Genomic DNA, 288,358 nt, shown 5'->3' with positions numbered 1-288,358 from the left:
CAAGACTATTCTCTATGTTTCAGTGTATGTATTAGGTTTACCAAAAATTCTTTAAAATGAATCTTATTGGATGCTTGCTGTCGTCCAATTATTTGTTAAGAGGTCTTACCCACCTGCCCCTCCCAGAAAAGAGAAAGGTAATCGGGGTGGGAGAGAGCATTGTGGGAGCAACTCCAAGAAACTCAGGATTTAGGAAGTTTATTAGCTTCTTTCTCCCGTTTCATTCCTCTATTATACCAAACAAAAATACTCAATTCAGTGAATCATCATCATCAGCTATCATTCTAAGGCCTCATTCTCGCACTTACTAACTGTGGCACAAAGATGCCCCACTAATCATTTTTGGAACGAGCATTCTTAGGGCACAGGCTTCGTTATATCTCCCATTGCCATGGAGGCAGCTTAGATATATATTTTTAACTCTTCTGATTTTAAAGTATTGTTTTTACTCTTCTTTTAACACAAATGTTGCTATGGGAACACTGACATCTCATTGTCAATATTGGCAATATTTGACCATTTTTGGTTGTTGTAGTCACACTTCCCCTCTGTTCTACTTTCTAAAGCCACGGCTTCAGTTGAATAATCTGCCTGGATAATGCTTGATGAGTTCTTCACAAAGCAACATTCAGATATCTCACAAACTCTTAATATGTATGGCTCTAGCATTCTTCTGGAGTAGTGTTATATTTGTTTTAAAACGTGGGTTATAGTGGCCATTTCAAAGAGGGTAGACCTGTGCTTAAAAAGCACTATTGCTCTTTGCGCAGAAGGTTGATTTAAACCAGGAAACAGCTAGGTTCTGTCCACTGTGTGTTATTGAAACTGTCCCAAATTAGTGCATTATGGGTTTTCCATTGCTTCTGCCAACAACAGCAGTGCTTTCTATCGTTTCTAATATTTTCTGTGTATGTGTGGGCACTTGCCTACTCCAACATCCTTTTGCATACTCCATATGAAACCCCGGGTGCTACAACACTTTGCCAACAATGCCATTCTCTTGCAGCTCTTAACAACTTTGAGAATTGAGAACTGAGGTGAAACTGACAAGAGTTCTGGAATTTCTTTTTTAAAATCTGTGCCACAAGTTCCAAGCTCAGCTGAGGGGAAGGTCTATGGCATAAACAGAGAACCCTAAAACTCCTTAGAAGCTTGTTGCTCTGTAAATGGTCACATGAGATCTTTCTGAACACTAGTCTTCTGACACCAGTAAAGCTATCCTGGATGGTAGGTTGTTGGAGCAGAGAATGATCTGGAGATGTTATGGAATGGAGCTCTCTGAATATGCCATAGGATGTCATGCTGACTTACCCTGATCTCCTATGTCTCACAGATCTCTCAATTGGGATACATTGGGATACATTAATACTGATCTTCCGAAAGACTGACAGACCTATAAACTGAATGTCATATTTATGTTGCTGTCCTTTCACATGAGAAATTTGAAATATACGGTATTTACTTTCCCAGACATCTACCTGCCATTGCCTCAAATTGTCTCCAGACATATTACAGACAGTGATTAATGGTCATTTCCCCCATAGATAGGGATGCTATCTAGGGGAGGGAGAAAGCAGCCATGGGAATCGACCAGTCACTTTTTAAAATTTGTTTCATGTTCAACTTTAAGACAGTGCTACTCCTTGGCCTTGCAACTGAGTCAAAACAGAGTTTGGCTGTTGGAAAAGAGCTAGTTAACCTGGGATACTTTTCTGCTGACTCAGGAACTGGAGGAATCTACTTTAAGGTGGCTGTGAGGGAGAATCATAAGTGTGTTTGATTTTAATCATTACAAATTCATCTCATGCTGGACATGGTCTCAGAATTTGAAGAGCCATCAGCTGGAATCTTACATCCCTCTGTTTTCTTCACTGAGTAAATCTTTATGGTTTGGAACTCCATGATGCTTACAATGGAGATATAACTTTGGGTCTATCTGGCTTCTGAAAGTAGAAGAAAGATAGGGTAAACATGGAATAAGGTTAAGTCATTATTAATAACTATTTCATTGACTTCTATAGTCAATAATTTGTAGACTCCTATGTTCTTTACTTTGATTTTACAGAGTGAGACTTGTGAAGTTCAGCACAGATAACTTATCTGCAAGAACTGATATTTCTGAATTCCTAATCAGCAGGGGAAGAGAACAAAATAATGTAAGTCTATCTGACTGATTAAATCATTAACACTGCAGTGTGTAACAACAAATGATTTTGGCAATTAAAGGTTATTCTCTTGAGTTAGACAGACTGGTCACTAATTTTTGCAGTTAAAGTGGTGCACCTTTGCCTTTGTGTAACTTTTGGGCAATATTGCAGCCTTTATCTGAGAACACTTTGGCCTAAAGGATGAAAAATTATCTGTCAATTGCACTGGGGAGCAATGTAGTGAACCGTTAAATAGAAATGTTAACCACCTTGTGAATCGAGGTTTTATTTTCCCTTAGTTGTTTGTGGAATCTACATTCCATTATTTGCAAATTACACCAGATTAATTGAACAAATGCTTTCAAAATGAACCTAGAGTGTTGGTTTAAAAGCATGGAGGAAGTGGTTTCTTAGACAACGGTTCCCCACAAAGAGGGTTGATAGCAGATACCTGGAAGGGGTAAGGTGGTTACATTAATTACAGAACTGTTGATTGTTAAACTGAAGGCTGGGGTTTTATTTAAAGCTTTGCTATTCAATAAACGGTTCTCATTAAGTCTTTAACATTAGCTAAAACACTGTTCTAGCTGAAACAGCTGTGCTTTGTTGTTACATCTTTTAGCACATTGGAAAACTTATTTGATTAATGGTGAATTGCAAGTGTAACAGCTTTACTCATTAAGCATGTGGGATATTCCTAGTGATCACAGTTTGCCAACCAGAAAGGAGGCAAATTGAGTTATGTTATATTCCCCTTTAATCTAGGTAGTATGCCTTGATTGTAAAAAAAAAAAAAAGGACTCCTTGACTTACAACCATTTAGTAACAGAATGAAATTACAACGGCGCTGAAAAAAAAAGTGACAGGACATTTTTTCATGCTTACGACCATTCCACCACCCTCACATTCACATGATCAAAATGTGGGTACTGGGCAATTTGCATGTGTTTATGACAATTACGATGTCTCTCGAGTCTTGTGATCACCATCTATAATCTTCCCAACCAGCTTTTGACAAGCAGATCCATGGGGGAAGCTAGATTTGCTTAATGACCACAGGATTCCCTGAACAACTGCAGTGATTTTGTTAACAAATGTGGCAAAAATAGTTGTAAAACTCACTTAACAGGTTTGTTTAACAACAGAAATGTTGGGCTCAGTTGTGGTTGTAAATTGATGACTACCTGTAGGCTTCAGCCTATCTTGACTGATTGGGACAATATTAATACATCCATATAGTTTTCTTGCCAATAACATGAAAGAGGTTTATCGCTGCATATCACTCCGTGGGGCTTTTTGGTATTTTTTCCCCAGCCTAATCCATTATCCTGGATTCTTCTGATGGTCTTCCATTTAAGCTTATGAGATCTGATTCTGTGAAGTTATTGATCAAGCTTGGCTATGTTTCTTTCACCTGTTGTGGCAATCTTCATAATAGCATTACTGTAAGCTGTTCTTTACTTGATATGTTCAGGGATTGAAAGCTTAAATATGGTAGGGATCCTACCAACAGATCAAGTGCACACAACAGATTTGGCACCAGTAGGGCCATAACAGGTTGAAAGAAAGCTGGGATAGATAACTTTTAATTAATACAGACATTTCATTGTACAATCCCACTGGCACAAATAGGAGCTGAGCAGGGGTGGGGTTCAAATTTTTTAAGAACCGGTTCTGTGGGTGTGGCTTAGTTGGTGGGCACGGCTTGGTGGTCATGTTATTGGCTGGTCGTGGCCAACTCAATATCAGTCACATCGAGGCACGCATCTCCTCACCTGGCCTCTCATGACTGTGGGGATATGCAACAGTTGTAAGTGTGAAAAATGGTCATAAGTCACTTTTTTTCAGTGCCATTGTAACTTTGAATGGTCACTCCACACAAGCAAAGTACCAACAAAGGAGGAAAAAAAAAACCTCCAGAGATGTTCCTGAGGCAGGAAGTCTAGTCCTGCCAAGAACGTAAAAAGGGTTAACAGAGAGGCAGTTTCTGTAAGCAACACCAGAATGTTTCCTCCCTGCCTTCCTTACGGGATTAGGCCAGTAATTCTTCTAACAACTGGTTCTCCGAACTGCTTAGAATGTTAACAACCGGTTCTAGAGAATAGGTGTGAACTGGTAGAATCCCGCCTCTGGAGCTGAGTAAGATTATTATTTTTTATGGTTTCTAAATCCCTCTGGAAAAAGTTTCAGGACATTGGAAAGAGAGCAGGGAGATCATTTTATTTCTTTTGGAGTGCCAGTGTAACTTAGATAGACTTCCAGTTCTTCCCCTCTTCCTCCCCCATACAAATATATCTTCAGATATATCAGATTACCTATTCACCATATTATTCTAAGCCAGAGGTGTCCAACTGGCAGCTGTGGATCAAATGCACCACGTGCTGGCCACCTCCACCCCCAGTTTAGCGAGGAGGGAAACATTGTTGATATTTCATGTGACGACATGACACTGCGAGTTTGACACCCCGGTCTAAGCCATAAGGTGGTTGATTTGGTTTTGGTTTAGCTTGTTGTATAATCAGAAATTGTATTCATAAATCATGATTTAGTTCATTGTACAAAAATAAGCTTAGTATGAAGTATGAATTCAATCTATCTGAGTTCAATTAACATTTGAGACCAAAATCAAACATATTATAGCTTAAGTCAATGTGTGGACCACATTATTCTCAACACAATCAACACACAATGAAGGGGTATCTATAATCTCTCTAGATCAGGAGTGTCAACCTGGCGGCCTGCGGGCTGGATATGTCATGCAGAGGCCATGCCCTTCCCAGTTCCATGAAGGGGAAAAAACGTTGCGATATGTCATGTGATGGCAACATGACGTTGCAAGTTTGACACCCATGCTGTAGATGAATAGTTTGCTATTTTGTCGCTAAGCGATGTGGTTGCAAAGCACAATCTCTTTGACTGCATCCCTTAGCCCAGTGATCCCCAACCTTTTTTACACCGCGGCCCGGTACCGGCATCAGCTGAGGCGCCGCGCCCGGTACCCGGCATCAGCTGGCGCGCCATCTTTTTTGATGAAAAAGTGCTTCCGGTGACCTCACCGGAAGCACTTTTTCATCAAAAAGATGGCGGCGCTCAGCGTTCGGTGAGCTTTTCGGGTAGAAATGGCTTTACCGGAAAAGCTCACTGAAGCGCTGGCGCCCGCATCTTTTTGATGAAAACGTGCTTCCAGTGAGCTTTCACCCGGAAAAGCTCACCAGAAGCACTTTTTCATCAAAAAAGATGGCGGCGCCCAGCAAGCCAGCGGCCCGGTAGGACTTGTTCCGCGGACCGGTACCGGTCCGTGGACCGGTGGTTGGGGACCCCTGCCTTAGCCGATGCAATCCCAGTAGTCCTGATTGCCATCACTAAGCCAAGTTTGCAAGAAGTTAATGGGGGTCTTCATTATAACTTCCAGCCAGCTTCCAACAATCAAAGTCAGTGGGGAAGCCAACAGGAAGGTGCAAATCCCAGATGGCTTGCAATCAGTCTGGCAGGCAAGTGAATACTGTGGGGTGTGCATGGCTGCTGGCACAGCATAAGCATGTCAGGGCTTGGGGTTGGTAGAGTATGGGATTGCATGAGAGGGGGCACCACGTGGTGCAAATGCAGCAGGGCTTAGAGTAGCTGCTATTGGGATTTGGGAGACTTACCAAACTGACTTGCAACCTTCCTTGTTGGGTTCCCCATTGACTTTGCTTGTAGGAAGCTGGAGGGAAGGTCACAAACACCAGTCATGGGGGCGCTGCAGCCATCGTATGAGTGAACTGGATTCCAAGTCCCCAAATTGTGATCACCCCTTACCATGGAGGCACTGGGACAATTGGAAGTCCAAGGATTGGTTTGTAAGTACCACTTGTTCAGTGTCTTCATGACTCTGAATGGTCGCTGAACAAGTGTTTATTAACCAAGGACTACTTGACATTCTTTTCTACCATAATCAGGATGTTTTATATCAGGGCTGTCCAACCTTGGCCCCTTGAAGCCTGGCGGACTTCAACTCCCAGAATTCCCCAGCCAGCTTTGCTGGCTGGGGAATTCTGGGAGTTGAAGTCCGCCAGGCTTCAAGGGGCCAAGGTTGGACAGCCCTGTTTTATATGCTATGTAGAAACTAGAAGAGAATACAGTTGTTTTGTACTTGTAAACATATTTGGCCAAGTATTATGACATCCCATTTCCTTTCTTAATACATACTGCAACTCTCTAGTGTTTTTCATCTTTAGCAAACTTTATGTACTAGTAAAGGTTATTCAGAACCATATTGGATGATGCTGATATAATTGCTTTGCCAATATTGCCTTTAAATGAAGCAGCAGATTGCCTTTTAACTCCTAATGAGCTTGAAATTAAATTACCTACAGTGCGTCCTTTGGTAGTACTTATCTCCCAACCTAGATGTCTGTTTATTTAAGCAATCAGAAGACTTAACTGTTTACAGCTCAGGCAAGTGTCTGCAAATAGCCTCACTTATACCATATTAGCACACTCTTTGCAAATGGAGAAATATGAATTAATCATGCAGGTCTTGGTTAGTTCCTCTTTATGCCTGTTTGCTGATACATTTGTAATGTTGTTAGAAAATGAGTCGATGGTGAGCATTAATGAGATGTGAGAAATGGAGCAGAAAAGCCACATTTTAGCTGTTTTAATCAAGAGGAAGCGTCCTAATGTTGGAAACACATTTAATGCAAAACTAAATATTTGATTCAACACAGCTTCTGCTAGTCAATTAGCCAATGTTTGTCAGAGTGTGGAAGATGCAGAGCTTAATGCTTCACTGAATATGTCTCTCAGACACAGAGGTGAGTAATGGCCTGCATTTGTGATTTAGGTAACTTTGGTCTTCCTGCATTAGTGGAGGGAAGGATCACCAACTATTTTATCACCCACCTTATATTTTTGTCCTTTTGGTATATACCATGTCTATTTTATAAAGCCCATGGTTATATTTATTTATTTGTATCCCACCTCTATTATTTTTATAAATAATTCAAGGGAGCAAACATATCCAACACAGAGTCCTCCTCCTATTTTCCCAACAACAACAACAACAACAACCCCGTGAGATGAGTTGGGCTGAGAGAGTGACTGGGCCAAAGTCACTCAGCTGGCCTCCATGGCTAAGTTGGAATTAGAACTCACAATCTCCCTTTTTCTAGTCTGGTGCCTTAACCATTATAACAGGGCGGTGCAACTTTCAGACCTGTGGAATTCAGAGTCCACAGGTCTTAAAATTGCCAAGGACAGACACCCAAACTTGCTCTCTACATGGAAGATTTGCTTAGGAAAATAAATAAATCCTTCCATCCTCCACCATCCTCAGGAAGAATATAAACCCTTCATTCCTCCACCATTCAATCACAACTGAAAAAGCTTATTGGATGAGAAGCGAAATGTCTTCAAGGAAAAACAAAGTCCAGTTGCCTTTTGAAAAAGCACCTTTGGGACAACTATGACCAGGCTGACTGAAACTCTCCATAGACATATTCAGGAAGATTTTTACCTCAGGGTAACATAATCCTTGATGGAGTAGTCCTTGGAACCCTCATGATCTTACCACCAAAATTGAACATCCAACTGCTAAATAACAGGGGTGTAATTTTCTATATTTTGTTTGTAATGAAAGCAATAAAATATGCCCATCATATATCTGCTATGCTTAATGTACTGATAAAAGTGATTAACATTATCCATCAAGCCTATCTTTTTACAGTACAGTGGAAATTATGTCTACTTCCTCTCACTTTTGATCAGGGAGAGAAAAGAGTCAATTTTCAGACATTACCATATTTTAATTCTATTAATACCCTTCACATGTATTTTTCAGAAGGAAAACTTCCTGATATATATTTAAAAGAAAGCAGTCAAGATGATGACTGTAATTGTATCATCAAAGTCCTACCTCTTTTTAACATGTCAACATATACTAAAAGAGGTGAGCTTCAGTTGTGTGGTTGTGACCTCTGCCTTGCCTTTCTTGACATGTGTATACTCCATTTTCTTTTAGGCATATCTATGAAGATGCACTGACTCACTGGGTTTTGATTTGATTAGTTTTATTTATATGAGCAGTATTTCCAATACTGTTTTTGGCGACGTTCCTCGGTAGGGAAGGGTGGATTTCATATTTGTCCTGGATTCTCCTTGAACTAGGTACAAATGCCTGAAGGAACTTCTTTAAAAAAAAAAACACCATTTCAAACTTTTTCCATTCCAGACCATTTAAAAGAGGAAGGAGAAATAATTTATCTTTACTACTATATTTTGAACCAAGTGGGAGTCAAATCTTTTCCCTGTTCTTTCTGAATAATCTAGAGTTTAAGATTCTCCAGTTATTGGGAATATTACCCTGCTTGCAACATGCTTCATTGAGCAAAGAAACCTATTGTGCTAAAAATCTTTAATAAATAAAGGCACTTAATAATGGATCCTGATATTATTTCGCATCATTTTTGCGGTCATTGTCACCCGTCTTTAAACAGTGGCAACAGGTCTCTATCTCTGTAGTTCTACTTTGATTTGTTGTTTTGGAATGTTTATATAATATATATGTTATCCTGAGAGCTGCTAGTGAGATTCATTTTTGAAATAAATAAGATACCACAAGGACCGCTGCTTTCAAAAATATATATGTTGTTCATTTCTTTAATTTAGAGCAGGGGTCTCCAACCCTGGCAATTTTAAGACTTGTGGACTTTAACTCCCAGAGTTCCTCAGCTAGCAAAGCTGGCTGAGGAACTCTGGGAGTTAAAGTCCACAAGTCTTAAAATTGCCAAGGTTGGAGACCCCTGATTTAGAGAGTAATATAATTGGTGTTTGAGTTGTCACTGGAAACACACTATCATGAGCACTTAAGTAATCCTGTCATTTTAACAAGAATTTCTAGCAATATTTAATCCAGTGGCAAAATAACTAGAATTAGGCAAGATAAATATCAACTAGATATAATAGGGGGCAGCATGACTGGCCAGGATGAGGTCTTCAGAAATAACAAATATTGAAATAGTAATAACAACTTTCATTACCAGGTTTTACTGATACCGTAGTAACTTTTTCCACGTAGTTCTGACTAAAAACAGTAATGCCTAATACTGGCTAACTTCCTCTTCAGTCAATTGATATACAATAATTCCATCTTTTATTCCATCTTTTTTGAATTATCAACGGGTTATCTAAAATGTGACTAACAACAAAACAAAGAGTGAAGAAGCAATAAGAAATCTCCAAAAAAGAAAAGGAAAGCAAGCAAAATAACCAATTTTAGAATTGATTATTAAAGCATTTATTGCGTATCAGAACAAACTTTTAAAATCAACAGTTGAGTTCCATCACAAATGGAATGTATCAGATATTTGGTCTAGTAAAATGAGTATACAGGTATACTCGACTTATGACCGCAGTTGAGCCCAAAATTATTATTGCTAAACAAGACAATTATTGAAGTGAATTTCCCCCCATTTTACAACTTTTCTGGCTACAGTTGTTAAGTTAGTAACAATGGTTGTTAAGTGAATCTGGCTTCCCCTTAGACTTTGCTTATCAGACGGTCGCAAAAGGTGATCATATGAACCCAGAACACGGTATCTGTCATAAATATGAGTCAGTTGAACATGTGGCCATGGTTGCTGCAATGGTCACAAGTGTGAAAAACGGTCATAAGTCACTTTTTTCAGTGACATTGTAAGTATGAATGGTCACTAAACGAACTATTAAGTCAAGGACAACCTGTAAATTGAAAATATTTAATTGTATATGATGCACCGTCATCAGTGTGTATATTATTCCCTCCATTAGCCCACTATTATAACTGAGAATATTACGGTATAATCTTTTGATCCCAGGAGAAACTGTTCTACTTGTGTAGCTGTCCTTATCAGAATATCAACAAAGGCTGTAAATCTGATTTTTACTTGGGTTTTAATTTAGTGGAGCTGGCTTTGCAGTAGCACACAAAAAGGTGTGTTTCACTTAAGTTAGTAAAACTTCGTTTCACCAATATTAAAAAAATCAAATAACATTTGTATCTGATCAAGGTCTAAAAATAAGTAAGGTTTAGTAAGGTCTAAAAATAAATTAACTAATATCAACAGGATATATTTTTGGGGTGATTTTCCCCACTCCCCCCACCTCCAAGTTCTCTATCAGCTGTGTAATATCTCTACTTCATTTAATCAATTTATGGATAGTGTTTTACAGTTTATCCAGCACTGTATGTTAAAACCAGTGCTCGGGGGGGAAAAGTAGGGGGGAAAAATTCCTTTACACATTTAAAAGGAATGCAATTGATTTTAGGAGAAATAACTGTGTAAAAGAGAAGAGGTGAACTGTCCTTGCATTTTCACAGAGGCTAAAGTTCAGGTTTGACTTGAATGATTGCAATTCATTCTGATTAGATAACTGTAAAAATGTCCTAGACTGTCCCAATGTACACATATTTGCTATTTCTAGCCAAGCTTCTATCCAGGACTGTTTTCTTTAATATCACGCAACTGACTCATTGATTATCCAGAACATAGCAAGTCTGCCAGGTTAAGAAGAATTTTACGGTAAATCATTCATTCACTTCAATAACATGTGTTTCCTGATCTTTTTGTGCCTAATCTGAAAAGTGGATTGCTGTTTTGTATTTTTGTTTCCCACTGATGCAGTTTACAAAAACAGTTAGAAATTTCTGCCCACAATTGTAATAATAGTGGTTATGTTAATAGGATAACAGGCAAGATTTGAAATTGAGGGAAGCATACAGAATGAGAGAAGAGTTGGAAATGTAGCACAAAACGGATATGTTTGAATGTTTTCAACATGACATAGATGAGTTTGTGGATTATGTCTAACAGAAAATGATGAAATCTTGATTTGATGGACATATGATTAAATCAAAATATGAATGAAGACCAAATAATTAGCTGATGGTTCTCATGGTCATGTTGACACAATCCAGTTGGAACTGTATGTGTGCGCATGTGCATGTATGCGCCTTCAAGTAAGTGTTGACTCCTGGTGTCTGCCTGCAGTTTTCTTGCAAGGTTTCAGAAGTGGTTTGCCACTATGTGCTTCCTTGGTCTGAGAGACAATAACTGGCCCAAGGTCACCCAACTGCCTTTGAGGCTTAATAGCAATAGCACTTAGACTTACATACCACTTTACAGTGTTTTACAGCCCTCTCTAAGCGGTTTACAGAGTCAGCATATTGCTCCCAACAATTTGGGTCCTCATTTTACCCACCTTGAAAGGACAGGGTGATGACCTGGGGCATGGCACAAAGGCAACACAGTCAGATAATCAGTAGGAGTCCCTTTATTAGCTCCAACTTTGCCCCCAATGTCCTGGTTAGGCTTACTTAGGGTTACCTGCTGGCTGGAGAAAAACTCTCCCAGGAACAAACTTTGGCTGCAGACTATCAAGTCCAAAACTTGGTCATCAAAAACTGTAACTATAAGTCCAAACAAGGCAAAATGAGGTAATTAGTCCGGCAGGGCAGGAGAAGGAATTCCAGATGTGAAAGCACGGCACTAACTCAACATGGTTGGGAGAATGCAGGAACGCAGATAACTAAAGCATACACAAGATAAACTTACGTTTGTTCCCAGCAGACGCCGCACTCAGCATGCATCTCTTTTAAACTCCCTTCCCGGCTGTGGCTAATGAAGGGAATTAGGGCCCTTTCCTCCCCCATAAGCCACGCAACCCACATTGCTCTCTTCTCCATTCCTCCCTGCGTGCCCTAGGATGAAGAGGGGGTGGGCCTGGGTCTTCCTCTGAACTCCTTCTCCCTTGTTCTACCTCTCCCTTTGTTCTGACCCAAACCCTTGTCCAATAAAACAAACATGAACCAAAGGGAACAGAAACCTTTTAATGATTCTTATGAATCCCCAGTTTAAAGGCTGCTGCAAACTAATTAACTTTGATAAGCACGAGCCTTGCCAAAACTCTGTGAGGCTGCCAAAAATAACAGATAAGGTTACCTAGAAATATGTTACAACACAGGAGTCTTCAAATACCAACTAAGATACTGCAATGTTCACAAGGCTCGAGTTTCAAACGTCTTTGCTTCTTGCAAAGAACGTCCGATTCACAGCTGGCTTTTATCTTCTTGAAGGAGGGGCCATTACCTTGCAGCCTTACTCCCGAGTCACCCGTGCTGCTGCAGATGCTCTTTCCTGCAAGCAGCCCTGCACACAAGTGCACTTGGCACAGGCTCCTCGGGAACCTCCTCATCGCTGCTGCCAGCCCCCACAATCTCTGAAGACAGCAGTCCACTCCCTAATGGTCCTGGCCCCTCATCTGAGTCCTCGCTCTCCACACCTCTCTGCACCTGCTGCTGGCTAACCACAACACCCCTGTTTTGCCCAGCCGGACTGTGCTCTTCCTCAGTTTCTTCCACAGCCAACGGAGCCACACTCCCACTCCCTGTCAGCTGTTCATCTTCCTCCTTGGATTCAGACTCTGACAGGGGCATGACAGATGGAAGGCTGAGCCAACCTTGAGCCTGGTGAGATTTGAACTGCCAAATTGCAGTCAGCCGGCAGTCAGCAGAAGTAGCCTGTAGTACTGCACTCTAACCACTGTGCCACTGTGATTCATAAGGTAGGACATTAACGTAGGACTAAAACTCTCAGTCTACCATTTCTAGCCAGCTACCTTAAACAGTACATCAAACTGGCTCTCTTAGACCAGAGGTGGTATTCAGCAGGTTCTGACCAGTTCTGGAGAACCGGTAGTGGAAATTTTGAGTAGTTCGGAGAACCGGTGATAACCTTCCCCCAGGAGTGGGATGGGAATGGAGATTTTGCAGTATCCTTCCCCTGCCACACCCACCAAGCCACACCCACCAAACCATGCCACGCCCACCAAGCCACGCCCACATAACTGGTAGTAAAAAAATTTGAATCCCACCACTGAGATAGACCTATACTGATTCTTCGTAGGTTTCTCCCCTAAGTGTAATTCAAGATGCTAATTGTCACTTATAAAACTTTTTGTGGAATAGCGTTGGTTGACTTGATAGACTATCTTTCTCCAATTGCCTCTCTCCATCCCATGACATCTGGTAGAAAGAGCATGTTTCAGGCCTATCAATAGAGAGTGCCTTCTTATAGGACCCAGGAAGTGGGCGTTTTCTGTCACCTTATCACCTGCAATTAGTTGTGTGCCAACCAGTTTCCGAAAGCTGCAAAGACCTGGTTTTTTTTTCTCTGAGCCCCTCTGGGGTGACAGGAAGTTACTTGAACCCAGGTGAGACGGGTGCTGATTATTTTGGTTTGCCATATTATGTTGTTGTCCTTATCTTTAGTTTCACTTATTTCACCAGTTGTACCATTTTAAAATTTTGTTAGCTGCCCAGAGTCATGTTTGTTAGATCGGCAAGCATATAGGTCGATTGAAATAAATAAATAAATAAACAAACAAATAAATAAATAAATAAATAATCCATTCCCATCAGAGTACGGATTTCTTCCATATTGCAACGAATTGCAAACTACTTTCCAGAACAGAAGGGATTGGAAAGGGAGTCAGCTTCCGTAAATTCAAAACAAAATTCAGGAACATGCTGATTGTATGCTTGTCTCTCCTGACACAAGATGACGAGAAAAAAAGAAATCTCATTCCTAGTGGTTGGAGAAGAGGTAGATGTTTTAGCTGCTCATAAAATTCTACCACTAAATGTTAGATGGCCCTGGTCCAGGGTTTGGCCAGCTGTTAAGGTATCCTCCACATAAGAAATAGTGTTTTCTTATTGATATATTGATGTTGGAAAATGGGTGGAGCCCAAATTTCTTCCTGTAGCTGTGCTTTCTTGACACTCTCAATAAAAATATTAATTAAGATTTCAGATAACATCAACGACTTAAAATGATGTTAGCTTGGATCCTTTTCACCTAAAATAAAATATCGGTCTTGGGGGATTTTATACAGCAGGTGTTTTAAAGTTTGAATAACATGGTAACTTTGGAATCTTGATGGAAAAGCTATGCTGTTCCTCATTCATTTAACATCTATAGGGAAGTAAAATTGAAATCAGTTTAATAATGGCGGGGGCAGGGGGGAAATTGATGGATTTTTCCATTGTTCTCAGCAGAACTTGATATTAGTAGCTTGCCCAACATATATTCAGAAAAGAATCATACCTGAACTTCTCTTATATAGATGTCCCTCTCTCTAGCCTTTGTTTGTTTGTAATGTCATTTTAGCTATGCTTACTTAAAAATGACTCCAGACACTGGATTTGCAAAACAAATCCCAAGCACAGATAAGATTTTAAAAAAAGAAAAGAAAAAAAGCCTTAAGGAGTCCATTAGTACATCTGTGGGTGACCATTAAAGAGGTCAATTGCATTGTTGAGGAACTATCATGCTCATACTAATGTAGTGCTGAAGTAGCTTTATTTAGGAGGGGGAAGTTAAGAATAATACAAGGCAAATGACAGACAATCCTTCATAAAGCACTTGATCACCTCAGTGATTTTCAAATAGTACTTTTGAAGTTTCATGTGCAGAAACCTTCACGGGGTTCAGTCAAGAAGATCTCAAGTTACAACCAGAACAACTTTCCTGAGTTCTGTGTGCCTAAGCACTGGACATGGTTCTGCTTTTTAAAGGATGTGCAAGTCAATTGTGGGCTCTGTTATTAGTTTCATTTAGTTTCACAGGCTGGAGGGTTTTGACATGCATGGTTAACTGTTGAGCATTCAAAACAGAGAGGAGTGGGAAGGAAGCTATTATAAAAGTCTCAAGACTGGGTTACACAATTATAATCACCTTGGTATACAAGATTTTCTTTCTCCTTTTCAATGTTTTAGGTTTTTATGTGCCACTGTTTATGAAATATGCTATTTTGTTGACATCCTTCAAAGCACATTCAGTAGTAGGGTAGACCACGAGGTCATCGAAAATGTTGCCTGATGTAGTGGTTAAGATGTTGCACAAGGAATGAGTAGATCTAAGTTCAAATTCTCTCTCAGCCAGGAAACTCACTAGATGATTTTGACTCAATCACCAGTCTGGTTCATGTAGGATATTAAGCCTTGGTTTAACAACAGGTTAATCACAATTTATCTGTTTTTGCAAAAGACGTTGGTTGCTAGATCCTGGTTTGTAAAAGACACCAATGTGTTGAGTTCAAACAAGTCAGATTCTGGACTCATGCATGTATGAGCCTATCTGCTATAGCTCAGCCAAGCTTGTCTCCCAAGATCCTTGTGAGGATGGAATTGGAAGCAAGAAAGAACAAGTGTGCCTCCTTAAGAAAATGCTAAAACACCTCATTAAAAAACCCCATAGTTTAACTCATCAGCTTTTCCTTGTAGCACCCATGAAGATACGTGCCTTCTGAAAATGATACTTTTGCATCTAATGAGCCCAAATTCTGTTTCTTAATCTTTGAAGATCTTTCTTGTTCTTACCTGACATCCTTTAAACAGAAGATGCTACAGATAGTAACTGGGGGCCTAAGGCATGCAAAGCATGTGGTTAACCACAGGCCTGAAGGTGACATAACTAACGTAACAAGAAGCATGAGGAAAGGCCAAGCAAGGCCTTTTATGCACTTCCTTAATTTCAAAACCACAACCCTCTTCATCTCTACTGGAAAAAAGATTGGGGAGCTGTTTTGAAGTCTTAGTGGGACTTCAACTGGATTTGTTTGCTTAAGTAGATGTTTCTGATGCAAAGGGCTGTTTCCCCCCCAAAATCTCTAGAGGAGTGGATTCTTGCTCTTAATATTGTCTCCTCACCAGCATTGTTGTTTTGCAGTCAAAGAAAGCAGTGTGCAATTCAGTCAAGACATGGCACTCAAAAGCCATTATAAGATTACATGGCCTTCCAATTGTATCCATACTAAGAATAATACATGGGTTTATTCCTTGATTTTTTTCCCCCATAAACCAAATGCATTCCTTATCCTTGGTACTTTTGAGTATTTACAGGCAATGGAAAGCTACTGTGAGCTTCATACAGATAGTTGGACTCGGTTCAACACATGGTAAAGCAAACAGAGCTTTCCTTTGCAGTTCCTACGTTGCTCCCACCACCCCTGCCCTTGGTGTAAGTGCTTTTAATTTTAATCCAAGTGAGTAAGTGCTATTGTATTATCGACTGGGAAGGCCTGTGAATTAACTCATCAACATTTCCTGCAAAAACAAGCTTGGAATTTTCTCTGAGTAATAGCAAACCTGATTGTGATGATTTCACTGCAGACCAAACTCCCCTTAAGTAGGGAAAACAGTAAATGGATAGATTGCATTATTTCAATCAGAATGTCTGAATTGTTTGGATAAACAAGAAGTAAACAAGAAGAAGAATGTGCAAGGGAGCCTCGTCTCAGTTGGAATGGCCAACTAATGGGCCTTCTCAGTAACCAATGGCAATACTGAATTTTTTTTTGGGAGGATGTCATTACTTTTTACATTCATCCAACAATTCACCTTAGGATCAGGCCTGTCAAACTGGTGGCCTGCGGGCCAGATGTATCACGCACAGGCCACATTGCTCCGCAATGGCAAAAAAATGTCACAATATGTCACATGACGCGATCAAGTTTGACACCTGTGCCTTAGATCACCTAATTCAGGGGTGTCCAACCTTGGCAACTTTAAGACTTGTGGACTTCAACTCCCAGAATTCCTCAGCCAGCTGGCTGAGGAATTCTGGGAGTTGAAGTCTACAAGTCTTAAAGTTGCCAAGGTTGGACACCCCTGACCTAATTCTTTGCTGTTTGAATTTAGTTTTATTTTTCCATTCTGAAAAACAAGATAGGGGTGTTAAGCTTTTGAAAAGCCTAACCCACCTATTTGATTATAGAATTTATTTAAGGAAGTTTAGACATTGCACCACTGTAATTGAGGCCAGATGGGGGAGTGGGAAGTGACTGTAGAATAACTGGATTTGGGGCACACAGCTTGTAAAATGTTACTGCTCAGTTATTAGGATATTGCTATTTTTAGTTTGTTATTTTTTATGAAGATAGTAATATTGTATTATAATACAATCCTGTAAATTCGAGTGAGGGATGATTTAATTTAAACAATGTATAAATCATAAATGTAAAAATAACAGATGACAATTGTTTCAAGCAAGCTTTTCAATCAGCAAAAAATCCTAAGAAGTTAGTTGGAACAATAGTTTTCATTCTGTATCTAGAAATTAATGGTTGCAGGACCTGACACACCTTTGTTGAAAGCTATTATATTATCCAGATATGACATTATTAAAAGTTCTTACAGGCTTTTCACTTTCAAAAGCAAAAGACCACGGAGGAACAATTTGGATGTCAAACACACAGTTATCAAAAGGTGCAGCTTTTATATGATTAGGGCTTCAATTTATTGATCTGACTGAGAAAATCAGCATTTGTTTGTCTTTCCCCTTTTTCAGTTTTCCTTTAGCGATGGACTTTCTCTCAGGCTATAGCAGAGGGGAAAAAAATCTCCACTGAATTAAATTATCACAGGGTTGTGTATGTTAAAAAAAAGTCAAAATGGTCACCACATGCATGCAATTCAAATCATGTGTATCATCATGTACGTGAAAAAGGTTGCGACTTTGACTGCATGGTTGTGACTTCCATCTTGATATTTTGACCTCTTCTGGGTCTAACTGGCACCAGTTTGTGCCTCTTTTCTATGAACATTAAAAAAAATAATCAGCCCAGTAGTAATATGGACCATTTGTTCCATGTCTTTGCAATCCGTAGGCAAGGAGGACATGAATTTTTTTTCTTTGATTGATTCTAATCTTAAGAGAGCGTTAGCTCCAGCTTGTTGACCAGTACTGTCAAAACGCTCTTCTGTAGAGCAAGGGTGATATTATTAGAGGGGGAAATTCATTTTCTTTCCAGTCCAGGAGTTTAGTTAGAATTTGTTTGATGCTAGCTGAATCCACGCGTCAAACCACTTTCCTCCCACTTTTGCATCCATATGTTTCAGAAGGGGTGTTTTCAGTCCCTTGGTTGTGGGTTACAATATGTCAGAGGAGAATGGTGCTTCCTTTTTCCAATGAAAATAACATGTATTCTCTTGAGCTTTTGCAACAGCCACGTGAAGCACAAGAGGTCATCTATTACAGAGTTCCCTTTTAGTTCTGTGGCAATTTGTGGGTCTTTTTTCTTTGCTCTTTTTCTTTTTTCTTTTTCACAGCCGATGGAAAGTGTTATCTCAGGCAGTTTTGTGCAGGAAGTTCTCTTTATCACTTCCTCCCAGTTGCAGTTTGCCTGGGACTTAAATATTAGATCAGCTTGCAGTGAAATGTGGACCTTTGTGTACTTAAATCATCAAACGAGGAGATTCTCACCAGACTTGATATCATTGGGCTGCACCCGCAGCCATGTAACAAAACACATCTATCTTAAGAGTGCAGGGTGATTTCTGTTGGTTAGGCAATGAAGTTAACCCAGAGAGGGGGCTGCTCGGTTTGTGAGGATGGCAGGTATCTGTGCTGTTTCACTTCTTGTTTTCATATTTATCACATTTTATCATATTTAAAAAAGAAAAGCAATATGACTGGCCCAATTTACAGCAAAAACCAAAGTGTTCAATCTACATGGTTTAAAAAGAAATTCAACTTTCACTTTGAGTAGCCCCACTACCCCTTCTTTTCCTTTTAAAAAGAATTTGTTTCTGTTTGAGTCTGTTGGCTTGGAGAAATTCCAATTAATTTATTTTTTATTCAAATAGGTTTCTATGAAGCCTCAGCTCTGGGTTCAGTAGTTGAGGAAGACATGATAGCCTATAGGAGAGGCCATAGAGAAGATTTAGAAAGCTGTTCTTCCTTGTTTGTGGTTGTTTCTATCCCCCCTCCCTTCTATCAGAGAAGTTCTCTCTTCCTATCGCAGGCTTGCATTGCCAGATGCTAGCTTATATTACCAGCCACAGGAAACCCATTCAATTGTGTAGTGGAGCAATACTTCTGCTTCAAATCAGAGGCCTGGTTTATGCCCTGCTGATTTTGTTATTTTTCCTATTTTTACTGTACTCTTAGCTCTCTAATCAGAAAGAACAGCACAATGGTCTTAAGTTGTTTTCCACTTTCAAGAATCCTGTAAATCAGTTTTCCCTAACCTGGTGCCTTCTCCAGGTCATAGGGTTGTAAAATACAAACTCAGACGTTTTTAGCTAATGTGGATATTGTACTCCCACACATTTGGAGAAGACTCTGTATAGGACACATTGTCCAAACCTTGGTAGTGTAAGGTACAGTATTTTAAAAGAATAAATTCTGAGGGGATACTTCTTTGTTTTAAAAAAACATCATATAGTGTTTTCATAAAATAGCACCAAGACAGAAGGACAACTGTCTTCTAGCTTGAAATACACTCTAGGATTGGTTTTCAGGCCTGAAAATTTGAAAACTTGTGGAAAACACTTATGTCCGGAAAAAAGTGAGATCTTCTTAGGACCATCATGATAATTGCTTGGTGGCTAGCTTCCCACATTGTGCTAAGCTATGGTTTGTATAACCATGTTTTGATAATAAAATGTTACTCAGTTTACACAGCACAGTACGTTGAATCATATAATATGGTTTACAAATTATAATAGCTGGATTCACATATAGTGCCTTAAGTTGTAATACGATTGGATGGATCATATTTTATAAAGTCAATAAGGATATGTCCATACATGTGAGAGAGCAAACACTTAGACTCACTTTTTAATCCAGCAACCTATTTTAAGGCCAGTTCTTACATCAGGATTACAACATGCATGGTGGTGAGTTGGTGAGATCTTAAAGTTGCCAACTTTAAAAAATACCGTCTTGCATTATCAATGTAAATCTAGAAAATTTAGCTGGCATCAGCATTTAGCTTCTCTGTATCTTGTGAAGATCAAAGCTGCTTGGCAGTGCCTGTTACTAATCTTATCCTGCCGATTGCTTGATAGATACTCAGTGATCAGCACTGAAACATTTCCATTATACGAAAAGTAAATGTTCATCTTGTTGTAAACCATGCAGAATCACTTAGGTGATATAGAAATTTAATAAATAAAAAAGGCTTGGGGATGTTTACGGTGACATCATTATTATCACAGCATGGGAAGGCAGTCAATGAGAGAAACTGTTGGTAAGCCATGGGTACAAAGGATTTCTTAAACCTAGGGTCAACTCTGCAGTTGGTTGTAAGAATGGGAATTGTTCAGCTGCCCATCCTGCTGAGCAGGTCCATTCGGTGAGTTGTCATCTTTTTCTACAGCTTTCCATCTGTAGCTGAATCCAATTCAAGGGAACAATGGGTCTATATCCAGATGGCCAGTACTAGATTAGCCATATACATTAACCTTACTGTAATGGCCTTTGAGAATAACCTTGAAAGACAGAAGAGCTGCAGCCGGAACAACAGCGAGACAAGAGATATCTCAGCCCACAGCAGGAATGGGAGTGGAGAAAACATCTCAGAAAGGATTCTTCTTAATTGTCCAGAAAGGGAAGGGAAGGGAAGGGAGAAATACTTTCTGTCTTGTAACATTCTGTTATTGTAACCTCATTGTAACCTTACTCTCACCTCTCATGATTTTGTTTTCTTGTCTGGACTACTTTGAAGAGGTAATATTAATCTTATCTCTATCTGTCTGCCTGTCTATCTAAAGGTAAAGGAGACCCTGTGGGCTTTACTCCACTAGTTGTAGCTGACTTTAAGGAGTGGTGCTCATTTCTGTTTCTTTAAGTCATTGATCCAGTGCTGTCCAAAGAGTTTCCTCGGTCATGTGGTCAGCATGACATCATGCTACAGCATAAAGTGTATGGTGAAACATGGAGTGCTGTTACTTTCGCACTTAAGTGGTACCTATTTATCTATTAGCATTTACATGCTAAGTTGACAGGTGTTGAGACAAGTGACAGGAGCTCAGTTTGTCATGTGGTGACAGGACTCAAACTGTCAAGAGTACAGAACTTCTCTGGTGTCTTTTTTGCCATTGACCCACCATGCCTCTGTTCTGTCTATTTAAGCAGATATAAAACATTGTAAAAGAGAACAGTTTCCTTGAACAGAAAGAGATTACTTAATCTACTTACAGTATATTAGCTGTGATGTTAAGAAAAAAACAAAAGATTGGCATGATCTTTGCTAGATATATGACAGACAAAGAAAGATTGGTAAATTATCTTTAGTTGCATATTAATTCCTCAGGCACTTTAAGGATTTTGACCAGAAAGGTGGACTAATAACACCAAATTGGGAGGTGGGAACTACAATCTTCTAAGAACCAAGGTGTGATGACCCAGAGTATATCAGAAATATAACAAAAAACAAAATGTAAATAAAAGTCCTTTAATGCCTTCAATTTGGCTTCACTGTTTAATTGTTCACAGTGGAGGAGTAAACTATTTTCAAAATAACATTTCAAAGGAAAGAAACACAGTTGAAATTCAAAGAGCCAATAATGAAGCAAAAACCAAAAACAAACCACACTGAATAAAGTTCCACAACAGACTAGGATAGATAATTGCCAACTTCAGGAAGATAACCAGGTACAGTCCGTTGGAAGAACACCAACCAAGATAAACCTTCTTTAGGAATAAAAGACTAATTTGTCTCCAGCATCTGTTAGCATGCAGGTCCAAACTCTTATGCAAATCTCACACCTGCAACCCATGAAGAGGATCAAGGCCCTCTCCTCCCAAGTAGACCACATTTTACCCTGATCCTCTCCTTCCTGCGTGCCCTAGGATGGATAGGGGATGGGCCTGGGTCCTCCTCTGACTGCTCAGCCAGCCTCTGCCCTTCCCCAGCCTCCTCCACCACCTCTGAAGCCACACTTCCACTCCCTGTTGGTTGTTCCTCCTCCTCCTCAGAGTCAGTCTCCACCAGGGTCATGACACAAGGGCTGTTCTTATAATTATTTGGGAAGCCAAATCTGTAAAATGGAGCCACATTTTATATTCAATTGAGTTTGGAGGATAGCTCCTTCCTTCCTGTTACCTGTTTAGGATTGTCTTCATCTGTTTCCCAATTCAGAATCCTCAGAAACTGCACCTGTACCTGTACCTAGTTTTAGCATAGTGAGCAGAAAAAAGCTTGGAAGACCACAAAGTCTTCACAGGTAGTCCTGAGGCTGTTGGTTGTCATCATGCAGTCTGCATGGTTTTGTTTAGCAAGTTATAAGACTCTTACAGAACAGGATGATACCCAGTCTCTATTGCTTTCACTGGTTTCACCTGAACAGAGACTAATATTCTGAGAGCATCTGATCACATTATTAACTTCCTTTCTACATGGGACCTTGCCATGTAGAAACTGCTTTTGAATGTTGTAATGGGCAGGTTCTTTCTGATGGTAAGGTGATGACTATGTTTTGCAGGAGAGCAGTGGTGGGATTCAAAAAGTTTTACCACCAGTTCAGGGGGCGTGGCTTAGTGGAAAATATCTTTAAAATAACTGTTAGATTTCTTTCTCCTACAAACATTCTGAAATGGAAAGAAGTACACAGATGACAGGCGGGGAAATTGAAATGGCAGATCACAAGAATTGCCTACTAAATATTTCAGTGACAAGTCATATGCTGATTGTGATCTGTTGTACTATACTGTGCAACAGAAACCACATGCTCCTAAAGTCTATCCACAAAGTGCTTCCTTTCGCAGTTTGGTAAATGTGGCCTATCTACAAAAGCTGTGAAGTGTTTCATATGTGGCTCTCCCCTTATGTAATTGAACTTAGTTTTTATTCTTGTGTCACATCAAGTTATCGAATCATTTCTTTAATGTAGGTTTCAAATCCCCATCCCTGCAGCAATTGTGCTGATAGCTCCTTTTCAAATTCTTTGAACGTCTGTCTTCTGTTTGTACAGGTTTACATCATTTCTTTTAAACAGTAGAATGTTTCTATTTTGTCTTAGTAGCTTTTGATTTCTACTCCCACCTAATAATGTATGCATGTACACCTTCAGGAAACATTCTGATCCATTAAAAATCATTCGTAGAATGACGAAAGACATCACTGGGATCTGATTAAGTTCTCATTGTTGTCCTTTTACATCACAAACCTTTCTCTCTGTAGTTTTACATGTGGCAATGGGGAAATTGAAAATATTTCACGTGTCCAATTGCGTTGCAAGTTCTACAGGGACATCAGATCAACGTACATTCTCCCTGTATTAGAGAGATTTCTAGGGAGATCAGATAATTTCTATGTGAACCATCTTCTTCAGGATTCAAATCCAACCACCCCTCATGCTGTAGCAAAATGTTGTGCTGCTGCAATAATAATAGTTAGGAATAACCAGTTAAAAAAATAAAAATCCTTATTCATATTAATACTTTGCTTAGTTATTTACTAACAATATTTAGAGAATATATATTTTGACGTACACTTTTATTGTACTAGTTTTATTAGTGTTGGACACCAGGATATTGGTGTGGTATGGTGTTTGGAGTGTATTTTATTTAATTTGTTTTGTAGTTGCTGGTATGTAGGTGTTCCTGCTTCTCTTTCTTGATCTTGGTTGTGTTTCCAGCTTTTTATCACTTATTTTGTTGTTTGATATAGCTGGTCATTGATCGATTAAATAAATAAATAAATTAAATAAATTAAATAAATAAATAAATTTCTCTTTGTAGTTTTAAAAGCCTATTTCTGTGATGTTGAATCCAGATATATTCCAATCCACAATTTATGCTTGATTTATAGTCTTTAACACTTGCCTCTTTTAATGCTGCTTACATTCTCAAATTTTTCTCAACTTCAACCTTTTTCTGCCTTCAATCGCTAGGTTAGGAAAAATTCTATCGCAAGAGTAGAATTTCTTAGTTTTCAACCCTTCTTTTCTAGAGAAAAGAAAGCGTGCCCTATGCTTGGACTGATGTACTGTATCTTCTTTTGGAGTTTTTTCTTTTTAACTAATTGTAAACAACTATATGACTACAGGCAGGTAGTTCTATCAATTATCTACTTTGAATTCACGTTTAATATTTCAACATTTACAACTGAAAGGGTGTATGGGTTACATTTTATTTTATTTATAAAAAACAGTGTTTGAATAAAATAACTTTGTTAGGTTGATTTATTCCCCCCCCCCCAAATGAGGAAAGGAAGAGCTAAATCGTCCACTCCAGGCATAGCAATTTTGACTTTTAAAACCCGTGAACTTTAACTCCCAGAATTCTCCAGCTATTTGGTGCTAAGAGCTTTATGTACTGATATTAGAAAAAGAATTTGACAAGAGCTGTGGTGGCGTAGTGGTTAGAATGCAATACTGCAGGCTACTTCTGCTTCCTGCTGACTGCCTGCAGTTTGGCAATTCAATTCTCAACAGGCTCAAGGTTGACTCAGCTTTCCATCTTTCTGAGGTTGATAAAATGAGGACCCAGATTATTGGGGGTTATTATATGCTGACTCCGTAAACTGCTTAGAGAGGGCTGTAAAGCACTGTGAAGCAGTATATAAGTCTAAGTGCTATTGCTATAATAACCTGGTTGATGTTTAGTACTAAACCATATTGCAGTTGGTTTGTTTTTGCTTATATGTGGAAATTCCCTCATTAGGGTTTGGAGCTAAATGTAATTCACTACAGCTTCTTCAGCAAAGAATCATTGAAAAAATCTGGATTCATATGTGGACATAGCCACTGTAAAGAGGGAAATACAAAGTGAGGAATCTGAGGACAGATTGTTTTGATTTAAAAATGATTAACATAATAAAAAAGAGATAAGTAATTATAAATATCTGACAGTGTGGAAAACATCAGGCACCATTTCTTCCCTTTCTCACATAAGAATTGGCATGGCCTTCGTGCTATTAAGCATGGTGTTTGAATGGATTCTCCATGTGCAGAGACCATCTCATCTCTCTTTCTTGCCAACATCAAAGGTCTGTATGAATATGAGAACTTGAGGGATCCTCCCAAGCTTTTGCACTTAAGACATGGGCTATGGGAACCTGAGTAGATGCTTTCTTGAAGCTAAGCAGGTCTGTTCTGGCCAGTACTTGGGATGGAAGATCAATCTCTTCCCCTTTCTCCACCGGATCTTCATAGATGTTGCCTTAAGCCCCATGCTAGAATAAAGCCAAGTTATAACTTTGTTGATTAAAAAAAACTCAGGCATAGAGGAATGATGGGCTAAAACATTCAGAAAAGTGTTTGCCTTTAAGCTGCTTTACGTTTGTTGGGGAGGTTTTAACTGCTGAACATTGTTTACTTTTGAAGGTCTTCCCCTGTTGCGGAGCTGAAACTCCATCCACCCAGCCTTGCATCTTTGTAAGGTGCAGATTGGACAAGGTCATGACATAAATGATATGTTTCTAATGCATGTGCGCTTTAATGAGAGCTTTATTTTTATCATTTTACTATATATAGGCAGTCCATGACATAAGACCACAATTGAGCCCCAAATTATGTTGCTAAGTGAGACATTTGTTAAGTGGCTTTTGCCCCATTTTGCAACCTTTCTTGCCACAGTTTTTAAGTGAATCACTGTAGTTGTTAAGTTAATAACACCATTATTTAAATGAATCTGGCTTCTGTAGGAGATGACCAGGCTGAGCCCAAAGGAGGGATCAAACATCTCATCTAAGTCCAGCCTATTTTGAATTCCTTCTACTCTTATCTCCTGCTAATTTCCCTTGGTTGTTAATAGTTCAGATTCTTGTGGATAATTTAAGTTTGCAATAAATTTTTATATTCATTTGAACTGTCTGGATCTCCTGATTTTCCTTGCACTTGACAGGTTCCCCATGGACTTTGCTTGTTGGAAGTTTGCAAAAGGTGGTCACATGACCACGAGACATTGCAACCATCATAACTATGAGTCAGCTACTAAGAGTCTGTATTTTAGTCATGTGACCACGGGAATACAACAACAACTGTAAGTGTGAAAAATAGCCATAAGTCACTTTTTTCAGGGCTTTTGTAACATTGAAGGACCATTAAATGAACTATTGTAAGTTGAGGTTTACCTGTATATGATAATTATTTTGTTTATTTATAGCATATATATTATTGTCATTGGCCAACTCAAATACCACTTATCCTGACATAACAGAGTAGAAATTAAGCTAATAAATAATAAACAACTGGAAGGAATGGAGAAATACTAAGACAATAAATCTCATAGCTTCTCAATAGAATGGCAAGTAACCTACTGAGGACCTGGCCTATTAACTGTAGTGAACAAGGGGCTTTTGCAAATGAGCCATGAAGTAGCTTCGAGCAGAGCTAGTCCAAAGTGCTGGGCTGAGTTGACACTAGACCAACACTAGTCTTCCCAGCCAGTAAGAAAAATAGGGATTTATGTCTGGAGGATATGAGGTAGGGGAAATCTGAGCTAGGCAAATGTGACTGCGTACTTAAGATGCTTCTATGTGCTGTGCACTTAACTGTATTATTTGCCACTGCATTAACAGCCAGCTTTTTGTCCATTGTGAAAAACTTGGTTAATTCCATTTAAGCTTTTCAATATCTGTTCCACCACATCTGCTCTTGACAAATAGGTGTTTTATTTGGAGAGCAATATCAAATACCATGAGTGTGCTGTCATTATAGCTATTATGTGACTGATTCTATTAAGTAAGTGACATCCTGTGTGAGAATTAATCAGCCAGCAATAGGAAAGTGGTTGCTGTTTACCCACCATTTTAACTAACGGTTAAAATAGTTTAATCAATGCTTTGCCATTAAATAGTTATATAATTAAACAGCCAATTTAGATTTCCCTCAAGTTCTGTTCCCCCAAAAGTAAAATATAAATTTAAGCTACTAGATAAGAAGACAAAGCCAGCTTCTCATCAGAAAGTTTGTTTAACTATTAGTGATTCATTGGCGTTTGTAAAAATAGCTAACTTGACTCGAAACGACTATCCATATACAAAAGAAAAGCCTTCCATTACCTTAGCTCATGTAAAATGAAGATTAAACATTTTAACATAGACAGTGTCTTAATCCCATGAACCTTATTTATTTCCAAATGTAGTGCTATTGGCAATAAACAGCAATTTGAGAAGTCATAATCCAAGAAAATCATTGTCAAGAAGCATTAGAGCTGCCTATAAATTTCCCCTTGATGACTTGAGTCCTAGTGTACAACTTCAGAGTCAAATATTTGTATTAGAGGTTCCTGCCTTTCACAGACTAATTAAAAAAGATGGAATTCTTTGATTCTATCTCAAATCATTCTGGGTCTAATCTCTCACAAGAAACAGCTACTCTATAAACTGAAGTCAAGGTATTTTTTTCCTCCTTCTCATTCAACCAAGACTTTTACTATCTTGCAATAAATCCTGGCCCTAAAAAGTAAATGTAACTGAAGTGCTCTTAATGATGTGTCTACAAAACTTCCCATGGAAAATTACAAACTATGTAAGAGAATATCATAGTAGAAAATAATGCTATTGAAAAAAGAAGTTATTTCGTTTAAAGAAAGCAGAGGATTTGGAGAAAAAGGTCTATGTATTTAATATTCAATTGATGCAGGAGACTGCCTAGACAAGTCCATGCAGTTTACTTGGCCAGGTTTTTCAGAAGTGGTTTGCCCTTGCTTCTATCTTAGGGTTGAGAGAAAGTGACTGGCCCAAATCTCAGCTGGCCTTGTACCTCAGTTGGGACAAGAATGCACACTCTCCTGGTTTTTAACCTGGTGCCTTAACCGACTCTCTTATTATCCAATATCCAATCCAATACCTTATTATCCAATATCCAATCCAACATCACTCAAAACTAGGCATGCACACCCCTAACTACCTCTATTCCAACCACAACTGGCCTTAAATGCAAGCTACTCAATGCAAGAAGCCTTGTAAATAAAATACCTGAATTTCTCCTCTTACTAAATACGGCTAAATTCGACATTATATTTGAAACATGGCTCAACACATCTCTCCCTGACTCCATTACCACAGTAAGAGACTATTATGTTTACCAATCAGATCGTGAAATCCGTAGAGGAAGTGGTGTTGCTATCTTCTATAAAAAGTCCCTACATCTAAAAAACATCCAAGTTACCCAGGAGCTTGCTATTCCTGAGACCTTCATCTGTGAACTGTCCTTAAATATCACATTTCAGTTCTTACTATATTACAGAGCCCCTGATTATGACATCGTCATAATCATCATCATGTAAACAAGCTAAATACACTACTAACATGGGCAGCATCCTGCCCACACACTTTTATCTTTCTTGGTGACTTCAATCTACCTCATATTAACTGGACCCTTAACGAATGTACAATTGAACTCACACATGCAGCCTTCTACAATGCAGTAACAAATCTGGGACTAGAACAACTAGTAACCAACAACACTAGACTTAACAACTGCCTCGATCTCATCTTCTGCAATAATTTGAATTCAATTTATGGAATACAAATTAAAGAACCCTTTTCCAACAGTGACCACAACATGATTGACTTTTGTCTCAACATACGTCCACACAAAAATCATCACAACGATGGAATCCCCAATTATAACTTCAAAAAAGGCAACTATGATCTTATAAACAGCGATCTCTCATCCCTTGATTGGCAATTTCTATTCTCTGGATGCAATACTGTAGAAGACCATTACAACATATTTTTACTTGAAGTCAAAAGAGTCATCAAACTATATGAACCATTAACAACTCCCAAAACCAGAAAAAAACAAATTACCCATAACAATAAGGAAGCTTCAATCCAAAAAGAAATCACTTTGGCGGAAAAACAAATCTGGTCACATTGCCAACTTCAAAAGCCGATACAAAAATTTATGCCACCAGATAAAAACTGAATGCACCAATTATCACATTAAACAAGAAGAAAACCTTCTACACACCAATTCCACCCACGCTTTCTACAATTTTGTAAATAACAAACTAAAAGACTCAAGGTCCATCCCACCCCTGAAAGGACCTAATGGTAAAGACTGCAACAACGACACTATTAAAGCCAACTTCTTTAACACATTCTTTGGCTCAGTATTTGTAAACAGCAATGGATCATGCCCAGTATTTCCTAGTCGAACCACAGACAACTACAATGATCTAATATATATCTATTTTACAGAAGACAATTTTGAAAAAGCACTACGCAATCTAAAACCATCTCTATCTATTGGACCGGACGGAATATGTGCCTACTTCTTTAAAAAGCTATCCACTGCCATAGCCGAACCTCTAAGCATAATCTTTGAAAAATCTTTCAGGACCAGCTCCTTGCCAAAACTATGGTCATAAGCCACGGTCATCCCCATCTTCAAAAAGGGAGACCCCAGCCTAGTTGAAAATTACAGACCAATCTCTTTAAGCTGCGTCACCTGTAAAGTCATGGAATCAATTATTAACCAATCCATCATCCTCCATTTAGAAACAAACAACCTAATCTCTAATAAACGATTTGGTTTCAGGAAAAAACTATCATGTAATCTGCAACTCTTACACTGCAAAAAGATATGGACTACACAACTCGATCAGGGCAAAGCAATAGACGCAATCTACATAGATTTTTTGTAAAGCCTTTGATTCAGTGGTACACGACAAACTACTCCTAAAACTAAAATCTTACAGTATCTCTGGACACCTGCATAACTGGATAGAAGCATTCCTGTCAAACAGACAACAAATGGTCAAAATTGGGAGCGTCCTATCAAATTCTGTACCTGTCAACAGTGGTGTCCCCCAAGGCAGTGTTCTAGGACCAACTCTTTTCATACTCTGCATAAATGACCTCTGTGATCATATCAAGAGCAACTGCGTTCTCTTTGCTGATGGTGTAAAGCTATTCAACACCACAGACAATACTGCTACCCTTCAAAAAGACCTTGACTATGTATCAGAATGGTCAAACAAATGGCAACTTCAAATCTCAACCAATAAATGCTCTGTCCTACATATTGGCAAAAAAAATCAGAAAATAAAATACAGGCTGAATAGTCAAGACCTTGTTGATGATCCAAACTCTGTCAAGGATCTTGGAGTACTCATCTCAAATGATCTAAGTGCTAGAGCCCACTGTAACTACATAGCCCAAAAGGCATTAAGAGTTGTTAATCTCATCCTACGTATCTTCTTCTCTGGTAATATCACACTACTAACTAGAGCATACAAAACATTTGCTAGACCAATACTCGAATACAGCTCATCAGTCTGGAACCCACGTTACGTATCTGATATTAGCACAGTTGAGAAAGTCCAGAAATATTTCACAAGAAGAGTTCTCCACTCCTCTACTCCTTGCAGATTACCTTATACCACCAGATTTGAAATTCTAGACCTAGACAACCTAGAACTACGCCGTCTTCAGTCTGATCTAAGTATATTATATAAAATTATATATTGCAATGTCCTATCTGTCAATGAATACTTCAGCTTCAACCATAACAACACAAGAGCAAACAATAGATACAAACTCAAGGTTAATAGCACCAAACTTGATTGCAGGAAATACGACTTCAGCAACAGAGTGGTCAATGTCTGGAATACTCTTTCTGGCTCTGTGGTTTCTTCCCCAAACCCCAAAAACTTTAACTTTAGACTGTCTACTATTGACCTCACCCCTTTCCTAAGAGGTCTGTAGGGGGCCTGCATAAGTGCACCAACGTGCCTACCGTCTCTGTCCTATTGTTTCTACATGTATCCATGTATTCTTAATTATGTTTTTACTTATACCTATTATTTTGTAAGCAATTGACAAAAATAAATAAATAAATAAATAAAAATATAACAGAATTTTGCCCATCTAAAAATACCTCCCCCATGCCTTTCTTTTACTCTCCCAATAACTTAATAGGGTCCCTTTTGAATGCATCTCCATCCCCAATGCTTCTTTGGACTCAGATGTCATGTATCAGACCATTGTCTAGGTCTAGGATATGCTTCTTCCTCTTGTATTCCAAGGTCATCCCCGTATGATATTATATGCAGTGAGACAGCTGTATTTTCTTAGTCTTGGGATTTCTTAAACTGCTGTGAACTAAACACAGAACTGTCTCATGAAAAACAAACATGTTAACTTTGAGTCCTGACCCATATTAAGTTTCCCCTCATGCTATGATGTTCCTAAGACATCAACTGTGCTAATTTCCAGGCTAGTTTGCACCCAGAGATCTATTAGGCCATCTCTGCATCCAAATCAGAGCAAGCATGCCTGCAACTCAGTTCAGCTAGCAAGCCTGATGCTTATTTATTAAACATCAGCAGACACCAGAAACAGTTAACTGGCAAAATTAGACAAAAGACAGGCAGAAATAGGAAGAGAGAAAAAACAACAATATATATGTTAAGTTTGGGGAATAATGGAGACCAGACATCTGACCAGTGACTTCAACTCTTTAATAATCATAAATAGAACAGAACAGAGCAAGGCTATGGGCAACAGCAACCCTTTTATAGGGTTATCTGCTACCTTATTAACCAATGACATGTGCAACAAGTTCAAACTTATAACCAATGGGAAGTGTCAAAATAGTGGCCAATCAGGGACTACTTATCGACCAATCCCTAGTTGTTGTATAAGGGCCAATCAGGTGTGCAGGTTTCCAAACCCTGATTTGCATTTATGCTAGTAACTTTTATTGATTCACAACAATATATATATATATATTTAAAAGGTAAAATTTACACTGTCTACGCACCTATATACCAAATAAAAAGGAAATTTCCAGAGCCACTGGAAACAATACTCTGGGCAATTAGCATGGATAGGCCCAAAGGGATTAGCTCTTGGTTATTCTGGATTTAACTCTTTTAGGGGGCACGATAGAGGTGGGAAGCAGGACATTGGGTGACCCTTCCTCTGTTCTGCAGCATGAAGAAACAATCTGGTGGATGGGCATGTTGTTTCTGTCACATAGGAATATTCTCTGAATCAAAAACAATATATTAGTGTTCCTGTCTCATCTTTCTTAAAGACTATTGCATGTTTGAAAAATAGAAAACACCAGTGCTTCATGCTATCTCTTTCCAAAATACTTCATGTGAATTTTATTCATAGAAAATAAAAATGATGGATGCTTGCAGATCTGTGTGCTTTTGGAAATGTATTCATTGCTGTTTGCATTATAATGTGTTGCCTGGAGATTGAGAAGAAAGAAAATTAGCATTGGTAAATAGTTTTTGGTAAAAAAAAAAAAAAAGCTCACAAACAGTTTTTTGGGGAAGCAATATCACTAGCAATCACAGTGGCATTTAGACTTATATACCACTTCACAGTGCTCTTACAGCACTCTCTAAGCAGTTTACAGAGTCAGCATATTTCCCCCAACAATCTGGATCCTCATTTTACCGACCTCGGAAGGATGGAAGGCAGAGTCAACCTTGAGCTGGTCAGGATTGAACTCCTGACAGTGAACAATGAATTAGCCTGCAATACTGCATTCTAACCACTGCGCCACCACCGGTAAGTAACGTTTCCAATTTTGCTTCCAGTAAAGGGATTATACTTTGTGACTTATTTTGCCTACTATGGCAACCATTTTGTATGAAATCTGGGGAGCAAAAATATCTACCTAATAAGAAAAATAAACAGTGGCACCATTGGGTCTCTTCAGGGACAGTATTCATGGAACCATAACTAAAAACACTTAAGAATCATCTTATCTTGGCATGAAGGCATAATTAGTCCAATTCTGTTACCAAACAGATATTTAAAGGATAATAAGAAAAACACTGTTAGGATATTAAAAATATCATAGAGTTAAAATGAGTAATCATTGAAAAGCTGATTATTTCCTCTATCTTACTGCTTCCCTTGAAAGAATAGGTTAGACAGATTGTCATGGATCCTTGTGAGGCCAGTCTGTACTTCTTTCTTACATCTTCTCTGTTTCCCAGAACTTCAAGTGTGATTGTGTTTTTGTAACTGTTTCTACAGATATTTTTTCCAAAGTCTTCTCTATGGATGTCTACACAAACCAAACTGCTCTCTAGAATCTCCCTAAAGTAAATCTGATGCTTGACACAAAATTGTGTCTTTGTATCGAGAGATATTATATTCCTTTCTTATTCATGTGCCCTCAATTGACAGTATCAGTAATTCCTTGATTAGATATAAGAGCTCTGTTCCGGTTGACCTTCTTCATGGACCCTATAGAAATGAATAAACATCAAAAAGACCCCAGATTTTCCTCTGCTTCAGCAACAGCTTCTACCCTTTGCTAAATAATGACCTCTTGTATTATTTTTCCATCTGCTATATAAGAATGCATACTTATTTCCCACACCATAAAGTTGGCCATCTTTTGGGCAAACTATTTACATGACTGTGTTTCTTTTATTTTTCTTTTGAATTTTAGACTAACAAGTGTGATGGATTGTATCTTACGAGTATGTGCTTAATAAATATATGAAGGGACAAAAAGGGAGATTCCTGGATTTTGCATATAGATGAAACTTCTGTATTATGCCAATATAAGTTAAGTATAAAACACATGCAACACATGCTACCATTCCTGAAGCTATTACCCATACCATAAGGAATGAATAACGGTGTATGGTGAATAGTATATTATTGGATAAATAGTGAGTTCATCAATATTCAGTTAAGGCTGCATCAAAAATCTTAAATTACCGGTAAAATAGAAACCATCAAGCCATCTTTGAATTGAAATAATAGACTCATAGGCTGGAAGGGAACTCAGAGGTCTTTCAGTCTAACCACCCCTGCTTAAGGCAGAAGCCTTATACTTTTTCAGTCCAATGGTTGTCCAATCTATTATTGACAAAAATAAAAATAAAAATTGAGCTCAATTGGTGACTTTATGGCAAGGATCTTCAAAGTTGGCAAGTGTAAGACCTGTGGGCTTCAACTCCCAAAATTCCTGAGATCACATGACTGGAGGAGGAATTCTGGGAGTTGAAGTCTTAAAGCTGTCAAAAGCTGCTTTAGGGGCACATCTGTGTAGTTTTCCTTGGCAAATTATATTTAAGCACCTTCTGATATGTAATGTGTACTGTATGTATATTCAGTTCAGTCCTGAACTTTTCAGATAATCACCCATCTGAGTACTACCCAGATCCAACCTTGCTTTGCATTAACAGCCACTTAAAGCATACCTGGGAAAACAAACAGCAAAGTGAAGAAGTCAGCTCCCCCTTGTATGAAATGGCACCCTACCCATTTGTGGTACTTCGCAGCCCAAAATGTTGTGTACTCCTTGGGTAATGGTAGGAAAGTGTAATGTTTTTTGTCTGTCTCCCGGCAATCCTTGAGAAGTAAACAATAGGCAGAAAATTGAAAGCCCAAATTAGGCTAACGTTACAGTTAGTCCTTGATTTATTACCACAATGGAGCCCAAATTTTTTGTTGCTAAGCGAGACATTTTTTAGGTGAATTTTGCCCCATTTTACAACCTTTCCTGCCACAGTTGTTAAGTGAAGCACTACAGTTGTTAAGTTAGTAACATGGTTATTAAGTGAATCTGGCTTCTCCATTGTCTTTGCTTGTCAGAAGGTCGTAAAAGGGGATTTCTCTTCATTTCACCAGAGGTGGCATTCAGCAAGTTCTGACCAGTTCTGGAGAAGCAGTAGCGGAAATTTTGAGTAGTTCGGAGAACCAGCAAATACCACCTCTGACTGGCCCCACTCCCATCTATTCACTGCCTCCCGAGTCCCAGCTGATCGGCTGGGTCTTCTTTGGTTGCCCTGCACGGGAGAACAGAGCTGGAAAGCAGGTTAGTGAGGTGGGGAGAGAATGGAGATTTTGCAGTATCCTTCCCCTGCCAGGCCCACCAAACCACACCATACCCACCAAGCCATGCCCACAGAACCAGTAGTAAAAAAAATTGAATTCCACAATTGCATTTCACTCTTAAGGCTCTTTTAAATTTCCATAAATACCAAATATTGCTCCTGAAACTGGTTGTACTCCCAAAATTCACTACTGACCCATTGGTAGCTAAACAACAATAGACTGTTGCTCCCACCACGAAAAAGATGTTATCTCCCCCACCAGGTAAGCTACTTGAATAGACCTAGATATTTAGGGCAATAGAGCTTGTTTGATACAGCGGTTAAGGTGCCAGCTAGAAACTAGGAAGCTTAGGCATGAAAGCTGGCTGGGTGACCTTGGGCCAGTGATTCTCTTTTTTAGCCCAACTCACCTCACAGTGTTGTTCTGAGAAAATAGGAGGAGGAAAGTGTGTTGGACATATTCTGTACTTTGAGTTATTTTATTAAGTGATAAAGGCATGATATAAATAAAATAATAATAAGGTGCCAACCTAGAAACCAGGAGACCATGAATTCTAGCCCCACCCTAGGTATGAAAACTAGCTGGATAACTTTGGGCTAGTCAGTCTCTTCAACCCAACTCATCTCATAGGGTTGTTATGGGAAAAATAGGAAGAGGAAGGAGTATTAGTATGTTCACTGCCTTATTTATAAATATAATAAAAACATAATAAAAATGTAACAGACAAATAAAAGGTCATACTTCTTTAATGGAATTAAATGCAATGAAGTGTACAGCAATTCCTCAAAACTAGACCAGTTTTTCAGTGTAGGATTTTATTTACTCTTACAAGGCAACTACTTTTTAATTTCTTAATTTTGTTTCTTCATTAAGATTAACTGAAGAACAGCTTAAAGAAATCTAAAGAAGACGAGTTAGCTTATAACAATAAATACTGTACAATCCTACACTACAAAATTGGCCTGGATGGATCTATATATAATTGTAACCAAGTCTAACCCAATAGCTTTATTCATGATTCTTCAATCAATTACATCACTAGAGCTTTGGTCTTTGGTGGCCCAATTAATTAGGAAAAATTGAGACCATCCAGTAACAAGAACAAAGAATATTTGGCTAGCATTTATGCTACTTAAGTAGTTGTTTGGTTTTTTTTTTCACTCAATAAGCAATATCACATGGGTCAATTATTGGCACCGGTTACCTAAGAAGGTGAGAACGAGCAAAGAAATTGTAACCTTCCTGACAGACTGTTGTGTGTATTTGCAAAAAGAAAAAGAAATAAATAACAGAAAATGAATGGCTGAGCCATGATAGTGGAGAAAGCCAACAGATCAACTTCTAGAAAATGCTGAAAAGATTTTAAACCAAGAGGTCAGGCAGAACTGGCCTTCATCTCAAATTGTGTAAAACTAGGCTGGATGAGTTTCTGGCTGTCAGTGCCATATACAGTTCCAATTGACGGTTTGTGGATCACCCATGTCAGTACCATCCCGTTCTATCATTTACAGACTACTCAAAGGGAGTTCTGGAGCTGAGATAAAACTGCCAAGAAGATCCTCTCCCTAGTTGTTGCAAGGTGGAATACTATGGGTCTTGCAGAAAAACAAGGTGGAACAACAACAGATGACCTCCTTCTACCGGTCTATGATAGAAAGTGTCCTCACATACTGCATCACGGTATGGTATGCTGGCTTGACAGCACAGCACAAAAAAACCATGGGCTATCCCCTGACCTCACTAGATGAAATTGCTAGGACCCGCTGTCTTAGCAGGTTGAGAAAAGTCCTCAGGGATGATTCACACCCTGGTCAGCACTTCTTTATTATCCTACTATCAGGCTGGAGATACAGAAGCATAACCAGCCAAACGAACAGGCTGAAAAATAGCTTCTATCCGTGGGCTGTCAGACTTCTGAATGCAACATAACACCATAACTATTTAGTATGATAGACTTGCAGGGCCAGCACAATGGGCAACATGTTTACACTGGTGCAATATAATGTAATGTTATGCACATACATATATATAGGATCGTGTGTCTGTTAGTATAAACTACTGGGTTAGGGATTTTCTTTCTTTCTTTTACTTATGAACTATTGAGATTATATTCTGTGTTGTATTTTGTGTTTGGGAGGACTGTACTAAGGGATCCAATCTCATTGTACACGTGTTGTGCATTGACAATAAAAGTTTGAATTTGAATTTGAATGGAACATGGAAGGCAGTCTTTCAAATCATGTGACCCACAAACCATGATAATCTTTAGGTCTAGAAGCAATTCAATGGTTCAATGAAAAGGTTACATACCTCATATGCCCGCATCATTTCTGAAAGCAAGGGAAAACAGGATTTGATGATTAAGCAGGTATAGTTGGAGTTTCGATGACATGAGGCCTCTTCAGATGTTGCCCATACACCAAATGGATTGGGATCACAATTAGCCATGCTGGCTGGAAATTCTGGGATTTGTAGTTTAAACAAAATTTAGGAGATTGAATCTGTGATTGCTAAGCAGCAGAGTCTTATTTTCTTGAAAATAAGCTCCCATTAATCCAGCTGGAGTTATTGCTAAACATATTTATAAAATATAAACTGTTTTGGGATCTAAACTCTATATAGAACATTAAAGATTTTCAGTATTGTATATATTTCTATACATTTCATAAACTCTCAAATAAACTGGACCTAAGAATCAAGAACAAATATAAGCAGGAGTTGTGGTATATATTGTTTCTCTGGTATGTGGCAGTTGCTCAACTTGTAAACCACAGAAACGTTTGGAGTCTGTGATAAGAACTACATATAAAGGATTCTGATAAAGTTCATTTTCAGAAGACATGATGTTGAAAAGCCCAGTATTTCCTCCTCCTCCAGTCATAAAGATGCTTTTCAGTTGAATTTAGCTCCTGATGTTCCATGCATCTATCTTAGCAATATTACAGAACTGGTTTTGTCTTCTCTTGGGCAATGTAAATGTTTTTATCTTTGCCTCCTTGTGAGCAATGTAAATATTTCTATCTCCTTCAGGGCAGTCTGTTACCACTCTCAAAATCTTCATAACAGAATAACAGAGATGGAAGGGACCTTGGAGGTCTTCTAGCCCAACCCTCTGCTCAAGTGTGTGTGTGTGTGTGCGTGTGTGTGTGTAAATAAATATTTGGTTGTAATCTGCTTTCTTGTAAATTATAATTTAAATCCTTAGGTTATGATCTTCCTGAGACCGTGGCTATGTTCTCTCACTGCACTCTGTCATAATGAGAGCAGTGAGAGTTAGTGTTTTAATTGTGGTTTGGCTTGTTGATTGACTTCACTTCACAGAGGCTGTCATTAATTATAGCTTACAAATTACAGTGACTGAATTCACATAATGTGTTAAGCTGAACAGGCCTTTCCATGGTGTGATGGAATGTGTAGAATGAAACCCTCTGAAAATTGGATCTTTCCACGTGTTAGAATGACAGAATTCCCCATTTCAATGGCTGAGGTATTATCAGATAAATTTGTTTGAAGGGCTACTGAGCGGGAAAAGTAGAATGAATGTTTAAATTCATTCATTCATGTGTGTGTGTGCACAACATAGCAGTCTGTATTGAAATTATTGTTCCTGATAAATGTAAGGCTTGTGGCTACCACATTCAACCAATTTAAGAAACTATGAGTTTTAAAGTTGCATGTGTGAAAACACCTTAAGCTGTTAATTAAATCTGAAGCCGTTTATCCTAATCACCACTACTTTTTGTAACAGTTTTAAAGACTTCTATCAATTGTATCACAAACGTAAGTCTTATCATGCCTACTAAAATAATGGGATTTTTGTTTACAAGGTGTCAATGAAGGTTTAGAAGCTTTGATAATAATTCCAGACAGTCAATAAATTCAGAGACTTTTACATTGCCAGTAGGAGCCTAGCTAAACTATCTAATCTTGGAAATGACAGACAACACAATGAACCCTGAACTTAATCTCTTCCAAACACTAAGGATACAGCCAAATGTTTAACATGCTGTTTAACTTCAGTACCTATTTAGGGGGGAAAAATCATTTGATATCTAAACACCTAGAAACAAAGAGCTGGCCGGAAGGAATGAGATGCTTTTGATTAACCAGCTTCCACTGTGAAAATGCACAAGCTTTTGAATTACATACAATTCCTAGTCCATTGAAATGATGGAAATGGGACACAAAAGCATACACTCATGAATGTCCATGGGGACAGAAGAAGATGTGGCGGGGGGTATTACACGAAATATTAAAGGAGAAAATAACCTTTATTTTGGTGAGATTTCCTTCTTCCAAGCCAGTCATCACAATTCTGGACCCAAATGGCCCAGCTGACTGGTGCCAGATCTGCTGCTAAAGTCTAGGCCTGTGAGGGATAATACCATCTTAGTCCATGAAATGCTGGTATATGAATGCACAAGGTTGACATATGTTACTGAGACCTGGTTGGAAATCTGCCTTCTTGGGTTCAGATCCAGAAGAATGTAATGGCTGGGAAGAAGGAGGTGGCAGGGATTGTGTGAGATGTTATCATAATGACCAATAGCATTATAGCCCTCATAGACAAAGCTAGAAATATTTAGAGATCAGAAATATTTAGATGTCAGAGTCTGAGTGGAGAGAAAGAAGCTCAGACTAAATAAACCCTAGCAAGATGGAGCTGCATACTTATCTAACCATCAGAGCTATCCACTTTTTCCCTAACTGCTTTTGATGGTGCTAAGGATCTTCTTGGATGCATATCAAGATCATATTTAGTGGAGGCTGTGATCAGGGGGCTTTCCCAAGCTTTGGCTGGTGTGCAAGTTACAACCTTACCTGGACCAGGGTAATTTGGCAACTGGACTATTGAAACATACACTATGAGGGACTGCCTTTGAGTATGATTTGGAAACTTCAGCTGGTACAAAATGCAATGGCTAGACTGCCGGTCAAGAAGACCTGTCTTGGCAAAATTATATTTTATCTTGAGGACATTGCAATGGTCAACTTCCTGGCTCAGTTCTAGTTCTAGAGTCCTATTTAAGTAGCATTATAATATATCAGGTTCCACATGCCAAGAATGGTTCTATGCATCTAGTCCAAAGATCAAAGGAAGACCTACCAATTCCATCCTCACAAGAAAATTGATCTGTAGTAGACCTTGGTGAGCTACCCCCCACTTTATGGAATACATTCCTTATATAAGTATGGTTGACTTCCATCCTCATGTCATTGTATTGATACAATGTATTGATTATTTCAATGTATTGCTTATGGTATTGTTTTTTTACCAATTGAGATAATACGTTTTTTTATTTTACTCTTGTTCATTATTCAAAGTCTGTCATAAATACTGTGCAATAAACAAATGCATATACGTTTTAAGCAGAATGGCATGTGTCTACTCTAAAATAAACACCTGTGATTTTAAAGAATTTTTCCCTGCATAAGACTATGCATTTCGTAGCTTTTGATATAGGCTGATTCTATTCCAAGGTCAGTTATGGTTTTAGTGATGTGTCACTTCAGTGAAAATTTTAAAAGTAAATAATATAGTAATAATGAATAATGAAATGGCTTTCTCATAAACCAATCACTGATATATTTCCTGTTAAAAAGTCCTTAATTTTCTCTTTGAAAAATAGTCCTTTTGAAATAACTGGAAATAATTTTGAAATAATTCTACACTTGAAACCACTAATAGAATTCATTTGTATTTTTCAATTTCCAAGCTTTTCAAATTGCAAGTATTTATCTTCTACAAAGTTATAAGGACACATGCTGTCATTAAATGTGTTTGATATTCCTTTAATAATGCTTCAACCTCATCCAAATAATACAATTTTTATATCTTACCACAATACAATGTATATGAATTCCATAGTAATATTAACAAATAATGAATTTACTGAGAAGGAAGGAAACTAGATTGTAAGAAAGAGGAACTAAAAACGGTCATACAGTTGAAATGCTTATGAAAAAAATCTACAAAGTTTCCAGTGCAAAACCTCTAAATTTTGCTCACTAGTTTCATATACTCTAGTAGACATTGAGTATAAGTTCATATTTTAAGGAAGTTTTGGGGGTTTATTTACTTACCTCAGCATTTTGTCAGTTTTTGGAACTCTTTTTTCCTTCAAAAGGCTTTCTGAAGCATTTTGTAACAACCAATGCAGGGCCTTGATATTTTAGTTTAAAAATGGTATTGACTGATGTTCTTCTAGAAAATCTCCTTTAGGAGTCTGCCAATGGAACAATCAAGAGCTGCTAATAAAAGTTTGTTACTAGGTATTGAGTAATATAATTGCCTTGAGACTCTTTTCTCTTATCTGCCTCTTTTGTGATCATCCTCATCTATTTGAGTGTGGGATTACAGGAACAGATTATATGTAGATGACATTTTAAATTGCTTCTGGATGGATGGCACCACATGGGAAAATACTGGAGAAGACTTCAAGGAAGCCTGTTTATTCACTCAACAATAGCCATTCTGCATGAGGATACCTGCCAATACAATACTGCTAATGGGACTTTTTTTAAAAATGAAGATAGGAAGGGAGACAATTCATTAGGGAGAGGTTTTTGTTCTATTTACCAATGGCTTGAAAACTAACTGTACTCTTTGGCTCATTTTGGAAAGCATGTAGTACATTTCTAAAGCATGTTTTAAATTTATAGTAGAAACTCTATTAAGATTTCTATTGGTATAGAAAATCTTGTTTGCGATATCTTCTTTGAAAGGCCTATCTAAATATTTTTCACTTTCGAAAACTTTTAAGATGTCTGAATTTTCAACTCCTAGAATTCCCCAGCAAGCATGTGGGGGGGAAAAAATCTCCCAAGATATAGAAATGACTGTGATTTTTGAATGGTCTCATTTCCTTTCTAAACAGGTAAGTATTCACCCATCTGCATTTGCTATTAATATAAATGGATTGCATGTTAAACAGCCACAGATAATTGCAAAGCATGCTTTAAATTTTCAGACAATTGGAAAAAATAATTCAGATGGTTATAGTAATAGTTTAATTTGTGTCAAAAGTTCATCAGGTTTGGACCTAGAATTTCTTTTCTAGGTCCAGCAGTACTGATTTAAAATATGTTATGGGTGGAGTATATTCTGAAAACAAAAAGATATTTTCCGTTCTTATTGAGGAATAGCAAGGTTCATTTTGTTTTTAAGAATTAAGAGGTGCCACCAGAAATTGTGTGAATCCTTTCTATGCCTGAGGCTTTGTACAAATTATTGAGCAATTTGACTCTTTCCAATATTTTGATATCATTAATGTGTTGCCTGTTAGAAAAAAAGCAACCCATTTTAGGGACAACAAAATTATTTAGCTATTATGGCTGTAACATAGTAATGTAGGGTAATGTGCTGTGAAAATGATAGCCCGGTTTCATTCCATGTTTGGGGATGTGAAAGAGATTAAACTGAAAAAAAAATACAGTTAGTCTTTGACTTATGACCACAACTGAGTCCAAACTTTCTGTTCTTAAATGAGACAGTTGTTCAATGAATTTTACTCTATTTTGTGACTTTTCTTGCCTCAGTTGTTAAGTCAATCACTGCAGTGGTGATTGCTAAAATGAAGTTGGCTTTCCCATTGCCTTTGCTTGCCAGAAGGTCGCAAGAGATGATCACATGAGTCAATTGCCACGTGTCCAAATTTTGATCACATGATCATCAGGGTGCTGCAACAGTTGTAAGTGGGAAACATGGTCATAAGTCACTTTTTTCAGTGCCGTTGTAACTTGGAACGGTCACTGAGCAAACTGTTGTAAGTTGAGGACCACCTGTATTGGCCTGTTGAACTCACTCAGGGGCTGGGTTGGCAAAAGGTACCAGATTAAAATAGGGTCAGGGAATTTGTGGTTCAGCCTACTGTGATTCCTCACCATTAGATCAACATCTTGTGTGAATCAAACAAGGACATCCACAGAGGAAGTAAAATGAAAAATAATTGTGGTTGAAATCATACAACTGAATAGAATAGAATAGAATAGAATAGAATAGAATAGAATACCTTTATTGTCATTGCATTCCACAAATACAATGAAATTTAAAAGCTACTCCAGCACAGTGCCCCAAACACCACATCACAATCATACTACAGTTTTAAAAAATAAAATAATTATAATAATAATAGTAGGACTAAATCACAAATGCACTGTTTGATTCAAGACAATTACTGCCTTGGAAAAGAAACTGTTTCTCAATTTATTAGTCCTCATTTTAAGACACCTATAATGCTTCCCTGGTGGTAACAGTTCGAAATATGAATGTCCAGGATGAGAACAGTCTGTGGAGACTTTTAGTGCTCTAGAGAAGAGTCTGGTCTTTGCAATCTCTTCCAAAGAAGAAAGAGAGCAACCGATGATTTTTTGTGCTGTGTTTACAACTCTCTGGAGCATCATCTTATCCACTACACACTGTTACACAGTATGCCAAAATGCTCTCGATGGTAGACCGGTAAAAAGTAACCAGCAACTTCTCACCCAGACCACTCTTTTTCAGCAGCCTCCGAAAGTGCAGGCGCTGGTGGGCCTTCTTTGCAGTGGCCATAGTGTGGACCGACCAAGTAAGGTTGTTGGAAATATGAGTTCCTAGAAATATGAAACTATGAACTCTTTCCACATAGTCTCCATTGATATATAGTGGGAGAGGCTCTGCTTTGCATCTTCTGAAGTCTATAATAAATTATTTGGTCTTTTTGATGTTCAGGGTGAGGTTATGACTGTTACACTCCATGCAAAAGGGGTGTGATTTTGATTATATCATCATGACTGTCATTTTGATTTTTTTGCCCTTCCCTGATACCCTGGAAACAAGCTATTGAGCCATAATAGGGCGATATTATTTGAACAAAGCTCACCAATGAGTTGTTATGCAAAGGAGTATCTTCAGATGTGTTGGACAACCACCATTTCAAGTCAGCATAGAGTTATAACAACAATAATACATTGAGCTTATATTCTTTCTAGTTGCTCAGAGTAATGAATATGAGAGTTATTCATTAGATCTTCCCAATCTTAATAAGTCCTTAACTTCACAGGGAAGATGGTGTGACTGACTGAGATTGTCCAATGGATTGTATTGTTCAGCATTTGTATTGTCCAATGGATTGTATTGTTCAGTATTTGATTTTCAGATCCATTCAATCTTTCAACAGGTGCATTATGCCCCCCCAAACCCCAGTCAAATATACCTGTAATTTGTAATAGATGGAAACCATGGCCTGAGCTACACATATGGCAAAGCTTCAGTAAAAGTTTATTAAATAAATCAGAATGACTTGTTCACACAACCTATCAACTCCTTTTCAGATAAGCTACATTATGAGTTTAATGAGTTGCATGAACCAGGCCAAAGTCAGGAAGAATAATTAGATCTTTTTCACTCTGTGGAACGTACCAGCCATTTGGGACTAAGGTAGTGTTACTATTTTTTGTAATCTTAGATATATCTGGAATATCCTGATTGGGAATATCTGATAAGTAGACACGTACCAAGGAGCTGAACCGAATGAAATAGAGTTGCTTGCATGATATCTCTTGGGTCCAACCTGCAGGCTCTTATCCTGCTGAATCTGACCCTTGTTAGTGAAACAAATCCTTTTTAATGCCCATTTTCCGGCAAGGCTGCCCTTTTGCAGGAGCAAAGGATCCTTTTTTTCTGAATGTCTCAATCTTCTGTGTAATACCTGAATCATGCCCTTTGTTATTAATTGTTTGGTCATCGTTAATGATTTTTATCATCATTGAACTTGGTTAGGTGTTTCAAATCAGTTTCTAGTTAATGCCTAATCTGGCCTTCTGTATACAGTCCCAAAGCTGCAATAGCTATGGTCAAGATGTAATTCTTTCATCTGTGCTTGTGTGACATCCAGTGGCGAATTATTTAAAGAAGTACAACCTGTCTGTTCCAAAGGAACAGTGCCTCGGACGACTGTAGCATGTACTTTTTAATCCAGCATGGGGGTGGCAGGTTGTGTATATAGTATACAGCTGCCGAAGTTAGGCTGTCCTGCAGAGATTATTTGAACAAAACTCTCGCTTCACATTGTTTTAAAAAGAAGCATGGTGCAATTGAGAGTTTATCTAATGACTTCCATCGCCATGGGAAGAAGAAGCAACTCAGGAATAGTGATGGTATTCTACTGGTTCGGCCCAGTCTCCCAAGCCGGTAGCGGCGATAAGCGGTTCTCTCCAATGCTCGGTGTTGGGCACACCCACCTGCCTGGGCTCCCATACTAACCTTTATGTCCGGCATTTGAAGGGCAGCTGCTTTGCATGGCACAGCAATTGCCGCACGTCAGCTGCTGAAGCGTCAGGGAGAGTGCAGGATTGCAGGAGGTGACTCAAAATGCCTCTATGCCTATGCAAAGTGTGCATTTGGCTCACATGCATGCAAAGTGTGTGCACCAGTGGTGGGATTGAACCGGAGTTACTACAGGTTCGGTGACTACGTCACACGTGCGTGTAAAAAAACCTTTAGCTGTGCCGCCCGGACAGCTGAAAAGTGCGCAGTGTTTGAAAAGCCTATTTTTTCCTGCTTTTTCAACCTCAGCTGTGACGCACAAAGCAGCTGAGGTTGAAAAAGCAGGAAATAAAGGACAAGTAAGAGCCCGGGCAAACGGGTGGGCCAAACAGCAGCAAACACAGAACCGGTTCTGTGTCTGCTGCTCTTCAGAGTTACCGGTTCTATAGAGCCAGGCAGAACCGGTAGCATCCCACCCCTGGTGTGTGTGCATGCAAAGCGCGCCCACCAAGCCATGCCCATTGAACCAGTGGTAAAAATATTTGAAACACACCACTGCTCAGGAAGGAAATGATTCTGCAAGTGAACAAAGCCATCCATCCTGGTCCTGCTAGACTTTGCTCTGTCGCCTGCAATATCCATTAATCATTTAGCCCACATTCCTGGTGTCAGCAGGAAGATGGTTAGAAAGTCAATATGGTAGCCACCAGGCACATGAGAAGGAGCAGGGCTTAAATTACATCCTGTACTGGGTGCCTGCCATCATTACTTTTTTTGGCTTTCCCCTCATGCTTAGGTCTCTTAGTTTATATCGGTAAGTTAATCAGTGCAATGTTTATAGTTGAATCCTGTGCTTATACAGGTAGTCCTTGACTTATGACCACAATTGAGGCCAAAATTCTGTTGTTAAGCAAGATGGTTTATAAGTGTGTTTTGCCTCATTTTTCTTGCCACAGTTGTTACGTGAATCATTGAAGTTGTCAAGTTAGTAATATGGTCATTAAGTGAATCTGGCATTGTCTTTGCTTGTCAGAAGGTCGCAAAAGAGAACCCCATGACCTTGGGACATTGCAACCGTCATAAATATGAGCCAGTAGCAGCCAGGCATCTTGATCGTGATCATATGACCATGGGGGTGGTGCCATAGTCGTAAGGGTGAAAATGGCCATAAGTCACTTTTTTCAGTGCTGTTGTAACTTCAGTTGTAAGTTGGGAACTATTTGTGCTCTTGAAAAAAATCAGAGCTTATTATATCTGGGTTCGAAAACTAATGCAGATGTAAACAACAAACAAATCAATAAACAGATTTCTGCACTTTAGCTCCCTTCAGTGGCCTCAACCAGGTTAAAGTCCGGTCATCTGGACTCTAAGCTGCTGAGACAGCTCTAAACTTTCATTAGTTTTCTCACTGTTTTAGAAATACAGTACTTCTCGGTAAATACAGTGCTGCACTGCACAGTTTTGCAAAACTTTTGATTATTTCTTATTAAATATCTTCCCATTTGAGTGAGACATCGGGGAACAAATGTGCACGTCTGCTTTAACTCTGAACAGTAGCAGAAATATAAAACCTCAAGTTTGTGATGCAGTTAGGTAATTTTAGAGTTGTTTAATGTAGCATGAAATAGCAATACTTTTATCAATCTTGACTGAACTAAAAAAAAAAAAAAAAAGGCTGTGTAGAACAGTAGCTGATTTGACCTTGAATACGAGCCCAGAAGGAGGTAGACTGGGAAGTCAGAAAATATCCAAAAGGCAATCCCTCCACCTTTTTCATCGAAGATTGAACTTAATTCAATGAAGCCATTAACTTTTACTTTATGATCTTATGGAATTCCTATCCCCTCTTCTTTAAAAAAAAAAAAAAAAGGCAGAAGCTGCACCTGAGATCTCCAGCTCCTCCTACTGGTGGTAGGACTGCACGGAATTGCATATTTCTAAAATCACTTTTCTTGATTGGAATGGACTTTCTCTGAAGATGGTGGATAAAAGTTGAAAAAGTGGCATTATCTAACTGAACAGAGAAAGAACCAGAACTTATCCAGAAGTTAAAAATGTAATTACTTTTAAACCAACATCTGCTTCCTCTTAAATTCATAAACTCTTCCATTTCACTGTTACACAAATGCCTATAAATATCTATTATTTTAATGGATGCATTTTACATTCTTTTAAAAACAAGTATCGGATTTGGCTGCAGAGAGGTTTTAAGCTCAGGGCCGCAAGCCAAAGGTTACCAGTCAGGAAAGAGAAACAACAGCTGTGCCGTTCGCATTGGTGAATAAGAGAAAATCTATAGGACTACCAAGTCATACCAAGGTCTGTTTTCCCTTGCTGATGGCAAAACAAATGTGATATTAAAATAAAGAAAATCTTCACTTGCTGGTTGGAACAATTTAATACTTCACTATGGCAACAAACACCAATCTACAAAGATTTAATCTGGAAGAAAACAAAGATAATGTATATGAAACTGTCCTTGGTGAGATTAAATATTTGGAGCTGCCTTTAGGAATCACTTTAGGGTAAGTACCGTACTGTAAATAATTCTTTTATTCTATTGATTCCTTTTTCCAGTTTTTGCTTTATTTGTTTATTCGTTTATTCTTGTTACAAAATGCAGAGCTATCATGCCATTCCTACTGACCTCAGTGGGGGTTAGACCTGTTTCTAAAGTAGTTCAAAATTGTACCTCAAAATTGCGACATAGCACTTGGCTACAGCGAATTTCATTTCTCTCATTATGTTCACAACACTGATGTTTAATTAATTTAAAAGGCTGTTCTTTCATCCATGAGACTTTATTTGGCTTTCTCTTTTAAGTCAGTTTTGCTGATGGTAGATTGTGGTGGGATTGAAGTATATGCAAGTCCAATTTTGTCCCTTTTTGTTATTTTAAATCACCCCACTCCCTGCACGTAACTTTTTTGTTTTAATTAAAACTTGTGTCTGCTGCTAATTATAACTCATGGAATAAAGTACAGCATTCTCTGATATTCCTTATAGCAAATTTATTACATGTTAAGATACAGCAGTCTGAAATAAATAGGAAATATTTGTATTTTCATGGTCATTTTATATATTAAGTTGCAAGGCATGACTCTCAAGTTTATTTTTAGTACCTGCCAGACTATTTTAAAATAGCACAGTGTTACTTTAAGTATCAGTTTACTGGAGAAGTTATATTTATTCCAAATCATGGTCCTGGTGAATTTTCTTCCTGTAATAATATATAACATCTTATAATATGAAAAAGGGATAAAATAATTTCAATCATTTTAATTCTGATCAAACCAAGCAAATCAAGCAGCTATACTGAACAGTGGCTATGCTTTTCATTCTAGAAGGAAGAAGTTTTTTGGGTTTATACTTTCTTTATTTTAATTGTTTCTTTCTGTTGTCACTTTTCTCATCTGGACAGAATCAGGTTAAGTGCAAGCCATATTAGCATAGTTGGGTTGCAAAAACTTATTTGCAAGGTTTCTATCTCACAAGACTTACAAAATTGGAAATCATATACATAGATAATAAGTATTTCATATTGTTGGCTTATACATCTTCCTACCATCCCAATATGAAATAAAACAAAAATGAACAAACCATTTTAGCTAATTTTCCTTGAGCCTGGAAAATTGAAAGGAAGCACATTCTGTTTCATCCATTGGCAGAGGACAAAGGTCTTAGGAAGAACATCATTACAGGAAAGAGACCAGTTCAGCCCTTATATAGGATGCTAAGATGCAGCTTACCTGCCAGGTAGATATGCCAGCTCCTCCTGGTCCATCCCTATCCCTTTCCGTTGACCAAAGGAACAAGAGGTCATTCAAACAAGAGCTCCTTGATAGGAAGACTGGCTCAAGTAGAGAAATGCCGCCATCATTGATCACCATTCCTTTCTGTCCTCATACCTTATATTTAAGGTTGCAACTCTCACAGGAGAGTCCCCTCTTCCCCCCACCTTCCCGGTTTCTTTTTAGTTAATAGTAGACAGCCCCGTGACCTATTGGGTCATCTTTTGAGAGAAAAGTAGCGTAATCTCATGTAACCAGAATGAACATTACATTTTAGGCTGACCCTTTTTCTTTTTTCTTTTAATTCCAATGCTATATGGTGCCATGATCACCTAAAAAGAGTATATATCAGAAATAGCAAAATAATTGTAGTGGCAAACAAACTTCAATAAGACTCTATTTACTTATCTAAACAGATAGGCAGAATAAGCTACCCTATTGATTTTGCTCATGGGAAGCTGGCGTAAAGTGTCCGAATTAATGGTCATGTGACTGCAGGGACACTGCGACGGCCACAATTTTGTGAATAAAACTGATATAAACTTCATGGAAATTTCATTTCCACATAAGAACAATGGATCTTGGATTTTTTAATGCATTAAGTTGGTGGATTTTAGGTCTCTTGATTCAAAAATGGTTGCCGTATATTGTATTGCAGAGGTCCCCCTTACTAGAAGTGGGCGGCTGCCAGTTCGCACCAGTTCTGGCAGACCGGTAGTTAAGATTAGGCGCAGTTCGGCGAACTGGCAAATCCCACCATTGGCTGGCCCCGGCCCTGTCCATTTCTTAGTCTGTTTTTGGGGCCATTTTAAGGCATTTTGGGGGCATTTTCAGCCCCCTTTTCAGGCCAAAAACGGCCCTCAAAATGGCCTGAAAACGTTCCTCAAAAGACCTGAAAAATGCCCCCAAAACTCCCTGTTTTAGGGCTGTTTTCAGGCAGTATTTTAGGCAGTTTTCAGACTATTTTGGGAGCATTTTTGGGCTGTTATCAGGTTGTTTTCTGGGCTAAAAACACCCTGAAAATGGCTCAAAAATGGCCTGAAAACAGCCCCAAAACAGCCTGAAAACGGCCCCAAAACAGGCCGAAAAATGGGCAGGGGCAGGGCCAGCCAGTGGCTGAATCTTACCTCTTCATTTGAGGTGAGTGGCCAGGAGGCGGGGCTGGGTGTGATGAGTGACATCACCCACCCATCACATGACCAACAGGCCATGCCTACCCAGCCGAAGAACCAGTTGTTAAAAACTTGTATAAAATATTTTAAAATACTAATAATCAGCTTACTAAAAGCCAATACTCATAAAATGTTCTTCTGTTAATGTCATCTAAAAGATAGTCAACAATCAAACGTATATAACAGAGGTGGCATTCAGCAGGTTCTGACTAGTTCTGGAGAACCGGTATCGGAAATTTTGAGTAGTTCAGAGAACCGGTAAATACCGCCTCTGACTGGAGATTTTACAGTATCCTTCCCCTGCCACGCCCACAGAACCGGTAGTAAAAAAAATTGAATCCCACAACTGGTATATAACCTTATATTTAAAAAGCTACAATATTTCTCTAGTCAAGTCCATTCTAATCTTCAAAACCCAGACTCAAAAGTTGATTCTTCTATTTATCCTGTAAGAAATCTATCAATGATCTCTTCATAGTGTTGGAAGAAATATCAATCTGATTCGGTTCCAAGCTGGAAATATGGAGGCTGATTGGAAATATGATTTAATGATGAAGCAGAAGCACATGGGATCTGGGCAGCTGACCACATGCAGTTGAAAGTGGGGAGTATTTATACCTTCTCTTGGGCTTTGCACTTGAACTTCCTGTTCAAGAACATGTATTCTATTGTCTCTTGTCAGATTCACATGGGGCCATGTACAAATCCTAGGTGTTTGTCTGAGCTAAGTTTGGTTGAAGTTTCTGTGAGTGATGCAATGAAGGGGCTTTGGGCAATTCCTACTGTGGCTAAGGGCTAATAATACCTTTGTTGGATCTTGGGTGAGGGTATTTGCTTATGAATAGAGCTAGCTATCTCTTAAGTGCTGACTTCTGCTGAGGGTTATTAGGAAAGATGGGGGGTGCATTCCAAGAGCATGTTTCCCCATTTCTCATCCAGGGAAATATAATATTCTGCCTTTTTAACACTTCTCAAAATACATTTCATTCTTCTAGGAGAGGGGTGAGTGCTAACTTTCTACAGTAGCATGGAATTTTGCTATCTCATTTAGCTCCATTAATTTCAATCTTAGGGAATAGAACACCCTGCCGCTGTAGTTGTATCAAACTTTGCCTGTTTATGTAGGCCATACATAACATGCACATAAAAAACAGGCAGAGTTTGATCACACTGTAATGGCTGCTGCCTTGATTTTTTTTTTTTAACACATCTTTTGGACACTTCTGAAGAAAGCAAAGGCCAGCTGCTTCCATACAATATTATCACCCCAAAACGAGGTGAACATATGCATGGAGTCATTAGAGGTCACAACTGACACAGTTTAATTTATCTCCTAGTCCTTTACAGTATATAATTTTTAAAAAGTCCACATAGGCCCTGTCAACTTCTACCCTACATTCTGGTTATAATAAGCACATATATGATTTTTGGGCATGTTTAAAGAATAGAGATTCTTAGGCGAAAATTAATTATATTTCCTTTTTTAAAATAATACATTTCTCCTTCAAAAGAAGATGCTGTTGTCTCAAAATTAAAAGAATCTCATTTTTGAAAAAAAAGTGTTTCCAATATTTTAACTACTTTATCACCTTTGTAGGAACTCAGGTATATTCAGCAGGTGAGACCGATGCAACAAGAGGCCCCACATACCCCCCACAAAAGCCCTGCACTCACCCTCACTGCAAAGCAGCACCTTCCCCTTCAAAGAAGAGCGTTCACAAATAAAAACAGGCAACCTTCCCTTGTCCGCACACCGTGCCCCGTGAAGAGGAAAGCAGCGGGTCAACAGGGTTCAAATCACGTGACTGCATTTGTCTCAGCTTCTGCCAACCTAGCAGTTCGAAAGCATGTAAAAATGCAAGTAGAAAAATAGGGACCACTTTGGCGGGAAGGTAACAGCATTCCATGCGGCTTCGGCATTTAGTCATGCTGGCCACATGACCACAGAGATGTCTTCGGACAGCGCTGGCTCTTCGGCTTTGTTACAGAGATGAGCACCGCCCCCTAAAGCCGGAAACGACTAGCATGTATGTGCGAGGGGAACCTTTACCTTAGAAAATGTTTGGCTATCCAGATGTTGCATTATCCTCCATGCCTCTTGAAGTTCAGCAACATTTGGTTAGCTGCAGATTCCTCTCATAGTATTTATTTATTTATTTATTCAATTTGTCAATTGCTTACAAGATAATAGGTATAAGTATAAACATAGTTATGAATACATGAAATGGATACATATGAGAAAAATAAAAGAAACAATAGGACAGGGACGGCAGGCACATTGGTGCGCTTATGCACCCCCTACAGACCTCTTAGGAAAGGGGTGAGGTCAATAGTAGACAGTCTAAGGTTAAAGTTTTTGGGATTTGGGGAAGAAGCCACAGAGTCAGGTAGAGTATTCCAGACATTGACCACTCTGTTGCTGAAGTCGTATTTCCTGCAATCACGTTTGGTGCGGTTAATGTTGAGTTTGTATCTATTGTGTGTATTGTTATGGTTGAAGCTGAAGTATTCATTGACAGATAGGACATTGCAATGTATAATTTTATATACGATACTTAGATCGGACTGAAGGCGGCGTAGTTCTAGGTTTTCTAGGTCTAGAATTTCAAGTCTGGTAGCATAAGATATTCTGCAAGGAGTAGAGGAGCGGAGAACTCTTCTTGTGAAATATTTCTGGACTTTCTCAACTGTGCTAATATCAGATACGTAATGTGGGTTCCAGACTGGTGAGCTGTATTCAAGTATTGGTCTAGCAAATGTTTTGTATGCTCTAGTTAGTAGTGTGATATTACCAGAGAAAAAGCTATGCAGGATTAGGTTAACAACTCTTAATGCCTTTTTGGCTATGTAGTTCCAGTGAGCGTGCATAAGCGCACCAATCGTGCCTTCCGTCCCTGTCCTATTGTTTTTTATTTTTCTTATAAGTATCTATCTCATGTGTTCAAAACTGTATTTATTCTTATACCTGTATCTTGTGATTGACAAATCAAATAAATACTAAAATAAAATAATACTTAGATCATTAGAGATGAATACTCCAAGGTCCTTGACAGAGTTTGGATCATCAACAAGGTCTTGACTATTCAGCTTGTATTTTATTTTCTGATTTTTTTTGCCAATATGTAAGACAGAGCATTTATTTGATTTAATTGATTTAATTTAATTTAATTTATTTAAGTTAAACCTTGATGGCTTTTGACTTTCTTCAGAAACTACTCTCACACCAGAAGAGAACAGAAGGATTAGGATTTTATACCAGCGCTTCGTCAACCTTGGCAACTTTTAAGATGTGTGAATAAGTGGCTGGGGAATTCTGGGAATTGGAGTCCAGACCTCTTAAAGCTGCCAAGGTTGAGAAACAGCGCCTTACACACGACTCCCTTTTCACTCCAAGGGGGAAAAATGCATAGAACAGCATGCAAGGTGCTTTTAGAACACAGATTCAAAGCCCCCCCCGCCCCCAAGTGTTCCGGAGTACAAGGAGCATAGGAGTTGTAGTCTGACACATCTGGAGGCCGCCAGCCGCTCTGAAGGTCGCGGGCGCCCGCCCTCCTCGCCGATTCGCTCCCTTCGACTCCGCAACGGGGGTGGCCCCGCCCCCTTCCCCGCCCCCTTGGCTTGTCTCTCCGTCTCCCTCCCCTCCCATGCAAGATGGCGGAGAGCCTGCCGGAGCATGAGCGGATCCTGCAGGAGATTGAGAGTACGGAGACGGCCTGTGTGGGACCCACCTTGAGGTGAGGGCCTGGCGGAGGGCGGGGAGGGGGGTGCGGAGGCTGGGGGAGTCCGAAAGCAGGTGCCGCAGCCGCGGCGGGAGGCCGGAAACCCTCGGACTCCCCTGTTTTGCAACGCCGGAGCGATGACAGCTCGCACCCGGGGAGCCCGGCGCCTCTGCCGTGCAAAATGAAGGGGCGAGGGGGTTGCAACTCCCCCTCCCCCGGGAGTCTCCTGCCTTTCCACCTTCGTGAGGTGTCTGTGTGTGGGGGAGAAGGAGGGGGTTCCTTCCATTGAATTTCCCTATCCGTGGCTTGATAGGACTCCTTTCCCCTGCGAAGGGGAGGACCAACTTCACCCCCCCCGTTCCTCTTTCAGAAAGGCGTCTTCTTTGCTTACCTGGCGGCTCACCTGGCTGCTCACTTGAGCAGCTCACCTGGCCTCCGAAGACTCGGCCGAGCAGTCCCATCGCCGGGCGAAGCAGCCCCTTACTTTCCTCTGGAAGTCAGGGTGGGAAGTGCAGCTTCTCGGAAGCCCGAGACGGGATGCCCATTTTTTTTCAAAGAAAAATATAAAGAGCAGCCATTTCAACAAACATTCAAGTATCACTATGTTTATTGATAGATACAAGTATATACAATCAGGGCATGAACATGTCTTGATAAATCAAGTAGACTTAATTCCAATACTATCATAGGGACCAATTCATTTGTGGGGTGCCCTGTCAAATGGACATGCAAAAAACTCTCAGAGCCCTACTTTCCCTACTCCTCCGGGGTCAGGACCGGCTTGTTCAGTCTCCCACACCCGCCCTCCCCCGGGAATGTGTAAGTGTGCCAAGGAGACACTCGTTTTCTTTCCCCGTGCTTATTTCTTGACACTTCTGAAGCTTACCCAAAACAAGCTTTTGGCTGTTTCCTTTCCTTTCCTTTGGTGGAATAATTGCGCCATACAATATCTGTGGGGAAAAAGGCATGGAGGTGAAGTTGTTTCTGTAAACCTTGGTGTACTCTAGGTGTTTTGGGACTTGTCAAAACCAGCGACTTTCCTTTGGTAGTCACGAGTTCTAAATCGGCTTCCTTTGAAGTGATGTTTGACAGTTTTATTTGGAAATTAGTATTTTGCTTCTAGTGATATGTTCAGTAGTAGTATCCTATGTAAAAGAAGTGGAGCGGCTCTGTTGTTCTAACTGATTACACAGTGTTGTGTAATACTATGGATTTACATTCTACTACAAAGATATGGGTGGGTCTTTATTATCTGGAAATGGGAAGACTTCAGAATATGTAGCACTGTGATTCTCCTTCCGCTCCATCTGCATTGGTCTTGCTCCATGGAATATTTTTTTAGGATGATGCAATTACACCTTTTGTTGATAAATGTTTACTAATGTAGTACTGCTGTCATATGATTATATCTGATATCTAGAATATATGCTGGCTATATACAGTACTATGAAACTTTTGTCCCCTAACTTTCGTGCTTTCTGTTGATTTTGCTCATACAACATGCTAAACCAAAAACAATAAACAGATTATGGCTTAAAATATTACCTAAATGGAGGTATTGTAATTTGTAAACCATGCTTTATAGCTTAGCACTGAGATATAAAAACAGGTTGTATTTATTGATCCAATACTGAGGTTTTTAAGGGCTTATTTGCTGAAGGTACATGATAAATTATAAATTGAACCCATTGAAAGTATATACAGTATTTAGTAAATGACATAATTATGGATACAAAAATATAATTACTTAAAGTTATAAGACAAATTGATTCTAATTCCTTGGATATTTTTCATGAGACAATTCTAATTACAAGTAGTCCTTGACTAACAAAAGTTCGTTTAGTGACCAAAGTTACAACTCTGAGAAAAGTGACTTATGACTGTTTTTCACATTTAGACCACTGGTCACATTATCGAAATTCAGACACTTGGCAAGTGACTCATATTATGACAGTTGCAGTGTCCAAGGGTCATGAGATTATCCTTTGCAACCTTCTGACAAGCAAAGTTAATGAGGAAGCCATAGTCACTTAACAACTATGTTACTAACTTAACAACTGCAGTGATTCACCTAACAACTGTGACAAGAAAAGTCGTAAAATGGGACAAAACGAATGTCTCAGGTAGCAACAGAAATTTTGGGATATATTGTGGTGCTGAGTTCTGTCTGTAATTATGTTCTGGATAAGGTGTCCTACAATAGTTTTTAAAGTTCAGGTTTCCTAATTCATGAGTTTAGGGAGATTACTATATAAAGATTGTATGAAGGAGCTTATGCAAAGCTATATAAAGTTCATATGATTACAAAATTTATTTCAGTAGATTTTATACAAATTCCTAGCAAGTTATGCAAAAGATAAAGGTGGTTTTGCCCTGAATGTAGTAGTCATATGTGTGCAAAATAAAAATGGCCAACTCACTAATGTTTACACATTATATATACAGTATATTGTTAATTTGGGAATGAGAGCTGCCCCTTAATACCTCATGGGAAATGTAGTTAATGCCTCATGGGAAATGTAGTTAATGCCTCATGGGAGATGTAGTTTATGTCATATGGTCACATCTGTAATCCTGATTGGTCACTGAATTGATCTCTGGTTGGGTTGGGGGAAGCTTTGTTCATTCTTGCTTGGATCCCAGCATCGTGCTGGAGTCTCCCTTTGCTGTATCGTTATGGGATGAAGATAACTATCTTTTCACACTGTGAAGACAACAATGCAAAGATTGGACATTAGATGAATCTCAACATAACTGAGTTATACCTTGAGGATGCCTAATATAATCCGATAAAGAAACTTTGTATGGAAGCCTTTGTAGTGTTTAACTACCTGTCTCTATATTCAGCCAGAAAATTACAGAGACAGCATAAGAGTGAAGTGCTAGAAGTCAATGCCAAATATACTTTTATGACTTTAACTCATTTCAGACTTTTACCATAGATATAAATAAGCTAGTCCCCTTTTGAGCTCAAAATTTCTGTTACTAAGCAAGACAGTTGTTAAATGAGTTTTGCTCTATTTTTACAATCTTTCTTGCCACTGTTGTTAAATGAGTCAGTGTGGTTGTTAACTTAGCAACATGGTTGAGTGAATCTGACTTCCCATTGACTTTGCTTGTCAGAAGGTTGCAAAAGGTGATCACATGACCCTGGGATACTGCATTTTTCATAAATAAGAATTAGTTATCAAATGTCTGGAATTTTGATCATGAGACCATGGGAATGCTGCTTGCATGATCACAAGTGTGAAAAACATACATAAGTCACTTTTTCAGTGCCATTGTAAATTTGGTCACTAAATGAATGGTTTTACATCAAGGACTATCTGTATGCATTTAGCTGCTTAGTGTTTCCTCACTGTCCATTGTAATACTAGATTTTGAAGAAACCTCAAATTGCTGCCTTCTAAAACCCATCAATAACACCAAAAAATTGAACAGTAATCTTATGTCAGTGTTATGGCTATTTTAAATAATCTTACTGGAGCAATTTGTACAAATCTACCTGACATCATTAAAATAGATGCAACTTCCCCCCATTTTACTCCTATTATGAATAAAAATATTTAAAGTGTGTGCTGAAATACTTAATGCATTCAAGACCCTTTTAATTCAAATAATGTTTAACACAGGGGTGTCCAACTTGGGCAACTTTAAGCCCTCTGGACTTCACCTCCCAGAATTCCCCAATCAGCCACGCTCCCTGGAAAATTCTGGAGTTGAAGTCCACGCCTCTTAAAGTTGCCAAGTTGGACATCCCTGGTTTAACAGATCAACATATTGAACAAATATAGTTTTCTAATATAATAAACACTTTGTGCAATTAATATGCAGAAATTGAATTATTGTTCTTCACTGCAAGAGACTGCATGACTTAATAAAGTTAATATTGAAATGTTTCAACTGCAGCATTAGGAAGATGAGATAAGGATATTCCACCAAACCTGTTCTTTAATACTCATCACAAGTCTAAGATTCTCATCTTTGCAGTACTTATTAAATGTGGTTCTTGACAGCATATCATGAAATAACTATTAAACACCTGCTTTACATGAGACTTAATTATTGCTGTTAAGAACTTGGATTAATCAGATCCTTTAAAGAGCCAGTTTCATATTTTCCCTTGCTTTTACAGTTTATTTTCATTTATATTTATCTAGTAGAACTGTAGGAAATGTTATTCTCTTCACATATACAGCCTTTTAAATAAACCCAGAAAAATGTTTAGTACGGACATGTTTTTCTAGATTGTTGGTTTAGGAAATGGAAGAGTGGAGAACTGTGTTTCTTTACTACGGATGAAGAGTCCTGGAGTATCCCTTTGTAGTAGTTGTCTCTCAGGATCAGTCTTAGTACTTTTTGTCCTGAGTTTCCAATATAGTTTTTATTTATTTATTCAATTTCTATATCTGCTCACCTCAATCAATGAGTCTGGATGGTTTACAATTAACACAATAAAACATTTTCAAACAATAAAAACAATAGAAATCTAATTAAAATATTCAAAATAAATATGCATAGCAACCGAGATATTTGGCTAGTTAACCATAAAGCCAGGAAACAGTCCTTAGCACATTTCAGCATACCAGGCTCTTGAACACAGCCAGGTTTTAGAGCTTTACGAAAAGACAAGAAGGTTGGGACCATTCTAATCTCCAAGGGGAAGTTATTCCATCAGGCAGGGCTACTGCAGAAAAGGCCCGTCTTAGAGTCCCTGCAAGCACCACATATGGCCTTTGGCTGATGGGATCTGCCACATGCCCATTCTACCAGATCAGGTTTGACAGTCTCCAGTCTTCCCTTTCCCTTTGGAAAAAGGTGATCTCTTGGGTAGCCTGGTCCCAAGCCATGGAGGGAGACAACCAGCACCTTGATGTGCACTTGGAAACATATGAGTAATCAATGAAGCAGTGATATTACATGTGCTATATATTTGGCACTATTTACTACACACACAGCTGCATTCTGCACCAGTTGACGTTTCTGAATGCTCTTCAGGGACAGCCCCATGTAGAGTATGTTGCAGTAGACTAAACAAGTGGTTACAAGGGCATGATTCACTGTGAGGAGGGCCTCCTCCAATAATGTGTGTAACCGGCACACCATCTAAAGGGGTGCAAAGGCTCCCCTAGCTATGCTTGTCATTTTATCTTTGAGCAGGAGCTGTGAAACTAGGAGGACCCCCAGATTGAGCATTGGATCTGTCTGGAGTAGTGCAACCCTCATTCAGAACTAAAGATGGAAGAACCTTATTTCTGGAGGGTCCAAATACCACAGCCGCTCTTGTCTTGCTAGGGTTGAGTTGGAGCTTGTTTTGCCCCATTTAGTCCCCAACAGCCTCCAGATAGTGGGATAGGATGTCCATGGCATCATTCAAGGGTGCTGGGGTAGACGTATACAATATATCTTGGTGTCATCTGCAAATTGATGATATCTCACCCCAGACTGATGGATTACCTCACCCAGTGGCCTCATCTGAATTTAAAAGAGAAGGGGACAGAGAACCAAACCCAGAAGCGCTCCACAGAGTAGGGGCCATGGATTGGAGATCTTTCCTCTATTAACACTGACTGGAACTGGCCTGGAGAAAGGAGGAAAATCAGCACAGTACAGTACCACCCACCTCCAATTCCCATAGCCGGATCAGAAGGATACCATGATTGATGATATCGAATGCTGCTGGGAGGTTAAGAAGAGCCAAGATGGATGGACTATCTCCATCCCACTCCCTCCAGAGTCATCCATGGGTGTAATTGGTGCTGTGTGATTCTTCTTCACTACTTTTATTTAGCTGACAATTCCAGGTTGGTTTAAATTATTTTGAATGTAGGTACCATGGCCTTACCCAATCCAATTCTTTACTGGGTTGTGCACTAATATTATTACATTTATTTGTAATTATTGTGTTATTTTGTTCTGTGGTACCATACCTTAGTAAAGACTCTAAAGATAATGATGATGCTTGATCCCTATATTGGGTACACCTGTGCCAATTTGGAATTTTGAGCTTGTCAGGCCTGTTGTTCCTGGTCTCCTGTGGCTGCCAAATGATGCTTAAATATACAATGGCTCTTAAATTGCAGTCCCAAACTCTGTGAAACCCATGTTTAAAAACTAGAACATGATTAACCATGAAGTCAACAGGAATTAAGCTTAACTCAAGACTTTGATTTTGAAGAGCGTATGCCTGCTGTATAGGGATTAGTTTAATTTTACAATAATTCAAGGCACTTTCCCTAGGTACAGCATATATTTCAAATTGGAATTGGACTCACTCCAGGTTATTCCAGAAGGAGGAACTAAGTCAGTGCCTGGTTAAATTACATGCATATGTGATTCTGTGTGTAGATGTTGGCATGGGTGTTGTTTTCTGATTATAAACACATCTTGTGATATATTTCTTTATGCAAATTATGTGGGTGATGTCTTAACATTCTGAATTTTTTTTGTTTCACAATACAGAATGACATCAACATGTGATACCTGTTGGTGAACTCTGAGTGTTCAGTGAGCTTCCGAAGTGTCCTTAGTTATGTATCATAATAGTTTGTTGGTCATGTTTGTTGAATAAGCCACAGTAGACCCAGTTCAGCAATCACACTAAGCTATAAACCAGGGGTGTCCAACCTTGGCAACTTTAAGACTTGTGGACTTCAACTCCCAGAGTTCCTCAGCCAGCTTTGCTGGCTGAGGAACTCTGGGAGTTGAAGTCCACAAGTCTTAAAGTTGCCAAGGTTGACACCCCTGCTATAAACCATGGTCTACAAACCAGAGTAGTTGAATGCTAAGTCAAACTTAAACAAATCACATTTTGGATAGTGTAAGCTGAGTCAATATGTTTTGCTTTTACAGTGAGAGGAATAGTGCTACGTTAAGTTGATATGTACCCGGCAATTTGTTTTGAAGTCTAGCAATTTGTAACAGCCTTGGGGGATATTGTTAATGTGTTATTCCCCTGTAGTTTTTGCAAATTATAATGAAGCGCTCTTTTTCAACCTGGTAGGAAAAACTTTAGCTATAGAAGTGCAGTAATTATCAGATGCAGCTAGTAATAGAATTAGGAAAGAACTATTTTATTTAGCAAACCGTACAATATTCTAAGAATGTTTTCTTGTTGTTTCCCCCTCTAAAATTAGAATCAAGGTTGCACTTTCTTACACTAACCTTTCCTAATCTGTCAACTTTCATTATTCATAGCCAGCATTTAGACTAGAGCAGTGGTGGCAAACCTTTTTCGGCTCATTGCGCTCGCATGCCAGCACCCAGAAGGCAATGCGTGCTGGCCCCTACCCCACCCCTGCGCGTGCACGCGTGATGCCCTTGCCACGCGCCACTCATCTGCGCATGCGTGGTCAAGATTTTATACTTTTATAAATTGCAAAATGAATTTCACACTTGACTTCTGTGTATATAAATTTGCTTGAAGTAACTGTTGTTCTTATAATTCTGCACAGGATTGCAATGCAGTATTTGAAATAGATTAGAGAGAACATCAGAGGGAAAAAAATGTAAATGTTGTCAGATTAGTGTTGGGTTTATTTGAATAACACTTTTCCAAAACTTACAATATTTGAAAAAAAAATCTGTAAATCAAGAATGGATACATAAAGTTTTATTTATTTTAAAGATATCTATATAGTTGTATCCCCAAAAACTGCCTTCCCCACAGTGCGTTAGCAAAACTTGATGTCAGAATATCCATATCAGGAATGTGTTTTGGGTGAAAAAAAGCCTAATCTAAATATATCTAATTTACTTATACAACCCCAATCCCCAAAAGTCAATGATACTGCCTCTACTGCTTTAGCAATTATAGGTTTCTTTTTTGCTGTAAATTATGCATACTTTTTTTTCACTATGCTGGTTTAGTAATTAGTTGTAGGGCACATACTGATTATTTTAAAGCAGCTACTATTATTAATATAGGTTTCTTGGCATCAGGCTATTTGGAAATGTTAAAATGGTCCAAAGAGATGCTATACTGAGTTTTAGGTGTAACCATTTACTTTAAAATGGGAACTGCATAGTTTTGGTGATCAAGTATAGCAAGTTTAAACAAGATTAAATGTAATGCGCTGCCCACAGAGCACCTGGGACTGACCTGCCTAAACATGTACACTATATCCAAAGAGATCATTTTACTGTAGTTTCATCAGTTGCAGTAAATCTTTATGGGAGTGCTTGTTAATTAATTTATATAGCTGTTAAGGTTAGTATTACAATTGGATGACAAACCATTAATATAACACAGTCCTCTTTTTCCCACACCTGTCCAAATCAGTCACTGTTTGCTCAACAAATAGTTGACATAATATTTCATAGCAGCCTTTTTCAATCTGATTCCCGCTAGGAGTGCTGGATTAGCCAAAATGCCAAAAATTTTAATCCATCATTGCTGGATAGCATCAGTTTAAGGAAGCCTGCTTTACAAATTTGAATTTTAGATAGGCTTAAACAGAAAATGTAGATTAAAAACAAATCTATATAATCTCTTTGCTCCATCACAGGAACACCTGTAATGTGTTTTGTGAACACATATCAAGAGGTGAGGCAGCTCAAAGGTGATTTAAGATGCTGTGCTCTAGAAAGTGGTGTTTTTTCTAATATTTTGTCTTAAGATGCTACATGCAATGCAGTACATGATGAATCTTGGAAAAGTAGTTTTGAAATTATATATTCCAGTCTGGTAATCTTGTGCCTCTAGTTCAGAGGTCTCCAAACTTGGCAACTTTAAGACTTGTGGACTTCAATTTCTGGGAGTTGAAGTCCACAAGTCTTAAAGTTGCCAAGTTTGATGACCCCTGCTCTAGTTGGTCTCTGTTTTCTCTGTGGAACAACTTCTTCAGTCCTCTTGACTATAATAAGAACACTGTAGAACTTGTGGCCAGAAAAAAAAAAAGAACTTGTGGCCAGAAAAGTCGGTCTCTTAAAACTTCTGTTTATGTTTGATTCGTTGTATGGTTGACCTAGTAAGCGGTCAAGCAAGCAGTCAAGAGTTAATGGTTAATATTAAATACTTGGCCTTTCACTGCAGACATCATCAGAGAGCCCTCTGATTTTGGCTCCTATCTAGTGGTCAAACAATCAATATGTATTAAGATATCAATAAAAAAAATCTAGACACCAGTATGATGGGAAAGAACAAAGATGGGGAGTCAGTGCATAGAATAAAAAGGGAAATTTTACTTTGGCACTTCTGAAGAGAACCAAAAAAACTTTTTGGCAAAGTTTTCTCTAACGGCAGAATCAACATGTACGACAAAAACGCTTGCTAATCCAGTCAAAGAGAAATAGATAACTCTCATTTTCTATTATGACATAGTCAACAGATACACATTTTTTCCAAAATGTTCCACATAGCCTAGAATAATTTTTGAGAAATAAAATTGCTTTATCTCCTTTTTTAAAAAAAAGTGCATTCAGATGACAATTACCCTTGTTTCTTGTTAAGGATTATGAGCTAACCAGGATTACAAGTGGTTTTGAAGTAGAAAATAATCTGAGCATTCTTACTTTTAACATAATACTCTTACTATATAATATAGAGCAGAAGATTCTGCATGGAGTCCTGTGGGCCAAAATAAGGTAAACTGGAAACATTTAGGAATTATTTTAAAGTTATTTTAATTTTGCCCATTGAAATGATTCTAGGCATCTATGTGCATGTATTGATAAGACAGTTGGAAGAGGTTCTTTTCTCGCACATCTGGGACAGTAGTCATCGATAGTTGTTGAGTTTTTTTTTTTTTTGCTACTTTTGATTCTATCTTGTGCCTGCCTTAGAATTGGAAACTAACTGTACTGGCTTCTCTTGTGACTTCAAGAGTTCTTCAAAATTTCTAGTGCATTCCAATTTATTGTGTGTTGAATTAAAGTTTGTATTATTTCAGCTGTTGAAGATCAGAAGAACTGTGGTTGAAAACATCTGATAGGTCCTAAGGCAGCGAATATATTTTTGTTTTGTTTCATAAGACACAATTTCCAGTGCATCAAGAAGTACAGTGTAGCCATTTGCAAGCACATATCAATGTCTAGTGGAAGACATTCTATTTTAACATCTGAAGTAAAACACACACAGAATCTTACACTATGCTAGCAGTAAGATCAGTGGTATTATGGGATTATGGAAGTTGTAGTTTAAATTTCAAGCCCAATACCATTTTTCTGTTAGCTTCACAATGAAAAGCACAAAGAAACAGAGCTAAGAAAATACATTGATCCTGGGAGGCCAGTCATTCCTTGTAATCATAGTTAATGCATTATGCATTGCAGTGACTAAATTTGCGAAATTAAATATAACCTTCATTTAGGTAAGATAGGTTTCAACTTCAATCTTGAAGACATCTTCTGCCAGTGACTTTCCCCTTTCTGCTTCCTAAATCCACCCCAAGATTTGGGATGCATATTTTGCATCCCTTGGTGCTTTGGTGGTGCAGTGGTTATGCAGTACTACATGCTACTTCTGCTGACTGTCGGCTGCTTGCAATTTGGGTTGACTCAGCCTTCCAGCCTTCCGAGCTGGGTAAAATGAGGACCCAGTTTTTTTTTTGTGGGGGGTTAATATGCTGACTCTGTAAACTGCTTAGAGAGGGCTGTAAAGCACTGTGAAAGCGGTATATAAGTGTTATTGCTACTCTCATGCTTCTGTCTTAGATTTCCATTTCAAGATCTTTCAGAGTTTAGTATTTTGTCCTTCACTTATCCGTACTTAAGTTTTCAAGCTCTCAGACTTTCTTCAAGCTCTTTCAGGTGACCGGTAGCTTCATCCATAATTGTTTGCTTGATAATGGTATTCTACTTATTACTTTACCTTATGGTCAGATGTTGTCATACAATTTAAAATATGGAGAAAACCCTATTACTTTATCATGGCAGTTTACTGAAATATCAAGTTTTTATATTTTTATAAATGACAAATGTCATACTTTTACTTGGCTTTAATTAAATTAGAAGTATTAAGTATATCCTCGCTAGATTTGTTTGAATCTTCAGTCCCAATTTTTGACAGGGAACTGTACCAACTTTCTTTAAGTAGATTTATTTTCGAGCATTACCTTATCCTATATAGTGTTCTTGCAACATGCCCACAAAATTCCTTCTAGAAAATTACCCAAGAAACTTTGGCGTATGAATGGGAGGGAGATGCTTCTAGCAGTGATCTATTCCATCATGGGTGAACATCACTGGATTTGAACTCTAATTCAGATTCATCCCAGGGGTGGGAATAATGGAAAGAGGTTTTTTTTAGAATAAAGGTTGGTAAACCTTTAAAGAAAATGCTTAAACGTTTAATCTTAAAACTTTCACTCTACTTAAAACAGAGTGAAATAACACTTACAACGGAGTAGTTTTCAGAATTCTTTTGAAAGTATAGTTTCATCTGAATTTATTCACAATGGCTTCATTTAAGGTGACACAAGTAGCTAAAAAATGAAAACTTTAAAAATATGTATTGCTTTCTGAAAAAAAAAAAGTGCTTATTGTATAAATTGGTAAGAAGCACAAAAGCTTGGCAGGAAGAGGCATCTCCTTGCCTGCCACTGTAAAAACAGGAAGGAGGAAGTCCATTGCAAATCTGGGTTTACTGATTATCAGGTGACGTTACACTACAAAGGATGTCCATTAACAACTATCAGTGAGATACACAGATTATCCAGACTGAACAATAACTGCTCTAATGTCATTATTACAGAATATTGACCCTGGTTATAGGAAGCAATGTTAACTAACAAACTGTACTCAGCCCTTCCTGCTTGTAGAAACAGGATACTATTAGTGAGAACAATTCACAGAAATTGCACATACAGGAAAAAGTGACAAGTCAAGTATAAAGAACTAAGATTTATACATTCTTTCCCCGTTTGCAGAATTTAAGCGAATGCCATTCTTTCTGCATGTGGTAATAGAACAAAGTGATTAAAAAATAATAACAAACAAGGGATGGGATGATAGGGATCGCAGATAAAGGCTGCACATAGAAAACCTGTTACAGAATTAAGAATATGTCCTTATTTTTTTAAAAAAGCTGATGGATAGCAGGAAACACCTGGACATTATTTTATGAAGTATTTGAGATGATTATATATTTTTTTTAAAAGCTCACAGATACAGAGTATTAGCATCAGGAGTCTGTGGCTTTGGTAAGAGAGAGTGAGACTTCACGAGGTCAAACACAACCCTGATGTGACCCTCAATAAAATCAAGTTTGACATTCCTGCTCTAATGCATAAACAGGTAGTCCTGGATTTGCAGCGATTTGTTTAGTGACTATTCGAAGTTAAAATAGCACTCAAAAAAGTGATTGACCATTTTTTCATACTTATAAACGTTATAGCATCCTTATGGTCATGTGATCAAAATCCAGATGCTTGGCAACAGACTCATATTTATGACCATTACAGTATTCTGGGATCATGTGATCACCTTTTGCGACCTCACGAGCAAAGTCAATGGAGAAGCCAGATTCACTTAACCATCATGTTACTAACTTAACAACTGTGGTGATTCACTTAACAACTGTGGCAAGAAAAGTCGTAAAATGGGGCAAAACTCACATAACACATATCTCTCCTAACAACAGAAATTTTGGACTCAATTGTAATCATAAATTGAGGACAACCTGACTGTTTTTCCTTAATGATTAAGATATTCATATTCCACTTCATATTAATCTCAAAAGTGTTCCAGATCAGTAAGTTATGAATGTGTGTAAGGGTTAGGCTTATTGTTTTGGCAATGTCCAATATTCATTACTCAGGTACTATTTATTCTGTTGAAATGATTTTTAGGGAAAATTATAGTGACCGATTTGCTCGATTCACTTTTAAAAATATACATTTTATTTTTAAAATTATACTTCAATATTTTAGTAAGAAATTAGTTGGTCTGTAACATATACTATTTGACATATAAAACCTGATAGGTATGCCTGCCATAGAATTCAGTAAAGGTAATGTTTGACTTACAGCCACAACTGGAAACCAGAATTTCCATTGTTGAGCAAAGTGCTCGTTCAGTAAATCACACCTGATTTTAGAATCTTTTTTTTTTTTGCAAGAGTTGCTAAACAAATCACTGCAGTTAAATGAATAATGTGGCATTAAGTGAATTTGGATTCCCCAACGACTTTGCTTGTCAGAAACTGGCCAGGAAAGATGCAAATGGTGATCACATGGTCATGGGAAGTTCAACCTCATAAATGCTTGCCAATTTTGATCACATGACCCAAATTTTGATCACATGACCATGGGGATGCTGCAATGGTTGTAAGTGTGAGGACCAGTCATAAAATATTATCTTCAGTGCTGTTGTAATTTCAAACAATCATTAAATTAATAAGTGTAAGTGGAGGACTACCTGCAATGTTTTGGGTTAACTTTATTGAATATGCCAAAATGAATGGTTTCATGTCATGTAAAGCTATCGAATCACACTTTTCAAATCAAGGGAAAGGCTACATTTAAACCTTGAATTAGAATAACCAGTGAATAAACCCAACCAAAGTTTGCCAAAAAAGAAAAAAAAATAGAATCTTTCATTTCTCTGTAAAATTCCAGAGAATAGGGGGCAGAATGGTTGAAATGAGTGTGTGGCAGGTGCATCTTCTAACCTTCAGAAATGATTCCCCAGAGGCTTTCTAGTTACAGTCTTTGAAGAGGATGTTGCTGCATCTTGCGTATCTCATAAAAGTTATATAGATACTTTCATGTGTAAAAATAAGTCATAGTTTAAAGGAGGAGGATTTCAAAACCCCACTGAGTACTAGAGTTCTGCAAATTTCAAAAGTGTTTCAGCAAAAGTGTTGCAGACAGCTATTTCTGTCTCTGATGCTCTTGAAAACAGCTGACACTTTTTCAGGCCTATGCAAAAAAAAAAAAAAGGCTGAAGGGGGAAAAAACACTGTTGCTTTAAGGAATACAATTATCAAAATTAATGTAATTTTTAAAGCGGCAGCACCTTTTTCAGAGTTATTGAAATGTATACCAGCGAGGTGTTGTGCTTGTTCAAGATCTGAAGACTTCAGAGTTATTTTTTTAAAGTGCACATAGCGTATCCCACTGTCTTTTGACATCCGTATGGTGTCTGTAGATAGGCGCCATATACATTGTCTGTTGAACAAAATAAAAATAAAAATTCAACTCATCTCTTCCCTCTGCCAAGTCAAAAAGCCTTGAATTACACCTTATGTATCTGGAATTTTGTTATGCTAAACTGATGGAGAAGATGTTACCACAAACATGTAATTCTTCACAAAATAATGCTTTTTTTTATTCATTAGATTCAATTTCCATAGTATAAACAGCTACTTCACTGTATCAAGCTGGCTGTTTTTAATCAGCTGGGGCCAAACTGAATTGCTTTGACACATAGCTGTATTTATTTCCACATTTAAGTCTAGTTTGATGTATGATTTCTAGTGCTATCTAGGTGTATTGGATTAGATGTATCTCCAAATCATTTTCTTAAAGTACAAATCCTGTTTCTGTAAATAGTACTACAGTGAGGTAAAGGTTACCTTCCCCCCACTTTCCCAGGGAGTCAAAAATTAGACTGATTATAGGAACAATGATCTCTCTCTTTTTCTATTGCATTTTGTTATCTTCTACAGAAATTGACAAGACCTGATGTACCCAGGATTACCTGAATAGAAATGGATTTAATAGGGGGCTGCAGAAAAGGAACAGATTTTACTGGTTAAAATTGAATCTGTACTGATTTGAAAATAGGTTTAAAAATATCTGTGAGAGTAATGTGAAAAAGATGTCACAGTGGTTTAAACAAATGAGACTTCTTATATCTAAATAATTAAAGAGAACATTCAAATAAATTAGAAGAGTGACTTGGAAAGCTTTCTTACAAAAGAGACATGTTAAATTAGTGAAGAAATTCCTGAGAGGAGACAGAAGAAATCAACTTCTGGGACATAATAGAATGGAATATATCTCTCTATTTCTATGTCTCTATCTCTCTGCCCCTCTGTCTGTCTGTCTGTCTGTGTGCATGCATGCATGTTGTAGTTTCTGTAGCTATTAATGGAACTTATTTTTTGGCCCAGTCCGTTTGATGATACTTTAAAGCTTTGTTCATAAATAACAGATAATATAGCTCTAGCTGTTAGAAAGTGTAAATTGGAATAAATACAAAATGGATATATTTGATTAAGGTGTGTGTGTGTATGTGTGTGTATTAGCATACATGGATTCTGATAGATGTTAAGTGTCCAGTCATGGTTTGCAAATTGGACAGCCATAGATAAATAGCCGCTGCCAACCAATAGTTACTCATGAGAGATGAAGAAAATGAAAATGTTCTTTTTAAAAGGCAAAATATTTAAAAAAAAAAACCTTTGACTTTCAGTATTACCATGTTTTTTGAATGTCAAAGGAAATAAATTACTTTGTTTTTCAGATTGCTGTATGTAAAGCATTCAAAAAATTCAAAAGGAAATGCAGTATTCCAGCCAGATCACAAGATGGCAGTGATCTGCTATTAAAAAAAAACACACTAATGAAATTGAAGCAGAATTACTGCAGGTCTAGCCTGAAGTATGGAAGGCAGAAATTATTCCCAGTTCACTAGCTGAATATTAAGGCAATCATGCTTGACACAGAAAACAGAAATTAAAATGCAATTGCTTACTATATATGTTTCCTAATTTTAGAGAAATCATAGTTTCCGAAGCAAGAAGCTCATTTGCTTCAGTTTTCTGAACACCCCACCTTCTTGGAGGCATGACATTTTAACCAGTAGCTGTGGGAAATGAAGCTATCCTTTATATATGCTAGTCTTGATCCATAACTTCCCTTTAGAGTTCGGGACTCTAATTTTAAATATTGAAATCCTTTTTTTCCCCTTCCAGCAAAGGAAAAAGCTTGGGAACACTAATTTTCTATAAATGACAGAGCATCTCTGTTCAAGGAAATAATACATTTTGCACCTGGCAAGTGCGCTGCAGTTTTGTGAATGTCTAGCACGTAGACTTCATTCACAACATGCCCCTTTCTCCATTCACTCTTTTTAGTAGTTTCTGTTCCTTCTCAGCCTGAGTTGCCCTTTTCTTTTCACAGAGACAAAGAGAGGAGAAAGTGGCCTACCTGTGATTATTCAAGCCTGGTTACATATAAATATTGGGCTGCTGCTTTTCATATTTAGATTTTTGTGCTGGTAAATACCTAAAATAATTGGGCAAAATGCAATATGCTGTATGAACAGAATTACTGCAACACTATAATTATTCGATTTCAGGTTCTGAGAATTGTGTGCAAATTTGCATTTTCTTTTCTGTTTTTGACTCATTTTGACGTATGAGTTGTGTGGCTACATCATGATTGTATTCTGTGGCTGCTCACCCACTAGGAAGAGAACATTTACTCTGGTTGATTTCACTGAAGCCTTTTCAGATTCTAGCCCTAGGGGTAATATGAAACAGAAATCCATTCATGTCAGTTTCCTGATCTGTTCAATGTAGCTGATTTGGCATCAAAAAGAAAGAAACATTTAATTATTCATCAGATTTGTTAAGGCTGCCCAGCTCCAAGAAGATTACGATAATATGGTAAGCAATAGAAGAAGAATCAGCAAAGGTTCTAACTGAGCTGTGTCATCAAATCTGGAAAACAATCCAGTCACCAACAAATTGGATAAGGCCAATTTATATTACAATAAGTGGGGGGGGGGGGGGGAGAGAGATATTTAAATGTACACACATGTAATGATTAACTTCATGTAACTGATTTTCTATGAGTGGTTACTTTTGTCCTGTCCAATCAACCTTTCTTTTGTATTTTCCACATAGTCAATGTGCTGTAGTAGTAGCCCTAGAAAAATAAAAGCAGCATAGAAATTCTTTAGAAAAAATAACAAAGACAAGACATAATGTGAGCTCACCAGCATGAGAGTAAAATACTATGTAAAAAAAAAATTCAGTTAAACACAGATTGCATATAATATATGTTGTATTATACACAATTTGTCATGTTTACAATATTTGAAATGTTACCCTTCCAACAGAATATGATATTGAAGGATGAATTAGTGCTTACTTAATTGTTGATTCCCTCTCTCCAGAAGAAATGTTGTATAATTTGTCTGTTTCTTTTACTGTGTCTGTTAAAACACATTACATGTTATTTTAGATCTATATCTCTGATCAGTTTAGAGGGGTTAGAAATACCACCAAATGAATATGTCAATTCTCATGATGATTAATTTCCACAAGGTGGCGCTGTTTCCATACAACATGGAGAAAATATGTTTCCCTCCAAAAATATTATCCTTCAAACATCATTGCAGATGTCAGGATGATTTATTTAATGTATGGTTGTTTCATTTTTATGATATTTCTGTCTGAGAACTCAAGGCATCATAACCCCAAATAATAACTATTTAAAATAAATTGTTTCAGACAGTTTTTATGAGTCCTGTCCACTCTACTGGGGACTTAAACTGGGATCTCCTTGCCTAAAACAAAATATTATAATGGCTCTCAGATGTAAGATTTAAAAAAAAAATGAAGAAAAACATGATGGGGTGGAATAGACTGAACTTAGAACATACCAAGCTATCTACTCTCAGATGGTTGTAGTTGAAAGAAAGTTATACAAACTAAATATTTAGCATGTAAAATTGTATTTATGTATTAACATAAAAGTATGAGAAACTTGCTTTTGAGTAAAAGAATGCCTTGATTTCTTTTTTAATTTATAAAAATATAAACTAGTAGCTTTTTAAATTAGGAATGTGACGGTATAATAAGCCCTCCCCAAATCTGGGGGTTGGTGAGAAGATGCCAGATTGTGGGATATGGATATAAACAAAGTAGCAGGAATCAGAATGTCAAAACAAGAAGATAGGAATTCTAGCAAACAAATCCTGTTTGCTTTTATCATTGCTGACATTTTTTTATTTCACTAGACATAACTTATCTGTCCTCTTAATATATTTTGGCCTCTGTTATTTTTTAATATGTGACTGCATACCAATGTTTTGGTGTTGGCTGGTTCTACAATAACCTCTACAGATCCTTTCCAATGTCTTTGTGACACTTCATTTTGTTAGTTGTTGTTATTCTACACTGCTCTATGGCTGTTCTGGTTTTCGTATATGTTTTTGGGTATTTAGTTAGTTAAAGATATGTATTCCAATCTAAAAACACAACTCTGTTGGGTGGTTCACAACAACAATAAAATCCACATCAATAAAACCTATAAAGTATAAAACCCAAACAAAACCTGGCACCCCAGTCTTTCCTTTGGAACCCCTCACAATCAGCTCCAGACGAATCTGTGATTCTGTGAGCAACTCAATCCGCCTGCCTGCTTTGCCTGATTTTGGGTAAAAGTTGCTTTTTTAATAAAAAAATTCAATACATATAAATATTTATAATACTGTATTTACATACAAGCCATGCCCAGCCAGTCACCTGACCACTAAGCCACACCCACAAATTAGGCCACACCCACAGAACCAGTTAGTGGTCCCTGGGATTTAAAATTATGAGTTTGGTGGTCCCTGAGGTCCAAAGCCTGCCTGCTTTGCCTGATTTTGGGTAAAAGTTGCTTTTTAATAAAAAAATTCAATACATATAAATATTTATAATACTGTATTTACATACAAGCCATGCCCAGCCAGTCACCTGACCACTAAGCCACACCCACAAATTAGGCCACACCCACAGAACCAGTTAGTGGTCCCTGGGATTTAAAATTATGAGTTTGGTGGTCCCTGAGGTCCAAAAGGTTGGCGACCTAGATGACACTAGATGGCAAGATTTCAGGGAAGGGCATGCATGTCCTATCCAGTGTGATGGGACAGGCAGATATTCTCAAAGTATGCTAGCTTGTAAAAAGGAATACATGGGCATGTATATGTGCTCATATAAAATGTGCATGTATAAAAGGGAGGCACTCGGATTACCTCCCTCTGCCATAGTTTCTTCCCTTTCCTTCCATCAGAACCAATAGCATTTATCAACTTAGATATTTATAAGTTTTGTGTGCTTGTTAGAGACAGAACAAAACCAATGGAACTTACAAATATTAAACTCCTTGAGTCGACCCTTTTGCCTGATGAAAGGCAGCACAGCAGACCCTGTAAAGAAATGGCCCTTTTGCCATTGGACTGTCAAGGAGAACAACAGCTGAAGATGTCTAGCTTCAGGGTGGGAATCTTGATCGGGATATCCTGAGTTTGTTTGGAATTCACAAAATACAAATCAAAATGAGCAAAATGCTGAGGGCAATGGAATCACCTGTTATAGTTTGTCTCACTGTATTCAAAGATGAGACAAGTAAAATTTATTCTAAAAGAAGCTACTAATTTTGGCTTTGGATTTTCTTTACTTATCCATGAATACAGATTTAGGTAGTGTTGGAATTTGTCCACTAGAGAGGGCTAACAGAACGAATAATGTTTGAGTTAGAGGCCTGAAAAATAATATCAAGGAATACTTGAAGATTGGTTTTCTTTTTTGTAGTGGCATTCCCCCCCATGAATGTATATTTTGGACATACGAGTGGACAGATAGATGAGTTCCACCACTGAATCAATGTAAGCAAAGTCATGCATAGAAGGCTTTTAAATTAATGTTAATTTTGTTCACATTTTGTTTTGTATGTACCCATTGATAGGTCTGTGTATGACGACCAGCCAAATGCACACCAGAAGTTTATGGAAAAATTGGATGCATGTATACGTAATCATGACAAAGAGATTGAAAAAATGTGCAATTTTCACCATCAAGGATTTGTGGATGCCATTACAGAACTTCTTAAAGTGAGGGCTGATGCAGAGAAACTAAAGGTAAGGAACTGCAGTTTTAAAAATAATTTTAAAAAAATAATGAAATGATTATTTTGTGCAGTACTAGAGTGCAGGATTTATGGCCACATGTTCTTTTCCAAAGTAAAATAATGATATCTTTAGATGCTTTCTGAATAATGACTCAAAACATTACAAAAGTGACAAAAGAAGTACAGTATGCTGTGAAAATGCTACAATTACTTTTAGTAATTAAATATAAATAAATAGAAGATTATTTGGTAGATCAATTCTAAATGTTGTAGCAAATATTGATTTATTTATATGTTACATTTACATGGACATATTCGTCTCACAAAAAGTGAATCTGGGCAGCGCACAACAAAAATAGAGAAGTGTAAAACAATAAATATATAACAATTATTTAAAAAAATAACAACCACAAGACTAAGAGAAAACAGCAGATGTTAACCACAATCATGGAGCAGTTCCTCAGATGAACTGGCCTATGCTATGGAGGAGTATGGATCAAAACCAGAATCTTGAATTGGATCAAGAAACACACTGGTAACCAGGGCAGCTTGTGAAGCAGAGATATAATGTGTGTATACCAGAAACACACATAAACTGCCTGTGCTGTTGCATTTTAAACCTGCTGAAGCTTTCAGATATTCTCCAAGGGCAGACCCGTGAAGTGCGCATTACAATAGTCCTATGGAAGGGTGATTAGGGCATGAGCGACCACGAGCAGCACTCTCCAATCTAGGAACGGGCACAACTGGCACACAATATGAAGTTGTGCAAAGGCCCTCCTGATCATGACTGCCACCTGCTGTTTGAGCAGGGGTCATGATTCCAGGAGGACCTTCAGATCATGCACTAGGTCTGACTGGGTCAGTGCAACCACACCCAGCACTAAAAAATGACATAGTCCTGGAATTGGCAGGCCACAAAAGCCAGAGCCCTTGAGACTTGCCAAGATTCAGCTGAAGCTGGTTGTTCCCCATCCAGACCCTCACAGCTAACAGGCACCAGGATAAGATGTTTACAGCATTGTTTAATTCAGCAGCCCCCAAACTTTTGGGCACTAGGGACCGGTTCTGAGGAAAGAGGGTTTTCCGCAGATCGGAGAGGGCATGGTTTAGTATGCTGCCTGCATCCCGAGGATGGGGCATTGCTTGTTTGCACAGCCCGGTCTCTGGCATGCTGGGCCCAGTGCTGGTCCATGGATCAGTGGTTGGGGACCCCTCGATGGAGTGGGCTGAGATATATTTTTGTGATACTTTTTTTCTGAGTGCTCAATTCCAACATGGGAATTTCCTCTCCCCGCAGATGTTTCCCCAAAAAAGTGGCTGAAATTGTTGGGATTTCCTCAGAAGTAAATTGTGGAAATAGTCCCTCTTAGCTCCCTTTGCACATTTGTAAGAAGAAAAAAAATAAATAGGTGCCCCAGACAGAATGAGCATAGTTCACCAGAGGTTATGAGTAGAACAGCATTATATAAAGGATATTCATATAACTAGAGACTCAATGAGGTCATTGAGCATCTTTGTTCAGAATTTAATGAGTTTTTTAATAAACTAGAATGTGCTCCCTTATTATGATGACCTAATGAGTCACTTAATATGTGGGAAACTTTGAGGTCGAGCACTGCTTGCACCTGCAGCATTAAAATGTCGCTTGGCTGGCAATATCCACGTTTGATGTTAATCAACCGCCCAGTGTTTGCATTCAGCAAAGTATGAATGTTTAATTACCATAAAATTCAGTCACCATTTCTTGCAGACAATGAGTGACACATAGAGCTCACTGAGGTTATCAAAGAAGGACCAGTGGTCAATTGGGTCAGTGATTTGAATTGTTTGACAGACCCATAGAAACAAAGTTCAAAAATCCCAAGTAAATTTGAGAAGTTTGCCACTGAATCTGTTAGAAAGAACTGTCATAACTAATTGAAGTTAACAAAAAGCCCTGGTGATCAAAAGTTCAAGTTCAAGCTGTAGAGTTAATTTGGATTTACATTTCTTTGTTCTAAGTTTCTCATGAAGCATGATCTGATTACAAGGGTGAGCAGTTGCATCAGGGCATTATATGCATATTTTTCTAATAAAGGTGAAATCATTTTTAAGGTCCAAGTTACTGATACGAACAGAAGACTTCAAGAAGCTGGGAAAGAGGTAAGAAAATGGCTTTTCCGATTAATTCAACAAATGTTTTATGGAATATGACTTAAGTGTACCTGATTTAACTATAATCTATTTGAAAATACTCAAGGTGCTAGCTCAGACAGAGGAAATCATCCAGAGTAGACTTCAACAGAGGAATATTATGACCGTGGTCGAAAAACTTCAGTTGTGCCTTCCAGGTTAGTTACAAATACTTAAACGCCAAATGTAGGAGTACCTAAACATCATTTCAAAGTTAAATGTAGATAAATTTCAATACAACTAATACAAAATTGAACTTATATTTGTGATACACAGTACTTTCTGGAGCAAATATTGCTTAAAGATTTAAGGAGGATATTTAAATGCATTTCAATCAGTTGTCTTTTAAAATAATAATTTGTTCATTCATATTCAGGATATTGATAGAATATTCAGAAACGGAATGTTGTTGATGATATTGATTTGTAAATACAATGTTGTCATGTAGTTGAATATTATTTAACGATTCATGGAACTCCCAATGTTTCAGAGATAAGCTGAAACATGGTTATATACATTTCCCAAATCCCCCTTTCAGACATTTGGTTTTAGTTATATAGAGAAACATTACGTTTTTACCATTATCTGTAAAACACCACGGTTCCTTAATGTGTTCTTCCTGTAACAGATGTTCCTGCCAACAGCAGTGATCTATTTTTGGCTGTAAATCCATTGTAATTTTCACTGTGTTGGGTGGCCAATAAAGAGTTAAAACAAAGTTTAAAAATGCTTTGAGATCAACCTAAACTAACTTTCTAAAATTCCTATTTTTACCGATTTTTCCACTTTAAGTTTTGATCCTTAGGTTGTAAAACTTTCACAATGTCAAAAATGCATTTATAGTAGTTTGGAAAGCATCTGTGTCTGGATTATATATTTTATAGTGAAATTTATAACATTTAACATTTTTTCCTTACAGTATTGGAGATGTACAGCAAGTTAAAAGAGCAGATGAATGTCAGAAGGTGAATTAATCGTTTTTAACTCAACTAAATGTTTTAATGAATTGGTTCATCCACTTGTCTATTGCAATTACTGATGGAGTAGTAAAGCTTACTTTAGTGAGGACATTTAATGAATTTGATCTGGTCATTGTATTCTTTTCTTTGTTCTATGCTTTTCATGACAAATGAACAATTCTCACGAGGAAAAATAAAGTATTTGGAAGAGTTAGTAATTGGCTTTAGAAATTAAATTATTAAGTTATATGCATGAAATTGAAATAATTAAATTTGGTTTATAATTCCAGTGATTGTTTGATTTTATTTTATTATTTAAAAACAAATAGTTAATACATTATCAAAATAGCAAAATAGAGATTTTCCTCACTGGTTAATATTTGTCTTTGGTTGTCATCTGGTACACCATGTAAATTTCAAAACAAATTCTAAATAAATATGTAAACAATAATGAATAATTATAAATAAAAATGAATAGGTATTTCTATTTGTTCTTTGACATAATACATAATATAGTAAAATGTAATATATAATAAATTATATAATATAATATAATTATAACAATTCCTCGTGAGATACGCCCTATAAGTCACATTCATTTAATGTCTACATGTATTTATTGTATTAAAATTCAGGCTTTTTAATTATGTTGAATAGTTGCTTGGATATGCTAGGAAAAGAGTATAATATAGCCAAATGCTTTGCTTTCATCCTTCTCTAATTATTTTTTTTTAATCTTGGCTATCTTTCAGTCTCTGTCTCCCTTAGGATTTATATATCACTAATATTTGGTAATAGTCTTGTTAAGGATTATGTTATACAAATAAAATTAATACATTCTACAGAGAATAAAATATATAAAAAAGAAAGAAACCAATTGAAACTAAAAAAGTGAAGAAAAAAATAAATGAAATTTTCCTCTTGTTCCCCAGCAAGTGTAATTAGTATAACACCATCTCTTTTTTAAAAAAAAGCTTAAGACCATGTCTTTAAAAAAAAATCATTCCATGTCTAAATCCATTCCCTATAATAGTTTAAGGCTTTATCACTACATCTTAATAATATTCAAATTACATTAATAATATAGTGTTTAGACGTATATACAGCATTCTCTGGGTGGTTTATATTATCAGCATATTGTTCCCAACAATCCTCATTTTACTGACCTCGGAAGGATGGGAGACTGAGTCAGCATTTGAGCCCACCAGAATCGAATTCGTAATGGGCTTAGGAGAGTTAGCCTGCAATACTGCATTCTAACTACTGTGCCACCAGGGCTCCTAATAAATCCACTTTAAATCCATCCTTTTACATTTATATCTCATTTTCTATTTAAACACCCCCACCTCATTTTCAAATGAATTTTTAAAGCATTGTCATCCAATCTTAATCAAAAATCCATTAAACCTCACCAGATATAACTTTCCATCTTTATAAACAAAATCCTTAAAACACTGTCATATAGTCCCAAACTGTTAAAATCCATTAGACATTACCTGGAATAGCAATCCATTTATATTAACCTTGATCAAATAAACTGATTTTGTATTCTTTTTTCTTTCTCCCAGCAATCTTTAGTTCCCTCAAACAAAATCTAAACACCTACTTTTTATATTCCCTTTATCTCTTCTCTCAGAAGTTTTAGCATACTGAAGTCTAAATTCTGAAGTTACTTTTGTAATTTCAGTAAAGAAATATTATCCATATCGTGGTTCATATTCTCACTGTAACTTCTAATGAAATATTTGACAATTCCAACATCGGTTTTGTTAAATTCATTGTAGAGAAGTTATCTGATATTTGTATGTCTTTTGTAATGATCAAATCATCATCCAGTATTATTTATTGTAAATCAATTATTTCCCTCTGTTTTTATAAGCTATCATTTTGAAATCCACATTCGGATCAATTTCAATTTTATTCAATGGAGCATGCTTCTCATCAATAAAATCTTCCAATTCTATAATAGCAGATATTGTTATAATTAAGTATTTTACCCATTCAACAACAGCAACAACAAAACACCATTTAACTTAACCATTGATATATTTATTTCCTTCTAGTGCGCCTCTAGTGTCCAACCTTAAAACTTGTCTTATCAGTTATTTAGATACAAACAAAAATATTTTCCCACAAGAAAAAGTCCTTTTAATTAACTACAAAGTCTTTAATTCAAATTCTTCTGAACCCTTAATCCAAGGGTCTTCAAACTTGGCAAGTTTAAGACTTGTGGACTTCAATTCCAAGAATTTCTGAGCTAACAATGACTGGAGGAGGAATTCTGGGAGTTAAAATCCACAAGTCTTAAAGCTGTCAAATTTGAAGACCCCTGCCTTAATCCATTAAATTTTTCTAAAATCAGCACTGTATTTACCCTTTTGCCATATAGTCTGAAAAAAAAATTATTGTAAAATTTTAAATTCATAACTTTCTTTTTTAAATGATTGAAAGAGAATTCACCCCCCACCAAACACAATCAGACTTGAGATTCCAAACGTTTTTAATCTTTAACAAACAGTATTTTTTTAAAAAAAAACAAAGCTCCAAAGTGTATCCAATGCCATTTCTTCCTCCTTTTCTTCTCCACTCTTATATGAGACTAGATTATTCAGGATCTGGAATTTAGGCTGTTATCATTTTTTTTTGTTTAAAAATTATGTTTGTTATGTTTTTTCCCCCCTTTCTGTCTTAAAAAAAGATGGTTTCTTGTTTTTTCCCCCCAGATATTATTCTGCTCTAAAAACAATGGAACAGCTAGAAAACATATACTTCCCTAGAGTTAGTCAGTATCGGTTTTGCCAAATCATGATGAGGAACCTTCCAAAACTTCGCGAGGAAATTAAAGGGATTTCCATGTCAGACCTGAAGGACTTCCTGGAGAGCATCCGGAAGCATTCAGATAAAATTGGTGAAATGGCAATGAAGCAGGTAAACTTCCCGAAATGCTCATTTTCTTAATATTATCCAGTAAAGCCCGACTGCAACAATCACATTTAGCTTTTGTTCCTATTCTCAGGGGAACTTTCTCCCATCAAAGAAGAGTATCCAAGTGCCTCTTTATTACCACTATGAACACATATTTATGCAAACACCATGTGGCAGCCTTCTCTGCAGCAACATAGCCTTTTCCTACCCATTTTGAACTGTAAAATACGATTTTGCATCTAAATGGTAAAACTGGATGAATGAGATTCATCTTTGTAGCATGCCAAAACAAAACAAGTGGGATCGTTCTGGAAAGCCTTCATGCGTAATTCTAGATATCCCACTTCAGTTGGGTTCAGATGGAAATGGTTGAAAGAAGGTTCAGCATCCTTCTTCCACATTTGTTTCCACCATATGTTCAGCTGCACAGCAAGTTTGTCACACTGCATCCAGTCTTTTGAAAGCTGCTGAGGTCTGCTGGATCCAGCTAAAGCATTAGGAGATGACCTCTTCGGCAACTCTACCCTAGTCATGACTTGCATTTGTTTCTTGGGACTGTTTCTTGAGACCTCGTGGATTATTTTCTTGACTGTATGGGCTTTGTTTAATGCAGGCACAGCAGCAAAAATCTTTTAATACTGCTCTTCAGAAGCAGAGCAGTCTGTGCTGTGGAAAGAACGTACACATAAGCAGCAATGGGATTGCAGAAGCAAGGAACAAAATAGTGTCAAAGCAGACTCTAGAAGACGAAGAAGAACACGAAGAGGAGGTATTTCAGTGGACTATATTGTATTTTGATGCTTAGGTGTCTGTCTGGTGTAGACCAAGGTTCAGCTGAGAAATATGCAGAAATTTGAAGTTCATACCGAAAAATTCTGATACAAGATGGAACTTTAAAAGAACTGCTCATGGCACAAAGTGCTATAATGTTTGATAAATATTGTTCATATGAATTTGATTCAGCTGAATTTTTGTGCTACTCTTTCTTTGTTATCAGGAAAGAAGAAAATGTAGGAGGTGATCTCCATTTTGTTCTTCCTAGATAACAGCTTCACTATCACTGCCTAAACCAGGGGTTCACCTTGGCAACTTAAACTGGACCCAGTTCCTCAGCCAGCTGGCTGAGGAATTCTAAGAAGTCCCAAGTTAAAGTGCCAGCCCTAACCATCAATTATCAAATAGTTATTGCAGTAGTAGCTGCCCTAGATTGAGATAACTTCAGAAAGCATCTTGAACTTATTTGAGATGGCAGAAAAGTACAAAATCGCAGAAAATGCACAATAAAGAAAACAATGTTTTTCCTTTATTAGCATGACAGATGTTTCTATTACAAATGGATTTTACTGTATTCGTAAAGGAAATCATCACCTAGTACATGTGATCAATTTTTGTTGAATTTATACAGCCCAAAATAAGGTGAGAGGATGCATAATTTATGTTCTGTTTAATACACTGGTGTTATTTATTACTACCATTGCCCCTTTTTTTTCTTTATCTAATTAGCTCTTGCCAATAAAGGAGAATATTTGTAGCTCAGGGTTGACATGAGGGACAGTCCTTGGTGCTTTCTGAGCTTTGCTTGTTTTCTTGTGGATGTTTCACTAGCCAAATTAGGTAACATCAGTGCATTGATGATGTTACCTAGTTAGGGTAGTGAAATGTCTGCAAGAAAATAAGCAAGCTCAAGAGAGCATTAGGTTAAGCTTTCACCCTCCGGTTGTGTTAGATTAAGGCACCTTTGGGGAGGACTTTTATAATGTGTATTTTATGATTGATGGAACATAGTAATAATCCTTTTGAATAAGTACATCCCCTCTTTAGTTACCATAACAACCATGTAAGTAATCATAACAAATTTTTGCTCGTAAAGAACAATATTGGCTTTCCTTGAGCCTACTTTTAATTTAGACTAAAAGTTTGCTTTGTAATATTATAGCTGACTGGATGTTATAATCTTGCCTTTTTTTTGGTGGGGGGATGTATTTCTGCAGGTTTTGACTGCTCACGATCTGGTAGATTTTTCTCCTGTATATAGATGCCTACATATTTATTCAGTTCTGGTACGTATATGCTATATATGAAACGTGTGTGTGTGTATGTGTGTATAGTGTAATAATAAACATGTGCATGCTATTGATTGCCTGCTGCTAATGCTTGTCTGTTTAGTTGCAGCATTGTTTTTTCATTCATAAAGAGTCCTTCTGTAAAGACAAGAGCCTTTGAGCCACTAGAGGCTCTGTTTTACCAGCAGAAAAAGACATTTTCCCTTAGTTTCCCCTCTCTTCTTAATTCCCATTGTCTCCTAATGTACTATTGCCTAATTTTCCAAAACAACTTGATAAAGACGGAGGAGGCTGAATAAAAAGAAGAAATTAATGGCCAAGGTCACAACTCTACAAAATTTGCTAAGGCTAAGTAATGTTTAGAATAGTCTCACTGAAAACAATGAGAGTCGTGTTACAGTAGCTTAGCTTAAGTCATATTGATGATCAGGTGCATATTATATATGAGATTTGGCCTCTGGCAGGAGAGGATATTCGATTCGTTGGTCCTATCCTGGTTTTGATCTAGGTTTGTAATCTTTCCTCTTAGACATCCTCTCTATTACACTTAACAGTGGGGAAAGTCTATGTTTTGGAATAACATTCATATACAGTGTTTTCAATTTTTATGAGGATCAACTTGCTGTTAAACAAGCAGAGTCTTACTATCCAGGGGTGGGATTTTACCAGTTCACACCTGTTCTCTAGAACCGGTTGTTAACATTCTAAGCAGTTCGGAGAACCAGTTGTTAGAAGAAATTACTGGCCTAATCCTGTAAGGAAGACAGGAAGGAAACATTCTGGTGTTGCTTACAGAAACTGCCTCTCCATTAACCCTTATTACATTCTTGGCAGGACTAGACTTCCTGTCTCAGGAACTTCTCTGGAGTTTTTTCCCCCTCCTTTGTTGGTACTTTGCTTGTGTGGAGTGACCATTCAAAGTTACAGTGACACTGAAAAAAGTGACTTATGTCCATTTTTCACACTTACGACTGTTGCAGCATCCTCACAGTCATGAGAGGCCAGGGGAGGAGATGCGTGCCTCGATGTGAGTGATATTGAGTTGGCCACGCCCAGCCAATAATATGACCACCAAGCCATGTCCACCCAGTCACAGGACCACCAAGCCATGCCCACCACCTAAGCCACGCCCACAGAACCGGTTGTTAAAAATTTGAATCCCACCCCTGCTACTATCCCACTATAGTACTCTTCTGCAATTGATTGGATAGGAGCACAAGGCTTGCTGGGACCTAACCTGAAGAATCCCAGAGGAATATGCAGGTCACCTCTTACTGTGGAAAAAAAAGATTGTGGGGAAAGCAAGAAATGTGCCCCTGAGGGACTCTTCATTGCTAACTCAGCAGCAAAGCATCTTTGAGATGATGCAGGGTGATTACTTCCTTTATTCCAATCCTTGTTTACTTGTGAGAAGGTCTGCCATAGAGGCAGACAGAATAGAATAGAACAGAATAATAGAGTTGGAAGGGACCTTCGAAGTCTTCTAGACCAACCTCCTACACCATTTCAGACAAATGGTTATCCAATCTCTTCTTTAAAACTTCCAGTGTTGGAGCATTCGCAACTTCTGGTGGCAAGTTGTTCCACTGATTAATTGTTCTGTCAGGAAATTTCTCTTTAGTTCTGAGTTGCTTCTCTCCTTGATTAGTTTCCACCCATTGCTTCTTGTCCTGTCCTCAAGCAACAAAGAGAATTTGTGTAGATAAGAAAGGGTCTTAGGGAGTCACCAGGATGATCCAGAAATTTGCTTTCACTACTTAATGGCCAAATATGTTTATTGGATGATAGGAACTGAAAATCTAAACATATGGAAGCATCCATGTTGGGGGAAATTAAACTGTTTTTGATCATTTGGAAGAGAGAGGCTGCTTTATCTTCTTTTGCATAGACAACCGTTTGTCTGAAAAGGTTGGACGAGAAGACCCAATTCTATTCTACATACCTAATAACTGTTTTGGAACTAAGGACAATACAATAACATAAAGTTCAGTGATTTAAAAACATTTGATTCTGGTTACAATGGCATGCTTTTCCTTAGGGCAGGACAACATCCAGATACATTTGGAGCACATCCAAAGACCTTTCCTTGTCGATATAACATTCTGCCTCATAGTGGAAGCAATCCTCTGCTACTATATTTCCGAAACTACCAAGCAATGCTTAATAGTTTTAGAATTGAGCCAACATTTGAAGTTAATGTCATTTCATGGCTTCTTCGTTTTCATGACTTGTTCTGAAGCTATTTGCTATAATTTTTCCCATTTTGGAAGGAACAGGAAGCTATAGTTAATTATAGATTCATGTTTTATTACTATAGCGTTTCTCAGCTGAATGTGTCCATGGTTTATAGGTTCATTCGTATCTCAGTCTATTAAGTCAGTATGTGATAGTATGAACTCCTGCATGAATTAGCTCATCAATCTTTGGTTGCTCTTAGAAAAACAGTGGTTTTTTTAGTTCTATCAGGTATAACGTTCCTATATGCTCCTCAAATATCCTGTTTCTGGATATTTTTCATATTCAGAAATATTGGGGGGAAAGTTTGTCATGAAGATCTTTGGGAGAACAAAGAGATGTCTAAAATTGTGTATATTTTTTTGTTTAGGGTGATGCAGAAACATTTGAAAACTACTATAGAAAGCAGAGGCGGAAACAAGCCAGACTAGTTTTACAGCCACAGTCCAACATGGTACTTGAACTTTAAAAAAAAAAAAGATTTATACAATCTCTCAAATTGGTTTCTGTTAAATGATTGTGTTCTTTTTTTATAGCATGAAACAGTAGAAGATTACAGAAGATACTTCAGTCAAATTGTAGGGTGAGGATGGCTGCTATATGTACTTATTGTAGTTTTTTTCAACTTGTTTGCATGTGCTCTTTTGTCTTATTTTTGCTATATTAACACCAGCAATGGATATTTTAAGATACCAAGGGGTGGGAACAGTTGTGCCCCCTTGCTCCTCCCATCATTGTATAACAAATTAAGCTTTCTTGAAAGTAAATCTGGTGTGTATTAAAGAATTGGATCTATCAGATATTAAAATCTTAAAGCTCTATTTGGATCTTTTGGTGGTAACTGGATTGAAGAAGATATTTATTACTAATTTAATTTACCTATTAAGAGATGGTTTATGGGATGTTTGTTAGCTAAAAGGAGGTGAAAAGACCATGGAATTGTTTTTCCTTGTTATGATGATGGTGGCAAGTCAATTTCTTGTAGGGGGAGGGGTTTTTAAATAATTTTTTTCTTTTTTCTGGAATTTTTTTCTCTTTCTTTTTTAGTTGCATTACCTTTTATTATTCTATTTAAAACTTTTTAATATTTTTTTTAAAATGTAATGAATTGGATATTGGGTATAAAGACTGTTGATGCTCTAGTGCAGGGGTAGTCAACCTTTTTATACCTACCGCCCACTTTTGTATCTCTGTTAGCAGTAAAATTTTCTCCAACCACCCACTGGTTCCAGTGGGCAGTAGGGACCAGGTTGACTACCACTGCTCTAGTGAGATATTCTTTCAATGCTTGCTGACTAGTATCACTTTTTCACTACAGAATCCCAGAATTTACAGGCTGAAGTTGCATAGTATATAAGTTAAAACCATGAGCCCTATGCACAGCAACTATGATATCTATGACAAGACCTAAACTTAAGCAGAAACACTGCTCTCTTCTTAGATAGGAATCGACTGAATCTCTCATTTATGCAACATCCATTGTTTGCCAAGATGTCTTCAGTGCACCACAGCCCAGTCCATATTCAATTGGTTTTTTGTTGTTGACTTATGATAAAGTTCACAATCTAGGGGCAATCACTCCTGCCTTGATTTCTCAAAATCCTGTTAGGTTGAATGCATGAACAAAAAATATGCTCTCCCACTGATGTGTGGCTTGAGGGTAAAGGTTTATTTATTATTCATTTATTACTGTATCTCAGATATACTTTGTCCTATTTAATTGGCGAAGCATGAGTTTCTTCAAACATTCCCTCTACTTAAGCACCAAAGGTGCAAATGGCACCGACGCTACAAAAGTGTTGGGGGAGGGGCTGAGGAGGAAAGAAGGGGAGGAAAAGAGAGAGCATTGGGCTTTATTGCTCTTTATCAACGATATCTCAGGAAAATCACATTAATTCCACGATTTGTTACTTCGTTCAGTTTTTTTGTCGTGGAGGATCACATTTTACACGCAACCCAAGGATTAATAACGAGAGCTTACACAGATGAACTTTGGAACATGGCACTTTCCAAGATTATTGCTGTCCTTAGAACTCATTCGGTAAGTGAGCCGGGTTTTTTTCTCCCTTTAAATTTATTTACTTAAGACCCCCGTAGAGTAGGTTTAGAAGAAGGAGAATGTAGGGAAGGCTGGTGGTGGTGGTGCAGAATGGAGGTCTAACATGTGGGGGGGGGGGGGAGTGTTGGTAATTAAAAATTGCTCAGATTTAGGGGAGAGCCCATCAAGCCTTTGTTTGTCCTTGCAGTATCAGGCCTTTGAGTCACAGCCCTGGGCTATCTGCATAATCCCCCACTGAGTTACAACTCCCCAGGTCTTCCAAACTGTTCTTAGTCGGAACAGTTTAGAATATGCAGAGTTAATCTGCTCTTATTATTGCAATCTGTCCTAATTAGTTTCAACTGACCTCTTCATTAGATCAGAGTGAATTAGTTTATCATTGAAATGAGCAGGAAGAAATAGTTTCTCATTATAATTCCAAACCCTTTTCCAAAGTAAACTTCATTTACTTTGGCAAAAACTCTTAGCCTCAGGACAGCTCTAAGTTGTAACACAGTTGTACACTAGCTACTAGACCCTATTAGCTAAAAATAGGGTCGGGGAATTATAAACAAGTGCCATTTAGTCTTATAAAGTTATATTTTTCTAATTTTGTTTTGCAAATTTTTGCCTATAAAAGAATAAAACAACAAAAATTGCTAATAGCTGATGGACTTTTATCATGACAGTTTATCTATAAATAGAAGCAAATGGTGATCTAACATAAACCCTGGCTATTTCTTTTGTTCATTTACCACATTTATGTAACCACCCATCTAACACAAATGTGACTGTGGGCAGTACAGAATTGTAACAGCCATTAAAAACTACATACAAGGAGTCAGCCATAAATAAAATAAACATATAAACCCCAAGAATGTGGGAGAACAAAAATCACTTGACCTCATACATCCACCTTGCAGGCTCTCCATGGATCCCCCAAGTCTGATGGAAAAAGCATATATTAAGTGCCTGAAAAAAACATATCTTAAGTTTATGTATGTATAGAGAAAACATGTAGATAGAAAACCCCACACATGTTCATGTGATATTTTTCAAGTCAATTTCTACCATCAGTAACACTTTTTAATGGTCTCAGCAGATGACAGAATCAAGGCTAACCTTATCTGAATTTTACTTAGAAACTAAGGGGGGTTAGATCTGGTTAATTCTTGGAAGAGAGATCACCAGGGGATTGATCCCACATACCCAAGTTAGAGTGGGAAGATGAAAAAAGTACTCTGTAAGAAGAGAATGGCAAACCACATCTGCAAATTGCCAAGCAAACTGAATGGATGTGTCGGTGCCGTCACCTCTAATCAAGCTCAACAATTATCTTAAATATTTTTATAGCTTCTACTTAAAGAAGAAATTGGAGGAGCCAACATTTACATCTGAAATTTAGTGATGGGGAGGAAAAGAAGAGGTTTGGGGGTGGCTTTAGAAGAGTGTATATATTCTGAATTTTCTTGGTTTTTTTCCTTGAAAACATTTCACTTCTCACCCAAGAAGCTTCTTCAGTTCTGGAACTGAAAAACAGAACTCAAGAAGTTTCTTGGACAAGAAGGGAAACGTTTTCAAGGAAAAAAAACCAAGAAAGTATTTCTGAGGAAGATAAGCACGAGAAAGTCCTATTGCCAATATGGTTTGCTTGTAAGCTTCCATACACTCTTGTTGGAAATACAGCCTTATAAGCTTTACAGCTGTTGAAAATGAGCAACACATCAGTAGACAAACACCAATTTGCTTAATTTCTTAAAGGTAATCTGATATTTTAACTTTCAGTCGTATTGCACTGACCCTGATCTCGTTCTGGAGCTGAAGAATCTGATAGTTGTCTTTGCGGATACTTTGCAGGTTGGTAGCATGCTGGCATTTCAGACATAGAATGTCTATTTACTATCCTTTTTTAATTTATTGAATTAGATTCAAGAAATACCTGCCTTAAAATTAAGCATACACTAATAACATTCTCAAACACAGAAAAGACAAAGGACAAGAGCATGGCAAACAAGATATCTGTGTTTCCAGTAATATTTGACTTGTCTATTATATGCTGGTATCTTCTAGATTTGTTAGTACAACAGTGCTGGGATTCCCATTCAGCAAAATCAAAGCTCCAGGAAAATAGTAAGAGTTGCAGTCCTGGTCATTCTGAATATTTATTTATTATATATTCTGCTCTTCAGTCAGGGGCTCAATATGTGGTACAAATAATAGTCCATTTTCCCCATCCCTCAGGTCTAGTGTTTGTTTGTCTACAATTGGCCTTGTAGATCAACTTTATAAGCAAGAAATAAATACCCTGTGCTCAAATATGATGAAGTTAGGATGGCTGCCTATAAGCCCATACTCGATATTAGACTTGTGTAACGTTTTGGCTTGCCTGAGCCCCACAAAATGAAGAGGCATTGTCTTGGGCTGCATATAAAATATATAATATAGTTACTGTATATAAACGCACATCAAAATGTTAAAAAATTACACTCTTGTGTGGCTGCATTACTAGCTGTGTTTTGAACACACCTTCTGTACATCATTTGATAGGAAGAGAATGAGTGTTATTTATGCCAGAATGGCAAAGGAGATCAATGGAAGAAATATATAATAGCTTATTAATTGAAGGGGAAGGTTGAATTTTCATATGAAACCCCTTCTCCTCCTCCTCCCTCCTCTGTTTCTCTTCATATATTCAGATAATCATGGTAGAGGATTGGCCCCTATGTTGTACAAAGAGCATGGTGAAGGAAAGTGGTGTCCATTCCTTCCTTCCTTAAAAGAACTCCAACATTACCATATGAAGCAGGGCAGAGATAAATGAGAAGCTGTGGAAAAGAAAAGAGATTAGAGCAAGCTTGCTTTAGGAATGAGGAGGAAAGAAAGTCCCCAGTGGACTATTGAATGGGAAAGAGATTGTGGTATGCTGACCTTTACTTGCAAAAACAAGGAACGGATACAGGCCTCAAACTTCTCAGTTTTGTAGTATCATATGCTCGCTTCTGTTTGCACCTTTGAAATATTTTTTTATTTTACTTTTGTTTTGTTAGGGTTATGGTTTCCCCGTCAACAGACTATTTGATCTTTTATTTGAAATAAGAGACCAGTATAATGAGACTCTTCTTAAAAAATGGGCTGTATTGTTCAGGTGAGTTTTGCAAGATAAGAAGAAAGCTTTTCTAAATAACTGTCAATTTTGGTTTTATTTTTAATGGTTAAATATCTGAAGATTTCATTATCCAATCTTTGTAAAGATATTTGTTTTCTGAAATGGCAGCAATTTAGAAAGTTTCAGAAATATCAATATTTCTGATAGACTGTATATATATATATATATATATATCAACATTAATTTGAGGTTTTATTTGATAATTCCATGTGCTTATTTTGTCTGTCTGTCTGTCTATCTGTCTCTCTTTCTCTGTCTCTGTCTCTGTCTCTCTCTCTCTCTCTCACACACACACTTATTGCTTCGATTTCTATACCATGATCGCTAGTCCTGTATTGTGGGGATTTCAACTTGTTGTAGTATAATAAGTTTACATTTCCATATGAAGCCACTTCTTTATTGTAGCTTCACAAATATTTGTTAATTAGTGTATTATGATTTCTTGTCTACTCAGATTAACAATTAATTGCAGCTGTGATACTTCTTTGCCTCCTTTTCTAACTATACTTTACAGTACTTTAACTCACCAACATTCTTGACATCAGAATTTATGAATGCATAGTTTTCCCTTTGGAAGAAATGTGATGCAATAAAGCTTAACCCTGGCTGGATTGTGCCCGTCTGTGTCGTCGTATTTTGTACTTGAACTATACGTTCCTAACTAGTTCCTTAAATCCTGCAGGGATATTTTTGAAGCAGATAATTACAGTCCAATTCCTGTATCAAACGAGGAAGAGTACAAACTTGTGATTAGTAAATTTCCTTTTCAAGATCCAGAACTTGACAAGGTAAGAGAACTTTGTGGCATATTAGTTTTTGTCTGGCTCATTCCAATAATGAAGGAGCCTCTGGTATGCCAACATTCTCTTCTATTGGAACCATATATGATCATTTGACCATATAGGGTCAAATACTTCAGAAAGCAGGGAAAGCATTAATCATGTTACCTAGCTGGTTAATGAAACATCTGCAAGCAAACAACCAAGCTTAGAGCATATATAGGACTCCATGTATTTGTTTTCTTAAGTTTTCGCGGGTACTTACATGTATGGCATTCAGCTTTGTTCGGGTATTTTCCCACGTCATTGTAGTTGTGCTTTTAAAGTTGTAGCAACGTTTCGGCAGAATCTCATCTGCCATCGGCTTCTGCCATCATCAGACTCTATGTGTGTGTGTGTGTGTGTGTGTGTGTGTGTGTGTGTGTATATATATATATATATGGCCTTCAGCTTTCGAGAAACTAAGAAAACACACACACACACACACACACACACACACACACATATATATATATATATATATATATATATATATATATATATATAATGACTTGGGAAAATATCCGAACAGAGCTGAATACCATACATATAAATACCCGCGAAAACTTAAGAAAATAAATATATGTTTATATATATATGTGTTGTGTGTGTGTGTGTAATCCTCGACTGACGACCACCAATTGAACCCCAAATTTCTGTTGCTAAGTGAGACATTTGTTAATGAGTTCTGCCCCATTTTATGATTTTTCTTGGTACAGTTGTTAAGTAAATCACCTTAGTTGTTAAATTATAATAGAATTAAGTAACTAAGTTACAACTAAATATAATTTAGATTTGAGATCAGATTCTTTTTTACTTGTTCTGCTGTTTTGACATACAGTACCACATGGAAAATCTGTTTTGCTTCCACAGCACCGTTTTCCAAAGAAACTTCCAATGTCACAGTCAGTGCCTCAGATTTATATCCAGGTTAAAGAATTTATTTATGCAAGCCTTAAATTTTCGGAGTCACTTCATCGGAGGTAAGCTTTGATAAAGTCGGTGTCTGTAAAGTAAGATTTAATTGAATGTGTTCTGTCTGTGCTTCAAGACAATCAGAAAGTAAAGGGATATCCAATAGCTTTGTAATATGCCAGGTGTTTGGTTTCGGAAAGTCCTTTGCTGAATCCCTAGCATTTAGCTGGGAAGGATTCCTCGTTAAAATTCCTCTTTGAAATTTAAAATATATAGCCAGGGATGAGCTGGATCAGTCACCTGTCTCAGAAATAGACAAGTTATCCTCATACTTCCTGATTTGTCTTCCTGTTTGCTCTGGGTGCAGTGTAAGAAATTGCTTTTTATTTTATTTTGCTTTATTTGTAAAGCCAATAACAACTCACTCTAAAATAAAATTAATTTTTTTAAAAAAGAAACATATTGAAAGAGTTAAGGTAAAAATAAACTATAATGCCAAATTAATTAATGAAGAATTAATTTAATTAATTAATTAATGAAGAATTAATTTAAAAAAGGAAACATATTGAAAGAGTAAGGTAAAAATAAACTATAATGCCAAATTACAAAGTACAGAAATTAAAATCCGTGTCAGACCCATAAAATTGCAATCAATTTTACAATCAATAACAAATGCTATGAATGCTATAATCAGGGTAGATAACTATAAAAGAACACAAGTGCAGGTTGTCCTCGGCATACAACCACAATTGAGCCCAAAATTTCTGTTGTTAAGTGAGACATTTTTTAAGTGAGTTTTGCCCCATTTTTACTAGTTTTCTTGTCATGGTTGCTAAGCGAATCACTGCAGTTGATATAAGTTAGCAACCCGGTTGTTAAGTGAACCTGGCTTCCCCATTGAGTTTGCTTGTCAAAAGGTCGCAAAAGGAGGTCACATGATCTCAGGACACTGCAACGGTCATAAGTATGAACCCGTTGCCAAGTGTCTGGATTTTGATCATGTGATCACGAGAATGCTACGAAACTCTGAAAAATGGTTGTAAGTCACTTTTTTCAGTGCTGTTGTAATTTTGAATGGTCACTAAATGAACTGTTGTAAATTGAGGACTACCTGTAGTGGTAGGAAGTTTCTTTTCATTAGTTTATACAGAATTTTTATAAAAAGTAATAGATACTCAAATTCTCTCTCTCTCTCCTCCCTCTCTCTCTCTCTCTCTCTCTCTCTCTCTCTCTCTCTCTCTCACACACACACACACACACACACACACACACACAAATGCAGATTGGTAGAAGGGAATAAAGCTTTGTTCTTTTGTTGTTTGAATAAATTCCCTTCTTTCTTCGGCTCAAACTTTACTTTCATGATCCCATTCAATAATACCTTTGTATAAAAAAAAAGTCATTCTCGGAATATTGAGAAATTCACTTGTGGTGTAGGACATACTACAAAGGAGAATTTACTCCACTTTTCAAAGGCTTCCATTTTCATTAATCTCAAAGCATTACTTACCTTTAATTGGATGGAATGTGTAGTTCTTTGCTTGTTGAAATCTGGAAACTATTTCAGTTTGTTGTCAAGCTGTGCCTACTGTTGACAGTGGTAAATTACTCCCCTTTCACAAATACGGAGCTAATAAGGCTTCTTAATCTCCATCTCCAAACAGGAATTAATTAATTATGCAAATTACTCTTCACAAATACATACTAACAGCTAGAGTTCAGATTACATAAATACACATTCTAAATTTTTTCAAATTACTAACAAATGTTAGCTTGAGTGAAATCCAGTGCTTTGTAGCAGTTAAGCAAGCAGACTTGACAACATGTGTGGACAAATAAAAATAACAATTTTGTCTCTGTAAAATACTGTATCTACATCTTTAAAATAATTTATGTATTACCATGCCTCCAGAAGGAAGGGGCAACAAATTATAAAAATCATATTATATCTTAAGAACTTCAGTAAACACTATTTGATATTAATACACAACAGACTTCCAAAATGTTATGCATTTTCGTTTTCCTTGGACTTTTGGCAAATAATATGTGCTAGAACTTAAATTTTTGTGGGTTGAGAAAAGATTGACTCCTTGTTGTTAGTGTTAGTTCCATATTTAACCAGTTTAATGATTTAATGATGATGTAGTGATAGAGTAGCAGTATTTTGGGTGTGCTGATTTTAGCACACCTCTTGTAAGTTTCCATTGGTGTTCCATTTAACCTTGGAAAAAACAAACTAATTAATTTTCCAGGTAAATCAACTTGGCTTCTATATCACAGGGAGCATTGCCCCATAGATTCATCATGTTTCCACTGAAGCTGTGAAGCAAAGTGCCTTAGCTTGCTCTTTCAACCTTTTGGGCACCAGGGACCAATTCCATGGAGAGAGATTTTTCCGTGGACTGGAGGGGGCATGGTTTCACATGCTGTCTGCATCCTGCGGATGGTCAGGGGTTTGCTTGTTTGCATGGCCCAGTTTCTGGCATGCTGTGGACCAGTGTCACTCCACAGATCGGGAGTTGGGTACCACTTTTCTAGACCTGTCAGTGGCAAGACTATTCTACCAACAATAGTTGGCTTTTTCTTCTTCCTCACTATGAAATGCTAAAACATGGAGCAAAGATAGGTGATTTCAGTTTTCAGTTTTGCGCCCACTCTAGTTGGCTGTGGGGAATACTGGCAGCCCATCATGGGAAAGATGGTGGCAGTTGGTGGGTGCTCTGCAGAATCCCCAAAATGAAGAAGGCAAAGCCAACAGTCACATGGAAAAGGTTTCAATTTCTGCAGGTAGCCCTCCGGAGTAATTAAAACAATGTATTGCTTGCAAAATGCATCTGTATAGGGTGGGATATGGAGCTGAAGACTGGAAGGATATCTGTTAAATGGAAAGCTGTTCCAAGCTCTCCAAGACAATCAACATGCCAAGAGTTATATTGACACTGGATTACAATCAGGCGGTGGGAAGGCAGCAGAGCTGCATGTTTATTTAGTAATTTTATATGCAGTATTCATCTGTTTTCAAAGTATGTCATTTTTTTCTGCAGTTCAACAGAGATAGATGACATGCTCAGAAAATCTACAAATTTATTGCTGACTAGAACTTTAAGCAGTTGTTTGCAAAACCTCATTAAAAAACCTCACATAGGTTTGACAGAGGTAAGTGCTGAGACATATTTTCTAATATTCAATACATTGTCAGGGGCTTTCAAACTTTTTCAGTAGTTTGGGGACTTCCAAACTTTCTCCTTGGGAAGAATGCGATTTCTCCAGAACCATTCAAAGAAAATGAGGAATTGTGGATAGGTTTCTTTAAAATACATCTTGGTATTAGTTCAATGCCTTGCTTGGACCTGTGGTTCCCCAGGGGAGATTTTCAGGTAATTTGAGCTTGTATGTTAAATCTGTAGTGCTTGACTAGAGTAGGTAGATTTCAGTCCAAATAAATGGTGAAAAAACAGCACAGGAAAGTATGTTCTATCTAGCACAGATATATTCTTTAGGGAACAACTTAAGGTTTCCTTAGTGGATATATAAGTGTATTTCCTGAAGGTAGAAAATGTACACATAATGTTCACAATGGAGTTTTTTTCACACATTGGTATTCCACATTAAAATGACAACCTGCCTTTAAAATAAGACATATCTATTTTGTTATAATCAATCCATGACATTCTATGTTAGGTTTTGTATTATGTACTCTGGTTTGGGAGGGGGCTTCATAATGAACAGTGACTTAAATATAATCTGAAACTTTAAAAAAGTGCTTTATTAGAATTTGTTCTTATATCTTTGTTTTCACTTTTTTTTTTTTAAGCTGGTGCAAATTATCATAAATACAACGCATTTGGAACAGGCATGTAAATATCTTGAAGACTTTATAACTAACGTTACAAATATTTCCCAAGAAACTCTCCACACAGCAAGACTGTATGGTCTTTCAACATTTAAGGTATGGGAGATGTGATCGGTTTTCAAGTCCCTGTATAAGCCACCAAATTCTTAATTTCTAGATACTATGCTTTAGTTCCATGTTTTATGTGCAATTTATATGTGTATGGATAGCAGTACCCAACACATTAGGTAAAATGACTCAGCATCATGAAATATTTACCTATAAAGAATACTTTTTTAAATTTTAATCCCTGTAATCCCTTGCTTTGGGATGGATGGAGATGGGGTGACTGATTGGAGCTGAGCATTACTGTCCGGATGCCCTTCCTGATGCTTACACAGAGTTCACAGCAGACAATTACTCATTGCAACCAGAGAAAGAAATATCTGCCTTATCTAGGATCAAACATACAGCCTCCTCATTGTAAGGTGGGAACTCCATCTCTAGGCCACCACACTACTCATCTACAAAGAGTACATTAATTAAGCATAAAATAGTGATATTAACTTAAGTACATCATTGTTATAAAAATAATCACTTTTAGAGTGTTGCTTATTATAAAATAACCTAATCTCATTAAATTAATCTACGGTGAATTATATATTACATTGGAATGATGGGTCATATTTGGGAGGAGACAAAACTAAAATATGCTCATGCTCAACATCTTCAGTTACACCTATATGTTTCTCAAACTTGATTATACATGTTGATGGTTGTTCCAGATATTTTCATTAGCAAAGACATGGCTTTGTGAAATTTCCAAGACAGAAAAAAACACAAAGAGAATGTCAGGTATATAGGCATTTAGGTGTTTGGTTGCTTGACAATAAATTTAAACCAGTGTATATATGCTACAGTTATTACACAGACATGTATTTCTGAGTTTTCTACCTTTGTACCACTATAGGCAGTCCTCAAACACATGACCATAATTGAGTCTGGTTGTCAGTGTTCCAAATAACGCATCCTCCAAAAGCAGAACTCCGAGGCAGGTAGATTCCTCAAGGAACATGATTATTGGATACATCATATCGGCACAGCTAGTGAAAACCAATTCTAAAAGGTTCCACAGTTTTCCCCTAATTAAAAGAGCAAATATTTCCCTCCCCAGATGTCACTGGTCATATTATCCAATAAAAGTAGCTGACTGGCTGCTTAGTCACTCCTCTCCTCCTTCAATTGCTACCTGTTGGGATGACCTTGGTTCCCACAAGAAAACTTTTTGTTTTGACTATTAGCCAGCCTATCTATTTCTACCTCCCTTCCTCCTCTCAGAGTTGTTGGCAACTATGAGGCAGCATAAAATGGCTTCAGCCAAGTTCACTTCAGGGTTGACACTGACATTACAGTCATAAGTTGTGGCAGCAGTTGTTAAGTGTGATTACATTGTGTGGTTGCTCCCAATTTTACAATCTTTTTTTCCAGTGGTTATTAAATGAACCCTGGGATTGTTAAGCAAACTCATTGTACACAATGGGTATTTTTTGCCCGAAACTGGAAGAAAACACTGGGTTCAATCAAAAAATGCTGAAAACCATGCTCATGTGACTGGGGAATGCTAGAAATGCAGGGTGATTGCCAATTGCCCAAAATGCAATTGTGTGATTGCAAGTCTGAACTTTAAAACTGGGTCATCAGTAGCTTTGGGGAGGTCCACCATATCTTTGAACAGTTGCTAAGTGACTGGTTGTAAGTTGAGGACTATCTGTACCAGAACAAGATCAGTATTCAGTTCTGGCTCTCTGATCTCTGGTACTTGTAGTGTCTCCAGATAAGCTTAAAGTAATGACTGAAAGCCAAAAATCATTTATATACACTCAGATGTAAATGAGCTAGTGGAAACTGACCAGGAAAATGATTTTGGGGCAGAGCTAAGAAAGATGTTGGAAACAATGACCATAATCATCACAGAGCTGACACTGTCAGGGTTCCAAGTAACAGATCCAATGCAATTAAAACTCTGAGGTCAAGGTGCTCCTCAAAGTCCAAATTTATTAGGCATATCATATTGGTACATCTGGTGAAAACCTGACTCTGAAAGTCCTGCGGTTTTCTCCACCCAAATTAAAAGTCCAAGTTCTTCCCCCCGTCCACATGTCCGTCATATGGTCCCCAATTTTGGCCCCCGCTGGGTCCCGCCCCCCCCAGGGGGGCTCGCTTGGGCCGCTGTTGGGGGGACCTACCTTTTTGACAAAAAACCATAACTCCTTAAAATAAATTATAATTTAAAAAAAAAAGATAATTCATTAATTTTTTTTCATTTTTAAAAATAAATTTCCCTTTTAAAATAAACCCACCCCTTCAAAACATGGTCACCGTCCAAACTCCAGTTGGTTTTAGTCTATGCCTCCCCAGAACCTGGTGAGAATGTCCTTGGTTCCCAGAAGAAAGAACTTTATTTTGGCTACAAGTCCCCAGCTATCTCTATCTCCCCCGCTCCCATTCCCATAGCTCTAGCCACCCCTACTGTGGCAGCCCTGAAGATGCTCCAAAATGGCTTCAAGGTTGACAGACACACTTTCCCCAAGAACAAATTTGGAAACAATTATATATATTATAATTATATGTAATTATATTCACATTTTACAAAATAACTTTTAACACCATCAAACAACTGCTACCTATTCCAGGTCCTTGGGAAGGACTTAATGGGAGGATAACAATGATAAAAATGCCAACCTAAAATTCTGACTGTGTGATCAACCATAAAAAATAATAAGGGATTCGTGTGTCTGCTTTAGAGACTATAAAACTAGGTTTGTAAAACTTCAGACAGCTAAGTTTAACTGTACTGACTTAGAAGTAAGGCCCTCTCTGTTCAGTAAAATTATTCCAATTAATTAAATATGTATAAGATTGAAAATAAGTTCTTACAGGAGATTTATGCAAGGAGTGTGTTTGTTTCTGTGCCTGCGCATGCATATCATTTATCAATTCATGCATTTTTATGACCTTATCCTAGAATAATAGTTTCAAAACCATCCATTTCAAATGTAGTTTATCATATCATATTGTTTTGAGAAGATTCCAACTTTATATTCTTTGGATTCATGGAATTAGCTGCATCGTCTTCTGGCTCCTACCCTAACATGGGTATTATTTTAATACTTTAGATAATGACCTGTATTTACTTTAGATAATGATCTGTGGAATAACAATGCAAAAAAGTGGTCTATGTTTCTCATTTCTGAACCTAATTGTGCAAATTTGGAATGTTTTCTTTCACTGACATTTTTTTAAAAGTACACAAAAACAGGCATCAGTTAATTCCCTAACAATTACATCTTGAGTTTCAAGTAATTGCCTTACTGTGTATACACCCAAACAGAGCAGGATTTTACAGACCAACAAACTAAAAAAGGATTATTCCCACCGAGAGTAATTCTGTCTTCAGCACTTTTATTTTGTAACTAAATCTAAAATGATACCTATCAAATTCCTGCATTAGTTTCTGTCATCAAGGTTAAAGGATGATAGGATAAAGAAATGCTCAAGGGATTAACATCATGCCTCTTGTATTTTCTGAGTTGAAAAAGTAAGTCTAATCCTCACGTTTTCAACCTTCACAAGTCAAAGCAAAACAAAGCAAAACTGAAGTACAATCATAAGCATAGTTGTATCCTCACAGAGCGGTTGCTTTACTTTGCTTAGTGGCCAATTACATTGTAGTCACTAAACCAGGACTATACATGGCTGCTTCCTAAATATTCTGCACACAAGTTATATTGCTTCAGCAGGCTTTCAGCCCTAGCTTATTTCAGCGTTTTCCTTCCTTGGACTATTGAAGATTCCTCTAAGTATTTTGTAGGAGTTAGAATCCATCCAGCAATCTAGAATCCTGATATATGTGCTGGTAGCCTTTACAGCAAAAATAGGGATGGTGAAAATGTTTAGTGGGCCTTCCCCACATCTCAAGCCTGTATGTGAGGGGAGGTTCCTTTAATGTCCCCCATTACTTCAAAAACTAAAATTAAAATAAAATATGATCACTATGGAAGCTGCTCATTTTCATATGCCAGAAAGCAGTTCAATTCAGAGATGGAGGGTTTCCTTCCTTAAATTGTAGAAAAGATCACAAAACACATCCTTGAGGCAATGTCTCCCTCGCATGTATCTCACATGTGTTGTTTAAGGATTTGTTTCAAGGGAAAAAAGAATCCGGAAGACCCTGGGGTCTTTTATTGTCTCTTCTTACCTTTCTTTTAGTCTTTCAATTAATTCTTCATAGAATCTGAGATATTCATGTTTACTGCTAATTATATGAAGACCAATAAATCATATGAGGGAAAACCTAATTCATTTAAGCTGTATTATAACTGCTTCAACTTTCCTATCAGAGCTTTTTTAATTATATCAGCTAAATCAATATGCTTCAGATGCGTTGGGCAATTGGCATTACCCTCCTCTCAATGCCTGGAAAAACCTTTTGCATAATTCTCCTTAGGCAGCCATAAAGTATACAACTATGTGAGAAAAGAACAAGTCGGATTTCGCTGTGGAAGGTCCTGCTCATAAACTTAAAGATAATAATGAAACTTTATGAAATAACATAGAACATTGCATTGAATATTAACATCCGCTGACCATTAATTTTATTGACTTTAAGAAAGCATTTGATAGTGTCCACCAAGAATCTCTCTGGCAGATCCTATATTTATACAATGTACCAAAGGTCTTTATTATTATCTTTAAGGACTTATACCTATGATTAAACTGCTATATTAAGACCAAATATGGCCATATGGATGTCTTTGAAATTACTACCAGAATTAAACAAGGCTATCTATTCTATCCCCACTCCTCTTCCTCGTGGCCCTTGATGATCTTAGGTCAGGGGTGTCAAACTCAATTTCATTAAGGGCCGCATCAGGGCTGTGGTTGATCTCTGGGGGCCGGACTGGGCGTGGCCAACTGGGTGGGCATGGCCAACTAGGTGGGCATGGCCAACTAGGTGGGTGTGGCCAACTGGGTGGGCGGGTCAGCTTGACACCACTCCCCAAACTGCTGGCATGTTTCCTCTTTGCACTGGGTAGAGCGGGCTGAAGCCATGCTGGCCCAATGTTTCCTCTTCGCATTGGGTAGACCAGGCTGAAGCCATGCTGGCATGATGTTACCTCTTTGCATTGGGTAGACCAGGCTGAAGCCATGCTGGCCCAATGTTACCTCTTTGCATTGGATAGACCAGGCTGAAGCCATGCTGGCATGATGTTACCTCTTTGCATTGGGTAGACCAGGCTGAAGCCATGCTGGCGTGATGTTACCTCTTTGCATTGGGTAGACCAGGCTGATGCGACATGGGCCGGCCCCTTACATTTTCCAGGATGGCCCCATGGGCCGGATCCGACCACATTGTGGGCCAGATGTGGCCTGTGGGCCTTGTGTTTAACACCCCTGTCTTAGGTGATGAACATCATGCACCCGGAAAGGCATTCATTATTCTGAAGAAGATCAGGCAACCTGGATTTTGTAGATGATATTGCCTTACTTGGGGAAGATGAGACAAATGTACAACAAGTGACGACTGCCTAGGATGAGGAAGCAACCAAAATTGACCTCAAGATAAGTGTTGAGAAATCGATGATATGTTTGTGAGCTTCACCACACAGATATGAGGAAGCACACTCAGGTCACAGTGACTTGAGGAAATAGAAAGGTTTATCTATTCGGTAAGTACAGTCACCAGAAATGGATATGCAGAGACAGACGTCAGGTGATGCTTGGAAAAGCAAGAGCTGTTTACCGAGGATAAATAAAATCTGGTCCTTGTTGTCTATATAACTCTTGTCTATACCACTAAATTCTGTTTGCTCACCTCTATGGTGATCAGCCATTTGTGCCAGTGAGACCTGGAGGGCATCAGCAAGTATTAATTAACAAGAGACTTGATGCCTTCCAAAAACAATACCTTTGCCGAATCCTAAAGATTCGCTATTTTGACCATATTACTAATGAAGAAGCGCACCACAAGAGTTTTTCCTGCAAATTACATAACACTGTCACACACAGAATACTCCAATTTGTAGGTCGTATTTTCCACAAGGAGAACAATCGAATCCCCTAGATGGCAATGAGATGGACCGCCTGTTGCCAAACAACCAAGAAGACACTTTCGAAATACATGGTGAAAAATGTTCATGGAAGACCTAAGGACTCTAAACATCACATGGGAAGACATTGAAGTATTCACTCAAAACTGTAAATGCTTGAGATCCCTTGCTACCTGATATAATAGTACAGGAGGATCTGAAGCTACTGTTAACGTGTTGGGCAATAAGTCCATCATCTCGCATGAGCAAATCAGTAATCAAGCTGATTGAGGATGATGTCCAACAGTCCAATACAACTGGAAGGCACCAAGTTGCAGAAAGTTATTTGAGCTGCTTGTTGTGATTCTTCTGCAGAAGTTGGTCATCTTTAGAATCAAATATTATTTTGATGAAAGTTCTGAAAAACAACTACTGTCAATAAAACTATTATTTTATTTTCACCAATAAAAAGTTTTTTTGGGCCCTTTGATTTTGTTCTGTAGGAATTTGTAATTTGTTCCATATGTATAAGTAGTACCTTTAATGTAGTATCTACTATATAATCTATATTATTGCTGTGTGGCTGTCATTTGTGACATCTGTATGGGATTTCGCTAAGGAACTCTGGTTTCTCTGGAACAGATTTAGGTTAGGTACAGGTTGTTTGAAAAGGTCCCACTTATATACAAAACTCAAGAGCAGAATACATGGCAATTTCATCTCAATGATCTCTTTAAGTTTTCCAACTTCTTGATTCTAGTTCTGCTTTGTATATAATTGCACTGTTAGCAGCCTACTTGGTCAATAATTTTCTACATCTAGAAATATTTTGTCATTTACTTAAAATGTTAAGATTTTAAAACTGTAGAATGATGTCGTAAAGAATAGTGATAAATAGTAGATTGATAGCGATCCATGGCCCGTTAGGACCTGGGCCGCACAAGTGGCAAGCAAGCAAGTGAAGCTTCATCTGTGAATGTGTGAGATCTAGGTTGCATGCAAATTCCCCTGCCTCCTACACATATGGTCTGTGGAAAATTTATCTTCCATGAAACTAGTCTCTGGTGCCAGAAAGGTTGGGGACCACTGCTTTATAGCATATGGTGGCTATCTTACAGATGCATATAAATGTATTCAAAATGAGTCAAAGCATTAAGCATCATGTTCCTTTTGGAGTAGAATTTGACTTGGTAGTCGACTTGTTTTTAAATACCTTACAATTTGAATTTTAAAAATCAATTTTCCATTTTTCCTGGCCCACAACTGCTGTTTACAGAATTTACTTCAAACAATTATCCTTAAGTTAGTAATGCTATACTGCTATTTTATTATCTGTTCTTTTCAGGATGCAAGACATGCTGCTGAAGGGGAGATTTATACGAAACTGAATCAGAAGATTGATGAATTTATCCAGCTTGCTGACTATGATTGGACAATGATTGAGCCTGATGGGAGAGCTAGTGGCTATTTAATGGATCTAATTAATTTCTTGAGAAGCACCTTTCAGGTTTTTACTCATTTGCCTGTAAGTATAGAAAATCAAATCTACAATAGTTCACTTTAATTTCTACATATCTAAGGACATAGATGAGAGGAGAAAGTCCCCATCCCTGGAATGCAGAAATGCAACACCTACATAGGAGAAATGTAGATTAGTTTTATCCTTTTTCTTCTTCTTCTGTTTGGCTGTGAAAAGCAGTTTGAAAGCATTGGCTCCTGTTTTAGTTCAATCTCAGTTAGCAAGGCAATCCTGGGTGAACTACCTTGATAAATAATGGCTGCAAATGGCTTCTTTTAGGTAATCATATTTAAGATGAACTAGCAATTATCCGAATCTGGATGATTTAGTAATCTGGATGACTTTGATTAATCCAAAGGGGAAATCAAAATGTCTTGTGGTCTTGCACTTTCAACAAGACCAAAAGAAGGGAGAAGGTCTTTCTTGTTTTTGTAATCTTAAACTAAGGGTTTAGTGTTGCTTCTAAGCAAGTCTGTGATCAGCTTTGGGACAGAAGGATAAGATAACAACTGAAATCTTAGAGTAATAATATCAACAAGAAAGTCAACTACTATGCTCAATAAATCAAGGATATCCCTGTCCTATTCAGTTTCTTCCCTTTTCCATTTGTAGTGAGCACTTGGGGGCAATTAGATAATTTTACACTGTGGACTTACTGACGTACTTCTTTTAGACAGTCATGCGTATTATTTGGGAACAGTAATCACTTATTGTAGAATATCAATAAATAGTAACATAGTAAAATGAGCATTTGTTTTTAAGCGTTTTTTAAAAAAAAACTCTGGCAGGGTTCTGGATAGTCAATTGGAGGCCCCCATTAAGTCCAGCCACAATAGTGTTATTGAGTTACCAGGATTCACCCTCTACTCAACAATAACTTAGAATTAGTTAATGGCATTCCATATTTCCTTTAGCAATAGAAAGAGGTGGAAGTCTTTGAGTTCTCTACCCATTTTCTGCTTCTTATGAATGGTTGAATGTCTCTAACAGCTCCTATCAAATGGGACCTGTTTTTAGACCATTAAAAGCAACATACAATATGTGCTATATGTTATCTATATACTATGAGGACTGGGAGGGGTAAAATAAGACTTCTGAAGCATTTTTATATATCTGTAAACTCTAAAAGGTGTTTTTTAAAAATATAGACACTATATACTTGAATATTTTTATACACACACACACACACTTTTATTTAACATTATCTGGTTCACTGTAGGGGAATGTGTATTAAAACCACATTCACAGGTATGGTGTAAATGGTCCTTGCCGGTCAATGCTTTAGATTTTGTGCATTATTTGAAACTTTTTCCCTTACAAGTTTTATTTCCCATTTATTCAGAAATCCGGGTTATGATTTGATTATTTTTTTTGTTAGCATTATTGGATCAGATATACTGTGCCTCAGTTAAATGAAATTATCAATGTGATGTCTTGGTTGTTCGTCTGGACTCTCTCATTTTGTCTCCTACATTTTTTTTTCATATCTTATGTGAAAACACCCTATGGATCAATCAATATTGTTCTGGAATTTTGAGTTAGGAAAGACTTTGCTATTATTTCTAAATATATACAGTAAATCTATGATGCATCTGTAAATAGTAAAACCTGTTAGATTGCCACGATTTTCCCCTTCAGCCACTTTGGAGGTGAGAGACAAAGGACTGATACTTAAACAGTGTAGTTCATAGAATAGCTCTATATGAAGATTTCTACAGCTAACAGGTAACAGCTGTGGTGGCACAGTGGTTAGAATACAGTACTGCAGGATACTTCTGCTGTTGCCTGCAATTTGGCAGTTCGAATCTCACCAGGCTCAAGGTTGACTCAGCCTTCCAGCCTTCCGAGGTGGGTAAAATGAGGACCCAAATGCTGACTCTGTAAACCACTTAGAGCGGGCTGTAAAGCACTGTGAAGCAGTATATAAAACTAAGTGCTATTGCTGACACTTTTTTCTCTTTTCAAGACCTGTATTGATGCACATTCAACCATGGCTATTCTGCAACTTTTCGGCAGAATCTGTGGGATGAAAGCTCATGTCAGTGTGTTTTGAAGATGGCAGAAATAGGGCAGATTGAGTGATCTCAGGGCAGCTATCCAGTAGGAAAATGAAGTTGAACACTTCTATCTGAGAATTTATTTGGAAATTTTACCCAAATCTTTACACAAAGGAGAATGAAGGTGTAAACTGGACTATGTCATTTTAAGTCGTGTATAGAGATATGTTTTTATTCCCAATTTGGGAAAAAAAAACTACCATAGTTCAGAAGAAAAACAATTTAATTCCAAACATTTTCTTCTTATGAGTTATTTTTATGCAGGAAGATATCAAATATATGATGAAAACATACAGTATGCTCAGAATACAAAACATGTTCCCATGCTTGAAAATGCAATAAAAATGATTTATTCTACGAAAAACAAGATTAGAATTGATGTGAAGACTCACTCCTCTCTGGATAAGTGAGAAACCTTTATTCGACTATATTTCTTCATATTCTTTGTAGTTGGAGTTTGAGAGCCTATTCGATTTTCTGCTGAGAACATCCCAAGTAGTTGTGAATGAAAAAACGTTTAATCTCCAGAGAATGAATGAACATGTGAGAAACCTTCGGTATAACCCCACAGAACACGCACCTAAGGGAATTTTAAGGAGCGCCCTTCCCCCCCCCCCCCCCCCCCCCCCCCCCCCCAACCCCCCCCCCCCCCCCCCCCCCCCCCCCCCCCCCCCCCCCCCCCCCCCTCGCCACCCCCCGTAACTCCCAACAGGCGCGCAGCCCCCCCCACCCCCCCCCCCCCCGCCCCCCCCCCCCCCGCCCCCCCCCCCCCCCCCCCCCCCCCCCCCCATTCTCCCCCCCCCCTTGCGGTGGAGGGCGAGAACGAGCGACCAACGGCTTCGTGCTCCCCCCCTCCATCAGAAATTACTTGTCTATCTTGGGCTGTATTTTCTTCTAGGATGATCAACAAATCTACAGGCTCTTCTATATTCTCCCAGCATATTCTGCCTAAAAACATTTTAACTGGGAAGATAGAGAGGTTTTCTATGTGCAATATACGTTCAGGAGTTCAACTCTCCCTAAAGCCCTACCTTTAGTATGTGGAAATACCATATACAGGAAGTCCAACTGATTCAGAATAGGAACTCAGATTTATGATTTTCTGAAATTTCACAGAAATCATAATAGCAATAACACTTAGACTTGTATACCACTTCACATGCTTTACAGCCCTCTCTAAGTGGTTTTTAGAGTCAGCATATTGCCCCCAACAATCTGGGTCCTCATTTTACCAACCTCGGAAGGATGGAAGGCTGAGTCAACCTTGGGCCTGGTGAGATTTGAACCGCCAAATTGCAGGCAGTCAGCAGAAATAGCCTGCAGTACTGCATTCTAACCACTGCGCCACCTGGGCTCATAATGCTGAATGATTGGTTTTTCTCATCAAGTAAATATAGGGCTTACAGGGGACCTTTGTATATTTAAATAAGATGATTTCCTGCTTTACTCTCCCTGCAAATCACCTCCCATAACAAGGAGTTTTTTAACTTCTATATGGAAATAAATACAGTATTTTGGTTGGGATAGGGGGATAAATAATGGCACACTTAAGATAACACTTTGATTAACTCAGAAGTTAATTAAACTCAAGTTAGTAAAAACTTGAGTTACATTTAAAATATTGAAATATTTCTCCTAGGCACTTAGCAATTACAGAAATACAGATCTTTCAGTGTATATGGCACAAATGGAACATCACCTACTACATCTGAAGCAAGGCCCTATCTGCTCTTCTTTTGTTTATGACCTTAATTTTTATTGATAACAGTATGCGTTTAGGATATTATATACATCAGAACAGATCTTGAAGGTGTAGATTTTATCAAGCAGTGGCTTTGCTATTGTGTGAAGTAAGTAAAATTTCCGTGGCTCCTCATTTCTACTGAATCCTATTCCAGACCCCCTGAGATCAGTCACAAATCAATCTAGCTTCACTTAGAGAAGCATTTTTATTAATGGTTTCCATATGTAGAAAAATTATATCTGGAAATTTTTCTAGAAAGCACGGATAATACCCATGAATTGAAAAAGGTTGAAAATGGTAACTTAACTATGCCAGTAAAATCAACAAACATTGTAAATAAAACCATGGAAATTGACGTCAACTAAAAATAAGGAATAACGGTTTATCAATTTGAAGACAAGAAATCCTTGAGTAGTTAAGTAGTTGGAAATTTTTAGCATAACATATTCAGCCATAATTTTGTTTTACTTGTGCCTATTTACATCTTCAGAATATAATATGATTAATATAATGGCCCCACCGAATTAAGGTTTTAGTTGGAATTCTCTTCTCTTCTTTCAATAGAAAAATTTTAAAATATGAGGGAAAGTATAATTTTTCAACTTTTGACTAAGAAATGAAATTTGAAATAGCAATAATCCAAATTATGTATGAATATCAGAGTTTTTTAATACATACCAGTGTCTTCAAATGCTAGGCTGAGGACAAATCTTTCTGAAGAAGGTTTACCTATGTGCTTGTTAAGAGCTGACAAGAGTTAATGTATCAACTTGATGGCACATCGTCATTATCAGTGATTTAGGGTACTTTGCAACCAAATATATAATATATAATAATATAATATAAATATAAAATAATATATAATTTGAAGTTTGTATACATTTTAGGATTTGTGGGTTTACATTTATATTCAACTAAAAAGGAATTTAGTAGCAAAGTTATGAAGCCATTTTTTATAAAATTAAACTATAGTTGAAGGTAGTCTTCCCATAACTGATACTCTTGAGGTATGTTGAACATTATTCTCATTCAAATGCAAATTTTGAGACTTGTAGTCCAACATGTCTGAAAGGCTCCAGAACAGAGAAGGATGATCTAAGGTTAAAATTATACACATAGCTATTGTGATATAATCATTCTTGGTTTTTATTTACTTTGTTGCATTTCCTTTTTCTGTGTTCTCACTTGATAGAAAAACACTGATGTTTTAAAAAATAAAGTAAAAGACAATACTTGTAATGAAAACAAGCAGCTTTTAAAACTTTGTTAATTACTGTAACAGCAGACTATTTTTTATGAAATTTTACTTCAGATTGTCACAAATGTCTTAAGTGTGTTTTAAAAGTAAAAGACCTTAAATAGGACTTACAATAACCATGAAGGATTGGATCACAACAGGGGTGGGATTCTACTGGTTCGCATCTATTTGCTAGAACCAGTTGTTAACATTCTAAGCAGTTCAGAGAACCGGTTGTTAGAAGAAATTATTTGCCTAATCCTGTAAGGAAGGCAGGAAGGAAACATTCTGGTGTTGCTTACAGAAACTGCCTCTCCGTTAACCCTTATTACATTCTTGGCAGGACTAGACTTCCTGTCTATGGAACTTCTCTGGAGTTTTTTTTTCCTCCTTTGCTGGTACTTTGCTTGTGTGGAGTGACCATTCAAAGTTACAATGGCACTGAAAAAAGTGACTTATGACCTTTTTTTCACACTTACGACTGTTGCAACATCCCCACAGTCACGACAGGCCAGGCGAGGAGAGGCATGCCTCGATGTGAGTGATGTTGAGTTGGCCATGCCCAGCCAGTCACATGACCACCAAGCCACGCCCACCACCTAAGCCACACCCACAGAACCAGTTGTTAAAAAATTTGAATCCCACCCCTGGATCACAAGTAAATGTGAGTGGAAAACACTTGCACACAAGCATCTTAAAATAACTAGATGAGTAATCCTTTGGTTGATGGCATGTTGTGGAATTCTCTTCTGGAGAATTTTGAAGATTGGAGCTTTAAAGCTGAGGGTGGGGCTAGCACTCTGTTGCTAGAAGAGAGGGGCTTAAATCCCCCCCAATGCATGTGAGGATACCATCTATAGCAATTTGGATCTATTCAGTTTCTGAAGTTGTCATACTAATTGAATAGATGCTCAATTTTTTTCAAGTGGCACGCCAGATAAATCTTTCCATTCATTTGGAAGAAACACAACCTTATGCAGAATATTTTAATGAACTGTGCCTTATATTATTCTTTAATATGTCTGAATATCAGTTAAATCCGTAAATTAAAATAAAATTAGATTAATTGGTGGGGTACCTGTTAGGCTTTTACCGATTACATGCAGGGTTCATTTGACCTTATCAAAATGAGATAAAAACCATTCACATTTCAAATCATATTTTTAACTTGCTGAGATGTTAGGAAATAAAGCTTAGAAATAGGTGTTATTTATTTTCTTGAGGCTCCTAGCATCTCCCTGCCTCTGTTACTCAAATGCAATTTAATGTTGACAAGTGTATTTTAATTTACTTTCTGTTTTGATTGCCTTGCTGATTTCATTCTCAGAATAACAACAATGACTATGCAGCCATGTCGGTAAGTAGATTGCAAGCTCAAGAAAAGCATGCCCTTGGAAAACTTAACTATGGACTGCCTGCAGGCTTATTGCTTTAGTATTGAGTGACTTATTATAAAGCCCTCTATTTGGTTTGATCTGACTGACTGCTAAGTTGTATAGCAGCATGCAGAATCCAAGTTGAAGACTAACCCTGGTCTTTTGGACAGAAGGCAGAAGGAACCTGTTAAAATCTCATAGAAACATGATACGGCCTGTGTTGCATCTGAAATGAGATCATTCAAAGGAAACTTTTAAGACCTCTTGGATTTGAGGTCAGGTGTCAAAATGCAACTATGGGGATATGCATACGAAATCAGGTTAAAATGGCCAGATAGTGGCTGAGAATAAAGAGCTGGTGAAAGTTTTAGCCTCTTTTAAAAACATAGTTTTTGAAGTGAGGAGAATGTCTGTACCCAAATGTATTTCATAAAGATGATGGATTGCTTTAAAGGATATGTGCCCCAATTATTTTCAGGTCATCAGCTTATTTTAAGTATTCTACTTTAGTCCAACACAATATTTGCATTTTGACAAACAATTGCAACTTTTAAATAGGCAGAATCATTTATATTAATGCATAATTGAATTCTATCTGCCTAGGTTGCATTGTCTAAGTCATATTTATTTCAGTTGATAGTATTTTTGCATAATTTTCAGTATCCACACTGTAATTTAAAAACAACAAGTTACTAAAAAGTAAAAAAAAAAAATCATGATTCAGATATGTAAAATTAAAGCAACCAAATTTAATGGTTGGGAGCTATGTAAAATGTTTTCCTGAATATTTTAAGAGTTGGAGAAAGAATTGGAGGAAGCTATAGTATCACCTTCACATTTAACTATCTTTAGTAAATGCTTAATAAATGTAATTTGATGCATTTAAAAATAAGCAAAAATTAGGCTGATGAGATTAACAGTTTAAACCAAATGTTAGTGGTATAAATGGGGAGCAGGAAAACTGATCTATTTACTACTCTTGATTAAATAATTCCTTTCACTCTGCCATTGTGAAAACTGATATATTAAAGACAAGATGGCCAATAATGATGAGGCAACATGTAATGAGATTACTGCAGATATGCAGGAATATAAAGTAATAAAGGAGTGGATAATGTGAAACAGAGTGCTAGCTGACTGACAGACCCTTTTATATACTCATGGTCCTAAATTGGCTGCTTTCAGATGCTTTGAAATTAATTCCATTGTATCTAAGAAAATGTGCTTGTTTTGAAGAGTTTTTGACAAGTACATTTGGAAGGCGCAAGTAGACGTCTGTGCTACACAATAATAAATAAAATTTGATCATGAAGCAAAATGACTGCTTTTCCAGTTGTTTATCATTCTAGCAAATATATTTGATTTCAGGAACTAATTCACATTGCAGTTTTAACATGGGCACTTCCAAGTTTTGCACTTGTATGCTCTATCAAGCAGCTTGAATTTCAGACAGAGCTGCAGTTACAGTATTTGCCTTTTAAATTTGAGAAATGGCATATGCCAGCTTTAAAATGAAACCTTGCTTGCATTAAGCAGAGGCTGCTGTTTTAAGCATTATACTTGTAAATTGGAAATATCAAATAAGTTATTACCTGAAACAGTTACTTCTATTGCTTTATTCAAGTTTTATCGATTTCTGCACTTTATTCTATAGCTCTTACTTTTTGGACATGTCCCTTTTATAGATAGCAATAATGAAGCTAAAGTATTTAGTTAAATACTATATTTACAAATGCTAAAGGTTTTGCTTCAGTTGTTTCTGTGACTCAAAATTTCCCACTTATTTTTTATGCTGTCCTATATAAATGGAAATCTGTACCAAGACTTATGGATTAATGATCTGTTCCAAGAGAGATAGATTCTTATTTGCTCAATGCACATATATTTCCTTTAGGAATAAAGTTTCTTGCTTCCTGTTAAACGAATTCAAAGTTGACACTTATTCAAGATAAATGTCAATTGTTATGATAATCCTTGGGTCTGAGATTTTGCTCCGATAGCAAACATTTATGAGAATATGTTTTAATTTACTAAAAGATTATTTCTAATTTGAATTTTATGAAGAATAGGTTTAGTATTTTAGGAAATGTATTAGGTCATCCTAATCTTGTTAGTTGGATATTTTGGATCCAAATGGATATATCCATTTTTTAGATAGATAGATAGATAGATAGATAGATAGATAGATAGATAGATAGATAGATAGATAGAGATAGAGATCTCCATTTTGAATTTTAATCAGATAAAATTTGAAACATTTTATAGGCTGTTTTTGTGTTTTAATATTAAACCCAATATTTTATTTATCCAGAATTCCTGCATGAACAAGATGACAGTTCCAAAAAAATAGATAAATAAATACTACTACAATGGTTAGTTAGTTAAAAAGAAAAAGAAATAAAGGAGAGGGAGTCCCTGAAATACTAACCCATATTATTTTATATTGCTCATATTACAAAAATGTTCAGTTCAACTAAAGTGTCCCAGCTGCCTTTAATGCCTAAAGGTGAGCTAGAAATTCACTGTCTCCTGGTTTCTAGCCCAGCACTTCAACCACTACACCAAACTGGCTCTCAGTATGTAGCACTATACATTTCTTAAACAGTTGCACAACCTCCGGATTCAGTGTAGAAAATGTGTAATTATCAATAGGACAAATAATCAGCATATAAGCAATTCATATTCAATTCTATAAGATTATTATATCCAAAATGTCCTCTGATTTGAAGATTGGTAAATATAATTTGCTTGAGCATCCGAGTCCATTTGTATAACAGAAGATAGGTGTGTTGGGGGGGTTGGAGTGGAGAAGAATTTGTGGAAAGAAAAAGCCCCCAACTATTTCTTAAAACATTAAGAGATGCCCAATAAATTAATTTTGGTGCATTTTTGATTATACAAAGCACTTTTCACAACAGAGCATGTTCCAAATATACTCGGTTCTGGCTTTCCCTTCATACATATCCATGCCGGCTATTATGGCCAAGCAATTTGCAGAATATTCAGTTACATAAAACTAATGCACAGAATTGATCATGGCTGTCTTCACATCCTTCTTAAGCTTTTATTTATTAGTCCTGGTTTGCTGAATATTAATTTATTACAAATGCTTGAATCTTGTGAGTCTTTAAGTGCCTTACAGCTAATACATTATGATTACCAAATAAATAGTATCGTAATAATAAAAATTACGACTCATCACCAGGATCATCTCAGTTTTGGTATATCTTACTTCAGTCCCCAAATGCATATTTAAAAGCAGTTTTTAAAAATAACTTCTTAGGAGTGAGGGCGTAGATCTTTTGTCCATTTGAAGGACATTCCACGAGAGGGATCTTCTAGAAGGAACACTCATCTGAGGGTCCCTTGTGAGTCATTATGTTTATAGAGGGCAGGGATTCTCGCCAAGCACTTCCTGCAGACATCCTTTGGATCAAGTGGTCTTGAAGGTGACCTGGCTCCAAACCACCTGGAACTTTATGGTTGATCACCAACACAAACTGGCAAATAACCCAGATTCTGCAACAGTAGTATTATATGATGATGCCAATTTTTTTTAAATTCATATGTGGGCACTGCATTTTGCACTCATTGACTTATTCATATGTTCATCCCAATTGGTACATAATTTATCTCTGCTTTATATTTTATTGGAAATATCATTTCTAATTTATTATGTGGCTTGGTTGCCTTGCGCTGTGGCATGATGTCATGCTGGACACATGACCACAGAAACATCTACAGACAGCACTGGCTCAATGGCTTAAAGAAACCGAGATGAGCACTGTCTCCTAAAGTCGGCTACAACTTGCAGGGTAAAACGCACAGGGACTTCTTCCTCCTTTTGGTTGTGCATCATATCTTCTACAAAAGCAACTTGTTCCCCAAGTACACCTTATAAGATAATGTGGGGAAATATTGTTTGTTATCCGAACAATTTTTCAATATTATAAAAGACATCCATATGCTGGAAAGAGAAGTAAATGCGCAGAATTCTTCATTTGTGTATTTCTTGGTCTAGACCAGGGGTCGGCAACCTTAAACACTCAAAGAGCCATAAAGGTCTTAACTGAAAGCCCCTCCATTCAATTCTGGAGCTGACCAGAAGTCCAGTTCCCCCATCATAAAGTCTCCTCCTAGTGCGCCATGCTCTCCCCCCCAAACCGGAAGCTCTTCTCAAAATTGTGGCACTGACTGGCGACAGGAGCCACAGCAGAAGGATGAAAGAGCCACATACGGCTCCAGAGCAGTGGGTTGCTGACCTCTGGACTAGACTTTATAACCAAGACAATTTGCTGATTGGTTTTCTATTTCAAAATTGTTATCAGTGCTTGTGGACCATTTGTCCTGTGTTGGTTGGTTTGTTGGTTAAGTGTTTTGTAGGATACGTTTACCTTCACAATATAAATCTTCAGAAATAAAGATCAACAGATGTTTTTAATGCAGGGTTGTCAAACTCACAGCCTGCAGGACGGATGCACCATGCCGACGCCCGGTTTAGTGAAGGGGAAAAAAGTTGCAACATGTCACGTGATGATGCCGTGATGACACGAGTTTGACACCCCTGTTTTAATGTGAAAATTTGTAACTATGGCAGTACATTCAGTCATCAGTTCTTATGTGGTTTGGAATCAAACTGAAAGACTTCAAACATTCTGAAGATTTTTTCCCCTTAAATAAATATTAAAATTTGTTTGGAAAAATTTGATTTTGGGGAAATAAATGAGATTTAGTATGTGTTAAGAGTCTTTTCAGGATTGCTTTATATAAATAGTATCCACAAGCTGTTCTTGGTGAAATCTGTCCTTTGTCCAAAAGATCACAGTTGTGTATCTAAAAAAGCCTGACTACATATTTCCTTATTATGCATTCATATAAAAACATCCTCATATTTTTAGTCAGCCAATCAACTTTAGGTGCTTATACAATTTCATTTTGTACAGAAGAGACACTGCGTTTATCAGCTATTGTCCAACATAGTGGCAAACATATTTATCATTAACAAAAGTTACATTTTCTTATCATTGATCAAACTAAGTTTTAATTCTTTCCATCGCAAGAATATCCACTTTAAGATACACACTTAAATATCTGAATTTGAATTTTGTATTTAAGACAGTGAAAGAAGCTTCCCCTTAATGTGTCATGTAAGATTGTTAAATTAACAATGAAGCTAGACTGTCAGAGCTAACAGACAAGTCTTGTTGTTCGCTGTTTGCTTGGGGATTGTGGACTGTGTTTTATTGTTTCTATGATTGGCAGTAAAAGCCTTATTTCACAGCTTGCAGCAGGGGGCTATTGGATAAAGTGTGATGGTGTTCTGCAAGCTATAGTCAAAAACTGTCCATCAGAAGCCCACATCGCCTACTTAGAGAAAGGACTTTCTTACTGATCCTTCCAAATGTCGTTTCATGCTGTCCTTGATTGGCACAGCCTGGCAGGGAGGATTGATGAATCTGTCACCAGCTGGTTAATTGTGTTGCTGGTCTCAGTCTGACATCAGCTCTTTGACTCTTAAGTGGCTCAATACAAAACAAATTAGGAGATTGTAGTCATATTTCTCATTCTATATGCTCTGACTTTGTTGAATGCAGTCCATAAATCATATTGACTGACATCCCGCTGAATGATGAAAGCTGCTTTTGAGACATCGAGCGTAGGCCGAGAAAGCAGCTACCACCAAGGTGCCATGGAAGGATGCATATGGCTGACCCTTTGGGAATTTCCTAAGGGCCAAATGTTTCTTTACAGCAATTGTTCCTAGGAGAAAAGCTTTGGGGCAGTACAGAAAAGATTTAACATGTCAGCAGATTCTCTTTTACAAGCGGCTTTGAAATATAAGACGTTTGTCCGAGGATTTTCTCTTTTTACCAATGTGGTCTTTAGCAGATGTGAAGAAGAGGGGAAATTCTAGGTGTTATATCTTGCAGCAGGTGTTATTTTTATGTGACAAAAGCCTTATTTCTTGTGCTTTGCAAAGGTAAAATAAAATGTAGAGATACAGTAGTTGAAACTGACAAATAAATGCAAGGATGTTAGAAGGGCTGAGATAGTAATAGCCATTATAAAATGTACTTTCTGTTGAGGAAACATCACCAATAAATTTAGTATTTATTATTACAAATGATTTGGGTGCAACTTAAAAATAATTCAAAAAGCAATATTACCTTAATGGATTCATACATGCGTTATATACAATACGTTTATTTTTTGGTTCTTTCAAACATAAAAAGTGCTTTGATAAGCCTGAGCAATAAAGAATGGAGAACTAAATTGTTCAACGTGAATTTGGATTAATAGCTTTCATAAATAACTGTATTTAACAGTTATATTTTTCAACTTGGAAGAGTTATATTTTTTAAAAAACGTTAAGTTAAATACGTTAGTGTAATTTTATATGTATATTCACATGTACACAGACCCACACAATGATTCTAATATATTATGTAGCCTTCTAGCTTATGGTTAAATTTTAGGGCTTGCTTTTTTATTTTTGCCAGGATAAAAACCTAGTTATCTCAAATAGAGATAATACAAACTTTCCCCCCTTGTGCATGTGTTTTTTTAATGCCATGACAGCAATAAGCCTGTAGTCGGAGTGCATAGTTGAAAGCAATTCTGTTGCTTCTTTGAATAGGGTGTTAGCATTTGTCTATCATCATAAAACATGCACTTGATGTACATTTATGAAACTCGACTTTGAAAAAAGCTTTGTAGCTTCTCTTGTATCATGCATTGTAACCATTACCTCGTGCTCCACGATCTGAAAGCTCTGAATGCCTATGTTGGAAGACAAACAGGAAACGGAATATAATACATCAATATATAGTAATAAAATGTTAAGTAGATTTAATTGGTTACTAGTTTGGGGATGGGCAATATTTTATTCTTTATATATGTTACATGATATATGTTTTAAATCTAAGCCAGTTTGGTTTAGTGGTTAAGGCAACCGGCTAGAAAGCAGGAGATGGTGAGTTCAAGTCTCGCCTTAACCATGAAAGCCAGCTGGGTGACTTTAGGTCAGTTCACACTCTGTCAGCCCAATTCACCTCAAAGGGTTGTTGTTGTGGGAAAAATAGGAGGAGGAAGGCATGTTGGATGTGTTCACTGCCTTGAGTTATTTCTGAAAATAATAAAGGCAGGATACAGGTAAATAAAATACTACAAAGGCATCAAAGCCAATCTGTTACATAAAACATGGGACTAATCTCACAGAGCCCTGCATTACATCAAAAGGTGCAGTTGTTTTATTAAATCAAAATAAGACTTCCAATTTGTATCTTAAATCTGTTACCTCATAACTCAGTTAAGCCTATTGATTCTTAATCTTTCCTTCTATCCCTCCCCTTCAAGGCTCTGTTTTCATTCATATTGATACCGCTCCATTTGGGGAAAAGAACTGCATGTCTGCTAGTGTAATTATGAGTGACTTTGGCAGCTGTTTAAGCATGCGAATTGTGTATTCACTTTTTATATGTTTGGTTGATAGTTGGCTTTTGGTAGTTGGCTTGTTTCAGTCACTGTATAGTTGTAGAAAATATTTCAATTTTTGAATGACCATCAAAAAGACACCTTAGAAGCAGCCCGTAGATCTTGCTTGAAGATTTATAGTAGGCACATGCTTCAAACATGATTTGGAAGAAGTACTTTGGAACTTGCGTGACCACAACACTGCTGGCGCTCATTAAAATAACCCAACTTTCTTGAAGCTTTGACAGGAGTCTGAATAACAAAATGACACTCATTAAACTCTAAGCAGCTGTATGTACTGGTAGCCTGAAAAAGGCTAGACTGTATTAATGAAGAGCAGAGAGACAAAATGTCTGCACATTTTTTCAAATAATTTTTGAAGTGTAATACAGCCGTTACGGATTACTACATATATTTCCCACAAATAAATACCAAGGAGAAAAATAGGTAGAATTTCCCAAGGCTATCCTTTTAATATTTTGTTATAGTTGGGAACAAATAAATGCTAAATTGGTTTGAAAATGGTGATTCACTTTAGTATATTGTTTTCAAGTGAGACCACTTGCTTAATCTCTTATGTATACAAGCCATAATGAGGCTCCGGGTTTGCCATTATCCCTTCTCATTTATGGAAATTCTTCTGTTTCTAATGGGTTCTTTCAACAATTCTCTTGCCACGAAAACACTTATTTTAAAAGGGCAGAATAATTGTGAAATATCTTTTATCACAGCATTTACATGTAGTCCTCGACAACCAACTGGACACTTGGCAACCAAGTTATGAAGGGCACTTTTCAACCTTTATGAACAATTACAATGTCCCGTGGTCACATTGCAAATGTTGACATTTTTTTGCTGGTTTCTAGCATATATTTTTGGTTTCTGGCAAAAACTCCCATTGGATAAAACAATTTTGTTTAATGACCATTGGTGTTCTCTCAACAATTGTGGTGTTCGCTTAACGACCACCACAAAGAAGGTTGTAAGATCAGGGATGTTTGTATGGTGACCCACTTAACAACCACCGTGACATGACCATAATTGCAGGCTCAGTCATGGTCATACACCAAGGACTACTTACTCTATAGTATAAAGTATTATATCCAGAAACACCCTTGGACTTATTCTTTTCTAAATTATTCCATCCCACCCCCACTTGAAGCTTCATATCACAAGATAAAATAAATAGATTAGTCATGCTTCATTTCTGGGGATTACATGGGCTACTCATGTGGCTTTCTCTGCAGCGGTACGAAAGTGATTTTCTCAACTTCCCAGTCTAGTGTATAGCCCTGGTATTTTCGATGATTTGTTATCCAACTAATATGTTTGGCTCTTCTTACCTTTTGAGATCAACTAGTGTCATCTCCATGGATTAACCTGATATGGTATTCATTCTGAACTAAATTCAAAAACACAATCTAAATCCATATGCAAATATCCTATACTGCTTATTCCCAAATTGTGTAAAAGATTGTAATGCAATTTACTATTAAACAAACATGCACAAGATTTCACTGTGGAAGGCTACAGAACTTAAATTTATGGATTAGTTATATGGCCAGATGACTGATAAGCCTATTATGGTTGTTGTAAAGAAAAGGCTTTTCTGTAATCTTGAAATGAGAAGGAACCTAAGTTATTTAGCAAAGGGCAATGTTTGCTAATAGTTGATGCACTATTTCTTTGGCTTAAATCTGAATTGGTCAGACTAAACATAAATTCACTAAAATGAGTGGAACTTCCTTCCTTGAAAATACACACCCACTCAAAAATTGTGTTAACTCCCAGCAACTAGTTCTATACTATTTTGTTAGCTACCAACCAATGGGACTTAAACTGTTAATATGAAATGTCTTTGAACAGTTATGTATGTCTTGAACAATGGAGAGCTTCATGCAAGTTGGAATTTTTTTAACATTTAGAATCCTCCCACTTACACAGAAAAATTCTTGGATAGGCAGGAAAGCAACTGAGGGCTTTGGTAAAAAAATTATATAACTTCCAGGGACATTTTTAGTAATATACTGTAAGTATCAAGACCAGGGTTTGTTTGTTTTTTTGCCCCCTAATCTGTTCACAAGAATAAAGATCAGCAACAAAAAAAATAATATCTTACCCATTTTTGTCTATTTGAAAATTCTTGGATGTTGGCTCACGCATCCAAGGGAAACTATTATTGTGAAACAAAGCCAAACATTCCTTATCTGTTTGTTTTGAGTTGAATAAATGCTCGGGGAGGTGGGGGGAATTGGGAGATCTTTGTGACAAAAGGTGCCAGTTTATTTCTGTAATGTGTTGCCTTTTCTTTAATAGGGAAAAGTAGCTCAGACCGCTTGTATGTCTGCTTGCCAGCATCTCTCAACCTCCCTGATGCAGATGCTGTTGGATAGCGACTTGAAACAGATCAGCATGGGAGCTATTCAGCAATTTAATTTAGATGTCATACAGTGTGAATGTAAGTATGCAAATTCTGAATAAAAAGCATGCTTTGAATATATAAACTATGGAAGCCAGAAATCCATGAGACCAGCTTATCAGTTATTTTAAGCATTGTGGAATCTGGATATCTTTTTTCTATATTGTGGTTTGTTTTTGGATTGAGAAGAAATAACTACATATCTGTGATGCTGCATTTTGGTTTTTTTTCCTGTGGAGCTTGTAAGATATTATTGGCTCTGATTATTTGCTGCCATTGTTGGGGTTTTCCTAGAATTTTATTTGCTAGCACAGAGGATTCTTCTAAGGATGATTCTGAGAAATTAAGCCACCTGAGAGAGTGACATTAAGTTTGTTATTTAACTGAATTCATTAACATTTTTGTCTTAGTTATGATCCTAACTATTAACAGAATTGGGCATGAGCTGAATGAAAGCTCTTAATTGGTAAAAATATCCTAATATTTGTTCCATACCAAGTGTTTCAGAGGAATATGTTTTATTAAATTGATTTGAGCCAAACTTTCTTTTGTCTCCCTCTACTGGTAACTTGAACATTTATTATAACAAAAGAAAAACGTTGCTTTTGATCATTAGTGTAGTGCATTTAAAGAAATTAAATTATCTAGTTTTGGCTCAAAGTTTATGTAATAACATGTTTGGTCTTTTAGATACTACAAAATCTTTCTAATGTTTCTGTTGCAAAAAAAAAAATGGCAAATCCTTTGGAAATTAACTCTTGACAAAAAAATGCTCAGTTGTTTTCATCTTGTTGAATCAGGATGATGGGTTTCAAGAATTCTTCCCAACATAAATATATACCTTCTTAAGCATACTCTAATGGAATTTATGATCTTGATTCATTCACCTCTTTTTTATGTTTTTGGATGCAGAAGATTGATATCCAATTTTACATTCAAAATTTCTTCAGATAGTCAGTCTGACTAGGAGCTGATACATATCTGCACAAGTCATAAATTCAAGGATTGAATTCACCTTCATAACTGTGAATGGTCACTAAATGAGGATTATCTATAATTGCTTAAATTATTTTAATAATTGGTTGTCAGCTTTTTTTCTTTGACATTCTCTTTATATTCCCTTTATGAAACACGAACCTGAGAAGATGTTTATTTCCTAGTCTCCTAGTCTTAGTCCCTTTGTCTAACTCTTCTCTTGCTGCATCTTTTTTCTCCTTATATACATGATTTCCTATTTGATAGATTCCCCCAAAGCTCCAGAAATGACGGACGTAAAAGTAGGCTTTTTAGCTAGCAGACATTATTGAGTACAATAAAGCATTCATTCAATAAAATATGTATACAGTGTATATTTTTTCTTTGAAATGGTCTTGATGTATATATATTTATATTATGGAGAAAATGGTCTAAGTTATCTTACTCTAAAACTAACATGACTTTATTTACAAATTTCCGTTTAGAAAATTTTCCTTGAAGAAAATGTTTCATGTCACCCAATCCCAGTAAACCAGATTTTTTTTTCAGAATTCTGATTTACCATACTGTGTAAATCTGGCTAATTCTTCCTATTAACGAGGAATTCAAAGTAATTAACAATTACTAATTTATAATCCTTGAAAGCAATATAAATGAAAATAAGATTTCAAATATATTCTATTTCCTAAGAAATTAAGTCAATGAATTATGTCTACACACACTGTCTTTTGCGTGTGCACACGTGCGCGCGCGCACACACACACACACAGAGTAAATAAAAATCATAGACTGTATCAAATCTAGATTCTTCCTGACATTTCTTTCACAAATTCTTACAATTTCTTTTCAGTGTTTGCAAGTTCTGAGCCTGTACCTGGATTCCATGGAGAAACCTTGCAACTAGCATTTATTGACCTCAGACAAGTAAGATGTTGTTATACATTTATTTGGTTTCGAATACTCTGCAATTCCAGTTATTTCAAGTGAATTTAAACTTGTCAAAATTCAGTTCAGAATTGTCTGAACATTGCTATATAATGCTTATTTGTATTTCCCAAGCAAAGCTGTTTTTATGAAAATGAAATGTTGCGATGTCAAATGAATCTAATTTTGTCAGTTAGTACTATTATTGTTGTTACTTTATCAGTCTTTTAATTTTTATTTGTTCACTTATCATACTTGGTATTCCAACCTTAAAACATAGCAGAAATTAATCCTGCAATATTAAAAAAAAAAAAAGAATTAAACCAATCATTCATATCCTTAAATTGAACTATTTTTAAAAGATGTGGTTATAGTCTTTTTTTAAAAAGCTAACAAATTGATTAGATCCCTTAATCCAATAAGGAATGCATTCCATCTGTCTAGGGTGCTCATAGAAAAAGATCAATTCGGAGATGCCAGCATATGAACCTTGGCAACCATCAACAGACTTAGTAGGCAGGAGCGGGGGCTTATAGAGAGGGATCAAATTGGAATGTCTTGTCTCAGATAGCCTAGATCCAAATGATGCAGGGCTGTACACGTTAATAAATACTACATAGTCATTGCTCTAGGAACAAATTGGCAACGAGGATAATGTTTTTAGTACAAGTATACTACTGTTTCTTTGGGTAGGAACCAATCTGGCTGCTGAGTGTTCTACCATGTTCTAAGCTAGACACAAAGGCAGCCTCTTGTGCCTTTACACAAGACATTATAGAGATAAGAGTTGGCGATTACTAGAAAATGTACCATAGTTCCATACCATTCTGTTTCACTGCATTTAGATGCAGTATTTGCATCTCTCAAAAACTTGCTGGTGATGGTTTATTTTTTCCTCCTATAAAAAACAACTACAATGAAACAACTGGATGATGACCAGTCCAAAGATGGGTGGGGGGAGGGAGGGAGATATATGACAGTACTGCACAACTAGGTTTTGGTTAATGATATCTTAAGATGGAGTGCATAGAGCACCTAAGATTGCATTAGTTCCCTGAACTTGTTCTAATTTTAATATTTTGGATGTGCATGACTTCATTATTTCTGCTTAATATACTAGTTTTGAAATCATATGATAATACCAGGATTCAATTTAATTGTAATTCACTTGGCATACTGAAGCAATAGATAATGCCTCACCAGACAATTGGGACTAATTTGTACTTATTTAACAAGTGTGCGGTTACAAGTTCAGTTTTAAAATATGGATGTACTAATTTGGAATGGGGGGACCAAGACGTTTGAGGTTTAGCAGCCCAGAATCTAACAGTGGACTTGCAACTTAAATAAGAAACTTGGTACCCCACTGCTAAAAAATGAAGTAGAGTTGCCAGCAGATTGTCCTTAGTGTTCGGGTCTCTTCTTCACTCAATATAGGATATTGGTCACCAAGTGTCTTAGAACTAGATTAAGGTACAATATGGAGGTAGATGAATTGGAAGCTCTTTGATAGTCCTCATGGTAGGTATGTTGTGTTACTGGGGAAGGTGTTTGCTTACTTCATCTGTTCCTACATTGGTGATTTCTTCTATCTTCCAAATTCTAGGTTCTATATTCTCTGAGCTTTGTAACGTTTTGAAACTTGGGTCTTTTGAATAAATTATTATCACTGTATTCTGGTATGTTTATAAAGTGCTTCATGAAAGGTAACACATAGAATAATACACAATGAACAATTAAAAAAGATGGCATTATTTAGGTTTATGCAATTGTAATATTGAGAGCAGAAAAAGAACTCGAGATTTTCTGGTGATAAAGGAGTATAGAGAAGGAAGTTCTTCATTCTACTAGTTAATTAATTTCTGCAGTTCATTAGTACAAGGTGAGGTGTAGGCTTCTCAACAGCAGAAGTAGCCATTTACTTTACCTTTGGTTTAAAGTTTTTTCTGATCCAGCAAAGTAGTGGATGAAAATTTATGTTCCTGAAATTTTCATGGCCAATTCCATGAACTAATCAAATACCATTTGAATTTTGCAGCAAATGTTATTAGTTACCATAGAGAGAGATTTTGTCATTCTCACCAAAAATGAGATTAAAGCTTTTCTTGGCAATTAATTTGTTATAGAAAATTCCATCATTTTAGATGAGAACTCTCCAATTAGCAAAAGGTTGTATATTAAGACCATAAATTAAATGATCAATACATAAGGTTGAATTCTAATATATTTACACAGTTGTACCTTTTCATGAAATTACTGCTTTAATATATGCTGGCAGACTGCCTTATTTCTATAGGAGAAATAAGGCTATAAGTGCATAATGACTATAAGTGCAAAAAAAAGTAAATTAACTTTAATGTGATTTTTTTTAAAAAAATGTATTTGCTCTTAGGGATCAGCATAACAGGAAACATTTTATTACAATATTACCTTTACAAACAGAAATTATATTCGAAAATATTTATTCTAGGATAAGGTTATTCTAGAGCTCTAAAACTGAAACAGGAGGAATACAAACATCTTTGTTCATTTGACCTAGGATATAGGCAGGTGGGATTCAAATTTTTTAACAACCGGTTCTGTGGGCATGGCTTAGTTGGTGGGCGTGGCTTGGTGGTCATGTTATTGGCTGGATGTGGCCAACTCAATATCACTCTCATCGAGGCACGCATCTCCTCGCCTGGCCTCATGACTGTGGGGATGCTGCAACAGTCGTAAGTGTGAAAAATGGTCATAAGTCACTTTTTTCAGTGCCATTGTAACTTTGAATGGTCACTCCACACAAGCAAAGTACCAGCAAAGGAGGGGAAAAAAACTCCAGAGACATTCCTGAGACAATAAGTCTAGTCCTACCAAGAATGTAATAAGGGTTAATGGAAAGGCAGTTTCTGTAAGCAACACCAGAATGTTTCCTTCCTGCCTTCCTTACAAGATTAGGCCAGTAATACCTTCTAACAACCGGTTCTCTGAACTGCTTAGAGTGTTAACAACCGGTTCTAGCGAATAGGTGCGAACCTGTAGAATCCCACCTCTGGATGTAAGATAATCCCATCTCATATTAGAAAAATATTGTTTTAATTTTTTTTCTTAACACAGCGAATCAATCAGTTATTTTACAAGCTTTCTTTGCTTTCTTTGTCCCCCCCACCCATATCTCCTAGGCAGTAGACTACAAAATCTGTGTGTTTGTGTGTGTGTGTGTGTGTGTGAGAGACAGACAGAGAGAGAGAGAGAGAGAGAGAGAGAAAGGCAGGCAGGCAGGCAGACAAGGAGGGAGGGAGGGAGAAACTGAATGGATAATTTTTCTCTTCACAATGACTTAATAGTGTTATTTCTTGTTCAGTTTCAGGAAGCAATGTTTATTCAATATAAATATATACAGTATAGTATATATTGCAACAATTATTGCAGTCAGTTGGCTACATTCTTCTTTTCTGCTTTTGAATGCAAAAGTTAAGGTAAATTGCCTACCCATTTATTTTATTTTCGGCCTATCTCACAACTTGTGTCAATGATATTTAAGTTATATGAAGGCTTTAACACCTTTCCCCTCTTCTCTATTTATGATTCATTTCTCTTCTAATAGGACAGATGACAGTTCTTTTCAAGAATACTTAGAAAGGCAACAGAGTCATTTCAGAGGATTCTTATAAAGAGGTCAGGCTTCTGTTCTTTAGTTTGAATTTGATACTGTTTCGTGAATTGCAGGATATGAAAGATAAGGAAGTAAGTCCAGTGGTCAGGTTTTACCTGCCCACCCGGACTGTGCCCTGGGGTCAAGCTCCTGATATTTGCTGTTTGGTGTAGAGGAGCTGATGACAGGTAGAGGCTGATACAAAGGGGAAAGCTTGAACCATATCAAAGCTAAAAGGCAAGAGAATTGGGACATTGCAAGAGACTGTAGCTAAAAGATGGATCAGCAGGATTGCCCTCTTTTTAAAAAGTAGCTGACCTGTGAGAGAAAAAAAACTTTATCGTCCTGCCAATCACATGCTTGCTAATGGAAGCCAGTTATCTCAACAACAGTTTAGCCCCTTGGTATGATTTCATGACACTTTACAAGATTTGGAGGTGAGGGCAATACAGATTGGTAATTTTCACTACAAATACTACAGCACATGTATAAAAGCTTGATAGTTAAAGAAATCCATATAGCGGTTTCAGACATCCTCTTAGAAGTTCCACTACAGGGAAACACACAGAAGAGTATCGTTGCCCAGCCTAACATAGATGATAATCTATAAAATATTTTGCATCCCTACATAAGGATGGGGTTTTTTTTTTATTTTAATTTTATTAAAAGTGGCCTTCCATAGTCATTTGGACAGGATAATGTTTTCCGATCGATTTCAAATTATTCAGTATATTTTTAAGGCAAACAAAAGGATTTGCCAATCTAGGGAAAATGAATCCTAACTTCACCTATCTTCTGATAAGAACTACTGTATATTTCTGATAAGAACTACATTTTTCAAGGAAAGGTATATAGCTCAGTAAAAATGTTATTCCAGTGTGGGGCTGCTGTGAAAAAACAAGTGTACTGATGAGGGTTAATAGACAAGAGACTGAAAATAGATAAATTTGGATGACTTAAAAAAAAAGAGCAGGAAGAGGAATTCTGAATTACTACTTAACATAAGAGCTCTCTATTGCTTTCAACTTTGTGACTGTCCATCCAGTACTGTTTGGGAGCGGTTTCACAAGTCAGAGAATGCTATAGCATTTATGTAGTGCTTATGGACCTCTCATTAGGATCTGATGTTGCCCTGAATCATACTGGATGCTAAAGCCCTCTCAGTAAACTCTGGTTAAGAATTCTTGATTGTATGCCAGGCAGCATCAATTTCTCCTAAAATGTGTAATGCATTAGAGCAACTCTGTAAAGTCCAGCACTGACTCTTACAGCCTTTTTATGGTTCTTCTATTTCAGTCTAAGTTTAATAAAAATAGGAGGAATATGTGCAGAAACATGCTTAGGAGTTTATTGGCTAAGTATTTACAGATGTCATAGAAAAATCAGATCAATGTATGATTCACCAGGACTTTGAATTTAGCACACCTCTGTGTTGATAGGATGCTTGCTGAGAAATGTTTCCCTACGATGAACATCAAATATGTTCTGTTTTAATTGACCATTATAAATTTTGGGTTTGAATTTCTCCTGGCTTGCATTTCAGTGAGTTTCCTTTCTAGAAATCTTGGAATGTAACCTCTAAGGTTGGTATTTATTATTAAGGGTAGTCTTTAAAATTAACAGAATTAGATATGTATTGTTAAAGCCACTTTCATCTACAGCAGAAGGATAGGATAGAAATACTCCAATAAAAGAAGTTGGAATTTCAAATGGTATAGAAATGATTCCCACTAATTTTTGCTAAGCCAATAATACGGAACCCAAGTACGATCACTTGCTGAGAATGGATGATATTTCAAAATTGCTATTAAAATAAATTTGAGTAAGATACAGGGTGTGTGACCATGTGTTTTCCCTCCTACTGCTGGAGGCCTGAATGATTAAATTTACTGCATCATTAAGGCAAAATGCTTCTCTTTTTGGAACAGAGGCAAAGTAATTAGTACATTTTAATGTAGATGGCAAAATACCAGTGACAACTTGCAAATTAACCTATGTCTAAAGCATGCACAAATAAGCAGGCATCTGTGTAAATAGAAATGCATTTTCACATATTTTGAGAGATTGTAATTTATAGAGGACAGTAAATACAGATAATTTCTATTGTCAGAGAACTTAGATATTAACAATTTCATGTTTTACTTTAGAGTTGTAAGGGATGTTTAAAATGTATAGCTACATCTCCTGGGGTGAAAATGAACTAACATGAATATGCTAGTGGAAGTAATGAATTACTAAAGTTTGCAATGAATGTTATCTTAGGCTCAAAATTACCTGAAATAGGAAGAAAGTTTGGTGATGCAGTCAGCCAGATGTTTAGACTGGATAGGCATTTTTATTGTCCTGTCAGGTCCTTCCCAAGGACCCAGGACAGATAGGTGTTGTTTAATGACATGAAAGGTATTGTTACAGGATATCAGCTGTTCCAACTAAAGCTGCTTTTTGCAATTGACTAATGATAATTTTGTCAATGCCAATGGTGCTCCAGATATTTTGGAATTGTACCCAGGGCACCTATTACTATTGGTACTATCTTTGCTTTCTTTGCCACTTCTGTTTGCAAATTTTGTGATTTTCTCCAGTTCTTTCTCATCTATTTTGCTATGTTCAGGTATCGTAATGTCTATCATCCAGACTTTTATCTCTTTCTTAATGTTGTTAAGCCTGGGTTCTTATATGACAGGTGCCTATTTGAATTCTAAAGTCCCAGCATACTTTAGCTCCTTGATTTTCTATTATTTTCTATAGTTTTTTGGTCCCAACCAGTTCTTGCTTGCAGGCAACTGGTATTTCTTGCAAATATTCCAATGCACCATTGTTGCTACGTTGCTATGCTGTTGTCTGTAGTCAATCCGTGCAATCTTCCTGCAGCAGCTAAATAATCCACCATTTCTTCAGTTCTTTACATAGAGGCTGCTATCTGTTGCTGTCTTCTCGATTATTATTATATATTTATGTCTAGCTTGACTCTACTGAGTTATAGTTCAGCAATATGTGAAGGTCTTCAGAATCACCACTAGAATATTAATTTGAAAATCTAATGCAAAGTCCATTTTCCTTTTTAAATTTTGCTCCAATTTGTGGGATTAACATGGACTAAGATATTCTACTAAAAGCAAAATTCACAATTTTCAGTAAGTGTCTAATTTCTTCTACAGACCAAATAAATAATAAATATAAAACAGTGTATAGGTACTCCTCCACTTACGACCACAGTAGAGCCCAAAATTTATGTTGCTAAGCAAGGCATTTGTTAAGTGAGCTTTGCCTCAATTTATGCCCTTTCTTGCCAAAGTTGTTTAAGTGAATCACTGCAGTTATTACATTACTAACCTGGTTGTTAAATGAAGCTGGCTTCCCCATTGACTTTGCTTGTCAGAAGGTCGCAAAGAGTGATCACATGACCCTGCCACCATCATAAATACGAGTCAGTTGCCAAGCAGCTGGATTTTGATTACCTGACCATGGAGATGCAATGGTCTTAAGTGTGAAAAATGGATCATAAGTCACTTTTTCCAGTGCTGTTGTAACTTGGTCGCTAAATGAACTGTTGTAAGTTGAAGACTACCTATAATGGGGGGGGGAAAAAACTGGCAGCGATCCGAAACAAAAATCAGAATGGTGTAAGCGGGAAAGCAGCAACGTTGAAGTGAGGTTTTCAAAAACAACAACAAACCAAAGTATTACTCAAAATTATGGGTACATTTGGACTAGTCTAGCAGTTTACTGATTCTCCCACATGCCAGGATTGTGGCAGAGGCCCTTGGATCTTGCTGCCTATGTAGTTCTCATGGTGACCCCTTTGGGGGCATTCTGAGATCAGGGTTTTCTGACCTCAGAAAAAGCCAGCTGTGCAAGATGGCAGAGGGGAGCTGGCTTTCAGTTTTCCTTCTCGTGGAGGTCAGCAGTCTGTTTCTAAGGAATCTTTATTCCCCTTGAGGTAGCATTCCAGGGGTCATAGAACTGCAACTTCTATTTCATTTTGACTAATATGGACATTTCTACAACAGGTAAAAACTCTTGTCCAAACTAAGCATATTAAGGCATTCAGATAAACAGATTCTATGCCACGCATGACTTTCCTAAGTGTTGCAAATTTAATTCAATTACGTTGCAGAGAGAAATAAACACATTCTGCTAACGTTTTTGACATGACATGGTACTGCTTATCCTATTACTTATGTAGTTAAAATTAGCACATTTGGTTTGTTTTAAAGAACCGCAATAATGAATGTTCAACATTTATTTGTGGTTCTGTGTTGGCAAATGAGAGCTTTAGGTTATGGCAGCTGAGCTGCTTCCATCTTAATGCTCTTTAGCTCCATGTTTTTTCTCCTTTTCTCCAAGTTCAAAGTTACATATTTCTGTAGCATGTGATATATATGTTCTTAAGGGTTTGGTGCTACTACTGCTGATAAGGAAGGACAAACTATACATACAGCCTTGAAATATAACCTTTTATTGTATTAATAATATTACTATATTAAATTATATTTCGAGTTCTATGGAGATCAGTGGCTTTTAATCCTAGACTCATTTCTTTCTTTAAGCTGCCTGCAGGAACTGATCTGCAGTGCCAGTGTCCTATAAAATGATATTATTTTTCTTTGAATGTAACTGTATTGCTAACAAGTAAATAATATTTTGTATTTTGAAAAACAAAAATGCATTGTTCCTAAGGACAAAAATAGTCTAATTATAGTACATTTTCATTTTGGAAAAATTACATTGTTATTAACCTACATGTATGCAAATTTTATGCATCATACAAATTAAGGAATAAAAATCATTCTGCATGATATCATAACATTGGCATTTCAAAGTAGCTTTAAACCTTTAGAAATTAAGGGCTGCAATCATATATGTATTTATATGAGGCAGAGTGCCACGGAATTCGGTAGGGTACTCCGAAATGAGTACGTAATTGTATAGGGGGGAGCTTTTTAAATACTAGTTTTAAGCCCAGATTTGTTAAAATGACCTGTATTATAAAATTTAACAAAAAAACAGAAAGAAATCTGACAATTTTAACAGCAAAAGAAAATATCAATAAGTTAAAAAGGTGACCTAGTCAGTTAAGCAAAAGCACTATGTTTGAAAATAGTAGGAAATGAATAAAAAATAAAACAATGTAAATTTCTAATTACCCTCACTTTTACTTCAGACCTTGGGTTTTTTTGTCTTAAAGGACTTTGTGTCCTAGCGAGTTACTCAGAAATAATTTAGCCAGAATCATATCCTTTGGAAACTTGAGTGTCAGTCAGTGAGCTTCTTTTCAAGTTGTAAACTCAAAAAAGAAAGAAAGAAAGAAAAAAAGTGGTCCTTTTGTTACTGGTCCATTTTAAATGACGGGGAAAGGAAGTATTACACTGTAGCATTTCTTTGTTCCTCTACTTAAAACAGCTATAGCATATTAAGTAGGACTCTTTTTACTTACCGTAATCTTACCCACCTTGTTTCATTCTAAGAGACTTTCTTCAAAAATAACATTTAAATCTTTGTTTCTAAAATAGGATTAGCAAGTGTTGTACCCTTCAAATATTCTGGTTAGTTCATCAGAGCACTATTTGACAATCTTCTTTTTTTTAACGCAAAGAGCCTTTAGTTAATTTTGAATCCCTAAAGAATTAATAACATATTTGAGTTTATTCCATGAATGTAACAAGACCAGACATTTCTCAGAATGTTCCTAAAGGTTTAGATAGATTTAAAGAAAGCATTTTGCCCTTTGGGATAATTTAAGTTGCAAAGGATTAGTATGAACCCAAATAACTTTTGACTTTTTTTCAGAAGAAAACAGTTCCCTGTGGTGCAGCTGTCATAATCCCAAAGTTTATGTGTTTAGCCACACTTACAAATGTGTGAGAGATTATATCTTTTGTGAGGGTTGTCTGTTTGAAATATATATTATGGTATCTTAAAAAGAGATTGCTGTTTTCCTCTTGTGCTTAATTACAGCAGCTAGATACGTTTTTGATTTTCAGCTTTTAGAACCACTTATTAACAATAATATTCATTGCCCTGTTTCCCTAAATATTGGGTGATGTTCTCAGCAGTGGTTTGTTGTTCAGTTTAAGATTCCACTTAATTTTCACAATGGAGCTGATGAAAGTTTTCTTTGAAAATGTATCTTGAAAGCAAAACAAGCATAATTTCCCTTCACAGCAGTTAATAATATATGTTTTGTTATGTTTTGTAATATAAGCACAATATCTCAAAATTATATATGCCTTTAGTTTTAGTATTCAGAAAGATATTTCTATATTTATAAATAGGATTAGACAAAAAAAACCCACATCTGTGAATATCATATCTCATAGTTATATTGTCTTAGCTTAGGAGGCTGATAATGAAATTCTGGAATTTCCCATTCAGAGAAAACTTTAGTGTGTGTTTTTAAATTTACTTCAAATATATGACTGATTATTTGAATTGTATCCTAGCTCCCCCACTCTTTCTCTTTCTCCCTCCCCGCCCCCCCCCCTCTAAAATATGTTTACGTATAAGATATGCATCCTAATAAGTAAAATACTATACTGTATAATATACTGGCAAGGATATTATAGGACACCTGTCTTTATTGTAGCAGCTAGGCAAGTTTGTTACAAGACCAAATAATTGTGTATTTGTAACATTCCATTCTACTGAATTACGGACATCCTACAACACTCTTTCCATCTTTTTTTTTTTTTTTTTGCATGCTGATAGAACATAGAGATAATTTTGATGTGCCTTTAATATGTATTTGTACTTCTCAAAGATGAAGTCCATCAAGAGCAGCAACTTCTGAAGGAAAAGAAACAATGCTGGGAGGGAAATCTCTACTCCACACAACATGTATATAAAGAAACCACATACATACATACATACATACCGTACATACATACCGTACATACATACTGTGCATGCATACATATATGTGTGTGCAAAAAGTATACTTGGTCCATGTGTATAAGATACATTGACTGTGAATACCAAATGATAGTTGTTTACTTAGCTGGTTTTCCATAGGTTATATTTTTAGATTCTTTTAGGGTGTATATTTTTTGTGTCAGAGCTAATCTTATATTTGGTAATATATCAAATTCTGAGGTAAACAATCCTGACAATAATTATATTTTATGTGATTGTCTGAATCAAGGATGGATGCTATCATAATCATAGGTTAAAATTTATAATTTTTATGTAAATGACATGCAATCTGCTGAACATAGTTCATAATGTGCTATTTAGGGAGGCTGTTTTAATAGGAAACTCTTGACAAGATACTTACTTTTTAAAAATTAAAGAGTTCATAATCCATTATATCTGAATTTCAAAGAGGAATACTGCAGTTCTCAATAAAAACTTTCACACTCTTGTAGAGTAACTTTTCAATGGCTGACCTTGTAAAATATCTTTGTATTATGCTGCATACATTACATTCTGTGCAAGTAATAAAGAATTTTTCCCTAAAGACGATTTTTTAAAAACTACCGTAATTTTTTAAATGTTATAACCATCTTTCATGAGGATTACAATTTTTTTTTAAAAAAAGATTGCATCATTGGGTTTGAATATTTTAAAGGAAACAATTAAAAAACACACTCTTTGATACCCTAAACTTTTTGATACAAGTATTCCTGTCATTAAACTTAGAGTAAGCTAAATTGATGGGTTCTTTCAGGGGTCTGGGTTGTGGGCAGAATTTTGTAATTCTTTAAAAAGTTCTCATTTGCACTCTCCAATGAATTTAAACTTTCTAGATTTATACCTGCTTAAAAGGAGGTTTGTGACCTTATGACCCTTTTGTTATCCCTAATTCAGAAAGGCCTTTATTCTGGAAAGCTTAGGTATTAAAGAGAGAGAGAAAGAGAGGGAGAGAGAGAGAAAGAAAGGGAAGAAGGAAAGAAGGGGGAAAAGCGTTAATGGCATAAGACTTTCTGATCACCCTCTGCTAGATGTTTATGCAAAATGTCAATAGGAGCAATTGGCCTAACAGTGTGACAACTTATTTTGCTTGGAAATGGGCTAATCTCCTGTTTGGGTTATCTGGAGGTCAGGTGGGGATTTCTTTTAATGCTGGCTAAACTTTTTCAGCCTTTGTTGGGTTGAGGCTAAAATCTTCTCAGCCCTCATGAATCCCAGTTATCTATCAAAGAAAACAGTGGGCTTTATCCCCAAATAGGGATTCTTGAAAATAAACCCCCCCTTTTTTTCTTTCATTGGGACTTTTTCTCCAATGAATCTCTTTTAGATGTCAGTAGTGCTTGCTTCTTAGCTCAAGATCACGGGTGGCATTCTGTTTTCCTGATTGCATACTGATTGCTATCCTATAGAGGGGGAGAAGATAGATAATATGAATAGATGCACATAGGATTGCACCCTGCAACAATATTAAATGTGGAAAGGTGACTTGTCAGCCCCACAAGGTAGACCAGAGCAGAAAAATAAAGTCCATTAGAAGACTAGAACTATACTTCATTGAGATAAATTACAATAACAGAATTCTGAAAGCTTTATCTCTCCACCTTGTTTTTAAATTATAGTGCAGGGGTATCCAACCTTGGCAATTTGAAGACCTGTGGACTTCAACTCTCAGAATTCCCAAGCCAGCCATGGAAAATTGGGGGGAATCCTGTCAGTCACTTCCAAATACTGAACTACTTTACTTCCCCAGATTTGAAGGATGCTTTGGCTCTCATTGCTTATGTTCTTGCATACTTCTGTCAAGATTATCCCCTATATTATCTGCCTTTGCAAAGCAAGAAACACATTTTCTGTCCACCAGCAATGGGCTCCTTTCATGCCTTGCTTTGACAGCAGAAATGGGATTTGTGTTCTTTAATGTTGATAAGTGTTCATTAAAGGCCAACTTCGGGCTCTTAACAGAAGTTCACGTAGAAGCTTCCATACAAATGGCCGCCATTTGCTGGAGCTGGTCACCATTGCACTATCACAGCAGGCTGGAACTCAATAAATGTTCAGGCAAGCATGGCTGGCCATGAAATAGGCCTTGGCAGGTTGCATGCTGTGAACTCCCCGCCTCAGCAGTGAATCAGCTTCTGTGTGTTTTTATAATAGCCTTCCACCCCCACCCCCAGCTAATTATGCCCCAAGGGCTCTGGAAGGCATCCTTACCTGTTGAAAAGGACTACGCAGCAAGTGTTCTGACATGTTTCTCAGGCAAATTGTATTTGACACAAAGGTACTTTACCCGTAGAACAGTCCAGAACCACTGGTTTAAAGGGAAAAAAAATACGATGCAATATTTGCTAACTAATATTCAACTCTAAAAAGAGAACACAGCCAATATTTTCATGGCCCTCAATTCACAGTATTTTAAACATGAACTAACACCAGTATCCACATGATTCATTTGCATTCCTTTGTTTTAGTTCAATACAGCTGATAAGAATTAATTTGCCAATACTTTGTTGCAACGTTTTCTTAACATGTTTAATTAGTTTGAACATGATGATCTATAATCTGGTAGGTTATAGCTTTCTGCCTTGACTTTTCTTTTCTAAACCAGAATTTCATTTTTTAATTTCAAGCTGGGGGCAGGTGGATACTAGAATTTGTGAGGCCACCAAAATGCTATTCTAGTGAACAGCCACATGGGATTTTGCTGTTATCTGGAACTTGGCTGCGCTTGAAAAATTATATTTAATAAGAACCCGCTGGCTTCATGTATGGTTATATATAGGTGTAAAAGACACCAAAAAAAGTTCCTTCTTTGACTTCAGTGATCAGCACCATGGCACCTGCATGTTAAAACGTTATTTTAATTATTATAATTTTAAAAAAAATTTGATTAGTTAGTTCAAACCTCATGGACAATGATTGTTCGGAATCATCTAAATCTGATTTTAGTTTTACACCTACAAATTTGGAAACAAACTAAAAGAATGCAAGGCAGGAAGAAAAATCCAAAACCACAAAGTAAGCAACAAACGTCCTTTTTATCTCTAGCAGCCAGATTGCTGAGTGGTGTATTTGAAGATGTGAATTGGGTTCAAATAGCAGGGGCACATAACTTGGGGTCAGCAACAGGAATTCCTTACACAAATGTCTTCTCTCGCATATTCTTTTGTTCTTTTGAGACTGTTCTGACTGCTGGGTTCAGTCTTGGCTCCTTGAGGCTTTAAATAGCAGAGAGTTAACTCATTACTGGGCAGAAAAACAATAAATGAGTTCCCAAGTTTTCATATTAGGAATGAGCAAGTTTTTAAAAAATATATAATTTAATCTTTATTAAACATTTCAGTCGCTAAACTTATCTCTAAGCTTTACATACAAAAATACAGAAGGCTTTCCATATTGTCTCTATGCCAGCCAGCAGCTGAATTTGATTTTCCTTTTTCCTTTTAAAAGATAGAATAACCGTGGCATTACTTTCAACCAATGTGATCCTATAATATAATCACATATTATTTATTGTCTGCATTTGCAGCATCAAATTATTTCAGTGTACAAAGTTACCAGGAAATTTGTAACTACGTGGTTCTCAGTGTTGGTGCATTGTGCAGTAGAAACAATAGCTGTTGATTTGCAAATAAAATGGGCACCCAAACCAGAAACTTACTAAAAAATCATGGAAAAGGTTTTTGGTAAAAATAATAATAATAAGATCAATAGGCAGGCTTATGATCATCAAGAGTTGGATGTGTCAAAAAAGAGCTTTTTTTAAAAAAAAAATCTGTCTTCAATATGTATGTTTATAAAAAATACTCTTTTGTCAGTTTGTGACTTACACACAGCCATTGGTAATTCAACATATTTTTTAAAAAAATTACATAAATTACAAAACTAGCAGGTCATAAAGAAGCATACAAAAATGTTCCACCATATTAAACATTAAATATACAACTATAATCAGTAATTGAAAGAGTAAAGATTTATTTTGAACATTTTTTTTCCAATTTGAGTTGTATACTTAGTTTGTCACAGATCTCTCTGCCAAAAATGAAATAACTTCTTAAAATTTTTAGATATCATGCTGTATACAACCTTTGCCAGCTATAGAACTTTAGCAGCAGTGAAGATGTTTAGCCAGGAAAGCATGCCAATTTCTATAATCTCATCATGCTTCATTGATGAAATGCAACTTTCCATCAACCCCAAATCCAACACGGGGAATTTCCCTTTTAATTTTCAGTGGGATTTTAACGAGAGAAGGATTAAATATTTAAAACTAAATGCTCAAGGGAAAAATTGAAACCGTTGAATGAAAACAATTGCAGTAACTAGGGACAAGCTTTTATGCAGAATGGAAGAAATCTAAAAAAGTAGGACTTAAATATAATATGTATGCATTAATTCAGCCAGTTAAATTATTTGTCTCCAGTTTGCACTATTTGCATAATAACCCAAATACTGTTGAGACATCAGAGTCAAAGGCTCTAAAGACCTGTTTATAAATGGGGAGTTTTCTTTTCCTATATTTCTTAGAGATAAGTTGGAATATAAAATGGATTTATTTGATTAAGGTTAAGACATACATGTTACTATTTCTGATAAGTCTTAATAGTCTAGGACTGATGAGTTTTAATAACTTGATCTCACACAATGAATTGGGCTTGGAAACTAAGCAACGTGAGGTCTGTTTAGTTCTTGGATGAGAGACACAAAAGAATGCCAGGAGTATAGGTTAGATGTAAAGTAAAAAAAAAAAAATCCCAGGAGGAAGGAAATAGCAATAGCACTTAGACTTATATACCGCTTCACAGTGTTTTACAACTCTAAGTGGTTTACAGAGTCAGCATATTGCCACCAACATCTGGATCCTCATTTTACCAATCTCGGAAGGATAGAAGGCTGAGTCAACCTTGAACTGGTGAGAAATCGAACTGCTGGCAGCAGAATTAGCCTGCAATACTGTATACTCTAACCACTGCCACCACAGCTCTTAAACCATTTCTATACTTTGATGAAGAAAATTACATGGCTATGTCACCAAAGTCACCAGAACTAACTTAACCTTTAAGATTTAAGATTTCCTTAAAGGGGACTTTGTATATACTTTCTCCTCTTCTTCCATTCAGTTGTGTCTGATTCTCAGAGACTGCCTGGATAAGTCCCTGCAGTCTTCTTGTCAACGTTTCCCCACCCCCCTAGAATTGATTTGCCATTGTTTCCTTCTTGGGGCTGAGAGAAAATGACTGGCCCAAGATCATCAGCTAGCTTTGCACCCAATATGAGACTAGACCTCCCAGTCTCCCAGTTTCTAACCTGAAGCCTTAACCACTGTACCAAACTGGTGTATATAATATAATATTACTTTTCTCCAAATATTTTCTCTTTCTCTAATTGCATGACAGTCTAAGAAGTCATGGATGATGACTAAAATTATTTGCAAAAAACTATCTATTTTCTATCCATAGAAGGAGGAGGAAGAGAACATTAAAGTCATGATCATCTATTCAATACAGGGTCCAGTACAATAGTTGTGTCAGATGACTGTCCAGCGGCAAGAAAGAACTACTAATTTATCCTTTTCTTTTATTTCAAATATAATTTAATCAAGCGGAATGCTTGCATACCTTTAATTATATAGATCTTATTTTAAAACAGGCTTATGCCACCTATGAATAATTTAAGGAGCTCAACTACATTGTTGAATGAATTGGATTCAGAATAAATAATTCCTATTTTGATTCCACTGATAGCAACGTGTTGTGTTAGTCCCATTTATTTCAACAAAAGTTTGCTTTGATCCAAGTAATGTACTTAGCGGCATCAACAGAGCTATGTGCCATTGACTTCTGCTAGATTCCACCCAGTATAGTTGGTGTGTGTGCATGCACACAGGATTGTTTATGTTGTACACTGTTGTAGGACAGCCATTTTTCCAACAACCAAGTGACTGCTGAATTGCAAAGTGACACACTCTTAGTAATCATAGTTTCCCTGTCTCAACTGGCAACGCCACTTGCTAACCTTGCATTTTACAGTAGCGCCAACCAGCCTATTGTGTACTACCATTGTGGGAACAGTTAGCCTGAAACTTTAAATTTTGCATCACTATAAACAGTTGTAAGCTGGTGTGTATATTTTTGGCAAAAGTAACTGTCATATGATTGAACTTGCCTTCAAATTCTTTTCCTGTTCCACCTTTATATTTAATTACAGGATTTCAACCTCCTAGGATTATATCCTATTCTTCTTCAATGGAAATAAACATGTGTACGGTTTTATTTCTGCTGAGATATGAGTCATTATGGTTATCTTAAGCCAAAGCGCTGCAGGAGGAAGGCCTGATCATCAAAGGCGATGGACCATTTTATCCCACGCCAGTCCAATATATATAGACATTTTTTTTTGCTTCCCATTTTAAGGTTAAGAAAGAGTGACCGTCCAAAGTCATTCAGCTGTCTTCTGTGCTAAGAGTGGACTAGAATCTGAGTCTTTCTGGTCCATTGCCTTAAGCATTGCACTAGTCTGGCTCTCATTCACACGCAGAGAGAGAGAGAGAGAGAGAAAATATCACATACAGATTTATCATTCTCCAGAAAATTAGCATACTCATACTATATGTATACATAAGCCGACACACATTTACAAGAGAGACTCCTATATTTATATTGATTTCTTTAGCACTCTGCTCTATTGACAATTCCCTGAATTTCAGGGGATTATAAAGACATCAGTCATAAGCTAAAAGCCTTATAGGTTTCAAACATTTTGCCTAATGGTATAATACCTGAAAGAAAATGTATTCCTACATTTGTAATTATTTCAAATTCTCAGATACTAATCCTTTAGCAATCTTAAATTTATATGACATCCATCCAGAATATTTGTCAAGAGAGCTTGCCATTTACAGTAAATGCAGCAAATCTGTTCCCTGTTGAGCAATAATTTATAAAAATAGTTTATACCGTAAACTTCAGCCCAGACCAGACGTGAGAAGAATAAAAAAAGTGTCTAGTTTTTTATCAGTAAGAGCTAACTTTGGGCTGGGCACCATCTCTCTGCCCAGCCCACTTCAGAAAGGTTTTGGAGGATAGAATCGGAAGTGGAAGTGTTATGTATACTGGCTTGGTCCTAGAGCAGGACTGTCAAACTAGCGGCCTGCAGGCTGAATGCGTCACACACTGGCCACACCCACGCCCCATTTAGCGAAGGGGAAAAAAGTCACGATATATTACATGATGCCGCCATGACGATGTGAGTTTGACACCCCTGTCCTAGAGAGAGGGGGGGGGACGAGGAGGAGGAGGAAGATTTTTATCTTTACAATCCACTGCAAATAGAAATTATGTAAAATAGTTGTGTTAATGCTAAATAGGTAAAACCAAGGTACGGTGAAGTTATAAAGGGAATAGATGTGTGCTCCTTCTGCAGCATCCTTATATAGATTAAATAAATGGGAAAGTGTTTCACACTGAACTGTAGAAAATTCATTCGATACTCTTTGAAATATCTGTCAACAGTGCTAACAGTTTGCCAGCCTTCCCTGATAGCGAATCACTTTGACATCGAGGGAACATCTGCAAAGCGCCAAATTATGTTACCAAAGACTAAGATAGCTCCAAAGAATCATCATGGCAGGTGACTCTTGTCCATCTGTAGGTCCATTGCTACATCACGTAACTGCAGTGGTGAGTGAAAAAGGAAGTGGCATTGCCCAGAGGCCCAAACATACACTCCCAAGGTTCCCTGCTCCATCTTCCTCAGATGGTTGTGCCAACATAAACCCCCTGCTGTTGGGAGGGGAAGAGAACGAATAATTGGAGGGCTTACTTAATGTGCTTGTATGAGTTGGTTCTGGGCTGCATTTAAAGCTGGTTTCTATGGTTATTCTTTAAAAGAGATATTTGGGAATTAATTGTAGTGCAACCATCTAATTGTAGAATTATTACAGGGTACGTGATTGGGATAAAGTATTTTGTCTCTTCTGCCCTGCCCTGGAGCTGATGATGTCTCTGGTGACACTAACAGTATTTCCCTTTCTTCTGGGTGTCAGAGGGGGGCGGGGGGCACAGTTGCCTTGCTTCTCTGTGTGCTACACACCTTGTGCATTCTGTCATTCTGCGTTAATGAAGAAGAGGGGGACATTGTCTGCTGAAGTTGCCTTCTTGCTTCCGCCCCTCCTTTCTTCCTTCTTAAAAGCAAGTTCTCCTCTCTTGCTTCCAGACCGATTCTGCAGCTGGGTGTGAGAGAAGCAGGACTTCCAACAGCAGAGGGCATAAGTTGGATACCTTTCATAGTGCCTTGTTCTTTCCATTACCAGCACAGCATCCATTCTGCAAAACAAGCCAAGTGCCAATTTGCCTAGGAGATACATATGAAGCCATGTGAGGCCTGGGCAATTTTGTGTGTGTGTGTGTGTGTAGTTGCAGTGAGGAGGGTATGAATGTGTACTCTGTATCTGTTGCAACAATCTTAAACTAGGGAGTAAGATTCCTTGAATATAGTAGGACTAATTTTGTGAACTGTGAAGCACACACATAGACAGTTCAAGATAAATTTGCCATAAGGACTCTCCAAGTCTCTTCAAGAGGTAGGCCCTTCTCTTGACTAGCTTTTGAATTTTTCTCTTGATTACTGGGAATGTAAGGTTTCTTCTTATCGGCCTTTTTTTTCTGACATGAACAAAATACTTTAAGTCCGTATTTATCTTTCAGAATCATGCATTCTAACATTTTTTTTCTTGTCTGGAGAATTTATTTATCTATAGTCTTAAGCCCATGTCACAAAATATAGAATATAGCATACAATTAATACTAACATCGTATTAATACATGCACACGTAAGAGGAATTAGCAGTTCATTGGAGGTATCAAACGATTTGTATAAAATAAGACTCTAGATAAAAATTTTGCTGCTGTCTTCGAAACACCTGGGTAAATGATCCTTTAGTAAGAATATGTCAATCTTCTCTTTGTGGGTGCAGTCTGTCAGTCTCAAAGGGGGTGCATTAGCTCTGATTGCCAGTGAGAGTACAGTGGGCACTTTATAAGGTTGTGTGAAAGAAACTCAACCTGTGTACTTGAGTAAATACATTCTCAGATTTTGGCATATGAATCAGCTGTCACCCTAATAAGGAGAGCACCTCTATGGGCTCAGGCAGGGGTGTCAAACTTGCTTGTCATCACAGTGGCATCATGTGTCATATCCTGACTTTTCCCCCCTTCACTAAACTGGGTGTCGCCGGTGTGTGACACATCCAGCCGAATTTGACAGCCCTCGGCTAGGGAGAAGAAGACCCTTCCGTGTAAGGCATACAGAATATTATAGAAGTAATTGGGGTGGTCCAGGAGGGGACAACAATTCATCTAAAGGAAGATGGAAGAGTATGGCGCTCTCTCCACCTAAATCCATACCCTTTGCTTAAGTTCTATCAAGGTTTTTTCTAGACTCAAAGCAAGTAGAGCTGGTATTGACAGTTCACACTGTCTCAGATCTTGGTCTATTTGTTTTATTCAGGGTAGACTGAATGAGGAAAGAGGGGTACCAATGAGGTTTCCCAAATGATTTGTTTTATGTCTTAGCTCAGTGATCCCCAACCTTTTTTACGCCGCAGCCCGGTACCGGCATCAGCTGGGCGCCGCCATCTTTTTTTGATGAAAAAGTGCTTCCGGTGAGCTTTCTACCCGGAAAAGCTCACCGGAAGCACTTTTTCATCAAAAAAAGATGGCGGCGCCCAGCAAGACAGCGGCCCGGTAGGACTTGTTCCGCGGACCGGTACCGGTCCGCGGACCGGTGGTTGGGGACCCCTGTCTTAGCTGACATAATATTGTCCAGGCTTCAAGTAAGAAGCAGCCTAACTCTAATTTGGTGATGGCATTAGAAGTTGAGTAAAGCATATCTGCTATTGATTTTAAGAATTTTGTTTATATTATTTAAGGATCGATCAGTTTTTGTATATCTGAGATCAATACAGCATCATGCCAAGAGTTGAATAATTTGAAAATTGTTCCCTTGCCAACTAGCAAATTTGTTGATTGCTAGAGGTAATTTTCATAGTTAAGTCAATATCAGTGTTGGATGTTTTCTAGGATATTCTTAGAAAGATGTATACCAGAATAAGTCCTTTCATGACAGACTGATCATTTTTTCCTCAGAACCTGTCCCAGTTCTCCCAATTGGGTATAACTGGGAGGAGAGGTAAAGAAGTTAGTGCAACTCATCATTGCTTTAGATAAGCACCTCCGCTATCCCAAAGCTAACACTTTCCTGTTCGATGCAGAGATTGGTGCAGGTTCAAATGTGACTTAATCTTTTGGCTGGATTGCTTCTCTTGAAAGGGCACAGATGGTCTGCATGGGAGTTCAACTTATTCACTAGTTAGCATTTTAAAATATGGGATAAATACAGAAGAAGAATTAGTCTACATTTATCACCTCTTGCTCTGACATTTATTTATGAAGGCGAGTGTACAGAAAAAAAAATACCAGTGGAAGGGTAGTCACTTATATCAAATAAAAGAATTATTAATAAAATAATGGTGGTCCTTTGAGATTCTTTAAAATACAGTAATCATTGTATCAACACTAGTTTCCAAATCTACAAATAAGCAATATAGTCCTAAAGAAATAACAAAACAAAAAACAAAAAAAACCCAAGGAGAAACACTTAAGAGATTTGACTGAATTTGGAAAATTTGGTCACACAAATTCAGAATATTTATTGGACTTTATTGCAGTACAGTTCAGAAAATGAACAAGTTAAGGATTATAAGATAAAATGGATATAGAATTTAAACAAAATAATTGGTATGCAACAACTGAGCATTAATGGAATCCTTCAAAGGTGTTCATACCATATCCAAAGTTTGATTTTCTCTTAACATAAGATTATAACATTTATGTTTTTCTTTTCCTTTCTTTTGATCTGCCAAATTAATAATTTTTTTAGATTAGATAAAAATGTTTTCTTCTTTTTTCATTTTATAATTTATAAACTGAACCTTGTTGGTTAAAGCTGCAAGTTAATTGTATAATTACCATTATAGTCTGATTCTAGTAGTCTTTTATGTTTATTTATTTCAATGTTCAACTTGATATAAAATATTATAATATCTATATTTATATCAGTGTCAGTTGGAAAACTTTTCTTATACATTTTAGAATGCTTGTAAATCTCTTCATTTAGTACTTGTTTTTCTATTTTTTCTTATTTTTCTGTGATATTTGTACATTTAATTAATAATAATTGAAAAAGGAAAACAATAAATTAGTAGTACCAGAAAAAAGATACATCTGGAGAAAATATATTGCCTTATAAGATGAAAAGGATGACAAAATAACTCTATACTAATATTTAGTTGATGTGTAAAAATTTGATGGATGTTTTAATGTAGAAGTTATTTTAAAAAAAGGAAAAATCATGAAGTTGTTCTTTTTCCCCCTTCTACTTTGGGTTTAAGAAGTTGGCCAGTATCTTTGTTTGGTTTTGAGATCTTTGAATGCCTGTAGCATGCTGCTTTGTATAAATGAGAAACAAAAGATATTTTGCTAGCTTGAAGCCTCCCATTCATCAGTGACAATTAACTGATCTATTTGAAAAATGATAATTTTAGGAAGCCGTGACATTAATCAATGTTGGTTAAAAATCTTATTTTGCCCAGTTATTAAGTACAGATTTGGCAGAGTGGAGAAGAAATATTACAATAGAAAAGTTGATTGTATATGAACAGCTTACACAATTATTAATAGAACTGGGTTTTGCTGAAATCTTCCTGCCTATTCAGCATACTCCTAATGAGAGTTATGGACTAGCAGCATCGATAGCTGTAGTATTTCCACGTTTAAGTTTCTCCCCTAGACTTCCATGGGGATTTACGCTTCAGGCTTTATTAATTATTATTTATTTTTTGGATTTCTATTCAGCTTTTAATTCAGGAACTCCGGGTAGCATACATCATGTTCCATCCTCTCACCTTTCCCTAGAACCACACTGTCAAATAGGTTAGACTGAGAGAGAATGACTACCTCAAATAAACCTGGTAAACCTGATATGGTCAACTAGAACTGGTGTGTCCCCAGAGCCAAGAGTCCATGGCTTAGGTACAGTAGCATGTTTTGAAGAACATTGGTGACTTATTTAGACAAGTATCCGTGGTGTGTCAATAGGTTATGAGTGCATTACTAACTTCTTCTGGTTACAAATTTCATTGGCTTATCTGGAAGGAAGCTTTTCCGTGAGGACTGTTTGTGCCCAGGTGTATACAGTGCTGATGTGTCTGCATTAGTTTCTGAATCAGAAAAGCCTTAGGGAATGTCTTCAAATGTAAAACAGGGCATTCCTAAATGTTTCAGTTCAAAAGTAAGTACCAGGAAGTCTGCTTTTCAGAGAAGTGCATGTGGCACTTTAACCTTAAAAGCCGAAATCATCCCAGCAGAACAGAAAAGGGAGGGGGGGGGGGGAAATAGAGAAAGTTATGGAAATCACCCCTTAGAGAAACGTGCCCCCCCCCATATCTCCTTCTTTGCCATATTGAAAATGCTTTCAAAGCTGAACTTGAATGATGGGAATTAGGCTTCTGTAGGGAGAGGCAGCTACTCCAGTAGCCCGCCCCATTGTGCCCTGAAGCAGCCTGGCAGCCAGAGCCATTGAACCAGGCAGGCGAACCACAAAGCCACGGAGAGAAAGCCAACACGGCTTCTTCCACGGGTGGCAGTTTCTGTTTCAATCTCTTTTTGCTAGGTCCCCCATGCAGAGTGTGTTGTAGTGGTCCCTGCAGAAGGGGATTAAGCCATTCCAGCCAGTTTAGACTTCTCTTTGTGGGCTTTCAAGAGCTCCTGATGGTGCACCCAGTGGAAGGTCGTGGCCAAAGGTGGCTTCTCTTGGGGCGGATTCATTTAGAAAGGTGACACTAAGGGGGGGAAATGTGGAGGAAAATGTGGTTCCAAAATACATTTGTTTACCTAACAGGAATGATGAGGTTCGTTTGTATTTTTATTTATTAGATGTTCAGAGGCGCACAAGGAATTATTCTTGAGGCCATGGTCTCCTTGCCTTAATTTTAAATAAGAAAATTCAGTATCATCACCGATGTTAAAAAACAACAACATTATTCCTGTTTCTTAAGCATAATATGAGCAAGAAGCAGCTAGCTCCTAGGAATGAGTGACTGAAATTCAGACAGATCAGAAAGCGTACAAGCAAAAATCTTACTGTGTTGATGCTTTATATTTATTATTAGATTTATATCCCATCTTTCCACCAGGAGCTCATAGGAACACATATAGCAATCCAGTTTGTCCTCCTAACAGTTCCCTTGCATTGGAAAATATGAAAGGGACACAAATGAATGACATTTTCTACTGACAAAGGAACACAATGTCATCTTAAAGCAACATCTAGGATTGCCTAGGTTGTAGGTCCCAGAGGTCTCCAAGCCTGGCAACTTGAAGACGGGTGAACTTCCAACTCCCAGAATTCTGGGAATTGAAGTCCACAACAAGTCTTAAAGTTGCCAAGTTTGGGAACCCCTGGTTCTCCTTATTGATTTACTGACACCTGTTTGGGGCCAGCTTACTCCTTCCATATAAAAAGGATTTAAATATAAAAATTAAAGAGGAATCGGTGTTTTTAAAGTGCCTTTTATTTCTCTGTAGCACTGAAATCTGAATTAAAGAGCCTCCCACAAAGTCCTTCTTTCCCAGCTACAGGGGAGACAGCTGAGTAGCTTAGCTAGCAATTCAGAAAAATCACACTGAAATGGATACAAACAAGTGAGCAGGTCAGTAGACCCACACTGAATAATAAGAGAGATAGTGTTTTGTTTTTTTTAAGTATTGTGTGTTTTCTATGTCCATAAATGATGGGTGGAGCTTCGGTCACACCATGTCTGCCATTTTTGACTTTTTTTCTTGACGCGCCTGAGAGGCTCCCTTTTCTAGGGACAGCCAGCCAGGCCGTTGGCCTTTGCTTAGGGAAAAGGAAGGAAAACTTGTACAAATGTTGATGCTCTTCCTTCCTTCAGGTCTGGGGAAAACGGAGCATACACTGCCATGAATCCCGGGCTATAGTATCCAAAGGCCGCTTTCCCTCACCCTTTCTCCCCCCTCCGCCCCGGTCCAAAGGGATCAGTTTCAGTGCTGGGGCGGGGGTTGCCCAAGACGGCCCAGCCGCCACCTCTCCCCCCCTTTCCCTTCCCTTCCCTCCGATCTCCGCGTGTGAAGGAAGGGCGAGCGATCGGCGGGGCGCGCAGGCGGTGCTCCGCGTGGGAGGCCGTGGGGAATCCGATCTCGCCGTGCAAGCCCGGAGCGCCGCAAAGCTTGTGTGGGGTGTATCTCTGTGGGTGGGTGTGTGTTTGTGGGAGGGAGTGTGTGTATGGTGTGTGTGTGTGTGATGTGGGGGTGTGGGGGTGGGTGGGAGGTGTGGGGGGAGTGTGTGTGTGTATGGTGTGTGGGGTGTGTGTGTGGGAAGGGTGTGGGGATGGGGTGTGTGGGGGTGTGTGTGTGTATGGTGTGTGGGTGTGTGGTGTGGGGTGTGTGTGGGGGTATGGGGTTGACAGAGAGGCGGCGGGATCGCGCGCTGCTTCGGCCCGCCGTTCCCAAACGTCGGATTAAGGCGGAGAGGAAATCGCGCCCTCAGCCCCTTCATTACGAGATCAAGGCCCCGTGAGAGCGTCCCGGCCGCTTCGCGGGCTCGGCTCGCGGCGAAGTCAAAACAAACCACCTCGCAGGAACCGCCGGGATGGGAGTTTGCGGGACGGGAGGGGGGGAAAGGAAGGAAACCCGGTGGAAGAGACTCTGATCCGCGCCCAACTCTCAGGCCTGGGGGGTCGGTCGAGAGCCTGAAACAATGGAGAGCCGCGGCTCGGAAGTCGGCTTTAAGTGGTTTTAGCGGGGATTAGGACTTCAAATTGGAGACGGGGCTGCCGCTTTCCTGCCAGAGTCACCCGGGCTTTTAAAGAGATTACGTCGGGATTGGAAGGCAGCTCCAGCGGCGGATTCTGAAGCCAGGGAAGAGCTGCGGGCGGGGCGGGGGTGGTGGGGGTGGTAAAAGAGTGACCGGAGGGAAAGTCTCGCCCGGCCCGTTCATCCTCCAGCATCGGGTTCTTGGTTCCTCGCTTAGTTTTGAATGAAGGCAGATGCGTCGTCACGCCGCTGGGAGCCCGAAGGAGAGAAAAGTACCAGTAACTAAATTCAGAGACAGGAGTAGAAGTAACAGAAGTAACAAAACGACATAGATTAGGTTTTAGGGAATCTTCCAAGTAGCAGCGTAAGGATTCGGACAAAGGCAGCCGATCCTTCAGCACGGGGTGGGGCACCGAACAGGCATCCCTAGGCACATCCAGCCGGGTTTGAAGTGAACGGCTTGCTGGGGAATTTCTCTTCCCTTCGCTTTCCCGACGGCCTCGGATTGAGCGTGGTGCAACTTGCAGGGAGGGACGGAAAAGCCAGTTGGGGGCTGGGGTGTGTGTGTGTTTTGCAGGCTCGTCCCGATGAAGTCGCCGAGGGTGGGCTTGTTCTGATCCTTCTCTGTCGCTTTGTCTCCCGCAGCTCCTGGATCTCTTCATGGTGTGGGACTGGTCGACTTACCTGGCCGATTACGGGCAGCCCGGCTCCAAGTACCTGCGCGTCAACCCCAGCACAGCTTTGGCCCTCTTGGAGAAGTAAGTGGCGGCGGAGAGCTCTGGCTTTGCGCGGGCTGTGCTGGAGGAGACCCCAAATAAATAAATTCGGGTCCGTTGGTCCTTTCTGCTTTCCCAGACGCCAAGCGCTCCCCCACTCTTTTAAAAAAAAAAAAAAAAACACGACTAAGAACAGCCAGCCGTTCCCTCCAGAAGCCTAAAACTGCGGGCTCTGCACCTTCTTCGACCCGAGCGGTTGGTCGAACAGCTGGTTAGGAAGGTTGGCGGTGGAGCCGCCTCTGGTCCTGTGCCTGCCGGAATAGCAAACAAGAAAACACCCTTCTTCCACCCACCCACCCACCCAGGGTCTTTGAAATAGACTGTAGGCCCGCTGGGCCCTGCAGAGCTCAGCGTAGGAAGGACGCGCTTTCCTTGGCTCAGCATCTGGGGCTTTCTGAGACGCCTTTCCTCTTCTGAGACGCTTTTGCTCTTCAGCTGATCTCCTATTTCTGTTCTCCAGGATTCCTTTCGGTTTGTGTACCCACCCCCACCTCTTTGGATCAATCAGCAAATCAATCCGGTAGTTCCCTTTCGAAGTCCGCTGGACTTCGGCAAATTGTTGATCTTCTGGGTTAAAAACAAGCTGGGTTTCCAGGCCTGGCTGCTCCTCAAATTGCCGGGGACCTGGCTGCTCCTCAAATTGCCGGGTTAAAAAACAAACAAAACAAAACACACCTTTAAAAGTTTAAAAGAGCGCGAGAGAACAAAGATGAGCTAGGCTGACTGAATCTGAAAGGTAAACGCAAAGCGGGGAGGTGTCTGATTTATGGCTGCGATGTTCTTTCCAAACGTTCCCGGGTATTTCTACAGATCGGTGGGATTTCGCCTTCTGCTAACTCGTTTGCGCTCTCTCTCTCTCTCCCTCTTCACCCCCGCCTTCTCTCCTGCTTGCTACGCCGGGACGTTTGGCAGAGTCCACCGAGGGTAAGCATCCTTTCGATTCGTTTTGATCTGGAATCCATTCCCCCACGATTCATTTTAGAACTCGTGGGAAGCTTCGTTGGAAAGAGCCAAACTTTGGATGGTTCTTTGTATAATGGAGCCGGGCGGGGGGGTCTTGCTCTCTTTAAAGAGACCTTGCCCTTCACTTCGGCTTTTTTGTTGGGGTGTCGCTGCATGAGGGCCTCTTGGAACTACAGCCTCTCCCTCCTCAGCATTGTAAACTTGTGGGGTTGGGATAGAAATAGCCGCCTTATTGAACTGGCATCTCCGGGGCTGGTAGGCCGAATTGGGCGATCTCCAAGTCATCCTGATTATTTTCCCCAAGAAGCAGAAGGGGCTCAAGCCTTCCAAGATAGTGGAACACCTCCCTCCCCCACCCCCCAAAAAACCTCCTAGCTCTCCTTCTGGGACCTCCGCCTTCTAACAAACTAAAGGAGAGACCTGGCTTACCTTGAAAAGAAGGCCCATCCTGGAAGTTGCTTTTGGTGGAGGCTGGAAGAAGCCCCAGGCTGGGTTCGTGAATTGGACCGTAGTGCGGCGGGGGTGTTTCTCCCAAGAGCTTCCCTTGCACCTTCTGTTTTCTCGGCTTTCCCTTTCAGGATGAAAGACGTGAACAAAAAGAACCACCTTTTCGCCCAGTTCCGCAAGAACGACCGCGACAAACAGAAGCTGATCGAGACGGTGGTGCGGCAGCTCCGGGGCTTGGCCAACTGCATCGCCCAGCACCCGTGAGAAGCGGCCCCGCCCCGACCCACCTCACACCCACCCCCACCTCCACCCCGCCGCCCAGCCGGGCTCCCGCGAAGCTGGTTCCGGTGAAAGGGCCGCTGATTTGACGGAGAACGAGAAGGAGGCCCTGGAAGGGACCGGCCGAAGGGAAAGGACGCCCTTCCCCTGCATTGCAGTCTTCGGAAAGGAGGCCAGGCCTTGCCAAGGGGGAAGCGGGCCGCTGCCTTGTGGTTGTTTTTTTTTTTTTGGTTTTTTTGGCGAAGGCGAAAGGTCCCTGCCGTGCTTCCTTGTAAACACGATCTTCGGAGAAGACCTCAAGATCCTCCTCTTCCTCTTCTCACCCCTCCCAGTCCCCCCCAAAGGCCATTTAGTGTTTTCTGCTCCAAGGTCCCCCACTTTTTAATCCCACCACTAGCGATTTTTCTCGACTCCGGACATTTCCAACTTTGCTCCTCTGCTTCCCTACTTCCGCATTATGTTTGTATATTGTAAGCCTTAAGTAATCCTGAGATCAGAATTTCTCCCCCCCCCTTTTTTTTTTCAGATTGAGGGGTGGGGTGGGGAGCCAAAGTGCGAGGAGCTATTTTGTAGTAGCCTTTAAACTACCTAACTCGAACTCAAGTCCCGATGGTGTCGTAGCGAACGACTTTTTGACTTTGGGGAGCAGCCTCCGGCGCCCTTCGATTTTTATCTCCGGGGGTCGGCCTTACGTTGGACGAGGGCCATGGGAGGGGGCAGGAAAGGGGTGTTTTCCTGGGGTCCAGGTGCTCAGCTTCTTTGCTGGGAAGACAAGCGAATGTATCATAAAGGGAATGCCCCATAACGATGGGGCTTCATATATAAAGAAGGTCCACTTTCGGCCCATCCCTCGCCGATGATTAAATTATTTGATGGCCCTGCAAAACTCCCTCGTTTGTAAACCCAGATTCTTCCTTTAGCTGAGCCGCTGGGTGCACCGGCCACGGCAAAAGTCCCCGGGCAGGTTTTCTCCAGCGGGTTATTTCGCCCTCTACATTTCCTTCGACGCTGCGCGTCTGGGGGCTCTTTCCAGACCCCTCTAAAACGGGGGTCCCCAAACTTAGCAACTTTAAGACTGGTGGACTTCAACTCCCAGAATTCTCCAGCCGGCATAGCTTGAAGTCCACAAGTCTTAAGGTTACTAAGTTTGGGGACCTCTGCTCTAAAACTCGCCTTTGAGACAGACAGACAGACATAGACACACAGACAGACAGAGAGAGAAGAAAAGCCGCATCTTTCCTCTGCAGCCAAGCTGCAAGCCGCCGCCTCCCCCACAAACTTTGGGTTTCTTTCGCGGGATTTAGGGACAGGGTGGAGCAGCTGCCCGGCGGGTCGGTATGCTCCAAACCGGGGAAATGCGGCTTCGGACACTCAAGGGGTGGCCGATGGAGCAGAGGTCCAGCCGCGCTTATGGCATCCTTTGGGGAGGGGGAGAGAATCTCGGGTCTTTTGCGAAGGAGCCAAAGGGTTCTCCTCTCCTTCCTGGAAGCGGCCACGATCTTTCGTGGGCAACAATGAGAGGTTTAGGAGTCCGGTGCGAATTGTGATGCGGGGGGCGGGGGTTGTTCAGATCAGGCCAGCAACTTTCCCATTCAAAGGTGATTATACACCGAGCTCAAAAATAGATGGGGGTTGCCTGCTTGGTCTCCCCGGTTAACGTGGGACTTGGGACCAGTTGCGAACTTGGCTTCCCGTGACGCTTCGGAGTGGCGCCAGTTCTTCGCCCAAAGCTGCTCTGACCCGACTTGCTTGGCAGGCGGACTGAGGACTTGATGCCGGAGATGTGCCAAGCCAGGCCGGTGGCATCCAGGGTGAAGAGCGACAGAAGCCAGAAGTCTATGGAGATTCTCGACCATCCAGGTCCCGGTTGCCCCAAATATGCTTTTTTTTTCCCCTTCAAGAGGCAACTAGGCTTTCTTTGTTTTTCCTTGAAGACGTTTCGCTTCTCATCCCAGAAGCTTCTTCACCTCCGAGAGAAACGTCTTCAAAGAAAACCCAGAAAGTCCAGTTGCCTCTTGAAAAAGCACCTTTGAGAGAAGAGAGCTTTTACGATTAAGACCCCCGGCCTCCCGCTCTGGCACATGCAGCGGCCCCTTGTGCTGGAGCTCCCAAGAAGCGGATCCCAGCCCGAAAGTGGAAGCTGTGAGAAGCAGAGACCTTCCCGCGGGGGCCATGTGCGAGTTGCAGTCACACACACACACACACAACACACAGCCCACCGCCCCCCGGTTGGCCAGTACGAAGCGAATTCCAGCCGACCGAGACTTCAGATCCCCTCCGCCTTTCTTGCGGCGTAACCGGGAGGAGCGAGCCGGTTGTCCGCCGGGCATCCTTGGAGACCCTTGTCGGGTGATTACACAACTGCGTGAGAAATCAGTAACTACGTGAATTCGTGATCTTGAATTCGTGATCTTGATCAGAGCAACTTGGTTCGCGTGGCGCAGGTAACTGCTAGCCTAGGAGGGATTGAAGGAAGTCATTTCAATTTGCATCGTCAAAATAGATGGGTTCACACAACGCGTTGGGTCAAAAGCTAAACAAACCTCTTGGCCACCCGTCCAATCGCGTGGCTCAACGAAAAGATACGGTCCTCAAGCAAACACACCATCCGCTTTTAGGGGTGGAATGCGAGAATCCAGACAGTTTCTGCAAAGTAAACCTCCATTCGCCAGACTTCCTTTTTTTTGCGAGTTTAAAATCTTGGGGCATTTCGTAACTAGCGATTTACAACCTCTTCTACCCTACCAGCATCGGGGAGTTGTAAAGCTAATTTGGAGGTCGTTATTTTGATGGGCGGACGACCCCCCTAAATGGCTGTAAATCACTCGCTGTGAGGAATGCCTTATTAATTCTGAGAAAGTATCTCCTTTGTAACCTACAAAGGGTACAAGACTGCAATGGAGTATCCTGAAAGCGGACGTGCCCGACACGAATCCTAAATTCTACTTTCCAACCTATCTTTAACTGGAAAACGGGCGACGCTTAAATCGGCTCCTTTTCCCAAGTTCCTTTTCTGAGCCAACTGGTGGGAATTGCGCTCCAACGTCTCTTGGGTTGTAGATTCACTGGCTTTGTAGGGGCGGCTCCCTTTCCTCTAAATTTAGCTGGAAGTCAGACCTCCTAAAGAAATCGGTGGAGCTCAGCTCCCAGTAAGGGATGCGTGGCTTCTTCTTTTAGTCTTGCCCCCTTTGCTGCTGGAGTGGACAGCCTCACATGAAAACATTTCATTTTTAACGTCCGCCCATTAGTGTACCTTCAAAGTGACAATACAGTTATTCTGTCCTATTCTCTCGAATGGGCTGCAAATTTAACCTCCTTCTACCTGGCATTTTCTTCCTCTAAGGAGTTTAGCCTCGCCTAATGGATGTTGGGCTTCGTTCCCCGTAATTGTGGCTAGTAGTGAAGGGAGAGCTTTGGAAGACACGCACGCACACACACACACAGAGCGACCGATCAGCTTGAGAAATGGGAACAGCTCCAGGACAATAGACAAGCGGAGGGTTTGAGCCCCCAGCGAGCCACCTGTGGGGGTGCAGGAGAGTCCGTTCGCCTCCGTGGCTAGAGCTTGCCCTTGACTCGGAGCCGCGGGAAGGAGACGCCGTTGTGGCTTATACCTGGGTGATGCTCCCCCGCTCGCCCAGAAGACGAGATTTCACTCACTCACACACACACCCCGTTCCCCCATCCCCCCTGCCGGACCCTCCCGGGCGCCAATCGCAGCCTTTCCGGGCCCGGCTTTGAATATCAAGCGGCGACGTCATCCGTGAAGGTGGGTCGGCGGAGCTCTATAAAGGCCCAAGCGAAGCCCAATGAAAAACACCGAAGGGAGCAACGAGAGGTTGCGCGGGACTCCGCGGAGCCTCACTCGGTCATGGGTAGGGCATGCGGGGCGGTTCATGGACAGCTGGCTCAAGGGAGGTAGGGAGGGAGGGAAGGAAGAAAGGGAAAGGAGGAAAGGAGGGAGGAAAGGAGGCAAGGAAGGAAGGGAAAGAGGGAGGGAGGAAAGAAGGGAGGAAAGGAAAAAGGGAGGAAAGGAAGGAGAGGAGGACGAGAAAAGGGGCAACAGCTTCGGAGCCTTCAGGCGAGCACCAGGCTGCTCCTTCTGTTGGGCCGAACCGGCTTCCGACGACGCGTCCCGGGAGAAGAGGCGCACGAAGCTCGCGGATAGGAAGCCTGGGTGGGAGCGGGGGAGGAGGAGGAAGGAGGACGCCCGAAGGCTGCCCGGCTGTCCTTTCCGAACCAAGTCCAAACACGCCGGGAGAGCCGGGATTCCGGGCAGCGCCCTCGGACAGGCAGCCTCTCCTTCCAGGCAATGGAAAGGACGGGGAGAAGGGTGCCGCCGCCGCCGCCGCCGCCTTTCTTCCCCCACCTCCGGCTGATTCCTTCCCTCTTCTTCCCCGGCAGCCCAAGCCGGCCAGGTGGCGCAGCCGTCGCGGGGCTCCGGGGACCCGCTGGCTTGGCTGGAAGCCGCGCTGGTGACCGCCGCCGCCGCGGGACTCCTGCTGGTAGCGGCCCGCCACCTCTGGGCGCTGCGTTGGAGGCTGAGCCGGGACCGGGCCAGCGCCCTCCCGTTGCCCAGGGGCTCCATGGGGTGGCCCTTCTTGGGAGAGACGCTGCACTGGCTGATCCAGGTGAGCACCCGCCATCCCCAGCGTTGCCTTGGGGTGGGTGGGTGGGGGAATCCACGAGGCTGGGCTGCCCCAACCTCGCTCCCGTCGGTCCCTTGGCTTTGGGTCAGGCAGAGGGGATTGGCTTAAAAAAAGCTCTTCCCCACCATTGCTGGCCTTGAAGCCGGGAGTTTCCTAGCCGTGAAAGGCCGGAAAAACGCGGCCTTCCGTTTGGAAAGCCTTGCTTGCCGGTGGAAGGCAAGGCACTCTGCACATGCTTTGAGGCAGCTCTCCAAACTTGGGCAACTTGAAGACTTGCGGACTTCAACTCCCAGAATTCCCCAGCCAGCGTAGCTTCTGGTAATAGGGTCTGTTGCTTGAGCACCAACCTTGCAAACTTTAAGCCTGGAGGACTTCAACTCCCAGAATTCCCCAGCCAGCAAAGCTGGCTGGGGAATTCTGGGAGTTGAAGTCCTCCAGGCTTAAAGTTTGCCAAGATGGAGACGCCTGGACTAGAAGACCTCCAAGGTCCCTTCCAGCTCTTTTCTGATGCTCCAGAGCCAGAGCGCAGCTGGCTGGAGAATTCTGGGAGGAGTCCACAAGTCTTCAAGTTGCCCAAGTCTGGGGCATCCTCCATTTTAAAATCTCCACCCGGCGCCCTCCATTTTTCCGCCTTTGGGGAAGAAGACAGCCCCGGTTCCCACCCACGGCAAAAGACTTGTCTGCCCCCCAAAAAAAAAAATTGGTGCAAGGAGGAGAAGGGAGCTCTCGGCCGGCCCCTCCCTCCTTTGGGTTGGATTCTCCTGGCATTTGAACCCCAACCGGCCGGAGGGGGGAGACTTGTGGCCCCTTCAGGCTCCCACTCAGGTGGGCGTCAAAGTCGCCCGCCGCCGGTCACCAACTAAGCCCGGCAGGAGCTGAGCATCCGGGCGATTTTTGGGCGCCAAGAGAAAGAAAGAAGCTGTGCGCTTGCGCAGAGATCGCCTGGGCTTGTCGACCTTTAGCAGCGCAGAAAGGCGCTGCCGATTCCGCCCGACTCCCCGTCTCACTCTCATTCCCTCCCTCTCTCCCTCCCCCCTCCGTCCCCTCTCCCTCTTTGTGTCTCTTTCTCTTGCCCCCTCTGTCTCCCTCCCTTCCTCTCTGTCTCTTTCTCCGTCCCTCCCTGCTCCCCCTTCTTTCTTTCTTTTACCTCCTTCCCTCTCTTTCTCCTTCCCCCTCTCCTCCCTGTCTCTCTTTCTGCCCAATTCTCCCTCCCTCCCTATATCTTTCTTTCCCTCCCTCTCTTTCTCTCTGCCTCCTTCCCCTCTCTCTCTCCGTACCTGTCTTTTCTCTCTCTTTCTCCCTCCCTCCCTCTTTCCCTTTCTATCTCCCTCCCTATGCCTGTCTCTTTCTCTCCCTCCGTCCTTGTCTCTCTTACTCCTTCCTTCTCTCTCCTCCTTGTCTCTCCCTTCCTCCCTGTCTCTTTCCCTCCCTCTCTTTCTCTCTGCCTCCCTTCCTCCCCTCTCTCCATACCTCTCTTCTTCCCTCTCTCTCCTCCTTGTCTCTCTCTCCCTCCCTTGTCTCTTTCTCATTCCCTCCCTCTCTCCCTTCTTCTCTGTCTCTCTTTCCCTTCCTCCCTTTCCCTCCCTCTCTCTCTGCCTCCCATTCTCCCCCTCTCTTCTCTCTCTCCCTCCCTCCCTCCTGCCTCTTTCCCTTAATATCTCCCTCCCTGCCTATGTCTCTCTCTTTATCTCCGTCTCTCTCTCTCTCTCTCCCTCCTTGTCTCTCTTTCTCCTTCCTTCTCTCTCCTACTTCTCTCCCTCCCTCCCTGTCTCTTTCTCTCTCTCTCTGCCTCCCTTCCTCCCCCTCTCTCTGTACCTCTCTTCTTCTCCCTTTCTCCCTCCCTCCCTCCCTGCCTATGTCTCTCTCTTTCTCTCCGACCCTCCCTCCCTCCCTGCTTGTCTCTCTCTTCCCTCTCTCTCCTCCTTGTTTCTCCTTCCCTCCCTCCCTGTCTCTTTCTCTTTCCCTCCCTCCTTCTCTGTCTCTTTCTCTTCCCTCTCTCTCTTCCCCTTCCTCCTCTCCCTCTCCATCTCTCTCCCGACCGAGCAGGGCTCCCACTTTCACAGCTCCCGGCGGCAGCGCTATGGCGCCGTGTTCAAGACGCACCTGCTGGGCAAGCCGGTGGTGCGGGTGAGTGGCGCCGAGAATGTGCGGAAGATCCTGCTGGGCGAGCACCGGCTGGTCAGCGCCCAGTGGCCGCTCAGCACCCAGATCCTGCTGGGCTCCCACACGCTGATCAACGCCCACGCCGAGGTGCACCGGCACAGGAGGAAGGTAAGCGGGGTGGGGTGGGGGTAGTCCTCACGCCAGCGGCTGCTCTTGCAGGGGTGGGGGTAGATCGCAGGGCCTCGGTGAGGCTGGGCATGATGGGCTATGCTCACCCTTATCTGGAGAGTGGCACGTGGGGAGTTTCCCTCTCCCCCCACTTCGGCCAAGCCAGGGGTCTCCAACCTTGGCAACTTGAAACCTGGAGGACTTCAACTCCCAGAATTCCCCAGCCAGAAACTCCTCCAGGCTTCAAATTGCCAAGGTTGGAGACCCCTGACCTGGATGACTCTCCATAGACATTTAACTTACGAATGCATAAATGAACTGAACTGATTGGGGTTGCAAGGCACACACACTAAAGTGCATGGGTTGAAGTCGGGCGTTTAATGCTTCTTAAGATTTGGTTGGCTAGTCCTTAGCTCAGGGTGTTGTAGAGAAACAGCAGCTGAATCCAACCTCTGTGTTGTTTAGGTTGCACATGCATTCAGTTTTCCCCCCCAGGGATAGCTGATTTTTCTTGAGACTGGCTTCCTCAAGGTCACACCCCAGCCTTAACCAAACCAGGAGCAAGATCCACTCAGCTGGGCAGGATTTGTTTCTCTAGAACAGAGATAATTCTGAATTTATAGCCAACCAAATCTGAAGTAGCATTAAATGCCCAACTTCAACCCATGCACTTTAGTGTATGCCTTGCAAACCCAATAAGTTTATTATTATTATTATTATTATTATTATTATTATTATTATTATTATTATTATTATTATTATTATTATTATTGTTGTTATTGTTATTGTTGTTATTGTTGTTATTGTTGTTATTGTTATTGTTGTTATTATTGTTATTGTTGTTATCATCACCATCAGCATTATTATTACTATTATTACTATTACTATTATTACTGTTACCTTTATTGTCAGTGCACAACATGTGTACAATGAGATTGGCTGAGCCTCCCTTCGTGTACCCCCCCAAACACAACTCACAGTGAGGACAGAAGTCCCTCACCCAGTCCCAATCTTATTACACTATGTGACCTTGTTGCACAAGGGGACTCCTGGAGGCCACCCGAGGAATCCCTCCCTTTCACCTGCTGGGCTGCCTCGCTTCCCGTGCTCTGCCTCTCCCTCTCTCTCCGTCCGCAGATCCTGGCCCGCGTCTTCAGCCATGCCGCCCTGGAGGTCTACCTGCCCCCAATCCAGCGCCTGGTCAGCTGGGAACTGCGCGGTTGGCGTCACCGCCCGGGGCCCGTCGCTGTCTACGCCTCAGCCAAGGCTTTGACTTTCCGCATTGCTGTGCGGATCCTGCTGGGCCTCCGGCTGGAAGAGGAGCAGTTTGAGGAGCTTTCCGGGGCCTTCGAGCAATTGGTGGAGAACCTCTTTAGCCTGCCGCTCAACGTCCCCTTCAGTGGATTGAGGAAGGTACCTGAGGGCTGGGAAGGTGGGACACCCACACACACACACACACACCTTTCCTCAATGGCTCTGGAGTTCTACTTAATCAGAATAGAGCTGGAAGGGACCTTGGAGGTCTTCTAGTCCAACCCCCTGCTCAAGCAGGAGACCCCTCACCAGGGACCCCCAAACTTGGCAACTTTGAGACTTGTGGACTTCCAACTCCACAAGTCTTAAAGTTGCCCAAGTTTGGAGAGCTGCCTTATGCATGTGCAGAGTGCCTTGCCTTCCACTGGCAGCAAGACTTCCAAACGGGCAGTGGGTGGGAACCAGGGGTTCTGCCTATAATGTACAAGTCAAGTTTCATATCTGCTCCTCCTCTTGGATATAGTGTAGCTGTTGTTTGCTGCTTTATTCTTTCCAGTGCTTCTTGATCTTCTTGTGAATAGTTTTTTTTTTTTTAATTTTCTTGTTCCTCTTCTTTTCTTTCATCTGTTATAGCTTGCTTGCATCTGATCTTAGCATGCTGATCCTATTTGATCTTTTATTTTGGTACTGCACTCCTTGGCTTTTTTTTCTTCTTTTTTTGCTGATATTGCACGCCAGGTATTCAGTCATAACAGCAGCTGTGCTGTGCATTAGTCGGTTTGTTTCTTGCAATGAGCTGGTTCTTTTGTTTGATGTTACAGTATTGGCACTTTATAATACTTATGTTACTAGCTGATTCTGTAGAGCAAACTTCAATGCAGGCAACTTTATTATGTTGTTTTTGTATCATTCTAGGTGCTCAGTTATTCTTTGCTTTGATTCTTTATAGAGGATTTTGTTCTTTCTGAAAGGTCAGAGTAATGGGTGCCTGGTTTGGGATTGAAAATAATTAAATAGCTATTTGGGCTTCCATTATTGTTGACTCCCCTTGGTTTTCCTTCACGGTTTCAGCTACTTCTGGCAGGGCTTTGATTTCTTTGCCCTTGGAGAACCTTTGCAGTTCTCCCAATTCCACTTCTGTGAAAAGAATGTTTCACATTATTTTCCCTGTTGTTATGGTTTGGCCACACTGTCAGCCAGATGTTTAGACTGGGTTTAGCATTCCAGCTATTGAATCCTTTCCAAGGACCTGGGATAGGAAGATGATGTTGGCTGATGGTGTTACAGACATAATTGCATGATGCAAGCTGTTCCAATAAAGCTGAATTTTGCAATTTTGGTGATTTTGTCAGTGCAGATGATGTTCAAGTGATGCCCCACATGTTTTGGGATTTCACTATTACTATTGGTATTGTCTTTACTTTCTTTTGTCATAGCTGTTCCACTTCTATTTGTTAGGTCGTTGTATTATGTGATTTTCTTCAGTTCTTTTCTATTTTAGTTTTTCTTATAAGCCAATTTGGTCTCTTCTGTATTCACTAAGCCTTGATGTCCTATTGTCCTCCTCCTCCTCCTCCTCCTCCTCTTATTATTGTTATTGCTATTATTGTTACATTTTTTTCATTAAACATGACAGTCAACTGAACATTTAAAAATGTAACACAAATATTGACTGGCTCTGATACGGGTTGCTGCCAGCATCCTAGGTATCAACCAAGTATCATCATCATCATCATCATCATCTCCTTCTTCCCCTTCTCCTTCTTCCTCCTTCCTCCTCCTCCTTCCTCCTCTTCTTCCTCCTCCTCCTCTTCCTCTTCCTCTTCTTATTGTTGTTGTTGTTGTTAATCTTTGGTGAGATTCACAGCTTTTGGGGCTGGTTGGTAGCTCAACAGCTCGAGTCCTAACCAAGGACCTAGGAACTGTTAAGGTAGCATCAGAGGATATAAACTGTTCCAAGTAGGGTGGGTTTTTTTAGAATCAGGGTATTCAATGAGTCTGATAAATTCAGAATTTCCAAATACTGAGGTAGCCCATTGGCTCCAAGGGCTCCAATTACCATTGGGATAACACACGATTTCTTTTTCCAAAGTAGCTCAACTTCAGCTTGTAAGTCCTGGTACTTCTGTGATTTTTTTCTTGCTGCTTGTCTTCAATTCGTGCATTGCCAGGTATTGCAATGGCAATGAACCAAACCTTTTTCTTTTCAACTATTGTTATGTCAGGTGTGTTGTGGGCCAAGTGCCTGTCAGTCTGAATTCTGAAGTCCCACAAGATCTTGATTTTTTCATTCTCCAGAACCTTCTCAACCTGATGTTCCCAGTAGTTGTTACTATACTCAAATCCAAACTTTTGGCGCAGTTTCCAGTGAATGGTTTTAGCAATTCGGTTATGGCATTCTAGATAGTCAGTTTGTGAAATTTTGCTGCACCCACTGATTAAATGGTTGTTGTTATTAGTATTATTATTATTTTTATTATGTTCCATTCCTGTTCTAATCTATAGCTTAATTAGGATAGGATCTGCTTTGGGCTATTTGTATGCCACTCTCTTTCCATAGTTTCCCAATCCTCCCACCCCTATTATTGGAATGTGGGTAAAGCCCAGTTCAGAAAGGAAATCCAAACAACAGTTCATATACCATTCAGGCTGCAATGCTGTGATGGCTGGTTGTTTCGTGGTGATTCCAACATCCTGAAAGAGAATGGCAAAAAAATAATAATCATCTTGTTTATTGGGATTGGCACGATTGCAAATTAGGACACCACTATTTGCAGTAATTTAGAACAGATGCAATACAGGCAGGATAAGCCGATGCCACAAGGACAACAAATTTTGCCCGGGCACTTGTGCTAACCTTAAGAGAGGCAGAGCGTGGAGAAAGCTTACGGAAACCACATCAGCTTTTTGTCACAGGACCACAACTTGTGAAATAAGGACGTTCTGCCCAGGTTACCTAATTCAGCAGTGGCTTTATGTGAAAGGAGTGGTCTTGAAGGCCAAAGCCACAGCATCTTTCATTTCTATTTTTTTGTAAGGGAAGTAATAAAATAATTTGATTTGATTTGAATGAACCTTTCATGCAGAAGCTCAAACCTGTCTATATAATACACTCTTTCAATTTCCCCACTGAACTTGACTGACTGGGCTGTGTTCACAAGACATTATGACCCAATGTGAATTTAGTCATGGTCTAATCAGCTAATTTGGATTGACACACTATAAAAGCATGATGTGTTGGGTTTGTCACAAAGGGCTTAGTGAGCTAATTTATGTTCCGGGGTGTCAGTGGCGATGACTTGCCCAATTCACCCACTAAGTTTCCATGGCTGTCAATAAACCTGAAACTGTGTCTCTTGATCTTCATCTACACTTAGGTTAGCCTTCAGCAAATTATGGGAACAAAGCCACAAGCTCTCTTGATCTATCCACGACCCAAAGAGACTAGTTCTTCAGTTCTTTTGTAGCATCATTTATCTCAGGAGAACATTCAGTAAGACTTCATTTGCTTATTTTGTGCCTTCAAGTCAGAATTGACTCCTTGTGACTGCCTGGACTAGTCTAGCTAGTCTTGTTTTCTTGGCAAGATTTCATAAGTGGTTTGCCATTGCCTGCTTCCTAGGGCTAATAGGGAGTGACTGGCCCGAGTGACAAAGCCAGCTTGCTTTGTGCCAAAGGTGGAACTAGAACTCAGGGTCTCACAGTTTCTTGCCTCTAACAGGGCTTAGTTGTTTTCCTCAGCCAAAAGAAAAAAAGCAAACCCCTCTAGCTAACTTGAGCTTTTACTACTTGGAGAAGGCAATTGTCACGTCCCTGTTAGAATCTTACTCCAAGGGAGAGGAGGAACAGCCTACAGGGAGTGGGAGTGTGGCTTCAGAAGTTGTGGAGGAAACTGGGGAAGGGCACCGGCCAGCTGGGTATTCAGAGGAAGACCCAGGCCCATCCCCTTTTCATCCTAGGGAGGACCGGATAAGGGAGAAACGTGAATGGAATGGTCTACAGGGGAAGAAAGGGCCTTGATCCCCTTCATGGGCTGCAGCTGTGAGGACTGTTTAAAAGGACAAACTGCGCATGGGCTAGTGCTGGAAGCAAATCGTGAAAATATTTCTAGTCTGTCCGTTCTTACCTGACTTCTGGTGTCCTTCCCAGTGTGTGTATTTCGATATCTGTGGACGTCTTCAAGCCCTTATCCTGCCTTGTCTTATTAATTCTTCAGTGTGGTTTGTGTTGTTGTTTTTTTTCTATTTATAATTTATATGTATTTTGAGTTTGAACGGAAGTTCTTCCTTTTCGCAACTGTTTGTGGGGGAGTTTTTTCTCCAGTCAATGATAATTGGACCTTTAAAGCCAAGTTGAAGGAATTACAGGGACTTCACCTGTTTTTGTGACTTTGTTGCTTTTGTATCCCACCCTGGGTCATCACAGCAATATAAATAAAGTTCTGGAACTTTCTAAGCAGTCCACTGCTTTCTTCCTGGAACCTCAAGGTGTTCCTTTTTTCGGAATGAGTTTCTGAATCTGAACCAGCTTTCTGTGCTCTTTATCTCTGAACCACCTTCTGTTCCCCAGGGCATAAAGGCTCGGGATTTGTTACATACTTATATGGAAAAAGCCATCTTGGAGAAACTGCAGAGAAAAGACCCTGACGCCCATCGCGATGCCCTAGATTTTATCATCAACAGCGCCAAAGAACACGGCCAAGATTTCACTATGCAGGAATTGAAGGTGAGGATTTTTATGCTCCTGGGAGGGGTTAGTGGTTTCATGCAGGATTTGACAGTAGCCCCTGTTGGAAGATGGTGTCGCAGCTGGTGTGATTTTGCAGGATGTCTGGGTGGAAATATCTTGAATGATACTAGGGATTCCATGGTCAGTTGTCCCAGGGTACCGTAGCTTCCTAGAATACAAAGATTTGTCAGCAGTTGGTTTGTGTGTGAATAGAATAGAATAGAAAATAGAATAGAATAGAATAGAATAGAATAGAATAGAATAGAATAGCTGGAAGGGACCTTGGAGGTCTTCTAGTCCAGCCCCCTGCTTAGGCAAGAAACCCTATATCATTTCAGACAAATGGTTATCCAATTTCTTCTTAAAAACTTCCAGTGTTGGAGCATTCACAACTTCTGGAGGCACACACACACACACACACAGACAGCACCTGATTGAGGCTTTAGAGACCATACAGGTAGCCTTCATTTTCTGACTGCAATGTGACCATGACCTGTGACTTCCTGCTTGGTTCCCCATTGACTTAAGGGAAACTGGCTGTGAAAGTTGCAAATGGCAATCACATGAAAGAAGGTTGCTGCAACCATCATAAATGCACACCGGTTGCCAAGCCATCAAATTTCTATCACATGACTGTTATGATACTACCATAGCTGCATTTGGAAGGACCAGTCATAAATCTCTTTTCCGCCACTGTTGTAACTTTGGTCACTGAATAACTAGTCAGTAAGTGGAGGACTACCTGTATACCTATTTTGCTTTATTCTGCATTCTGCTAGCATGAGTAGCAATAACCTGGCTCAAATAGCAGAAAGTCAACTTGATCTTGTGCCATTCAATCCAGGGCATATTTTCTAAACTGTTTTAACCTCAGTGAGCTCTGTTTCTGCGAGGAATAATGGCTATTTAAATAAATGTGGAAATGCTATAAATGCTATGAAATATGTAAAGCTTTGATTTTGAGATTTGATTAAATCTCCTAATTGAATTGAGTTTCTGAACTAAATTGGAAAGTCATATAGAATCGTCTAATCCAATGCCTTTGAACTGACTCAATGTGACAAAACAACAACAACAGGTAAATGGTGTGAATTGAATTGGGTTGGAGCTAATCCATACCCTCTAATACTAGGTTACATCCAGATTAGACTACTATCATGCACTCTACTTGGAAATTTTCCTGAGGTAATTCAGTTAGTACTGGATATAGTGTGGGGGGAAAAAAATCCCAAAGACTTTTGCTCTTATGGTTTCTATTCTTCTCACTCACACTGGCTATTTCTTTTTGAGCCCTGATTGAAGGTGTTCCTGTCAAATGTTGATGCTGAAATGCAAGCCAATCAGTATTGTTCCTTCCAAATATCTTCAACTTCATCTACATACCCAGACACACAATGCCACAAAAATCCTCTCTTGTTCTTGTTTTTCTCCTCTTCTGCCTTCATCCTTAAGTACTTTAAAGGAAGGGAAAGAAAGAGAAGGGGGGAGAAAGGAAAATTGAGGGGACTTTGGAAGAAGTTCAGAGAAGAGCAACTAAGGTGATCAAAGGCCTATAAACTAAACCATATGAAGAAGGGCTGCAGGTTTTGGGTCTGGCTAGTCTGAAGAAAAGAAGAATTAGGAGTGACATGATAGCAGTATTCCAATATTTGAGAGGCTGCCACAAAGAAGAAGGGGTCAAATTATTCTCCAAAGCACCAGAGGGCAGGACAAGGAATAATGGATGGAAACTAATCAAAGCGAGAAGCAACCTGGAATTAAGGAGAACCTTCCAAACAGTGAGGAAAATTAAACAGTGGGTTGCCTTCATAAATCATGGGTGCTCCATCACTGAAGGTTTTTAAGAAGAGACCGGACAATCACTTGTCTGGGATGGTATAGGTTCCCTGCTTGATTGAGCAGGGGGCTGGACTAGAAGACCTCCAGATTCTATTCTATTCTATTCTATTCTATTCTATTCTATTTCTATTTCTATTTCTATTTCTATTTCTATTTCTATTTCTATTTCTATTTTTATTATTTCTATTTCTATTATTTCTATTTCTATTATTTCTATTTCTATTCCTATTCCTATTCCTATTCCATTCCATTCCATTCCTTTCTATTTCTATTTCTATTTCTATTTCTATTCTATTTCTATTCTATTTCTATTCTACTCTATTCTACTCTATTCTATTCTATTCTACTCTACTCTACTCTACTCTACTCTACTCTACTCTACCCTACCCTACCCTACCCTACCCTACCCTACCCAACTCCCATCCTATCCCATCCTTTTGGATTGTCCTGGCACAGTTCATGAATATATATACAGAAATGCAAGAAAAAACGTAGATGTGTGCATGTACACACACACACACGCGCGCACACATACACAAATGTAAGTCCCCGCCAAAGTCCAGCAAGTGTTCAAGTGAAGTCCCAAGGAGCTAAATGTTGCAGAAGGTTCATCAGGCAGTCTAGGTCCAGAATTAAAAATAATGAAGTTTCAAACCAAGGCGCACATGATGGAATCTGGGTAAAGAAGCAGTCGCTGCCAACAAAGAGGCTTGAGTCTGCTGCTCGTCTTAAATAGAAGCAAACCCAGTGTGGCTTGTTAGGAAGGGGAAGGGCTCCTTTCTTGCAAGGAGCCTTAAAGAGCAGCTTTCCTCTGCTGCTCTAGACAGAGGGAACCCTTGCGGGAGTCAGGGTGTGTTGTGGTTAGCCGGCAGCAGGTGCGGACGGCTGAGGAGAGCAAGGACTCAGATGAGGGGCCAGGACCATCAGGGAGTGGACTGCTGCCTTCAGAGATTGTGGGGGCTGGCAGCAGTGATGAGGAGGTTCCCGAGGAGCCTGTGCCAAGTGCACATGCACGAAGGATTGCTTGGAGGAAAGAGCATCTGCAGCAGCACAGGCGACTCAGGAGTAAGGCTGCAAGGTAATGGCCCCTCCCTCAAGAGGATACAAGCCAGGTTTGAAAAAACGTTCTTTGCAGAAAGGAAAGAAGCTCTAAGGATCCAGCATTATGTGTAGAGACTCTGGCTTATCTGAATAATTCTGTCAAGACTTTTCTGGTTGGACTAATTGGCTGCAAGCCATCTTTTATCTCTACAAAGAAGTTTATTTGTAGATTAAAGCTGTGGAGGTTTGAGTTGCTGAGTTTGTTTTGAGATTTTCTTGCTGGTAACAGGGTTGGGTCAGAACAGGGTGATAGTATTTGCAGCTCAGTCTCCTCATCTCCAGAGACTGGTAGCAACTACTGTCTACTCCTTGCAGCTCCTTGGGCAGTGGCTCATCCAGCAACTTGAATCGGCTGCTCATTGTTGAGCTGGCCATGATAAGTACAGGAAATGTGGTGAGAATATTGCCAAGGGCCTTCAGAGCACCAACGTTTTGATACGTGTTCAACAGCAACTCCTAGAATCCTCAAAAGTCTTGATCCAGATTTTTAAGTTAGCATTTTTTCCTGTAAAAGACTGAGTAACATCTAATTTAAATTCTGATCTCAAGGTATCTGAGAAAGGACAAGAAACATTCAGTTTATTAATAGCATGCACAATTTATTTATTTGTTAAGTTTATTTAAGTTTATAGATGATATAACAGATACAATAATGATAGATAGTCCCATCTCTAACCCTATAATAAGAGGAACACTCTTCTAATTCCTATATCTCCATGGCTTGCCTTACAGGAATCTGCAATTGAACTAATATTTGCAGCTTTCTTCACCACTGCCAGCGCCACTACTTCTATGATCTTACTCTTATTGAAACACCCGTTGGTCATAAAAAAGATCCAGCTGGAACTGGCCTCCAATGGACTCACTGGGCAGTGTCAGTGCTTTGGAGCTGAGGATTTTCTAACAAAATACCCGTCTGGCCAAAAAACTTTGCCTGCACATGAGAAGGAAAAGAAAGAGGGTGACTCCAACGTGCCTCTTCCACCCAGATTGGGAAGAGAACAAGGGCGAGAGACCACGATGGAAGAAAAAGGACCTAATATAAACATCATGGCTAAAGGGTCCCAGGATATTGTCCATGGAACTACAAATGGTCCTAGCTCATTGTCCAGGCTGGAAGAAACAGGCCAGTTCTTTAGCAGTCTGGAAAGATCTGAGTATTGTTGCCACCCTTACTTGACCCTGGAGAAGTTGAATCATCTGCGCTACTTGGACTGTGTCATTAAAGAAGTTCTCCGTTTGCTGCCCCCAGTATCTGGAGGGTATAGGACAGCCTTACAAACCTTTGAGCTAGATGTGAGTTGAGTGGCTTGCTCTCTAACCTTTTGGGGGAAGTGTGAAGAACTTGGGTTTACCTGGATTTTAGAAGGCTAGGCTGAGTATTTTACATGGGGACCCAGAAAGAACACTTTTTGGTTCCTAGTAATTCCAAGAGCTTTTTCTGTTTAGAGCCAGAAGATATGCGAGGAATCTATGGGCCATTTGTAGGAAGGTGAGCTTTTGGGATATGGGAAAAGATATCTCACATGAACTGTAAGTACTGTAACCAGGGATGGTAAACAAGATCCCAAGTCCTGGGTAGTGGACTGTGATAATGAGTGATGAAGTTTGTGAAGCAAAGTTGTTAGAGTTTGTTGCAGAAATCACATCCAGAAAGCACACACAGATAACTGATTCAGCAGGATTCATTAACTTCTTTATACACATGAAGTAAATTTACAATACCAACAGCAGATTCTTCCACTGTGACAGCAGTTACAGGGCAAAACACAAGCAGAGGAGAGAACAGCAGAGAACAGTTTCAGTTTTGATTCAGAGCTGCAGGCAAGTTTGCAGCTTCAAAGCTCAGAGCTTAATACAGAACCATGTCCAGGGTCCTTCCAGTTTCAGTTTCCAAAGAGTCCCCATTGGCTGACTTAGTTGCTATGCCTATTCATTGGTTGACCTTGTTACCATGTCTCTGCCAGTTCATGAATATTCTGACAAAAGTCAAGTAGAAAGATTGTCCGAGCACAAATTTGTATGCTGGTCTCTGATTCAGTTTCTGGCATCACTATTTTAGCAATGGAAAGAAATACTGCTTCAAATGCTGGAGGAGCTGCTATCAGATCCTGTCAGCGAGCAAGATGGATCAATGGCCTAATTTGATAGAATCCAGAGAACTGCATATTTTTCATCAGAAGATTGAGAAATGGAGAGAGAAGTCAAGACAAATGCTTCATTTAGATCACCAAAATGATTGTGCCCATTGGGCAAAATTTAGGAAGAATTTCTGTTACGGTTTGGTGTAATGATTAAAGGCACTGGGTTAGAAGCCAAAGGATTGTGGCTACTCCTACCTCAGTTCTAAAGCCAGGGGGGTGACTTTGGGCCAGTCCCTTTCTCTCCATCCTAGGTAGGTCAGCACAAGCCAGTTTCAAAAATGTTGCAATGAGAACTACTAGAACTTGTCCCAGAAGTCAACATTGATCCATAGCATGAAAAAGAGGGGAGGGAACAATATAACGGCTAGTTACAATTGCTCTGATCTGAATGGCACTTGGAACAGCCATGCCAAGGTAGTACTACTATTATGGCCATAAATATCTCAGTTCATGGGCATTATATTTTTTACTAACTGTGAAATACTGATATTTTTTAAATAAACAGGTTCCCATGTTCCTTGACCTAAAGCAGCATTCAGACACACACATGGTCTATTCATGAATTTTTCTCTCTGCTGTTTAGTCTGAAATGGCAGCACTTTGTAGCAGAAAATCCACATTTTAAAATGTATATATTGTTTTTTTGTAGAGTGTCAGTAATATTTTTGAAGTTAGCCTGTCTAAGCACATCGGACAGTGGACAAAGTGAGGCTCGTGTTGTCTCTCCAAAAGATTGGACCACACTGTTGTGAATGTTTGTGAATGTTTGCTCACCCTTTCAGACAGGTTTCATCTGTCTGGCTGCTGTCTGTGGTGCTGATCTTGTTCCATCTCTCCTTCCCTTCTTCCTTAAAGGGCTACCAGATTCCGAAGGGTTGGAGTGTGATGTATAGTATTCGAGATACACACGAGACTGCCAGCATCTACCAGAGTCCCCCCGATACTTTTGATCCAGAGAGGTTTTGGGTATCGCCGGAAGATCAGGAGGAGCACAAAACTTCAGCCTCCTTCCGGTTTCACTACATTCCCTTTGGTGGCGGAGTCCGCAATTGCATAGGCAAAGAACTGGCCAAGGCGATTCTCAAGATGCTTGCCATTGAATTGGTCAGCACAGCCAGCTGGGAATTGGCCACAGCTCATTTCCCCAAAATGCAGACCGTGCCTATTGTGCACCCTGTAGACGATCTTCAAGTCTATTTCCATTCTCTGAAGGCTGGCCATGAAAGCAGCAGTGGAACAGGCAAAGTCAACGCCTGAATGCATAGACATCTCCATTACATCTCTAGTTTAGGAATAGACTAAGACAGGCCTCTGGGGCAAAACACCACTTTCCTTTCAGTGCAAGCCCCTTCAACCTGCCTCTTTGTTTTGGAGTAAGAGAAAAGGATGGACTCACTGCACTCTCCCTTAAAGGCCTGTGAATTTGTTCTTTGGACAGATATATGCATCAGTTGGTCTCTCATCTTTAGTTGCATTTTTTGTTTGGTAACAAAGTGCATAACCACTTTGTATTGTGGTTAAGAGGAGAGTTACGCCAAAGAGAAATGTCTTGGGAAAAAGTGGTGATGTTAGTTCTACACGAGGATTAAGGATATGTAGCTCAAAATTGGATGCAGTGAAAATGTTGGGAATCCATGATCTAGTCTGCCCTATGGAGTTTCTTCAGGACCCCTCACAACTTTTGAACAAGACTGCTGCTCCATTGCTTCCTTACAAGGTGGCTCTGCTTTATTCCTGATGGGAGGGAACCTTCATAGCTGTGCTGCCTTAAGCATGGAAAATGTTCCAAGTACAATTCAGAAGGGCCATCAGAAAGGAAAGGGACTGACAAAGCAAGAACCAACAAAAGAAACGGAATATCAAATAGATCAGGAACGGACTTTGCTTCAGGATGTGCTTTTTGTATGTTGTAGACAATGAATGTAACCACGTTCTGCATTGTAAAGAAGACGACAAGATAGGTCTGGAACAGATTTATCTTCCAGTTTCTGTTATGACTCCCAAAGTACAGTATTAATGGGCGTGACTCGCAGTGGCTCTCCGTGGTTTCAGCTTGGAGTCTTTCCTAGATGGAGACAGATGGAGATGAACAGGAGACATTGTGCTTCTATGGCACATGTACAATTGAACTGTGAGCCGCCTTGATCATGACACAAAAGCCTCACTCTATTTTAATTAAGCAAGCTACTCGTGGGTTAGGGTACCACGTTGTCAAGCAAACTATGGATGTAATGCCTTAGGTCTGGTTTATAATCTTACGTACTTTTTTATTCTTTCTCCTTTGGGTCCTGCAAAATGAAAAGCATTATAGTTGAAGGGATAAGAGGTGGTTCATTTCTGAGATTTGACCTGGAATGGCTTACTGACGTATCCAGTTTCCAAAGGGGTAGCTATATTAGCTCTTGTAGTAAGAATGAGCGAGAGTCTTATAAAAGACTTAACATGATTTCTTATAGCATGTGCAGTTATGGATTAGTTGTGGATGTATTGCCACCTGTGCATATGTGTGATAAATCAAGGTTAATTCCATGCATCTGATGATGTCTCTAGGATGTAAATTAAGCCAGGGTAGGGAACTTAGATTCCTCAAATGTTGTTCAGCTGTCTGTGAGCCCAAACCATCAAGGCCTGTGGTGAGGGATCCTGGGAATCCTAGTTCAGCAAAACCTAGTTCCCCACTCCTGCTTACATTGTACTGAAATGTTTAGCCTTTCAATTTGCTGCCTTGTAAGATATGTTGAGGTTTTAATCACTAGCATTTTTAACCAGCAACTAGAATTTTTGTGGGATTGTATATTTGAGGAAGACCAATTTGGGGGAAAAATAAAATTACCATTAATACCTATATCAATCCTCTCTTTACAGTTTAAGAAAGCACTTTGTAATTCCTGCAGAATGACACGTACTTCTCTTGAGCTAGGCTAAGAATTGGCTTTAAAAAGCTATGGGGAGCATTATTACAGAAGAAGTGCACTGTGTGTGGATAATTCCTCTCTCTGATCCAGATGGTGGGGACTTGCCAAGAAATGGGCTTTCAATCACAAGTTGCCAAGGAAAGGTTATTGCTTTTCTAAAAAAAACTGCAGCAGGTGGAAGATAGAGAGACTTAGAGCATTGAGCAAAAGTTGGCCAAAGCTTCTAGAAAATATGATTGACAGCAGGCTAAGATAATGCAAATGATAACATTGGTTTGGAGAGCTGTATCCACTTGACTTGCAACCAGATCACCTGGAGATTGGGTAGGCATTGGGTAAACCCAAATAAAGACAAATCAGAAACTCAGTTGTAATACAAGCCCCCAATGCTAGGAATTCTTTGAGACCTAAATGTAAGAATTTGATATAGCAAGGAGAAAGTTAGGCTCAAATTATTGTTTCACCTCTCCATATGCAGCATTTTTCTGTGTGTGTCTGTGTGTGTGTTTTATATAGATGGTTTTTCACTGTGTGAGCTCCACCTACTTGTGAGAATGATGTGGTGCAGCTCAAACACAGCTTTTTAGATTAACCTCAGCTTTCTACATGGTGGGTTGGATTCAAACTCACATTATGCCATTGTGCTGATAATGGATGAGAATTATAGCCGGCTGTGCCTGTCTTAAAGTGGGTGCATATCATCAAAAGGAATATCCTTGAACAGCATGTTTAATGCCCCAGACCATTATTTGACCTTCTCTTTGCCCTTCCAACTTACCAAAACCAAGTTGTTGACCTCTTGAAAATCAGCAATAGGTTTTTCTGCCTTTTATTTATTTTTTAAATGAACCCAGTTGCATGATATTGCTATATCTACTTGGTGTCATCTGCGACAACCATTATCCAGCACAGCTCCTGATCAGCAAAAGTTGCTCCTCCTGTCACACAAGTGTAGGGATGCATCAGATGGATTGTGATAATGGTGTATTTCAGCTACCCTTTCTTGGTCACCAGAGTGCCAAAATTTTAATTATCACTATCCAGAATAACTCTGCTGTAGGCAACTTGTCACTAAAGAAAATTCCTATAAAAGATGTGGGAGAAAAGGTCTTTCAGAAATAAATCCGGCCAAAACTTCCTTTTTGCTCTGCATTTAATTTAAGATATTTATTGCCTGGTGCAAAGCCTGATAGAGGAAATGGCTCTCTGCTAAATTGTTGGCCAGAGAAATATTAAACCTGAGGAGAGATCAGAATCCAAAGGAGTGGAGCTTCGGGATTGTGCTGTTTTTCCTCAAATAGAGCTGAAGGCTTTTCTAAACCAAGAGCTGTCTGGTGGGACATGCTGCCAAATACTTAAACACCTCACCCTGTGAACTGTAATGCCAAGAGATTGAGAGCTGGATATCCCATTAACGTAGTCCATTGATGTTGCAAAGTAACAGCAATTTATTCAGCAATTACCTTACTGAACATTGGAAAAGCTGCCCTTTAATTTATGTCGTCATTTAAACAAAAAGAAGTAAGGCAGATATATTTGCCCTGCTGCATGGACATGGAACTCAAAGATAACCTCAAGCAGCTAAAACAACAAAATTAAATATCTGGAAGGTGTAGCATCTGCAGAAGGTATTGGGTATGTTTTAAAGGGGTGGGGGGAAAGGCTGGAGTTTGTAGAGCACCACCTAGAGGGTTGGAGGGGAAGGATACCCAAATAGCTTCTTGGCATCTAAATTGGATTTTCCACCAACTGTCTTTCCAATGTTTTAAACAGCATTTTTCATCACCCCTAAGTTAGTCCTTTAGAACATGTTCTTTTAACTGACTACAGTGTTTCAATAGTTTAGAGAGTGCCAGTGGTAAAACCTTGCTCATGTTTCTGCTATTTCTTATTTTAGAAAGCCAGGTTGGTGTAGTGGTTAAAGCATCAGGCTAGAAATTATGAGATCTAGTCCTATCTCAAGAGACAGAGCTAGCAGTGTGACCATGGGCCATTCACTCTCCCCAGGCCTTAGGAAGGGAGGGGGAAAAAAACTACTGAAAAAACATGCCAAGGAAACTGCATGGACCCATCCAGGTCTCTGATAATCAGATACGATTGAATTAGGGTGGGGAGGGGGAAGAGATTCTTTTGCTAATTGAAATCTTCCTTTAATTCAAAATTAAATTTGGAAAATTGGAAGCTCTGGCCATGAGCATCCTGCATGTGGAACTAAGCTATTCCCAATAAGCATTCAGATCAGCTGCTTAGAGAACTCTCAATAGGTATCATCACCTGAGTGGACAGAATTGTACCCAAACTATGTGTCTGGACTGGCATTGCTTCAGCAATTAATGTTTAATTTGTTATTTTGCCCACTCAAGGTATCAGCTGTGTGCAAAGTGGTGCTTTTGTGCCCCTGTTCCTCTCACTCCTCCAAGTAGAGAGATGTACTGGCTTTTCCTCAAAACAGGAAATATGAAATTATCCTCTTGTCCCTGAACTGGATGGACTTGGTTGTGTGATGTGTCTACAAATCTGTCCATAAAGAAATGTTGCATGTCAAAAAGAGGCAGTTTCAGTTGCATGCTCATGTCCACCATCTTGAATTTTTTTACATGCCTGTCCACAAGAGGGCGCCTCGTGGCAGGGGAAGCCTTGTTTATCTATGTAGCAACTGTCATCATTTTTTATTAATCTTACCGCAATTTTACTTTAATTTAAAAAAAAATCAATAGACATGAAATGCATTGGGTACACAGTTAAGCCATATTCTTTTAGGGGCTTCCTAAAACACGAGCAATCTTTGAAGAACAGTTGCCCTGATGCAGATATATTTGCAGGGAACCGGAACATGTAAAGACTTCAAATTCTCTTCCAAATTATCTGTAATGAATATGGTTATATTTAGGAGGTTTGCAGGAAAAGTAGACGCTTAAAGGTTTTGGTTTCAAATTCATGAGGTTCAAAGTGAAATATGCAAAGTAAAAGCAAAGGTCCCATTTAAAAGTCGGGCTGGTTTCAATGGACAATAAGCTTTATCTCAGCCCTGCTTCTAATCCTTTATAGATGTTTGACTGGCAGTTCCTCCCCAGTTGTTGTTGAGATCACCGTATCATCAGGTCACCAGGGTGATTCTCCTATGCAATTTTTAAACATTTGTGTTTTACTTATAGATAATGGAACAATGTTTTTATCTAAAGTCAAATATCATAGCAAAGTATACAAGCGTCTCTGTTTTGCAATTACCAAATCTAAGACATATTACCCGTCAATGGTTTCTTTAGTTTCAGCTTTCAAAAAATTAGTTTTTAAGGTTAAAAAAGAATTTTTAAAAATCTTATACAAATCTTTAAAACTCAAATGTTTCTGTTGTGCAGTTGTGGTACTTTACTCCCATCACAAAGTTGTTTATCAGTATTTACAGATTCCCTGCCACTTAAAAGAAAAGCAATCAGCACATGTGGAAAAAAAAACTCTCATAAATTCCACATGACCGAGCTGAGTCCATTAGAGACCATAACAGATTAAACTCTGCAAGCCAGAAAATGATGCTGACAGATTTTCCTTTAGCCTATAACTTCTTAAACAGAACATTCTTATCTGTCTTGCTAGAACTGCCTTCCTTGCCTCATGAAAACTTCATTCTTTCAACCCTGTTAAAAAGGCAGATTCAGAAAGTGAAGCTTTCCCTGTATATTTCCTAAACTTCTAATCCACATCACTTAATCCATTGAATAGCTAGCTGCCTGTCTGAAAGTTTTAATATTAACCTGCCCTCCTGACTAAGGCCTCTCTTATCCAAATTCTCCCCTAGATTTCATTGATAAAGACACTTCATTCATTCGCTGGATTCATCACTCCCTGAAGTTCTCACATCTCCCTGGCTCTCTTTTTCCCAAAGAAGAAAGGAAGATTGTTTTTGTAAAATAAATCCTTCTAACCTTTAACAGAAAAGTTGGTTTTAAAGCAAAGGAAGAAGTCAGTGTGTTCGCAGTCTTTTTAAAAATTGTTTTCTGTTATTTGATTCAGAAGTCATACATAGATGAATTCTCCTGTCTGAATGCAGGACAATTCCAATGTTCAGGAAGGACTTCTGAATTAAGGGAGGTGCTGCTTGTATGTAAGGTAATTCTCCTCTTCTTTCCACTCCCCCATCAAAGCGGGTAAAGGTTGCACTATAATGCTGAGTTAAATACTGTTGGCAGATTGACCTTCAAGTGACCCAGAAGCTTCTGCCCTCCTGACCTTGTCTTTAAGGTAAATCTTTGTGGTCAACTGAAAGAAAGAAAACAGCCAAATGTCAATGACTAACTTTAATTAACATAACTTTTGGTAAGGTGCCATCTAAAGTGCTGTGATGCTACAGTTCTAAGGTTCCCCTTTTAACTTTGATTCAAACTCCCAAAACTGATTTTAAATCTACTTATCCCTGTAGTTATATCTTTTAATTTCAAGCCACACCTCAATCTCATTCACTTAAATATAAACCCAAGTTAGGATGAAGAAATAGCTTTTTAAAAGGGCAAGGAAGCGATGTCCCTTGGTTTGTATTTGTGTGTATCAAGATAAAAAAAGCCCCCCTTTCTTCACTGCCCATTCATATCTTTGGGACATGTTGGACTACATTTCCCATCAGTGACACTGCACACCTTGCTTTGTATTTGTATTTTTCAGGGTAGAGAGACCCCAGCCTCCCCCTTCCCCCATCCATCTGTTTGGGACATGTTGGACTACATTTTCCATCAGTCACTGCAGGCAGCATAGCTGGAGAATAATAACCACTACCAGACCCCAAAACACATGGGCAAAATCAAGGTGAGGAAACTTCCCTTCGATTAGTCACATCTTGAAAAATCCAAGAATTATTTTGTATTCTGAAAAGGCAAAGACTGAAATGATGGATTTCCCCTTCATAGTTATAAATTCAGAATTATCCCAGTTCTAGAGAAACGAATTGAGTGGATCTTGCTCCTGGTTTGGTTAAGGCTGGGGTGTGACCTTGAGGAAGCCAGTCTCAAGAAAAATCAGCTATCCCTGGGGGAAAAAACTGAATGCATGTGCAACCTAAACAACACAGAGGTTGGATTCAGCTGCTGTTTCTCTACAACACCCTGAGCCAACCAAATCTTAAGAAGCATTAAGTGCCTGACTTCAACCCATGCACTGTAGTGTGCCTTGCAACCCCAGTCAGCTCAGTTTATTTGTGCATTCATAAGTTACATGTCTAAGGAGATTCTCAGTCATTCAGGTCCTGGTTGTCTCAAAGGTAGCTTTTTCAAAAAAGCACCTATGGGACATTGATAAGTTAAAACAGCTCATGTAGGTGACTCATAGTCTCATAGATGTGGTGTAGGAGAGAGAGAGAGAAACCCCCCAGCTTTTCTCTCACTGAATGATTTCATCTTCATTACAATTGCATCATAAAAGGAACTGTCGAAACAGATGGTGGTTTTAGGCTTGCATATGTTGTTGGAAACCTCAATTGAAGCCAGAAAGTCGTCCTAATGAATATCTAAAGGCAAAGTTAGAAAGTAGAGCAGATCCAATTTGAATCCCTATGTAAAATATGTTAATCTGCTTTAGAAATGGCCACGATTTAAGCGACCATTGCCTGAATGTCTGAAGTATTTCCTGGGAAAACAAGTCCCCGGCCCTTCAAATAACAAAAGCTTGCAATCGCGGGATCCGCTTAAAAAACACGGAACTGATTCATTCGCGCCTTTAAATCTCGTGAAAACGTTTCTTCGGCTTTTGCCCAGCGCGCCAAGTTGGATGCCCGGTTTCTGGACAAATGACGAAGACGGTTTAACGCGTCCAGCTAAACCGAGAGGCAAAATGCTTCATTATAACCCTGAAAAGACTTCCTCGAGGTAATCTCTATTTAAAAGAAAACGGGCCAGTGTTTCTAACCGGGATCCCGAAAATCACCGCACCTCCAGGAAACGGGGCTTATTCTGGTAAATAAGACTTTTACTTCGCAATCCAAAGGGGTTTTTGGAAGCGCAAGTGCAGCGCCATTCTACGGAAGGTTTCCCCCCGGGGGGGGGGGGAACTTGCCACTTTCGCCAAGCAGAGCCCGTCTTGGGCTGTTCATTTATTCCCCTCCTTTCAAGATATGCCTTTCGTGGTCCCTTTCCCTCTGTGGCGCACACAAGCCTTCCCCTCCCCCGGTTCCTTCCCTCCCTCCCCCCCCCCCCCGGGATTGACGCACATAAAGTAGATGGGCGGGCGGAGATAATAAAGGCTTCCTGTGGCAATTAACGGTGCTCAGCCCTCCGCATCTCCTGGTTTGATAGACAGTGAACTTGGCGAAGAAGCAGGCCGGGGTCATTCAAAGGTCACGGTCCGGGCTGTAGGTCGCCTGCAGGTCAGCGGCCGGGAAGGCGCGAGTGCCCCGGGGTCGTGCCCTTCTTTTCTGGTGGCTGCAAAACCGCAGACGCGCCCTGCCAAGGGGGTATCCGTCCCCCCCTCCCCCCCGACACCCTCTCCCCCTCCCCGCCCCCGCCTTTAGGCGAGCAGGCACGTAGTTTGGAGGTGGATCCCGTCGGCTTTCACCTCGCCGGGGCGCTGGGATTATCTAGGTCAGGCGGAGCGGAGAGCAAGAGTGGGCGCGGGGGGAGGGGGGTCGCTTTAAACTGCACCAAAGAAAAGAGGCAACTCTGGGGAAACGGATCGCGCGGCTCCACGGTCCCCTCCTCTCGCGCGGAAAGTATTAGGTCCCCGTCCGGTCCAAGAGGCACCCCGCGCGCACATACACACCCACTTGGGAGTATGATGTGGGGAGAGGGAGTGTAATTGCCCCCCCCCCGGGCGTCCAGAGGTATCCTATTCAAACCACCATTTGCCCCAAAGGATGAAGATGCGAACTTAGGGGGTGGGGGAAAACTTTCCACGAGTAGTTCTCTACTTATAACAGTTTAATAACGTCGAGGTTATAACAGCAGGGATAAAATGACCATTTTATGACCATTTTTCACACTTAATGACCGTTGCACCATCCCTTGATCAAAATTCAGATGCTTGGCAACTGGTTCACACTTATGAGGGGCTCACGTGATCCAATTTTTGCGACCTTCCGGCAAGTAAAGTCCATGGGGAAGCCAGATTCACTTAACAACCGGGTTTCTAATTTAACAACTTCAGGGATTCGCTTACCAAAAGTGGCAAGGAAAGTTGTAAAATGGGGCAAATTTGACAGCAACATAATTGTTGGGCTCAATTGTAGTTGTAAGTTGAACCCGTAGAAGAAAGGTAAGGCTGGCTTTTCTAAGTTAGAAATAAGTGCAGGATTGTGTGTTGTTAAAGATAGAAAAGGTACTGAGCTAGATTGACCATTAAGAGCCAATGGGAGGGAACTCAGTGTGAACGTGCTTAGTGGCCTTGGACCGTTGCTTTACAAGTTTCCTGGTCAGATTCGTTTGCCTGTTTCTTCGCAAACGTTTATTTCTAAGGTTATATTCGATATTGAAATATGGAAAACGTGTCGGGAGATTTCTACATAAGACAGATCGGCCCTTTAGTTTTGCTGAAGGACCGCAATACAAAGGATCTCTATAAATTTGGGGATGGGGGGCGGAGTTGAGGCATCCATAGGAAATAAAACATCATCTCCTCTCCCTTCCCTTCCCCCAAAGTCTCGGCTGTTTTCTTCTTTTTCCTCCATTTCTGGATGGGAAGAGTTAATCCGCCACCAGGATTCCTCTATTCCCACGGAAGAGGCCAAGCTCTCAGAGAGAGAAGTGCAGTTTCACTTGCAATTCAATTCGGTGTAAAACGTGTCAAGAGGCCGGGCGGTGCGGTGCGCCTCTGGGTGTCCAATTCCCAGAGTGGAATGGCTGAGCAATTAATGCGAAGGGGGTTGGACTAAATACACTTTTTGAGTTGGCGCATTCTTGTTCTTACACGGGAGCGACCGGGTACGGTCATTCAACACAGATTTTAATGATGCCTAAATTATGAACAGACCTGGACCATACGCTTTCTTTGTCATATTTCTGGCCGGCAGCCTTTCCCCCCTTTTTAGGGTTTATCTCCCGAAGGACCCCGGAGAAGCAGATTGTTAAGAGAGGTTCTCTGAGCTAAAATTCCCCTTCGGGTTTGGAAGTGGGTTTTAAACGCGTTTCGTTTCAGACCTATACCGATCCTTACGCTACAGACTATTCATTGTCCCCAAAACGTTTGACTTGGACGGCGGGGATTTGGGGGTATTACCTGACCACCTCTCTCACTGAGCTCACTGAGAGTTGTCCATTTTCGATTTTCTTTATCCGTTTTTTTTTATATAAAAAGATGCCTAATGTTAGATTTCCTCTCTTCCCCAGTTCTGTTTGTAGAATAAGAGAACGCTAGTCTCCCCCGGAGTCCCGCCCTCCCTTTCTGGCTCTGAACGCCAGCCTTAATTGTCGTTTTCGCCTTTTTCCCAGGAAGCAAATCCCCTCCGGAACAGGGGGAATCGGTGTAAACAGCAACAACAACGAGATCCAGTTAAGAGCAGGATGGCCGAACCCGCCCGGTTTCAAGTATCTCCGCGAAAACACGAGAAGGACGAACTCCCGTTTCTCACTCAGAAAGGGCCGCTGCCTCCTGGATCTCCTCCCTTGGGGCTTCCTGCCTCCTTTCCACTTGGATCGCAATGTCCAGCCATCCCTTCTCGGGGCCGAGGCCACCGGAACGCGACTGAATGCAAAGGCGAACCCGCTCCGCAGGAAACCCCCTCTTCTCCAGCCGCCGCTTCCGATTAACAGGGTGGCCGCCTGCCTTTGGCCGAGGCCCCCACCACCTTCCCACCGTCCTTAGAGAAGGAAAGCGTTGTGTTGTTAGAAAAGTTTTCCCTCTGGTCCGCATATTAGGCGGGGAAAATACTAAGAGCAGATTGGTCGGTCTGTCAGGCAGCTCCTATAAAAGGATTTTAATAAACGGGATTTCTGCTGGTTGTTGGTTGTAATAGAAATAAAGAAGTTGTTTCGTTATCCTGGAGCCGAGTCTTCTCTAACCCACAATACAACAAAATCTGTCCAATCGCGGATTTCTTGGCTTCTTCTCCCTGGAAAGGAGAAAGTGGCGGCGATCACGGGAGGGTGGGGCACCCGAAAGAGGCGCCCTTCGAAGCGTTGAATTCCTCCTGCGCGGCGAAACGCCCACAGCCCGCGCCGACTCTGAGGAAAAGCGGGCGATCTGGCCGCCTTCAAAGCCGAAGAGGCCCCACCACACCACAGAAATCAGGCCGGCTGCAGGGAGGGGCGGGGAGCGAAGAACGCGGCACCTTTCGCAACGCATCGGGGACGCGGTGGGGGGAGGAGGAGAAGAAATCAACCCGCGATAGATTCCATTGGATCCAGGCCGCGGTTCTTCCGCCCCCAGCAGTCCAGTCGGCTCCCGGAGCGAAGAAGACAAGGCAGTAGAAGCTGCTCGTGAGAGCGCAGTTCTTCCTGGCGGCGGCGTTGCTCCTTAGCGGTGCCTTCGGGCTGGATCGCCCAGGCACAAGTCTTAAAGGGATCGGGAGATCTTCCAAGAGTGGCGCCGGGAGGGAGACACCCGCCCCCCCCCCCGCTGCTTCCAATTCGCCTCACGAAGTCGGAAAAGCCCCTCCCTAGCCGCCCCCCAGCCCGAACGAGGGGAAGTCTTGCGGCGCTGCCGGCAGGGGCAGGTGGAAAGGGCGCGCGGGGAAAAGAGACCCCGTCCGTGGAATCGTTTCCCTCAGGAAAGCGACTTCTGGGGAAGAGAAGCGGGCCTCTAGCTGTACAGCGCCCCCCCCTTCTCTCACTCTCCCCCGCTGCCTCGGTTGTTGGGCGAGAAGGAGGCCTCACGCCACTCCTCTTCACCGGCGAAGCCCGAGGCTGAAGTGTCCGCAAAGACGCCCCAAAGCTCCCCGAACTGAGCCCTCGCTGCCAGGCCCGGCCCGGCCCGGCTCCCGCTCGTTTGTTTCTGCGCAATTTGTAACGCGTACAATTCCCTCGGCCTGCCGGAGTTGAGTAGCCAAGCGGCGGGGCGGCCCCTCGCGCGCTCTTCCCGGTCCTTGTTCCCACAGAAATGAGGAGGGCTGCCCTCGGCCTGCGAGCGGGGCTGAGGCGAAGGGGCAACCGCCTATTTTTCCCGCCCGCGCCACTCGGGGGCGACGAGAAACCGCGGCGTTGGCGCGTGTTGACTTACCTTTGGCCACCCTAACCTTTTCTCCCGCGCCCCCCCGCCCGCTGACCTGCGGTTGAACCTGCCATTAACAGCGCTTCGCCGGTTCGAGAATCTGCTGCGCCTCTGAGGCGGATTTCTTCCTCGCAGGGCCCCGGATGTAAAAGATAAAACTCCTGTTTGGCGAGGTGAACCGAAGGCCAAGGATGGCTTTTTCTGAGGGGGTGGGGGGAAGAGACCGAAGGCCGCTCCTTGCCCTCCCGGCCTCCGCTGCTCACCGCGCCGAGAGGCTTATAGGCAGGGCGGCGGTGAGGGGGTCGCCCACCCGCGGGATTGGCGGGTCTGCTGTACTGGGGATTTGACAGCCCCCCCCCAAATCCGATGCTGAGCCCAGCAAAAGGCGGACATTGGCCAAGAGGAATAAATGGGGGGTGTGAGGGGAGAGAGCGAGTGAGCCGACCCAAAACTCAGTCCTGGTGTCTTCCAGATTTTAGCCATGTAATTTACTTCGTTTCTGCCCCGAATCGGTTATCAATTCCTGATGACTTGGATAAGCCTCTGCATTTCATCCCCTGGCAGGAGTGGTTTCGTGTAGCCTCTTTCCTAGGGCCGATGGGTCCAAGGTCACCAGCTGGCTTTCGCCTCGGGCAGAAACCAAACCTGCTTTAACCACTACACCACCAGCCTTGCTCTCTAGTTTAGGTGGTTTAAAAAAAAAGGTTAGGTCGTGTTTCTCCGGAGGGTGTGTCACAAGATCTTGTCCATCGGATGGAAGATCTGCCGAGAGATCCGGATCTGATGGCTTTCCCATTTCTCCCTTTTTCCAAGGCTCTCCTTTGCGAGAATGGGGATGAGGATGAGTGCAACTACCAGAAAACTTGGCCGACTGGATCTCAATATGTTACAACTATTTGGCTCGAAACCAGATGAAAGCGGAAGCCCCAGTCTCCAGGTGGAGCGGATCCCTACAGAGAGATCTCCCTCCCAACAGAGCCATGAGGGGAAGGGGATTAACAACACCAATCTAATTGAACAGCATGAAGTTTATTATTGATTACTTAATTATTTACATAGCCGCCTCAGAGGGCTCCATAGATCGGTAAAGAACAAACCTCCAGAGACAGACAAGCTCAAATTAGTTTCCGGAGAAAACCACGAAGCCTTCCCATAATTAAAGGTAGTTGTGGACAATGCTAGAGAAGTCAAGCATTGATCAACTGCAGATCATTTAAGTTACATGATCAGCCTCGAGTCTGCAGGACTTCCATCAGTTGAGGTGATGTTAGGAAAACAGCGAGACCAAATGGACCTTGTGGCACCAAAACAAAATTAGATTAACTCGTGAATGCCACACGTCTTTAGATAACAGCAGGACGGGAGTTCAACAACTCGTTTCATTGCCACGCCCGAAAAAGTGTTGAGATAAATTGCATTTCTGCATATGCAAAAAAAGGGAGGGAGAGGGTGAAAAACCCGAGGGCAGGCGGTGAAGGTGACTTTAAGTCCAAATAGTTTGACTCAAGGAAATGGCCAACGATTTAGATGCCAGCAATGCTCAGGATTTTCGCAGGTAATTATTATTCACGGAGGAATTTCGCAACCTCTTGGATATGAGGGAAATACTGAAGGAGGGATAAAACTTTTTAGGAATGTGGGCCAGCCAGGAATGGACTCTGATCGAGGAGATCCGGACGGATCCTACAGCCATGAAACTTACCTGGGTGACCTTGGGGTAGTCCCGCTGGTTTTGAGAAACATTCGGAAAAACTAGGACGGAATGGGGTTAAGAAACCGGACTGATCAAGTCTGCAATTCGCCGATATTTTGTCTAGAAATGCCCGGATCAGGTTCCTTCTTCCTTTCTTACATAATACAAATCTTCCTTTTTTTTGCTGAGCTGCACCACAGGGGCTGATGATAAAACAAACGGAAGCAATCCACTTTCCAGGAATCGGTTATTTTTAAGTATATAATTTGGAACTCCACGGTCTTACGTTACTATGCGAGAAAAGGCATTTATTAGTAGGCGGGCGGGTTCCGTTGCTCAGCACGCTGAACCAACTCGGTTAAAACCCTTACAGCGTTATTTCCAGTACACGCTAAGCCCAGTTCAATCAAATCAGATCTTTATCGTGGTCCTTAAACCAGCATAAATCTGTTTATTGGTTGATTGATCGCGGCTTACCTCTTTGGCGAATAAACCTGGTTCGTTTATAGCGCACTGTATTTTGGACACCTAGAAGAAAATTAATTTGCGTGGAAAGAGTAAACTCGTTCCAGCCTTTCAATACCCGGGTGATATTAGGAAAAAAAAAGAGATTAGGGGAAAAAATCTATTGGGGCTTTTCAGTTGCTGAAGGAGGTCTGTGCCTAACCACCCCCCAGAAAAGCTGGGTCTCCAGGAAGGAATCGAAGCAAATTTCATAGGCCTTGAAACGAGACGAAAGAAAATCTAAAACCAGCACTGCAGCTCAAATTAGCTGGGGATTATGGGGGTTGTGGTACCGGTATCTGAAGGGCCGAAAGCTTAACGTTATAAATCTTGAATTCAGCAGACTTAAAACATAAAACCTGGGTGCCTTCCTTATGGGCTGCTCAGAAGCGGACAATTGTCGGAAAGGTCCTGAAGATCCTCCTTGCAACCCAGGAATTGACCTCTGAGTAAACAAGTAGTAGGAAGGGGTTACCGCGCTGCCCTTGAAGGAAAGGCCAAAATCATTTGCCATTCATGCATGGCCGCCGTGCAAGGATTTCTTCCAATTAAATATGCTCAGGATTTTGCCGAGCAACCAGATTCTTCCCCCGCGTTATTATACTGTATTTCGGGACTCCGCTTTTTGAGGCTGTGTAACCCGCATACACCTTAACCCGGTTCACGCGTCTCCCTTAAGCCCTAAATCTACCGCAACTGGCTGCGTTTCACACCCACGCTGAGCGCAGCCAAAAAGCCGCGCCAGAAAACGTGGGAACCCAACCAGGGAATATTCCGAATCGACGCCGCTTTGCTTTTTACCCTGTTCTACCCGGACTGCCTGCCGCTCGCTTAGACGCCGTTCCTTGGGCTTGGTTTCTCCTTTCAAAAGACCCCATCGGACGTCAGAGAGAGGGCGGACTCCGTCGAGTCGAAATACTGAGGATGGCGCCGGTGGGGAGGAGGAGGGCGGGGAGCCGAACTGGCGGGGCTCCTGCCAGCGAAACGGGCGAACGAACCGCCGCACCTGCTTCCCCCGCAGGAGGCCCGATCTCTCCAGGTGTGAAGAAGAGCAGCTTCCTTGGGATCGGAGCTGCAAAGCTCCCCTTTCATTCTTCGGCAGGAGAATTCCCCACCCCACCCCATCCCAGAGCCAGGAGCTGATCGTCCGGAGCTGTTGCCCGGCTCGAGGGACGGGAGACCTCGCCGGCTTCGGGGGAAGAGGGGCGGGGACGGGAAGGGGCAACTCCCCCTCCCGCCGCCGCCGTCTGGAAAGGCTTGAAGCCCAGGGCAGGGCGGGGTCGAGGGAACGACGGGGCGGAGCTTGCCTGGCCACCCGCAGCAATTAAAGCTGAACTTTGGATGAACTAATTGATCGTCCGGACCAAGGTAAAGTGGGCAGCGACCTGGGGGCGAGGATGGGTATAAAAGGGGTCCCCGTAGCGGGGCTCAGCCCTTGCGCTCCGTCGCTCGCCGAGAAGGGAGGCAACTTTGTGCCCGGCTCCAGCCGTGGAAGCCAGGCGGCCCGAACCAAGCATGGGCTTCTCCTTTCTGCTGGCCAGCGCCCTGGGCGCCCTGGTCCTGGTGCCGCTCTTGCTCTGCCTGGCCTCCCTGAAGCTCTGGCACTTCTATTGCCTGCGGGGCCGCGATCCCGCCTGCCCTCTGCCGCTGCCGCCGGGCACTATGGGGCTGCCCTTCCTGGGGGAAACTCTCCAGCTGGTGCTGCAGGTAAGGCGAGGAGGGCGGCGCCCTCCACGCTTGGGGGAGCCCGGGGGCGGAGGGACCCGATCCAAGCGCCCGGCCTCCGCTCCATTCCACCGCGGGCTCCTTTTTTCCCTTCCTTCCCAGCGTCGGAAATTCCTGTCGACGAAGCGTCGCCAATACGGCCACATCTACAAGACGCACCTCTTCGGGAGGCCGACGGTGCGGGTGATGGGGGTGGAGAACGTGCGGCACATCCTCTTGGGGGAGCACCGGCTGGTGGCGGTGCACTGGCCGGCTTCGGTGCGCATCATCCTGGGCTCCGGCTGCCTCTCCAACCTGCACGACGGTCAGCACAAGCATCGCAAGAAGGTCAGCGGGTTGGGGAAAGGGGCTCCTTCCCTTCCGTGGCTAAAGCAGCCCCTTGATCCGGCCGGGGGTTTTCGGCCGTGGGAAAAGAAGGTCGGCCTCTTCCTACCTTAAAGGCAGAGAAAGGTTTGTCGCAGGATCTGGATTCCATAGAGTAGAATAGAGTAGAGTAGAATTGAATAGAGTTGAGTAGAGTAGAATTGAATTGAATAGAGAAGAGTAGAGTAGAATTGAATAGAGTAGAGAAAAGAGTAATTGAGTAGAGCAGGATAGAGTGGAATGGAGTAGAATTGAATAGATTAGAGTAGAATTGAGTAGAGTAGAATTGAATAGAATAGAGAAAAGAGTAATTGAGTAGAGCAGGATAGAGTGGAATGGAGTAGAGTAGAATTGAATAGAGTAGAATAGAATGTAGAATTCTTTATTGGCCAAATGTGATTGGACACACAAGAAATTTGTCTCCAGTGCATATGCTCTCAGTGTACATAAAAGAAATTATCAGAGGAGGTGTATTTTTGTGTATGTGTGCATGACTGCGTGCATGTATGTGTGCCTATATGCATGCACGCACATTATGTATGTGGCGGGGCAACCGAAGGACCCGAGTCTTAACTGAAAACCTTTACCCTGAAGTCGGATGAAGTTTTAAGGAGAGCGGCTAAGCCTCAGTTCTTATGTGTGCCATGCATCTTTTAGCTTGTATCTTCTTTAGCCAAAAGAAGGGGGGAAGCCCTAGTATTCAGCTGCAGAGGGACCTACTTGGGAGCAAATGGGGCCTTGTAAAAGGGAGAAGGGAAGAAGGGAAAGCCACGGAGGAGGATCTTAAAACGCATCTGGGGAAGGTCCTTCCCCATAAAACAGGCTCCCATAAAACGAATGGCGCCTTTGAGAGCTCTTTTTCCAGAAGCAACGGGGGCAATCTAGAGACCATAAAGAGGGGTTGGCGCCCCGACCCTCCACACCTTAAGACTTACGATGAAACCCTTTCCTCCTCTTTTCCAAACTATTTCCTTTGCTTTCAAGTGGTTGGACGGTGTGCCCCCCAAAAAGGGGGCGTACAGTCCAAGGATATTAAAAATTGCAATCGCTTTCTGGAGATTAGTTGTAGAAGATTTGAAAAGAGGGAGGTTTTGCCCCGATTTGTATTTTAACACAATCGTATCTTGGCCACACTGGCCCTTCTCTGCCCTGCTAGAGGAAAATTGCTGAAGTCTATTATTTATTTATTTAGTCAATTGCTTACAAGATAATAGGTATAAGTAAAAACATAGTTATGAATACATGGATACAGATAAGAAAAATAAAAAAATAAAAGAAACAATAGGACAGGGACGGTAGGCATGTTGGTGCATTTATGGACACCCCCTACAAGTTCTCCTAGGTGTGTCAATTTTAAAATAATAGTTTCTTGGCTCTTGTTCCTTTTTAGTCCACTTCTAGCTATGCAATTTCATGTTTTTTGAGACTTTGTCTGATGGCAGATAAATTCTCCCAGGCTGGTTCTGAGAACTTTTTAAACTAATCAACAATTGAGTTGCATGAAGATTACACAGATGCATCATGCAGAAGATATTGTCATGACGGATCTTGCTGGCGGGCAAAACCATTTTGGGGGCAGGCCAGAAAGGAACAAAAGCCTTTCCCCCCTTTGCAACCAGCATCACATTAGAGTTTCAAGATATTTTGTTGTCTGCTATCTTAAGGGTGAGGTCAGCTGATCTTTGTGGGTATGTTCCGAAGCGTTGGCAGTGATGACGAAGGAGAAGTGGAGTAAGGACTGGCAGTGGGGGATGGTTTTTATGATGGTTTGATCATGTCTTGGGGATGAATGCATAAATTGTCCTTTTTTTACACACACATCTCCTGGCAACTTGGTTTCCATAATGACCTTGTTACATTCCCTTCAACTCATCCCCAACTCGTATCTAAAGTCACTTCTTGATGTTTGAATTTTAAAGTAGCATTCTCCATCTTATCTCAAATGCAGTTTTTGTGATGGATTCTATCTGGCATGCTTTGCTGTTCTGTTTGGTTGAGGGTACTCTGTCAGAGCTTGGGTCCTATCAATTCTTATTGTCTCTTTTAGGCTAGTGTGGGTCAGCTTTTTCCCTCAGCCTACTGGACACTGTTCTCCGTGTCCATTTTGGCTTAAAAGTGCCCATCACTCAAAACAACCAACTTAAATGAACCTCGTGCTACCATAGAGAGAGTAATTGGTAGATTCTTTCCCCCATTGGTAGAGGAAACAAAGAAATCTACCAATCCCTCTTCTTAATTTGAACTGCATTGGGTATATAAGAAGGTAAGGATAAGTACCATTTGCGAGCCTAACATCTCTGGCAGAACAGAGATTGGGAATTTTGTATGTGTGTATGTAGGAGAAACAATTCAATTTATGTTGGATTTTTTTTTGTCCTGGCTCAAGGAGTAGAAGATACAGCATTTCAGCTCGGTTTTGAGGAAGAGTACTCAGCCATGGAAAAGATCATAGAAACAAAGATAGACAAATATAGGATCTATTCTATCTCCCACCTCCCAGAACCTAAGATCACCAAAGCAGTTCTGAGATAAGCAAATATGTTCAGAATTTGGATTCTGAGCTCAGAGATGATTGAACTGAAGTGAGTTCCCTACGAAAAGCCAGAGTCATATTTTGGCTGCTCTTAAGCTATTGGGATCATTTAGAAAAGTCAAATTATTTAACTCAAAACAAATCATTCCTCTTTGGGACATAAATGATTCCCTTAAAAAGGACAACACCTCATTGCTTTTAGTTCCCGAAGTCTTCCTTAGACCCTAGTTTTATCCTCGGTGCATTAATTTTTGGAAAAAGCCTACTTGGATTCAGCTGGATTTTCATTGCAGTGTATGAACTCAGGGGCTGTAATCTCATTGTTCAAGCCATTTGGATTCTGAAGGGGCGTTCAGATAGTTTTTCTCTAATCATACTGCAAGTTTTATTGCCTCCCCATGAAACAGTTCATTGTGCTCAGAATAATCTCTGGATCACTCTGGATTAAAATGGTCCAGCTTTAGAAAATGAAAAAGAATCAAACACTATTCATCCAATGGAGGCTTTGGGCAGGTTTAATAATTCAGCCACAGCCTCCAAACTTTCACCAAACTGAGGTGATTAATAATAATATGATCTCCTATTCCATTTTCAGGTGATCATGAAAGCTTTCTCCCGTGAAGCCTTGGAACATTACACCCCAGTCATCCAGGAGGAGGTGTGTGCTTGCTTGAAGCAATGGCTCTTGGCTAGTTCTGCTAGTGGCACTTGCCTATTGGTATACCCGGAAGTTAAGCGCCTCATGTTCCGGATTGCAATGCGCATTCTACTGGGATTCCAGCCCAAGGAGGCAGGCTGCAAGAGCGAGCAGCAGCTGGTGGACACCTTTGAAGAGATGATCCGCAACCTTTTCTCCCTGCCAATTTATGCACCTTTCAGTGGCTTATATAAGGTAAAGCTGTGAAGTCTGGCTTTATTTACGAACTTAGGTGATGGGATAGAAATACTGTAAGGGCAGGATGTCTATGGGGATTCTCAGAGCTGAAGAAGCTTCTTGGATGAGAAGCAAAACGTCATCAAAGGAAAAAAAAACACAGAAAGTCCAGTTGCTTCTTGAAAAAGCACCTTTGGGTCTAACCTTGGCCACTTGAAGACTCGTGGACTTCAACTCCCACAATTCCCCAACCACCTAAGTCCACAAGTCTTAAAAGTTACCAAAGTTGGACATCCCTGCTTTAGGGGAAAAGCTGTGTTTCTCAGATCATGAGCACAGTCCTATATTAAAAGACTCAAAACCTCTGTTCCCAGGGTTTGAAAGCACGGAATGTCATCCATGCCAAAATTGAGGAGATCATTCGAGTGAAATTGGCCGAGAAGGAGCCCTCCAATGGTCATAAAGATGTGTTGCAGCTGTTGATAGAGCACGCCCAAAGCAGAGGGGAGCAGCTCAACATGCAGGTGAGTCTTTCAGCACCTGCCTGGAAATCTCCAAAGTCCAATTCTTTGAAGGGAATGACTTTTGACTGTTCTGCCTAGTTTTTAACTTTTGGCCAAACGGGAAAAGCAGCTGGCAGGCTGGCAGGGAGCTGGTAGAAAATAATGTTCTTTGTGAGTGTTTCTGACATAGGGTCTTCCTCCCAATTTTGTATGCAAGTCTTCAGGATATCTGCTAATTTTAAATTAGGTCGAAGAAGAATATGCCTGCACAACAGAGCCAAAAGTAATGGAGAATAGCTTCCTCCAGATAGATACTCCAGAAATTCAGTAGTATGCTTGAGATCCAGAAAAGCTATGTTTTATTGTGGGAGGGAAAATTAATTAGAAGGATACTGAGAAGAGCCTCGGTGGCTCAGTGGTTACAGTGCAGAACTGCAAGCTACTTCTGCTGCAGCCAGCTGCCTGCAATTTGGCAGATCGAATCTCACCAGGCTCAAGGTTGACTCAGCCTTCCATCCTTCCGAGGTGGGTAAAATGAGGAGCCAGATTGTTGGGGTCAAGACGCTGATTCTGTAAACTGCTTAGAGCACTGTAAAGTGGTATGTGTAAGTCTAAGTGCTATTGCTATAAACTATTTCTTTTTTAGAGCATTTTCCTCTCTACTCCTGTACTTGTGAAAGTCATACCTGCTGATCTGCTGCCCTAGGTGGCATCTGGCAGGGCTAGTTTCCCATCAACTGAGTGGATATATATATTTCCAGAAGTCTAATTCTGAAGCAGATATAGATGTTCACTTCAGTGAAACATCCTCACTAAAGCCCAGAAGAGGGAGTTACTTGTCTTCGGTCTTCTGATGGATGTTTTTCTTTTCATTAAGTGCAATCCTAGAAACCTCTTTGCTATATGCCAAGGATTTCAGCATGCAGAGGTCCTAGATTTTTCTTCAACTTTGTGCTGATGTTCATTAGGTGAACGGGTGCACGTTTTTCTCAGAAATAAGCCTTGCATAACTGGCATTCTTTCTAATTTAGCATTTATAGGATAAAGTGGTTCCCAATCTGAAAAGGGCTATAATCCAAGAAACCAAACCTTTATTACGTTCAATTGCTTGAATTTTATTCAGTGGCTGGATGAGAGCAGGAAGAAGGCACCTGCATCAGCCAGGAAAGGCTTTGGGAGAAAGGGGGAAGCCATAGGAAGGAAGTTGATGTGGAACTTCCTGGATGGAAAGGAGGAATGGGTGATACAATTCTAAAGAAAAGGACCATCAGCCTTATGACTCTTCCAACCAAACAACACTTTTGAATGCAGACTTGGGGATATGGCTCTCAGTATCTGCATGCAAAAGAACTTGACTTGAAAATATCTTGTCATGCAAAATACAACCTGGTCACTTTCTTTGTTTCCTTCCTCTAAAGGAGCTAAAGGAATCAGCAACCGAACTTCTCTTTGGCGGGCATGAGACCACAGCTAGTGCAGCCACGTCCTTGCTTATCTACCTCAGCCTTCACCCTAAAGTGCTACAAAAAGTGAGAAAGGAATTGCAAGAGAAGGTGAGCCTTGCTTTCAAGGTCTAGGCAAGAAGCTTAGACAGGGCATGAAGCAGAATGACCTGGCCCAAAAAGCACAGATCCAGGTAGTGGTTAGCTGTAGCCTTTTTAATTGATTTTAATCATGGGTTGAATCGGTCCAGATATTGTTATTTATCCAAGATGGCTACTTTTTATTGGCTGAGGGTCACAGTTAAATCTTTAGAGGGTTGCAAATTGATTATTATCATATGGCATGCAGAGTTGAGATTACTTTGTGGTTTTAAAAATATAACCTGCCCATATTTAGGTCTTACAATTACAGTTCTCATGTGTTTCCAGCTTCAAAAATGGTAAGAAAATACAGTCTGTTTTTATTAAAATAATCAGTGAGGGCCCCGTAGTTGACAGAAAGTCCTCAGTGTTGCATGGACTGTAACTCTGTGTGTATACCTACACACATATTCAAGTATTTTTGATTAAATCTTCTATTGGATGGCTTAATCCAATGATGTAACTAAACAATGCAGTAACCCATGCAATTTATATGGAGTATTTTGCTCTGTTTTCAAATTAGGCAAAATAGTATTTAGCCTCTTGGATGTACAGTATTCCAGGAAACCCAACCACATGAGCAAAAATCTTTTGGACTCCTGGGGAAAAAAATGCAGTGTAGCAGGAAGGCTGAAAAAAACAAAAGAAAGTAAATTAAACTAGATCTGTGTACAGAAAATTCTGGTAATGCTTTGCTTTAGTCTACAGGGGTTTCTTTCTCCGTGAATAACCTGTTTGAGAGATGCTGCATATTTTTTTGAATTTCTATTAACCAAATAAGTCTCTGCTTTACATCTCTTGTAATATTTATCATGATATATCCTCTGCTTCTAGGGATTATTGGGCAATTGCAGTCAAGAGAAGCTTTTGGGAATGGAAGTGCTGGAGCAGCTGAAATACACCGGCTGTGTTGTCAAAGAGACTATCCGACTGAGCCCACCAGTTCCAGGAGGGTTCAGAGTGGCCCTCAAAACTTTTGAGCTCAATGTAAGTAGGAGGTCATGAAGTTGGTGACTTCCTAAATGCATCTCCTGTGAAAGGCTGATGATTTTAGAAGATTTTTAATTTTAAAAAATGTATTTTAATACTTCTCAGTCTGAAACGTTTTATGTATGGAAGAGCTTGTTTTGGTTGATCCATGGCCTGAACCAAAAGATGATGTTTGAGATGTTTCAGTTCATGCATGGAATGGAAAGATCCATGAATGGCTTTGCTCTGCGAAGAAGTGGTTGGGTGAGGAGAAGTTGGGAATAAGCATTGGGCCATTAATAACAACAGCTTAGGTGAGGAAAGACACTGGGAAAATGTAGGGCTGCAACCTGGTGAAAGGAGAGAAGGAAATGCACAGTCTTGGCTTTCAGATTTGATTTTGCCTCAGCAATCTGAATTGGATTTATGTTTCAGTTGTGCTGAATTATGGCTGATCTGAAATGGCTCAGTCACATTTCCAGCACACAACATTAAACACGTTCATCTGTTTTGTGCACACCTGTAATGCTTAGGCTCATAACTAAGAATGTTATTAACTAAGCTGACTGTATCATTACCTAAGGTCAAGAGGAGGTATTCAATCCATTGAGCAATAAATGCCCCTTGCCACTATAATAAAAATAAATGTTCAGAGATGTCCTTCCTCCTACAGTCCGTTATGCAACGGAGTAGGGCATCTGTTGAAAACTAATTTTCCCATTCTGGTGGCAAGTGTCGTTTTTGACAGAGAGATGGTGGTTTGGGTATTATTATGACTTGTGATTCTTGTGGAATTAAATGAAGGGACAATTTAATACCGTAGAGTACACTGTACTAAATATTTCTTGGGGATTTCAAAAATCTACTTCATAAATGTAAAGCAATAGAAATAGTCAGGAAAATCATATTTATTGTGTTGCAATGAACACCCACACACTTTAAATAGGTATTAGAATACTTTTTTTTATTCTTTAAAGTTGCTTCTCCAATGGTGTAATAACTCATGGCGTTCCATAATATGTTTGGTTGTGTTAGAATAAATTTCTGCATTGGCAATCCATTCACTGATGAAGAAGAGAAATAGATGGGTTAATGAGGTGCTAACATTATGTATAATTACACACATACACATACATATACAGATATATGCAGGTTGGATGGGGTATCACCTCCTTCTGAGCCAGGAATTCACCTCTGAGCAGAAGATTACTTTTACTTGTATTTGATAGGTCCCAAATGCTTGTTGTATGTGCGTAGGAAGTAATACTTGAAATTATGTCTATCTCTCACCGTAATCAATTCTGAAGAATAACCACACAGAGAAACTTGGTTCTATGCATGCGTCATTCTTGGTGGGTTAGAGCAGGGTCTCCAACCTTGGCAACTTTAAGCCTGGAGGACTTCAACTCCCAGAACACCCCAGCCAGCTTTGCTGGCTGGGGTGTTCTGGGAGTTGAAGTCCTCCAGGCTTAAAGTTGCCAAGGTTGGAGACCCCTGGGTTAGAGTATAGCCTGGAGACTTAGATCTATATGACAAGATGTGGTTGATATCTCTCATATCTCATTAAGATGGAATGTTTCAATCATCTTTACCATCCTGTGGTAAAGTTCATTGTTCAAAATGGCCACCTTTCTATGTGATGCTAGTAATTGCAACCATCTCAACCTGGTGCCCTCTTTCTATGTTGCAATTGCAGTTTTTGGAATTCCCTCAGTCAACATGGCCTTCAGCCAAGCTGCAGAAGGCTATTGTACACCATACTTGCTCATAGAAATCATTGAATGTCACTCTTTGCCCTAGTGACTTTCCCTCCATAAATACAGTAACTTGGGTAAACTTGGAGCTTTGCAAAAGTATAAGGCATTGGGGAAATAAAATGTTCAGAATTACCTGAGCTGCAATATTTAGATAATTAGTTAGATGGAATTGCCCTCTCCTTCGAAGTAAGAAATCTTTATAATGGTTCTTTTAATTACTTGTTCAATTATGTATATGCTGTTAGGAAGCAGTGACGGACAGGGCATTTAGTAAAAAGTGGTTGGTTCTACGAAGCAAATGCCTACAACACTGGTTTGTGTCATTATTTGTCTGTTTCTTATAGGGATACCAGATTCCAAAAGGCTGGAATGTCATATATAGCATCAGTGACACTCACAGCGTTGCAGAACTTTTCACCAACAAGGAAGAATTCAACCCTGATCGTTTCATGGCTCCTTTCCCAGAAGATGCGTCACGATTTAGTTTCATTCCTTTCGGAGGAGGCTTAAGAAGCTGTGTGGGCAAAGAGTTTGCCAAACTACTTCTCAAAATCTTCACCGTTGAGTTGGCCCGGAATTGTGATTGGCAGCTTTTAAATGGACCTCCAGTAATGAAGACCGGCCCAACTGTTTATCCAGCAGACAATCTGCCTGCAAAATTTACCACTTTCAAAGGTTGAGATGAAGGAATTCCATTTAAAGCTTGCATGGTGGCTTTCTATAATGTCTTACGTTCAATCTTGTACAATTAACTTTATATAAAGTTGTAATAGTTATTTATAAAGTATTTTAAAAATGTTTCTTATATTAAACTTAGGTTTTTTTTAAAAAAAACACGTTATAATTGTGGATCCTCGGGGTTCATAACTGGATAATTTTATTTCTATAAAAATAAAGTTTTATTTAAGAAATGTATTCAAACCTTTTTTTAAAAAAAAGTAATTATAGGGGAATATTTGGAGAATCTGTGCAACTTTAAGCACAGTTTTGAAGACTAATATTTATCACCTTTAGAGACCATTGCAATTATGAAGCAGTCTCTGCATGTCAAAAGACAAAAAAAAAACCCACACAAACATTTAAAGGACACAGTTAAAATTAAACTTGACTCTGTTATCCAGTATCATAGCCCAGACATCCTCCAGAGTCCAGAAGACTCCATGGTGAACTGCTTATGGGAAGCGGTCCAAAAGGGACTCCACTGGTTGTATGCTGGGAGATTGTTCCCAAGCTCTGATGTTACCTCTGAGAAATGTTTCTGAGTCTTGGGTCCCTTCACATCCACAAAGTGAACAACCTGCTAGCAATGTCGATGGAGATTCTCAGTCATCCAGGTCGTGGTTGTCCCAAAGGTGCTTTTTCAAGAGGCAACTGGACTTTCTGGTTTTTCTTTGAAGACATTTCGCTTCTTATCCAAGAAGGTTTTTTTTAGTTCTGAAGAAGCCTCTTGGATGAGAAGTGAAACATCTTCAAAGAAAAACCAGAAAGTCCAGTTGCCTCTTGAAAAAGCACCTTTGGGAAAACTGCTAGCAACTTCTCCCGAAGATAGACTGGACTGGTTGGGCTGATTTCAATGAGAAATATGGCTCTGCAGGTAACTGCTAAATAGGACATACTTCACTTAATCCTCCAAGGAAATATTGAAGGCAAACAAGGTCCAGGCAGAAGAACATCTTGGCTTCAAAATCTAAGAGACCGGTTTGGACAAAACTCAACAGCCCTTTTTCATACAGCTGTTGATAAAAATAGGAACTCCAACATGATCGCCAACATCCAATGACGGATATGGCACAAGGAGAAAGTAAAACTGCAATAAGCCATCTACAGTGGTGGGATTCAAATAATTTAACAACCAGTTCTCTGCCTTAATGATTTTTTCCAACAACCAGTTCACTAAACTTCTCAGAAAGTTAACCGGTTCTCCAGAAGTGGTTCGAACTGGCTGAATCCCACCACTGGCCATGTAGGGCTCTATAGGTTAGCATCAGCAAATTGTATCCCAAAGCCTACTAGTAACCAGTGAAGGGCCAACAGCAGTGGTATCTGCTCCCACTGTCAAATGCAGACTAGTGCATGGCCCAGGACATTTCAAACCCACTGCAATTTCCCAAAGGTCTGAAGACAAGTCCATACGGAGCAGGTTTCAGTTATCTGACAAAGATACAAATTACTGTAGTAAGGTCCTCCTTCCCCAGGTTGTATCACAGCCGATGCACAAACAAAATTAAGGAAAGTCCTGGCTACAACCTCTTATATGTAATCCTTGACTTGCAACCACTTATTTAGCAATGGTTCAATGGCACTGAAAGTAGTAACTTATGAAAGGTCTTCACACTTAGGCCGTCACAGCGTCTCCCTGGTCACGTGATCAAAACTGGAGTATTTGGCAAGCTGCGTCATTTAGAATAGAATAGAATACTTTATTGGCCAAGTGTGAGGAATTTGTCCTGGTGTAAATACTCTCAGTATACATAAAGAAAAGGTACATTCGTTAAGAATCAAGAATCATAACGTACAACACGGTGATAGTCATAGGGTACAATCAACAATCAAATCATACTAGGAAACAGTCAATATAAATCGTAAGGATACAAGCAACAAAGTTACAGTCCTACAATCACAAGTGGGAGTGGATGGGTGATAAGAAGTGATGAGAAGATTAACAGTAATAGTAGTGTACGCTTTGTAAATAGTTGAACAGTGTTGAGGGAATTATTTGTTTAGCAGAGTGATGGCTTTGGGGGAAAAACTGTTCTTTTACGATGTCTTCAGGGTCATGGGGGGGTCCTGTGACCCTCCCAGCTGGGTTTTGAGAAGAAAAGTCAATGAGGGGAAGCTGGATTCACTTAACTGCATGATTTGCTTAACAACCATGGCATAAAAAAGGTCATAAAATTGACTTAGCAGTGAAAATTCTGCTCTCAGTTGTGGTTATAAGTCAAGATGCTGCACACCCAGAAGTAAGCTCAAATTACAGACCTCTTTCCGTCAGGGATAATGCCACTCTACCTAACTCCAACTTGCTTGGATTCAATTTAAGAGTGGTTTGTCCCACCCAGACCCTTGTAGCTTTGAAGTATTGAACCAGGACTTCAAGGTGGTGATGTATCATCTGCATATTATATGAAACCTGAAAATGACTCCTACCATGCCTACAATCTCCAACATCTGCAGGTGGTCCAGAAGGGTGCCATATTGCACATCACTGAAAGGTTTCCTTCCACATCCTGACATGGTCACGACAATGCTGTCTCCGTTACATGCATAAGCCTGTGCCTTGACTAAAAAAGATCCAAATAAACAATTTTCTCTAGGGTAGATCCCGTCAAACTCCCAGCCTGTGGGTCAGATGTGTCATGCGCCAGCCATGCCCATGCCCAGTTTAGCAAAGGGGAGGGAAAAGTCCCAATAAGTCATGTGATTAATTTTGTATTGTAGTGTATTGTATACTAAGGTTCTTTCTAAAAATATCTTCAAGAGAGAGGATGTCCTCAATATTTTTATAACCAATTTAAGAACGATAAAAGAAATATCCTGATACTTAATTATAGCTTTCCAGAAAGTGAAAATGAGTAATATTTGTACCATTAAATTTGTTAGACCTCTATGGATAGGTTTATGAATCACAGTAAGTCATAATGAAACGTTCTGGATTTAGTGAACCAACCCATTTAGTATAAGCTTTGGTTCATGGCTTAATGCAATATACGCATTCAGCCAATTGTAATGTTTTCAAGCAAGCCATGGATTAGTATGGTATTTAGAATTGCACTTGGGTAATTCTTGACAGCAAATCATCTATGGCAGGGGTTCCCAAACTTGGCAAACTTTAAGACTTGTGTACTTGTGTATGCTGGCTGGAGAATTCTGGGAGTTGAAGTCCATAAGTCTTAAAGTTGCCAAGTTTGGAGACCTGCCTTAAGCATGTACAGAGAGGGACACACACATACACACACACACACACACGTTGCCCTTTCCTCAATGGCTCTGGAGTTCTGCTTAATCAGAATAGACCCTATACCAGGCCAATAATCTGCCCGCTAACAAAGTAAGTGGTATTGCCCTGTTGTATCCTTGATAAAAATACACTAGAAGACAGATTCATTATGGGCTACCTCTGATATGAATTCCTCATAGACAACCCCAATAAAACCTAAACCTTGGACCAGTTTGCTTTCTGTATTTGAAGCATTCATGCATGGAATGGAAATCTTTTGCATAAATTATAGCATATGGTCCAAAACCATGGATCAAAAGAATTAGATTTATTTAGCCACCATTAAGGTCTTTGAGAAAATATTCAAATGTTGTGATGTGACTATACGTACAAAGATCAGAACTATGCAAGCCATAGTCTTCCCTGTGACACTCTATGGAAGCAGACAGAGGGCTGTGAAAATATTTACAGACCCCTCACATCCCGGACATAAACTGTTTCAACTCCTTCCCTCAAAACGCCGCTATAGAGCACTGCACACCAGAACAACTGGACACAAGAAGAATTTTTTCCCCGAAAGCCATCACTCTGCTAAACAAATAATTCCCTCAACACTGTTCAACTATTTACAAAGTCTGCACTACTATTACTGTTAATCTTCTCATCACTCCTTATCACCCATACCTTCCCACTTGTGACTGTATGACTGTAACTTGTTGCTTGTATCCTTACGATTTTTATTGACTGTTTCCTAGTATGATTTGATTGCTTAATGTACCCTATGACTATCATTAAGTGTCGTACCTTATGATTCTCGACTCTTGACGAATGTATCTTTTCTTTTATGTATACTGAGAGTATTTACACCAAGACAAATTCCTTGTGTGTCCAATCACACTTGGCCAATAAAGAATTCTATTCTATTCTATTCTATTCTATTCTATTCTATTCTATTCTATTCTATTCTATTCTATTCTATTCTATTCTATTCTATTCTATTCTATTCTATTCTATTCTATTCTATTCTATTCTTTAAAGAAGCATCATAGGCAATGCATTCATGTCTTTGAACTTCAATTTTGGAAAAGACGCCTGAGAATATAATGAAGATGTAAGAAAAAAAAAAAACCCCCAATGGATCATCAAACAAATCAACCCAGAGTTCTCATTTGAGGCACTAATGACCAGATTTAAATTATCCTACTTTGGACACCTTATGCAAAGATCTAATTCTCCGGGAAAGGTTTTAACGCTAGGAAAGAGAAGGAGAGGATGACCAGCAGCAAAATGGATGGACTCTGCTACTGTGGTGCTGAATGCAGCATTAGTAAAAACTGATGGGACAGGCTGGAGAATAGATCATCATGGAGAAAACTTAAGCTCTGAGTCAAAAATAACTGGATTGCACATAATCAATCAATAAGGGTGGCCCTCAGATGTGGTTGAACTTTTCACCAGGTCACGCTAGTAGCCATTGCGGAGATTTGTACTCTACTGACATCTTCCCAACCTTAAAAAAAAAAAAAAAGCTTTCCTATTGCACCTGGGGAAAAGCATAGAACAATATGCATCAAAAAATATTGATTCATGCTTTTTACATATTTATTCACATTTAATATTGTTTTTATTGTATCCCGTTGTTGCACTGGATTGCAAATTTCTGCTATGCCGATTACATTTCTGCTACAAAACTCTTGTATGCTTGTTCTACTCTTGAACCGTCTGTCCAAATTCTACCGACATATGCTGGTGAATGAGGTAATAATCCATAAAAACCATCACTTACAGCCTGGTCATTTGCTTCTCTCCCCACTGCCTTATCTGGTTTTTCAAAAGAGAGATAAATTCCATGGAGAAAAGTTCTATGAATGGCTAGTTTTCATCCATGGCAACTATAGGAAGCTACCTGATCAACACAGGTAATACATAACTGAGTAACAGCTGGTTCCTCTGCAGAAACAGTAGTATGCTGTTCCTTAGTATTCTTAGTATTCTGATTGCAGCTGATATGGAGTTATGTGGACTTCTGGTTTAATCCACTGTTTGCTTACCAAAATTTTGAATATTTAATGCTTCTGGTGGTGTTTGCTCAGGTTGATAAGGGCTATTTTCTTGCTTGGTAAAAAAAAACATGGACATCTAGTCTATTTTGGGTCAGCCTTTATCAGAAAGTTGAACTGCTAGGTTGTAGGTCAGCAGGTTTTCATCCTATTGGCTCTAATATGTCCTTCACCTACCTTGGAATCTCCGTTTTTACCTTCCTAGCTTATGGCTGTAAATAAAAAACACAGTCATATGGTACATGTGTGTCTGAGATGGATAAAATGGCCCGGGAATGACCTTCTGAACCTTGGCTAACCTTAAAGACATACGTTTGGTCAACATTTCTACCTCAACTGCAGTTGTGGCCTTCACTAAGCACTTCAATGTTAGCGTGGAGGCAATTTAGCTGGGTCAATAGTTAAAAAAAACAACAGTTTTTCGCCATACATCATTCCGTCCATGCAAATAAAACACAATCTGTTGAACTATTGAGTGTTTCAAGTGTGCTGAGCAGATATGATTTTCCTTCTTCCACAGGAGGAGAAACTTTCAGCATACTCAAAGTAACTGTTGAGGCCACCTACTAACTACGTTTCTGCAATTGTTTTTAGTTTTAGGAACATTTGGGATTTTTTACACAGGGTGAAATGTTTTGAAAAAAAAAATCCAGTCTTCTCTTTCTTGGATCAACACTGTAATCCACAGGAAAGTTTGCCCCTGCCTTTTAAGTGTAGTTACATCATCACACTAAAAAAAAGGATGTTATAGAACTGAAAAAAGTATAGAAAAGAGCAGCCAGTATTTTCAAGGAACTGGAATAAAGTTCCTACAATAGTCAAGATTAGCTAACTTAGTAGAAAGAGGAGGAAGTAAAGCCATGATATCAAGAAAGTTTTTCTGCTTTTGCCTGAGTTTTGGGATTTAATGATATTAACATGATATTAACATGATTATTTCATTTTATCACACAGATAAAAACACCATTAACACAGGTAAACTCTGTCAATGCAAGATGCAGTAAGACCAGAGGTGGTATTCAGCAGGTTCTGACCAGTTCTGGAGAACCGGTAGCAGAAATTTTGAGAAGTTCAGAGAACTGGCAAATACCACCTCTGACTGGATTTTACAATATCCTTCCCCTGCCACGCCCACCAAACCACACCCACAGAACCGGCAGTAAAAAAAATTTGAATCCCACCACTGAGTAAGACTCCCCCAACTTGAACAGTGTTAAAAGAATTTAAATATATTCATGGAAAAGGCAGTTCTCTTCTAGTGAAGTCAGGAACACATTCCAAGATAAAAGCATATAAGCATCTTCACACCAACTGTTGTGGAAACAGAAGTGGGAGGATACATACATGTCCATGTTATGGGCTACCATGGATATCTACAAAGGTGGTAAAAGGAGGCTTGTGACATCACACATCATGACATAATCATGACTTTTATGGAATGCTCTCTAAGGTTGACTTCTGAGAGCAGAAAACTGAATTCACCAGACTTTGATCTGATCTTTCATACTTAAAGTATTTAATAGTAACTTTAAAAAAATGAATTCCCTTCCTGGTATTACTTTAAAATGTAGCCTGTGCTTTCTACACTTGGGACACCAAAATCTTGACCATCGGCTTCCTCCAACCAAGCCTTTGGTATGACTTATTGGAGCCATTCCAAATGTTGACACCAAGTGGTGATTTTTAATGCCAGAAAGGAGAAATTAATAAATATATGGAAGATACTGATAACTATTCAATTGGAAAAAATCAAATTCTGTTTTTGCTTTGGGTCTGACCATCTTTCCATCCTGGCCCCATCTATTATGAGGAGCATGGTGATGAGATTGAGATGACTGGAACCAGACTGGCTTGGTTCTACAATGAGATTATGCAGAAATATACTGTGAAACCTTTTGTGTATTGCAGACTTTCACTAATAGGTAATGAGGCTACCAGACAGGCAAGAATTCTCTCTGAGTTACAGTGCATCAGGGAAAGCCTCATTCTCAAACATCCTGAATTGTTCTAGAAACACTCGTTCTAAGCAGAACAAAATGCTGACGGGTGGCATGCAGTTAATTTTAAAGTTTGGAGAGTTTTTGATCTCACAAACTCTTTTTATAATATATGGTCAAGAGTTACGTAACTTGTGGGTCATCACTTGAGTATTTCCCACCACAGTTATACAGGTAGATACATAAACAGAAGCACAAATACTATATGCAGCTACATTCATGAAGACATAAGTGGTATGTAAAGACTACTATCTCTAATGCTTTCTATTGGTAGAATGCTTTCTTTATTGCCCATATAATTCCCTTCTTGTAATTGCAGGATCTATTTCCCTTTAATCTTGGAGTTGCCAGTTTAGAGAAATATTATATAGATGGATTTCCTGGTCTAATTATTATAGTCCTAGGGTAAATAGCAATAGGCAGGGGTGTTCACAGGGCTGATCAATAAAAGTCATGATGGTATCCGTAATGATGTGATCAAAACTCTGCCTGTTTTATACATGTTTTGGAACTTAGATTGCACAGTTGGATTGCTAATTTTGACTTTTTTTTAACCATTCCCCGCAGATGTTCCTACTAAGTAGTAATAGTAGAAGCAGCACTAGCAGCAGAGGTAGTATTCAGCAGATTCTGAGCAGTTCTGGAGAACCAGTAGCGGAAATTTTGAGTAGTTTGGAGAACCAGCAAATAGCACCTCTGACTGGCCCCACCCCATCTATTCTCTGCCTCCCGAGTCCCAGCAGTTCGGCTGGGTCTTCTTTTGTTGCCCTGCACAGGAGAACGGAGCTGGAAAGCAGGTTAGTGGTATAAGGAGGGAATGGGGATTTGGCACTAACCTTCCCCTGCCACACCCACCAAGCCACACCTACCAAGCCACGCCCACAGAACCAGTAGTAAAAAATTTGAATCCCACCACTGACTAGCAGCAGTCTGCCCCATAAAAGGAAGATGGAGCAATGCTTCAATTATTTCTTTTTACAGTAAGCCTTCTTTTCTGTGATGGCTTACTGATGGTTTTCGGAACCAGTTTAATTTTTTTGGGAAACATTTCCCTCTGGGTCAGGAGTTCCCAAACGTTGTGCTATCACACTTCTCTTTTACATGTAATGCACACACTTCCCCTAAAAATCCAAACACCACAATGAACATAAAAGAACAGTTGCCCTGTTTGCAATGACTGCAAGGAAGATACAAATCAAATGGCAGTGTTAATATTAGAGGGGATTATTGAATCGATACGATTGCTGTAATTTTATCTGTATTTTGATAAAACCCATGGTTGCAAGTAACCATTTAAATACAAACATAAAAAAACCATAACAGTGAAATTTTGGGAAAGGTTGATTTCTTGTGAAAATGTGACTCAAAAGTTTCTTCACATCATTCCTGGACTCTGCCTGGACTCCACGGAGCTACACTTCATAGTTGGGGAAGCCTCAGAGATGCAGAAGATGGAACTGAATTAGCTGCCTAAAGTGCTTTTGTGAAAGCCTGTGGATTTTTTTTTACGTTTGTTGTCTTGCGTGAAGCTCTTGCTTTTAATGCCAGCTATGGTTCTGGTTCTGCCAAAATGTATTAATGGTGGACCCAGGTAATTGCCAGGACTATTAAACTATTTCAAAAGCACCTTAATTTCTGACACCTTAATGACACCTTAATAGAATAGAATATAATTCTTTATTGGCCAAGTGTGATTGGACACACAAGGAATTTGTCTCCGGTGCATAAGCTCTCAGTGTACATGCAAGCAACAAGTGATAAATCATGATCACAGTCATCATAAAAAATATATTCGTCACGAGCATAAGATACAAAACTTAGTGATAGCAACAGGATGCTAAATAAGCAATCAACATAAAACATACTAGGATACTAAATAAAACAATATAAATCATAAGATACAAACAACAAAGTTATAGTCATAAGACAAGTAGATAGGTAATAGGAAAGATGAGAAGAATAATAGTAATACAGTCTTAATAAATAGTTTGACAGTGTTGTGGGAATTTGTTGTTTAACAGGGTGATGGCATGTGGGCAAAAACTGTCCTTGTGTCTAGTTATTCTGGTGTGCAGTGACCTATAGGGTCATCTTGAGGGTAGAAGTTGAAACAGTTTATGTCCAGGATGTGAGGGGTCTATAAAAAACATAAGCATTAATATCTCTACCATCCCATACTTCCTGAATTTAGCCAACTTAAGAAAGTGTATTGAAGTAAGAGCACATTTGAAGGTATATCAACGTTTTTCAACTGAATGGATCGGTTTCATGCATCTGATGATGATGTGTGCCAGGCCAGAACTTCATGTATCTTTAAGATGATGCAGATCTCTTTGTAGTTTTTTTTTTTACTATGATGGTCTAATGCAGCTATCTCTCTAAAATGTATCTGCTAATTACATTATGTATGAATTGCAATTATCCCATGCTAGCCCACTCACATATCTTTGCATATAGATATACTTTTAACAATTGCTGCCTCAATACAGCAATAACAATAACAGTTCAATAGGTGTAATAATTCCTGGCTGAAAATCTCTTAAGATCAAAGTGCTTTACAAGGATGGGTTATATTTTCTGCAAAACTTCAAAGCTAGGTGGAGGAAGCATCTAGGAAATGGGGGATGGATGGGCAATTTTGGCAGTCAGCCTAGTTCAAGTTATCTTCCCCTTCCTATTTATATATGTGAGCATTATATAGATCACCCATAAAAGTATCTTTCTGTTTACCTGCAGAAGTTATTAACGTTACAGATGGAAAATCAGGAAGACAAATGGCAGCACACTCAGAAAAAGCCATTTTCAAGACCAGGGCGCCCAAAGTGTTTAATAAATCAACATGAAAAACGATAACATGAAAAGTTGCATGAATTATGCAGTCTTCATCATGGTAGGGAAATGAATGCAACTTCATGGATGGGTTTGAGATGAAATATTTAACTGTTTCCATATGGAAACAGATGGATATAATGATCAGTGTTTTAATTACTTTGAACCTATTTTATTTCCAAAAGTAGCTGGCAGCAAAATAAAATTTAAAAAGTCTGCATCGGACACTTCAAGGCTCCATTCAAAAGCTATCTGTCACTACAGAGGAGATTAATATTGGTAAGAAAGAACACAGACTTGTAATTCCCAATGAACTCAGCACAACCTTGTTTATCTGAATGGCCTAGAAATTTCTGAAAGTTTCCGGAAAATCCAACCTTGCTCAAGGACATTGGAGTTTTACAATGAGTTTAAAACATGAAAGGGGCGATAACCAAGACTGTAGAAGATAAGAAGTATCTTGATTGAACAGACCAGATGTCTAATCATTCATATGTTCCTGGGAAAGTGAATAACCTTGATATTCTTTTTGGCGTTATGGAATAGAAGTTCTTTGAAAGTGCTCAGATTAGTAGTGTTTAATGTTTCTGCTAATCAAAATTTTAACTTGTCCATGGGATTTGGCTCATGAAGACTAGCAGTTTTCCCATGAGTGTCTACTTTGTTGTTTTCATAAGATTGCATATGTACAGACGACCCAAGAACCCACAGTTAAAACTTAGTCTAAGCCAAAGGATTTTCATTAGACATTGGCAAATAAACTATCTATTCTCAGAGCGAGCCAAGCTACAAATTCACCAACCACATGTTTAGCACAGTGTGCAAGGGTATCTTTTTAGAACAAACATAGGAAAAGACTTTTTTAATGATAGTTTTTATTCAACGTTAGATGAAAAGAAAAAAATTAACAGAAAGTAATAATTAAGATGTGAAAAAAGAGAAAAAGTAAAAAAGAGACAACAAAGCCAAGTATAAAGGAAAAAAAATAGAAATGATTTCTGATTTTACAAGTATACAAGTAGTTATAAATATAAATTTAAATTGACTTCTTAGTGTAAGGTTACAACACAACTTTCATTTTTTTAAATTATTTTTTCTAATTCTCAAACTCATGCATAATGGTTTCAGTTTTTTTGGTTTTATGCGAGAAGTTCAACAGAGGTTTCCAACTGGCATTCAACAAAGGAAAAGTCTGATAATACAACTTTAAGGTCTGAAGATAGTAGCATTGTTTCCATCTAGAAATTCACCTCAGTACAAATTGGCTTACTCCTAACATTATTACCACAAAGAATGAGAAGACGGCTTTTACAGTTTGTTACAATCTTCTTTCAATCTGGCATCTACCAAAGCTTTGGATTTTAACTCTCACAATTCTCAAACACCATAAATGAATGGAATTTGGATGGTGCTAAGTAAAGAAGCTTTTTAAAAAATATCCTTTCCAAAGTATATTAAAAACTGGAGTCATACCGACTTTATTCACACATAACACAAAGCTATGATATAGTTCTAGTTTATTTATTTAAACAACTTGCATGGTTGCCTACCTCATATAATGATCCTAGGCAGCTCAAACCAACTGTAAAAATAAGAATAATAACAAAACCACCCCTCCTACTTGGCACCAAACCAACCACGCTATTAGCTTCCTGACTCAACCCCCATCCTAGCCCAGCACTTGGGGGGAGAGCCAAATCTTCATGGCCTTCTGGAAGGTTAAAAGATAGAGACTTTCGAATCTCATGTGGGAGGTGACTACAAAGGGCTGAGTTGGCTACAGATAAGGCATGCCTCCAAGGTCCCATCTGAAGACAGCACTTAAGGGAGGGGGCCTGGAATGTTCCCAATTTATCTGACCGTAATACGGTTCTTGCGTAGATACTCTTGGAAAGAGACACTATGATTTGCTTGTTGTCCACCTCTAAACGTGGCCCCTTGGAGGCCGGGCCCACCTTTAAAAGGGCCGCCGGAAGCAACGGCGCCGAACCCTACGCAGACCCAAGCCAACCAAACCAGCCTCCTTGCAACCTTTTCCGCGCTCCCCTTACGCCTGGTCTGCCCTCCTACTGTACCTCGTTTCCTCCTTAGGAGGCTGTCCTGACATCTCCCAATTCTCTTCCCTGAACTCTGTTCCTCATTATCACCGTGCACCTAAAGGGGAGGAGGAAGGATCTTGCAATCAAATGCATTCACTCCTCCTAGCCTGACTCTGTGGCTAAATAAAGCGAATTACTTGTTTAGTTTTAACGGATTTGGTATTTGACGTCCCCCTGATATTTATGAACTCTACTATATGACTTGGTGTGTATCAGATTGCTAAATTCTATCCAACAAACTGTAGTTTATGGATAATAGGCGGTATGAACTTTGTGTCTTTCAAAGGCTTGTTTGTCTCTTGTCTGAAATGTTTAAAAAATACTTGTTTTCTTTTTTAAAGCTCTGAATCTGTATCTTTCTGAACCAATTTGGAGGAAACTGATTTGATTCAGTGATTCCAACCACTTCAAAAATCACCTCTGAGTTTTGTTTTCTTCTACCTGATTTGTGGAGACAGCCTGGAGAAGCCACTGCAATTTTCTTGGCAAGGTTTTTCAGCAGTGGTTTGCACTGCCTCCTTCCCAGGGCTGAGAGAGAGTGACTGGCCCAAGGTCACCCAGCTGGCTTTGTGCTTCAAGGCAGAACTAGAACTCATGGTTTCCCAGTTTCCAGCCTGATTCCGGCTTAATCTCCACACCAAACTAGTTCTAACTTAGAATTAGAAGGAGAACTTCAGCCAATTCAATATATTGTTTGATGATATGCATGCATGCTGTTTTTGTCTCATTCACATATTACATCTGTAAAATGTACACTTTAAAATATGTTGTACAATGCTTGCTCATTTTCAGGTAAGTGTGCAGAAGATTTCAGAATGAATGATGTAACTACTTCTTCTTTTTTAAAAAAGGGTTCATAAAATTAAATGACCATATCTATACATTTTCTGAAGCCACCATTAGAATCCTCTTATTCTGTGCTTTAATTTCTTTCTTTTTTAAAATGATTTTCTCTTCCATGCATTTAACCAAAAAAGGAAGCCAAAAAAAAAATTGGCTAAAGACTCCAAGAAAACAAATGCAAACTCCTACACATGTCCCTGGAAACTTTGGTGGTCTGTAGGTCATTCATCTTTTCACCTTTTCTGAACCTGAAAATAATCCTTGACATGAAAGCTAATAAGAAACACTCTGCACAAAACCCAGCATTACCTAGGTCACAAGGAAGGAGTCTGGGGTTAAGGAAGGAATACATCCTAAACGTCAAGAAAGAAGTAGAATTCCGAAGGCATTTTTTTCTTCTTCTGTTGCCTGGCCATTTCTCTGCAGTGGGGCTCACATGGTTGTGATTTACAGTATGGGCTCAACTGTTGACACCTTTATGTCCCTCCCCCCTATCCCAGCAGGCCCCACAGACACAGCCATGATCGATGCTGGTGAACTTTTCCTCTGATTACCTTCTGGAGAACTTTCCCATCATCTATTGTTTTCCACCAGAGTGGAGTACAAAACCAGTTCTTCGCCTTCCACCCTGTACTTTCGCTCAACTAGCTGTTTTGCTCCATCTTTGAAGCTATGTGCAGAATTTATTACAGCCAAGTGAAAGAGGTTTTTAAGCTCTTCAAGGCTTTACCCCACTGCCTGAACTTAAAATGGTCCAAAGTAAATCAACATAATGGCTGCCCGCCTAACATTGTCCCGGGGAGGGCTTTTATACACGCTGTTGTCTAGTCATTCAGAACATTTAATGGAAAACATAAAAAGAGCAGGAGCTGGTTGACTTTGTCTTCCTTCAGTATACTGTATTAAAGTAAACAAAGAATGAACACCCTAGGCTTGATTAGGCAAAATGAATGGGAGGAGGCCATGGAAGCATTCCACTTATTTTGGGTAGATGATGAGAATATATTGCTGGTATATATGGTGCCACCATCTGAGATTTAGCTCAGAAATACCTTCGTTCACTGCATGTCTCATCAGTATGCAGCCTTGCTCTTGCTGTAGGACAAGGCAGGGAGGTTGTAGGAGAAACTGGGGGTGTGGGATCCGGAAGAAAGAAAGTTGCCAATACTTGTTGCTGCTTCTAATGCTGGGCCTTAAGCACAACTCTAGTTTAGAAATAGTGACTTGCCCAGCAGATACTGAGCAGGCAAAAGAAAAGAAAAAGGCAGAAAATGTTCCGAACTAAGCAGGTTCGTAAGCCTGCAAACCGGACTGGCCGTTCCTCAAGCAGGCTCGTAATCCTGCACTTTTGATTGGCCCGTTGACAGCGAGTCGCGATTGGTCATTTGGGACTGATCTGATTGGCTAGTTAACGGGCTGCCGCGATTGGACGCTCCAACCGCGGCAAACTTAAACCATTGGACGCTTTGACAGCAGCCAGCTCTATAAAAGGAGCTGCTGTTGTTATTCCTTTTGCTCTGTTTTCCTGAAGTCACTAATAAAGAGTTGGAGTCACTATTCAATGTCTCGTCTCCGTTATCGTGCCTACCCCCCGAGATAGAACAGAAAAGGCATCCTGTGTTAACAGAATGCTAATATTCAATAGGTCCTCCCATGAGGCTGAGCGAAGGAGCTGTTTCAGATATGATTTTGGTCATCAGTGAAGCATTCCTTGATGGCCAACCTCACACCTGAAACAGTTCCTTCACTTATTCAATTTGGGATTCTTGTTTTCATCTCTTACTTGTTAGGGATTGGAGATCAGCGGTGGATTTCTTGCTTCACATCTCATGCAGATGGATGGATGGTCATTTGTCGTACTACTTCAGGCCACAAAATGTCTTCAGGCCACAATCATGATCTTTGTATAGATGAAAAGAGTGGGCAACTATAGGGGATGCTGCAGAGCCATCCAGGTTTTACACTTTGCTAACCATTTTCAATTTCCAAACATTAGGAGCACTCAAAAGTTGCAACATGCCTTGGGGTTTATAAAGATTTTGGGTTACTTTAATATAATTTAGATGTGCTTGGTAAGTAACTACATAAGTATAACTGCTTCATATTTTGTTTGTTTCATTTGAGTAATAATGATTCTACAGCTTGTGGGCAAATTTGCTTGCCTGACTGACTTTATAACTTTGTCACTTTACAGGTGGCTTGGGAAACCAAAAGATGAAGGTTAGCTAAGGGTGACTCTTGTAGAGAGATTCAACCTGGAAATAAGGAGAAACTTTCTGACAGTGAGAACAATCAACCAATGGAACAGCTTTGCCTTCGGAAGTTGTGGGAGCACCATCACTTGAAACTTTCAAGAAGAGATTGGACTGCCATTTGTCACAAATGGTGTAGGGTCTCCCGCTTGGGTGGTGGGTTGGACTAGATGACCTACAAGGTTCCTTCCAACTCTGATTATCTGTTATCTAATTGAGAGCTGTCAGACAAAGTAAGTGATGGACCAGATTCTTGTGTAAAGTAAGAGGCATATTTTTGCAATTTCCTTACCCATAAGGTAAGAAAGGTTTAATATTTTAATGTGGACAAGCATATACTGTATAGTCTCTCTTCATGAACGCTCTGCACATCCAGTCTGATTTTAAACAACAAGGCTGATAGTTTATTAATTCCTTTGTGAGTCCAATTAAATACCCAAGTATTCTGAATTCACACATATTAGGAAATACTTCCTTGGACTTTGGTAATATCTTGTGTGTGTATATATACGTTATTTCCCATTTGAATAACTAATCCTCCAGAACAGAAGGGAAGAAGCTAGAAGAGAGACCAATCTGTTGAGTGCCCATTTTATGCTTTGTTACATATGCAAGACTATCAAACAATGCTAAAATTCCAAGATTCCATATAAACTATGAAGGACATAAGGCGGGAAGGAGGGGTTTTGTTGGGGGGGACTTTGAGTGTCCGTTGGTGATTACAAGGACAGTCCATGCGGCTTTCTTCGCTTACTAGTCAATGACTTAAATACATTTTACTTGACATGATTTTGGAAGGGGCTTGTTATTGCCTTCTTCCTAAGGCTGGGTAAGCGCATAGCCTGTGCAAAGTCACACTGATAGTTTCGTGCCTAAGGTAGGATTAGAACTCATGGTTTTCTGGTTTCTAGCCCAGGGCATTCAACCGCTACCCCAAACTGGCTCTCTTACTTTGGTCAGGAGCTTTCCATATTTGGATACAAATGTCATCCTGTCTCCACAGTTGGACAAATGAAATATTTGCATTGTTCTACCCCTAGGCTGATGGCTATTTGAATGAAAACACAGGCCACTTGAGATAATGGAGCAAATAAACGATCACATAAAACATTTTTAATATGTTATTTTGTTTTATTTATTTTATTTTAGGAAATTTATTTTGCCGCCTATTTGCACATGGCAACTCAAGGCGGCTTACCATTAATAATCACATAATAATCACATAATACATTAATAAAATAATATAATATCCCCCATCACGGGCTGAGACATACAGCTGAGTATCATCAACATATTGGTGATACCTCAGTCCATGGTGACAGATGATCTCACCCAGCAGCTTCATACAAATGTTGAACAGGAGCGGAGAGAGTACCGAACCCTGCAGAACCCTGCAAAGCACTGGGCGAGGGCTGGATCTCTCCCCTCCTATCAACACTGACTGAAAGTAGCCACAGAGGAAGGAAGTGAACCAGGATAGCACAGGGCCTCCCACTCCCATCCCCTGAGGCCGCTCCAGAAGAATACCATGGTTGATGGTATCAAAAGCGTTATCTTGTTCCAGAGGATGTTTCATTTAGTTGCTTCTGTAAAACACCAAGACTCTGGGGAGATTATAGGCCGTGTTTACTCATTTACAAGCACTTGGGGAGGTAGGTTCAGTGAGCAGAAAAGTCAAGATGTTGGCTATGACTGTGCTCAAAGCCCATCCCTTCATTATGTGTGTTGCAAGGACATTCCTGCCTTCCTTTCCCTGACAACTCCTAGGGTTCACCCTCTTTAGCCAGTCTTCCAAGGAGGAAGCAGTTTGGTGGCTTTTCAGTTTTCCCTTATAGGTGCCATGAAACTAATTAACACAACTTGAAATCAAGATTTAGATACGCATATACATGTACATTTTTTTTTTAAAAAAATCCCTTTTTGTGTGGATTGGATTAGGATTATGGTGATGATTGTAGGAATGGGGGGGAGAGGAACAAAATCACATTCTCTGCTCCTCCTTTTCAGCATATTGAAGCTGGTGAAAGTCAAGATCATGATGACTGTAGGAACAGCAGTAGCAGCCTGGAACTACCTCAATCTCATCGTTCTGAGTTAAACTAGTTAACTCTGTATCATTCTCTATGCTGCATTAAGTAATTCAGTACCTAAATCAAATGGAAAGCTAATTCACCCTCTTAGAAATCCACATGGACTGGTGCTGAAGGTGGGAAATGGAACCCATTGGTGGAACCAATGATGGCTGACACTTTGCTAAAGACCAGTCATTCTGTATCTGGTTCTTGCCAAAGGAGTTCAGCCCCTAATGCTATTCAGCAATCATGGTTCTGAGTATTCATTCATTTACTTTGCATTGTACCCACATCTGGAAGGCACCAGATCAAGGAAGGATGTGTTGTGGCCCGCCAGCGCCCAGTAGAGTTTGCAGCAGATTTGGACAGTGGGGAAGATAGTGGGGAAGAACATAGGCCAGTCCTGGCGTCTGGGGAAGGCTCTGATGAGTGCTCTGCATCAGAGGCAGAGATGGGGCCATGGCCATCCGACAGTTATCAGCTGCCTTCAGAGTCGGAGATCAGTGGGGCAGAAGAACAGCTGGAGCCTGTTCCCAATGTGCACATGGGCAGAGCTGCCAGGAGAAGGGAACAGTTAAGGAACAAGGGTCAACTCAGCAGTAAAGGCACAGGTGGACAGTGAATGGCCCCTCCCTTAGGGAATAAATAGGAGCAAACAGAGAGTGGTGTTTGCAGGAGACAATTAATTCATTTAATTCATGTGAAGATTTGTTCATGACTCACAGAGACTCCTTGCCAAGTATTTTTTTGTATATAATGAAAAGAAATACTGGGGGGAAAAACTTCTGGGAACAAGGGCCCTTTGAGCTGTCTTTCTTTTGGAAGGGTTCCCCACACCCTTTCTTAGCTGAAACCAAAAGGCCAGATGTGAAATTGGTCTGTTTTGCAAAACTATTTTCGATTCAACTTTTTAGACCAACTATTCTCCAAGGTCATTTTAAAATGAAGTGTTGGTACCAATAAGAAAGTAGCATCACAAATGTAGAATTGCAGAATTAAAAGGGATCCTTTTGAACTAGGATCGGTATCAATGCACAGGGGTTAATAACTCAAATGAGTTTAATGTCTGAGACAAGGGAAGCAACGTTTTAATCTGGTGCCTAGTGTTGGCGCCTGATGGACTTTTTGCAGATTGCTTAAGACCCATTAAGTGAAGGACTGCTTTGTACTGAAGCATCTTTGCGTGAGCCATTTGTACACTGTAGATAATTTTTTTCATATACTCAGATCTTTCCCCATCTTCTCTGGTTTAGAGATAACTATGTCAGTCCTTGATTTCATCTGGTTTTTCCTTGAAATCCATACCTCTCGTGATTCATGCTCTTTCAACTTCTCTTTTTTGTCAGATTTAATTAGTTTAATTGTGTTTCTTTTGAAGGACAACATTGAGTAGGACAAGGAAGTGAAAGGTGCCCTAATATCCGCAAATTGAACTACATGTTCCTCACACAATGAGGTTATGTACAAGTGTGTTGATTTTACTGGAGAACAACCAGATCCAGCTTAGGCCTGGTGCTGAGGGGACATTTAACTCTTCCCTCTCATGTTTATCTCCTTCCCATTTGCTCTCCAAGTAACATCTAGCACTATTTTGAATTCAACAATTGGCATCGAACAATTGGCACCAAGAAAATTCCTTGTGTGTCCAATCACAATTGGCCAATAAAGAATTCTATTCTGTTCTGTTCTGTTCTGTTCTGTTTCATTCCATTCCGTTCCATTCTATTCTATTGGTTAAGTACAAAGCAACGCTACCAATTCCTAGGGATAACTGTAGCATAGGGAATTTGGGCACAAACTTCACAATTAGAATTGGAAATTGTAAACTTCTCTTTCAAAAGCTCTTTTAATCAGGACTGCTTTAAAAAATAAGCAGTGTATTTTCAAAATTTAAAAAAAACCCACAAAATTATATGGTAAATACCATGTAGTTTGAACCACTAATATTTATTCTCTGACACATGCATAGATCTAAAGTATTTGAAGAACGATGCATAATGCATTTAATGCCAAGATTTGTATAGTGAAAGTTAATCTACCTACTAAGAGAGCAAGATAACTATTCTTTTGATAGTCCTTAATGACGGCTGATCAGCCTCTGCTTAATAACTTCTAATGATGGAAAGTTTACTATTTTCCAGGGTGAATGTAAGGAACCTCCATTAAGGTTCCACTGAACTCAACTTCTTGGTATTTCAATCCATTGCTCTGGATCATAACTTCTAGAGCAGTGGATCCTAACTGGGTTCTCCAAATTGATTTTATATCCCGTAATTCCTTGCTAATTGCCTGGGAAATCTAGAACCCAATACATTTGCAGACATCAAATTGGAAATGTTACTTCTGAGTACCAAAGAACAATTTCAGAGGTGGTATTCAGCAGGTTCTCACCAGTTCTGGAGAACCGGTAGCAGAAATTTTGAGTAGTTCGGAGAACCGGCAAATACCACCTCTGACTGGAGATGTTACAGTATCCTTCCCCTGCCACGCCCACCAAGCCACGCCCACAGAACCGGTATTAAAAAAAATTGAATCCCACCATGATTTTAATCATCTCTGGCCTTTAATTGCTTGTTCCTTAGCTATTTCCATGGCCAAAGCATACATCCCCTCTCATGGTATATTATTAATTCTACAGAAATGGACAAAGATGGAGTTAATTTGAATAAATTTATGGCCTTCAAATTGGTTTATATTTTATGTATTGCACATGTGTTTACTTTCCTTTTGTTGGAAATGCATTATACTTGAAACATTTCAGTCTTTTAAAACCTTCACCAGTTTTGGGCACTTACTTTCATTAGCCAAACAGCACAAATAAATAGAATACAATGAATTTATCCATAGAAACTTGGGGGCAGAAGCAGTATTTTATATCGGGGAAAGGCACACCTGAGCACATCTGGGGAAAGCAAATAAATAAATAATATAATATGCAGATAAGCTTGAAAACAACAAAGGATCCTGTTTGACTGCAAAGGCTGAAAATAAATTATTCACTACTATGTTTTATTCTTGCTATTTAAAAAGCATAAGATAAAAAGCATAAGATTTCAAGACAGTTCTAATCCACCAGCAGTAATATCATGATTATGATTAGAAATAACTATTTCTTATCATTTCCCTTCTTCTTGCAGGATCTTTGTTTCTTCCTTCCTTCCTTCCTTCCTTCCTTCCTTCCTTCCTTCCTTCCTTCCTTCCTTCCTTCCTTCCTTCCTTCCTTCCTTCCTTCCTTCCTTCCTTCCTTCCTTCCTTCCTTCCTTCCTTCCTTCCTTCCTTTCTCTCTCTCTCTTTCTTTCCATGCTTAAAATGTACTAATACTGCAACAAACAGAACCATTATTCTTGAGACTTCCGGTTTGAGCTTCTTCGGCGACAGATTGAAACCTCGTCTCTGCGAGGCTTAGATCCGTGCTCGCCGCTGGAGCGCCCCGAGCCGGCTGGTTTCAGGGCTAAGCCACCCCGTAGAGGTATTGAAGAAGGGGGAGACTGCCTGCAGAGTTGAGGAGAGCCGCATCTCTCCTCCCCAGCTGGCCATTACTCCCTTTCCTGAAGGCAGTTGTAGCGGTGGTCAGAAATGGCCACCACAAAGAAGAACTCGACCGAAAAAGAATGTGCAGGAGGAAGTTAAGAAGAGAAAGTTTTGGTTGACCGGGTCAAACAGCAAAAGCAACAGATAAGGTACCCTGGAATTTAAATTTAATAACATTGTTCCCAAAGAAGATTTTGAAGCTGCAAAGGAGAGAGAGAAGGGAAAGGGTTAGGTTTTTCTTCCTTCCCTTCCTTATACTGACAGCTAAGAGACTTAAGCAAGAAATTGAAAAAAATCCACTTTGACATTAATAGGTATCTAAGCTGAAAATAAAAGTCAAAGGGATAATAAAGATTTCTGGATATTTAAAAGTTTTTAAAAGCAAGAAAGGAGAAAAAAAAAAAGAATAAAAGGGCAGGATCTGGAAAAATGGAGGAGACTGCCTGGAACTAAGGAATGGAACTGTAACTAAAAGGAACTTACAGTGAAATTTCAACAAGATTCCTCAAAGATACATCTTAATTGAAACTTGGTAACAAAATAATAGAACCCCAGGAAGAGAAAGTGGAAAAAAGAAGCAGAAAGAAACAGCCTTGGATTATTTGGATTACTTGGTGATTTTTGGTTTTTGCATCTGGATGACTAAAATTAACTGGGTGGTTGTTTAAAAGTCTTTAAAATGGTATCACTCTTAGAAGAACTGAAAATGGAACTTAAAAAATGGAAAGAAGATGCACAAGAAGGGAGAGGTTCTTTTGGCTTCGTATTTCAATTCTTAGAAATGGAGAACTATGGAGAACTATGAACTATGAGAAACAACAAGAAACGCTTGCAGAACAAGAAGATTGGGTCAAAGAAGAAGCCATCTTTAATGATCAAATAATTTTAAGTGGGGGGGAAAGAAAAGGGGAAAAGAGAGTGAAAGGTTTAAGACTAGAAAAAAACAACCAAAAGAATAATAATAATTTGAAAGATAAGTATAATATTAGAAAGCAACAGAAGAGAGAGGGATTACAGATGAGAGAGTTAGAAGTAGAGAGACGAGGGGGTAAAAGGGGAGGGAGAAGAAGAGGGGAAAGAAGGCAAGGAAAAGAAGTTGTAAAAGACAGAAACAAGAAATAGAGAAACAGGGAAAAGATATAAGGATTGTAACCATAAGCTTGTTTAGAGATAATGGGTGAAAATTTAATTGCAAAGGGATTCTGCAAAGGTACATAAGATAGCATTGTTATATTATAAACAGAAATAATTTTAGAAAATATGATTAAAATGATGGATAAAATATTTACTGTAATGTAGTTGAATGTTTGGTAATAAATAAATGAATTAAAATGATTGAGAGAATTAAATGGGAACATTTTTAATTATTAGTAATGATTTATAAAAATATAAGTGAGAAATATGGAAAAAAAGAATTAACTATGGAAAGTTTATAAGTGTTCCCAAGGAAGTATGATATTTAATTGAAAATAAATGTTAAAGATGTTAAGATTTTAATAAATATTAATGATAGAATTGAATTGGAATTGAATGTGTGCTTTATTTACATACATATATATATAATTTTTTCTTTTTAAGAATATAGTGTGTATTTTAAGAATGTACCAAGCAGAATTCGATTGGAAGTTATGTATTATATTGAATGCTATAATCTTAAAGGTATACATTGAAGCTTAAATAAGAGTTTGAATGGATAAAATTAAAAGATATAAAGGTGTCATACTCCAATTGGTAACTACAGGGAAAAAATTGTTTAATAAGAAAAGATAATATGAAATTGAAACAGGACAGACAAAAGTATAAATATAATGATTTCATTGAGATGAGATAATTAAAATAAAGTTGAGAAAATTAAAAGAGGGTAAAAACTATGTAGAAAATATAAAACGGTAATAAGATATGGAATAGAATATAAAAATGAGCATGAAGTTGAGTTTGGTGTCTGTATGAAGAAGTGATAACCTGGGACCATGCTATTTTCAAAAAAGATGTTTTATTTGTATTTTGTTTTTGTGAAAACCCAAATAAAACTTTCAAAAAAAAGAAAAGAACCATTATTCTTAAGACATGATTGCTTTCTTGTAGGAAGTATAAAGCCTAAATGAGTAAGAAATCACTCTATGACACACAAGAAAGCATTTCACTAATCCAGAATTTGACCTGTTTGATTTGTCTGACTGAAGGTTCTTCCCCATGGTTGACTTGAAGCGATTTTTCACCCATCCTACCTTAGTCGCTTCCATTCTAGTAACTGTGGTCACCAGTTCTTCTTTCAAAGTTATGGGTGACAAAAATAGATGTTACAGAACTTAATATATTTTAAAACAAGGGAGAAAAATTATTTTAATGAAGGTACTGCTATAGAAAACTTAAGCATATCTCACTCATAAACTGAGAATGAGGTAAAGACAACATCACGGTGACTTACTTGAAGCAGGAGGTTGTGAGGACATGTTTTAGATGAGCCTCAATGCTTATTGTGGGTTGCTTTTCTTGTTTCTGTGTTTGTTGTCTTCCTGTTTGACTGTCTTTTTTATATAGTTTGATTTGTCATTTGATTTCTTATGTCATAATTCATCTGTTTGCCACCCAGAGTCATTCTAAGTGGCAGCGAATGAATGAATGAATGAAAAGGAATCAATAATGTTTGCACCATGACTAGATACAAATGGATAAAAGGCTGATGACGGACAGAGAGACTCTACAATAGGGGTCGTCAAAGTTGGCAACTTTAAGACTTGTGGACTTCAACTCCCAGAATTCTGGGAGTTGAAGTCCACAAGTCTTAAAGTTGCCAAGTTTGGAGACCTCTGCTCTACAATAACCACAATCTCTTTTTCCTTTTTTGTAAATGCTTTCACATAAAAGGCAATTGTAGATATGAAATGGAGAGGAACTGGAATTTATCTTCCCCATTACTCACATTTTTTGGGGGAAAAAACACTTTACTATGGGTAGAAAATAGACAGCTGATACAGTTATCACTCCCAGACTGTATAAATGGCCTTTCTGCAACCTTTTGAAAGAACAAAAATTAAAAACCTTGCATACCGTTTTTACTTTGGAGAGTCAGAGAACTATAATGTTTTCTTTGGTCTAAACACATGTGCCCTCTTCAGTTACCCTACTTTCAAATGTTTCTGGCTTTTTGTACATTTTTCCAAGGTACAAAAATCTCTGCATCAAAATGATTTATTAACAAATGCAAACACACCATGCTTCATAGGGAACCTTTTATAGAGCATGTGAACTCCATTAGTTAAGTTATGGATCATAATTTATCTGTGGACCTCAGTGGGATATCAGAATATTTAATCTGGCTGGTTGATTCATTAGTTGAACATTAATCTTGACAATATAATTATATAATTTACATAATCTTCCTATGGCTGCCTTGAAACTCAATAGATACCCAAACACCATACTGCAGCTATAAAATATCAGATATTTTCTTCTCTTCTGAGAGGATTTCTAAGTCAAATGCTCTAGTCTATGGATGTCACAGTCTCGATGTCACATTGTCATCACGTGAGGTATCATGAATTTCCCCCCCTTTGCTAAACTGGGGATGGGCGTGGCCAGCGCATGATGCATCCAGCCTGTGGCTTGTGAATTTGACACCCCTGCTCTAGTCTATCATCAAACTGAATATAAATGGATAGGGAAAAGAAAATGGCTTTTTGAGGGGGAGTTTAATCCATTAATGTTCAGTGATAAGATCTTAAACTCTTCCTGCATTTCTCTACCTATAGTCTTATACTCTTTGTTGTTCTAACCCAGTGGTGGCTAACCTTTTTGGGCTCCTGTGCCAAAAATTGTGCACACGCTTGCACGCTCACGTTCACATGCCAGTACCCAGAAGGCAATGCGCGCCCCCCCACATCCCCTATGCATGCGCATGCAATCCCCACCCCACCCCCGCCCCCTGCCTCCCCCTTACCTGCACGGCTGGTTTGAGGCCTTTTTCAGCCTCCCAAAGGCTTGAGGAAGGCTTCTACAGGCTTCTGCAGGCTTTGCAGGCCGAAAACTAGCCCAGTTTCATCACTTCCGGTATTTTCGCATGCCATAGTTTCGCCATCACAGTTCTAACCTCTCTCGGTCCCTTAAGTCTTCTCTCGTAGTTCTCTGTTTTTTCTCTTTTTCCATTTCCCCTCTGCTTGGATTGTATTCCTTTTTCTTCCATAGCAGATGATCTTGAGTCTCTTTCTTCTATTACTTTCCTTTCTTCTAATTCCTCTTCACTGCCAATGTGCTGATTATAAAATTTGCTTTATCCAAAGTGTCCATTCTATATCTTTTTATCTTGCCATGAGACCATTATACCTTCCGGTGTCAGCCATCTAAAATTAATATTGTACTTAATCAACTTTGATGTAAAAAATGTTCTAGTCCACGGGTGTCAAACTCACGATGTCATGTAGTCAGCATGTGACGTATCATAACTTACTCCCCTTTGTTAAACTGGGAGTGGGCATCGCCAGCACATGACACATTGGCCCATGGGCCGTGAGTTTGACACCCCTAACCCCTGCTCTAGTCTATCATTAAACTGAATGTGAATGATAGGGAAAAGAAAATGGCTTCCCCATTGACTTTGCTTGTGAGAAGGTCACAAAAAGTGATCACATGATCATTGGGACACCGCAACCACCATAAATATAGGCCAGTTACCAAGTGTCTGAATTTTGCTGTCCCATGACCATAGAGACAATGGTTATAAGTGCAAAAAACAATCATAAGTCATTTCTTTCAGTGCTATTGTAACTTCAAACAGTCAATAAATTAAGGGTTATAAATTGAGGACAACCTGTATTTTCCCAGTAATCTTGTAGCGGCAGGGTTGATTGAACTCTATGAATTCCATCAAAATTTCCCGTTTGTTGACTCTCCCATTCTAAGATATCAGTAGCTGCTCTGCTTCTTGACTTTCTAACTAAGATTTTGTCCTTCAAAGAACCTTTCCCTCTTCATGTTTAAACACCCCCGCCCCCAGTTTCCTTTTGCATTCGGTTAATGAGGTTGTTTATTTTTGTTAAAGTCTTCAAAACCCATTAATTTTTACCAGGAGCTCATTAAAAAACCATGAATGTAGAACACTCATGTGTTGATAGTGTAATGCAAAATGCATCCCCATTTAAAATTTAATGGCACAGCAGCCTCGATCATTAAAAATGCCATTTGTAAAAGAAAAGGGGTAGTGCGTTGTTATCTATCCCTTCATTCATTTGTTTCCAGGCAATGACTTTTGGCTGCCTTGTGGCGACCATTTGGGAGATAGATGAGGCTTGCATCCATCAAGGCAAAAGCTAATGGCTGCTGATGTCAGGCATCACCTGTTTGTTGCCTTCTTCAACTCAAACTCTAATCTAGATGTTCCCAACATTTCCAAAGTATATCGAACATTAACACAATTGAGCGGGTTCAGAGGTATTTCTCAAAAAAAGTACTCCACTCCTCCACTCACAATAGAATTCGCTATGCCTCCAGACTTGAAATTTTGGGCCTGGACAATCTGGAACTGCACCGCCTGCGGTCCGATCCAAGCATAATTCACAACATTGTCTGCTATAATATCTTGCCTATCAACGACTTCTTCAGCTTCAACCACAATAACACATGGGCAAACTCAAGGTAAACCGGTCCAAACTTGATTGCAGAAAATACGACTTCAGCCACAGAGTTGCCAATGCCTGGAACGCCCTACCCGACTCCGTTGTTACAGCCTCAACCCCTCACAGCTTCAACCTCAAACTGTTTACCGTGGACCTCACTCCATTCTTAAGAGGTCCTTAAAGGAGGCGTGCATAAGCGCACCAGTGTGCCTACTGTCCCTGTCTTACCGTCCCTTTTTATCTGTATTTACTTCCTTTGTTCTTGTTTATGTTCCTACCTATTCTTGTTATCTTGTACATGTTTGACAAATAAACAAACAAATAAACTAATAAATAAAGGCAACTATTATATATTGATGAAGGATTCTTGCACTGCGTTGCTTCTAACCATTTGTGGGTAGGCCTTTCCCTCAAAACTATTGTCATGTCAAAAGAAAACTTCAACACTCAAGGGAAAGTATTTTGGGCCTCTGGAGGCCTCAAAATGCTGGAGAGGCTGTGCTACCAAGAGGAAAAGAAACCCAACCTGTTTTGCAATGGGTTTCTTTTCTTAATAGACTTGTTGGGTTACAGTAATTAGGTTCTTAGCCTGTTCTGCTGGATCAGGAAATTTACACCACAGGACTAAGGTTTTTAGCACAGAATGGCACATAGAATAGAATAACAGAGTTGGAAAGGACCTTGGAGGTCTTCTAGTCCAACCCCTGCTTAGGCAGGAAAACCTACACCACTTCAGACAAAAGGTTATCCAATCTCTTCTTAAAAACTTCCAGTGTTGAAGCATTTACAACTTTCCAATGATTAATTGTTCTAACTGTTAGGAAATTTCTTCTTAGTTCTAAGTTTCTTCTCTCCTTGATTAATTTCCACCCATTGCTTCTTGTCCTGCCCTTGGGTACATATTCTTTCGTGCCCCAGAAAATAAAGCAGATGTGCAACAGGAATAGGCCTACAGAAAAATGAGTCCCATTGAGCTCAAGGAAAGTTTATTTTTTAATAAACTTAAAGTAATAAATGCATCTATCCCAAGTCATTATATGATTTGCTTGGTTTCAGCTGTTCAGCAACCATCAATACCAAGCCATTGCTTTGAGACATATTGAAGATTGCTGTTTAGAGCAAAATGGTTAGCAAAGAAAAAAGAAAAAAAAAAGCCCAAGGAACTGCTGATACAGTTCTACAGAGGAATTTGAGTCTATCATCTGCACCTCTATAACTGTCTGGTTTGGTTCTGCAACCCGACAGGACAGACACAGACTTCAGAGGATAATTAGGACTGCAGAAAAAAACAATTAGTACCAACCTGCCTTCCATCGAGGACCTGTATACTGCACAAGTCAAAAAGAGGGCTGTGAAAATATTTACAGACCCCTCACATCCCGGACATAAACTGTTTCAACTCCTTCCCTCAAAACGACGCTATAGAGCACTGCACACCAGAACAACTAGACACAAGGACAGTTTTTTTCCTGAAAGCCATCACTCTGCTAAACAAATAATTCCCTCAACACTGTTCAACTATTACAAAGTCTGCGCTATTAATCTTCTCATCACTCCTTATCACCCATCCCTTCCCACTTGTGACTGCATGATTGTAACTTTGTTGCTTGTATCCTTACAATTTTTATTGACTGTTTCCTAGTGTGATTTGATTGCTTATTGTATCCTATGACTATCATTAAGTGTCGTACGTCATGATTCTCGACTCTTGACGAATGTATCTTTTCTTTTATGTATACTGAGAGTATTTACACCAAAACAAATTCCTTGTGTGTCCAATCACACTTGGCCAATAAAGTATTCTATTCTGTTCTATTCTATTCTATTCTATTCTATTCTATTCTATTCTATTCTATTCTATTCTATTCTATTCTATTCTATTCTGTTCTGTTCTGTTCTGTTCTGTTCTGTTCTGTTCTATTCTATTCTATTCTATTCTATTCTATTCTACTCTACTCTACTCTACTCTACTCTATTCTAAAAAAAAAGAATTGAAACAAAAAAACCCAGATGATTGGGGAGAAATTTAATTTATTTCCCATCCAGCAAGGAAAACATGCATTTTCAGGATCCATTCTGAGAGCATTACAATTGCTGCAGAACTGTATCCGTGGCAACTCTGTGTACAGGTAGTCCTTGACTTACGACCACAATTGAGCGCAAACTTTCTGTTGCTGAGCAAGACACTTACCAAGTGCAGTTTGCCCCATTTTACAACTTTTCTTAAGTGAATCACTGCCATTATTAAATGAGTAACACAATTGTTAAGTTGACTCTGGCTTCAGAAGGTCACAAAAGGCCACTGTGACTGTCTGAAATATGAGCCAGTGGCCAAGGGTCTAAATTTTGATCATGTGGCCATGGGGATGCTGCAACAGTCATAAGCGTGAAAAAGTGTCTTAAGTCCATTTTTTTTCCAATGCTGTTGCAACTTCAGTTGCTAAACAAATTATTGTAAGTTGAGGACTATCTGAAAGCTTTCTTCAGATGCCTCTTCCTATTTTTCAACTGGGCAAAGTTGGACATGGCAGGAGGAGAAAGAGAAAGTTTTTGGAAAGAAAAGTTTTTTGGGGTCTGCATAGCAAGCTGCAAAAGGGTTTATATGTCACACTTTATCCCACTATCTGGGCTTTGTACCATCACACAAGATGGGCAGCCACAGATATACCACAGGGCTAAATTCATAGAATATTAGTTAATCTGGAGGCAAACAGAAAATTTCAGAAAATCAGAAAAGTGACCAAACTCTTTAACACTTCCAAGATTGAACGTTTTAATAAATAATCGATTGAGGTGCTGACTATATCCACATATCAGTCATGGTTTTTGTCAACTTTTTTTTAAAAAAAAAGTCATTGTGGGCCAGAATGGGATGGCATAAATTATGTGTTCTTCCAACACACTAAATCGCAACCAAACAATCCAGATTATGTCTTAAGACAACAGGTGAACTTTACCAGTAAAATAATTCCTTTTCTTAAAATGGCAAATTATGCTTGTTTGTTAAGTTTATTTATTTTATTTATTTATTTATTTGATTTGCCAATTGTTTACAAGATAATAAGTATAAGTGTATACATAGTTGTGAATACATGAAATGGGTACATATAAGAAAAATAAAAGAATAAGAGAAACAATAGGACAGGGACGGTAGGCACGATGGTGCGCTTATGCACGCCCCCTACAGACCTCTTAGGAAAGGGGTGAGGTCAATAGTAGACAGTCTAAGGTTAAAGTTTTTGGGGTTTTGGGAAGAGACTACAGAGTCGGGTAGAGTATTCCAGACATTGACCACTCTATTGCTGAAGTCGTATTTCCTGCAATCAAGTTTGGTGCGGTTTACTTTGAGTTTGTATCTATTGTGTGCTCTTGTGTTGTTATGGTTGAAGCTGAAGTATTCATTGACAGGTAGGACATTGCAATGTATGATTTTATATACCATGCTTAAGTCAGACCGAAGCAGCGTAATTCAAGGTTTTCTAGTTTTAGAATTTCAAGTCTGGTGGCATAAGGTATTCTAAAGCAGTAGAAGAGTGGAGAACTCTTCTTGTGAAATATTTCTGGACTTTCTCAATTGTGCTAATATCAGATACGTAATGAGGGTTCCAGACTGATGAACTGTATTCGAGTATTGGTCTAGCAAATGTTTTGTATGCTCTGGTTAGTAGTGTGATATTACCAGAGAAAAAACTACGTAGGATTAGGTTAACAACTCTTAATGCCTTTTTGGCTATGTAGTTGCAGTGGGCTCTAGCACTTAGATCATTAGAGGTGAGTATTCCAAGGTCCTTTACAGAGCTTGGGTCATCAACAAGATCTTGACTATTCAGTTTGTATTTTATTTTCTGATTTTTTTGCCAATATGTAAGACAGAGCATTTATTTGTTGAGATTTGAAGTTGCCATTTGTTTGACCATTCAGATACATAGTCAAGATCTTTTTGTAGGGTAGCAGTATTGTCTGTGGTATTGAACAGCTTTACATCATCAGCGAAGAGAACGCAATTGCTCTTAATATGATCACAGAGGTCGTTTATGTAGAGTATGAAGAGATTTGGTCCTAGAACACTGCCCTGGGGACACCACTATTGACAGGTACTGGATTTGATAGGACGCTCGATTTTGACCATTTGTTGTCTGTTTGACAGGAATGCTTCTATCCAGTTATTCAGTTGTCCAAAGATACCATAGGATTTTATTTTTAGGAGTAGTTTGTCGTGTACCACTGAATCAAAGGCTTTACAGAAGTCTATGTAGATTGCGTCTATTGCTTTGCCCTGGTCGAGTTGTGTCGTCCATATGTTTTTGCAGTGTAAGAGTTGCAGATTACAGGATAGTTTTTTTCTGAAACCAAATTGTTTATTGGAGAGTAGGTTGTTTGTCTCTAAGTGGAGGATGATGGATTGGTTAATAATTGATTCCATGACTTTACAGGTGACGCAGCATAAGGAGATTGGCCTGTAATTTTCAACTAGGCTTGGGTCTCCCTTTTTGAAGATGGGGATGACTGTGGCTTGTGACCATAGGTTAGGCAAGGAGCTGGTCCTGAAAGATTTTTCAAAGATTATGCTTAGAGGTTTGGCTATGGCAGTGGATAGCTTTCTTAAGAAGTAGGCACATATTCCATCCGGTCCAATAGATAGAGATGGTTTTAGATTGCGTAGTGATTTTCGACATTGTCTTCTGTGAAATCGATATGTATTAGATCATTGTTGTTATCTGTGGTACGGCTAGGAAATACTGGGCATGATCCATTGCTGTTTACAAATACTGAGCCGAAGAATGTGTTAAAGATGTTGGCTTTAATGGTGTTTAAGTTGCGATAAGTAAATCCTTTAGGTCAGTCTAACTATTTAGGATGTTTTGCACCACAGATAGAACAAAATAAAATCCATTTTGATTGGACTTTGATTTTACACGGAAGGGAATCCTGCATATGAAAGTTACAAGATTATCTGTACTGTCTTGAATATATCACAAGAGACCAAGTGGGCATAACATTGGACATCTGAAGGAACTAGATAGCTTGGGAAGAATTCAGACAATGTATATAAATTCCAATTATGGTCAACACTGTCTGTCAGCATTCCAGAAAAATCAAACTCCAACACCAAAACTCCGAGGCAGGTATTTTTCTCAAAGTTCCATTTTATTAGAGTAGTCATACTGGCACATCTGGGAAAACCTGAATCTGAGAGTTCCAGGTTTTCCTCACAGTAATTCAAAACACAAATCCATCCTCTGTACCAATCAGTCCATCACATGGTCCAATCACCATCCCTCCCAACTGGTCACATCCCCTAACCACTCCTCATCCAGGTGCAGGAAAGACATGACCTTGACTGCAAGGGAGGGAGCTATTATGTCTAACTACACACTGTGAAGCCTGGATTCCCCAACGGGTGTTAAGGAAAACAAACTAAACAGAACGTGCAGCGAAGTCAGACAGGAAGACAGGTAAATGTGTGAGATAAGCCTTCTCGTTAACACGCAGTAAAAATACAGATACGCTTGTGCTATCAAAATTATAATTTATTCCATTTAAGAATTATAGCATAGTCATTATAAACAGTCCATTAGTCATATACCAAATTCAGTCAAGTCTTGTCGAGGATACTCTAATTGCAAAGTCCGTGTCGAATAGCCAGTGTCAGTACACATATAATAAATCTGTCCAAAACTTATCTTCTCTCCGTTGAGAAATATCTTCAAAGTAATCCAACACTTCTTCTCCTCCCGATCCAGCAAGAACGCAGTCTTCAATAAGCCAGCCAGTAAGTGCCAGAGTGCCTTGCTGCTTATATAGTACTTTTACAGCTGCACCCTTAATTACATTCCTTTAGCTTAAAGTCACATACACTTTATCTGACAAACCATGATTCATCATTTTATTATCTTTACCCAAAACAGTTAGGGTAAAACAATGTTATCCCTAACACACACACTTTACCAAACCCCACCCTCCCAATTTCCCAGGCACAGGAATGTGGCAGCGTGGAAGCTTCTGGTGCTAACATGGCTTCCAAAGCTGACACTGTCAAAGGGATATACAGGTAGTCCTGTACTTATAACCACAGTTAAGCTCAAAATTTTAAGTGAGACATTGGTTAAGTGAGTTTTGCCCCATTTTATGACTTTTCTTACCACAGTTGTTAAGTGAATCACTGCAGTTGTTATGCTAGTAATAAGGTTGTTAAGTGGATCTGGCTTCCCCTTTGACTTTGCTAGTCACATGACCTTGGGACACTGCAACCATCATAAATATGGATCGGTTGCCAAGTGTTTGAATTTGGCTCATGTGACCATGATGCAATGGTCTTAAGTGTGCAAAAGTGTCATAAGTCACTTTTTTCAGTGTTATAACTTTGAATGGTCAGTAAATGAACTGTTGTAAGTCAAGGACTATCTCCAGTCAATGCTTTCTCTACAGGAATCTCATTGTTTGGTTCCTGACTTTTCCTGATCTATTCATCATAAACTATAATGGTTGGGTTCCCATACTATCAGTTAATCAGAGCCAAACAGCCTAGCACTATTATTGTCCACAATGTTGAGTAGATGGATTAAGCTCTGATGCAGTGGCTGTGCTTTCACATCTCAAGGCCACACTCTCATTGAATGAGCACAGGTACATCTCCATCTTAAATCTGTGCAAATTAAATACTCTAACCTTCAAAGTAAAGTAGCTCCAGAGACAGCAAGTCTCAAATTTTGATTAAAATATAATATACAAAGGAAAGAAATTGAGCCAGGGTGGTGCAGTAGTTAGAGTGCAGTACTGCAGGCTACTTCTGCTGACTGCCAACTGACTGCAATTTGGCAGTTTGAATCTCACCTGGCTCAAAGTTGACTCAGCCTTCCATCCTTCTGAGGTTGGTAAAATGAGAACCCAGATTTTGGGGGGCAATATACTGACTCTGTAAACTGCTTAGAGAGGACTATAAAGCACTGTAAAGCGGTATATAAGTCGAAGTGGTATTGCTATTGCTATATGTGTGGCCATCAATCCACTCCTTGGGTTTACTACATCATATGAAGTCAGTCAGCAAGTGTAAGAGAATTATCTTTGCTCCAGCATTGGGACTGTGGTTTTCATCTTCATCCGTTTAAATCTGTGCAAATCTCAGGAATGATGGGCATCACTTATAGGGGAGGAGTTGCCAAGATAGTGGCCACAATCGCGTGATCAAAACCTTGCCCTTTGGACAAGGGACAGCAATAGCAATAGCACTTAGACTTGTATACTACTTCACAGTGCTTTACAGCTCTCTCTATAAGCAGTTTACAGGGTTAGCATATTGCCTCCAACAATCTGGGTCCTCATTTGACCCAGCTCAGAAGAATAGAAGGCTGAGTCAACCTTGAGCCAGTGAGACTCAAACTGTTATGTGAGACAGGGCTTTGACTGTATAATCATGGAGACCATCTCACTTTTTTGACCCCCCCACCTCTGCAAACATGAAGGGATCTGGAATCAATAGATCTATGAAAATTGTTCACTAGATATAGCTGAAGCAGACACCAATGATCCTGAACAAAACCATTTTGGTGTTGGTGGGAAAGGAAGTGCACCATCGTGCCTCCTGTCCCTGTCCTATTGTCCCCATTTATTTGTACCTATTTCCTGTATTCTTACTCATGTTTATGCTTATAGCAATTATCCTGTAAGCGATTGACAAATAAAATAAATAAATAAATAAATAAAATAAACAGACACATAGGTGTCAAAATGCCCAAGGAGGAATCTGCAGAAGGTTTATTGGGGCAATCAAGGCAATGAAATGGCAGAGAGCAGGCAAAGGGCACTGAAAGTTGAAGTTAAGCGATGCCAATAGCTAAACGATGCAGCAAGGTTGATCTGGTAAGGGGGTCCAATTGAACGGAGAAAGAGAATACTCTGAACTGAGAAGCAGGTGAACCTGTGAGTCTAAAGTGGGAATCTGAAGCCCAAGTGAAGGCAGATTAAAGATGTAGCAAAGGGGTAATAAATATTGATACTACTCTTTGTAATATCAACCCATGGGAAAGAATCTTTGCCGGATGTTCAGGCCTGAGAACTACAGGAGCTGGGAGAGCTGTTTTGACAGCAAACAATACACAAGAGGCCGAAAGCAAACTGGAATGCAGAAGCAGCAATAGCAGGCTCCCAGCCTGGGAACAACAGCCTCTCGGAGGCTTTAAAGAACCTGAAACATAACCCTTTTATACAGGCTCAGCTAAAAAGACGCAGCTGGTTCAGCAGTTCATGTCTTGGAATACAGGGTAATACCTTTTCAGAAGAGAATTAAGGGGGAAGATTTAATAATAATAATATAAAAAGAATCTCATTCGCGTGACCGGCCTTTGTTTTGTGGTGAACCCAGCAGCCTCCACCACCAATAAGGGTAGCCAATGATTTGGTTCCCAAGGTTCTTAAGAAGATTAGGAGGCAGGTGAAAAATTAGATGCATCCAAAGGCTGTGATCTTATGGGGCCAACCTTGCTGCATCTGGTGCCTTCCAGATGTGCTAGGCTCTCTTAATGTTCCAGCCTCCCACAGGTCTGGGAAAAACTCAGTGTGAACTTATCTAAGAATAAATCTCATTGGGTTCAGCTGGGGAGACACAGAGTCGAAGCTGCCTAGAATAAGCCTGAGGACAAGATCTTTGTCCATGAGAAAACAATGCTTGTGATGATTTTGAAATCTACCTTCTGACAAGCCAAATCAAAGGGGAAGCCAGATTCACTTCACAACTGTGTTACTAATTTAACAACCGCCGTGATTCGCTGAACAACCTTGGCAAGAAAGGTTGTAAAATGGGGCAAAGTTCCCTTCCCAAATGTTTCATTTAGCAACATAAATTTTGGGCTCAATGCACACTTGTGCATTGAACAATCATACATGGGAGGCCTAAGTAAAGAAATAATAACAGGCGCCCAACAGATTTCCCGGTAGCCATTTCACAGATATAGAATAACAGGATAACAGCGTTGGATGGGACCTTAGAGGTCTTCTAGTTCAACCCAGGGGTGGGCTGCTGGGGGTTCACAGGGGTTCGGGAGAGCCCCTAAGATTCTGTGCAATTCGGAGAACCCCAAATCCCACTCCTGGCTGTTTCCAGCTTCCAGAGAGCCTCTGGAGCCCAGGGAGGCTGTTTTCGCCTTGAGGGAGGGCAAAAACGCCCCACCCACCATGGGGCAGAAGGGCGACTAGGCCACACCAGGGGTGGGATTCAAATTTTTTAACAACTGGTTCTGTGGGCGTGGCTTAGTTGAGGGGCATGGCTTGGTGGTCATGTGACTGGCTGGGCGTGGCCAACTCAACATCACTCACGCATCTCCTTTCCTGGCCTCTCATGACTGTGGGGATGCTGTAACAAGCAAAGTACCAGCAAAGGAGGGGGAAAAACTCCAGAGAAGTTCCAGAGACAGGAAGTCTAGTCCTGCCAAGAATGTAGTAAGAGTTAATGGAGAGGCAGTTTCTGTAAGGAACACCAGAATGTTTCCTTCCTGCCTTCCTTACAGGATTAGGCCAGTAATTTCTTCTAACAACTGGTTCTCCGAACTGCTTAGAATGTTAACAACCGGTTCTAGCGAATAGGTGCGTACCTGTAGAATCCCACCCCTGGGCCACACCCACCATGGCCACGGCCACCCATCAACCGGGCAGAGAACCCGTTGATAAAATTTTTGAAGCCCACCCCTGCCTACACCGTTTCAGTGTCCAATCTCAATCGAATTCTCACATGGAATCTTCAGATTCCATTTCACAGAAATCACCCACAAGGAATCACAGGACAGTTCTGTCAATCATGGTGCATACAGGAGAAGCACCCCAATGCTCTCAGTGATTGGCTGGCTCTGTAAAAAGCAAAGGGGTCCCTCAGTTATCCTAGCCCTGAGTTTCTAAAAGCCTTTAATGTTTGAAGAAAAACCTGTTACTATTTGGTAATTTATGCAGTTGTTTTCGTAGAGGTGTAAAATGTGCTTGGTCCGGTGCCTTGCTCAACAATTCGACCTCTGAATCCAGTATATGCCACAACTTCCAGACCAAAGTCTGTATTTACAGCACATTTTAAGCATGAGGTTACCAGAACATAAAACAGTAATAGCTAGGCCATGCTCGTTCAAGGAAGAAGTTATTTGGTGCAGGTATTACTGAGGCCAGTCCAACTTCAGTGATAATCCTAGCCATCTCTCAGCATCTACCACCTGCTAGATTAGTTAAAATGTTTAAAAATATGTCTAGCAAATGTTGAAAATGTAACCAAAAAACGGGCACATTTTATCATTTGTGGTGGACTTGGGTCAAAGCAAAAAAAATTTGGGCAAAGATATACAGGTGGTTAGAAAAGAAGATAGGAAAACATGTAGATTTTAAACCTGAATTGTTTTTACTAGATATAACATCAGAAAAACCTGATAAAAAAGTAGGTATTTAATATTACATGTCTTAACAGCAGCGAGGATTATTTTCATACAATATTGGAAAAATGAAGATATACCATGAGATGAAGAAATAGTCAGGAAGATACTACATTGTGCAGAAATGGATAGATTGACATTGAAAATTAAACAGAAAGAGGATGTACAATATTATCAAACATGGAATTGATTTTACCAATGGTTGGAAAAAAGGGGTGGAGATTAAGAATGTAATTTGTATTGTTAAGCAAATGAAATACCCAGACAACACGATGTTTATTAAACACCAAGAAATGGATTTAATAGAAAATCAATAAAAATATAATCCTAGCCACCTCTCCAAATGATGCCACTGTTATTTCTGAGGGATTGCAGCCCAATTTAAAGTAGAAAGGCAGACTTCCTAATTCCTGTACCTGCGAACTACCCATTCATAAGATCTCCATTATGTTTTAGCATCTGTGATCTGTGAACCAAGGTTTATGGTTCAATGTATTGTGTGAATCCAACCAGCTGTGGTTTACATTCACTCAACCAATAAAGCATGGCTAAATATGGATCCAGTTAGTGACTCACAAAAGATTCTAGTTCCCATTAATGTCTTTGCTTCTTTGATGCTTCATTAGTAATGGATAACAATATCCTAAAACAGGGGTCCCCAAACTTGGCAACTTTAAGACTTGTGGATTTCAACTCTCAGAATTCTCCAGCCAGCTATGAATTCTATGGCTGGAGAATTCTGGGATTTGAAGTCCACAAGTTTTAAAGTTGCCAAGTTTGGGGACCCCTGTCCTAAAACTAAAATAGTAGCCAACTGGCCACCAACTGTTCATGACTAGATGAAAGCCCAGGAAGCAAAAGCAGAAGTAACAAGAAGGTCTATGCCACTGCTCTCTCCATCAGTCACTTCAACTACAGGCTCCTGTCACCAACCAAAAAGGAAAGATGATGTAAAGGAAGAGAAAGATGGCAAGCCTAAAATTCTTCTTTTGCCACAACAACAAAATTTCAGCTGCTTTTTTGCTTGTGGGAAGAAAGAATCGTTAGGCAGAACCAAGGACTTTTACTTGGCCGGTTGGCATCTACTTGTCCAGGGGAGAACATGTTCCCTTAAAAACAAAAAAAAGTTGCCTTAAAGTTTCCCTCTCAGATAAGATATGTTGGAAGTGGGCAGCAATTTCTTGAATTCTCCCAATTCATCTATTGGGGCACTTAGTTGGGGAAAGCTGCTTTAGATCCTAAGGAATCTCCCCATTTCCTAGAAGCCACAAATCATCTTGCTATTATGCAGTAAATATAATATGACCCGAACTTCAACTTTCTGCAATTGGATCCAATCTATTTTCTCCAGTGGATGAGGTACTTGGTTGTTTTAAAATACATCTTCTAACAATCATACCAACAGTTGCTGGATGATCAGTCAAACTAAAAGCTTTTTCACTTGCCAGAGAACAATTATTCATTTTCAAAAAAATAAATCAAGATCTGATTTAACCTTTTCTTCCATTAAGGGATGTACTCTGAAGCGTATTGCGATAGTGCTATAAGATTACCTACAAGGTTGTTTGGCTAGCAGATTTCTTTCAAGGCGCTTGTTGGAAATAGTTTCATATGGCTGATATATTGAGATTGTGTGAGTCATTCAGATTTTATGTGACTGATACTTTGAAAATATTGTCCATGCTTGTTAGTTCAGGAACAGGTCACAAATTTGGGTTGTTGTAAAAGAGAATGTTATTTCTAATTGGGGGATTTTCCCTTTCTTCACAAATGCCACAGGGAGGTTGAGAATATGTGATAATTTAAATCAATGTAATTTAATTCATAATTCAACATGAATTGTCTCATTCCCCAAAGACGAGCCAACGGAGTCATTTAGAATTCCAAGACTATCTTAGACTTAGAATAATTTTATTGCCACTTTGAATCTAGGGGTCTCCAACCTTGGCAACTTTAAGACTTGTGGACTTCAACTCCCAGAATTCTCCAGCCAAGGTTGGAGACCTCTGCCCTAATCGGCATACATTAAAATTAAATTTTGTTGCACGCAGCTCTCAAAGGGTCATTGCCTCCAATATATACTACATAAACATGATGAATAAATAAATAAGTTAATCAATAAAAACTTATGCATGTACCCATACACCCACATATGTTATGCGACACAGAGAAACTACACAGTCTAGTTCAGACATGGCGAGAAAAACTAATCTTGCGAGTTTACCAGATGGATGGCATAGGGAACAAAGCTGTTGCAGAATCTGGAAGTCCTGCTAGAAATAGTTTCAGAGGGGAGCAACAGAGACAGACCGTGAAGTGTATGTGTGGGGTGTCTAACAACACTTTGAGCTCTTGGCACATAGCGCTCATAAGCAGCATCCTGAATAACAGGAAGCTATTCGTTTTCAGTGAAAACTAAACATGTTTTGTTTGGGACCAGTGGTTATTATGAGACAATCAGCTGTCAGATGTATGGTAACACTGGCTGTATATTTGGTGGAGTCTGATTTTGGAGGTTTTTTTTTGACATATTGCTGTTCAGAGCCATACATTATCAGCTGTGTAGCCTAATGTGTTGTATAAATAAATAAACCAATACAGAAGGGTAATCAGAAGATCCATGAGATCAATATCGGGGGCTGAAAGTTAGAGTGGCCCTTTGGGTGGCATGGATAGGAAAACGGAGAGCCAAATTGCAGATATGGGCAAGTCAAGAACAAAAATAGACAGTGAATTATTAAATTATAAGTCAATATGATTCCTCTTCCACCATATTAAAGATTACAGTTTTGGAGATCTGGAGGCCATATGCCAAAGGTGGTATTCAGCAGGTTCTGACCAGTTCTGGAGAACCAATAGCAGAAATTTTGAGTAGTTCGGAGAACTGGCAAATACCACCTCTGACTGGCCCTTCCCTCATCTATTCTCTGCCTCCTGAGTCCCAGCTGATTGGCTGGTGTCTACTTTTGTTGCCCTGCACAGGAGAACGGAGCTGGAAAGCAGGTTAGTGGGGTGGGGAGGGAATGGGATTTTGCAGTATCCTTCCCCTGCCATGCCCACCAAGGCACACCTACAGAACCGGTAGTAGAAAAATTTGAATCCCACCATCTCTGCTGTCGAGCAGCAACTTTCCAATCCACCAGCTTGCCATTTTGCTGGGGGAAGTGTGTGTGTGTGTGTGTGTGTGTGTGTGTGTGTATGTAAAAGTGTCTCCGTTTCGTCTTCCGGTATCTGGAATGGAAGAAAATAAATTAAACTAGTCTAGCTGATGAAATGTTGTAATACTTTTCAGGACCTATAGAAGAAATTCCTTCTGTGGCATCATTTCCATATCTGCCCCTGACAGAATAGGGCTTGATTTCCCCATTTTTTCCTTGATTTGGAAGGTGGAGAGGCAAAGGCTGTCCTTTGTCTTAAATGGAGTTTATCATAGGATTGTTGTGACAACTTTTGATGGTTTGCCACCCCAAATGGTAGGAAATTATGCCATTGATTTTTATCAATTATGGCTCAACAGTGTCACAAAAAGCTTCCATCCTCAAATAAATATGTCTGCATACACAATTGTTATTTAGTTCTTGCTTCAACTCCAGCAAGGACATTCCTCCAGACCTTGTGCACTCTCACACACACACATAGACACACAAGCCATTTGTCACCGCCATAAAAATTCCTGACTCATCTTAACTTCTGGCTTAGAGATAGGAAATAGCATACAGGCCCCCTTAAAAAAACAACAACCCCACAACCCTTTTCTATGCAGAGATTAGAAAAGAGAGGAAGAGGCATTGTAACATCCCTTGTTTTCCTTCCTTCCAGCTCAATACAAGAAGACCACAAGGTTGTGAGTGCAACGTTTGGTGTGCATTTTCCTTCCCCCCCCCTTCTTTCTTTTAACCTATATTTGGATGTGAACTCACAGCCTTGGACCATTTGAAATAGACAAGGAATCTTTGGTCTTGTCACAAATTGCTGCTCCAACTTGTCCCAAGAAAGCCTTTAATAAGGGGGTCAGGTAGAGTTCAATGAACTACCAGCCCAGCAGTATTTCAGCTACGCTAGGTGCTCCCTTTCCCCTGATCTGGGCATCCCTCCCTTTTTGTTATTAAATGGGTCGTTTTTACAACATCAATAAAGAACTTTCCTATCCAATTGCCCTGGACAAAGGCTTGAAAAGCCAGGTTTTAAAACTATGAAAACTTTGTGTTAGGTTCATGTTAGATTGTCTTTGCTGTGTAAAATACTCACCGGAGTTCAAAAGTTCAGATGAACCATGAACCTTGTCATTTCACAGCAGGTCCTTCTACAAATATAGCCCAAATATTGTGGGTGAGAGTGGGTGGGTGGGAGAAGAAAGATGGGCCATGGGGTTCAGTATTTAGGGCGCCTTTCATTTAGTCTCTCCCTGATACATATTTGTATAACATTAACTATATTTGCATCAGGTCGCACAAAGGCAGCAAGAATGGACCTTTTGAAAATCAAATAATTTCTCAATGGTTGGAAAGAGATGAAGTATTCAGAATGACACACATTCATTGGATCCTTAATGCCCAGCTAAACCCAGCTAATCTGCTTAATAAATTGTGAAGTCTTCTATGCCTTACAGTCTCAGCAATCGCTTCTCTCCCGTCTGGGGCATGATCAAATATCCAAACAAATAGGTCATGACTCTGCAGATTGGTTTTTAAAGTTTGGATCCCTGCTGTCTTGCGATACGCTTGCTTCACCTGAATCCCTATGGAAGGACACATGGGGCTTTAAATCGGGAAGATCAAGGAGATTCCTTCTCCATATTTTGGAGACAAAAACAAAACAAAACAGAAACCTATGGAGAAAGTCACCAGGACTGGGACAATATGAAACTTGTTTAAAATTATAAAACCAAATACGCAAAGATTTTTAATACAAATCATGTGATCTCTTTTAAACAAAGACAAGGTCCACTGAGCCTTGCAGGATTACAGTTTAAGAGAAATGTTTTATATAGAATAATCAGTCCAAACAACTAACTTCCAGGATAATTAATAGTTACGCAGAAGAGGTGATATCAGCAAATGTTAGCTTCCCTCCCTCCATCTTTCAAGCCACATCTGTCAAATTGTTGTTGTACCTAGACTATTTATATATTAATTCCAGTCTCTTTGGAATACCATCAAAGAACGCAGATAGTTTTACAACCCCTCTGTTCATTTTCATCATGTCAATTTAAAATGAAGAAAAAAGCAATAACGTCCACATTTCCCCAACATGATTTCCCCTGAAAAAGGCAGTGTATCTTCTTCTAGAAGCTTTCCACAAGTTAAATGGAGAATGCTTCAACTTTCTATATTCAACAGCAGAAGGAAGCTGCAATACCCACAACAATCACTCCTAATGTAATCATAATTATGATTTATCTCCCAACCAGCTATTACATTTGAAGGAAGACCATACGACCACCGCTCACATATAAAAGAGCCCGAGATGCTTCCTGATTCAGTTTTCCAAAGGAAGATATGAGAAAAATGGTTTCAAGAGGAAATGTTGACTAGGATAACCTTACCAATACATATATTTAAAATATAAAAGCTTGATTTCATTAAGGAAGATCAATGCAAGCTGGATTATTGAGCAAGATTTCATTCTTGAATTGAAATGAATTCTGCACCTATGTTTTACTATCTGCTTGTTTTGTTGGGCTTTATTGAAAATTCTACTATTTGTCATTATACTTATGATCCTGTTTGGGAAATATATTTTTTTGAATTAAAGTTTGAATTAAATAAACTGTACGCTAATGACATCTTATTACTTTCTCTTCTCTTCCCTTCTTCTTCTACAATTTTGGTTCCACTCAACACTATTTCATACACTTCTTTCTTTTACTCTACACACAAACAAGTTCAGAAGAAAGATATTCTAGTTACTCATTGTATTATACACATTCAGAATCCCTTTACCTGCTGCCATGGACTTCTTGTTAACCATTATTTACTTCATTTGTGCTAGGCCAGTGATGGCTAACCTTTTCAGCTTGGTGTGTTGAAAATCGGGAAAAAGTGTAGCCTTCCTCGAGTCGTGTGTCACTTCAAGAAATATCAATAATTTGGTTTATGACGGACTGGGCTGGGGTGATCACACAGGGCTGTGAAACTTGTCTCCCTGGTCTCAGGGCTGCAGGTGCAGGATGTGGGGATCGGAAGGCCACCTTACAGGGCTGTGAACCTCATGGATCTCCTTTCCTCCTGTAGCGTTCCTGAGGTAATGAAACTGACAAACCTCAGTTTATGGCGGTTAAAACTGGTTCTCTGCTGCAAAGATCTTGCAGCAGCGGTGACACCACGCCTCCACGCAACAAGCAGGGAGCAGGGATTGGAGCAGAGCACAGGCAGCCTCTAAATGTGCAGGTTTTCCCCACACCAACAGGCGTGTCAGTCAAAGTGCCTCGGCATGTCACGAGTGACACGTGTGTCATAGGTTAGCCATCACTGTGCTAGGCCCTTTCCAAGGATTTGGGAAATGATTTGGGAATGTTTCTTTGATAGAAGTCTCTCAAGAAGTAGAATGCAAAATGCTTCTGGCCATGACTTCTTCCATTTCTACTCAATGATGAGAAATCTATTGTTTTAAAGTATTGGAATAGTCTTGTTTGGCCTTTATATTCAACAATTCATCTCATCACATTTCCAGGTTTCTTAGGAAGAATTTGTAAGAGGACAATCATGCTGGCTTATGGTATTTAAAATCAGAAGGAATGATTGAATATATGCCTTTCAATAAAATTTGGTAGCCTGAAAAGGTGCTCCCAAATTCTTCTAAATTTTGGGGAAGACTCCTGGATGAATTAGACTGAAAGTGCCAGTTAGAGAAGACATGGAGCCTTTTCTCATTTGCATTCAAAGATGCACTGACATGCTGTGGCCATCTTTTTTTCTGGCCGACATTTCTTGTTGTGATGTCTTCATGACATCGCCTCCAATTACTTCCCAGGCTATACCTGAGGCCCCCTGGTGTCATTCTTAGCAGTTGAAATATCCTTTCAGAAGATTTAAGACATGTTATAAACAAATATCACCTTCCAGAATTGCTGGATTATAATTCCATTAATAATCAATTCAAGTTGTACTGAGTTATAGTTTACTGTGAATAGAGACTACAAGTTTAGGGAAAGTTGTTACTTTCACATGTGTTTATCCCCATTGGTCCTGGTTTATCCTCAGGGGTCCCCAAATCTCTGTGTGTGTGAGAGAGAGAGGGGGGAGGGAGGGAGGGAAAGGGAGAGAGGGAGGGAGGGAGGAAGACAGAGGGAAGGAAAGAGAGAGAGAGAAAGAGAGAGAGAGAGGGAGGGAGAGAGAGAGAAAGACAGAGAGACAGAAAGACACACACAGAGAGAAAGACAGAGAGAGTTCTGAATATTTTCCCATGTTTAAAAAAAATATTATGATGTGATAGAAGTTATTTGTTAATTATATTAATTTAGACTATTAAATAAGTTAGACTCTTCTCTGATAACACTAGACTACATTGCTACATGCAAGGGCTTTTTTATGAAGCAACATTTCAAACCTAGCAGAACCTTTCAGGAACACAACCGCTGCTTGCAACAACCCAGTACCCACTTCTACCACCTTATTCTTTATCATCTATCAATCAGCTGAATCGGGCACTTTTTATTCCACTTATGAATGAGGGGAGGTCTTCTCTTGACTTAATGGCTTGGGAAAGTCCCAGGAGAAAGGCTAGCCTTCCTTGATTTAAAGGAAGGAAAAGGTGAAAGATGCTATAAAATAAAATTCACAATAGATAGCGTCTGTGCCAGGGAAGAAATCAGCAGCTAAGAGGCAGATTGCTGACTGAATAAAATGTAGCTCTTGGATTCTGGGACTTGCTTTGTCCGAAAGGCAATGCTGCTGCTTGGTTTTAAATATTTATTTTAGTTCAAATGCCAAACCAAAACCCTTTGCCATTCCAAGTGGAATGCTATAAAGTCTTACACTCAGGATTTGCAGCTTAGACATTATTTCCTGTTTTTTTAGTTCTTTGACATTCAATGGATCACTGACTTTTGCCAATAGAGAGAGAGAGAGAGAGAGCGAGCTTAATCCCATCTCCTGGAAATGAAATGGTGAGTTTTGGCTGCTCCAATTTTGAAATCAAAGACAGTCGAAGGGATTTACATCCCTCTTGCGTTCGGTTGAGATTAAAAAAAGAAGAAGCTTTTGCTTCAGAAAAAACTATAAATCAATTATAAACAAATGCCTAGAGCATTGTAAAATTCAGTTAATGCTGCTCTTTGTATCTTTATTCTTTTCTTTTTGATACAAAGTGAGACATGATATTATAACATAGAGTTACATTTTGGCTTTTAAAAGAAAACCGCAGGCATGAGTGAAATCCTTTTTTTCTCTATGGCACTTCAATTTATATTATAGAGTCCTAACATGCAAGTTTTTATTAACCATTGAAGGACCCTCTATTAGTGTCACGGGCTAAGAGAATAGGAATTTTGACAGGGTAAAAAAAGAACATGTCTCCATTAGACCCCTTGATCTTTAGATTAGATCCCTTGACACTGACATGACACTGACTGTCATCATTCTTAAATCATGTACAGAGAGGCAGTTACTAATGACATATTTTAAGACAACATAACACATAATAGATCTGCAATCATGGCTGATAAAAGGATAGCCACATATTAGAATAGAATAGAGTAGAATAGAGTAGAGTAGAATAGAATAATAACTTTGTTGTCATTTTGAATGTACACTAATTGGCATACATTAAAAATGGAATTTCACACAGCTCTTAAAGGGTCATCACCTCTAATATACACTACATAAACATGACAAGATAAATAAATAAATATACAAATTATGTATATACCCACATATATTATATGAAATCATAATATATTACTGAGAATTCTGTTTTTGTATGATGTTAGTAGTCATAGGGTTTTGGGCAGGTTATTAACCAGATTCCAAATTTTAGGCAAAATTAATATATCCCGTTTTGTTTTTTTGTTTTTTTGTTTTTTTCTATAATTACAGGTAGTCCTCAACTTACAACAGTTCATTTAGTGATGGCTCAAAGTTACAAGGGCACTGAAAAAGTGTCTTGTGACCGTTTTTCATGCTTACAACCTCATCCCATGGTCATGTGATCAGAATTTGAGTGCTTGGCAACTGGTTCATATTTATGATGATTGCAGTGTCCCAGACCCTTTGCAACTTCTGACAAGCAAAGACAGATTCACTTAACATCCACTTAACAACTGTCCCAATTAGCAACAGATATTTTGAACTCAGTTGTGGTCATAAGTCATATACCAAGTCTCTCCTCAGCAACCATTTCAACAGTTTTAATTGTAAAGAATCTTGCAAACCCCGCCATATGCACAATTCACATTGAATCCTGAGATGTTCCTGGTTTTATTTGCAGCTATCAATTTCAGTAAGGTAACTTTTTGACTAATCCTTGCATGGATGACCTTCATAGGTTTGTGAAGCAAACAAAAACAAAACAAGATAAAAACAAAACTCTGAAGCTGTATTATAAGCAGAGTTAGTGGCTGAATTACTGGTCGCTAAACAACCAGTTCTGAAGAACTGAAGAAGCTTCTTGGATGAGAAGCGAAACATCTTCAAGGAAAAAGTTCATTTGCCTTTTGAAAAAGCACTTTTGGGACGACCGTGACTTAGATGACTGAGAATTTTCATAGACATTTCTTCGCCCTCACATAATTTTCTTCAGCTCAGTTTAAACACAGCCAAGGTTTCAATTGGTGATTAATATTTGCTGTAAGAAAGATTGTTTCTATCTAGAACTTGCTACTAGCAAACAGGAAAGGGCAAGAAAAATGGCAAGAAACACCCTATCAGAATGGTAAGATAACCATTTATTTTATTTATTTTGATTAATCAAATTTATTGGCCACCCATCTTATCGCAGGGTAACTCTGGGAGAGTACAGTATATCATATCATAGAACTAATCTTTATGAATTATTACTACTAACTACTAACATACCATTTTATGCTAGTTGGGTGTGATGGTTAAGGTGTTAACCACTAGAAATACTAGAAACCAGGGGACTGTGAGTTCTAGTCATCTCTTAGGCATGAAAGCTGTCTGGGTGACTTTGGACCAGTCAATTACTCTCAGCCCAACTTACTTCAAAGGATTGTTGTGGGGAAAATAGGAAGAGGAAGAAGAATTATATATGTTCACTGCCGCAAATTACTTATAAAGTAATAAAGCAGTATGAAAATCAAATAAATAAATGGCAATTCCAATTTCCCTTTCTCCCAAAGGCAGATCTCTGCCCTATAGCTGAAATGGAATTCCATCATTTACTTCCTGTGGATTACAACCATGGTATGGATATACTTATTTGCTATCCAGTAAAAGCTGGCTTCCAGAAGCTTCAGGAATCATTGAGCCTACAAAAGAGACCCCTTTTAATAAGTATAGAGTATTTCTTGTCCTTTCTTGGTTTTTCAGCTCAAATTGCTACCCTAGAAGAGCTGAAGCCTCACTCCCCCTCCCCTCCACTTTCTTTGCGTAAACTGGCACAAATCCTCAAACAAGTAGCAAATTATTTAAGATAAGCATCTCCTCTTGTAGGCAGCTGCCAGAATAGAAGCAAAAATAAACTGGTGAAAGGAAGCTGCCCAGTTCATGAAGAGGGCAGCTGGGATATAATGCAGGGAGCCCATGACACTTTTGGATACACAGGCTTGAAAGCCTTCCTCTGGCTGGACTGCCACAAATCGCCCCGTAATTCATGAAGGAGAAACTGCTCCTTGCTACATTTCACTCCTGTTTTAACACCCTTCCTTTGTTTTTACCTTCCACGCTGGATGGGTTCACTCCTATGTCAAGAGAATTCAAGGGAACTCGGCTTTCATTCTTGATAGAGAAGGCCTCTGTTTGGCTCAGAAGTAGACGATTCAACAAATGCTTTTACTGTAAGCAGTTTAATGGTCTGTGGAATTCGCCAGGGCTTGGGGTCAAAACCGGGAGAGAAAGAGAGAGAGATGAAAAAAAAAGAGAGGGAGAGAGAGAAAGGAAGGGAGAGGTGAGTAAATACTGTGCAATAAAACTGTACAACTGCTCACCTACAAGAGAGAGAGAGAGAGAGAGAGAGAGAGAATGCACAGCAAAGTTCTCTGTGAATATAATTTAAAAGAAAGAGCTAAAATAGAAAAGATCAGAACATCTTTGAATCCTGATTGCAGCACATTATAAAGGGTGGGTGGGTGAGAGATGCTTTTTTATGCTGCTTTTCCAGAGTAATTTAGCCTTGAATCAAGAGGTAAATCTCTGCCCTCTAGACATAGAAGCTACTTTGAGAGATTCGCCGGGAGATTGATTGGTTCAAATCTCTAATCTGAGTTTTTGGTCCACCGGTGGCTGCTGCCTTCAACGGGGAACGAGAGGAGGATGGAGTGAGACAAGAAAAGTCTGGTAAGGAAAGAAGTGAATCCTCTGAGTCTACTTTTTATTCTCTGAACCCATCCACTCTTGGCCAAAGCCCCACTTGGCAATGTAAAAGCTGTGGGATAAAAATTAAATGCCTGATGTGTGACTGGTGATTCTCAACATAAACTTAATTTGCTCTGCAGGATCCAATCTGGGTTGGTCACTGGGACTAGAGATTCTGTCTTCCGAGCTTTCAGACTTGTGTCAGAAACGATCTTTGAAAGTCCGAAAGCTTGGAAGACAAAAACCTCTGGCCCCGGTGAGTGACCCAGATTGGATTCTGCAACATTATCCTGGGACACATATATTTGCTTTCATTCATTAACCTGCTTCTGCAACATTTTGGTCCAACGAAGGAATGAATATACTGTATATAAATCATGTCTCCATTATGTGTATTTCCCTAACTATTTTCAGTGACTACACAAAGCTCTAAATTGTCTCATTCATTTCCAGTATGGATTGAAATACTGGAAAATTCTGTTGGTATTTATGCTTCTAAATGCACACTGATTTTAAGATAATCATGTGATCTACTGTGCCCGTTTAATTTTGAATTTGTTACTGTGGAATATACTAAGTTAGATAATACTTTTTTCTCCTAGTATTGATTCCTGGAGATTGCCTGGACCAAGACTCTGCAGTTTTCTTGGCAAGGTTTTCACCAGCGGTTTGTCCTTGCTTCCTTTCCAAACTTGAGAGAGAAGGACTGACCTAAAGTCACCTCCATGCCCAAGGTAGGACTAGAACTCCCAGCCTCCTGTTTTTTTTTAGTCTTGGACCTTAACTATTGCACCAAACTGGGTCTTTGTGTAAGAGTAATTCAGATTTAAAATAAAGATTTCAATGAATGAAGCACATTGAATATTTTTAATCACATTGAAAAAAGGTTGCTAGCCATGCAATTTCCTTCTCTACATTGTCTCCTATGTCAGGGGTCCCCAACCGCCGGTCCGCGGACCGGTACCGTCAGACGCGGAACAAGCCTTACCGGGCGCTGGTTGCTGGGCGCCGCCATCTTTTTGGTAAAAAAGCAATTTTTGTCAAAAAGATGGCGGCGCCAGCGCTTCGGTGAGCTTTTTCGGGTAGAAAGCCATTTCTACCGAAAAGCTCACCAGAAGCGCTAAGCGCCGCCATTTTTGCGAAAAATCACTTCGTGACGTCACGGAAGTGATTTTCGTCAAAAAAGATGGCGCGCCAGCTGCCGGAACCGGACATGGCGCCCAGCTGACGCCGGAACCGGCCGCGGCGTCGAAAGGTTGGGGATCCCTGTCCTATGTGAACTAGGTTAGAGTGGAGTCTTCTGAAAACAAATGGATGGCTTGCAATGGACTATGAATCATTACTGGTGTCAAACTATAGTCTCTCTATGGCTGCTGAAATAAACTAGGAGTGGAATCATGATAAGGCTAAGAACCAGTGGTGGGATTCAATTTTTTTTACTATCGGTTCTGTGGGTGTGGCTTGGTGGGCATGGCTTGGTGGGCATGGCAGGGGAAGGATACTGTAAAATCTCCATTCCCACCCCACTCCAGGGGAAGGATACTGAGAAATCCCATTCCCTCCCCACTCCTGGGGGAAGGTTACTGGGAAATCCCCATTCCCTCCCCATCCCACTAACCTGCTTTCCAGCTCCGTTCTCCTGTGCAGGGAAACCAAAGAAGACCCAGCCGATCAGCTGGGACTCGGGAGGCAGAGAATAGATGGGGGCAGGGCCAGTCAGAGGTTGCATTTGCTGGTTCTCTGAACTACTCAAAATTTCTGCTACAGTTCTCCAGAACTGGTCAGAACCTGCTGAATACCACCTCTGCTAAGAACCCAGTTTTGGGGATGAAAAAAAAATCCCCGGACCAACTACATAGTGAGAACTTGTGACTTCTGGACTCTAATAAATCAAAAATATAAGGCAAAGACGGCATCAAGAAAGTCTGCACATGTCAGCATTATACATTTTCTTAGCATTTATATCCTACCCTTCCATCAATAATTTCTTCCTTTGCTATTTTTACCTGTGAAACTATACTGTAATTATAAGTATCACTTTTATGAGTGATTTGCATACCTGCTCCCAACTCAACCTTGGTAGTTAATTTTCCCCCTTTTCTCACAATTTGATAGTCAGATGAATGTTGAAGAAGGTAAAATGATGCTATCTGAGATATAGCAAGCTGCTTTTAAGAATCCTAAGATAAAACATACTGCTGACTATTAATTTTATGGAGAAAGTTGAGGACATGTTTTCCCTATAAACATGCCAGGAGCTGTTCATTATCTTTGAAACTTCTCAGGTGCTTTGTCTTCAAAAGACTTTCCATGTTTAAATCTCACATCAGATCACTTGACATTGTAGGCATGCACGATGATATACTGAGCATGTGATGTTGTCACCTAGATCTCACAATCGCTAGGACTTCACTGCCAGAGATGTTTCATCTTTGGAAAGAAAACTCTGTTTCAGGATAACAAAGGTTCTTTCACCAACAGTGAAGTGTTACACGTGTTAGAAGTTGTCCTTGGTGAACCATTGGCTTCACTTCACTGTTGGCTTTCTCTTTGTTACTTTTTGTAAGGATTTTGTGTGTTTTATGTTTTTTTTTTTTTACTAGCAAAGGAATCAGTCACTCAGACGGTGGGTGGTGTCTAAATTTGATTAATAAACACCATTTTTAAAAATGCAGAATGTAAGAGTAAGTCAATGGTAATTTGAACCTGGTGAATCCAGAAACGCAAGGAAATGTTGGCAATTTTTCAAAGGGAGAAAAGAATTGGAAGTAAGACACAAACTGCAAGGAGCAAAAGAAGACACTCTTTTCTGGCTAATAAAAGAATACTGATTGGTTGACATTTTTCTCTGCTCAGTTATTGGTTAGAAAGGATTAATCCTGACAGGCTGGCAAACTTCAACAGCTTACAAGCACTGGCTCATAATGGCGGCACTGCATGTAACAGTGAAAATAGTAAAATTGGCTCCAGTTTCAAGTTTGTTTTAAACTGAATTTTGAAGGATTGGGAGATGGAAAAGTACTCATGTGGTAGCTTTTCTACAAAGAGTCATAAACATAATTTAAAACTTCACTGATTGTTATTGTTCGCCATTAAAAGGTTCTTGTTACAAAACAGATTACATTTTACACCCTACATAGCCAAAGTATAAACTATTAAGTAATAACTCAGTACTGGCATCCTCCTATTCCATGAAATCATAAGGAAGCTTACTGATTGTATCTTAGTGTGTTATGTGAACCCAGCCAATAGTGGTTTATTCAATTAACCAGGTTATAGAATTCATGTTGCAGTACGATGTATGAATTAGGCTACTGCACTATTAGGGCCATTATCTCATTTTGACTATCCCCTGGAAACATCACACTTCAGAATATATCAGTAACAATCGAATGTGAAGAATATGTGCCTCTAACAATAATGTTAATACAGAAGATGTTTGAAAGGAGAAAGACTAAAAGCTAAAAGAACTGTATGAACTCTTTACAATTCACAGAATGCAAAACACAATCTGTATGATTTCCAGTTTTCATTTTTAAAAATGGGTGCTTTATCAAAAGTATTACTAATGCTAACTCTAAAGAACATTAATTTTCAGGAAGGCAAAATCTTTCCTTTGGTATCAAGAAAACAAGGAAGAGTTGGGTGTGAAGAATCAGGATCACAAGTTAACTTCAAGTTAGACTGATTTATTGGTCATGCCTATACATAAGAATCTAGTCAACTAGCAGTGAGGACTACATTGACACTAAATAAGAGTGAACAAAATTCAAGAAGGGTTGTAATTTGATCGCTTGTGGTAACGTAATCCTGCTTGTCCTTCTCCTACATCAAGGGAATTATGTAAATCAGCTATGAGGTCAAAGCAGATCACTTTTATCATCGTCTTCCTTTTCTTCTTCGTTTTCATTGTCTTTATGGATTTCCTTCATTTGCTTTCTCTCACAAGTACCTACTCGGACCTTAAATCTTCCAATGAGACCTTCTTCTTAAAACTGTAGAAATGATAACAGTTTTTAAGGAGAAGCCCTCCTACACTATCACCACTCACAATACTAGACCACACAGTAGCAACAGTAGAGACCTTCAAGTTTCTAGGCTCTATTATATCTTAAAATGGACACCTAACATCAAATACGTCATCAAAAAAGCACAACAAAGAATGTTCTTCCTGGGCCAACTCCGAAAGCTCAGGCTGCCCAAGGAGCTGCTGATTCAGTTCTACAGAGGAATTATTGAGTCTGCCATCTGCACCTCTATAACTGTCTGGTTTGGCTCTGCAACCAAACAAGACACAGACTTCAACCGATAATTAGAACTGCAGAAAAAACAATTGCTACCAGTCAGAAAGTGGGCTGCGAAAATATCTACAGACCCCTCTCATCCTGGACATAAATTGTTTCAGCTTCTACTCTCAAAATGATGCTATAGGGCACTACACGTCAGAACAACTAGATACAAGGACAGTTCCCCCCCCCCACCATCACTCTGCTAAACAACTAATTCACACAACACTGTCAAACTATCTAAACAGGCAGTATTACCATCATTATTGTCATCTTCCCTCTTAACTATCTCCTCATCTTATGACTATAACTTCGTTGCTTATCACTATTGTTGCATATACATTGAGAGCTTACTCACCGGAAACAAATTCCTTGTGTGCCTAATCACAAACATTGGCCAATAAAGAATTCTATTCTATTTTTCCAGGTCCTCTCCCACAAAGGAGTTGAGATACTGTAGGTTTGCCTTTTCTGTTAAAAGGACATTGATAGATTGTCCTTTTCAGAGAGATTTATCCGATGCTCACCTTAACAATAATTTGGCATTAGGTGAAAAGCCTTTTATTTTCCCAGTATTTTTAATTATATTCTTAATTCATACTTGATTGTTTTAGATTTCGTCTACCTTGAGCTGCCTAGTTTGTATGGTATCTTTATTTTGTATTTGATTTGATTTTGTGGGATATGTTTGACCTCATTTTTTTTTCTTTTTGGTTGTGTTGCAAACCAGTCAAGGAGCTTCAGGAATTGGATGGTTTAATAATTTTTAAGGTAATAATTGATTATATCACCTTGGTAGAGTATCATGGTAGAGTATCAGGTTGAAGTAGAGTAATACTAAGGCAAGAAGAATTCACTAACTCTGGATTATCATAAGATTTTCAGCAAGGCTCAAAATTGTTTTTTGAATATATTAATATTTACATTTAAAAAAGAAAGATTTGGTTGAAGATCAAGCTAAAAGTTGGCATCAAGAATTAATGACATTAAAATATCAACACAATACCAATACATGTATCAATATGTAGATGCATCATCATCAGTTGGGTTCAAACTCATTGAATTCAATGGGCCGAGTAATCCTGAATCACTCAATAGCCAACTCAGTAGCCTCAACAACAGTGTTGGAGCCAACACAATAGCCTCAACAATAGAGTGGAGTACAATACTGAAATATACATATCAGGAAAACATTTGCACTCCCTAGATATCTTCTATTGTTTCCTGTCTTCTCAGAAGAACAGGTCCATCTAGGGAACCATTTCACAGTAGTTGTGAGCAATGAATGTCTGAACTTAATTGGACAGAAACTAAGACACCAGTATTATATGAAACCTTTGAAAACATTGTTGATCTCAGGCCCCTGAAGGCTTTCTCAGGGATATCAATTTTCTCTGTATAGCTGGAATTCTGATTATATTTCTTTCGTAGTGGCACTACCACGACCACATCACACGGCAAACAGCTGTCCGTTCTTTCCTGCATGTCAGCTGTTTATTTGTAGGACTTGTTTATACTTTTAAAAATACTACAAGTACTCCCCGGGGCTTCTAGTTACTGGAAATGAAAGCCCAGTGAGCTCAAACAAATACAGTACTATTGGTACAAATATGATAAACGCGAATACTCTTTGTAGAAGAATCTACACTCATACTGAAATTGCCAGCATAGAAAGGGGACAGGGAAGCCATTTTTCACCAAGTTGTCCTTCTTCAGATTTTTTTCTGCAGAATTTGTGTGAGTTCTTGGCACTATTCGGCAGAGTTTAGAGCAGTGTTTCTCATCCCAACATGGTGGCTGGAAATTCTGGGGGCTGAAAACCACTCACCTTAAAGTTGTCAAGGTTGAGAAGCACTATTTAGAGACTGCAGTAAGGACAAAAAAAATCAAGAGAATTTCCCTTGGTTCGTAATATTTTTGAAAAGAATTGTACCTCTTGTAAACCTGGGGAAAAAAACCCCACCCTGTTATACAGGAGAATGATTAAGTTAGTACCTTCCAGATATATAGGATTCAATTCATAGGCTGGTTCAACTATGGGAGCTGAAATCTAACCTATCCGAATGGCGTTAGAGTGAAGGAATAATTTAATTTTCTTTTAGTGCATCAATAGAAAAACCATGGAGGAGTTCCATATATCATTCATTTCATTCATTTTATGCATTTACTCTTTAGGCATACAGACACATGTCCCAAGTGAGTATCATGATTTCATCATGTTTGGGTATCTGACGGGTGGAGTTGATTTTGATTCATTGGCCAGCAAACAGATGCTAGTATATTTACTACTTTTATATCTATGCAGTCAAGATATCATGGAGCCTGGAGAGATTGGAAGAGCTTGCTTGAGGAGCCAAGTCACGTACAACAAAAGGAAGAGGTGATGTCAGCGAAGAAAGAATCCCGCGAAGATGACAAGATATTCGGAGTGGCACAAAAGAGAAGCATACATCTTAGAAATTGAGTAACTAGACAAAGGCTGGAGTTGTATCTGCTCTTACCTGGGAACAAGTTCTATCTTACTCTGAACAATTTACTTTTGAGTAAACTTCATAGTTGTAATATTGACATGTTGTGTGTACGTGTCACTTAGACTGAAGATAACTTTTCCCTAGACAATGTCACAGAACATTACCATTCACTGAAATAAGATAAGCTGATCCATGGCATTAAGGTACTCTTTCTAAAGAACAAATCAGCATTTAATATTAATAAGTGATACACCATTTACAAGCTAATTCTCAGATCCTTTATCCTGGCATAACAGTAATGTAATGTAGTTGCCATTCTAGCTACTCCTAGTACCAATGTTAATTTTACCCCCAAAGACCTAAAATATAGTTATTTTTCTGACTACTACCTCAATGTCTCCCCAAACCATCTGTACATAACAGTTCCCAGTATGGCTGATCAACTACGTCCTCTTTTCACAACGACAAGATGGAGCCCCTCTATGTAAACCAGATTGGATGCTCATCCCTGGGACGAATTAATTCTAAATGCACCTACATCAAAGGGTATCTCCTCTTTCTCACTGTGATTAATTTCTAATCATGGGAAACAGGCCAATATAGTTTAGTAAAACTACAGATTATATATGCAAAGAAAGAGGGATTAATGAAACATTTGTAGTAGGTTAATGCTGTTTTGAGATGCCATCTCAGGCCTGCCTGCTTGAATGCAATGTATCTTTTGAGTGCGAACTTCTTGTTCCTTGTGGTGTTCCTCACTGGTAAAAGTTTTTTTTTTCTTCCTTCAAAAGTGCCTAACGTGACCCAATAAATATTCTGCACAGGTCCATCTAAGGCAGGAGTCTCCAAACTTGGCAACTTTAAGACTTGTGGACTTCAATTCCCAGAATTCTGGGAATTGAAGTCCACAAGTCTTAAAGTTGCCAAGTTTGGAGACCTCTGATCTAAGGATTTACATTATTTGGGGTAGTCAAGGTTGGCTGCAGAATCCTTGGCCCCAGAAGGAGGCAGTCTTTGTGGAGTGCGGGTAAAGCTGAAAACATCTGTTGAACCATAGTTGCAAAATGGCTGCCATGGGAGATTTGCCTATTTACCACACTGTTGCTAGAGTAGACAGGGATGGTCACACGGCACTGTTTAGAAGAATAAACCTCACCCCTCAGTGCTCTCTGGCATCTCTTTGTGGGGCAAGCATGCAATATTGAAAATAATGATGGTACTGAAAGTTGATATTAGAAATGCTGTGTATTTATGTATTATTTAGTAATGTCATTGCAGGGAATTTCTGATGTACATTATTAACAGGATTCTCACTGCTTTATCTTAGCAGTACTGGAAGTGGCCAGATATATTCTTCATTACAAATAATTATAATAATTTCAATGTCATATTCTTCAACATGTTCTTCAGATCGAAGAAAGTTTAGAATGACTTGGCAGCATCAGTCTTATTCCCCCACTAACGATCATGGCCCTGCCTCATCTCCATCTTATTATCTACACAGCCTTAACTCCCTCCCAACTCCCAACTATAAAATCATACATTGCAATGTCCTACCTGTCAATGAATACTTCAGCTTAATAATTCAGCTACAATGATTACTTCAGCTTCAACCATAACAACACAAGAGCACACAATAGATACAAACTCAAAGTTAACCGCACCAAACTTGATTGCAGGAAATACAACTTCAGCAATAGAGTGGTCAATGTCTGGAATACTCTACCCGACTCTGTAGTTTCTTCCCCAAACCCCAAAAACTTTAACCTTAGACTGTCTACTATTGACCTTTCCTAAGAGGTCTGTAGGGGGCGTGCATAAGCGCACCAACGTGCCTACCGTCCCTGTCCTATTGTTTCTCTTATTCTTCTTTTATTTTTCTTATATGTACCCATTTCATGTATTCACAACTATGTATACACTTATACTTATTATCTTGTAAACAATTGGCAAATCAAATAAATAAATAAATAAATAAAAATAAACTCAACAGAAAGTGTCCTTGTCATTACTATGTGTCAGCACCCCTTTCTGCTAACCAAGCAAAGGATTGCTTCAGTGAGAATTGCTAAGGGAGGACAGGATCAAAATCTGTTCCTCTACCTTTATTTCCCTCAAGTTTTCAGTGTTTGTATTCCCTTGTCTTAATGGTGGGAAAGGACTTCTGCAGTTGCAACATAAGCCTAAGATTGAAAATCAGATGTTGTCAGATGTTACATGTTTTCTATCCTGCTCTACGGACTAGAGAGTTGGTCTCTCACAGAAAGTCACTTGAAGAGATTGGAAGCATTTGAAATGTGGATTTATAGCTGGCTGTTACATATAAGCTGGGTTGAAAAAATTAGAAATGAGGAGGTGATAAGCCGCCTGGGAAAGCCAAGGGAAATCATCAAAACCATAAAAAAGCAAAAGTTAGAATATTTCAGACTTGTGATGCGACATCCGGAAAAATATGGCACACTTTTCCTTAATCCTCCAGGGAAAGATTAAAGGCAGACAAAGTCCAGGCAGAAGAAGAACATCATGGCTTCAAAATTTAAGGGGCTGGTTTGGACAAAACTCGGCAGCACTTTTTTGTGTGGCTGTTGATAAAAATAGGATCAACAACATGATCGCCAATGTCTGATGACGGATATGGAAGAAGGAGGAGGAGGAGGAGGAGGAGGAGGAGGAGGAGGAGGAGGAGGAGGAGGAGGAGGAGGAGGAGAAGAAGAAGAAGAAGAAGAAGAAGAAGAAGAAGAAGAAGAAGAAGAAGAAGAAGAAGAAGAAGAAGAAGAAGAAGAAGAAGAAGAAGAAGAAGAAGAAGAAGAAGAAGAAGAAGAAGAAGAAGAATGGTGGGAAGATGCAAAGTCCCTGAGGATTTTATTCCACTAGTTGCCGACTATAAGGGAGTGACCCTCATCTCCTTTTCAAGGCCGTTGAGCCAGTGTTGTCTAAAGATGTTTCCGTGCTCATGGGGCCAGCATGATGTCACAGATCACTGTTTCCTACCCAGGGAAGTGGTGCTTATTTGTCTACTTGCATTTTGAAATTCTAGGTGGGCAGGAGCTAGGAGAAGATGGTGGCTTACCCTGTTGTGTGATGCTTGGGTTTTGAACCCGAGCTTGTTGGCTTTCCAGCCGACAAGCCCAGTGTCTTAACCATTGAGCCATCATGCCACCCTTTTGCAGAAGAGGAGGGTAGATTCTTGACATAAGGGACAACATCAAGGTCCCTGTGATCATATATTATTTATGTATTTATTTATATCCTACCTTTATTATTTGTATAAATAAATCAGAGCAGTACACACGTCTAATGCCCCTTCCTCCTCCTATTTTCCCACACAAACAACCCCATGAGGTTAGTTGGACTGAGAGAGAGTTGACTGACCCAAAGTCACCCAGTAAGTCTTCATGCCCAAATGCGACTAGAACTCACGGTCTCCTAGTTTCTAAGCCAGTATCTTAATCACTATCTCAAACTGGCTCTCTATGCTCCTTTTCATGTATTTATTCAATGTATATGACTATCCATCTCAAGCTAATGACTCTTTTCTTGCTTAATGATTTACAGTTAAAAAGGAAAAAAAAGAATGAATAGGCAGAGAACAAATGATACGTCTTATTTTCTGCATTCCTGGTAAAATTATGATGACTATATCATAAACGCCTTGCATAGAAGCACCCCTGTGATTACACAAATGGATCTACTGGCATGAAAGGCAACTCAAATCTTGAAGGAATCAGCTAACATAATGTTAGCGGAGATTAAGATTACAGCCTTAGTGCTTCAATGTATGTGTTGATCACTGCATGTAACGATATAGTTCATTCCAACTTGTCATATTTAAGGATAATTTAGCATACAGGGACAGCAATGCTAAGAAATAAAACTCTCTCTGAATTTTAAATTCCTTGCCCTTCTTAAGAAATATTCCACAGTCAAAATAATATAGCAGATTTTCTTGCAACCCTTTCCCAATGCTTCACGTGGAAGAATTGTATTAATTAGGACTTCTCCACTGTATATGCTTGAGGATTCAGAGCCCACAATCCACCTCCTACCAATCTCCTTGAGGGTCATTTAAGCATTACTTCACTCTTTGAGATTCAAGAACGACTGTCATTTTGCCAAATGAGTGTACGGGAGTGGTTTTCCTCTAGTCGGATTTCATCCCGATGTTGATTATTGTTTATATCGAGCTAGACGACATCTGAATAGTAAAAAGGAGGAAGTTTTACCCCAGGATTTGAGGTCATTTTGTAATGAACCGTGGTTTCAATTGCAAGAACAGCTGCTTCTTTTATAAGCAAAAAGGGTCATTTACAGTTCAGGGTAACACAGTAATAATTTAACAAGGAAGTGCCTGTGCATTTCATATACATATATATGCTCTTAGCTGACTTCACACTGAACCTGAATGCAATATTAATGGCTTGCAGAGTGTAGGACAAAGGGGCATATAAGAAAAATATTGAATGGATCTGTCATTTTAACTGCAACTAATCTCTCCGCCCCCACTGTCCCATTTTAGCACTTTTCTATGCCTCCTGTTTCCAAAGCAAATCATACAAGTTTCAATTCCATGAGAGTCTAACTAAAATGGCAGGCTAAAGCTTGATTTAAACCTGCCTGCAGCTGCATGGAGCCACATACCTATGCTGAGAAGGGGTTGATGGGTAAATGTTGGCTGCAGGTGGCTGCAGACTGGCTGCAGATCTGCATAGCTCCCAAATCCTAACTGCACAGGTGCGGAGGTGCGTATCCTGCATGCTGTTTGGTTGATTCAACTTCCGGTGCTGTGCTTTGCTCTTTGAACACCTCCTAGCCAAAACGTTAATGTGTGCAGAAATATAAACAACAACACCAGTGCAACCATCCCCGAATGACAGATGCATCTGTTCCCTGATGTACAGTGATGGAGAAGTTTAATCAAGGCTTTAGAGCAGGGTTGTCAAACTTCATTTCATTGAAGGCCACATCAGGGTTGTGTTTGACCTGGGGGGGCATGGGCAGCTCGATAAACACATATTGGGGGGGCGCCTGAGCACTCCACCACTGAAAATGGAGCTCAGGAGGGCACAAGGGCCATTCCTTCACTGTTCCCAGGACAGCTCTGCAGGCCAGATCTAAGTACCTGAGGGTCGAATATGGCCCGCGGGCCTTGAGTTTGACACCCCTGCTTTAGAGGGTATTAAAGATTTCGACATTTGAATCAAATTTCATAGTGGCATGGCAATAGTTTGTAAAATAGGTCACAAACTTAGATAACTTGCACTGTACTTTTACCTATGAACCTCGGTGGTGCAGTGGATAGAGTGCAGTACTGCAGGCTACTTCTGCTGACTGCTGGCTGACTGCAATTTGGCAGTTCGAATCTCACCAGGCTCAAGGTTGACTCAGCCTTCCTTCCTTCCGAGGTGGGTAAAATGAGGACTGAAATTGTTGGGGGCAATATGCTGACTCTGTAAACCGCTTAGAGAGGGCTGTAAAGCACTGCAAAGCAGTATATAAGTGCTATTGCTAAGGACTACCTCCTTCCAGATATACTGTATCTACAGTTCCCAGAATTCCTAGTCAACACTGCTCAGAATTCTGGAAAATTGAATCCCAATACTTCTGAAGAGCACCAGGTGGGCGAAGGCTAATATAGGTAAGTTGCGGCAGCATTTGGCTGAGTTCGGTTGGGTTCCAGAGCTAAGTAAAGTTAGGCTTCATTGGTGGTTTGTTAATAGACCTCCAGGAAATAAAAGGAGTGTGAGTTAAGCTAGGAAATGAAATATTATAGAAGACGTTAATAGTAAAGTATGTCTGTTTGTTGCCATGAAAACAGCAAGGAGGGGTCCATGAAAATTCCAGGAATCTAGCTTGACCCGATTTTTTTAAAAAATGTAGAAAAAACTTCAAAGGAATTTCATTCACATATAGAGGTGATCCTCGATTTATGACTGCAATTAAACCCAAAATTTCTGTTGCTAAGTGAAACAGTTCTTAAGTTAATTTTGTCCCACTTTACGACCTTTCTTGCCACCGTTTTTAAGTGAATCACTGCAATTCATAAGTTAGTAACCGAGGGGGATTCAACCAGTGTTACTATCAGTTCGGTAACTATGGTGCGTGTAAAAACACTTTAAGCTGTGCCGCCCAGACAGCTGAAAAGCGCTGCGCGCAGGTGTGCAGCATTTGAAAAGCCTCTTTTCTCTTGCTTTTTCAACCTCAGCTGTGCCGCGCAAAGCAGTTGAGGTTGAAAAAGTAGGAAATAAAGGACAGGTAAGAGCCCGGGCGGGTGGGTGGGCCAAACAGCAGCAAACACAGAACCAGTTCAATGTCTGCTGCTCTTCCGAGCTACTGGTTCTATAGAACCGGGAAGAACCAGTAGCATCCCACCCCTGTTAGTAACCTTGTTGTGAAGTCAGTGGTGGTATTCTACCGGTTTGGCCTGGTTCTGCTGAGCTGGTAGCACTGATGAGCAGCGGAGATTGAACTTGTTCTGTCTCTGCCACTCTGCTGTTGGGCCCACCGGCCCACCCGGCCTCCCATACTCCCCTTTATTCCCTGCTTTTGAAGCGCAGATGCTTTGCGGGGCACAGCAGAGTGCCACGCGGCAGCTGCTGAAATGACCAGGAGAGTGCAGGATTGCAGGAGGTGAGTTGGAACGCCTCTGCACCTGGCGCAAAGTGCGTGTTTGGCATGCGCAGGCACACAAAGTGTGTGCACACACGCAAAGCGCGCCCACCAAGCCATGCCCATCGAACCGGTGGTAAAAATCTTTGAAATCCCACCACTCTGTGAAGTGAATCTGGCTTCCTCATTGACTTTGCTTGTCAGAAGGTCCCAAAAGATGACCATATGATCCTGGGGCACTACAACCGTCATAAGTACGAACCAGTTGCCAAGCATCCAAATTTTGATTACGTGACCATAGAGATGCGGGGGAAAAAGGTCTTAAGTCACTTTTTTCTTTGACATTGTAACTTTGAACGGTCATTAAATGTCGAGGACTACCTATACATACTTCTTTCAAGGATGTGCATGTGAGTAGAGAAAGTAGAGAGGATTTTTAATCTTGCTAAAATCTTGTTACAAGAAGAAAGGCGAGCGCTCCAGAAAAATAAAGGCTTTTAAAGGTAATTGGCAAAGAGGTAAGCACTATGCTTTTCTAACATGTCTCCTTCTGAAGTAGTAGTTGACTGGTTAGAAAATTCCCAGTTACTATCATCTACCCTTGTCTGCATTTTGAATGTGTTACCATAGACAGTGAAGTCAAGCAGCTTAAAAGATGAATGCAAAATCTTTGAATATGTGATAGTCCTGCTGCTTGCTCTTTTTACCAAACCCATTGTAGCAATTTAATCAATGCGTTGGCTTTTGGCATGATGGAGTTCACTGGTGGGTGAGCCAGAAGACCCCATTTGTGGCTTCTTGGCAACACCAATGGTCCATCACGTGATTTTAGATAAGACATCTAGATCTAGACCAGGGGTGTCTAATTTTGGAAACATTAAGACCTGTGGGCTTCAATTCCCAGAATTCTCAGTCAGGTACTGTGCTGTCCCAGTCAGTCTATGGGAATTGGATAGTTACTTAGGAATTATGAGCTGTCCCCTTAAGGGAATGCATCATGGTAAATGTAGTTAAGGCATCCTGGGAAATGTAGTCCATATCATGTGACCACATCTGTAATCCTGATTGGTCACTAAACTGACCCTCGATGGGTTGGGGGAGTTTTCCTCACTTTTGCATGAACTCTCTAACTCATGGCAGCTGCTTTCTATCGCTACAGGATGGGTTAGGAGATAACCATCTTTTACTTTTCTGTCTTCTGCACAGCAGTGGATTTTTAAACTGTGCAAATGCAGATAGATAAACTCAACAAGACGTCCATAACAAAGTACATTTATTGGTTCATCAGGTATCCTCATAACTCACATTTGTGACGAAGTTCTTCTTTAATGACCAATCCTTTGTATATCTGCCTTGTAGTAAAAGATGGTTATCTCCTAAACCAGGCTTGTCCAACCCGCGGCCCACGGGCCGCATGCGGCCCAGGTCGCCTCGTAATGCGGCCCAACGCCCACCCCAACCTTCATGAAAGATCCAGCGAGGAGGAGGAGGAGAGGCAGGCGCGAGGCGGGCGAGGCGAGCAACAGAAAAGGCGGGCAGCCGCAGCCCAAAAGTCCCGCCCGCCACCTCCTGCTGTTGCCGCCGCCACCGCTGCTGCTTCTGCCCCCGCCGCTGCTGCTTCTGCCCCCCACCGCCACCGCCGCTGCTTCTGCCCCCGCCACCGCTGCTGCATTTGCAGGAGGAGAGGTGGCGCGAGGCGGCGAGCTTTCTTCCCCCCTCCCCCCACCCCACAAAATTTGGCGGAAAATTATAAAATAAAAAATAAATAATTTTTAATAAATAATTAATAATAAATAATAATTTTATTTTATTATTTTATTAATTTAATTTAATTTGATTTGATTTAATTTGATTTGATGATTTGATTTGATGATTTGATTGATTTGATTTGATTTGATTTGATTGATTTGATTTTGATTTAATTAATTATTTAATTTAATTATGTGCGGCCCAAACCAAATTTTCATCTTCTAATGTGGCCCAGGGAAGGTGAAAGGTTGGACACCCCTGTCCTAAACCATCTCGTAGCGATAGAAAGCAGCTCCCATGAGTTAGGGAGTTTGAGCAAAAGTGAGGAAAACCTCCCCCAACCCACCAAGGGTCAATTCAGTGACCAATCAGGATTACAGATGTGGTCACGTGACATGGACTACATTTCCCAGGATACCTTAACTACATTTACCATGATGCATTCCCTTAAGGGGACAACTTATAATTCCTAAGTAACTATCCAATTCCCATAGACTGGCTGGGACAGCACAGGTACGCTGGCTGGGGAATTCAGGGAGTTGAAATCTACAAGGTTTAAAGTTGTCAAGGTTGGATATCCCTATATAGATTATGAAGCTTCTTGTTTACATTTGAACTATTGCTTTAGTAATTCCCAACCTGGCAAAATGGTCTCTCACTTATTAAACTGGAATAGTAATTTTTTTATCAAGTTATTCCAAGTTTCTGTGCTTGTGGAGATCCCAGGTCATACTTTGCACTTCAAATGCTTCTGTTCAGTTGTGAAAATTTAACTGGATATTGCACACAGGTGCACAGTTTAGCCAATGGGAGTCAACCCACAAAGAAGCCTCCAACTCTGCCACCTTTGGTTGCTATTGCAAAGTTTTCTTTAAATTTCTTTTGAATGTGAAGGAGACTTTACTTTGGTTATTATTAGTGTCAGAAATGGTCTACACAGGCACTTAATCAATTCTTGACAATCCTGGATGAAAGATGATTTTCTAGTTCTCTTTTGATTCAGTTTCAAGTGTGGCTTGGAGGAAAAAAGAAATCCTGTTGTCTTGAATTATTCATGCCAGGAAAAATGGAGGAGTTAAATTCCCTTGGTTCTTTCAGACTTCTCACCACTTTGAGTAGCTGTCAGCATTTCCAATGACTCTGCTCATACTTGGAAGTTCAATTTCAGAAGGTGGTGACAGAGGGCAATTCTGTTCTATGCTAACTGACAATAATGTCCTTTAGGAATTGCAGGAAAAAATATTGGAGAAGGTGAGTTTACCTCTCATTTTTAGCTAATTCAGAGGAGTAGATACCATCTTGAACCAATACAGTGAAACAAGATGGAAATATTATTTTGAGGTGGATCATGGGAATTCCACGAGTCTACCTGGGGATACCAGGTTGTGGAAAGTTGCTATAAATATAGTACATATGTTAGTAATTAGAACTTAAGAACCCAACATTGAGTTTTTGAAACAATGGTAGACATGGCCTAGGTCAGGGGTGTTCAATTTGGCAACTTTAAGTCTTGTGGACTTCAATTCTGGCTGGCTGGCTGGCTGGGGAATTTGGAGAATTGAAGTAAGGTAAGGTTGGACATCCCTAGCCTAGGTAGAAATGAGTTTAAATTCTTGATTTGGAGGCACGTTCTTGCCTTTCAATTCAACCTATCTCACAAGAACAGGACTTTTATGGAAGAAGACTAATGATGTAATCGATAAAATATCTAGAATAGGGATCTCAAACTCAGGACCCAGCAGCTAGAGCCAGCCTGTGAAGTACTTAGATCTGGCCCTTGGGACCACTCTAGAAACAGCAAATTCAGTTTTAAGTAGAACCATATGAAAAACATGTTTGTTTGTGCAACCTGGTCTACCCAGATATGGGATGGAGCATACTGCTTACACTTTCACCTTTCAGCCCAATCTAAGAGCCTTCACAGGCAGTCACTTTTGTGACAAACTCTTTTTTGTGTTTAAATTTATATTTCTTTCTTTATTTCTTTGTCGGTTAAATATACATTTAACACATATGAAGCACGGCTGCAGGATTTGGGTTTAGCTAGTCTAGAGAAAAGAAGGGCTAGGGACGTGATAGCAGTCTTCCAGTATTTGAGAGGTTGTCCCAAAGAGGAAGGGGTCAACTTATTCACCAAAGCACCTGTAGGCAGGACAAAAAAAACCCAAAACAATGGTTGGAAACTAATCAAGGAGAGAAACAAGGAGACACTTCCTAACAGTGAAGAGAATTAACCAGTGAAACAGCTTGACTTCAGAAGATGTGGATGTTTCATCCCTGGAGGTTTTTAAGAAGAGACTGGACAGTCACTTGCCTGAAAATGCTATGGGGTCTCCTGCTTGAACAGGGGGTTGGACTAGAAGACCTCCAAGGTCCCTTCCAGCTCTATTCTGATTGCTTAATTAAGTGTGGGTTTGTAGAGATGTAAATCAAAGGCATATCATTCCCTTCCTTGATTATTTAAGATTCAGACATGTATGTGGATTCTCCTGAGAGGAGAGAGACAGCAATCAAGGATTGCAAAAGGACAGAAATATTCACAGAAAGGAAGACTAAATCTGGAGGATGTCACTTAATCAACACAATAGATTAGGACTCACCCCAAGTCAAAAGACTCAGCCCCCACAATCTTCAATGAGGATATAATGTATTATGAATGGTTGTATAATACTGGCTGGTTGTTGAAGGAAAACAAACAAACCCAACAACAGGTGGGCACAGAATAGAATGAAGTACTTTGAAAGAGGCCACATCACACGCCCACAACATTTCGTGACTTTTTTTTTTTTTTTTTTACAGAAAAGGCCTGATCAACAGAGACCGGTATCAAATGAAGAGAAAAAAAAACCAAGAAACAATTCTAGAATAGGATAATTGTTCCAATATTTCACCTACAGGTACATTTGTTCACGGACTCATTGTCAGACCAAGTCACTAAATGTATCAAGCTGCAGTCCTACTAAAAGTACTTCCTGATCCAAGATGTGGGAACCGGCTGGAATCCAAGTACACTTTTAATTTTTTTTAATTTGTTTTTGCTTCTTTCTCTTTTGACTGAGTATTTTCTGTATGGAAAAAAAAATTGAACACTGGAGTTATCTGAGCAGAAACTAAATTGAGTCCTAGCCTCCTATTGGGAAAAACCCTTGTTGCAACATCCACACAAGGAGGACGCAGGGTTGCCATTGCCCAACCCAGTGAGGCTGTAAAACAGAGCGTTGTAGCTGTGATACTTGGGATATCTATGGGCTATTCAGGAAACAAGAGGGAAGGTATACAACACGTTCCTGGCTCATTCATTCAGCTCCTGTGGTGGCAGATGAGCCACAGAAGAGACAAACATCTCCCCTGCTTGACCGGTGCAGTTTTGATCAAAAGCTGGATAAATTGAATCAATTGATTAGATTGCCAATAAATGACAGGATCTGAGGTCTGGTGGGCTTGAGGTCTGAGGGAAAAAGTGCCCTTCCAAAGATAAAACCTAGACTAGATTCAGAGTTTCTCTTCCCAGAAGGGCTTTCCTGTCCTTTCTTCTGAGATTCTTCTTGGTTCTCTGAAAAAACGATCTGAGGGAGGGAAAGGCAGGGGGAGGCTAGAAACCTTCGTTGTTGTGAAGAAGCTCACACACTGTTTTAAACTAAATATCCTCCCATATTTTGTTTTCTTTTGTAGAGGTTAGGAATTAGTAAGAGATATAAAGCAGAGAAATAATGAAAGGTCTTGGAGCAATAGATTGTAGTTTGGGAGGAAGGCTCGGAAGAGGCTAATAATTGTCTACAATGAAGTGTCATCTCTTAACCACTTCAACAACTCTTTGATCTCCCCATCCTGCTAAATAGCCGTTCCCACCCCCAGCAGATCCTGTCTGGTTTACAGGAAGCAGGGAAAAAGAAGCTGAGAGGAAGTGGCTGACCCTGTTATATGATTTAATTAGACATGGTGAAAGAGCTGATATTACACTTCAACACTCTAACCCTAAATTCTTATGCCTATCTTTTCAAATGACCCACTTATGGCATCAGCAAACTTCTTACATCATGAAATCTGCGAGAAGATGATAATAGAGCAAACAGATTGTTTGACCTGTTCACCATTTTAGTATATTTTTCTTTCATTTCATTTATTTAGTGCTGCTTTATTTTACTGCCTACATGGCATCATCATATATTAGAATCAATCAATCAATCAATCAAATTCTTTATTTTGGGCAAGGACCAGCATTAAAAAAGAATTGAAACAAAAACAAAGCAAAACAGAAATATTCTAACAACAGCACAATATGAAGAACATGGATTTTGATTACTTTCTATAAATGGATCCAGCACATGTTGCTAATAATAAACTGAAAGGACCTGAGCTAAGAATAACCTAAAAGTTGAGAATAAAATAATGGTATTGCTTAAAATAAAAGCTTTATCTCTAAGCAAATGAAATGGCAAGAATCCAAAAAACATACTTAGGAGATGTCAACGCCCGCCTACTTTTAACAACGTGTGGCAAAATTTAACAACTTCCAAGGCAGTACAGTCTACTGGTCTATTAATTTTTATCATTTTATTAATATTATTATTAATTTAAATTTATTATTATAAATCTATTACACCATTTATTTTAATATCAATAGTTAAGTACAGTTCTTACATTTAGACCTTAATTTTATGAAGCTCTAGATTTTGTGTTAGCAATCCCTATAACTCTGCTCTTAATCTATTATTCCATGCCTTACATTCTTATTCCTGCAATGGTGGTAATTTTATAGATTATCTACAAGTGAAATACAAATTGATGACAAGTTTAGGGGATTTGGGTGGTGAGCTTAGCAATTTATTGAGGGAGCCAAGTAGCAAAAGGTGAATCTAAAACATATAATATCCTGATTAAGCCAACTTGAGTAGGCAGTGGGAATGTTTTTATATTGTGAAAAAACTCTGAGAATTTGCTGAGCTGGGAGTTGAGATTTACCTCTCCTAATGTATAGACTCTGTCTATACAATATTTCAAATTGATCATAGATAAACATGACACCGATGTCTTATTAATCTGTGCAACTGGCTCTTTTATGTCCACTCAACCCTAAAATGTTAAAGAATTGGCTTGGTGTCTTCTTGTAAAATGAAGTAACGACGTGATTCACAAACCTTTTAGCTTGGTAGGACACCTGTTCACTAACTTTCAAAGCAAGCAGCCTTGTTGTCTTCCCATTTCGCTTCCTCTCTGTAGTACCCCCCCCACTTCTCTGCAAATTAAGGAAATAATTGCCAGGCCACTGACTTCAAACGAAGAATTACAGAATTACCGCCAGCATGCCATCCAACTGAAGAGATGTCCATTTCTTCTGGCAATTACGTGAATAATGATGTGCTTAATGATTTGCTGGCTTTGCAAGTTGCTTCAAAATCCTGATAAATGGATTACAGGGGTGCAAGTAGACAACAAAGGAATTGTAGGTGCTTTCCTGCAAATGGAAGTTTTCTGGAATCATCACCAGGGCCCTCACATGCATTTTTTAAAAAAAAAAAAAAAAAAAATGGGAGTCACCTTATATGATTTCCAAAGCTGAGTTGTTCTGGGGGAGCCACAAATACAGCCTGCCAGGGAAGGCTCGGAAAAGATAAAACAGCTGAGATGCTAGACAAGGTTTCTATTGTTGAGACCACTTAAAATAGAAGAGCCAGAGGAATCACCAATTCACTCAGAATGCAACTTAGTCCAATGCCACCTACTGACCAAAATACATAAATATGTATTTGCTTGCCTCCTTTATTTATTTATAGAACTTATATTTTATGAATAATCGTACACTGTAGTACTATAAGGCGCACACTCACTAAGCCCACCATACGTTAAATAAATAAATAACAAACCCTTTAAAAAAAACCTTAAAAAAAAATCTACGTACAATCCCATTTTCAGTGTACAGGTAGTCCTTGACTTATGACCACAATTGAGCCTCAAATGTTATGCTGTTAAGTGAAATGATTCTTAAGTGAACCTTGCCCCACTTTACGACCTTTCTTGCTGCAGCTGTTCGGGGAATCACCGCAGTTCTGAAATTAGTAACACAGGCGTTAAGTGGCTTCTCCATTGACTTTGCTTGTCAGCAGGTCGCAAAAGGTGATCACATGACCCCAGGACACTGCATAAATATGGGTCAGTTGTCAAGCATCTGTATGTAAATCACACGACCATGGGGATGCTGCAACGGTCATAAGTGTGAAAAACAGTCATAAGACGCTTTTTTCAGTGCCGTTATAACTTCGGTCACTAAATGAACTGTTGTAAGTCGAGAACTACCTGTACTTAAAACCAACAGAAGAACAACAGAAAAACAGCAACAAGGAGTCAATATCTGCCAATTTCAACAGCTAAAGTATCTTGAAGTCCGAGGGCCTTGCATCCTTCGGCTGCTTGTCTCCCGTGTGTAAGCCAAATGGAAATGAAACTGCCCTTAAAAAGCATCTTCCAAAATTCAACCCTTCCCCTGTTTGGGCTACAGGAAAGACTTAAAGTTGTGATTGTGGTGAATTTCTCTGGCTGGTGGGTTTCCTTCCTTCTTTACCCATCTTTGTTCTTGTTGTTGTTAATTGCGAAGTCGTGTCTGACCCATCAGGATCCCATAGACAACGTTCCTCCAGGCCTTCCTGTCCTCTACCATCTTGAGTCCATTTAACCTCACGCCGACTGCTTCAGTGACTCCATCCAGCCTCCTCATTCTCCGTCGTCCCCTTCTTCTATTGCCCTCAATCATTCCCAGCATTAGGCTCTTCTCCAGGGAGTCCTTCCTTCTCATTAGGTGGCCAAAGCATTTTTAAAAAGAGGGGAGGGGGGAGACAGTTTTGCCATTTTTTCCCATTCAATTAAGCCAGGAGAGGAAAGTGGACTTTTGACTCTTGACTCTTTTTTCAAAAAATAGATCCATCTTGAACTGTGACGTGAAAATGTCAAAAAGCACAAATATGAAGGGCCATAGCCAATGCTTGGGAAGACAGGGCATTCTTGCCACAATACATGGTACTAACTGGTATTATTATTATTATTATTATTATTATTATTATTATTATTATTATTATTATTATTATTATTATTATTATTATTATTACTGCTACTACTATTATTAACAAGAGCTGGTCTACAATGAATATGAGTCTCAGCGAATGAAATGGACCACAAGGTGTTTTTAATATTTCTTGATACTTACGCTCGGTTTCTGTCACCATAGATTACATTAAAGATGTCATGCTTAACTGGTGGTTCATAAAACATTGGATGGAAACAATAGGAAACATAAAATAAGAGGTCAGCATTACTGTTATAGCTTATGATATGTTGGAGGTGAGCACGTTTGACTGGTTTTCTGAGCAACACCGTTCCTGTAAGATGGTGAGAATTTTGGAGCAGGTCCCGTTTGTGTTAGCACACATGTCATCTTTGTATTCTACTATCAAGATCCATGTGAAGAATGAGAGGGATGAAAAAATATATTAGTTTTGACTGGTGTTCTTTGATTGAAAGGTAAGACAAGATTTTTGAGGCTTGGCGGAAAACATTTAGAAATATGGTTTGCTATTGAATTAACCAATGGTGTAGGGCTTTTAGGCCATGGACTATTCATCCCTATTATAGAAGGATGCATCACTTATTGTATATTCTCATTTACAGGATACAAGAAGGCATGATTTTTCATAGCGATACCATTTGGATATGGTTTCTTTTCAAATGAACCTGGAAATCCCCATGGATACCATTCATGGGGGTTTCCAGAGATAAACCTCAAAAGAGAAAATGCAGAAATGTGATCTCTTCTAAAAATACACCTGGATCTCATCTGAGTATCATACATTTCATGATTTCCTAAAAGAACAAATGGCTACTTTTCTGCACAGAAGGAATATGGAGGCTATAAAGTCAACAAGTTGTCCAGAATCAAGGTTTACTTGAAGGCATTTAAAAATATATTAACAAACTTATTAATATCAGTTCAAAAATGCCCCCCACATCATATGAACAGGTGTTTCCTCTATACCTTTTTTCACATCCAAAATAATGAAGTTAATCACCAGCTTTTTAAATACATTATCTGGGATGCCCAGTAACTAAATTTGTTTTGTTCAATTAGTATCATTTTAAGAATACAAGAAACATATTTAAGATTCTTAGCGATATGGTTAGGGTATTCCAACTTTTGATCCAGAATGTCATGTATGTTATTAATATCTATCTTAGTGATAGTTTTTATTTGCACATAAAAATGTTGTAGGTCTAGGGCACAGGTGTTTAACTCGTGGCGTCACGTTGCCGTCACATAACGTTTCACGATGTTTTTCCCCTTCACACAGCTGGGGTGGGCGTGGCCTGTGGGCCACCAGTTTGACACATCTGGTCTAGAGTTATCTGAAACATATTCTAATATTGACAGTAATTAAGAAACCCAGATTCCTTTTTCAATAATTAAAATGGTTAAAAATTTGATGAGAAATAAGGCACGTTTAGTGTACTTATTACTAATTGGACCTTAAAACCTCCAAACCAACTCCTTTTATTTTCAAACTGGGATTGTCCCAGAGGATAAGTTTATTGTATGGATATGAATCAAAAGTATACTTCAGTCCCAGAATTTTCCAAATATGCCTAGTAGCCTTTAATGCTGGATATAACAATAGAGGCATGGCTAACTATATTATCCTACCCATCCTTTGTTGCCATGACATGACAGAGATAACACACAGTACAGGCAATCCTTGACTTATAACATTTCATATAGTGACCATTTGAAATTACAATGGCCCTGAAAAAAGGGATGTATGGTTGTTCTTCACACTTATGACCATTGCAACATCTCCAAGGTCATGTGATCAAAATTCAGATGCTTGGCAACTGGCTCATATTTATGATGATTGCAGTGTCCTGGTGATGTGATCAACTTTCACAATCTTCTGACAATCAAAATCAATGGGGAAGCCAGATTCATTTAACAACCATGATAGTAACTTAATAACTGCAGCAAGAAAGGTTGCTAAATGGGCAAATTTTGCTTAACAACTGTCTTGCTTAATAACATAAATTTTGGGCTTAATTGTGGTCATAAGTCAATGATTAACTGTAATAACTTTCTAATTATGCATGTAATGGACTTGTTTTAATCAATAACTTGATTCCATAATATGTAAAAATATATGCCCAGGGTTAAAGTTGAAAATCAGACAAGGTAACTCCCTGAAACATTATATGGTAGGCATTAATTTAGTTAAAGAAAATCTAGGGGGTTTTCTTTCCATGAGAAAGTAAGGTTAATATAATCTTTGAGTAATTAAAGTATACTAGGAATGTATTTAGACAAATATAAGTTGATTTCTTTTTCATTTTTGTAACGCTTACCTACCCCCACAAATTTAATGAGATTTTGAACCATCATCATTTTTTTAGTCAAATATCTATTTATTATCTGTCATCTGTCAATCATTTATCTCTATCCAAAAATTGCTGCTTGGAATAAAGAAGAAATTCAGGCAATAATTGAAATCCCATTGTAACAACATTAAATAGAAAATTTGAGTTAATAGGAAGTATGTGATATAGAAAGCACATACTCATCAGTAAAGTATCACTGACTCACAATAACAATTTGTATTAATTTCAGCCATTGTTAGACAATGTTCTCTGTACATCTTCCAAATTAGAGCAGTATATCCAAAACTAAATTAGAAATCAGTTTAATTCCATGAAATATTTGATAGATGAGAAGATAATACCACTAGAAATAACTCTTTTGAACGGACACCAGCAGACTTAGCCCCCCAATTAATAAAAATGGGAGGAAATCCATATTTAGGCAAAATGTTGCTCAAAACATTTCATTGCGCTATCAGAGACCTTTTCTATATCCAATGAAACTGCCCTGTTGATTTTAATTCTTCTGAATGCACATTCCAAATATTAATTGATTATTAGAAACATAACAACTCTTGATGAATTGTTGACTGAGCTGAATGTTTAACAATAATGTAATCTATAAACTATATGCAAGGGTCTTTAACAATATTCTCATGTTTTATGAATATTTTTTTCATATTTCATTGAATATTTTTATATTCAATGCTTCATCAGTGGAGGTTTTTAAGATGAGACTGGACAGCCACTTGTCTGAAATAGATCTGCCCACGAGGTGCTTAAATCTGGCCCGCAGGACCACCCTGGAAACCTCAAAGGACCTGCCTGCGGTGCTAATGGCAGCCAAAATGGGCATAGGGGGCTGTGTGTGGTCCCGTGATGGGATTCAAAATTTTTTATTACTGGTTCTGTGGGTGTGGCTTGGTGGGTGTGGCAGGAGAAGGATACTGTAAAATCTCCATTCCCTCCCCACTTCTGTGGAGTTACTGCAAAATCGCATTCCCTCCCCACCTCACTAACCTGCTTTCCAGCTCTGTTCTCCTGTGCAGGCCAAAAAATTCTTTTAGTGACCTTTCAGACAGATATGTCCAGAGTGTGTGAATAAAAAAAAGGTAAAATGGTGGGCGCAACTACACAATACACATTTTAAAAACAGGAGTGGGGCTTCGATTACGCAGCAAACTCCATTCTTCCCCCCCTCTTTCTGGACCCCCTGTGTGTCAAACTTTGTATTATAATTTTATAAGCTTTAGTTTTCCATATTGAATAATAGGGAAAGTTCAATAGTTAATGATAACAAGCCGATCAGCTGGGACTCGGGAGGCAGAGAATAGATGGGGGCGGGGCCAGTCAGAGGTGGTATTTGCCAGTTCTCTGAACTACTCAAAATTTCCACTACCAATTCTCCAGAACCGGTCAGAACCTAAATACCGCCTCTGGTGCAGCCCCCTACACTCCGTTTTGGGCCTGGACGGCCTCCTGCAACACTCTGCCAGCCAAAAAGGGACACCACTGGCCAGTCCTTTGCTATTTCCAGGCTTTTATGTGGGAGAAAACCCGAATAACCAAAGATCCACATACAAATACCCGCGAGAACGTCAGAAAAACAAATTATATATATATATATATATATATATATATATATATATATATATATATATATATATATATATATATATATATATATATATATATATATATATTTTCTGAGGTTCTCGCATGGTATTTTATTCATGCTGTGTGGGCGACCTCTTCCCTGGTCCAACACCTCAAAGCCACAGGACACGAGATTGACTTTAAAAATACCAGAACTATCGCCAAAACCGAACACTTCAACAACAGAATAATCAGAGAAGCCATAGAGATAGAAAAACGCCCACACAGCATGAATAAAAGAGATGACACCTCCGCTTACCAGCCATTTGGAAACCCGCTCTCATGAACAGACGAGTACCTAACATGATGAATGACACCAGACCCACACCCACGAGGGCCACACGAGATGCCACCACCACACTTCCACGTAAAAAGCAGACTCACACCCACACAGAAGATGAGACACGACCACAGACCAGAAGCCGCACTGCAGCTGCATCACTACCCACTTCAAACCCTCTGAGCCATACATGAAGCGAACTGACCCCCCACCATGAAGATGCAGCACGACCACGAACTCGAAGCCAAACAGCAAGATCACAGCTCACCAACTCAAATCCCCCAGTAACTAAGACCAACCTGAGCACAACCAAGCCCCCACCTGAACAGAACACACCTCCAGCCAATCAGAACATGGCCAACCCCCAACCAATCAGAACACAGCCAAAACCCCAACCAATGAGAACACACCCCCACCCAATCAGAACACAGCCAAGCCCCCACCCAATCAAGTCACACCCCCACTAGCAGTTAAAAGGAAGAAGCAGCTGCAAGCTCACATCACTCTGAGAAGCACAGAGTTGAAGACAGAAGCCTGAAGATGATGAATGAGACTTCATCGAAACGTTGCCTAGATACTTCCAATCTTACGCAGGAGAAAACCGAATAACCAAAGATATATATATATATATATATATATATATATATATATATATATATATATATATATATATATATATATATATATATATATATATATACACACACACACACACACACACACACACACACACACACACACACACACACACATTTTATATTATATACATATATGTATACAGAATATACATATTTAAATGGGATTTGTGTTATATAGAGTCCAAAACAAGTAGCATTGTTTGTAGTTATGGATAATGAGACTGTGTAATTATAGCTAACTGGAATGCGATTTGATTGCCCTTCCTATTCTTCTTTTAAAATTATTTTTGAAATGGATCTAACTCCTGGAACAAGAATTATCATGAGTTAAGCTTATTATTTTTCCCAGAATAACATATTTCCCAAGAACGATGCAAATCTTACATCAATATTTCAATCTTCTTTTTGATTTACTTCCAAATGCCTGGAAGCTGCAAGTTAGTATTAAAAATAGCATGTTGCCATAAGCATTTGAATCTTTCAGTTTCCTGTAATGTGTTAATTTTCCATGTTTGTCATCACTCATTCATTCCTTGTCATCCAGTCTCTTATCGAATTAGCACCATAAACATCTGAGTTGAAGAGAAAGTTGCAAGACAGGCTGGATCAGGTTCCCTTGAAACCTTTGGTGTTTTTATTTTTTTAACTGTAGCTGCCAAATGCAACTTTTATTGCCTTTAAATGTTTTTGACAGGTCACCCATAAGCATTTTAAACAGGTCATTAAATAATGGTTTAGCTCAGTATTTTTCAACCTTGGCAAATGGAATTTTGGGAACAGAAGTCCATATATCTTAAAGTTGCCAAGGTTGAAAAGCACTGGCTTAGCTAGTCCCTAGCTCAAATTCTACTCCAATTGTTATATCTCCATCTGAGGTCAAATGCATGGATTGACCTGAGTCCTGGGGCTGTTATGTATATTATGGAGGCAATGTATTAGTAGGAGTCATCTTACTGAAGTAATGGTTGAGCACCTACCAGCTCAGGAATAATCAGGAGAAGGTGAGTTCTAGTCCTGCTTTTTAACTTGTTGATCTTGGGCCAGTTATTCTCTTTCAGCTCTAGGAAAAAAGAAATGGCAAACTACTTTCAAAAGAACCTGTCAAGAAAACTGCAGGGGCCAGTCCAGACAGTCTCCAGGGGTCAGCACTGATATGAAGACACATACACACCAAAAAGTAACTGAGTGAAGTCCTGTTGTACAAACATTCACATCACCCAATTCAATTTTCCAATATTACTGCTCCTGAGTGATTTGTCTTCCAGCTAACGTTGACTCCCCAGGTTTAGTCCATCTGTGGTGGTAACATGTAGCTAAATCAGGACATGATTGGGGGATCTTAAGAAAATCTCAAGGATGAAGTCTGCACTAGGAATTAAAAACAACCCGATCGAAGTCAGTGATAAGAAATTACATCGTCAGGTTTCCAACTCAGCTTGAGATCTTTGTTGTTTTTATCCTTATTTTTAATGACGGTCTGCATCTTTGATAACCTGGTGTAATTAATTGTTATCATTGACTATTGAACTTTCCCTATTATTCAATATGGAAATCTAAAGCTTATAAAATTATAATGTGAAGTCAGTTTGACACACAGGGGGTCCATAAATGGGGGGGGGGGGGGAATTCAAAAGAGTCAAGAAGAATGGAGTTTGCTGCATAATCGAAGCCCCGTTTTTTTGTTTTTAATATGTGTATTGTGCAGTTGCGCCCACCATTTTACGCTTTTTTTAATGCACACACTCCTGACATATCTGTCTGAAAGGCCACTAAAAGAATTGAGTGAGATGACAGGAAGGGTTCCTTTGTTTACAAATCAAAACTGAGAAGAACCCCATTTCACTCTTTTATATACTCTAAAGGGAGAAAGGATTATAGAGACTGTTTTGAAGAGCTCCCTACTTCTAAATATACCTCCTCTCCACCTCTGAAGGTATCTTTTAATCCCAGAAGTGGCTGTCAATTAAAAAGGTGACTTCAAGTGATTTCCTTTGTTCAGCTTCTCATCCTAATTGGGCTCAAAAAATGTGTGAAAGATTATTGTCTGTCCTCCTGAAGCTTCATGAAAAGAATTGTTACAGGGACCATGTTTGACTCAGCCCTTATTCTTTCCTCATTTTTATATATTTTCCTCACCTTTTAATTTTTTTTCTGGGTTTAAGACCATATTGGATGGGGGCAGGGGGGGTTGAATGTTTAAATCGGCTTCCAAGTCAGCTTTAAACAAGACCAGAAGGTGGAGGCCTAATTTATATGCAAAAGTTGTTTTCTGATGAAGCTTTTACACTTGGAAATTAGTTGTTTTCAAGGTTATTTTCTTTCCTTTGTAATGGACATTAATTTGAATGGCAAAATGTTGAGAGGGCAGATTGTGGGCTATTCAAATGCACTGAAAAGGATTTAGCTGGTTCTGTTTCCTGCTGGGGGTGGATGGGTGGTGAGCTGAGGGGGCTGATGGACTAGATACCTATTTACCAAGCAGAAGATTCTTATTTTAATGAAACTCAAATTGTTCAGGTTTGTTTGGCCGTAAAAGCTAAATTTATTTCATGAACCCTTCAACATAAATAGGCCCTTTAAATATTTTATTTATTTGTTCTATCAAATTTATGCAGCTCCCTATCTCACCCAAAGACAATCCTGGGCTGCACAAGAATAGATACAGCTGCCAATATGAAAAGAACAGGTAAGAATCTGAAAAAAATACACAGTAATAAATATTATAAACAGAAAAATACGAATCCTACTAGAGGTGAGGATAAAAATGCCCCCCCTCAACAATGGTGCCAAGTCCCCGGCACTCTGGCACCTTAATCAGGTTTTGAGGGAACTTTCAGAATATCAGGTATCAAATATTGCATCTATTTGCCCTGAATATTCTGAAATTAAATTGAAAAGATGATGAATGCAAGTTGGAATATTACATATATAATGTTTTCTACAGAAGAGGCAGGATTTAAAACAAGTACTGTTTCTTTGCCAAAACACCAAAGAAGTTTTAGATTTTTTTTATTTGGGGGGGCAGGAAAGGTGTGGGGTGAACTGTAGTTCTCTAAGCTTCAGGGCATTTTTTTTAAATTTAAGGGAGAATCCAAAGCAATTAGCATTTTGCTTCAAGATGTCAACCAGTCCAAGAAAAACAAAACAAGTTAAATATTTCCTTGGGTTATTCTAGGTCCCACACTTGAAACTAACATATTATTTCAATCCTGTCCTTTTCTTTTATTTTTTTAAAAGCCCTTGTGTAGTAAATAAAGTGCTGAAGTTCAAAGTTAAGATTTATGGTGGAAGGAAGTCGTTTCTGGATATTGGGCACAAATTCTGATGGGGTTCCTTTATCCATGATCCCTTCCAATTAATGATAAAGAAAGGCTAATCAGCTTCCTTAGAACGGATGGTATCAAAATTGTTGTAAATAAAAAGAACAAAGAAAAGGTGTCAGTGAGGGGAAAAAATACTCTGCATGTTTTTCCTACCATACTTTAAATAAATAAAAATAACTGGAACATGTTCTTCAAGTTCATTGACCTCCATATATTTGTTGTCAGGTAGGTGCTGATATTTTTTCTTCTCTTCAATCATGTCTGATTTTCAAGAGACTGTCTGCATAGGTCACTGTGGGTTTGTTTTTGGCAAAATTATTCAGAAATGTTTTTGTCACTGCTGCCTTCTGAGGGCTGAGTGGAATTGACTGGCCCAAGGTCACCCAGTTGGCTTTGTGCACCAGGCAAAACTAGAACTCCTACTAGTCTCCAGATTTTTAGCTTTGAACCTTAATCATTACACCAAACTGGCTTTCTGGAATAATAGTAGCTCAGGTTGTTAAAAAGATGTGAAGTAATAAAGTGAGTAAGTTAAATATTTCTGATCACTTCAAAATTGCTAGTCATGCAACTCACTCTCAGTTTCTAGTTCAATGCCTTAACCACTACCCCAAACTGGCTCTAACTGCTGATCTTAGAAGATACAATTAATGAGCTAAATAGCTGAGCTCAATACTCATTGATCAAATGTTCAGAAATTGACTTTTGTGGGCTTATTTTTAGGGATAGAGGCTCATGTTAAATATCTGATGGCTTTTAACGCCTACCATAATCCTTCCCAACCCTAAGCAGACTGACCAGAGAACCCATAGAAAGCAATTGACAAGTAAAGGCAGATTGTAATGTTTATTCATAAATCTTCCTTCCTTCCTTCCTTCCTTCCTTCCTTCCTTCCTTCCTTCCTTCCTTCCTTCCTTCCTTCCCTCCCTTCCCCCCTCCCTCCTATTGCTGAGTCTATATTGATTGCATTTTTCATAATTATTTAAATCTCATTGCATTAAAATTTAAAAGATATTAATTGTCACCATCGTTTTGGGGTACTTTTGGAAACTTTACATCATAACTCTCTTAATTTTCCCATTGGTCTGTAAAAGGATAAGACTAACATTACACATCACTTTTCTACCTAAACATTTGTACAAAGATTTGCATGAGGGGAACTTAGAAAGAGAATACAGACACTGACCTCTTGTGACTGACAGAAGAAATGCTATGATATATTTGGACCAAGCAGCAGGGGCATTTTAAAAATGATAATAATAAAAAGCTTTTGGGTGGGTTAATCTTTTTGCCTTCTGACTTCTATGTTCAGTGGCTGTTCCATTGTTTTAAAAAGAATATTAAGTTCCTTCTTGTGAGCAATTTGACAGAAAAGCTGGAAAATGTTTTAATGAATAAATACTTGTCTATGTGGAAAGGAAAAAATCAAATATGCTAAGAAATCATATCTATATATTTCCATCAGAAACTTTGGTTCCTGGCATGAAGCAGTTCTGATTATTAAGGCAATTCTCATGCAGATGTGATTACTATTTCTTTACTTATTACCTAGAGCTCATAATAACCATCAATTTTTACATAGCCTTATCTTCTTGTCATAAAGGAGCAAGTACATCAGAATAGCCAAGAAAGACCAATAAACAGTAAAATTCAATGAAACATTCATAGTTAAAATAAATAAAATAAATGATAATTTGAGTTGGGAATTGATACGTAAGTGTGTTATATTCAATAAACAGTTGCCAAACTCTCTTTATTTGTCTTTTGTATTATTATAGAGGTGAACATTTTAGAGGAACAAGCAAAGAATGTCAGAGATTATAAATGAAAAGTAGTAATGGAAATTATCATCTACTGTTTGGGAAAGATCAGTAGAAATTTGCATACACAAACACAAGCAGAGACACACAGACACTCAACTATCCATGCTGGATATCACTAAAGAATTCTTAAGATCAGTCTCTTCCTCATATTATTCTGATTTAATCTTCCCATAGTTCCTTTTTACCACATTGGATTTAAGAACTAATTTAAGAATTAATTCTTATCACGATCATATGTGGAAAGAGCAGAGTTAAAGATAGACGCCTACCTTAACTCTATAGAATTGCAATTTAATTGAACAAGAAGGTCCAGATCTCTCCACAATCTATTTTTAATTTTCTTAAAGCGATACTCTTCAATGTTCTCTAAGGGAAATATTTTTTCTAATAAGAATTGCATTTCAGCTCTTGGATGAAAAGCCATCCATTTGTGATTTTCATTCTTTGCTTAATCGTGGCACTGACTGAACCCTTACTAAATGAGAAATGATCAAATGTTCACTTATATCCCAGCAAGTTGCTGCCAAAATATGTCACTAAATAGCAATCCATCTGGATTCTGATTAATTCCAGCCCTGAGCTATTGCTCTTAGGTCATACTTTTCAAGTTGGTTCTTACCACTCCCAATAAAGGGCAATTATGTTTTGACAGAAAAACTGTTCCATTCTAACATGTGCTCCACATTATGGAAATGATTTTGTGGAATTATAGCCATTAGTTTATTCACCAAATTTAGACCATTATAATTTACCCAGTCAAGGTGAAAAATAAGCAATTTCTATAAGCTTTACACAGATTCAAAGGTTGCCCTGTCATGACTCACTGAGAAGCAAGAATTTTCTAATTTCTGTAGCCGCCATTGACCTATTGGGAATGACTGGGCAAGTTGCATTCCTATGAAAAAGAAGGTCCATCTGTAAAATCCTAGCTTTCTTCATGCTAACCATGCTTCGTGTCTAAGTATAAACATATGTTAGGAACAACCAAAGGTGAAGGTTCTCAGCTCTATAACTAGTTTTGTTCGACGTTTGTGATTATGGCCATTATTTGTCTCCATGGAGACATTGGTAGATCATGGGGATGACATGAGAGACTGTAGCAAATTTCCAGTATCCATAAAAACGCATTAAATGTATTAAAATACATTCATGCTTTGAATTTCTGTTTGTAAGATGAACCACAAATGTGCACTTTGACAACTCTTACTTTACAAATAGAGTTTTTAGGATATGGGGTGGTATAACTCTTTATTGCAAGACAATTTATCTTCTGATGATAGTACAAATTAGGGTTCGCTACCTTCTCTTCAGAGTATGCTGCCATAATTTATTGAATAAGTTACTGTATTAATTCCACATCGTGTATATATTAATACAGCAATGGGGAAAAATATACTGAGCCAGTTTGGTCTAGTGGTGAAGGCACCCAGGCCAGAAACTAGAAGACCATGAGTTTGAATCCCTTCTTAGGCATGAAAGTCAGTTCAGTGACTTAGGACCAGTCACTCTCTCTCAAACCAACAACCTCACATGGTGGTGGTTATGTGGAGGAGGAAGGAACATTAGGTATGTTTGTTGCCTTGAGTCACTTATAAAAGTAATAAAGGTATAATAAAAAACACATATCTGATGACAAGTAGAAGAAAAAGGAATCATATGAAGAATGGGCAGGTAGTCCTGTGTAGCTAACCTGCTTCCCCATCCTGAATCACCTGTTTCATGTGGAATACTGATTTCTATTTAGGACAGGACTGTGTACTATTATCTGTTTGAATTATTGCAACACATTCAGTGGGCCTGTTTTCATTTCAATTTAAGCAGGGAAGAGACTTTCTAAACAACCAAAGCCCCAAACATTAATCTGATGAAGCATGGTGACTAAGTCACTATACCATCATTTTTGATGAGGTGAAGGTAAATTTCCCCCCACTCTGTTCCCACCTGGTAGGCATTAGATGCCACGGTCATGTATTTCTATGTTAAAGGCACTTGCTTGCAGGTGTGATGGCTGAGTGGTTAAACACGCTGAGCTTGTCAGCTGTAAAACTGACAGCTCAGGTTTGAGACCCAAGCGCCCCGTGACAGGTTGAGCTCCTGTTACTTGCCCATGTAGCAGTTCAAAAGCATGCAAGGGCAAGTAGATAAATAGGTACCATTTCGGTTGGAAGGTAACAGCATTCCATGTGCCTCGGCATACAGTCATGCTGCTCACATGACCATGGAAAGCATCTTTGGACAATGCTGGTTCCCTCAGCTAAGAAAAGGAGATGAGCACCTCCCCCTAGAGTCAGATACAACTGACCAGAGGAAACCTTTACATTTAGCTCTTCCCCAGGTCTAGAAATCCACTCTTGCACATGTGCTTTTCATGGCTGTTTCTTGCCTTTCTCTAAGCCATAATGAGAGAAATTATCATTCTCTGCTGGTAGTGTGTGAAATTTATCAGTCCCTTACCTGGACCAAACGCAAATGGGACCCAAGTGTCATGGCAGTTCTGACTCTCTGAGGAGGTTACTTTAGAGGAGGCATGTCCAATCTATGGTGATTTTCAGCCAGTAACTCTCTCTCTCAACCCATGATGTCAGCAACAAGCTGGTCAGTCAATTCCTGTTACAACCAAATATTCAATACTCCGAAAAAAGCAGACTCTGCTCTTGAGGGGAAACGATAGGAAATAAAAACAAATCTATATTTTGCTAAGCACAATAACCACAAAACTAAACTGAAAATTTGTTTGGCTTTATTTCATTGCTTTTGTTTATAAGGCAGGACTGTAGCAAAATGAAGCTTAGAGCTATTATTATGACCTTTTATAGTATCCTATTCATGCCACTAGTGAACCATTTTATAGTCTTTTCTTTTGTAAGAATAAAGTTAAGAGGCACCATTTCAAACTGCTCATAATTAAAATAAACCTTTGAAGTTTCCACTTACCTGGAAGTCAGTCCCTGTGAAACTCAAAGGGCTTACTACTTGCCAGTAGACACGTACAGAATTACAGTGTAAATACATTAAGTATATTTTAAAAAGGAAGGTAAAACTGAAAAAAATAATGAATGGTACATTGAGAAAAATGTTTAAAAACCAAACAGACAGATCATTTTATAATCTTCTATCAAAGTCATAATTCAGAAATTATAGTCACTTTCGGCTGTTATTTCTCAAAATATCTTGGATAGTAGTTGAATTTGCATAAATGATCCTTTTCGGTGCAAAACTCTGGAGATCAGAGACAGACTCATAATTTGAGGTGATGGTTCAATTTGGCCCAAAGATTGTATAACCTCGTTTCAAAGTCAAGCTTTAAGAACAATGTCTTCCTTAACGAGGTGAAAAGGGGTTCACAATCTTCATTGAAATGTAGTTCTGCAAAAATAAAAAGAAGCCATAATGAATTCTTCACATTTAAACAGGCATGGCAGTTTTTAATTCACAAGTGTTCAACTAAAATCATTACAAAATCGTTTAAAGAAAAAACATGCCTATAGTGTCAATCATCTCCTTCGTATATGGAATTCCTTTTTGGCTCACAGCTTAGGTTCAAAAAGTTCCTGCTTTGGTGACACATTTAACTTACTTTCAGAGCAATGTATATAAATATTGTGTAAAGGAAGTGATCTTTTACATGATCTTGACACAGAGCTACAATAATTAGTGATTAGTCTACTTACTGTTATGGTCCTTGGCTTACAACTGGTAGCTTAGTGACTGATCATAGTTACAATAGATTCCCCCCGCCCCCAAGATACCTAAAGCCCAATGACTGCCCCCTCTAGATCATGTGGTTGCATTTCAGGGGTCTGACACCCAGCCTGTATTTACGGTCATCTGCAGCGTCCTGTTACATGATCGCGTTTACTTCTTGTTTTCAGCAAAAATTCCCCATATTGAACAATGAGTTCGCTTAACATCCATAGGAAAAAACATTTGTAAAACTGGATTATAAATTGTGAATTATCAGTATAATTTTACAGAATCCTAAACATTCTAATTAGTCTATTTACTATAAGTCTAAATGGTCTAATTACTGTTAGCTCTAGGGAAAAAGGCTATGGCAAACCAAGAAAAGGGATATGTCCTGGAAGTCTCTGAAAATAGGACAATTGAACAAAAGAAAAAAAAATCCCTAAAGTATCTTATACTTTGAACATGTATAAAATAATTGCCTAATTAACGCAATAATGAATTGATTTATATTTTAATCCATTTAACGATGCTTAGTAAAACTGAAAACATTTAACTTTCCATCAATGCCTATTGAAACCCAAAAGGCATGTTTGTCTGTCTGTGGTCAAGTGCACATATGTATAACCTGATTATCAACCTAACTAACTTGAAAGTAAAAAGATTCAAACAGAAAATACATACTGGCAAGGAATATAGGAGGATTGCTACAAATAAAAGCACAATCAGCAGGATGATGATGCCAATGAAGACCCACTTAAATCTCCGCCACACAATGAATTTCATGGTCTTGCATGGATTTGTGAACCAAAGGAAGGACGTGTCTGGTCGGCTGTGGAAGGAAAAAAGACCCAGTTGGTGCATGGCTTTTACATGGTTGACTATGTGTGCAGAAATCCTAACTTTAAGAATCTAGCATAAATACTATGAATACTATTACTGATCTGTTGAAGATTAAGGATCCTATGTAGATATTAATGCCATATAATATGTAATAAGAGGCACAGGGAATTCCTGTTAATGATCCTAATTGACATGGGCAATTCTGTCGCTAAGAGAAGTAGTTGCTAAATGGGAAATCGGGCGTTTGCAAATGTGATTTCTGGCTAGGAAAGAGACAAGACAACTCAGTTTTATACTTTTGGCTTTTGTTTGCCTCCTAGCTACTCCTCTGCCCTTTGGAATGTTCAAGTGACAGTTTATTGCCATGTACACACTGAAAGCAATGCAGTGACACAACCCCACCGCCAAGCTTTGGGTTGGGAGATATGGGTGTACTATGCAAATAACTTATAGTACTCTTGAAATCCCCTTTTCTCCAATCTCTCCACTCTGTGCACAGGTGTATGGGAGAAAAAAAGCAGCTTATACCTATAGGTAATCTCTCCTTTGTCTGACCTTTTCCTGCTACTGGTAAGATCACATTATTCTCAGTTTGTAGAAGAACAAACATCTTATCCTCTTGAAATCCCTCTCTTAGCAGGAGGATTGAAGGATCAGGCAAAGGAGAGACTATCTGCAGAAATTGCTTCCTCCCTCTCCATCACAGAGCAGAGATTTTGGAGAAGAAGAAATTTTAAGAGAGTAAGTTGTTTGCATAGGATGCATTGGGCTGCATTGCATCTGATGTGTAGAAGAGCAATCAGCTTACTCTCTTGCAATCCCCCTCCTCTTCAATCTCTCTGTTCTGTAAGGTGGAGGAACAAAGAGGTCAGGCAGAGGACAACACACACTGACTATAAAATTATGTGACTGATGGACCCTGCAAAGTCATAAAAGGTCATAACTGGGCTGTAAAGTTATTTTTTCAGTACCATTATAACTTCAAAGGGTCACTGAATGAATGATCAGTAAGTGAGTACTACTTGCATTTTTGTGTAAATGTTCAAATTTCCAGTTTTTCTGCCTAAAAAGAGTGTTTATTTCTATCCCTCTCATCTTCAAATGTCCACGACTGTTTCTGTTACAGTTCTTAAAAGTAAGGTTTGCACAACAGTGTGCTAGGCACAAATTCACTTGCTCTTAAACATATTTGTCTTGAAGAAAAGACTGATGATTGGAGGAGAAAGTGCTGCACGAAATGACTATCAAATGATCATCTCAGTGTAATTTTTCAAGTTGCAAGTTATAAGAAGTTGTGCAATATAGAAATGAATTCCAATGTCTCCATTAAAGTCAAACTTTTGGGCTAGACTAGGCATTAAAACAAAGGCCACTGGACCACTAGGAGCCAACTAAGCATGTGTTCTCATTGAAATGATTCTCGTTTTAGAATAGAATAGAATAGAATTCTTTATTGGCCAAATGTGATTGGACACACAAGGAATTTGTCTTCAGTGCATAAGCCCCTCAGTGTACATAAAATCTATAAGTGATAAATCATGATCATAGTCATCATAAAAATGCATTAATCATAAATCATAAGATACAACACTTAGTGATAGTCATAGAATACTAAATAAGCAATCAACATAAATCATATTAGGAAACTAAATAAAACAATATAAATTGTAAAGAAACAAGCAACAAAGTTATAATCCTAAGTAGAAAAGGAGATTGGTAATAGGAAAAATGCAAAGAATAATAGTAATACAGCCTTACTAAATAGTTTGACAATGTTGTGGGAATTAGTTGTGTGGAAGCGTGATGGCATGGGGGGTGGTGGAATTGTCCTTGTGTCTAGTTGTTCTGGTGTGCAATGCCCTATAGCAGCGCTGTCAAACTCTCAGCCCACAGGCCAGATGCTGGCCACACCCATGCCTGGTTTAGGGAAGGGGGAAAACTCCCAATACATCACATGATGCCACTGTGACAGTGTGAGTTTGACACCCCCACCCTATAGCGTTGTTTTGAGGGCCGAAGTTGAAAATTTATGTCTAGGATATAAGGGGTCTGTAGATTTTCACAGCCCTCTTTTTGACTCATGCAGCATACAATTCCTCAATGGAAGGCAGGTTGGTAGCAATTGTTTTTTCTGCAGTTCTAATTATCTTCTGAAGTCTGTGTCTGTCCTGTTGGGTTGCAGAGCCAAACCAGACAGTTATAGAGGTGCAGATGATAGACTCAGTAATTTCTCTGTAAACCTTTACGTTTCCATGGACTTGCCATTCTCAAGGTATCCCCAATACTTAAACCATCATATCAACATGTTGAGAAGCCAATCTGCAAGATATTAACCCTAAAATAAAAAATGGAACATATCTTACTTTGGCATGTCTAGTTTGGGGTTCATATTAGGTTCATCTCTTCCTTTACCAGCTGGTCGTTCCTCAATGTCTTTTTCACCAAGCACTTCCAGAGTCATTTCAACTTTACCCTTTAAATAAATAAAAATATTATCAACAACTTTATAGTGCTGCAGCTTAATGTTTTTTTTAATTCATGATGTCCAATGATACATGAACAGATTTCAATCCCATCCTGAAATGTGATTCAGTGTAGAGTGAATCTCAACTTCAGCAGCTTTAAAATGTGTGGATTCCCAGAATTCCACAACCAGATTCTCCCCAGGAAAATCCCCCAACCCACCAAGCAAAAATCACATTCAGATTTTGTGACATAAGGGTATGCTTTGTGTGCATAAGTTGCACTGATTTTCATTGCATATTGGTACTTCTTGGAATTTATCTTCATAATCAATTCAATCTCTACTACTTTAATATTTGGGGCAAAAACCAGTTATTAAATAAATTGTGGATTCTGTCCCTTTATCAGGGTCTATTGTGGAGGAGTCAAAGAAATGGGATGACCAGAAATGGAGCAGATTCTATAAACCAAAATTTAATGATGAGCTTATGTAAATAGTTTAGAATTATAAATCTCAAGACAACTGAAATGAAAAATCCCATGGAAGGCGCTTCCAGGTATAGAACTTTTCATTTACTTAATTACTTACTTACTAAATATTGTGTGCAACACTCCCCTTTGAAACAATTTAAATCTGTTGTAAGGAAGATGGGTAGTGAAAGTTTGAGAAGCAAAATGAAAGGGTCTAGGACAACTCGCCCCGATTGTCTCACCATGGTTGACTCACCCCAGCCAACACACTGCAGCCAAATCGCCATGGAACAACTCGCCATGGGACAATTCAATGTGGGATAACTCAAGAGAGAGACAAGTGAACTGTAGCAGCAGGCCTTGTCTTGCTTTAGATTTGAACCCGAGCACTTCTAACTTGAGAAGGCTCATACCAAGACTTGTCCCTCTCTTGAGTTGTCCTACATTGAATTGTCCTGTAGCGAGTTGGCCGTGGCGAGTTGTTCTATGGCCTGTTAGCCATGGCAAGTCAGCTGAGGTAAGTTGGCCATGGCGATTTGTCCCATTCCGAAACGAAAACCCAAGCATTAAGAAGTATTAACAGAACCTTACAGCCAAAACACGGGAACCATCTTTTTCAACATAGCACGGCCACCACCCCCTCATGGATTTTTGTTCAAAGAGTGAAGCAGTCTTAACATTCTTCATCACGTTCATTGGCTTGTGCTCTGGAATCATGTCTAAACTGCACTTTTGTGAAACCTTTGCTGGCACCACTGCCTTGTGCAAATCAAGTTCAACAAAACCTAAAGGGAAAGAGAAAGGGCAGAGAAAGAAAACATCATTTTCTCACACACAGAACATCAGGACATAACTATCCCCATCCTGAAATACTTTATACATACCCAGATAATCATCTAAAGAAAATTTATCATTATCCCATATTTGAATAAGCAGCTTGGGTGGAATTCTGAATTCGGTATTGTCAAGACTCCAGAAGTGTTCCTAAGAGCCAAAATCAGAAGAGAAGGAGACTAAGCAAGGAATTTATAATGAATTTCCCTCATCATCTTTTGCAAAAGTGCTCTTAGCATCATCTATCTAACGCTTTCTATCAACAGCATTTCAGTTCTGCCTGAAGAAAATCTACAGAGATTAAAAAGATCAATTAGCTTCAGTTCTTTGGGTACATTAGAAGCCAGTGATACTCTGACCACTGAAAGCTGGTTAAACACTTCGTATTCAAGGAACATATGCATAAACTAGATTCAGTTAATCTTGTACAAAAAAATCTTTGGCAACTTATTTTTTTCTCCTGTGAACTTGAGACAATGCTACATGAGCCTGGGAAAAGATAGATCTGTTTTAAGGAGTTGCAGATAGCTGCTCCATGTGTGACTTTTTTTGCCTTCTAGTTTAAGTGTGGAATTGTCCACTGTTAGGGATTAGTAGCAATTCCATGATTTGCATTTGGTAAATCACTAACAATCTGTGTTGAACTGTGTTAAGCTTTCAGCACACTATCTGATCCCTAACCTTTGCATCAGTTAGTAATGTTGCTGCCACATTTGGCAAAATAATGCAAAACAGAATAAGAATTAGGAGGAGAGGGTCTTTTCTGTGACATCCCCCCAACCCCAATCTTTGTAGTTCATAGAAAATATTTCAAAGGTTCAGTTGTTCTGACTCATTTCATAATCTTTGATTGTATTTTACTCAGCCTTTTTATTTTGAATTGAATATCGTTTTTCATTGTCCTCAATATCTGATATGTTTTGCATCCCCGAAATTCATTTTTTGTGTGTGAAAACTTTTGCCTGAAAAATTGAACTTTCCTTCTATTGTCATTGCTACAATAAAAAAAGAGAGAAAGGTGTTTCACAGAAATAAGTATTAGCAAGGTGTCCCACTATCCTGCCTGTGCTGGCAGGGGATGCATCCTGCGGGCCCCATCAGCCAAAAATTCTGGCGGACAGGGCTCAGGAGAGGTCCTTCTCTGCCATTGCACCTGCCCTGTGGAACATCTTGCCCCCCCTAGTGGTGGGATTAAATTTTTTTTACTACCGGTTCTGTGGGCGTGGCTTGGTGAGCGTGGCAGGGGAAGGATACTGTAAAATCTCCAGTCAGAGGTGGTATTTGATGGTTCTCCGAACTACTCAAAATTTCCGCTACTGGTTCTCCAGAACTGGTCAGAACCTGCTGAATGCCACCTCTGCACCCACCCCCCACCCCCATTGTGAGGTCAGCCTCAACACCCCCCTCCCTGCCCTTCCACAAGAATCTAAAGACCTGGCTCTGCCAGCTAGTTTGGGGTTCCAATGAGGGAACATCACAGTGACTGATTAACAATAGATCTCACTCCCCCCCCCCATCCTGGTCCCTCGGCCTCCCCATCTTTAAATGTATTGCAATGTTTGGCTTGTTTTAACTTATTAATAGTGTGTGTGTGTGTGTGTGTGTGTGTATGTATGTATGTGTGTGTGTGTGTGTGTGTGTGTGTGTATATATATATATATATATATATATATATATATATATATATATATATATACATACATATACATACACATACACACACACACACACACACACACACACACACACACACACACATATATATATATATATATATATATATATATATATATATATATATATATATATATATGTTTTCTTAAGTTTTCGCGGTACTACATGTATGGTGTTCGGCTTGGTTCGGGTATTTTCCCACGTCATTGTAGTTCTTTTAAAGTTGTAGCACGTTTCAGCAGAATCTCATCTGCCATCATCAGGCTTCAGTATTGTGTCCGTCTGTGAGTCAGACTTTTACAGTGGTTTCAGATTTGAATTTGGGGCAGCCTATTGCTGTGCCAGAATGGTTTTTCTTCATCTTGATTGGTTGGGAGTCTTGGTCTGTGTTTATTGGTCTCGGAGTTTGCTGTGTTCTGCTTGATTGGTGTCTCTAATATCTTCTGTCTGTTTTTGGCTCTTTTTGTATCTTGATTGGCTGGCAGCATTGTGTTGCTTTAATGGAGGTCTTTAGTGCAAAGACCTCCATTAAAGCAACACAATGCTGCCAGCCAATCAAGATACAAAAGAGCCAAAAACAGACAGAAGATATTAGAGACACCAATCAAGCAGAACACAGCAAACTCCGAGACCAAAACACAGACCAAGACTCCAACCAATCAAGATGAAGAAAAACCATTCTGGCACAGCAATAGGCTGCCCAAATCAAATCTGAAACCACTGTAAAAGTCTGACTCACAGACGGACACAATACTGAAGCCTGATGATGGCAGATGAGATTCTGCTGAAACGTGCTACAACTTAAAAGAACTACAATGACGTGGGAAAATACCGAACAACGAACATATATATATATATATATATATATATATATATATATATATATATATATATATATATATATATATATATATATATATATATATATATAAGGCATTCAGCTTTGTTCGGGTATTTTCCCATGTCATTATAGTTGTGCTTTTAAAGTTGTAGCAACATTTCGGCAGAATCTCATCTGCCATCATCAGGCTTCTGTACAGTGTTCATCTGTGAGTCAGACTGAAATGGCTGTGAAAGTCTGACTCACAGATGAACACTATACAGAAGCCTGATGCTGGCAGATGAGATTCTGCCGAAACGTTGCTACAACTTTAAAAGCACAACTATAATGATGTGGGAAAATACCGAACAAAGCTGAATGCCATACATGTAAGTACCCGAAAACTTAAGAATATATATATATATATATATATATATATATATATATATATATATATATATATATGTATGTATGTATGTATGTATGTATGTATGTATATGTATATGTATATGTATATGTATATGTATATGTATATGTATATGTATATGTATGGCCTTCAGCTTTGTTCTTTTAAAGTTGTAGCAACGTTTTAAGAAAACAAATATGTATATGTATATGTATATGTATATGTATATGTGTATATATATATATATATATATATATATATATATATATATATAGTAAGAAAACATATATATATATGTACACACACACACACACACACACATATAGTAAGCTGCCCAGAGTTACCTTGTGGTAAGATGGGCGGCCAAACTTTTTAAATTAATAAAAAAGGTGGGATGGGTGCTTGCTGCAATCACAGGAAAGACTGCCCACTGATAGGCATAATCACTCTTGAAGTGACTTGACTTATATTTCTAGGCTATTATCTTGCACCATGTAATATCTCTCAAATAAGACATTATGGGACAAGCATATTTGATTGTTGTTGTTTTAAATGAAAAATGGGCATGAAAGGTGAAAGCCTTTAGTGAAAAAAAACAACAAAGGGAAGAGTTGTGCTCCTTTCTTTTCTATTTCCTGTTCAGAATTACCCATATACCATCTCCTTGCTCTTCCATCCTTAGGGAAAAATATTAAGTCAGAATTATTTTCTTCTGTGGATGAAGAAGTGGTTGAGGAAGCCAGAGAAGCAGGGCAAGCTAAAAATCCCTCATGGTTCTTCCTACAGATTTATGTACAATGGTTTTCACAATTTCATTAAAACAGATACAAGCTTAGGTGCTCATTCTTATGTGCATTGGTTATTGCAGAGCTGTGCTTGGGGTCCATACCTTTTTGGAAACTGTACAGAGTTGCTCTGCTGGAAAATAATCGAAAGGAAAAATAAATCTCCAGTTGAAATTCCCTTCCCCATCAAGGGACCTATAATGGACGTCCGTTTTCTGTTTGTACTCTTCGTGGCCAGGCATCCAGCTGAAAGTCAGAAGCAAGCAAATTGAGCTGTGTAGTCCATAGAACTGACCCATCCAGTGTTTCTCAACCCTGGCAACTTTAAGATATGTAGACGTCAACTCCAAGTTCTCCAATCTGGCAGGGGAATTCTGGGAGCTGAAGTCTATACATCTGAAAGTTATCAAGATTAATGGACTAATCTTTCTAACCTACAAACACTGTACAACCTTGCATCCAAATGGATGGCTTTTCATATGGACCAAATGATGGAATGTGAATATTGCAATTCCAATACTTAATGATTGCAGGCCAAAGTGACCAGGTTCCATAACACTGAACCATGCTTTCCTATTTTCAACAAGTCCTGCCAAAGTCATTGTTACCCTTTTATATAGATGTCACTCATTTCTTCTCCTGTGATGCTTTTCTCATCCAGGATGACATCCTTGGTGTTCCAAATTATCACCCGTAGTTCATGCCTGCAATGCAAGATATGGAAATAATGAAGGCTTAATACTCTTGTGTTCGCTTCCATCTGAGTTCACTGATGGTGACAAGGGGAAACAGAAGAGAACAGACTGCAAGGTGAACTTCTCATTCACCTGGAAACGATTTGAAGGGATCAATATTTCTGGGCCACGAAATATCATGCTACAAACTTCAGCCGAGCTTACTCACTTTTTAGCCTTGCGAGGAGTGATGTTAAAAGGAGGACCTGGTGGGCCCAAGCTTTTGGGAAAAACATCCACCCACATCTGAAGCTTCCCCTGTATCAATAAGATAATAATCATGTCAGGCGTTATCTTAAATAAAGAAGACAAGAAAACCCATCTCTTAACCTAGCAGTATTCTAATTTGATGACATGACCTGGATGCAAAACCCCATAAGAATTCACTCTGCATGCCCTGGTCACATTTGGCTGGATTGTGCTGGATTGAAGCTCCACCTAATTCTTTTAAATTCAAAGAACAAACTATGATTAAAACTAATGGGTTTTTCAAAAGCGTTTTGCAACAGAGTGGGACACCGCACTTCTATGAAAAGAAGACCATTCACAGGACATACGCAGAACAGCCCTTTGGACTCTGACCCATAACAGCAAGTCATAATATTGCACAGTAGGATTGCTTTGAAATTGCACTCACTTTAACTGTCAGAAGCATCCTTCACAAGGTACTTCCCATAATGACCATCTGATTAGGATGACATATTTCTACTATTATTTTTATTGCGTGTGTGATATTTCACCGTAAGAATTATTTTACAAAAATAGTATTACAAGGTGTGTGCATATTACCTGCCAATGCAGGTCTCCCTGGCTGGATGAAACAAAGCAATGATAATGCAACATGGAGTATCAAGTATTATGTAGTCAGCTTCATCAGAAAAATCACAGGGTAGGAGACTATGTTACGGATGTTTATTTAATTTCATTCACATGTTGCGATTCATAATGGGCTTTTCCTAGACATACACCTGAATATCCCTTAAAAAAAAGATCATATCCCTATAGAATTACTGACAAAAGGTGGATGCAAGAGTAGAAAGGTACCTAACTCTATTGTAGGAATCATTTTGTATCTAGCTTTTTCCTCGGATCTGCATCTCATGAACTTAGAAAGAAAAGAATTTTTGGGAGGGAATACCTGAGGAATATTGGGTTGGAAGGTACTGTACAGGGTTCTGGTTTCCACATGCTCTGGCACCAAGCCCTGAGTTCTGAGAATGTGAAGAGCCAGCCTTTCTTCTCCAGGTCCCAGATGCTCGTGCAATATTTTGTTTACCTCTGAAATCAAGTGAAAGAAAACCGTGAAAATCACAAAAAACTCACTACACAGAGCACTGAAAGTAGGCATGCCTATCTGCTGCCAACCTTTCTAAATAGACCAGACAGGAAACACGATCAGGTGAGCAAATTCTACTTTATTGTAAGGGTACATTTACAGAATCTTGCAAGTCTGAAAGTACAAATCTCCTGCTATCTCCTTAAATGCCTGGAAAGCTAGGGAGGATCCCTTCTGATTCTCTTTGTCCACCCATTATACAGCTGTGGGCTATGCCCTCTCTTACTTGACCCTTCCCTAGTAATCCTTTCCTTGCTGTCTCTCAAGGTTTTTCTCACATACCATTACATCTACATATTGGTTTCAGAATATATCTACACGTGGTGCCTTAAATCTAAAATATATGGGATTCAAATTTTTGACACATTTTATGTAATAATACCAATAAAGGAAAACATTTGTAGGTCAGGGTTGAAACGGGGGGTCCTTGATGCTCTCTGAGCTTGCTTGTTTTCTTGCAGATGTTTCATTACCCAAACTAGGTAACATCATCAGTGCTACAGTAGTAAGAAGTGCGGCTTGCTGTTAGTTTATATTCTAGTGGCTTGCCCTGTCAGTGTTGGTGAATCTCTTAGAGATTCTTTATTTATTATAGGACTGCAGAAAAAATAATTACTACCAACCTGCCTTCAATCGAGGACCTGTATACTGGACAAGTCAAAAAGAGGGCTGTGAAAATATTTACAGACCCCTCACATCCCGGACATAAACTGTTTCAACTCCTACCCTCAAAACGACGCTATAGAGCATTGCACACCAGAACAACTAGACACAAGAACAGTTTTTCCCCAAAAGCCATCACTCTGCTAAACAAATAATTCCTTCAACACTGTTCAACTATTTACAAAGTCTGCACTACTATTACTGTTACACATCCCCTCCCACTTGTGACTGTGTGACTGTAACTTTGTCGCTTGTATCCTTACGATTTATATTGACTGTTTCCTAGTATGATTTGATTGCTTATTGTACCCTATGACTATCATTAAGTGTTGTACCTTATGATTCTCGACTCTTGATGAATTTATCTTTTCTTTTATGTATACTGAGAGTATCTGCACCAAGACAAATTCCTTGTGTGTCCAACCACACTTGGCCAATAAAGAATTCTATTCTATTCTAAAAAGAATTCTATTCTGTTAGTTTATATTCTAGTGGCTTGCCATGTCAGTGTTG

The 288,358-nt window shown here is 39.4% G+C and overlaps 4 protein-coding genes across 20 annotated transcripts in view; 3 read left to right on the top strand and 1 right to left on the bottom strand.

The window, feature by feature from the left end:
• Positions 1 to 47,249: 47,249 nt before the first annotated feature.
• On the top strand, positions 47,250 to 149,166 carry EXOC6 (exocyst complex component 6). Of its 13 annotated transcripts, none has more exons than XM_087964207.1 (24): positions 47,250 to 47,498; positions 73,284 to 73,455; positions 75,543 to 75,590; positions 75,688 to 75,778; positions 76,540 to 76,585; positions 79,303 to 79,507; positions 80,118 to 80,273; positions 81,496 to 81,564; positions 84,173 to 84,256; positions 84,339 to 84,385; positions 85,723 to 85,843; positions 87,626 to 87,697; positions 88,888 to 88,985; positions 89,689 to 89,794; positions 90,698 to 90,807; positions 93,784 to 93,895; positions 94,554 to 94,688; positions 102,006 to 102,185; positions 108,545 to 108,574; positions 118,383 to 118,524; positions 120,311 to 120,384; positions 146,461 to 146,573; positions 147,504 to 147,515; positions 148,133 to 149,166. In XM_087964207.1, the coding sequence occupies exons 1-24, from the start codon at positions 47,383 to 47,385 to the stop codon at positions 148,263 to 148,265; spliced, it is 2,472 nt and encodes an 823-aa protein (XP_087820333.1). In that variant the 5' UTR covers positions 47,250 to 47,382; the 3' UTR covers positions 148,266 to 149,166. The 13 variants fall into 13 exon arrangements, with proteins under 13 accessions (XP_087820333.1, XP_087820334.1, XP_087820335.1 ...); XM_087964210.1 differs by lacking the exon at positions 47,250 to 47,498 and adding an exon at positions 53,565 to 53,670; XM_087964208.1 differs by lacking the exon at positions 147,504 to 147,515.
• Positions 149,167 to 152,104: 2,938 nt separating this feature from the next.
• On the top strand, positions 152,105 to 169,110 carry CYP26C1 (cytochrome P450 family 26 subfamily C member 1). The gene is made up of 7 exons (XM_087964206.1): positions 152,105 to 152,155; positions 152,685 to 152,911; positions 154,976 to 155,200; positions 156,338 to 156,613; positions 161,024 to 161,179; positions 164,855 to 165,418; positions 167,122 to 169,110. The coding sequence occupies exons 1-7, from the start codon at positions 152,152 to 152,154 to the stop codon at positions 167,521 to 167,523; spliced, it is 1,854 nt and encodes a 617-aa protein (XP_087820332.1). The 5' UTR covers positions 152,105 to 152,151; the 3' UTR covers positions 167,524 to 169,110.
• A 13,668-nt stretch (positions 169,111 to 182,778) lies between these two features.
• Positions 182,779 to 192,673, top strand: CYP26A1 (cytochrome P450 family 26 subfamily A member 1). 2 transcript variants are annotated; one of them, XM_087964205.1, is made up of 7 exons: positions 182,779 to 182,868; positions 183,328 to 183,552; positions 186,717 to 187,013; positions 187,370 to 187,519; positions 188,917 to 189,051; positions 189,916 to 190,068; positions 192,152 to 192,673. In XM_087964205.1, exons 2-7 carry the CDS (start codon positions 183,412 to 183,414, stop codon positions 192,485 to 192,487), a joined length of 1,212 nt encoding a protein of 403 aa, XP_087820331.1. In that variant the 5' UTR covers positions 182,779 to 182,868; positions 183,328 to 183,411; the 3' UTR covers positions 192,488 to 192,673. The 2 variants fall into 2 exon arrangements, with proteins under 2 accessions (XP_087820331.1, XP_087820330.1); XM_087964204.1 differs by lacking the exon at positions 182,779 to 182,868 and adding an exon at positions 182,881 to 183,207.
• Positions 192,674 to 275,850: 83,177 nt separating this feature from the next.
• The window catches only part of MYOF (myoferlin), a 122,226-nt gene continuing 109,718 nt past the window's right edge, over positions 275,851 to 288,358 (bottom strand). For all 4 annotated transcript variants that reach the window (XM_026670749.2, XM_087964202.1, XM_026670750.2 and 1 more), the window contains 9 exons: positions 286,985 to 287,124; positions 286,016 to 286,104; positions 285,721 to 285,816; positions 285,217 to 285,358; positions 281,478 to 281,577; positions 281,185 to 281,378; positions 280,023 to 280,132; positions 277,501 to 277,648; positions 275,851 to 276,498 (listed from right to left, as the gene is read on the bottom strand). In XM_026670749.2, coding sequence (XP_026526534.2) covers positions 276,454 to 276,498; positions 277,501 to 277,648; positions 280,023 to 280,132; positions 281,185 to 281,378; positions 281,478 to 281,577; positions 285,217 to 285,358; positions 285,721 to 285,816; positions 286,016 to 286,104; positions 286,985 to 287,124 — 1,064 coding nt within the window. In that variant the 3' untranslated portion in view covers positions 275,851 to 276,453. The remainder of the gene's footprint in view (positions 276,499 to 277,500; positions 277,649 to 280,022; positions 280,133 to 281,184; positions 281,379 to 281,477; positions 281,578 to 285,216; positions 285,359 to 285,720; positions 285,817 to 286,015; positions 286,105 to 286,984; positions 287,125 to 288,358) is intronic.

This window comes from Notechis scutatus, chromosome 4 (genome assembly GCF_049901735.1).
Source record: "Notechis scutatus isolate UNSWTSFEM ecotype Mainland chromosome 4, rNotScu1.2, whole genome shotgun sequence".
Taxonomy (NCBI): domain Eukaryota; kingdom Metazoa; phylum Chordata; class Lepidosauria; order Squamata; family Elapidae; genus Notechis; species Notechis scutatus.
Note: the sequence above shows the minus strand (reverse complement) of the source record. Positions and strands in the feature narration are given on the sequence as shown.

Bases quoted from the DNA above. Each gene is read 5' to 3' on its own strand.
- CYP26A1 (XM_087964204.1), top strand. From the start codon at position 183,016: ATGGGCTTCTCCTTTCTGCTGGCCAGCGCCCTGGGCGCCCTGGTCCTG. The intron at 187,520-188,916 runs GTGAGTCTTTCA...CTTCCTCTAAAG, and splicing joins GGGAGCAGCTCAACATGCAG to GAGCTAAAGGAATCAGCAAC. The intron at 190,069-192,151 runs GTAAGTAGGAGG...TGTTTCTTATAG, and splicing joins TCAAAACTTTTGAGCTCAAT to GGATACCAGATTCCAAAAGG.
- EXOC6 (XM_087964207.1), top strand. From the start codon at position 47,383: ATGGCAACAAACACCAATCTACAAAGATTTAATCTGGAAGAAAACAAA. The intron at 47,499-73,283 runs GTAAGTACCGTA...ACCCATTGATAG, and splicing joins CCTTTAGGAATCACTTTAGG to GTCTGTGTATGACGACCAGC. The intron at 118,525-120,310 runs GTAAGTATGCAA...ATTTCTTTTCAG, and splicing joins AGATGTCATACAGTGTGAAT to TGTTTGCAAGTTCTGAGCCT.
- CYP26C1 (XM_087964206.1), top strand. The intron at 155,201-156,337 runs GTAAGCGGGGTG...CTCCGTCCGCAG, and splicing joins TGCACCGGCACAGGAGGAAG to ATCCTGGCCCGCGTCTTCAG. The intron at 156,614-161,023 runs GTACCTGAGGGC...TCTGTTCCCCAG, and splicing joins CCTTCAGTGGATTGAGGAAG to GGCATAAAGGCTCGGGATTT.